Raw genomic sequence first — 232,065 nt, forward strand, 5'->3', positions numbered from 1 at the left:
ACACGTCAAGCTTCTCCAATAGATCACGTCGGCAGTCCACCATGCTCCCGCGAATTAGACGATGGGAAGATGGATTCCCGCAGCGTCGTAATTATGAATATATGCAACCCACTTAATCTTATCCAGAACGTCCAAATATGTCGCAAAAACCTTGATTTGGTCTTCCAGTCCCGAACCTATCTCTCTTCTTGCCGACACTTACATGGTGCATATGCAGACCACTACCTACATACGTATTTTGACGACGGCAAAATGTTATTTCTCACCGCCTTCTTGTATAACCATCAGCTGTTTCAAGTACGCGGTTGGCGTTTGCTTTGCTAAAACTGACGCAAAAATGAAGTTTTCCATCCGGGTTACCTATCTCCTTTCTCCCATGGCGGTCAGGAGCTCTCGGGCTACTATGAGTATTAACATAAGACCTCGTATTTGAGTAGCTGCTAAGTAGGTACCTAATGCTTCCCCTACACGCGAGACAGGGAGAGAGTCATACCTGTTAAAGACCTCGCGCTATTGACAGTATAGGTACGGACAGGCCTGGGTACGGAGCATGCTTACTTAGGTATTACCTATACCTACTATCAAAATCTTAATACCTTTAATGCAGATTGCAGATCAGCCCGGCCACTAGGAATTCCCGTCAGAACTGCAATATAACTCCTCATTTATAACTTGCAGTCATTTGCTCTAGTTGTGTCACCGCATGCTACCTAAGGATATGCAAGCTTTTACACAAGCTTCGATTAAACCCTACGACGAGAGCGTGCGGCTGATCGAATTTGTTAATTTGAACTAGGCAAACGAGCCGATGTCGCAGCAGCATACTACCTTAGAAAGATATTTAACGATACTTCTTCCCCCAAGGAAGTATACTCTTCTATACAGTGTATATCCACCTTAGATAGTCAAGCTAAATAACATACAGGTACGTAAACTCTATTCAAAATATTTGCATGACGTTATTGTAAGTGTTTGAACGAAATCGTATAGTCGTTACTTATAACCTACCTCTCATCTTTGCTCGTACGATATCTCGTAATATGGCAATGCGGAACGATAACCTCGAACGCAAACTTCACCCAACTATTACGACTACCTAACCAGCCACCTAAATGCGGTCATCGAACTTTAACTTCACTTCCGATAGGGAGGGTCTAGCATGTGTTTCAAACCACGAGCGCTGTGGCTAACGCTCACCCCGCGGTGTAACCGATCCGCACACGGTTTCTGATAGGTAAAGATTTGAAGGACTCGTCAGCTTCTTGGAATACGGTGATACGAACCCCCCCCCCACGAGATCGATATTACACGGTATCTTGCGGCGACCGGATAGCGGGAAGTTTACCTGCATGTTTGCTCGTCTGAGTTTGTGCGGTTGCACACTTCGACGATAGGTCAACGTTCATAAATTCAGCTGGTTATGGGTATTTCAAAGCTGCATGAACTGTGCTTAATATTTGTCTAACTTGGACATCAATGACGACTACAGCTCAACGAGCTTGATAAAGCTTTCTGTCTGCCGTTTTGTTATCTCTGCGGGATTTGCCGTTGGTAACGGCGTCATTTATGGCACCGCTTCGGAGGTTATCGCCACCATCCTAGCCGTCTCCTATGATAAATTCCTGCATGCGAGGATAGTTAAAGAGCAATACCAGCCGGGAATGCCGATTTCCATATCATTCACCTTTGAAATGGTGGGCTTGGAAGCAGGCCATGCATTTTCACTCGAACCTCTTCGTCTCATGACTATCAATAACCTACCTCCTAATTGTTTCTATAAGTCTCTAAGTGTCTTGAATTTATCCCATGTCTGATCTACGAACAACCGCTAAACTTGAAATATAGGTACGGTACCTAGTAGAACCTATAAGTTTGGATCATCCGCCATGCCAACATCCGAAAAGCACAGGATCACCAGCCAGTTTCCATCAGGGTTTGAGAATAGAGATTCCAAACTACTTGACAGGTAGTGTCACGAGCGGCACCGATACTCACTCATTACTACACACTTGGTTGCTTGGTATTTCTTAAATTAAAAGTTTCTTAGATTGCGGGCAAACGGGTTTCAAGATATGATATGAATGAGCCCTAGCAAAATACCATCTATAAGCCTCTTCCCCCGGCCCTGTCTAAATGATTAGGAGAAGTCGCAAGCCTACCTAGGTAGGCAATTTTTCAATATGCGTATTCGAAGCAAGGCGCATAGTCACAGAATTATCTCCTCGTCTGCAAGTGTAGGCTGATCGAGTGACTAATTTACTCACGGCCAAAAACGACGGAGCGCCATCTATACCTAATGGCGTTTGAAGCCACCGCCACAGTGACCGAGGTATATTGGGACATTAGTTAGGACATTTGCGCCCGTAGTCGATATTCTTGTCTCTTCGAAAGACCTATTTGCCACTATTCTCCTTACCAGGTGCCTAGGTAGTTAGTATCTAATGTACTCGATTTAATGCCTTGGTTGACGTTAGAACTACACCGCAACCTCGATGCTTGTAATATCTCACCACCCTTTATTCGACATTGCTTACGAGTAACTAAACGAAGACTATTCGCCGATGACGTAGGTACATCCATTGTCGCCTACCCAAACCTCATGGACGCGCTTAGCATCGACATCAACGCGATCGCCGACGGTGTATGTCTTCTTCTCCGGATTGGCATCCTGGGGGTATGCGATGGTGAACTGGCCATCCAGGATCAGGTGCGTGGTCAGGCCGGCATGAGAATGCGGCTTGTAGTAGGCATTGCTGCATGAGTATGATGAGTTAGCAATTTCTTCCGGTTACCTGGTCGATGCCTCTCTCTCTCTCTCTCTCTCTCAGCCCTTTCTGCTGCATTGGCTGACGTAGGGTTCTGAAACATACGGGCCGTCGGTCCAGGTGAAGACGTGGGAAAAACCCCAAGATCGCACCTCCGCCTCGTAATCCTTGCGGCTCTTATTCGACATGACCCCCTCCCTCTATTTCCTTGTTATTATCGATACCTGGGTGAGTTGAGTTAAGTTCGGTTGAGCTAGGGTCTGATGAATGAGAACGGTTGATTTGCTGGCACAGCCCAAAACGCCTTCAGGTGGATTTGACAGGTCGAAAAAAAAAAACCCGTTTTGGGGGAAACGTGGCTATGTTCCTATTTTTCATTGAGGGGAGTTGGACAACTAGGTAACTAGGAGTAAGCGATCTCGATAAATCATGACGTCGCTTCGGTCTGCAGCCTTGCCCATTTATTGTTACTAGATTTGGACATGTCTATCGGATAACTCCTCCCCCTCTCTTTCTCTTAAACTCCAAAACCCCAACTCCACGTGCTGTTTTTATTGATTACCTGAGATTAGGTAGTTAAATGTCTGCCTATAGGAAGTAGCGATGTTAATGGTTGGGTACTTAGGTACATGTACCCAATGAATTGGGGCTGACAGACTCTTTGGTGGAAAACTGCGTTGTAACTGCAACTACATAGTACGATTGCAACGGTGCAACTGCATCTGCAACTAATGCAACTAAGATACTGTCAAATTCCCACTTTTACTCTTTCCTTTCTACTACTTTCTGCATTCTGATTCTGCACGCACCGCCAAAAACTCCCCAATATGCAATGCCCTGTGCTCAGAAGTCCCTTAAACTACCTACCTAACCTAACCTAACCTCTACCACTTTTCTCACGAAACATTCGCAACACTTGGACGCTCTGTGGAGGCGCAGCTATTGATAGACTACCTTAGCCGCATCAGATCATCTTATTCCGTCATCTCGTCCGCTCAATTCCACCCTTGGCAGCTGGGGGTAGATCGATTCACGATTCGAATCGCAGCGTCTTACCAGGACGGGATATTCTCTGCTTTTTGAGTTGTTTGTCCTCCAACTCCAGACTTTGACCTGAAATAAATTTCTTTTTTTTTTACCTTTCCCTTTTCCTGTGCAAGGCCTCAAATCATACCAACCATGCATCCTAGAGTCGTATCAAAAGCCTTTTCAGCTGCGCTCGGGCTTTGAACAAAACAAATGACATTATTCTAAAAGAGTGGAGAGCATCATCAGTGGGCGATCAAAGGCACCACTGACTTGCATGCCTACACTCTGCCACCTCCAGCTGTCGGTCATCAAATTAGGGTCCAATTAGGCGTTGTCATCAAGCTGTAGAAGACTCCGCCCCCAATGGTCAAGGCCGCGGCACGGCACGACTTTGGCTGACCTAAACCCGTCTTGATAGTAGTAGCAGTCTGGGCCTCTGCTCAGCTGTGCGTTAAGATCAATTCGGCGACCATCTAATTTATTTAGCTGCCTTGCCTCGATTCTTCTTTTTTCTTTCTCAGGTTTTAATTCTGCATCTTCGTTCCTGGAATTCGAAGTCGGTATAACCAGGTTTCCAAGGCCCTCCTCCAAGGACCCTCCAAGGACCCTCCAAGTAAATCAGCTACGTCGTTTGGGTGGTGGGTGACCAAGACATACAGGGCCCAGTCCTACGGTACAGCCCTACGAATAGTAGCTTATTTTCAGGGATCGGCTCCCCTGAAACGGTCGGATTGGTCGTGTTCTAGAGTCAGGTAGGCTTGATTGCTGGGATGAGGCTGCACCCTGCCCATAGCTGAACCTGAACCTTGACATTTTCCTTCTTTTTGCATTTCTCTTCATTTCGCATTACAAACCCTCCTTGTTACTCGCTGTCTACTTGTACGCTTTTCTCGAAATTTATTTTCAAACTAGTTTCCCTAATCGTTAGGTCATCGTGATAGTTGAGCACTTCATAATCTTTCTGTTCTGATTGAGTCGCAAATTGATCTCTTTTTTTGACCCTTCAAAGGCCCAAGGGGAGCGACGCCCTTACTCTGATGCTCTTCGACACGCCTTCTCCTGCTCGATTCGGGCATCAATAAAAGAGCGATACTTTCCAAGAACCGGCATAGTCAAACCGTCTCCGCGAGCCCGATGTGTTTCAATGTAAGCTGATAACAACTTGATGCAATTCTTGTTGCTTCATAACATATTTAGATCACGTTTAAGAGTGAGTGCTGATAACTGTGTCACAGATGCGGAGACCAGCAAACCACGCGACACCGACGCGCGCAGTGACGATGCGGCGGCGACTTACGTTGAACTCTGAGCTTGGAACCAATTCGATTAAAGCACTTAAACGGGCAATTGCTCTAGCTTCATTCATCACACCAACAGCTGTACATTTTCAAGATGGAGAAAAGGAGATATATCTGAGTGCTGCTATCCAACGGCATCTACGAAGACTTTACGACTCCCTGCGCCGAGGACAAACCTTCTTATCACGGCAAGCTTTCACGGACTTCCTCGAAATTGTCCAGGGCAATGAAGCACCAGTCCTAACGGAAGAGAGATATAGATTTGAGAAGTTCCTTGAAGTATGGTGGCTCCAATTCGGTCTTGAAGCGGAAAAACCTGTCCCTTTCGAAAAAAAGGACCTCTCCAAACCTATCAGTAATTATTTCATTAGCAGCAGCCACAACACGTATTTATCTGGCAATCAATTGTCCGGACGAAGCACGGCGGACGCTTACAGGCGCGTTCTTAGGAGGGGATGCAGGTGTGTGGAGATAGATGTGTGGAATAGTGATTCGCAAAGCTCTACACCGGAGAATCCAAGAGAAGCATCGACGAAACCGACTTCGAGATTTGAGCACGTTCGTCACCTTTCTGGGGGGAGTCTTCATACTGCTGCCGCTCATCTCAAGGATGCTGTGGAGGAGACGGTCGAGAAAGCCCGACAAAGACTAGGCGTTGAGAAAGTTCACAGCCATAGCCCAAGATGCAGCAAATCCGAATTAACGCCACCGGCCTTTGGCCGGGAGATTGGCGCTTCCCTCGATCCGGCCTCCCTTGCCAACGAACTTGACGCTGAGCGCTTATCTCTAAGATCTAGACCGTCATTGCCGCCGGACGAGCCGATCGTGATGCACGGTTATACTCTTACAACGCCTATCGGATTTCGTGAAGTTTGTAAAGCTATCCGCGAAGTAGCCTTCGAAACGACCAATCTGCCTATCATTATTAGTCTGGAAGTCCATGCCGATCAAGAACAGCAGGGAGCCATGGTCCAAATTATGAAGGAAGAGTGGGCTGGCTTACTGGTCGACAAGCCCCACGAGAATTGCCCAAATGGCCGAATGCCAAGATTGGAGGAGTTGCTTAACAAAATCCTCATTAAGGTCAAGAGAGCTTCGCCGAGCTTAGACGGGACTATGTCGACGTTATCGCCCCATAACACAATCGACGATGACGCATCTGCATCGGAGGACGATAGATCTAGCATTCACAATGGCGCCAAGAAGCCCAAGGTTCCCATATGCGAGGCCCTTAGCTCTCTTGCTATCTACACCCATAGCGAGCATTTCACGAACTTTGAAGCGCCAGCTGCTAAAATTCCCTCGCACATCTTCTCCATAAACGAAAATAAAATCTTTGAACTAATCGCTTCTAAACATTTTGAGCTGTTTTCTCACAATCGACATTTTTTTATGCGCGCGTACCCCAAAGGCCTGCGGTGGGACTCGTCGAATCTCGACCCTTCTCATTTTTGGCGCAAAGGTGTACAAATGGTAGCCATGAATTGGCAGTCCTGGGATGAAGGGATGATGCTCAACGAGGCAATGTTTTCGGGCGAGCATGGTTGGGTACTAAAGCCGCCAGGATACCTTAGCGAAGACGCGGCCGTCCCCCCAGAAGAGGCCGGCCCTCAAAGTACTCTTGATTTAGCCATCACAGTACTTGCAGGTCAACATATCCCGCTACCTGAGGGCGCTCATAGCACCTACTCGAGATCCCTGAGACCTGTCGTAAGGTGCGAGTTACACGTCGAAAAGGCAGAAGAGCGGTTCGGGTCCTTCATCGACGGGAATGGTAGGGTCCGCGAATGCGAGTACAAGCAGAAGACAGGGGTCGGGAAGACGGATCACCCAGACTTCGGCTACGTCAAAAATGAGCTTCACTTTCTTGGTGTCAAGAGGGTCATAGAACAGCTCAGCTTCGTCAGGTAAGAGCTTACTTACAGCCGTGTTTTCTTTCCGTATTTTCATTTCAAAATTTCCTCCGATACGTCTTCCCGCCGGGCAGCCACATATCTGGACCCGGACGGTCGGGCCTTCACTATGGTATACACACCCAATAGTTCACGTGTTCCGAGCCGGGGAGCAGCCGGCGGCTGAGTTTGCATGCGCAGCGAACCGTCGAGCGACGAAAAGGAGAATATGATATATCACAACAGGCCATAATCCCTCCTGGCTGTCCGCGGGAACGGGGCGAGTCCTGGGGCAGTTATTCTCCCAATCTGGTCTTTTCCTACTACTCAGATCTGCCGACCAAGTTCCATGGCGTTTCGTTTACCAGCTGTGTAACACGGGTCTTTTCCCTAGTTTGTGATATCATGGAGTGTTCCTGAAGATCCCGATTTGTTCATGGACCCTAGCTTACGAATACTTCTCTATCTAGGTTTAAGGTCGAAGATGACGCACCACGATTCGTGTCACTCAACCGCGATCCTCTGCTTGGCTGGGCATGCATCCGTCTCGACCGTTTAGCGACGGGTTACCGCTTTATCCAACTTTTAGACACCAATGGTAACAAGACCCCAGGTGTCATTCTCATTCGCGTGGATAAGAAATTCCATTGACCCAATTTCATGCGAACCAGCGAAGTCGGCGGCCGTAAGCACGCAGCCATTTTGTTTTGACACCGCTCATGTGCGACAAGATTAGCATGTCATGCATGCATGACTGCGTAAACCGAAAGCCAACGGGGTCTTTTCTTCGCTCAACTTCCCCTGGCGCCCATTTCCGAAGTTAATCTCACTTGTCATTTATCATTACTACCTACTGTTAAATCGTTTATGCATCAAAGAAAAGGAAACGGGAAGCGAGCAACCGGCCAAAATCTAGGGTAGATTGTGCTAAGGAAAGCACAGGTCGAGTAGCATCATTGTCATTATTATACTGGCGAACTTTTTTTTTCTTCTTCAATCTCGGGTGTAACTGGACAAGGTTTTTAGGAAGGACACAGCAGCTGTGGTCCGAAAGCCGACGTGTTTGGGAAAGACACCGGCATTATCAGATGGGATTCTCACGTATGAACGCGGAGACCCATCATTTTTTTACTTTATTTTTATTGCATGATAGGATACCCGGAACGACAAACATGTTCTTCGTTGGCATAATACCTGCATTTATTGGGCCCGACTTGACGGAGCTGATGCAATTATTACTCACTCAGCCCTTAGAGGTGAATGTTGAAAGTCAGAAGGAGTTATGTAGGAAAAAGAAAGCTTCGTCCATGATACTATGCAGCGGTATTTGTTAACTTAGGTTAGGTACCTATATGAGGTACGTATGTACGTACGTGGTTATCCATGCAACTCACTCACTCACCTCCTATACGGACCCTACCTACCGTACGATTCAACCGTTTCCTATAGGCATTATTGAATAAGGAACAGCTTACGGCCCACGGGGGATTTCCTTAGCGTGATGATAAAAATGCCCATGAGCTAAGGCGAACAGGGATAGAAGAACTTAGAAGTATGGTAAGATAGGTAATAATCTCAAGGACAGGCCCTAGGGAGACGGGTACCTAATCTTTCAGTGTTACCCTTCCCAAGTGATGCTTCTGTCGTCTATAGACTACCTAAGGTACCTCTCTGCCATAAACTTGACTTGACCTGGACTAGGTAGGTAGCTTGGGGGTTTGGGTACTTAAGAGGTAGGTTAGGCACTCAAGATACTTAACTAACTAACGGAGCCAATGTGGATAGGTTAGGTAGAGTGCGTATTGCTCGAGAAGGGGCTAGAATTCCTGATAGGTGTCGACTACCTACTTTAGGTAGGTACCTTAGGTCAGGTAGCTGGTACAGGTGGGCCGGAGTGATAGATATCAGTAGAAGCTTTCCGACTAATTCTAGATAGTAAGAGGTAGGTAGGTATGTGTGTATATTCGGGAGCGGCTCGATGTGGCGTTTATTCATATTCATATATCGTAATTACCTACCGTTCGTCCGCTAGGTAGTGGGGAAGTGAAGGATATGGCATATACATACCTAGATAGGGATCGTCCTAGGGGAATAGGAAAAAGTCTAGACCATGTCGATTCCATTTAATGAGGTAATGCCCATTCGCTCGGTTGGTGAGTTATCATATAACCTATGCCATGTCTCTTCGACCTTCCTAGGTTGGTGAGAGCTAATTCACCAATCACAGCTTGGATAAAAGTGAGTCCGAGACACCATTCGTGGGCCGATACACCTAGTTTCTTCGCATCTGACGTGTCTAGGCTAGTTCTGTGCAAAACCGACCTTTCCCATGTGATCGTTGGATACGCTATGGTAGATCCTCGATCAAGCTTATGAGCTATCAGATTTCGCCTATCTATGACTGTCTCGGCGGCCCTAGTTGGTGTATTTGCTCGTGTCTATGACATAGACCCGGGTTACTGGGAGCTTGTCTGGCTCGGGTTTACCTAGGTAGCTAGTACTAGACAATACACAGAAGCCGACTCGGCCGTAGGCAATGTGACCTATTGAATTTGGAGGAACGTGGTTGTCTGTCTACTTGCTATACACCGCCTAGGTATTCTCGCCGCGATCGTCATGTCAAAGTCTACCTGAGTAGGTCTCGTCTCGCTATTCTATATCCTTTTTCGTATATCCCTGGCGTTGTATAGAGTGTAATAATGTCTTACTCCTTGGAAGAGTGAGACAGGTTGTAAGGTAGGGCGGGTGTGTAGGGCGGGTGTACCCGTTAACCGTTGAGTTTAGGCTTTTCCAGATGGTTGCAAATGAAAGGAGAAGAGGTAGGTAATCGTAGACGAATGATGTACTCAGGCATGCAAGAGCATTATCGAATTCCTCTGGTTTTCTTCTGTTCTTGCGGGTCCTAGTTCTACTGGCCTGGTTTTTCTGCCTCTCTAGGTACCTGTTAGTCTGGATGCTCAAATCAAATAGTGGATTAGCATCTACGACGTGACCTCCCCTTTGTGAGGCTCCATTAGATAACGCCGGAGATATAGTGTCCATCTCCTGTGTTGCCATCCTTAGCTCAATCCGTCGATGATGTCCGTAAACATCGACTCCATAGACCGCCTTATACCTTAGGTACTATACAGACTAGGCGTCCTTGGCGACAATATGACGGATGGAAATCTATGTTTATACCTTCTATACCTGATACTGTATCCTTGCTACACCAAGGGTTCTCCCTGCATAGACGCGCGTGTGCATATGGTTACAGGGAGATCCCTTCTGCGTGCCGGCCCGCCTCCTTTTTGGCGAGAATATTTCCTGTTGTGGATGAGCGTGTTCCATCCGCGTCATGAGGCTCATCTTAGACACCTAGGTCTGGCGGCTATACGCTTCCTCTTTCCCTTTTTATCTAACGTCTCGCACTGGCGTTACTACTTTGAAATTCTGGCCAGAAATTTGGCCCCCACGGATACTCGATCTATTCATTGTTAGCTAGCCTCATTCGATATCGGCATCGATTTGACGTTGAATGAACTCAAGTTTAGGTACAGACTGAGTACATATCCGGTATATGCATATGCAAATGAACAGAGACGCAGGTACATTAATGTTCATTTTTAATTTTGTACCCCAATATCTGCATGACGTTCCTGAGCGGGAGCGCCTATTTACCTGGTTGGTCAGTCGGACCCCGAACCGCCCCATGCTGACTGAACATGGGCCATTGCTACCCCTGGTATATAATAAGTTTACCTTTGCGTTGGCAGATGCAGCAACGTTACGGTGGGAGATCTCTGAGGATCTAAAGCAGTAAGTATACGTCAGTCGGCTTGTGAAGCAACCAGTCAGGGACTTTTGTGTAACCAATAACCATCCCATTCACATAGAGCAGACCCTTTTTCTAGAAACCAGGGGAAACGTGAAGATTCCCCAGGGTAGATCAGCTGCGACTGTAACCGAATAGCCGAGCAGAAAGGTGGGATGGCCAGCCTTAAGGTTGATCGCCATTCAAAAGGTGCCAGTAGGCTATAGGTCCCGTCATAATAGTAGCTGGTAGCTATAGTTCAGTAGTTTTTTTTTCGACGCCTATTTCGGCAGAAGCGAGAAGGGGGCGGGCCTCGGTGTGTGATATTTGCCCAGTAGCGGAGTTTGATCAACAAAGGCCGTTGCTTTAAACTTGTCGCTACCACACTGAGGGATATCAACGGAAATAGCCACACTATAGCCATTCATAGATTAATAATGCTACGGAAGTAACAAGCGATGCAAAGGTACTAGTTTAAAAATGGGTTGTGAAGACACGCTTCAACCAACGACTGCGGACTGGCTGTGTTGCAATGAATGACATGGTTGTGGTCTGATCAGCCTATGCGTGTTGGCCGGTAATTGTTGCAACGAGTTAATTCGCGGCAGCTCGTCGATACCATCTGCTGACGAGATCTGCAAAAGGAAAAAAAAAATTAGAAGAGATAGAGAGGAGCAGAGATAGACAAAGGGAAGACCCGTTACGGAAACACTACCTAAGCTAGTAGGATGCTGTTAATAGCGGGCAACAGCTGTGCTGTACCTTTATTTTCCGTCAAGGCATAGAAGTTCGATGCTGTCTCTCCATTGTGTAACGGTCACTAAGCGAACACCCGCTTGACAGCAACATGGTCCTGTTTCTGATGTATGCCGGAATCGGCAACATATCCTGCAGGCAATGCGCCGCTAATAATGAGAAATAACCTTTGCATTAGTTGCAATTTTTTTTCTGCTACGTCGTGTGGCTCGTCAGCTAGTCCTGACAGGGGGTATTGCTTGACTAGTCGGCCGGGCTGTAACTGCGTCGACATCTCCTATAGGCTGCGTTTAAACAGCTTGGGCGATGTCATTGAATAAATTCGGGATATAAGAACCGAGAATTGGATGGACCCTTTTTAGAAGGGAGGGCCACATGCTTCGGAGGCTAGGTATCAAGACGTATGCAGCTTGTGTCCCTAGTATACAAATGGATAGTTTAAGCACTAGGTAGTGATATTTTTGGAGACTAGAGACGGGTGACGTCGGTCGGGGAATTTCTAGTTTCCCTGATGGTCGAGGTGCAATTCTCGATAGAAGCATCGCAATGGGATGGCTGTTGTTATCTTGAGGTCGGCAGTGGGGCACGACGCTCGAGACTAGGAATGTGGTCCTCTCTTCATTCGTCCCGGCGTAATGGTACCGTACGCTGTAGCCCATGCAAGTTCCCTTTGGTGTTGCCGAACCTTTGTAATAGAACAGGGATAAGACCCAAACCCACGGACGATGAGCAGATCAAGTGGCGTCGTCAAGGGTGCGACAGGCCGGTATAATTACGTCCTTAGGTTATCTGTTTATGGTTAGCCTCGACCGCCTGGCTTCAGAAATATACCTAGATGTATACCTCCTCTACTCATCATAACATGTTTGGTAACCGATGTAGGTAGGCGAATCTTCAAACCTGTGCACTTCCGGGTGTTGCATGGCCGGGCCTAGCCTAGCTACGTGAGAATTGACAGAGCGGAAATCAAATCGGACGAATAGTTTCACTAGGGGAGTGGACGGGTGAGTACACATGTGCGGATTACAGAAGGACATGTTCTTCAACCTTATTTTCCGCTAACCATCAACCGGCGGGGATACTAGGCGGTAAGAGCTGTCGAATATGACAGGTCTGTTGGGCTTGACTTGAAATCTCGTCGCTGACGTTGATGTACGTCCTCTACGTCCTCTAAGTCCCATGACCTTTGTCTTGCCGAGTGGGACTTAGTGATCCGCAAGACTTAATGCATACCATTTTGAATATCGCGATAGCCGAATAGTACGACCAATTGCTTGTCGAGCCTGGTTGTAACAGGTATAGGGGATAGGCATATTGTGACCTGTCATTTTTCCATGCAAAATACCGGGTTAAAGGCTCTTCCGCATGAGACCTGCAAGGACCCCCGGCTAACATAAACTCCGTTATGTTGATAATGGGTCGGCTATGCAGAATGGCGAAACTACCTCTGATACCTATGATAGATGGCTGAGACTATCGAAGCTGAATACGGGCAATACGTTTCGCGGCTTTGGAAAGAGTCGATACCCATCAAATTAGCGACAGAATCCCAACTTACCTAGTATCGCGCCATTATAGTACTCGCTACGAAATTCGGCCATTTCCCCCTCTTCCGAGCTCGCTTGATTAGGTAGTCCCGCGCAGCGGTTTTTCTGGACGACTATAAGCCTCGAAGCTCTTACCCACTAGAATAGCTTCAGCTCGAGCTGTCCATCTTTGAGCAATTTGATTAGCAGCCTTCTTTAGTCGAAGAAAACCGTTTCTAGGTGCTTCTTTGATCGGTATCCAATCTAACTGAGCCTATGCATTGGCTGTTCTGACCAGTTCAACCTCCCGAGCGACCAACGGGATGGGAACATGGGTGGATTGCTGGCTAAACAGACGATCTTAGGAGTCAGAAAAATCGCGACTGGGTGGGCTGGTATGAGAAGAGCTAATTATTGAGTGACTGCAAAGATTGATACGCCGGGTTCAAGGATACTACCTCCTCAGAAATCATTCGCGGTAGTCGCTCGGATGAATGGGCTAGTATCCACTGGGAAAGGCTTCATGTATGCCAGCTCATGTGGTTACTTTGTGGGGCTCTGGAATCCAAGTCTGCATGTCGTGAGGAGGCCCCGAGGTGACAGGCACAGAGACGAAGGCGTCAAAGAGGAGTAAACTCCGTGGCATATGATAGACCCCCTGGTCGGACGGGAGCGCGTAAATCAGTCAGCAAAAAAAAGGAAAAAAAAAACATCATTCGATTAGAATGAACGGTGGCCCAACCAGAAGGACGTCTAGCGGGTAAGTTCAAGAGGGTATGGGTGTGGTGTAGCGGTTAGAGATAACCCTGGGATCAACGAGCATTAATCGACTTTCTGGTTTGGGCAACGGGAGAATTTCTTACCTAACGGCTTAGAACTGCTACGTACGACGTAATGAGTTCTGGAACTTGTCAATCGGGTTGTTTCACGTCAGATATCAAACCTGAACCTCTGGTCGTGTATTGCTCTCTTTGTCGAACACGTATGACGATCTGCCTTGTAGACAGCTCAACTAAATCCCCACAAAAGGATTGCAATCCCGAGGAACAAAGCCCAATTGCTTTTATGGTAACTGTTTAGGAAAGAAAGAGAAAAAAAAAGTCAATAAAAAAAGAAAGAAAGAATAATAGCCACGAGAGTTAGTGATTGATCTGATTCCTGTGGGGTGAATCTGGTTGGGTGCAACGAAGCCAGCGTAGGACAAGTCCAGGGGTTACGGTAAGCTCTTCTAGACTCGCAAAGGGGGGGGGCGCGTGAAAGGGTAGTAAACGATATCGAAAATAATTCAACAACGGCAACATCGCATGGATACTGCAGGCGGTAGTACGAGAGAGTGACAGGGTAGACGACGAATCGGCGCTTGCTTGATTCTTCTTTTTCTTCTTTATTTTTTATTTTTATTTTTACTTTTCTTATGTTACGCTAGTCTTGCAATCAAAAGAGAGACAAGAAGCTAAAGGGGAAAAACATACGTCGTGATGCGCGTAGATGGGATAATAGAATTCCTAAACCCAACAACCAACGACTTGAAACTTCCAATGTTTCTGGTAGGAAAACAAAAACAAAAACAAAAAAGAGTAGATGAGACGTCGGGTACTTATCAATATTGGACAAAATACGGAGTATGTAAGTGTAAAAGCTATGAAGGAGTCGTCTACTCGCCCAGATGAAAAGTAAATTTAGAGTTTTAGGAGTAGGTTAGATGGCAGCAGCGCCTTCTTGGAAGAAACGCAGTAACAAACTTTGGAAGTGACGCAGTAACAGCCCTAAAGTTTCTCAGGTCGCACAGGGGAGAGTACACTAAGAAGGCAGCTACCTAATTACACATAAGTGCCTTTCGATGCTTCCACTCCCCCATCAAACCCCTTCTCCAATATCCGAATTCATCTTTCCCATATTCCCTTGCTTTGATCTAACCATTAACATGCAACTCTGTGTCTTTTATACGCGGGGGATCCGAACGCTTGGATCGAGAAAAACTTGGCAAACCCGGATACTGGGATGATTTTCCATCAATATAAGAGGTTACAAATGTATGTGATGTGATGTATCATGTATGTGCACCTCCTAGGTAGGTACCTAGGTAGGTATGTTGTATGTATGCATGTATTGCGCATACCTAATGCATACCATACGTGCATATTCTCATGCGGTACCTAAAGGTTTTATTTAAGGTTACCTAAGGTAGGCTTACGTACTACATACATGCATAATAGATAAAGTATTGTACGTATACTTTCCACCCTGTAAATGCCCCCTTAGGTATATCCACGTACAATACAATTTGGACAATTAAAAACCATAAGCCCATAAGCCTATCATGTACTACATAGGGAATTGGGTACGTAGGAGGTAGATAGGGAGGTAGGTAAACTCACCCTTTTCAAAAAGAAAAATAATAATAATAATTTTTATACTTCCCAGTTATTCATTTTTTTCTATTTCTACCTAGATCTATATCTAATTCTTTTTTTTTCTTTTCCCCTCTTAGGTCCTCTTTCTCCCTCCCCACCTCGAGATCTCATAAAAATCACCCCCAACGGGCCCGAGTCTCCGCCAACCCGGTCTTTATGACAATCGTAGCTAGGTAGTTGGCGGTACAGGCTATCCCTGTTTTCTTGCTTTTTTATCTCGCCCTGTCTGACCCTTAAAGCATCGTCGAGATGTTCTGGCCCACACACACTTTTGAACATACGTACATAGACTACCCGCATACAACATAAATACACTGACTTGACGGTCACGATCTGCCTCTAAACATTAGTCCAATAGAGTCTTCTGACGCCATATCCGCTGTGACACAGATGTCATTCAGTGCCAAGAAGTCTACGGCCTGACTGTCCCACGTTTCTGCCCTTTCTACCCTTTCTGCCCTCTCTGCCCTCGAGATCAACCCCACTTGTGTGAGTTGTGTCCTGTCAGAAATTCAGGTCGCCGTGTTCATCTGCCTATCGAAGCATGGCTGGACGCATCGGGCTCAGTCACCGTAATGGTGCTTTTTGCCGGGATATTGCTCAAAAACTTGACTTGCAATATTATTACCTTGGCTTAGAATCCGTGCCCCTGACGAATAGAGCAGAGCGACACCCCCCTCTGCCGCGAGCCTTCCGCTGCGCGCTCGACATGATTCCGTGCTTCTTCGTCGGATACATACAGGTTCCTATTTTCCACGCATAGACTAAGTACGCCAGCCGCACCCAACGCGGCAAATCGTGGCCTTTTGAATTGACCCTCTTGCCTTGGCCCTACGATACACCTCCCTCGACCCATGTTTCGGCGTTGACCTACTAGAAAAGTATAAGTACGGCCGTAGGGACTTCGAGTTTGGTCAGACATACCACACCATCCATTATTATCCACGTCCGTCTCGTCGCTCTCCTCACCAATAGTCCTTTCATAATTGTTAACGCTCCTTTGATATATTTCCCCCCACCTGCGTCTCATCCCTGTTCTTTAGCCAAATCTGCACAATGACTTGCTCGCACATTCATTGCTCTCACCCAACATCCCGGGTCCAGCGTTGCTCTGACCCGGCATCTGACCACGCTTGCCCCTTAGTTGATATGTCTGGAACTGTACGTGTCAGGTGCCTATTTACGGAGAATAAATCATGTCTCTAACAATCCCAAAAAGGCTCCCGGAAAACGCTGCCCTACCTGCCAGAGCAAGGGCCAAGAAGTCTGGGTCTTGCCAGGACGTGACTGTCCGTACTGCGGAACTTATGTCGCCTGAGCCGAATAACCTCAAGTCAGTTGCCAATTGTCAGGTGATATTCGGAAGTTCTCGACTGACACTGGAAATTCAGGCATGGGCCGACGGCGGGGCTCTGTTCTGCGCAACGACCATCGCAATATCATTTCTCAATTCCTTTCTCTGCATGTTCCAAAGAGCATGACGAATCGATCTTGACCCTGTCCTGGTCGACCGCATAGGCTATCGAATTCGCTAAGACCTAGCGTCTGTCTGGAAAAGAAAATCTTTCGTCGGAGGGAGGCGCATTTCTAGTAGTACACGTCATTTCGAAGTCATTGGCTTGCTGGCTTGAAAAGTCGGTGTCTACTCCGGGGAACGCGAGTATGAAACTCGATACAATTTTTTTTTCTCGTATTCCTTTTTCTTCTTCGTCTTGGGGATACGGAAGGGGGAAGGGGGGGCGTCCCAATAGATTCGAGATCGGCCGGTTAGAGACGTGTATGAGCATGTAGAAAGCGGCAATACCCAGAACGTGAAGGAGTAACCTTCATGTATCTATTCAAAAGGCGATTCAAAGACGTGAAATACCATCCCATTTTCGAAAATCAGATCACACACTAATGCCTTAAGCAAGTTGAAAGGTCTGGCGAATCATAGCAGCTGTCGATGAACAAGGTCGAGTACCGGAGTAGGACCGGCGTGGTAAAGTATTATATCTGATTTGTCAGTAATTATCCATCTGAGACGCGAGTGGCTTAGGAAGGTTGGATATGATTCGCCATATGTCCCCCGTCAGCCCTGCAAGGCTTGGGGTGCTTTGGGGTGCTTGGGTGAGGCTCAAGGGGGTAGCACCCTAGTGAACACGGTGCTTTACTGGCGTATGTTTTTTTGGTTAAAGGTGGAGATGCAGGTTCGTAGCATACATGTATCTCATGTATCTGCATATATGTCTGCATATACGCACAGGCGTCGGAAGGTGCCATCAGGTACCAACATTCACCGGGCATGACCGACTTACCGAATATGTAAGACGGCCTGATGACTACAAGCCGTTCGAGAGTACATGTAGTTACTTATGAGGCTCCGGCATCCAATCTTGGCTCGGGTTTCTGAGCTCGGAAGTTCCGACGTTACACAGCAGACGCGGGCGCTTCCCCTCGGTACCTGACTTTCCAATAGGGCGGGTTTAGGGGCTTGACATGCTTTCCATCCCTGGTATTATCTTTTCTACCACCCTGACATCATTGGTCACCTACTTACCTGTGCAACATATACTTCCCGGTCGACACTCGTCTTAGCATGTGGCTGTTATAAGATACCCCTACATCTTCTAACGAGTGATGAAGACAAGGTAAAAGGACTAAGGAACAATATCGTCCTAAACCATTGCCGCCGTAGTGCGTAGAAGGTGAAGGATGGACTTGCTTCATCTAGTAGTTATTACCGGGTAATTCGGCCCCTCGACGAAATGGCTGTTAAGATCTTATTTTGGTGATAGAATACGATGGCCTATTGCGGCCCAGACGTATATACAACAAGTACTGGTGTGTTTATTCGGGAGGGCCGAAAGTAGCATATGCTTCATTCATAATGTGAATAACATTATGACATGAGGAACATGAGGAACTTCCTCAGTTCCCTGTAATAAGTAAATAAAAGGGAGAAGGGAAAAAAAGGTAAAAAAAAAAAAAAGAAAGTCTTAACCTTTTTTTTTTTTTTTTTTGGTAAAACCAGAAGCGACAAGCAGACCGGCAGGTAGGAGAATGGTGGGAAAGGGACATGGCAAACCCTTACCCCCTTACCCTATGCAAACGGCAGGCGTACCGCGCCCAATCTTACTAGGACGACAGTACCCGATCTAGAAAGAGCAACCACGCCGGTTTCCCCCTACGGCTTTTCTACTTCAGCTGTGTTACTTGAATATCAGCTAGGATTACGTACATAAGTATGTATTAGTCCAGTACTATCAGTCCAGTGCTCAGCTGGGCAGCTGGGGTCACTGGGTACTTGCCTCGCTCATCGTTTCCCTTGTTAAGGAGAATGATGAGCAATAGCAGGCGACATGTCATTTCCTTCCCACTTGGAAGAAATCCTTTCGAAAAACTAGCCCCAATCGCGTGGACGGACCCCGAATCCACTTTCTAGGCTTTCTAGGCTTTAGGTACATAGGTTTCCTTGAATAACAAATACCTTTTACCCGAGTCTATTCTCTCTTGTTTACATCTCAGGTGGACATTATCAAGCTGACTTCACATAGGCTTTGCAAATAGTTATTGCATCAAACATTCCATCTACTTACTTCATTAAGTCACATTCGCTATACAAATATATGGGATACCGAGCTTAAAAAGAAAACAAAAAAAGAAAACAAAAAACTGAGGTCCATACAAAATGTCTTGTCGCATGCCGGAGTGTCATTATATCTCCCCGAATGGCTCAGTGACGAAGCTCGACCACGACAAAGACACTAGACCCGGCGCCACATTTTATTACTGCTCCATCCACCATGTCTATCACCGTATCGTAGTGAGGGCCCATCGGCGTCTCCCTCAGCCACTCTGCGGAGAGTGCGCCTGGCTCTTCTTTAAGTTCCCTAAAGAAGCCGCCAAGCATCCCGAGTCTGACATCATCGCCACCGCCGGTCCTAGTGACATACCAGCTATCGCAGTTGGTTCTTCTTTCAGCCGTGAAGATCCCTATGACAGCCTGCTTAGTGTCCATAGCAGCACTGCGATCGATACTAGCGCTGTTACAATGCCTTTAGATAGAATTAAGCGTCCGCTATTAACTATACAGGAGATGCTCGGCAGTCTCAAAGAAAGTGTTCACAACCGCCGCGAGACGTCACAGCCTGGCAGCTAGGAGCGTGTCCGCCAGTACCCCGATGTAGTCGGTAGTAGCCGAAGAGCTCCAAGTCGTGTCAGAGAGGATTCTGGAGCCGGCGAGTATGATACTTACGTGGTAGACACAGACGGCGATATTATCATGCAGGACAATACATCATCGTCAAAACAGCGCAACATCCCTCCCGCGATACCGGCTGGCGGAATTGTCTACTTGCCTATCCGCCGAAGCCGCAATGGAAGCCGAACTGACTTCCTGGAGTTTATTCCATATGACAACCCGGCTGTCCTTGATGTGCGGCCGGCACAGTGGCATCGTATCCGTCGAGGAGTCTTCCTGTTCCGATACACGGACTACAGAGGATGGCCCGCTATACAACCGGTGGCGGATGAGCGCTGCATCAAAGCGTACTTTAAGCCTCTTGACGTCATTGAGGGAGACGGAAATTGCGATAGGGCATTGATCGAGGCGCGCTGGTGGTGTTGTTGGGCTCAGGGCATAACATATCTAGAGCCAGAGCTACGATGGGTCCTGACACTTATTTTTGACCTAATCGGATTTTTCATCGAGAAGCAGAGGAACGCTACGAGATACTCGATAATTCATGGAGTCACGGACTTAGCTCTTGAGAGGCTGTTCTGGGAAGGTCGATCATACCTCCACAGCCTAATAGCTATCGTGAATGATATGAAGGAGGGGTTTGGCATCGAGAACTTGGTGACTCCCCAGTTGCCCCAGATTATTGGGACTTGATCGAATTGCGGTGATATACTATTCGGTCCTCCAACCTACCACAGCGTTAGATATCCTACTTTGTTCTGGGTAGAAATTAGTATACTTCAAAAAATAAGCGTACAAGTCGTTACTAACTCTTGAGCATCAGTTTTTACCCCTGCAATGCTACTTGCTTAATAACTGGACTTAAGGATACAAGGCGATATGTATGGTTTAAATATCATCTAGGGTAAGTGGTTGATGGATGACCTTCTTCCAGTAACTCATGAAAGTACAATCTCCACTCATCTATATCTCTTAAAGATATGCTTACTCGTTTAACAGAATGTTATCATATACAGAACATAATTAAGTCCTGCCTCACTGGCTGCCATCCTCCCCTTTGCGTAACGAAGTTCCTTACCTTAGGTAGTCAATATCAAAATCCGTTTCGCAACTGTCGGGACCGGTTCACATCGGTCCATAACAGGGTCTGCAAAAACCACGCTTCGTCTTCTTGCCCTTGTGGCGCGGTGTAGCGACGTTCAATCCCCTTTGGCCATTTTGAACGGGTGACTCCCCAAGCGCATTCTGAAAATGCGCCTCCTGAATAATAGCAAGTCTGTGCTTGTCCGATATGTGAATGGATTCTGGTAAACGTAAGTAAGTACGCTTGGTGGTATCCCCTTATAACAGGTGGGTGACAAACGGCCGAGATGTTTTGATAAGAGGTAAGTACGTAGGTAAGTAAGGTATGCGAGCCTAACCCAATAAGTACTGTCTGTCTGTCTGTCTATGTATCTTGCCACTTGGGAAGTTCAGCTAGGTAACACTAATATTAACTTAATTAGAGAGATAGACAGTCAAGGTTTCTTTCTTACTATACAGCCGCTTCGCACACGAGTACATTTCGTAGGCACTTAAGCAACGATAGGTTTCAACTTTTCAAATCTGGAATGAATTCCTATGAAAGCCGAAGCTGATTAAATCATATATGGCCATGGAAAGAATAAAATAGATTCAAGTTAGTTGGTCCTCTCGATATAGATAGTCTACGTTGAAACTTGGTAATAACTCACTCAATTCAGTGAATACCTAGGGGCCAAGTAAGATAAGACACAGTGAAAAGTTAAGTAAAGTGCTCCTCCTAATAAAACTGTTGAAACTTGAATATTACCTAACTTACCAGGCAAGTACTTCTTAGCGTAGTTAATTAAATAAAAACAAGGGAAAGCATACTCTTATTTATATCTCTTGACAGTATGTATGTATGTATGTATGCACGATGGTGGTGGTTGATTTGCAAAGGTCTAGTTTTGGCTTAGAGCCGCCAAAAAAAAAATAAAAAGGTAAAATAAAGGGTTTGGCCGGGGATTGAACCCGGGACCTCTCGCATGCTAAAGCAAAGGGTGGACCCTAAGCGAGAATCATACCACTAGACCACCAAACCAAGTGGGTTGTGAAACCATTTAGTGACCAGTGGCCAATCATGTCAAATAGCCCTTTACTAAACCTTATAACGCAAACTTGCTCCTTCCACCTGAATGAAAAGCGTGACAATCGTGGGACGTATGTAGCAGGGACGGCAAAAGCAACAACTCACTCAATCGGAAATATCTCAAAATATCACAATTTGTACCTTTAATGAAGGTATAACTTAGACTTTGGTATAGTCACTGTTAGTTACGCAGTTCTATATTAAGTTTATTTGTAAATTGAGAAGATACAAGGTAAAGCGACTCATGCAAGTCGTTAATAGGCTTTTGTTATACGCTTTCAAGCTAGAGACCACCAACAGCAGCCTCAGTTCCAGGTTCAAGTTTATTAATTTTTCTTTTATCGATCGGCAGGCATTTAACCAGAATTCAAACTTCAGGACAAGTGAATACTGAATTACCAAATTTTTACATTTCCATACCTGTCTTGTCTTGTCTTCTCTTTTCTGAGTACCTCATATCTTCTAACAAATACCCAGATTAGGTACCTAAATGAGTACTTGTCCCTCCCCCTTTTTTCTTTCTTTTTTGTTATCTTCCCAATGCAAAATAAACCAACCAGTTTACCTACCTACCCTCTGCCCCCCCCTTCCTGAAAACGCCCGTAGATGCTAGTTAGGTAGTCAAGATGCTCGCTTCGCCCTCTCCCTCCTCGCCTTCTAGATGAATCCCTTCAGCACCGCCGCCTCCGCGTTCAATATCGAGGAACCGGCTGCTCCGATGACAGCTGTGTAGCATGTTAGTCCTGCTCTGACTACTCCTAAAAGGTACTAAGGCATGGGATGGGATGGAAGAATGAGAAAAAAAAAGAGGGGGAGGGAGGGAGGGAGAGGGGGGTTCTTACTGTTATGGCTCAGCGCAACAAACTTGATATCGAAGATCCCGCTCTCATCTTCGCGCACCCGGCCCACGCTAACCGTGTACCCACGGCTCAAGTCGCGGTCGAGCCTCGGCTGCGGGCGGTCCGGCTCGTCGAAGACCTGGATGCTGGGGCGCGGGGCGCTCGGGCAGCCGAGCTTCTCGGCGTCGCTGACGTAGTCCCTGAGGGCGGCGCGGACGTCGTCGGCGCTAGGGGCGGGCCGGTTCTTGAAGCGCAGGGAGACGCAGGCGGTGTGGCCGTCGAGGACGGGGACGCGGTTGCAGGCGGCGGAGACGCGCAGCTGCTCCTGCTCGACGAAGGCGGTGGCGTCGCCGTTGATGGACCCCAGGATCTTCCGCGCCTCCGTCTCCAGCTTGTCCTCCTCCCCCGCGATGAACGGCACCACGTTGTCCATGATGTCCATGCTGCTGACCCCCGGGTACCCCGCGCCCGAGACCGCCTGCATCGTCACCACGCTGACTGTGTCCACGGGTCCGAAGCGCGCTTGCAGCGCCGCGAACGGGATCACCAGCCCGATCACCGCGCAGTTCGAGTTGCACACCAGGAACCCCTTCTCCAGGCCGTGGTGCTTCCGTTGGTGCGGGATCAGGTCGAGGTGTGGCAGGTTGACGGTGGGGACCACGAGGGGCACGAGGGGGTCCCGACGGTAGTTCTTCGCGTTAGAGAAGACGGCTAGGTTCGCCTTGAGGAATTCCATCTCTGCAAGACGAAGGGGGTATACGTATTAGTCTATCATGTTATAACTTTATAATAGAGGTAAATGTTTTTCTTCTTTTTTTTCGAGATATATAAAAAAAAGACGTACCGATTTCACCAGCGACGTCCGAGTCCAGACCGCTGAAGACGACGTCGCAGTCGGCGAACTCGCTGGCCTTGCACTCGCGGACGACCAGCTCGCCTACGGCGCCTATGGGCGAGGCTTGCTTCCATCTCACGGCGTCCTTGTACTTCTTGCCGGCGGATCTAGACGATGCTCCCACGGCGTGGAGGACGAAGTGTGGGTGTTGGGATAAGAGCAGGATGAACCTCTGGCCCACGGAGCCGGTGCATCCCAGCACACCTATATGTAACAAGTATAGTTTAGTATACGACTTCTTTCGGCCATTGGCATTGGCATTGGTACCGAAGGGAAATTCTTACCGCATTTCTTAGTAGGGAATTGAGAAGCCATTATCGTCTATAAGATCTAAATAAACCAACAAGACTGAGGATTTAAATTTCCGGTGTTAGATGATTTGTTTTGTTTTGTTTAATTTTTTTTATACAGACCAGAGGAAAAGCAGAAAGGGAAGAAGAAGTTAAAAAAAAAAAAGTTAATGAGTCAGTCAAGCTCGTGTCATTCAACTCACTTTGCCCCTTACGATTTATAGATACCTAACCTATACCTAGGCAGATTTATATACGGAATTGGAATCGGAAGTAGGTAGCATGAGCATATCGTAGTGAAAATCGGCTGGTTCCAGTTTGTTACCAAAATTTTGCCCCGCCACCTGAGGTACAACTCGAACTCACCCCGCTATCCGCCATCGGAACAACGCCTTCAGGGGTCTGTGTAAAAGACTCCACTGCGCTAAAATCCATCCCGCTAGACCATTGGCCTAAGATTCGGTGTCTGACTCCCCCCTTTTTTTGGTGAGCTCTTTCAAACGGCGTTCTTCTAACGGAGTCTGCCGTTTGCTCTTCACAGAAGCCGAGTTACATGTTTCCGGATTTAACATTTAACGTCTGATTTTCGAACGTCAGATTCTGGTTGATGGGGGAATACAATTGTCTCTTATATCTGGTAACTATAAATTGTCGTACTCTCTTTACCGGATATGATCATATATTGACTTCCGATCTACGGTGGTTTACAGATCAAGCTAGATCAAGCTAATAAACATCTTTTCTAAACGCTTCATACGGCATAGATATATATACAAGTTTTGCATTGCCAAGCGTTCAATCCCAGAACCTACTTTCACCAGAGAACCCCTTCTAGTCCATTAGAGGTATACCTTCAAACTCCGCATATCCACGAGCCAGGTTCATGTTTTCTATTATATATGTTAGCATCCCAACTTGCTTGTTATAACATCTGGGGTATCATGATACTTACGCAAACATTGTGTTGCAGCTCCCTTGAGAAGATTGTCGATTGTCACGCAGATAACCGCTCGCTTCCCAGAACTGTGAACCGCGAATCCGCCGATCTCGACGCCGTGCTTGCCGCTGATGGCCTTTACCAACGGTGCCTCTCCTACCACCTTGACTAATTTCTCACCCGCGTACCTATCCTGGTACATCTGCCTAATATCCCGCGAAGTCATTGTCTTGTTCAGGGGAATGTTGATAGTGTGGTGAATGCCCTGGAACCACACTGCGACGTGAGGGATGAATCCTACATCGACGCCGAGCTGGCTACTGATCTCCTTTTCGTGTATATGATCCGTTAGGCTGTAGGGAATAATATTGTCGGTCAGTAGCTCTATATTGTTCTTTGCCGAAGGCTTGGTGCCTGCTCCTGAATATCCGGAAACTCCAAAGACGGTAGGCTGACCACCAAGATGCTCCACGAGAGGCGCGATACCGAGTTGAGCTGCCGTAGCGTAGCAACCGGGGTTTGCAATGTGCGTTGCCTGAGCGATTGCTGATCGCTTGACTAGCTCGGGAAGACCATACGTCCACGATTTGTCAAATCGGTAATCAGCAGAGAGATCAACAATTATGCTGTTGTCTTCCCTGGGGTTAGATTCTTTGGCCTTATTGATAGCGTCGACAAAAGGCTTGCAAACGCCGTTCGGCAATGCCATCACCCACACGTCTATCTTGCCCTTCTTCTCCATTTCGTATACGTCGTCGAAGCTCAGATTTTCGTAGATGATGTCCTTTTTCGTATAGCCTTCCAACTTCTGACCTGCTAGTTCTCGCGATGACACGTGACGAAGTTCGAAGTTAGGATGCGTATTGATAAGGCTGATCAGATTTTGGCCTGTATATCCTCGGGCACCAATTAGTGCGACCCTGGAGGGTTGCGTGTTCGATGCGTGCTTCTTGCCGTACGGGGGGTTGGGATTAGTCTCTGTCGCAAAGCCTCTGCGTGACCCGCGTGAGAAAGCGCTCATTGGTGTAGCCCCTAAAATGGGACGGCGGGCAAGAGTAGAGTAGCCCCGTACTTGATTAGCCGCTGACCCAGAGGCGAAGTGTGCTCGCAGATTCTCAGAGGCAATCTGGGCTGCCCGGTGTAGCCTCGACTCTAGGTTAGAATCACCAAGCATCGCCCGGCCGTGGAGGGAAAATTCGCGCATGAGCTTGTTCAATTCCTCTCCAGGCTCGATACCATACCAGAACATGACATCGTTACCCCTGACGATACTTCCGTCAGCCTTGCCGAAGAACCATGTGAGATTCTCGTCATCGGCCTTGACAGTCCAGACTAAGCTAGGGTATTCCTTCTTAATGGCAGCAAAGAGGTTGTCGGCTACGTTGGTTAGCCAGCCTGACTTAGTTATCGTCAAGGTAGCTAAGGTTGAATACGATTGGTCCGTAGCGGGGTCGAGGACAACAGCAAGAGCTTTCATGGGTTCATCGAAATAAGCCTTGAATTTTCGGCCGTTCAGAAATTCCAGGTAACGATCTACTGTGGCCCTAGCATCGCGAACTTCGCGATCCCGGATAAGGACGTCCTTCAGCTTTTCGAGATCACTGAAATCGGCGACACTCTCCGCGGTCATCAACTTATCGCCTCGGCGAATGAGCGTACCGGCTCCGGAATCTGTGAATAGCTCCTTCTGTAGGTCGGCAGGATGTATGATAGCAACGCTAGACGAGCGTGGAAGGGTGTCTAGAAGTTCCTTGATCTCGCGAATTTTTAATCGGGTACCAAACTTGCACCAAGGCTGTGCCATGATGTGATCATATTCCTCGTCAAGGTTGATAGCGGAGATCTTCTGCACGTTGCCGTCGAACAATCCACCCTTCTCGCTAAGGTAAACAACCTTTAGCGGTTCGAGTTCCCGAGCCAGCTCTCCCGCTGCGACATCGGCGTTGACGTTTAATACCTGACCCTCCCTGGTCTCCGCCATGGAAGTGAGAATAGGCAGATAGCCGTTTTCAATAGCAGTCTGGATTGGCTCCTTGTTAACTTCTGTAATCTTCCCTACGAACTTCCACTTGTCTTTGTTGAGGTAGTCGGCGGTGAAGACGCTAGAAGTAATGGGTCGAGCGCGGACGCCCATTTCCTCTAGACGTTGGACAAGCTTCAAGTTTTCAGCCAGGAAAAGTCGTCTCGCGATTCCCAAAGTTTTTCCGTCAGTGATGCGAATTCCTTCCTCGAACTCTGGTTCAACACCGGCTTCCTCTAGGAGCTTGTTGAGCTGCGGGCCAGCACCGTGAACAATGATGGGGAAAAGTCCAACATGGTATAAGAAGGCGAGCGAGGAGCAGAGTTCATCCAGGTAGTCGGTCAATATAGCACCTCCGACCTTGATCACAGCAAATTGCTGAGAGGAGACGGAAGAGAAGTGGGAAAGATACTGCTTGACCTCTCGCTTAGATCCGACGTTGTTTAGCACCTGGATGACGGCAGCTCGGGTAGTCGAGTCGTTCGATCGTGCGGAAGAGTAAGCAGCTTGCGAAGTTCGTAAGGGAAGGCTGGTGGCGACTGCAGGAGTCAAACGAGTGACCCGGGGAGAAACACGGCGAGAGCCAGCCCTTACGGCTGCTCGTACTGCTCGTACCGACAGCATGGTTTGGAGTCGAAAAAGCGAACGACTAAGTCCTTAATTCGAATTGATACTTCCACGGCCTGTAAAGCCGTGGTATCGCGACGGAGAGCAAGCTGTCGGCGACGAAGCTTTGGGGAAAACTTCCAAAGGAGAGAGTGACTAAAATTGAATAAGGAATTGAGTCAGTTTATATTCGGATCGCAGACGACGCAACATGGAAGTTAAATATATACAAGGACGGCAGTAGGGGAACCAATTGAACTTAGGTAGTTAAACTTAATTACTAGAATTGACTAACCTGGGAGAAAATAATAAGTTGTTATGTATAAGTTTTTCAAGTTTCACATTATTAGAATATTAACGAGGAGGGGCAGATAGGTAAAGTGGCCGTTGATGCTGTTATCCTAGGAGAACTTTTGTACCGTGACCAAAGAAAAAAAAAAATCTTGGACTTTTTAGGACGCCGAAAACCGCAGGCACAGCCAATGAAACTTGCAGATCAGCCCTTTTGCTAGTAAGTAAAAGATGTACATGTAAGTACACCTAGTATCTAGTGTCAGACTAACCCCACATCATTCAACTTGGAAAGAGAGCTTAAAAAGCCATTGATACTTAGAGGTACGTAATACACACCAGACAACATTACGTACCTTAGGTTAGGTACTTACCCCTAACTTAAGAGAGGTACCTAGGTGATTGCCGTTTGCGGTATTGAGAGACACATATCAGGTCCACCGTCCGTAGTATGGCTTCAAGTTTCCACCTTTTTTCTCCTCTACATACTACCACATAGAAACTCAAGTATACCTACCACATACTCAAACACCCGACGTCCTGCTTCGGTAACATCCTCTTTTAGCTCGACCCTATGATCGGATTGAACTGCAACATCAGCACACCATCATTATCCCTGGTTGCCTTTTTTTAGGCCTCCAAGCTTCGAGCTGCTGTAGATCCAAAAGCTTCACTCCCGTACCTTGCACATCCAAGAAATACAAACGCCCAATGAAGTAACATCTTCCCTATCGTAAGCCTGGAGTAACCTCGACAAGTCAGTCCCCTTCATAGATTGGTACATATATTATCCATTATCCAAAAAAGCACTCGGTTCTGAGTGATTTCCCAGTATAGTAACCCGGTGACACGCACTCACATAAACAACATACAGTACCCACACCTCTCATACTTCGAGATCGAGGCTGTGTACGCTTTAGCTACCAGGAAGGATTTGATGAACGTCTAACGTGCTCGAATGTTGATTTTTGGAGTCTACGCAAAAATCCCGCCGCTTTTCATGGAAGTCGTACTGGCGCTTAAGACGGCATATCTTGTATTTTACTCACCTGCCGACTTTAAACGAGAGGCAGTGCTTCATGCTGATGCAGTCGGATTGGTACTACCCGCCGTAACGCTTGCCGAAGGGACACCTTCTATATGTTCACCGCTGTACTACCTGATGCCGAATTGTTGCGCCAGTCCTAGTCCCGGCTACTATGATATACCCTCGAGTATACTGAGGTGAAGTTTTTCTCTCCAACATTCTCCAAAAGATGCATTGTCGGGAATTTGGCTATAACCGTGTGCAGCCGGAGCTAGGTTCCAGTTTTTATATTTTTCAGATCATAGGATTGTATGTTGCGTTGCTATTCTAAGGGACCCGTTCCTCTAGCTCTACGCCGGGATGCTTCTTTTTATCTGCCGATATCATCAAATGATAGGTACCTATGTTTTGAGACAGGCCATTCTCGGCTGCTCAACTCAAATAGAAAGACAGTCAGTCAGCCGGGGCTTTCTATAACCCCTGATTCTCTTAATTGAAGGACTTGCCATTTCTGCCATTACCACCGTGGCTTTTTAAGATATATAAGGTAGGTAACTACGTGAAAATTTTCAATGGCATCATATCGCATAGATTTGCTAAAGGGCTATATTACTAGACCGCCGTCTACCTTAAAAGATCCACCGCTAATCTTTAGGCAGATGATCGAGGAGTTCAGCCATATGGACACTCGGAGATTTAAGGAAGTCTGTTTCCCTCTACGCCTTCAAATTGTCCGTCTATATTCAGCATTCCAATCATAATCGTGGCATATCTAAAATGCACGTATCGCCAGTACCTACACGTCAGTGCCTACACGTCAGTACGAGCATCGCGCCACAATTTATCTCAGTACGGGTTGTTTAGGACTCACTCCACGACTCACCACCCCTTTTATTCCAAAACGTTCATCTTATCCATATTGAGAAACCCTTTCTGGTAATGCGCTCAAATTTAGAGTCAAGCCCAGCTCGCTCTATTGGATAGCTTGCGGTACGTGAGAAGCCGTAGACGTCTTCGACAGTTGCAGCATTGTGTACTTGGATTGCGGCTCTCGCTTCTTTCTGTGTAGCAGCGCCATGCTACTCTCTAGAATGGGTTGAGCGGAGTGAGCAAGATGTCGGTAGCCATATAGAACGAAGAAAAGGCTGTCGCGAAATCCTAACTATAGAATCCAGAACGTCGTAGACTCTGCTCTGGCAATATACAGAAAGGAGAAAAGGGAGATGGTGGATGACTAAGGGAAAGTCGGGCCCCTATTTCTGTTCATTGGACTACCTATACATATAATTGCTTGTTAAGCATGCATTTAATGTAGGTGTTTAGGTTCTATCTTGTTAGTGAAGCCAAGTACATGATTGAAAAGGAGGTCGTTCATATATCAGGTAGCTAAACCAGCCTTTCGCTTTACAATAAGATAGTCGTTGGTAGTCACATATCTACATGCCTACCTAGTCTGATTTTACCTAAAGAGAGAGCAAGCTTCTATCAATCGAGACATTCCGCACCTTTGCTTTTTACGTCATCCTCGCTCCTCGCCTCGCCTTATTTACCACCCTGCCACCTAGGACTCCTCCCCCGAGACAATATGTCAAATGTGTGAACGTCCCTGGTACCTAATCCATCAAGACTGATTAAACTAGAAAGTGAAGATCGGCGGAGCACTTTCAAGTAAAGCGATTTATCATTCTTACTAGTTATATTCCATACAGAAGAACAAGGTTTTTTTTTAATGTTATTGGTACGAAATAGTTGCGAGACAAAGACTGTTTGCTATAACCTTTGAGTCCTCGCCTTTTCGTTTATGAGATTATAAATAGCAAAACATAAATGCTACCGAATGAAACAAAGGTCGCAGCAGGTACTTAATATATAAGGTAAGACAAAGAGCTAAGGCAACGGTTACGGGTACAACATGTAGTTGAATAGTTCGTGGAACTGATCTGGGAACTTTAAAGCAACCACTGCATTCATCACGGGATTTAATTTCAGAATGACGACTACCACAATCTCGAGGTTAAGAATCTCATATGCAGCGGCTAACATCACTATTCGTAAAGAAGGCTAAGAACAGATTCATAGTAGGAGCAAAGGCCAAGGTATGTAGAAAGTAATTAGTTTATACGCCATTAAGCATCATCCATCTCGAAGGTGGGGGGTTCGTAAGATATCTTAAATTAGTCGAAAAACGCCTCGCCATCATACATACAAGTGTTTGGTTTCCTCCGCCGCTCTGCCCTCAAAGGTGTGGGGAGGTGTGTGAGTGATCAGGGCGTCGGTGGTATCCTAAGCGTTCCGAATTCGTTACGTTTGCGAGCCAAAGAAAGAAGACCGGCCAAATCATCAAAGACAAACTCCTCTTTCTGTGCTAGCGACTCCGAAGATTTTTTTTTATTCTTTCATCATGTTCGACATCGTCCCATGCGCTGATGCTCGTAGCCCGCGAGATTCAACCCGTCGTTCGTGCCATCAAGTTGATCTGCACTTGATGTACCCCAGTGATGTACAATGTAATTAAATTAGACCTTGCCCTGGCTTGCGAGGACTATAGAGCGAGTTAGAATAAGATTCATTCCGTGGAAAGGCGTAATCATAACCTACCGGAGGGGATGACAATAACTAGAATCAGGATGATGACACCGGCAATCAGGCACATCCTCATCTTCATGTCCTTCCACCACATCTGCTTACGAACTCTGTTCGCACCGCGGCGGAAGCCCTGGGCGGAGACGGCTAGGTTGTCGGTCTTATCTTGCAGGGCATCGAGACGCTCACCACGTTGCGAGACCTTGTTGATATTCTCTCGCATGACACCGACGGTGTCATCGATTTGCTACAAAACATATTGTTAGCTTAAATTACTTGACTTATTTTGCAAACGACGTTCTGCTCCCAAATCACGAGATATTGCCAGTTTGAAAATGAGGTGATGCCGCGAAAATTGAATAAAGATACCCGGAGCCTGACGCAATGCCGTAATCCGTGATATGGTGTTTCAGCGTAGGATTCTTGGCCTCGAATCTTCCGTCATCAGCTGCCGCGCGTGCGCATCTCATTTTCGGTATTTTCGGTACTCGTCGCTCGAGCAAAACGTGTTCTAGGCAAGTTTCGGGATTGATGATTCCGTGGAGAAGTAGTCGGTACGGTAGGTGACGTTGGGCATAAAAGGAGTCGAACTCGGAAAGCTGTCCTGTCGCAATTGGTCCTGACATTTTGGCTATCGATATCTCGTGACCCGGGAGCACAATCATCGAAAATTCTAATCTAATCGACGAGAATTGAAACTTACAGCCTGCAACGCCTGCGTTCGGTTGTTGCCGCCCTGCTGGGGTGCGGACTGGCCGCTGGGGATGTAAGGATCGTAGGGAGCTTCTTGGGTCGACATTTTTGGCGGATGGTGATTTGACAACGGTCGGATTGGGGATTCTGTCAATAAGGAAGCGAAAATTGGTCGAAATACGGCACCGGAATAAATACGATAGGGATAGTTTTCTTGTCGCGAGTGATGGGAGTTGGTATTGGTTTGATGGTATGCGTGTGGCAAAGGAAGTTGGGAATGGGGAAGAAGCAAAAAGAGGTTGGAGGGAAGGCCGGAAGTTAGGAGTTTGGGAAAGTTACGAAGGCTAAAGTTGTATCCGAGACGCTTTGGTTGTCTGGGGGAGAAGATTAGGTAGATAGCGCTGGAAGGTTTGTATTGTTAGGTACTAGTATTGTACTGGTATTGTATTGTACTAGTATTGTACGTACTATGTAGTACAATACAATACATCGGTACCTAGATAGGTACCTAAGGGAGGGCAACGCTACCACCTGCAATTACCCCATCAAAACAACCCCAGCAGCTTGTTGCAACTTGCAAGCAGACAAGAAAAAGCCATGAAACCAGAGTCATGTGATAGCTTAGTCAGTACTATGCATATTAAACTGGTGCCTTAATATTGTCTTATTAATAACCTTATGTTCCTCAAAATAAATTCCATTAGTTCAAATCCATTTACATCTTCATTCACGTTACTTTTCCCTAAGCACGTATTATACGAAGCATTTCTACGAAGCATTAATCACATGTATGCGAGTACACCTTACCCATTCTAATGGTGGGGCAAGATTCTCGCATTCTCGCATTCTCTCCGCGCCCGATTCTCGCTCCAGGAAATTCTTGTTCTTATTAGCTGTTCGTGGCGGAGCAACCGGAGGACGCGTACGACCCGACAGCGCCGCGCAGGCTGCCATCATCACCATACTGCATATGGTAGGTATTTATTGCCGAGGTCGAGTCAGCTGTGGCTGGTGGTCTCTTTGAAGAGACTGCAAAATTAATTAATTAAGAGGGCATATCAAGTCAGTCAACCTCGTTATGAGACGCAGATTTGTAGTTACTAGTTACTAGTTACTATTAACTATCAGTCAAGCTATATACACGGGAATGAAGTACATGGCTAGGTGGTCTTGACATTTATTATCTCTAGTTTTGACCATGGAAAGGGAATACCAGAGCTTCTATTCCATACTAACGTAGTAGTGTCAATACACCAGGACGATAAGGCAATTTGTCGTAGCCACCACCAGAGTTCTTATCTCGGCCTTGGTAGAGTAACTCAAGGTGGCATGGGTCGACAGTCATGGTTTGGTCAGGATTGCTGCGAACCAGATCGCCGTGACTTATATCGTTGGTCCAAGTAGCGCCGCTGTTAGCCTTTCCTGCGAACGGCTGGCTCTCCGTTGCCGCCTGTGGCTCCCAGGATCCGCTCAAACTATCAGCCGTAAACGACCGGAAGTATCGCCCGTTTGCTCCCATCGCTTCGACGATCATAAGGTACTTCTTCTGGCCCTGGAGAGTGTAGACCTGAACAGCTTCAAAGAGATTGTTGGTTGTATCGCTCATCACGACCGTTGATGCCGTGCCAAAGTTGCCGGGAAACTTGTCGATGGACATACTGGCTCGATAGATCTTGCCGTTGTCTCCTGCGAAGAACAAGTACATATTCTTGTCGTCGCCGATGACTGTTTGGTCGATAGGGCCAGTGCTAGAGCCGGAGATGGTACCGGAGAAAAGTGGTTGCGGAGATGACCACCCATCCGCGTTGGTGGGATCCGTTGACGTTCGGTAAGAGAACGTAGTTGGGCCCCATTGGTAGGCAAGTACCCAGATATTCTTGGGCGTGAAGTAGAATAATGTCGGCGCAACTGTGCCTGAGCTCATGGCATTTTGGCTCGCTCTTGCCATATCGGACCAATTTTGGAAGAGGCCGAAGGCCATAGAGCCGTACCCCGATCCGATGTCGTGAGTCGACCCATACACAAGATGCTGGCCGTTATAAATGACATTTGTGAAGTCTTTGAGAGCGACCCAGCCAGACTTCGGGTTTGCTAGCGGTTCCGTAGACGTCCAGCGATACGTCGATGGGAGATCGCAAGTTTGCGCGATAGCGGCTGTTGCCGAGGCAAGCCATATAATGCCGGTCGATATCAAGCCCATATTCGTATTTTAGAGTCTTCTGATGATATCTTCTTGCAGTCCAGAGTAAAATGAAAAAGACAATAATTCGATTTTTGAAAGAGACCAAGATATATGGTCGTCGACTTATATATTCCTTTATTTCACTGCGTTTGCGGTGGCCTGTTTCTCGTGTCCGATCGAGGACCGTATAGCCCACCGGGCCAGTCCAGGCATCGCATCTCACCCAAAATCCCTATTTATGGATTAATAAAATATAGAAGATAAATTAACCGGATCTTGCACTGGACACTGCTGTTGGTGCTGGTGATGCTGTGATAACTGCGCTTATAGCCCCAATTAACCCATTTGCGGGGACCGGATATCATACGTTATGCCCGAACTTGTTTGAGATATTGTTGTATCAAGTTAGGTCGTCCAAATTAAGGGGCTGTTTTTATTCAGACCACAATTCGCGGTGTACCCCCATAGTACAAACACACAAACCAACGATCTGTGGCGCGCAAGTAGCTTTGGACGTGGGCTGAGGCACCCGTGGACTGAAAGTCGGACGGTTGCTTTTGACCCCCAGTGGGATTCGAACCCACTTGCAGGTGTTTCCGTCGAGCCAATCAGGTAGTGTTTCTCTAAGGTTCGCAAACCGTATATCCTTAAGTTAAAACTTAAGGCATAGCTTGAAGTTCTCTATCATGTATATATCGCTGCTCCCCTGAGGAAATTCGGAGTAAAGAGGGATAATTTTTATCAGTCCTACTGAACCTACAAGGGCATTGATTTATGCCTCATAATAGTGAAGTTCTTAGTCTCGTACCGTACCCTCCCTTGAATACTTACCTCCTATGCTTTCCGCTCATTTCCCTCGCTAGAAACTACTAAACATCTCGGTTACGTAAATGCCAGTCACCTCATCCGAATAATTTGCAAAATGTTCTTGGCTAGCCTCACTTGGAAGCTTTATCTTCTGACTGCCTGGCTTTTTACGCCAACCTCGAGACATCCCGAATGCCTTCTCAGCGAAGGAACTCTCACTAGTGTGTCCAGCACGGTTCGGGCTTTCGACCACGACAGAATGACTATTTCCTTTCAACCCTTTCCCGGAACGTGGTCCTGACCCGTTCGATCCGTAAGTACTAGACCGCATACTTGACACGTGAGACCCCATAGGCGCCGACTAAAAAACGGCTTGATAGCAGGCGCGGAAACGACGAAGGCAGTAACGACGTATTCGCGCGTGGCCCATTGGGTGGCGACCAGAAGGTCAAGGAGAGATCGCGGGGAATAAACCGTTCAGATTAGGGTAGCTATGATGATAAATATTCCGGATTCAAAAAAGAGAGATCAATAATAAGTTTCCTAGGGATCGGAACTTTCACCTGCCATAAAAGGGGTAGCGGGATAGCCATAATACCAAGGTCGGAGATAATGCTAAGAATCGGGTATAATATGTAATACTCTTTGCGAAAGACGCATTTATCTGGCAAGCAGCTTGATCAGGGTATGTTTTCGAACAAGGAAGAAACCGTAGGTTGAATCGTAGTCTCACTCACCACTAGGATACGGCTTGACTCGCCAAGCCAACTCGATAGGAGTACAGAGAGTAAATTGGAATAAAATGGCGATGGCGAAAGTCATCAATGTGCCCCAGCGAATCCACTTAGCGAGCTTTTTCTGCCATAGATTCATGGTCTACCAATTGTAAGTATGCCCCTGAATCGATAATAATGGCAATTGAGACGTACCAAGCGATCGTAGGAAAAGAGCACAACTCCCTTCATCGACCAAATAAGGCTTATGTAGCATATCCAAAACGCAAAAGTCAACTTGTCGCCGATTCTATAGCTTTTCACTTGCTCGTCGGCGAGTGCGAGAGCAGACTCATAAGTTTGCCCAACGCTACTCCCGTAAACGCCGATATAGTTTAAGATTACTAGATCTGTCGTCCAGAAAGCCTAAGCCGTGCTCACTTTCTGTTAGCAATCCCAGATTGTAAGCCTAGCAGAGATATATAGAGGATAAAACATACTATTGCGACAACTGTAAAGGCATCATCCTACCGCAATCTACGTATGCTTACAAGCAGTATCCTCCCAAGCAGCCGTGTGAAGAAGAATGTCATACCAAGGGCGTACTGTACTCTTGAACAGAAACGACACGCATCGAGCAAGTTAACAGATGGACGAAAAGAAAATCTATACTCGGCAAATTTTGAGTGAAATTTTCAGCATCTGTCATTATATAAAGATGATTAGTGTCACAGACCTCTATAAAGCGCCTATCTTGTCTTCGTTCCACAGCTCAAACAACTCGAACAATATCGATCTACTGCTCCTGTAGGTAAACGAACAGTTTACCCCTTGACATTAGGTGCTAAGTCAAGATATTGCAAAACAATCTTTAGACCCTAAGTAAGCAAACTACTTCAAGATACGATCGGCACCGAGGCGGCATTGGCAGAAGGACGCTGCCGTTACATACAGGCGGCCGGGGTAGGGGAAACCCGGTACGCGCACGGTACTATTGTCTGGGATAGGAACGCGACATGCCCGCATCAATAAGTCGGGTAATTCATATTGGTTTTCTGGGAGAGCCTCACTTATACTGGTGGGGAACGCATAGAAGGTACAAAGTCCAACGCTGCTGTGTAGTACCATATCAAGTATTAGCTTACGAGGATGTAATAAAGCTCAATACATTAGGTAAACATAAATTTGACTAGGTATTTACCTTGTGTGCTAACTTAGGAGGTACCCAGACAAAAGTATTGCTATGTGTAAAATGATTAGATACTATCCCTTGCCCGACATGCTGCATCTCTTACTCGTCGCCCTAAGCTTTCTACTTTCCAATAATAGACATTGGTAAGTCAGTAGGAAGAATGGCTACGTCAGTGCTAAGTTACATCGCATCAGCAGCCCCAAGACCCCATCAGTAATTATTAATTCACGGCATTTCCTCCAAGCCTCTTGTATACCTTCCTAACGTACTATTTAAGATTGGAATTAGGTGACGAATCAAATTGGTCCAACACTAGGAAAGCCGTATAAGTGTTTTCTTCTTCTTCTTAGTTCGTGTAGATGAGGTCGAGGACGGAAGGTTTCTATAGGAATATCGAAGTATAAGGTATCGTGGAATAAGATAGGGGCTGGGTATCTAGTTGAACCTGGTTTAGGATGGTCTTCATTTGCCGCGATCTTTTAAGCTTATTTATTGCGCGTTTATCAATCGCAATGTCAATCAACTGGGATGGGACTCCGATATCCTGGGTCTTGGTATTAAAGTCACATGGGGGTTGAATGGTCCTGGTAACTAGGGATATTTGGTGGTATCGGCTTTAGTCTTCTGGGTACTTGTTGGGCTTTCTCTGCATCCGACATGGACCTTAGCGTTACCTTTAGTAAGTTTTATATTGTCCTGCCCATAAGGATCAAAGTTAAGAATCTTAACGTGACGTTATCCTAGCTGTTGCCCCTGCGATGCGTAGTATAGCTGGTTCCATTTTCACCGCGGTCTTTACAGCCGAATATCGAATAAGCTCCCCGTGAAACCAATGGCTATCAAGATTCCTGCCATCACTACTGCCGACCTACCAGCGTCGTCTGTACCGGACCTTCTCCAAGCCATCATAGCTGAGCTGTACTAGGAATGAATGATAACATTCTCGCAGTCATCACTCGGTCTGCTCCGCAAGACATAGCAGTAGGCGAGGTAAGAGAAATCAAGCCTGATCTTGTTCAGAGTTTTGGTCACTAGCGGTAGGTAAAGTAAACATTAAGCTATAGGTCTTGTATGGACATGCCGCAGTAGCTTTTGTTTCACAGATCAACGATGAAAATACAATGGACCTCGTCAGATAACTTTTGCAATAAACCTAATGGGAATACAATAAAGACTAAATACCATGAAACTTTGATGTCTATGGAAATACCACAACCGCCCTCCCCGCTAACGTCCCAGCCCGCAAAGCATTGTAAGCCTCGCCTAACTCGTCAAAGGAAAACCTCTCGATGTCGATCCTGAGTTTCCCAGCTCTAGCCAATTCGCACACCTCCTTTAAGTCCTGTCTCGTACTTCCTAAGCTGATGGCAAACTCGCAGCTGGTAGCTAGCAAACCCCATCCCACCTCCAACGTACCGCCTTGCATTCCAACAAGGACAATGCGACCCCGCGGACGGGATATCTTGGCGGACAGTCGCAGAGTATCTGCGGTGCCTACCAGGTTCACAATAGCGTCCACCCCTCGGCCCCCTGTCTGCGATATAATCTGCTCGCCTGCAGGAGTCCCGTCGCCCGTGAAAAGCACCACTTCGTCGGCGCCTACCTCCCTAGCGGTCTGTAGCCGCGCCTCGATATTGTCGACGGCAAAAATGCGCGCCGACGACAGGAGCTTGACGAACTCCACGGCGTACGTGCCCAGCCCTCCGATCCCGATAATCGCCGCGCTGGTGCCGGGCTTCAGGCGTTGGATGACGGTCTGAACGGCGTGGTACGCCGTCGCCCCGGCGTCGGTGAGCGGCGCGTATAAGACAGAGTCCGCCGTCCAAGCCGCACCCGCGCGTCCTGCCGATCGCGCCGCGCTTGAACGCCTCGCAGTGCTGCTCGGCGCCGTCGGTGCCGCATGTGGTGGACAGCCACGGCTTCGCCGACCCGCAGGTCCGTCACCGCGCTGCCGACTTCCTCTACGAAGCCCGCGTTCTCGTGCCCGAGGATGTACCCCGGGTCGAGAGAGTTGGCGTACGGCGCCGACCCGCGCTTGCTGTCTACCATGTCTAGGTCCGAGCGGCATAGGCCGGCGGCTTTCATGCGGACGAGGACATCTCCGGGCCCGGGCGTCGGTCGGGGTACCTCGACGTATTGCCCGGGTTCACCCCATCGAACCAATTTGAAAGCCCTCATGACTGAAGATAATGTGTTTTGATAGCGACAAGAAAAAATAGGTAGCTGATACCCCGGCCTGATTCGATATTCGCTTTGTTCTACGAAGAAAAGAAAAATGCCCAATCCAAAACATTTAGTACGAAAACCTTGGCTGGTTGGTTTATGATTGTCTGCTCTTTAATATTGATTCGCATAGACGGGTGGATAGAGTTTATGCTTACCAACATACAGAGAGCTATCCGACGCTGTGATATTTGCATTGCAAATCCGGAGATCTTCTAAACCTACCGAACCCAGCCTTAATGTTTCGAATCGTGGTCTATCTGCGGAGACTGTTGCTTTTTCTAGATATCTGTTCCCTGTCTGAAAAATCCCACCAAGTACTTAGCCATAGCCCGGAGCATGAGAGGCTCTGAGAGTTAAGAAACATATTCGTTGTGATAGACATAAGGTTACCTAGGTACCTACCTACCTGATATAGATAAGACATGGGAGTATGTGGGGTACGCATAACGAGCATGCATTATATATTGGACTAACTAACTACCGACGACTGCAACGCTGAGCAGGGGTCTTCCCGTGATACAAGGACATACTCTTATGAAGCTTGTTGATAAGCTGCCCCCTTAGGTTAGGTAGGTACGTAAGGGAGATATGCATGCATCCTTATAGCTAATAGGAGTTATATTGCTTTCGAAAAGGGAAAAACGGTTTAATCGGCATTGGGTGTTGGTTAAACCCCTGGAATGTGTGATCATTAGATAGATGCCAAAATTTGGAAATAAGTAACATAGTATGTATGATGGGCCATATAAGGTTTATATAATATACAGGTACTTAGCCAAGGGGCATCGAAAAGGTCCAAGTACGGATTCTTCCTGGAGTAACTCATTGTATTGTCGCCAATAGGCCACAAATCCACTGTCTTGCGAGTTCTTTCACCGTCGAGGATAAGCTTCATAAAGGTCGGTTTACCTGGTAACGCCTTTTCCAAAACTTAGAACATACCGGGGCCGGACTCAAGCCGCTGTCACAAGTCCGAAATTACTTCCCGGCCGTCATCGGTACGTTTGCCTTCAGGTTCTAGTGCCTATTGATGTGTTTCAGGGTATGCTAGCATGATGTAATCGGGTTTTCCTAAGCTAGTATCTCTCCTTGGAGTGCCTTTAAAGTTTCTTTAAAGTCAGCTGCGACCTGGCCTAGTGTCTGGCCGATTTGTTCGCTTTCGTACATTACTTTCTTGAAAACCCTCATAGATTCTACGCCCCATTGGACGACATGGATAACGTTAGCGGCAAACGAGAAGGCTATAGTCACCCCTATCCTGGCATTATTGGCATGATATAAGTATGGAATAAAAGAGGTAGTTGAAGTAATCTTTCATACAGAGGCCTTTGTTTCATGAGTGATTTGACGCGAATATCTTGGGTGAGTGGAAGGTATGCAGTAAATTTACAATTATTTTTCCTTTTCTGTTAATCATAAGCGATGTGTCCTGAGTTTATTTCTTCATCAAGCACTTGAATAAATACGTAACCCAAGGTTACATGTAGGGTAGATGTTAAGGGCTATTGTGACGAAGAAACTGTATTGCCCCTATTTTTACCCCTATTCCTGTCCTAAGTATTGTTAGTAGGACGGCAATTCTCCTGTACCTGGATTTTAATAGTGAAATTAATCCCGACTTGTTGAAATATTCAACTTGAACCAACTTTGGTAAAAAGATCCTACGATAGAAACCTCGTTAGGCTATTTCTTACCTATTTAATGGGCCGTTGATGTCTATCACGGGAATCCTATATTGGATCGAAGATGATGGAGTCTCCTAGATGGATCTCGCCGGTTAACAGGTATTCAACCTTTTCAACCTTAGGTACCTACTCAGTGTTACTGTCGTGCAGGTCCGTCCCGCCCCACGGCCATGCTCACTATTATCATAACTGTCGTCGAGTTTGGAGTATGCTGCAACACCATGCTACACTATGTAGTAACTGACTGTGTATCACGTGGTGAAGCAAGAAGTATGGAAACAAGCTCGCTATTTCACAAGTAACTAAATACATAGATACAGAACCTATCTCTTGTCCTTTATATCCCATCTAGGATACTGACACTGTGTAACAAGAAGCAATCGTAGTAAGTCGGTCTGGCGGGTTACATCTGGCAGTTTGATAGAGCACTCAATGCTAGTCCGGAATGGAATAGAAACTTACGCGGCCATATTGAAGGATTGCCGTAGGCTCTCGTCGTCATTTGTCTCAGCCCGACGCTCTTGTGCAATTTGAAGCCTGTGTCGTGCCGGAATGCGAAATGAAATGGTCGCAAACCAGCCCGGACTATGTGCGGGGGGCTGGGGCCACAGGCGAGCGCAAACGGATCAGGTGGGAACACACTTCCAAGACAAATCTCGTCCAACTAAGAGAATAGATGGACTTTGGACGGCATCTATATAGCACGGAAGGAGTTAGAATATGATATGGATGAGTTGCTCTAGTGTTGCAGAGATTCTAGGTACTGCAATAATACCTAGAGCCCCCTTTTCAAAGCTACCACCCGAACTGAGACAAAAAGACATCTTCATCCGGCCGATGTGTTCCGCAACACAGACCCAGCCGGCCGATAGGATTGACCGCACATCTTGTATTCCCAGTGCTTTACTAAAATGGGCTGTCATGAGCAGAATCACGGTAGCATCATGCATCCAACGGCTATCACTCCGGCCTCGAATGACCAAGGTAAGAACTGTCAGTCGCGGGGTCAAGATAGTCCAAGGGCGTAGAATCCATACTCTTAGGCTATCTGTTTGTTGGTCTAATCAACTATATAAGAACCGATATGTTAGAACGAGGCAAGTCAAACTTCTCAGACGCGCACTCTAGATGTCTTCAAACCTAAACAATCACAAAGACTGCTTGCTCATTACCTACACGGTTAAGGAATAGCATCGACAAAATGAAACTATATCGAAGCTTATGCTTTGCCCTCTTCTCCGCGGCATATGCCTGGCCTCGAGACATCAAGGATCATAACGTCGGCTGCAATGATGTCAACGTTGGCCATTCGTACTGTGCCGAGGTTGACCATGGCCAACCCGTCTCGACACCGACCATCATGCCGGTCGGCACAATGCTAGCTCGTCTGCCTTCGACCACACCGGAGGCGCTCCTGTCAAATCGTACCTTTGCAACAATAACAACCTCGGCGGCGGCTTCCCACCCGACTCTCATGCAGATAGGCATCGCGAGTGATTGCAGCGCTTACCATCAGGCAAGAGCTGGCGACACCTGCTCCAAGATCGCGGCCAAGTACAAGTTGTCGGACGCAGCCGACTTCGTGAAGTGGAACCCCGCCGTCGAGGCCGACTGCTCGGGGCTCAGGACGCATTACTTCTACTGCGTCGGTAAGTCCTCTCAAGATATGTATACTTCCCTACCTACCTACCTAACCTAACCTACCAAAGGATATCTTAATATAATATAAAATTATCCCTTTTCCCCTCTCCCCTCCCTGTGTAAAAGTTCTCAGAAATCTCACACGTAAACCATATAATAGCAATCAAGGACGGCTCGTCGGCCCTAGACCCGATCGACCCGATCGACGACCCGAAGACCGTGAGCCGGGGCGTGACGACGGGGATCCCGCCGGGCTGCATCCGCGTGCACCCGACGCCCACGCAGCCCGGGTCCGTGTGCCGGTGCAAGCTGTGGCACGAGGTGGCGATGGAGGACACGTGCGTGTCGATCGAGGCGCACTACCAGATCTCCGCGGACGACTTCAACAAGTGGAACCCGCTCGTCGGCCCCATGTGCAAGCTGCTGTGGATGGGGTATAACGTCTGCGTCGGGGTGTAGCGGGTGGGCTAGTTGGCTGGCGGGCTGGCGGGCTGAGCGGCCGGGTTATTGTCGGTGTTATCGTCTTCGTCGTGTAGAGCAGATCGCTTCAGGTAGTAACAGGACTTTCTTCCTTTCTTTTAAACTAGGATATATAGGTAGGTACCTATGCCTTACCTTAGGTAGACACCTAGGTACCTTACCTATTCTTTCCTATATGATTCTGCATTAAGTCTATCTCTGTGTGTCCGACAACTGTCCCTAGTTCCGGATTATAAATAACCGCCCCCTTCACATGGCTTCCTCCAGAAAAAGAAATAGGCAAGAAAGGAAAAGGGGAGGCGCGGCAACGCTCGGAGCAGGGACGTCTAGAAATACCGATATCCTGCGCTCCGTCCTACAGTAAAAACGGGATGGGGGAGGAGAGATAGACGCGCTCCAAGCGCAGATGACGGCCGAGATCCCTTCTTCCCCTCCTCTCCTCTCCCGCCCTGCCCCCTGGGAAGGTAGGTTGAGCCCACATGTTCGGGGCGAGTCAGTCGACATACCGTGGTACCTTTGCTTGAATTATTCTAGATTCTTATCCCGTACCCCCAGTGCCGAGTCCCCAAGCCGAGGGTTTTCCTATTAGGAGGAATAACCAGGCAGGCTATTGGGCGTCTTCTTCTTTTTCACTCAACACTCACTCATCCTTATCCTCACACTGCGCTACCCTCTTCCCTATCTACCCCCCAACTACTTTACATTACCTTACCTACCTCCTAAGGCATCTATCTACCTACCTGGGGTGATAATCTCTCATCCTTCGCCTTACGTAACCCACATATGGTAGGTTAGGTAGGTACCCAATATGGCAGATCGCGATCTCATGATATGACATTTCCGGGACGAATGCAATCAATGCACACCGGCGCCATCGAGATGAACCGCGTAACGAACCGTCGCATCCACATTGCCTTACACTACGTCGTAGTAGCGGTAGTAGTAGTAGTAGTAATAGTAATCAAATCCTCCCAAAACGGTTCTTAACACGTACGTACATAGATAGGTAGGTAACCTAAAGTCTAGGTAGTCATAAGCCCTGCGCCAATCGGGCGCTCTGCCTGCTCGTTCTGTTTCTGTCTGTCCTCATTCTGCCCGTTCCAGAACGGCTTGGCTCGAGACCCGTTTTCGTGCTACCCTAACCCCCTACCCCTAACCTACAGAATTGTGTTTTTCTAGCCGGCCAGCCTTGCATCGTAGGTACCTAAAATATGTAGAGTTACTATCTAGGTATGTAGGCTCGACGTAACGCTGCACGTGCAGGGGATATTAGCATGGCGACGCTTTACCCACCCGTTCCCGCGGACTATTCCGCGATGGAACGACGCGGAACACGCGTCTTCTTTTTTTTTCTCTCTTAACATCTCAATTTTCTTCTATATTTACCTATCAACTTTGTATGGAGCGGGTTCCAGATAGAGCTATTGGGCGAGCCCCCTTGCATTATATATCTCGGCTATAATGGATGGACCATGGATATACATTAGATATCAAGGTACCTCTGGCCTATCTGCACCTAGGGTTAGGTATAATACGTACGAGCAGTAATATGAGCTCTATTAACTTTGCTGCGTCGTGTATGTGGTGACCAAGCATCTAACATACATAGTACAGGGTTAAGGAACGCAGCTCGTTTGCGCTGTCAGCTAGGTATGCAGTAGAGCACGCATGCATACAATGGCAGTTCGACGTGCCTTTATCCCCCACCATCCAAATTATTCTCCATTTAAAAGAAATTCTGTGGGACGTTTGATGCAAGGCGAAAGCCATCCGAAACATCTATCCCTATGGTCCCCTACCGATTCCCTACCGATTCCCTACCGATTCCCTACCTGAGGGCTCCAGCCATAGTTGTCCACCTATAAGTGGCACCGCCTCACGCGTCCAATAGATCCAGCCAGTTTAATACCATCTGCGCCTTCAGTAGGTTCCCTCGCATGTCCATATGCACGCCGTCGTATAGGGTTGCTTGGATGCTCATGTTCCACGTCCCGAGGTGGTCGATTCCTCTCTTGGCCGCCTGGGCTGCCATCTCGTGCTCAAACTTCACAAGGGCTTTATTACCTTGACTAACAATCCACTCATCCGGCTTCTTTTCTCCCGCCGCGTTTGGCGTGATCAAGAGGACCGGCGAATTTCCTCTGGAGTTCGGTCCCCGCTGTCGCGTACCGGTGCTCGTCTTCGATTGGATCGTATCTAGTACTAGATCTAGCCAGTTCAATGCTTGATCTATCTCCAGATTATTCCAGAGCCCGTGACCAAGGATAAAAGCCTTCCGCTGTGAGGGATTAGGATCAATCGCCTTTTCTAGCCGTCGATGTTCTTCCTCTGGAATGGGATATCGCACAATTTGCTCAACTGCCGCCAAATATCAACATCGGTATGTTACTTTTAGGGCTCATTATCATAAACATACTCCGTAAATCTGTGTCCCATTCCGGTATCCGCGTTGGACACGTGAGGCTTACGGGGTCATGCCGAATGACATCCGCCGTGCTGAAAATGCCCTGGACCGAGCAATCGCGGACGTCGAATTGCCCATTACAGAAGCAGTTGCGTCTGGATATCTCACATCAGCAACGAGTCAATTCAAGGTTTGGAAATAGTATGCTTGTATTCCCGTCGTACTTTTCTTCCTCGTCGAAGTTCCAATCGGTGACGCCGCCGTATCCCAGGTCCTCTCGAATTATGATATTTAGGGCGCCAATGACGTGCCTCAGCATAGAGTCTCCGACGAGGATAACTTGGGAATATCGACCCAGGATAGCGCACGCTTCCCATGAGGTAAACCAGCGCATGTCGCACCCCCGCGAGGTGTAGGGTGCATCCTTACCAGCCCGGCCACCAGAGGACATAGCCGTCAGGATCGAGTTCTTGTCCGGGCAAGGGGATCCGGTAGGTAAATAAAGGTCCAAGGAGGAAATATTACAGTCCGGTCCGTAATGCTTATATTGACGCAGTGTATTAGCATCTACGGGACCTCTCGCCCGTAAATCCGGATTGGAGACGTGAGGGTTTTCGTCAAAGAAGAGGCAATATAAAACGATCATGGCAAGGATCAGGAGAAGCCTATAAAATGTTTTTCTAAACTTTCGCGGACAAAATACATAGCCGGTCTCGTGGACTCTCAGCGGCGAGACAGTAGTCCTGAAGCCTAGCAGCCATGCTATAATTGGATGGCGACGATGGTCCTGTCCTCTGAAGGTTTCCCGTGGAATCTGCACACGGAGATTATCCTCAGAACCGTCAGTAGACATTATTGGTGGTGCGTCTGTCTTGTAATCAAATTGGTAAAAATTTGGTACCTAACCTAACGTTTTAATATGGACGATGGTATAGCATTTTTTTATGGCCAAGAGGGTTAAGAGGGTTTAGATAAATTTGGAAGTTCAGTGCCTGTATAAAAGGTATAAAAGTTGGTACCTTACTATTACATTAGGTAAAGGCAAATGCCTCTAACAATTTTGCCTAGTTCCATGTATTATATTACCTAGGAGGCAGGCACGTACCTCATTTAAAGCAAGTACGATGACTGTGGTAAGTACCTAAGGCAGGTAAAGGCGAGGGTGTTTATAGGTTAGGTTAGGTACCTAAGTTATACATTGCTATCTTCAGCTATCGGTTCCCTCTTGCCTTCCAGAGAAACGCGTGCCCTGGAGTCAAACGCACTGTAGGTACCTAACATATCGGCTGGTTTTCAGAGGATTTACTGATACATCAGCCACCTTCTCCAACTGAACTATTCTTATAGTTCGCCCTTCACTTTATCCTTCACGTTGTCCTCCACATCGGCATCGTACATCATGTTTGCAACTCCATCTTTCGCCTCCTTCACACCCTCGGTCGACTTTCCTTTTCCCTGGTCTTCGAGACTGATACGGTCCATCTCCTCGGTAACACCATCCACCAAGCCGTCTCCGAGTTGAGTTGTCTTGTCTTTCTGGCTCTCGTTGCCCTGGCCCGGAGTAGGAGTAGGAGTAGCAGTAGCAGTAGCAGTAGTAGGATTCGCACTGCGTGCCCTGTAGTGTGCACCGCGAGTTCTGTAGCGCAGAAGCTCCCGGCGATGCATGATTTCGACCATGTTTTCTTGGGTGAATTCCAAGGTGAATCCCGTATCCGTTTCTCGGTAGACAATGGACTTTCCGACCCGGATCATCTCGTACGGGGGCCGATCATGAAGCTCTCGTCGTGCCGTTTTGCACGGGCCGCGATTCAAATGCTCTTTACGCGGCATCTGGGAATGAGTTAGCAATTGATAGGCCAATGTTGGGCTTGTTCAAGATGTTGGAAGACTAAAGTAGTACACTTACGTTGCAGGAATTAGTGAATCGGTAGAGTCAACTTGTAAAAAGTATTCGGTAGATGTTCGTTGAGGAGTTCAATGCGTAGCAGCGTGAACTCGTGTTCGTATTTGATGGTTCATGCACAATTCCTCATCAAAGTTCTTAAGAAAAGGCAGAAGTGAAGGTATTTTTAAAAAGTTGGGTGGAAAGAAAGACGCGACGAGCAGCCGACGTGAAGGGTTATTTAATGTTTCGCTACGTGCCTGATTTTAAAAATCGTTGCTTTGGCGACCTGTTAAGGACGACAGGTGATAAGCCGTGTTAGTCTAAGGAAGAAACAAATGATTCCTTAGATAAGACAGGTTAGGTTAGTTGCCTAGGTACTGAATTTATTTATTTTAAGGTTTGCTACCGCCGATTTTGAGGCTTTGTATTGGTAAAGGGAACTGAGGCCGTTCTAATTAAATGCGACGCCTTATGTCGATACAACTGACGTGGAACCCTATCGGGACAGCTCTTTTTCTTACTATGTTTAAATCACCTCGATATTAGCTGCTAAAATCTATATCTGGCAGAGTTGAAATGGTTCCTTTTCCCTTTGCCCCCCCTTTCCCCTTTATCCAACTACATTTTGTGCGGGTTCTTCTAAGTCGCCTTACGTATTTTATATCAAAAATAGCATTGAGGTCCGTTTAGCTTAGCTCAACGAGGTAGATGAGGGTATATCCACCATGGCTTTTCGCTTGGAATCGATTCAAACATTATAACAATCTGTTGTTTACTCAAGTGGAGCTCTCTTCTATGCATTAAGTACAGCAGTCTTGAACTTGCTCATGCCTGTTCTCGTCTTTTCTCAAGATTGATTATAAGCCACATAATAAAAGGAAGGTATCTAGCATATCTTACATAGCTGAGTGGTAGTGGTGTATATGCACTATTAATGCTACTACTAACGCTGGTAATAAAATTCCCTAATGTACGTCACCGTCAGTTAGATAGATAGCATTGAAATAAATATATTGGACAATTAGAACCACGATCTACATCGGCACTACTTCCTTGGCGGAACGTGTTCGATCCCGCCAGGGTCCTGCAGATTGGGCTATTACCTAATGATCTCTATGATCGTCATCCCCGTCGTCGGAAAATAAATGCGTACTATGCAGTTCATGTGGATACGGAAAAGCGGACCAAGGTCTGAGTTTGAGCTCTTAGTCCTATTCCGCTTTTTCTACGCTTTGCTCTAAGGTAAGAGAACTTAGGCAACCGAAACACAAAGGCGCTTTTTGCTTCACGCTCATTGCGGACAGAGAATACTATTTCAATAGTCCTTTAGGTATTTGGTAGTTGCGAGATCTCTAGTCTCCTACGATGCTAAACGAAATCAAACATGTAAGAAAACAAGAGTGGCTAGATACCGTGTTTACTCGGATCGCGCAATATGAGCAAAGCACCGGGCTCTTCCGGTAAAAATGGAACCCCAAGCCTCGGGATATCGAACCCCAGACGTTGAATTCGGAGCCGCACTGTTCCCCGTGATCGCGGGGGTGGAGCTGGGGGGGACACGAGTCTTGATTTGATCGAAGGCTAAAGCGAAAGAAAGGACCGAGGAATTCCGAGACTTTTTTTGATACTATAAAAACCTTGCACGGGTCCCTATTGGCGGAGGCTGTGGTTTCTAACCACTTTTTTTTTCGCCTCTCTCTGTCATCTTGAACCTGGGAGCCCGCCCTACGATCCATGGAATTGTGTTTCGGACTGCCACTTTGTCAACCTATAGATTCCGCACTCTGATAGTTCCCCACAATACCTACTATGGGCACGTAGGTGCCCAGTCAGTCTCGGGGAATGTATTAGGTATCTGAGGTATTCTCGTCCTGAAAGATACTGTGCTGTTGAATGCCTAAATCTCGCTTAGAGAGCGAAAGACGCATGCAAGTCTAGGCACATTGGGCATGTGACTTCGAAAGCACGCGGGTCACCGCTATTCCCATCGAAAAACCCACGAGGGTCTTGGCCTGGTCTGTGAGTTTTCCATAAGCCATCGCCTTGCGGCAGAGCCCATGCGTTCCCGGATCTGTGCTTACAGGAAGACAGGATGGAAAATACACACTCCGCGGTATCTTTGTATCTACCTAACCTAGGGTACTAAGCAGCCCCGACAGGCATTAGGATTAGGTACACGTGTACAGAGCATCTCGCGCCGTCGGACATACCCAAAGGGTAATGGGCCTGTGAATGGTGCATGGTTGATTGTGATGATTGTGATTGCTGCGCTAGGATACCTACTTACCTTGGCCCAGGCCGTTCGAGAAGGAAGTCCTAATACATTATTGGATTCGGAACGCGTTGCGTACGGGCTCCAGTAGGTAATGTACTACAATACTGTAATGTGATTAGAGTATCTGGTAACATAAGGCAGGTATCTGTACCGGACATGGCGCCAAGGTAAGCAAGGATAAGGGTGGCCATAGAGCCCTCGAGACTTTCCATATTTTTGTAAGCGAAGATCTCATGCGGGAGCCGTTGGGGACCCTCTTCTCCCGAGAGTACGGTAATCATACTCGACATGACTTTGGGGTGCTTTCAATATCTTGTTTGAGCAAACAAAGTTGTTTCTTACGGCCATTGAATTCGGGATCATGGGACAACCTACGGTAAAAACCCAAGTCATTCATCAATCATTAACGAGGCCGTTTGTCGGTGAGCGCGGAAAGACTTTGGGGAGAGGGGCATCGTTTGAGCCAGTCTCCCTCCCGGAAATGATAAGCTACGTGGCACTCGATGTCTTCTTAATAGCTACCTAACCTAACCTACCTAGCCTCGATTGAAACCACACACTGGGTAGGACGTCGATCTGGAAGAATTCTAGACAACCTTGAGTCTCAGAGCGCGCTATTAAACATCGTGGGGGTCGCTTGGGATGTGTGTGTGCTATGTCGGATAATGTACATAGTATTCGATTTGATACGCACGTTCCAATGATGTACATACAGTATGTTAGTTATCAACCTGTCAGCTTGTCAAGGTCCGATGCCCACAGATAAAAAATTCGACAAGTCGCTTCTTTAACAAGAAAAGATAAAGAAAAATTTAGTAATCAATGTTTTTGGTAAATACATTGGCAGTCCTCTTCGACCAACAGGCAGCCTTACCGGAGAAGCACGGGATGCGTGTAAGCACGCAAAGTCGAAACAGCTACATAAGGTAAGATCTTAAACAAGGCAGACCCTGCACCGTTCAGAATCAAACGCTGTTATTCCGTATATTAGTTAGCTCTGTGTGGTTAAGCTCGATTTGGACGATAGGCTGATCCGACAAGCTGGTCTCTTGGGATAGGATAGGATAGGATAGGTAGTACTTTTCTTTTTTTTTCCTTTTTTCTTTTTGCCTCGGCTTCTTTTCTTAATCGGGGATTGTCCTGCGGTGAGCAAGCAGATGACCAGATTACCGGGTCGGCACTTTTTTTTTTTTTTTTTTCATTATTTTCTCTTCGATAACCGTGGGTAGATTCTAATGCCATGTCAAACCCATGATAGATAGCAGCAGGTTAAGCATGCAAAACTCATGAAATAGTCCCCATCGGAAATCTCCTTACTCGTTTCAAGGCCCACCACGAGTCGTGTGCGTGTGCGTGTGTGTGTGTGTGTGCTTCCGGAGCGACATATAATAGGATAGACCACCATCATGTTGCTCAATGGCGCCATGCATGAGGCTGGCCGGGGGAGGGATTGATTTACCGTTTTGACGAATGAGATAATCCCCGCAGGAGGCATAATTTATTGGCTAAGGCTTAGGAATAACGAATGCAACTACATCACGTCGATAAATTAAACCCATCGATCCCCCCTCCCTCCCCCCTGTGTTGCTTGCTGAAGTAGTCGGGATGCATATTGTCTAAGGCTGGATAAGTCAAACACTTAGGTATGCACAATATACACTACGCACAAATACATATTTGTGTTGCATTACTCCTGCATGAGAGCATCCAAGCGTGCTAGCCCGGGCTCGTGGCCAGCAGCAGGCCTCGAAAGGGTCGAGTTACTCTGTTAAAGGGGCCAAGCTTCTAGTCCAGGCACGATGGTTACCTTCTGGGGAAGCACGAATCGGGATCCGTTCCATCTGTTGTCTCAAAATTAACCAACCATCACCGCTACCACCATTTCTTAGGGTATTTTTTCTAACAGGCTGACAGGCCAAAAGAATATCGAGATATGTCATCCTCCCCTTTTGTTTTTTCAATGATGAGAAACATGTATCATTCTGTCGTGTAACCCAACCCGCAGTTTTACGAAAAAAGGGACGCCGAGAGATTTTTTGCTTTGGCGTGTCTAAGCTGGCAAGATATGTGCTGCATGTCCATTCGAATATGAGGCTGATGTCTACTTCTACCCACCATTGACAGATCTCAAGATCCTGTTGTTGGCGTAAGATCGCGGTTTCGATAGATGGGGGCCTACCAGAGTAAGTGTAATGATCATAGCATGTTCTGATCGAGTGGTTGTGCTCGTGTTCGATATTTGAAGACTGTTCAGAACCCCCTAAAAGCGACGTTAAGGGTGATAGTACATACGATCTAGCCAATGGAGACAGGCATTGGAGAAGGAACTATATATGAAGATCATGACAAACGTCCTCTCAGATAGGTAGTCAATATATTAACACTACCTGTCTGAGAGCTACGTGGATACTTCACGTTTTCACGGCATAAACTATCGGGATATTTCTGCGCAAGTCGCCGTTATGCGCCTTAGGTGTACAGCCTGTCTGGAGTCTCGAATGTGCCAGTGTAGAAGGAAAACTGTAGACAGTACATGATGCCGCTAGAGTCCTAATATGCCAAATACTTAACTCTAGGTCAATATTAGCACGGCTTATATGAGGTCGTTCTAGGTATCTGATCCCCATACCTACATGAGGTACGTGCATTGGATGAGGGGTGCCGTCTACGCAATTCCCTCCCTCAAGAGCCCTACGTTAAGGTTGTGCTACCATAATACCTATTACCATGCAATATGTAATAGGTATTGAGGTCAGTCCCTGTCAGGTGGCACCGCCGAGGAAAGCCGCTTAAGGCTGAGATCCATCTAAAGTACCGACAAGAGCAAAGTAAGCTGGTAAGTACCTAGGTATAAACCTCGGAAAGGCGGGGGACTAGGTATAAAAATTGTGTCAATTATTTGTAAGCCAGCTAGTTGAATATCTGTTCATGTAGGCTGGAGAGAATTGTTGGTGTTGGATGGTTTGAAGCAGGCAGTAGGGTAGTACGACACTGAGGATGAATAAGTCCACAGGTTATTCCTAAGACGCAATCTCTAGGTACTACTTAACACAAAGGAAAGTTATTAACGTTGATAAACAGTAACTTGAGAGCAATAACCAGTACATTACGTTAAAACATTGGTTTTACTCGAGTTGCCTTACTCGATCGGTTCGTTATAAACACAAAGATCTTTTTCCTTGTCTTAGGCCATTTTAGAGTTTGATCCGGCGGCGCATTTGAAAGGTTGTACACGAACAAAGAGAGCCTAGATGATCTGTAGACTTGACCGCGCGTTCTTGGAGAGGTCGTGTGAGACTCGGCGGGTATAAAGTTCCTTTTCTTTCAAAGCACAAACCTTCCGCATTCCATAATCCGCGTAATGGGGAATGACTCCAACTTCACCTGACTACCTAGACTACCTAGACCTAACCTAAGGTACTAGGTATGCTGTTTGATCTGGCGATGCAGTTGCTGGGCCTCTCTGCAAGTTGTATCAACTCATGTACACGTGGGTGACTCTGGGAGACGGGTCGTCCCCAGTACCTAGCCTACCCCCCTCGAAAAGATCTCCCAAAGAAAAAAAAAAAAAAAAAGGGAGCCAAGACTGATCAGAAGTGAGCCTAAAAGGAAAACAAGTGGGGATAAGAGGTAGGTAGGGAGGTTTATGTAGCATTGGGCTTGGGCTACCTTCAGCTATTTGCATGGGCTTGGCGTTAGGTATGTTGCTTGTCCACCGACATCTTTACCAATCAAAAATCCTTTCTTACGCCGTTTCCCTCCCCCCTAACCCTCCTTGTGCGAACCCTCCTTTTTGACGGATGCCTTGCTGCCTAATCCTCACCGGCTGTGCTTATGGGTGTATTGAAATCTGATAAAGAACGGGTTACTACTAGTACCATACGTAGTTATATCTTCCTCGATCCTCGATCATTGGAATGCCGCCTAATATTGAATATCTCAATAGTGTAGTAGTGTAGTATATACCTTAGGTATGTGTACTTTCAAACAACTCCCTGCCATTAGATCTTTCCAGTAAAGCCTTTTCTAGCCGGATCGTTCTTAGTGTACTTTGTAAATTTTACAGGTTCCAAGGCATCAGGTATTACCAGATTTAAAATCTCCCCCTGTCCAACTTGGGGTTCGGAGTTGCAACCCGAGTCCTCGATCCCGGGTCACTTAGTAATACCTTGATACCTCCCCCGCGGGTAAACATCTACGCTTTTTTGTCTAGAGCAAGGTACCTTAGGTACCTAAAGTAATTGCTTTATAGCCTATTGCGGATTTCTTAGACGTAAGAAAGCGAGGTGTTAGTTATGTAGGTACTTAGACGTTCAGGTATGCCTCTTATTCGTTATGACCACTTGTTGAATCATACTAACACACGATATACCAAAGCTGTTTGAAAAGTCTCTCTGTAGCTAAAACATCTAAATTGTGCGGTATCTTCATTATTAGGTAGCTACCTAAGCTTAGAGGCTGTAGGTATTTGATGGTAGGGTACCTGGTCTTATATACCCCTCACTCTTGTGGCATTTTGTACCCTTAAGGATTCTTTCCAGTATGTCTCGAGATTCGATCACAGCCTCGCTGACGCGCAAAACGCATAGACCTTATCGTGGATCTCTTCAAAAAATAATTCTACCAGATCTATGACCCTCAGAAAATAAAACTTCGGTACCCGTAGTAAGTTTCGACGCCCTTGAACTATCTAGACCTTGGTATCAGTCAACCCCCCAAGTTTGGGATCCATCACACCGGTCACTTTACAGACTTGCAACCTGATTGGTACGATAGTCCTGCGCATCATGGTACGAGAGAGGAGCCCACGAAGAGGGGCGTTCCTTTTATGGTGGGCCGTAACGCGCAAGGCTTATTACAACTTGAAAAGGTCTAGACAATCTTCAGCCCAGAATAACTTTGATTCGCTTATATAGCATTTTAAACGATCCGAGCACGTTTCCCATAATTTATTATATTAGTTCGCGTTGTACGGCGATGGCTACAAGTGGTAACCATGTAGCCACCCTTATTGCCCTTATTGAACCCGCGAAGTTCTACCGCCCGTATCATCCCACATACATACCTAACTGAATATGAAAGTCACCACGCGATCACATATGCGTATTTGTAGAGCTGTTGGTCGTACGTGATGGGCTGGTAATTCTGGACGAGTCTTTTCTGGCGTTACCGTTCCTAGTTAAGTCTGTTAGATCCTGAGCTTTAACCCCCCCACGGGCCGATATGTCTTGATTTCGATAACAATTTATTATGAGAGTACACGGGTTATGCGATACGTGTTTACATAGTATTCTAGTTTGATTCCGACTCATTCCAAATAAATTAAATAATTCTTTATTATATATATCAAAATTATTTAACAAATGTTATATACTACCAAATTGCTCAAGCTGTTTTATGTTTCAATACCTGGTACTTTATGAATTTAGGTACTCTAGGTACGATAGATGTAGTGAGTGTACCTTGTATATCGGTATCATCTCGATCGTGATATTGCCTTTTAGCGTATGCTTAAAAGGTTTCCTCACTCCCTCGCTCCCTCACGCCTTGACTCTTTGCATTGCATCTTTGCGCTAGTCAACGTTAAAACCACATAAAACGCACTCGTCCCGTGTTTCTTAGTTGAATCTTGGCGAATGGGAATGGATGGGAGCATGTGGGGAACGGGCAGGGATAGCGTACATTAGGTACGTAAGGTATAGTACGTATATTAGATACATGCATAACAGTATGCCCGCATTATGTTTGCACGTAACTAAGGTTATGTAGGTACAATAATGGATAGGTACCTAAGGTAGGTTATCTAAGGTATCATGGTGCCTGTCATCAATTTATTACATAGAGAGGCTAACGTCCCCGGTTGTTTCCCGCGCTCCCATCTGTCTTCCCTCTACTGCTACTACAAAGTTAGTGTGCTGCTGCTGCCCTGACCTTCTTGCATTTCTCAAGCTGCAAGGACACTGCCACACCCACAATTTCGTCTACCCCCGGCAATTAGCTGCCTCTAGCGGCGCGTCGGTGCACACGCTGCAACCGTGCGTCGGGACCACCAGCAGTAGGAGCTGCTAGGTTAGGTACGCTAGGTAGTACCATATACTAGTACGTACATTAGTACCAGATAGCTTGCGCATGTCCCGAGTTCCATATTCCATAGTGGAGGGTCTAGGTTGCTCTTCAGTTGTTTATCTGGTCCTGCTGGTCCTTTTGGTCCTGGGATCCAGTGATAATTATGTGCGAAGACAAATACGGATTTTACTCTTTTTGTAACATTCTAACATCACTTATCAACCATTTTGGCTTCAACCTAAGGAATAACGTATTCCTAAACTCCCGAATATTTTTTACTGTTTGTTTGATTAAGCAGGTTGGTTTATTTTTATTCTACTTGGTCATTGCTTTTCTTCTTTTTTTTTTAACGATTTGAAGAATCAGCGGCCTTACTTTAGTACATAAAGTTTAAGTAGCCTTAAAGAAACGCCCAGCAAAGTGGATCTCATAAAAGTTGCAATGTTCAAGTATAGATACCTGCAGCATCCTCTTTATAGTACTCAATGTGGATATGTGTTAGACCACATATGCACGGGTATCATAGCCCCAAATAAGAAGTAGAAGTACCAGAGGGGTAAGCTCCCAAACAGACGCCTGGGGAGGTACGATTAACCACTCATAGGCCTAAAAATGATCAGTCAATCTTTTTTTTTCCCTTCCCACTCCAATATCCACCCATAACTGGCCAGATCAGGAACAAGCCCTTTTGTCAATCCTCTACATAGTAACTTGTAATCTTGTATTAACCCTCTGTACGACAGCACAAAGCCAAACAGATTTGAAAGGTTCCTTCTTTTTTTTTTTTTCCCACCCCCCATCCCACCACCACCACTACAACCACTACTACTACCAACCACTACCAACCACTACCATCTGCACTCGCTGCACTCGGAACGGTCTCTTTCTCCAAATCCCCCAAACTCATTATTATCATCATTATCATTATTACTTCTCTATCTATCTAGGCCTACCTTCCACACACTGCCTTACCTTTCCTGCCCAACCAAAAGACGCGCATCCTTTTTCCTTTAGTTTTATTTTATTTTATTTTTTCCATGTGTCTTCGTGGCGACCTGCGACCTGCAACCTGCATTCCTCTGTACTGCCCCCGTACTTCTTGTCTTATCGCGTCCTCCGTTCCCAAGGAATCGTCACCTATCTCCATTTTTCGCGGCCGCGTCGTCGCTACTTCGAGATTGGACAATCCCAATATCCAGTATTCTTTCAATCGCGTCAACTAATAGTTTATACGTCTTACTTAAAATCTCACGCCTTCTTCCATCTGCGCGCCGCAACCTGCGGGCGCACCCACAATTTAAATTGCTAACACACACCCAACCCATCGAATTGCGCCAAAGCAAGGGGAAAATAAAAGCCCACCGCCGCGAGTCCGCGACACCCCATCCCGCTATCCCACGATCAGCGCGATCGTCATCCAAGTTCTCGGCCGTGTGTTGTCATAGGGTCCCAAAAATCCAGGCACCTTGTGTAGGGCGACCTTAATTGCATGCATCGTCTATAAGCGTCTATAAGCATGAACGTGGACCTAAGCATCTCAGGTGTAATTTCAAATACGACTAGCAAATCTACCTTCTCTCCTTTGTCCTCGAACCGCGCGAGTCCCTTTCCTTCTACTACGGCTACCGCCACTAAACCAACTATGGCCACGTCCGGCTTTCTTCCGCATTCGCAACCGCAATCCTTTAGATCCACTGCTGCGCCTGCTCCGTCGCCTTATCCGCTGTCTATTGGTGCCATCCACCCTTTCGAGCGCGATGCGACTACTAAGCCCGCCGCTATGCCGTATGTTGCGACTCCTTCGCCCGTCTCGTCTGTCTTGATTCGGCGCTTGCCAGCAGACACCACCGAGGAAAAGCTGAGTTTGATGCTTCTCTTCTCGAAGGAATTGGTTGACATTGAAATGCTTTCTGCCGAGCAATCGGAAGATCTGGGGTTTCGATCCGCCATTGTGAGATTTAAGACTCCTGGTGGGGCACAGCAAGCTAAGGATATGCTGCACGGCAAGTCTATAAGCTCGAGCGACGTCGATTTAATTGTCGAGATTGTGTCGGGCAGTCCCACCGCATCTAGAAGGTACCCGATTGACGGTGCGATCTCTGCCCCGTCTAGCGCTCCCTCCTCGACGACATCTTCGGGCCAGGCCTCGCGTCAATCATCTAGATTCAACGGTCCGTTTCAATCTCTGGATAACATATCACCTCCTATGAATGGAATATACGGAAGTAATGAGTTATCGAACCCCGAATCTAGCGCGCATTATCAGAGCATCTTCTCGCCGCAGTCGCCTATCGGCAACCACCTCACCGAGCGCACACGTATCTCGGGCAAGACTCTCATTAATCATGATGTTGCCGAGGATGATGAGACACGTGAGCTTTTGAAAGATCCCGTTGCTTATGCCGAGAATGGCGCAACGCAACAGCGTAGAGCTACGGCACCGCAGCTACCCATTGGTCGTATGGCTAACCTGTCTTTAAACACGGCAACCACTGGGCCGACGGCTCTGACGCAGTATGGGCACCCGAGCATGACCCCTCTGTCTGCACACGCCAATTCCCTGTCTCCAACTGTGATGAGTAGTGCGAGTCATTCAATGAATTATCAGATGGGTAACCAGCATTACCAGCGCCACAGTAATTTTCCGCCCGTGAATCCTGCCGACCAGAATCCACCATGCAATACGCTTTATGTTGGCAATCTCCCAATCGATACTTCCGAAGAGGAACTCAAAGCTATGTTCTCCAAGCAACGGGGCTACAAGCGTCTTTGTTTCCGTACCAAGCAAAACGGTCCAATGTGCTTTGTTGAATTTGAAGACGTATCATTCGCCACCAAGGCTCTCCACGAGCTATATGGTACGCCACTTCATAACAGCATCAAGGGAGGCATTCGTCTTAGTTTCTCCAAAAATCCCTTAGGAGTCCGCTCAGGCCAATCCCCGGGGCAGAATGGTCCTGGTTCTATGGCGGGTATGAACGGGATGATGGCTGGACCTGGGAACGGCTTTACAAGCGCCAACGGCCCACCTCCAGGCCTTGCAGCTCCTCCTGGTCTCGGTCGTATTGCTTACAATGGTGGATCAACGACACCTAGTAGCACGACCACGCCGTATTCATCGACAACATTCCCTAGTGCCAACGGTAATATATGGAATAACCCATTATACAACGGACCGCTATCGGCTGGTGGTGGCTCTTCTGCGGTCAATGGAACCGCATCGGCGTTTCCACCCTATATGATGGGGCGATAAATTATTAATCTACCTAGCGAATCGATTATAGACACATATACCATGCGTTTCGGGAATCGATTATTGGCGTTTAGGGAGACATTCGAAATGAGAATTCCGAGTTGATGGTATTCCTACTCCACATGAAATTTTGCTCGGTTGATAGGTGGTGGATTTGAAATCCCCAACCTTGGGGGCCGGCTTGGCTAATGGCTGCATATGTATTTGCATTTGCACATGGGGATGGTGGTTATGCATGGTTTCTAGCGTTGGCGTCAACTTTTCTTTTCTCTTTCATTTCTATGATTCCCCTCGGCGAACCACCGCGTGGTTATCAGTAGCCCGGGAGTTCAGAGTCATATCGGTGTTTTACTTTGAAGACTTGGTCACAGGAGGCATGTTCCGGTGTTTGCGTCACTTTGTGTTGGTCGGGTCATTAGCATTACGTTTCTATTGTAGCGGTTACCCCGCCGCGTTATCGCTCCCCCTATCCGGACCGAACAGCCTGGGACGATCCCGGTTATGAATTTGATTTGAGGCCGTCGTCTGCGGGTTTATCACACCGGCTGAAATTATATTCGATGGATCACGTCTGGAGTGGAAGGGCGAATCGGTGGTTGTACTATCTATCGGTCTGTTCGATATTTGAAGCATGGTGAAAGAAAAGAAGAAAAAAAAGACGATTTATCTGGCATACCTGTCCATGTCTGAACTAAAACTTTAAAAAGGAGATATTCATTCTTCTACGTGTGGCATTGTTGAGATTCCTAGGCGAAAAGGGGGTTTTAGGCCTGGTTTCAGACGGAGCGAGGGGCATACATACACTTGGATCGTTCATTATTTTGGAGCTCAGGCGGGCTGATATTAGGTTCACGTGGTCGAAATACTTGGGCAGACGGCCGGCGTCACGAAGCATCCAGCATCTGAAGAGAGGCCGACATTTGATCTCGGTAGCGAGGAAACGGCCTCTTGAACATCAGCATTCCCTGACTTATATTAGCATAGCCAGCGTTCTCCCACTTTCGATCGGCGCATCATCATCATCATCTTACAAGAGAGGGGTTCTCTTCGGTTATTCTTGGAAGTACACGCGATGAGCGAGGGTTAAAAGCGACGGAGTACTTGGGCATGGGTTTCTATATCTGCAGAATGGGCATGGGCAGGTCTGGAAATGTGGCATATGGCATAAGGCATCGAAAGGGGAACGAGACCAGCAAAACGGAGCAAGAGATAGGAGCAAACTGCGTTGTGTCTTGCAGGGGGAGGTTGTTTGTTGGGCTTTCCCCGAGTATACCTTCTGTCGCCGTCGTTCGTCATTATCTTGCCTCTCGCTTTACGAGTTCTAGCTTATAGAACTGAACATGGCGCGCCAGGCATAATCATGTTTCCTTTGGGATGTTTTGGTTCCTTTTCCTTTCTTTCTTTTTTTTTTTTTTTTTATTTTTTTTCTATTTTCCTCTGTCGTCGTAATATAGCTAGCGATTCTTAGACGGTCACCTCGATTCACATCCATGCCAGAAAGGAAGCATCTATCATATCTATCTACTTCATTATTTTTACTCTCCTATCTAATCTTTCACTTTGCACAGTATCTCCGAGCTGTCTATTATCCATATATCGCACTTTCTTAAACGTGTAAAACAAAACAAAACACAGTTCGGATCTCTCCTACCTACCTCTAGCTTAAGCCGAGACTTAATATGTAATAGGGACGGTTGGCCCGTCCTGTTGTACCCAAACAACCTAGGTATGGTCCGAAGCAAGCGTCTAAGAGAGGGTAGGGAATGGCGTTAATAGTATGTACGTATAATATAGTAAATTGCATGGATTGGGCTATTCGGTAATTTTGGTCCCGGCGCTGCTGCTTGCTACTTGCTACTTGTAGAATAATCACCTGACCTATGGATGGCTTATGCTCGACAGATTTTTGACTGCTGTCCTTCTCTCTCATGTCTTCCTTTATTATTTATTCCTTCCCCGTCCAATTATAAACCGCCTCCCCAGATTCACGTTGCTTTTTAAAGCGGGATCGAGTACTACTACCAGGGTGCCATCCAAAATAGATTGCTGCGGTACAATTCTGCGATGATCGCAATGTCCGGATACGATGTGACGCTGGTCGGAAATACCACGTGTATGTATACCTCGGCAGAGAGAGAGAGAAAAAGAGGGAGAGAGAGGGAGCCGGTCGCGGGACCCGCGTTCGCGTGGCGATGGCATCGTCCGGGGTTGAAGAGAGGTTAATCATTACCTTCGGTTTAAACAAACGTGTCTCATCCAGGATTGGGATAACCCGCAGTCCGGGGGGTTCGTCAAGCGCTTTTCCTTCACCACGATATGAGAACCCTGTATTTACCCGTGCCATCGTCACGTCTGTCTCCCGTCGTCGCAGCGAGGAGAGGTCCGAATACGCCGAACAGACCAAGTGATGGTAATTATTTCTTTTTCGTCGTCTTCTTCTTCTTTTTCTCGTTCCTATTCCCCGAATCAGTCCCATCCGATGTCTTGCTTGGGTCGTTGCGACGCTAGGTCTTTCTGCCTCGAGGCGCGATGGCGGCTTCTGCGAGATAGGTTGCGAGCGCCGCGGTTTTTTTCCTGGTTGACTGATTGACTGCCCGGCGAGTCCTGGTGTTGGATGATGAACCTCGTCTTACTTGGAGCAGCAGGTTCAAGGGCTGGCTGGCTGGATAGGGTCCGTGATAAATCATTTCTCTCGTCGAGCAGTTGAAAGAAGATGTACGCTTCCCAAGCCTCAGAATCTCCTTGTAGGAAGAAAACTAGGCCGAGCATGGGGATGTAGTAGTAGTACCATTTATTTGGTCATCTCATCGACGTGTCTTTTCCCCATCGCTCGGCAAAGCCCCCCTTCCCCCCCTTCGTATACCTAAGTAGGGCAGAGATTCGAACTTAACAGATATCCAAAAGATTAGGTAGGTACCCCTCTCCCCTGTCGGACGAGAGGAAGAAACGGAGTTGGGACAACGTCAACGTCGTATCTTAAAACCACCCCCTGGCTTTTTTCTTTTCTTTTCTTTTTTGTTCTTTTCACTCGACGTCGCGAGGAGGTAGGTTGGGATCGGACAAAGTTAATCCGTACCATTCGTCGTCTCATCCCGGATCCCCGTGTCCGCCCCCTGGGGGGAATACAACCTTCCCACGTTGTATAGTGCCATTTTGTAATTCTTACCTAGGTACCTAACCTACCTCATCCCCGCTCCGGCCCGACCCCGACAAAGTTACCTAAACTACTACGAGTCGATAGGTATATTAGGTGAGGTATGTACCTACCTGCGGATAGGGGGATGCCACGGCGTTGTAGAAGGGATATATCAGGCAAAAGGAGCAGGCACTATCGGACGTTTCCGGGTCCTCTCCGCCAACGACTTTCTCTCTTTTCCATCGGCCACGTGGAGGTGTTTTGTTCTTTTTTTCCTTCGGTTTCTGTGTTCTGATACGGGTTGCGGGCGTGAGTGCTCACCTGGTAAGGCTATATTACATACTGGGAAGTGTATTAGCTAGAAGGCCAAAAGTGAATGCTCACAGGTTGCTACTCAAATGGCCACGAATATATATGTATGTGGAACCTATGAGATTATTGAAGAGGAGTAGGTAGGTAGTAGAGTGTTGTTGTAAGCAGAGAGACTTGGTAAGAGAACATAGCTTGCTTTTATCTAATTTAACAAAAAAAAAATTTAACAAACGGAGATATCCTTGTGAAACCACAATTGTAGGTTTCCGGTTAGAGATATCATCAGCCTTCCATCATTTCATAATACCAAAAATATTATATTCCAGGTTAGCTCAGATAAGGATTTGGGGCTTGGGGAGGCATATGCAGAGGAAAGGCGTATGAGCAACGTGTACGATCGATTACTCCACGTACAACGGCAACTTCAATTTTGAGCAATATTCTTCGAGCACCTAAGAGGTACCTAAGGTAAAGACTAGGTATGTATGGAGGCAGGCCCATTGTCAACTAGGAGATACATACATGGGTGGTTGGTTAAGAAATGAAGTCAGGGTGTTAATCCCGGAAACACGAGATAATATATGTACCTCATACCTTACCTTACCTCCCTACCTATCTTACCTTAGCTGGTAGTTACCCCGTATTCCACTTAACCGTGGTAGTCCTACAAATGGACAAATCGGTTCTAAACTGCCGAGATCTACCTACCTACAAATCGACCGCTCACGGTCCCCAGACGAAGATCATCAACGGGCGCTAACATTGTTATAGGTATACCTACCTCCTAAGGTAGCACTTTGAACTATGGAGGGAGGGAGGGACCAAGCGAACAGGGGCCGAACTTGGACTTCGAATCTTCTGATTAATGGGACAAGATAGATATGAGACTACTAAACCTTGGGTTAATGACGAATACCGTATTACAAAAAGTCATACGAGAGTCCTGCTTCCTGTTGGGAGGACAACTTACCTCGAGTTTACACAGAATTCTTTTGCCATTTTCGGATCAAGCTCAAAGTACCAGGTAGGTAGTAAGTAGGTGTTTTTTTTTTTTGTAACGCTAATTACCGGGCCAAAGGGGGTGTAGATGGCAAGCAACTAACGCGAAAGCCTACTCGATTCGTATATTATAATTTGCGATCTCTTAACTGACGCGTTTCTAGATACCCTTTACCGAGATACCCGCACTCCAAAGAAATGAGCTCGGACCCTCGGATCTAGGTATCGATCCTGGGGATAGAGAAGTAGGGCAACACTTTGCGAAGATGATATTTCTATTAAAGAAGCTTAGTTGATAGTCAAGAGCTTTACGCATAAGCCAACTGAATAATATGGTACGCGGCGCCTTGGGGGCCAAATCTAGGACGTTAATGACTACAAGATGTTCCATCGTTGCAAGCGGACAGGTAGTGATTGTTATCAGCACAATGTTAAGAAAGTATCAGGGATATGTATCTATACAATCAAGAATTATCAGACTGACGTACTATACCACCGTATAAAGAACAGAAATTTATCAAAGTCTGATCATGTGGCAGCTACACTCTTAACGCCGATCTAAGTGAGAAATGAAGCTTTTCCATGACCAATGAGTTTCACCCCCCACGCCGGACATGCTCAAGATAGTGAGCAGCGAAAACTATCTGTAATACTAAATGCAAGTTAACATATTCAACAATTCAGTTACAGATGGATTAAAGATTGAAAAGATATATTCTCGTGCATTTCGTACCGAGGCAGACTCGGTCAGACATGTCATAAGCAGTTTCAGCACACGCCAGCGGGTGTTAGTATGGATTTCAGCCGAAGGAAATACTTGCCTGATTCCACCTGAGCTAGTAGTACCTGTGGGTGTAGCATAAAACTGCCTCTGACGGCTATTCGGGGTTCGTCCTAGGTAGAAAATCCACGATGCGTCAAAGTTCTGATGCTATACTGTTAATAGCATGGCCTGCATGTCATATCATATGGCAAAGACTAGCGGAGCGGGCACGGGATAATGATGGACGTCGTTCCAAAATATTGCTCAATCGGAATCCCAACCGGTCGGAGGCTCGGAAGCGGGTTGACAAAAGAGCATATAGCGAGATAAGCATTGGCTCGTCTTGGTCCCATCTCGTGTATGCTTATACAAATACGAAAGGGCTGCGCAAAATTTCGGTATTGAATATCGGGATTTGAGGTAGGTAACTCCAACTCAAAAGGCGCTTGATGCAGCGTCGGGACCATTCGAGCGGCCAAGTAGGACCTGATATGAGCCTGATATGAGCTGGACCGGGACAACTCGAAGAGGAATGCGATACGGCTCATATATAAAAATACCGTTAATGAGCCGGGGTAAAGCTTCAAGATTTAAGTTCTAACGTGGTAAAAAGTACTTTATAAGTGAGGTGGAGACGTATTTCCTAATTATGGATAAAAAAAATATAAAAAAAAAAACTCCGGGGAGCTAGGCCGACCACTTCCGGCGGTTCGACTGGGATGTGCTTGCTTAAGCTCAACTTCTGACTGGCGGTGGAATATGAGTTGAACTATTTAAAATGCGCTCTCTCGTATCTTTGCCGACATGGTATCGAGGCGGTAGGAGAACTCAAGATGTATGGCCTGCACGGCGTGCAGCTGGTACCTGTCAGGTGACGCGTGATAAAAAGAAAACGGTACATGGCAACACGACAACATGGCAACCATAGCAAGACTGGACGGTAGGACTATCTCTGTTTTCATCCCTTTTTGGGTAATCGATCAAGGAAACACCGAAGGTTCCCCTTAAGAGCCTCGTCCGGGTTCTCAAATAAATGGCGCGGGATGGACCGTGCAAGCCTTACGAATAAGTAGTTGGTGCGCCGTTGGTGCATCGGAAGCGCTCGGATGGACAGACAGCTGAACTGCCCAATATTTTCACCGACACGTACCACAAGTTAGATGACAATCGATTAGCAAATGCGATTTGCACCTTTTTCAGCCCAACCAGAAGCCTGTACAAGGTTTCGCCGCATTGGAATTAGCCATGCTCCGGTATTGGCGGGCACACCATCCAGATTTGCTAACTTGACCCGGGCTGTTATCGAAACTTGACAATCCATGCTGCCATGCTACCAGCGGAGCTATGTAGCTGCACCAAACACAGACGGCTAAGCCGTGAAGAAGAATGGCATGAGCAGCACCCAGCATTTACTAGCACAAACAACGGGGCACGTCCAATGCAGGGCCGACCCGCTTAGGTTACTTTCCTAGTTGCTGCGTTGTCCAATGATTTGTCTGCGACTCGAGGTTGGAGTTTCTGCCAGTCTGCATGACATGAAAGATCAGGTCAAACGTGCGTGCGAACTAGCGACGAGGGAAGTTCTCGATTTTCATCCCTAGCATCAAGACTGTCTTTACCGCGAAGACGAGATTGATGAGAGAGTATGTCAAGCAACGTAGTATCTTACAAGTCGATGAAAAGTTAGTTTCAGGTAATTCGTGGGAAAATGTATAAATATAAAAAAGAATATGAAAGGGGGGTGTCAGGATTGAGGACTTAAATTATGACGCAAGTAGGATGTAAATGAAGGGTATTTGGAGGGGGGATATTATATTATATTATATTGTATTGTATTGTTATTTTGACTTGATTGCCGAACCAGTTGAATTGAACTACCTACCTAATAGAAAGGGGGGGGGAGAGGGAAGGTTTTACGTTACTCAAGAGGAAAAAAGAGGCGGGAGGATTCCCCCCCCAAAAAAGGTGTCTAAAATAATGTTCGTCAGCCTATTGGATCGGCGTGGGGATTGTACAACAATCACCATGCAACTGCCCAGGTGCATCCACGGGGTAGTACTTAGGGTGCGTATCTGGAAGTGTATTACCTGATGTACGGTTTAATTGTCGTGCCTAATGGCTTCCTACCTACCCTAGTACCTGTACCTAACTTAGGCGCCCTACTTGCATGTACCTAATATCTGCTAGTCGCAATACCTAGTATTATGTACAATACCTATTTAAGATACCTAACTTAGGTACCTAGGTATATATAGGTAAGGTCAAGTAAGAGGCATGCACTTGCGATGTACCTACTAAGCTATTAAAGTAATGTAGGTAGGGTCCGCCGCCAGCGCCTAATGTAGGCCTATCTGCTTTGCGCATGCAGGTGCAGAAAAGATGAAGAGAAGCTGCATCTGCCGCCATTGCTACCCTTAGTATACTTGTATACCTACCTATGTATTGTACCTTGTAAAGGCAGGGGAGCTAAGAGTGCTTAGAAGGAAGCCTAAAACCTCACCAAACGTCTGCTCATTTCGATACAACGTTAATAAACGCGCCCACACCAACAATAAGGCGGGCCGACCATACCAAATCCAAATCTATCCGTACCACTCTTTTGCTCAACATGAAGCTTAACATAAGAAAGCCTTTGCCTCGAAGCTACAGATGCAACAAGTTTCTTAACATCCTGCACTAAAATGAAGCAAGGAAACCCGCGAGAAATATATAATAATTGCTCGACTTTCCAATCCCGAATTATTGCATGTTCTCATTTTTTTTTCAAGGTTTCTGTAATCTGCATCTTATAAAATCCCATGCTCATCTCTTTTTTTTTTATCCATCTATCACATCTTTCCGTTAAACTACTTATCTAGGTACCCAGCCTAGCCGGGCCGGGGTTGCATTTTTTTTTTCCCTCCTCTCTTCCTTCCTAGGGGTGTGCTGGCTGCATATACTGTACCTATATACTTGTACATATTTTTCATCGTTCTGTCGTGCAGTACGTACTCGAAACCCGTTACCGGTTTAAATCGTACCGGTTAGGTATCCGTCTAGGTATCCGTCTTGGTGCTTAGGTGTAATACTGTTGCATTTTCCCATCCATTTGGACTATTTGAACCATTTTCAGGTAGTTCCTTACATGTACCTAACATTGAACTTCCATATATACCCCTCTTTTTTGGCCCCCTAAATAAACCCGCCGTTCTGTACCTCTTAATAGTCCCCGTTTTATCTCTTTTTATTTTCCCCCCCCCTTCCCCATCCTCTGCCCAGGTGACGGGCGTACCGAAAAGAATCGCTGCGTCTGATCCCTTTCCCTGGTTCGTCCCTTGAAATAAGGAAAGGGGCCAGCCGCGCTTTTATTTTTCGTCATCCCCGTCCCCCGTCCCCCGACATCAACTAACGCGGCTCTTTTCATCTGATTGTTTCTTAAGCGGCTACTTACCTACACTTACATATATACCCTCGACCTTAGGTATCCGCTTTGAATCTTGCTAAAGCTTACTGCTTACTTGCTTGACCTTATCTCTCGTTAACATTTTGGAGCAATACTCAACTCGACCATAAAAGAATAAAAAAACATTTGCCATCCGCCACTTGGATGACAATATCTCCACCACCACACATCAGCTAAAAAATAATTATTCCAGCCGCTGCTTTGTCGTTTGGCGCCTCTGATGCGCCTTTCGTGAAATCTTTAGCTTCAGGCTAGCTTGGAGCTTAAGCTGAAGCTATCTCCAAAATCCAAAGGAGAGAAGAAAAAAAAAACCCCCCGACAATATGCCTCCATCGAGACAAGGCCGTTATCAACCTGCGTTCGTTTCCTCCGCCGCATCAAATTTTGCTACGATTTATTGTACCAATAACTAACTTCCGATATATGCGTATAGCCGGGAATTCCACGTTGTTGTACTAGGTGCAGGTAAGTCTTTTCTTCTTCTCTAGCTATGGTGTGGAATCAAGCTTTTTTCTTCGACATGGTCTATTCAGCACTGAAACTTTTTTTCCCTTGCTTGTGCGTAACCTGGGACCGCCGCTAACTTTTTTACTAGGTGGTGTCGGGAAGAGCTGTCTTACAGGTAATCCTTCTTTATAGCTATAAATGATTCCGATTGGAGCATTTTGGATTGAAACGAAACACCATCCATCCACGCCTCATGCGTCATTCTCTATGCTGTTAGTTCCAATTGCTAATTAGCCTTCTTATTTGTCGACAGCTCAGTTTGTCCACAACGAGTGGATTGAGAGTTATGACCCAACCATTGAAGATTCGTATCGAACCCAGGTGGCTGTCGATGTAAGTGTAATTTACTTACTATCTATCTCCTTTGTGAGGCATCGATATTTACTAACACGTTCGGACTAGGGTCGTCAGGTAGTTCTGGAGATGTAAGACCATCCAATGCCAACTACCAGCATAATTCACCATTCCATTTCCTTGCTGCTCTGGCGTACTAACTGGGAATAGCTTGGACACTGCAGGCACTGAGCAATTCGGTTAGTCACATTACCAGACGTATCATTCGCTTGAAATTATGCTAATTTGACTCTAGTTGCTATGAGGGATCTGTACATGAAAACTGGTCAAGGGTTCTTACTAGTCTATAGTATCACCTCAAGTTCGTCATTAACTGAACTGGCGGGGCTCCGTGACGAGATCATCCGTATCAAAGACGACGCGACCGTGCCAATTGTTATCTGTGGAAACAAGGCCGATCTAGAAGACCAGCGGTCCGTGCCACGCACCAGAGGCTTCCAAATCTCGGAGAGATGGGGTGCGCCATACTACGAAGCCAGTGCTCGGACGAGGAGTGAGTGCATTTACCCACACTTCTTTTGCATATTTTCACTCCTACCCATACTTGATGCTCCGCGGTTGCAGGGTCATGAGACTAACACCGAAGAAGCAAATGTCGACGAAGTATTTGTCGACCTATGTCGACAAATGCTACGAAAATATGACACGACGGAGCCTTACGCCGAGGATCAAGACAAGTTTGATCCATACTCCATATCCTCCTATAAGAAACGAAGACGGAGAAAAGATGGGGAGCGACACAGACCTAGATGTGTCATACTGTGATTTCTCTAACTAAGAGCTTTCACTCATATGCTTACGATGGATTTAAGTGAAAGCTTTATATGAGAACTCAGTTTCACCCGGGCGTGCAATTACTAATGTTGGGACGCCTTTTCGAATTATAGAACAGCTACCGGTTTAAGTGCGAATAGTCTACACCATGGAAACCTAGGCGTTCGTGTTGGCAACTTGAAATGAGGGCAACGAGACTCTCTAATGGATTTGAGATAGGGTTTACAGTTTCATATTTTTGTTGCTGTTACGCAGTGATCCTTCGGACCGACAGTTGATCAGGTTTCGTTTCAACAATTTCCGCGGCGAAATTCCTTTCGTATTCTGGAGCGAACATTCAGGGCTATGGGCGGGCTGCATGTTCATAGTATTGCATGGAAGGGCATAATATGCATGCATCACGAATCACCAAACGAAGGACAGCGTACTAGTATCGGACATGGCGTCTACATACTACATATGGACGTTCCTCGAGTTATTATGGCGACCGTTTATTTTTCTGCTTTCGGGACATCGGGGTTTCGATGTGGAGCTTTTATCTTGTCTTTTGTTTTCTTGTTGAAGATCCGGACTGCGCAGGCAACTTACATATCTGGGAATCCATTTATGATACTACAGCACTTACCTTATTCGTCAGAGGAATAGGCATTTCCACCCGAGAATATATATATACCCACTCTATCGCCAACAACATACTCGACGCTCCTCTTTTGAATTGGGAAGTGATAAAATGCGGAAATGACTATACATGTGATTTGTATGCTAGCTACCTAGAGATTGCTCGGGGGGGGTTGGATCCGTGGATTGGAAAAAGGCGTCGCTTGGCAGTTGACCGACTTGCCTGCTTGTTTTGCTGGAAGCGAAACCCTCGAACGACCCTGCTCTTGACGATCTCAACTCGTATAGAGAGTTTGAACCTCGCACGAAAATAGATCGAGGTAACATCCGAGGCTGTGCCTCCACATGGAAAGGGTCCAAGGTGCATACATACTAGGAGCTAGTAGTAGATCTTGTTGCTTGGACCACATGACCCGTGCTCGTCACACCTAGGTGGGCTAGGTAATTCGGCTCACCTTACTGCCAATAGGTGCTGCAGATTTACAGGATACCCTAGGTACCTGTCTAACCTAGGTATCCTAGCCAGCCATACAATAGCGTATGTGTTGTGTTTCTCTCTTTGGCCCCCGCCCTGCAGTACTAGATCAACCGGTGGAGCAGCAGCAGCAACCCACATAACCATATCGTAACGTGAGGTACGTACGTGGATCTCTCTCTCTCTCTTTTTTTTTTTTTTTTTTTTTTTTCCTTTTTAATCCAAAATAAGCAGATGCTCGCCGCCGAAAGGGGAAAGGGCAAGGTATCCGGAAGAGGTTGGCAGCGGGGTGTGTGCTATGTGTGTTGTGTGTTGTGTGTATGCGGTCAACGATCAACAAGTCCCATTGAAGTGTGGTTCCGCTAGGACGAATGCGGGCGAACAGGTGGGCGAAGACGTAGACTTAACCTTTCGACGCCGGAACGGCCACTTGTGTGCGAGTTGCTCGGTAGGCACGCTACAAATGCATAACCAACCTGGGATTTTCGATGCTGCTCTTGTTGGGTTTTGGGGGGAGTTGTATACTGTGCGCGCGCGTGCGCGTCTATACCTTAGGTAGGTAGGTATACTACTTTATGGGGGCGGAGGCTGGGGTGAGAGAGATCCATCGATGGATGGATGGATGGCTCGTCGCCGCTTGCGGACTCCGCTTGACCCAGATTCTATCTGTGTACGGCGGGTATGGGTAGGTAGTAGTATATGCACGGCTGGATATCACGAGGCTGGCTCGTCGGCCATTTCTTTGGATCGCAGGCTGGCAGGCAGGCTGGCTGGCGTGAGTATGTTGCTATGATGGTAGGAGGATGATTGTTGGGGGGGAGTGTGTTTTACGGTGAGCCTCGTTTAACCTGGGACTAGGATGGTGTTGAATACTTACGTGGTATCAAGGCTTGAGATCTTTCTGTCTGGTACCTTTGATACCTTTGACACCTGTACCAAGTGATTTTGTTCAAGTATGTCCAATTCCGTATCTTGTTGTCAGCTAGTGTATATACCTCCACTCATAGAGTTAACCCGCTACAAGGCATGCGTTCATCCATATTAGGTAGACAACAGGGCAGCCAGTAATAGACTCGCATATGGGCTAAGAAATCGCGGTCAACTCTCGCTCAGGGCAAGTGGAATTAGGTACGGAAATCACTAAGAAACAGCAGACTAGCTTCGATCTATCTACGTCTTTCCCTTTCCGTAATATCACGTACATCGGGTTCATAAATAATTTAGAGCTCGGGAGTTAGACCGACTAGCGTAGGTAAACACAACTTCCCTCACACTTACATACATCACCGACCCTTTCCTGTGTGTATCCGCCATTCCGCCTCACACTTCAGTAAACTAACCAAATAAAAAGGGAGACAGACCACTAGTTAGTTAGTTACAACTTATGACTTACGATTTAAACCACTCACTCACTCACTCGAGTCCTGGCTCGTGAAATGCCGAAGCGACATCTGGACGTTTTAGCGCCGGGCGCTAACATATCAATAGACTTCCCACCACGGGCTAGCGCTCCACGTGTACTTACCGAAGGGAGGTTAAATAGCGTACCTGCACTAATACCAAAGGAGATATAGGAGATATCTGCTGTTGAACTACCGCACCAATTTAGCTGCTGGAGAAAAGAATAGACTCAGGTACTATGTAGGTAGGTATTGTACCTAGGTTGGTAGTTAATCGCCGAACAAATACACTAACCTTATGTACCTATGTAGGTACGTACATTGCCGTAGTATTGGAATTTTGAGGCTTAAAATAGTGTAGGTATTACACAACATGACGTCGATCAGGTTGGTTCGGAATAGCATTGACTATCATCATCAACTTGTCTACCTAAATTATCGTCTAATATAACTAATTAATATTAGCTCGACGTCTTCGTATGACAGGTAAAATAAACTAGATCCGCTGGTATGGTCGAGTTATGAGAACCCTTTGGGCTGCGTAGACAAGAATGGCCCCCCAACTTGGATTTCAGTCTAGAATTGCCCTCCCTTTGGGTAGTTATGACGAGTAACTGTCCAGCTAGGTTGCCGTAAGCTAGCTTAGAATCTGTGGTACGTTGAGATGAGATTGAGTTTCGCAATGGGCATTAGATTGACGGCTAGTTAGGATGTATCCTTACGTCTGCCTCTATTTAGCTAATAGAATTTTAAAAGCACCAAATAGCTAGGCCGAACCAATGCCATAATGAAAAAAAAAGAGGCTCACGTGACGCCTATCTAGCTCTTCGTCGACATGCTTCGTTCAAGCTGCGGTCGACATTTTTCTGAAGCCGAAGTTTCTCTCCTATAGAGAAAGTGCAGTCTTAACCTAGGTAGAGTTTTAACGTAGAAGGGGTTTCCACTGATGCCACTGTATTATTTATCTCATCAAGTAGTGTTTTTCCGGCCATAGCCTGATTATGCTGATGACGCTGAAAATATCATTGAGACTGGTTCCTCAAGAACTAGCTAGCAGATTTAGCTTCGATATATCGTTGTAAAGTCTTCTTCTGAAGAGCCCGTTGTTCGTTAATGACTTCCCACAACTCTTCATTTTCTTTCCTTAGTTCCTGATCCCCAACGGTATCCTCGGCCGGCGCCTGGAAGGCCAGAATGGCTTGTTCTAATATATTCTGCGGAAGTCCGTTAGATTTAAGCATGCTGCTGAACCTTGTTTCCTCTGAGATATCGGAATCTAGCTGGGACGTGAAATTGTAGGTGCGGCTTCCAAGGAACGGTTTGACAACAGCGACGGGTTTAGTGAGCCGCGAGGCGGGAAGTGGAGAGACGAAGACAATGTTGGTGACGGAAGCGTTGAGGTTCGTTAGCTCTGTGGAATCCGCGCGGCTGCTCAAGTCCCATCGCAAAATCTGACCTTGCGGGTGGCCTGATATCAAAGTCGTACCATCGTAGCTCAACGCCATGCACGATGCCGCTCCCGCCTCCTGAGGCGTAGCGCCGAACGCTGACGAAACCTGAACGGCCGTAGAGCTGTCCTCTACGCTCTGAGGACCCAAGAGAGCCTTTTCGCTAAAAAGATCAATGGCATATAGCGAGCCGTCATCGGACGAAACGTAGATAGCCCGTGCACATGGATCGAGGGATACGCAGAGCGGCGAGCTCGGGAACAGCAACGTCCGTAAAGCTACACCATGCTGGTAGTTCCAAATGACACAAGACTTGTCCTTGCTTGCTGAAACGCAGATGTTAGTATCCTGGTTGACGCTCGAGCCGAGGGCGAGAGACGTGATGGCGGCTCTATGATTCGATAGCGTATTTTGAGGTTCGTGTTCGATAGTCGAGTCTAGTTCCAGCAGACGGGGGACGGGCCAGACGTTAATATTCGAGTCTTCGGACCCGGTAAGAAGATAGTAAGGTGTGACAGCGATACACGTTATGGCTTGGACATGGCAAGCCGACGTAGTTACTTGTCTACCGGTGCAGACCTCCCATATGATGAGCCTACCCTCTTGCGAACCCAAATAGAGCACATCATCTTGTAGTGCTATGCTTCGAATGCGCTCTGGAAAAGTGACCAAAGCTTCTTGGTTTCCTTTGGTCCTCGAGTAGACGTGAACTGTCGATTTATCTTCTTGAGCTGCAAACACATGCGTGTCACTCACGGCTAGACAGTGCCGAGGTGTAGAGCTTTTCTTAAAGGTAGTTGTCGTCGAATGGCTGGGGTGAAGCGTATGTTCATATATCCCGGCATCTTTCGAGATAGCCGTGTTGTTGGCTATTGGTGGACCAGCCACAGACACGAAATAAGTTTCAGTCAACATTGAACCCCCCTAATTCACCGAGTTTCGTGATGATCTGATCTAAGTAGATTTAGAACTTATTATGCAATGGTGAACGATGAACCAAATATGATATCCTTTACTAGTACTCAAGTAGCTAGCTAGCTGGTTTTAGCTATCTCGGATATTCTGAGGATTGGTCCAATTACGTATGTACGTCTTATGATATTCTACTTGGGGTTCGAAGCTTGTGCCAATGACTGCGTCTTTGATGTTGTTTGGTGTTTTGATGTTTAATGATGTTTTTTTTTTTTAGTATTGCTACAGCTTTTTTTCTTCTTTTGCTCTCCCCACAAAATGTCATTGGTAGTTTATCAATGATAGCCCCACTAGCGTGCAGGTTTTATGCAGGTCTTGCGTGGCTGTCGGTGGGGCCGGCATTGCGGCGTAGCCTCAGGGCTTGGCACAAGGGCAAGCCCCTTCTACAGATTGATGTTTGGGATCTATATAGATTCTAGAGCATTACACATGTCTAACTGTTAATAAGCCTTAGGTACAAATAGAATTAGTAGCAGCAGCAATAGGCAGCTACGACCGTAAGCGAGATCTTATTAGATAAAAATAATAATAATAAAAAAGCAAAAATGTTAAATACTAACGTGTACGTCACATATGTACACAATCCTGCCAATCTGGATCTGGGTAAGGTAAAATCAGATTTTCATCTTCTCTACTTTTTTGTCAACTTGAGCACAACTAGCCTTCAACTAAGCTTCAAATAGCCTACCGAACTACCTTACCTTATATTGGACTTTTGATTCACCTTATTTGAGTTCCAAGTTTTCCCCTCTTTGGTTCTTCTATCCGCTTTTTTTTTTCTTGTCAATATTCCCGAGGGAAATACGAGATACCAAATGGGTCATTGCATAAGTTTACGCCGTTAAAATCCGGTATGGTTATCGTGGGCATCGGAAGCAGGAGGATTTTAACAGCGGCGGCTACCTACCTGCGTCATCCCCAATCGATTATATATTGTCGCCCAACGGCTCATCCTGCCACCATCCTCCCGTTAGTTCAAGTCGAGGTATATGTTATTCATTGATCTTCATTGGGCATTGTTACACCTTCTTAACAACGGCCTTGTTCATCGGAGGCGGTAATCCCTTGGCTGCATGGGAGGCATGATGCGCGCAGCTAAGACAAGCCAAAAACTAAATCCCACAACTGACGGTAATGCTGCAGCATGTCTGGGTTTTGCTCATAACTCTAGCCAATCCGACTCCTAGGCTTCTTTCAGCTTCGAGAATCTAGTGGAACTTCCACTCTACGCACAATGATTAGTACGGTGATACATAAAACGGGACTACCTAGTCAAATCCTTCATAGGAGGGGTTTCTGCATACGGATGCATACGAATGGCGTAGGAGCATATTCGTACGCAACGTGTTCGCCCGTCTGTCGTGTCGCTTGCCAGCTGCAACCAAATCAGGTATCATCTCAGGTATCATCATTCGACCGATTTAAACTTCCTATTCTAGATGCAGGAGGTAGTCATCTGAGAAGAGGAGACACGACACGATCAGCTGCCCCAATCTAGGTATATTGCCTAGTAAGTGTTAAAACTTTATGCCAAGTCTATTGAACTGATTAGCTACTGCTAGCTGTTATGCGTCTAGCATATACGGGCATACGCTAGGGTAAAAAGGCGTTCGTCTGGCCTCGGAGGTTTCTTCGATTATACGCAATAGTATCCCCCCATCTGACAGGTGAATAGCCAAGCTTGCGCCATGATCATCTTACTCCAATCAAGGGTCCAAGTCTGGTGGCCGAACGATGCTGCCATGGCTTGTCAAGAAAAAAAAAAAAAAAAAACCTCCGAATTTTAGGGAAAATAAGAAAAATATGGTGTAATGCGGTCAAGTGCACATACGATTAGAGTAATCGATTGGCTAATTAAGCAAGAATAATTTCCAGAAACGATAGCAGCGTTGCATCGTATCACTTAGCGAATGGATTTCTGGACCTCTCAATTAAATTGATTGATTGGTTCCTGTCAACACGCTACTATGGTCAAAATACTACCCTGGAAAACGATCCCTTGGCAAGAAGATCGGACGGTCAAGTCTGATGAAAAATGTCAAAGAGTCCGGAGAGTCAAACCCCCCCAACTTTCCAAGAAGCAAGGGCTTAGGATATTTCTGGGATATTTCTGGGATGTCTCTGGTATATCTCTGGTATATCTCTGGGGATATCTTTTTGGATATCGCTATGAAGGCATGCGTTAGAGGTAGGTAGGAATGTCTCAGGTGAGATGGTTGTCGTACGTGATTTCCGATGACTCGGGGAGTGGCTTCTTGTGTAAGTCATCACGACATTAGCATCGTGAGAAAATGCCATGTAGCTTGGAGTCGTTTCTATGACTATTCTTTTTTTTTCTCTTCTTTTATTCTCGTTGTTAATAATTGTTAGGGCCGGACTACTTTAGATGATGAGCTCAGGTCCCACATGGGTTCTCATTCTCCTTTTAGGCTCTGCGACCTTTCACCTTTTCAAAAATACCCCCTGGTTTGTCCGGGGTCCATGGTTCATGGTTCATGGGTATTCATTCATCTCTGTCGAATTATGAAAATCACCCACGTACGAACATAGCTCCATCCTTCAACGGCGGGACCCCCTGTCCACCGCTCAACCTTTCTCTAAGTCTTCAAATCTATGTGGATTTCCATCCCAACCTTGAGCTTTTTGCCAACGATTGTTTTTGTTAATTTTCAGTTTCTTCGGATCTGTTTTCGACATCGTCTAATTAGAGTATATTGTTTATTTTTCGCAATCCTACCAAGCATACTATCACATCACGGCGAATTTAAACGGACCGGAGGTGGAAAAGCCACCATTTATTACTTATCGTTTCCTATGAGAAGAAACCCCTAGGATTTCGTTGCCGGCTTACACTCCCCCTGCAACGCCACCGACCGATTAATTCGTAAGTCGCGAACGAACGTCACGATGGGGAGCCTTGAATGCTTCGATTGTTTTGAGCCTTTGATGGACTTCAATCTACCAGAGCTTCTGGTCGGCGATTTAGAAGAATCGAAGGAGATTTTCAAGGCAAGGCAATTGACTGCTGGTGCACCAGCTCCGTCGTTAGCCGGTGATGGATCTAGAAGACGATATTCGTTACAAGACGGTTCGTTAAGCGCAGTCGATTCGACTCATCTCCTAGACGTAATGTCGAAAGCGAAGTCACTACAAAATGTGAATGAACCCGATACGCACTTCTTTACCATTCGCGACAAGTCACATCGGAATAGCAGCGATTCCGATTCAACCAGTAGTCGATCATCTGGTGCATTGATGCCGCCATCAGTCGGCACACGAGACGCATCAATCGCCACAACAGCCACTTCGGTTACTTCTGAGAAGTTGGAGCCACCAAACCAATTGAAATTAAAGCTTGTGATAAAAGAGAAAAAACAAGCCGGTCAGAGTTGGATGGATCTGGATGCTGAGGACCCAACTTCTCCGGATCGAAGATACAGTATGATTAACATACCGTCACCTGCTCAATACTTGTCACTACAGCAAAATCTAGATGAATCAAGGAGCATGTCTTTAAATTCATCTGTGCCACGTCCTGACCTAACCAACCCTCCTCCAACTTCACCAAATGTGCCATCAAAAGCGTCACCAAAGGAATCCCCGGAAATGTCACCAGATAGTACCAAATCTTCCGGCACTGGGGAACAACGGAACCGCGTCGTATCATCTTTGATATGTCCAACTCCCCCTCCGGAGCGACGTTCTTCTTTGATGCACCGAAACTACGCCGTACTTCCTAAGATCAACGTGTCCTCCCTACAGGCCTTGCCCAATGAACCTCTACCGACGCAGCGCGAAGGCAAGACGTCATCACCGGATCGCAATAAGCCTTCTTTAGCCCCAGTTCGATCATCCAATCGTGAAATGGATTACGTTACTACCCACAGGCGTAAGGGCAGCAAGACTAACTTGCCCTTACCGGAGATGGATATCAGTAAGAACGAGTCGGGGCAATGTTTGGATACAGGAAGCCCTGAATATCCAGACATTGCGCCAGGTGGGATCGATGTTGAATCTTGGCTAGAATCTAGCATTGATAACTTTCCTTATTACGCCCAAAATAAAGCTGACGGTGGACATACGCCCTTACCGCTCCCACCAGATGTTATCGAGACCCTTCGAATATGCATCACATGTTTTCCGGAAACGATGCTCCAGTGCTCTAGCCTCTCGATTGAGACCATACGCAGCCATTCTAGAAAGTTGAGGTACAAGAGCTCCAGTCCTGCAAGCCTCTATTCGGAATCGCCCGCTTCGGTAGAGTCGGATCAGTCGAAGCAGACGAAATGGAAGTGGTTACCACTTAAGAGACAGCAGTCATGTCCTACTGACACGCCAACCAGCCCACAACGAGCTGGGTTCGGGGAGAACCTGGAACCAAGGTATAGCCCGGTATGGCCTAAGAGACCGGATTGGACCGCAATCCAGAACCTCTTCCCCACCGGATCTGATTACCTTTGTGACGCTCTCTACGCCCACCTCGTAGCATACAACTATATTACTTCCCTATGTCCCCGATCAGTCCTAATTAACCCTACTACTTCGAGACCTACCTCGAAATCCTCGAAATCCTCGACAACACCTTCAGAACTCAGTCTTAGCCTCTCAATTGATCTCCGTACGTCAGTCGACATACGCGCTTCTACGGACGGAGGCGCAATCCCGCGGAAAGCGGCAAGCTTGCTCGGCTTGCAGGACGACCCGAACGCACCGATCCCGGAACCGCCCTCGTCGCGATGCAACACACTCCGTACCAAGCGATCATTCTTTGGGGCACCTAGAGCCGTGTCTTACTACGAGGCTAGTAGACCAACAACAGCTGTAGGTAATGCTGGTGGTCGCCGTTTCGGTCAACCTGATCAGGGCGAGCAAGTATTAAAAGATTTACGACTGGGACTCGCAAGATGTATCTCAAGGCTCGTCGCCACGTTACGAATGACGAATGGCAGCTCCGCATGTTCTGATGAGACAGGGCAGGTGAAGCGGGAAGAGGATCCCGACTTTATGCGAGCCTTGTGCGAGATCGTGCGTCTCTCTGAGGAGAGATATATGTAACAGAGCCAACGCGATTATAACGTCACGAACCGGATGATCGACCAGCTCTACGTCCACAAGAAAGAAAAAAAAGAAAAAAGAAGAAACGAACGGCGGCCTCTCAACACCGGTAATTCGTATATTCTAGATAGTATTGCCGCCAACGATATTTTACTCTCTATCGACAGATAATTTTCTTTTATCTACGAACTTGCGCATTTTCTATAGTCGTCTTTACGACATCACTTATACTTGCGTTCTACAGCAGCCATAGCAGTGGCGGCATGATTATACACCGTAATGCGTTATCACTTTCACTTCTGTTCCTCATATATATAAGGGATCCAAGATGACAGGCAAGGCAATTTGACCTGAGTTGAGTTTGCCTCGGTGACGGATGAGGCTAAAAAGAAAAAGTAATAATCCGAGATGTTGGGATGACAGTTACAGAGTGCGTACACGAAACATGCTTTTTTTTCATATGGGAGCATGGGTTAAGGGGGATGTATCAATGGATTCAATACTTTTTGTCTACGAGCCGGCGCATGGGAATAAACAAAAAGGGTATGTCACTGACTGGCAGGAGTTGGCGAGCATGATTTTCGTAGGTAAGGTGCATATCCCTCTCCATACAGGGCTTTTTCTGTTTATATTATTCATTGGACCTACATGGTTGAGGTCAAGGGATTGGATAAGTCGCATTTTGTGTGATGGTGATATAATAATAATAAAATTATTATTCTTACATAGGTACCTTGTTATGTACTACCTCTTCCGGTTATTTTCGTTGTATCAATTTCCGATGAGTTCTACGAAAACAGAAACGGAAACGTACCTAGACCTAACGAAAAACAACCAACCAAGAAGAAAAATGAGGCTTAGATCGGAATTATCTCTGTACGTCGGCTTGGTATCCTTTTTTTCGTTTTCTTTATTCTTTATGAAAGGATTGTTTACCTACTCCGATCCTGGTTCGATGCAACCTCTAGGTACTAAGCGAGCACAAGCCAGTCAGCGACCTTTCGGGGTAGGTATTCCAGGCTATAGCAGACAAATTATACCGTACCGGCATTCTGGACGCAGCCCTGCGGGGTTGGTGGTTACGCGAACTCATGCGCTACCGACCTAGGTACATATGCAGTAGTAAAGCTCCGCTAGGCTAGCCGTTCGCTACGACCTTAGCTCTTGGTGCTAAAGCTCCTTACCTCTTAACCTATACCTAAGGTACATGGAGCTCTGAGGTAGCTTCTTAGCTCCTAGCTTCTTGCAAGTTAGGTTAGGTACATACAACCTCTGATTCAAGACGGCTTCAGGGGCTGTGCTTTGTTCGGAATACGGAACGGAGTCAGGAGGGCGTGTATAATCCATTCTCTCTTCTTCTCCATTACCTACCGGTAGGTACCTAACCTAACCTATCCACGCCTTAACTCAACGTCTATCAACCAGGTAGGTACGGTTTACTTCGTTCTGAACCACACGTTTAACGGAATATTCCGTAGAGACACTACATGTACGTAGAGCAAAGGCCCCAATTTGACACTTGCAGATGTCCTGGTGAAACGTGTGACGGGAATTTCTTACAAACCCCCTTGGCTATATGACGATAATTTACTTACCTGGGGTGCCCTTACATGCATTAGGTACCTACATATCTACTCGGACCCGTGGCAGTGAATTTAGGAGGTACCTATATTGTACGATCGTAAAGTAGGAGGTACCCAAGGTAGCACGGGGTAATTTACATACGATGCTACGATGTAATCAATACAGCATACCTATCTAGCATTGATGGACAACGGCATAAAAAACCTTGCTGGGACCAATTTTCGAACTCCCCCAGTTTACGGCAAAATACACTAGGTAAGGTAAAATCAAAGATTGGCAACGATATGTAAAACCCATCTCCGATAACGCAAAATGCTAATATCCGAAATAACACACCACACACCGTGCTTTGCATCGATATCATTCCTACTATACCTACCTCCCCTAAGGTAGGTAGGTATGCCCTTTAAGTTACCGCCAATATAATATGCCTTAGGTTAGGTACCAATATGCTTCCTCGCATGTATGTCGGAATGACCGCGAAATAGCCTAACTACCTTTGGCAGGTGGACGAGTAAATCATCATGCAACGCACTCGCTCACCACCCGTACTACCTGTAATCAGTCGACTTGTCGAAGGGATACCTGTCCCTCAACACGCCGCCAACCTGTCCCTTCTCCGCGAAATCGTCCATCCCCGTGAACCCGCTCGACGACCTCGCCGTCATCGACGGAGGCCAGAAGGAGAAGCTGCTTCCTCCTCCTCCCCCTTTGCTATCCGAGTCGCTAGGCGGGTACGGCGTAGCGACAGACTTGCCGGGGCCGTTGGGGAGGTGATCGACGGTCGGCGCAGCGAGACGGCCGTGCATGCGGAACGTTTTCGCGTGCGCGTTGCTCAGCCCCAGGAGGCCAGCGGTGATGAGCAACAGCAGCATGAAGATGATGGAGCCGACCTGCGTCATGTTGCCGCTGAAGGCGGCCACCACGTACACGATCAGTTTGGCGGCCGCCTCGAGGTACCCGTCGAGGTGCGTCTTGGCGCGCAGCCACGACGTCGTCGTGATAGCCTGTAGGTCCTCGGCCACGCCGCGCAGGCAGACGGAGCGGCCTTCGCCCAGATCGACCAGGTACTCCGTCAATAGGCTGCTGACGTCGGGTTTGGGGGGCGGAGCCACGGGGGGCTTCGACCGCTGCTTGATGACCCAGATATTCAAGACGCGGGATAGCATGAGGGCGAGAAGGGACGCCACGCCCCACCACTCCCGAAGCAGGATCATGAATACGAAGGCGGTGATGGTGAGCGCGGGGCTCATGAGGTACAATACGTGGGAGACCCAGCCTAAGTCGGCGCCTTGGTCACTCCATATGGTAGCTCGCTGGCCGGGAGACTGGCGCCGGCCACCGGGGAAGTAATAATTCCGCTCGGGCATCATGCCTACGTCGACGGTGACCCTTTGCCCGACCATACCCACGCGTTCTAAGTAACTCTGGGTAGCGGTGTTGGTGATATTGTGTGTCGACGTCCGGCCCTCATACAGCTCGACGGCGCTGTACGACTCGGTACTACCGGCAAGCGCGTCGGCAGCTTGCTGGTAATGCAGGCCTGGAGCGAGAAGCAGTGCGTCGAGCCATGACGAGCCTCCTACTATCTGCGTGCGCTTAGCTATGGTTCCTAGGTCCGCGAGCGCGAGGAGGCCCGAGGCCGAGACTTCAAAGCCCGGGATAGGGGTTTGAGTCCAGTTTGGAAAGGAGGCTTGACGCTTCAGTATGCCCTAATAGGTATATATTATTAGTATTCATCATCTGAGGTACGTAACAGTTTTCTTCCTTGGAGTGGATTTATCTTAACGCACATCCATTTCCAACGGTCTTTGGAACTATTCAGATGGTAGATGCCCTTCTTCTAGTCGTCTTGACTAGACCTGGATTCACGACAGGTTTAAACCTAGGAGGATGGAATTATATCTCCTTTTCATACCAGGTAGCCATCATTGCATTCAAAGAGGGTTGCAACGAGGTGCAAGGCTCTGAGTTACCCCTCGCAGATCAGTAGGGCTAGGCCCGTTGTCAAAGCAACGATAAGCAAGGTCGACATGTGAAGGGGTCTAGGAAGACGTAGCCAATGGCGATGCGGCGGCGAGATCACGAGGACCAACCGCATCGTAGCGCAGGGAGATGATAACACCCTCCCGCCCGTGAAATACGCCACAAGTGATGGTTGATAGAATTGAAACACGGGAGGTATTGTCTTCTTGGCGTTTTAATTGAGCAATTCAAAAAGGCCGATGCGTTTTTACATTGGTTAGGTAAAGTCTTATTAGAGACAATGTTTGAGGGAGGGTTTGGGGAAGTTTTACTCAAATGTGAGTGGAAGAAAAGATAGGTATAGGTACAGGTACTGAGACCTACGACAGCTGACCCCTCGTAGCCACTAGTCTGTACTACTGTCTGCATAGTACGGGCCCCACCTTGTCTACCTGGTAGGTATTCTTCATAAATTAGTGCCATGTACAATACAGTACTATGTAGGTCTGGCCCGCACTTCCTATTTTTAAGGTTTATAGACCTGCATAATTAGGTCATTAGGTTATGGTTTAGGTGCCTTGACGTTCCGGGTAAATGCCTAATACGGTCTAATAGGTACCGGATGGAAACGGACCGGGCAAAGGTACGCCCTATGTTATCGATAAAAGCTTCCAATCCGATAAGTCGATAAGTCGATAAGTCCCCTACCTAGGTACCTTTAGGTAGATCCCCCCGTCTCTCTCATACGTCGGCTTGGCAGTTAGCTTGGTCGCTTTCTCAACCAAACGTCCCCATCTCATCATCTTCTTTCCCGATCAAGATCATCGAAACTAGCACAGCGCCTACCCCAAGGCCTGCAGATCTCATCTCACACGCGGATAGGCACTAGCTAAGCATGACTTGACACAGAATGGCGCCTACGCAGCCAGAACCGACCTACACGGTTTTTGTCCGACTCCCGTTTCCTAGAGGTGGCTTCGTCGATCCTCCGCCTGTACGTAAAATTCGGTAGACTCGTTCTCATCCCGTCTCGCCGCTCGAAAACTAAGTGATATCGTATATAATGTTTTAGGTAAATTGGGATTCGAGTAAAGATGAGATTCTCTGGGACATTGTATCCCATCCTTCCAGGACGGAGATAGACTGTAAGTCGGAATCACCAATACGTCTTGATATATCTTGACTATATATAGCTGGCGGTATAGCTGGTGAGTGAATCATGAACTGACAAATAGTGAATGAAATAGGGAATGACATGTAAGTACCTATAATAAATACCTATATTAACTCTCGCCTCCCCATTGTCGGCATTTCACCAACAATCTCTCTCCCAGCGCAAATTCATTCGGAGTCACCGTCGACTTCCTCCTTCAACAGGTTACTTGGCTCACCGATCGCCATGCCTCTCAAGTTCGAAACCAGATGCGTAGGGCTGTAGCCGCTGCCAGGAGCTCGGCACAGTCTCCTCAACCTGGTCCTGATAGTCCATACTTAGCGGAACCCATGCGGCGGACCGCTTCTGGTGACAGGTCGGTACGAGCACCGTCGGCATTGTCCATTCGGAAGGACTCCGCTCTACCGCGTAACGACGGTAGTGTTCCCGGTACACCAATGAGAAGTACCCCGCGACCAACTGTGGCGCGCACGTCCTCGTCAAATACCGCCGTCGTCTATACCGTTCGCAACCTAAACAGCAGCGGCAAGGCTCCCGTAAAACCTAACATCGACTCTCAGCGCCACCGTCTCTCATCCCTTCCCATTGCAACATCCGTCGACGAGGAGGATACTCAAAATAATAATAATAACAATAGCGATAATCAAAAAACCGAAATACCGTCCCCGGTTCCAGACGACTACAGCGACTCTGAAAGCTCTTCGTCCTCTTCCAGTCCCGCCCAGTCCAGAATCATCCGTCGACCCCCGCGTTTCCAAGGTACTGACGCTGCTCCCTCCTCGTTTGCTGACGACGAAGATGATGGCGATGACGACGACGATGACGACGACGATGCAGGGCCGGCTTTTCTACCGTACCAGCTGCAAGCAGACGGCAGCAGCGGCGCGCAACATGATCTCAACGCCACGCTCCGCGGCAACCCGTCGCGTGACTTCGTGAAGCGCCACGCCGCCGCGGCCGCCGCGATGGGGTCGGGCCGCGTCCATCGCTCGCAGACCTCGGACTCGTCGACGAACTCCACGGCACCCTCCGCCATGAGCAACAGCCGAACCGGGCCGGGCGGCGGCCCGCTGTCGCCGCGCAGGACCATGGAACTGGCGGGACGGAGTCCTGGGGCCAAGGGCAAGGGCAAGGGGCACTCGAAGAATAGCGACAGCGGCACTCCGAGCATAGGGAGCAGCTTTAGTGATCTCGATGGTACGTAATAAAGCTACCACTTACCTATTTTCTCCTTTTTTCCCCTTTTTCTTTTCCCTTTTTCGGCTATACTGTGTCGGATATAAACAGGGATATGGTTTCTAGGACACAGGCACGTAAGCTGGGCATTTCTAACCACGTCTACAGATACTTCGGTCACGCAGTCCGCTCTAGAAGAAGCGTTCGCCAGCCAGATACAGCACGGCACGATGAGTAATCTCAGAGGCACCATCAGCGCGGCCTTCCGGGGCAGCAGGTATCTCCCTGGTAATTCGAATCCGTAAGGTGCCGGTTTACGGACAATTCAACCTTCATTCCTGTCTTATATTTTGATTTTAATCTTCGCCCTTTTTTTATTTTTTTATTTATTTTTTTATTTATTCCTCTCTTTCTCTCTTCTAATTTCCGTGGACATCTCTTTACTCAATTCAGGCGATCGGTCAGGGGGAACAAATTTGGTTGGGGGCTAGGTTTTCGGTTAGGCTCGGTTTGGTTTCGGTTTCGATTTCGGTTTCGGTTTGGTTCGTGTGGATTTAAGGAATAAGCACAGGTGGTACCTAATGAGTGATATTGTATGGTGTTTAAGGGCTTGAGATTTTTTTTTTTTTTTTTTTTTTTGTTCAGTCAGCAGGTGTTTTTTTTTGGGAAGATCGGGCTGGATGATTGAGTCGAATTGGATCAGACTGACCTATACCTTTGGAGGTACGTTAATCTGATATGTGCGTGCTACCCGGGTCATATAATAATTCAGCATTTGCATCAGATGAGTACCTAGGTGTTTTCATGGTACCTACTACACTCAGATTGAGGGTTGATAGTTCTATTAAATGCTTGTTCTTTTCAATGCTCGTTCGTTTCCTTTTTTGTCCCCTTACCCTTAGGATTTAATCATGCTTGTTAAGAAGAAATTAGTATATATCCTTCTCAGGGGCAACGGGCGGGGTGATCCTACGTAACCTTAGGTAGTATATACACCTCATCTACACACCTGGTTTTCTGTCATATATTGTACAGGAAGGGAACCTAGAGGATTCCTTTAATACAAAGGTTAGGCACCTACACAGACCCCCTACTTAAGTCTGCTCCCTGAGTACCTAATTACCTATAAGTATTAGTAAATATGACCAGTAGTACGGGCTGTCAATATTACGATAGAACAGAAATGGTCAATAGTCAGTCAACGAGCGTTATTATTTTCACGTAAAAGATACCTAACATAACCTAGAGAGAAAAGGGCTATGATAAAAGAGCTAGACTTGTAGCATCACATTAAACAGGTCAGAGGTCAAAAAAAAACAACTTTTCTAATCACAAGCACGATCAAGCAACTGAGTTCACAGTGAGTGCTGTCAAAATTTGATGGCGATTATTCCTTTCATTAGGCCATGTAAAACAACATGAAAAAAAAGAGACGCAAGTTAATGCAAAGATCCTCCTGAGCAATCCACCTCAAACGTTCCGTGAAGAAAAAAAGAAAAAGATAAAATCTTTTTTTTTTCTTTTCTTCATGTCAGTTCTCCTTTTTGCAACAGGGGAATAAATGGGTTAACTGCGAGCGATCCGTACGAAAAACGTAGCTAAATTAGACGAAAGCAACACATGCTGATGATGCCAAACTCCTATTACCTGCAACAACTGGCGGGGGGCGGCAGGGGCATCGCGCTCCAAAGTTTTGCCAAAGATTGCACCCACTTTATGAGAAAACAAAGTCATCTAATCCTTCATCGTGTTGCCGGCATCCATAAGTATCAACCGGGGAAAATGGTGGTCATGTTCCGGGAGTCATAATCACAAATGTAGTCGACTTTTCCATGTCGGGGATATATTATCGGATTAAGAGATGCTTAGAAACGGGTTGCTATCTCGTGTTCCTCGACTACGATAAGAGTTAGCATATTCACAAAAGGAACGTAAATAATAGCATACCATGACCGTGGTTTCCTTCTCGGCGGATAGGGGTCCAATGGCTCCACTGAATCTCCTCATTGCGGCTGGGCGGCTGGGGGATACGTTGGTCGAAAGACGCCGGCTCTTCACTCTTGACCGCGCCAAAGGGGGTATCCTTAGGAGGGGGAATAGGCTCGTTAGCCTCGTGGTTGTCGAGAGGCTGAGGGGAGCCCTCCGAATGGGCAGTGTCGGGTCCAGAATGAAGAGTGCTAGCGCCCTTAGCAAAGCGGTTCTTTCGGGCTCGCCAGACGAAGACTCCAACTACAATGATCAGAACAAGACCACAAACACCCGTAATGATGCCGATCTCAAGACCAGTAGGCTGGTAGTGCGTGCCGCTGTTTCCTAGATCAGAAGGAGGGGCTCCGCCGTCAAGGGGAGAACCAGCGTCGTAGTGGTCGTCCGGAGAGCTAGGTAGAGCCGGCATTGTGATGCAGATTTCGACGATGACAAAGAAGAAAATTCAATAGTGTTTCTACGAAGAAAAGGGGGGTCGACACGCTGACAAGATTATTAGTCAAGCCGAGCCGTGTATGGAGGGAGGACGAGATAGGCCAATCTCTGTTTGACGGGGTGGGATTGAACGTCGGGTCAAACAAGGACGAAGGACGGCGTTGTCAAAAAAAGACTTGACGCGTAACGTCGTTGTGAAAGTAGAGTATAATAATAGTATGAGAAAAAGTTGAAAAGTTGTGCGCAAGAACTCTCCGATAACCAGAGAATTAAAACGCAAAATAAAGAAACAGAAAACTGCCCAGCAATGTAAGAGTTGCTGAAAAGTTTTTGAAATAGTTGTTTGTAGAGGACTTATTTCAAAGGGCAAGATCGTTTAGAGGACGAAATCAAATCAGCATTGGAAAAAAAAATAAGAAAATAAGGTGCCTTGGGAAGAGTTTTGGAACTGGCAAGAACGACGTCGTTGCATACCTAACCTAGGTAGATAGGGAAGGCACCGGCGGTTAGCTTCATGCAGGTAGATACCTTAGAGATACCTTAGGTAGCTACCTAGGTAGTAAGTTCCTGCCGTCTCTTGCAAGAACTTTCATTCAATGCCTTAAGTTTATCTTGTTATCTTGCCGTTATCTCTAATGCTCTCTTCAACGGTTTTTCTTCCAATGGTTATTGCTACATAAACGATTATTCTTTGAGATTAGCTTCTATCACGAGATAAGCCACGCTAAAGTGAATACCTAATCCTATACTTTACTACTTACTGCCTTCCTGTTCTAAGAGATGTTTGCCCCCTCTTCCCTAAAAAAAACTTTCCAACTGTTTTTTTTTGTTCAACTCGGATTAGATTTGCTACCTCCCACTGACCCAAAAGGGGAATCCCCTCGTGCTCTAGTGACTCAAAAACCTAAACGTCTCATCGCATTTGGCCTCTCTGCTGACACCAACTTGCTGTTTCTGAGTGAGTGAGTGACGTACGGCGTCTTCGGTTCCTTGCAACGGCAATGTGCCTACCCGCCCGAGCACGCATGCACTCAACGGCTGTGACACCCTCGTCCCCTCGAAGACCGCTAAGCCTGGTGATATGACAGGTTGGGAGGGGAGGGTGCGTAACCGGTAGTTACCAGGAACGGCCTGGCTTTCATGAGCCTCGACGCTGCCAGTCGCACCTGTGTGAGGTATAAAGGGGGAACCCGTCCTCTCATTGTACCAGGCTCCTGTGTGCCCTTGGAGTTTTATGATTGCTTCCTCCTCCCGCTCTGGTTCGAGAGTGCATATCTAGATGACCGGATACTTTACCTGGCATATACCTACTTGCCAGTAAATCAGGAATATTCGGACAAGTTGATAAGCCCTTCGATTTGGTTGAAAACAATCAGATACTCGAGATACCCCCAAACCAAGCCAAATACCTATGGTATCATAGTCGACCTAGAGCTGATATGCGTATATATAGGTAGTAACACAAGAACCGTTTCGGCAACCGAATAACTTTTAGCATTTCCCTTTTTGAGCTGTCAATAAATACTAAGTCCTGTCTCAGAGCGAACTATCAACTACCACATTGTCACGGTACTGTCCTTATAGGTGAAGATAGCATCGTCAACCCCATCGAGTTAACATGGATCTACCTTTTGGTAGTGTAGCGGTTTGATAACTATCTTCCGAACTCTTACACACATGTTCTTACACTACTCCTTAAAAGCATAGCATCTGTCTGAGATAATAGCCCCTAACGATGGGAATCACTTAAGGGCATCTCGGCCGGTCGTATCTATGTTCTTGATTATCTTACCGGCAACCATGGGCACAGAAAACATCACTTCCTATGGTGTACCCATGTACGAATATGAAATTGAAGGTATTTCATCAGATTCCACACCCTTGACGTCTTTCTACTGCTATGTTCTCCCGCTCTCGTTCTCCGGCCACATAAAACCCACCAGCAGACTCAGTAGTATGATAGGTAAAAAGAAGGTTGGGATCTACAAGCTTGTTTTACAAGGGTTAGGCGTTCAATGTGTGCCTAGAGGTAAAAGAAAAAGAAAATCGCTTGGGCTGGTTGACGTTAACGTACGGTTGCAAGCAGACTCACAACTTAATATAAAGTTCCTACATTAGGTCATTGGAGCCGATTTCCATATCTGATTGATACCTACAATAATAACGGCCAAGGGCAGTCTCACGGTTGGCCGAGGGTCTATGGCTAATGCATTTCAACTTAACTACCAAACTATATGTTGACATTCCCGAGCAGTCTTTATTAAATTCTAGGTACCCTTTATTGTAGGTTAGGTACCAGGTAGTTATTATGAGATTAATTCCGGTAGATAGGAGGGGCTACATCTACATACTTCTCATTCAAATATATGAGAGATCCAATGTACCAGGTCAAGCCATAATAGCATTTAAACATTACCCACGCCCGTCTTGATTAGCAAGGAGCGACAGCCAATATATAATGGTACCTAAGGTACGTGAAAGCAACAATATGTAAGACGTTTGTGGTATCTCATATCTCTCTCACTCTTTCCCTCTCTCTACCTTGCACATCCAGACCAATGCTTGCCTATCCCTAGACCCGAATGGTGGTGACCTGTAAAAAAAGAAAAACCCCGATGGAAATGTTCATGAAGCCTCGTAAACTGATGCTCAAATACTCAAACGCCTCTCCTAATGCAAATCCCTTTTGTATCCTTATGTGAGGTAGGTAATTCAACCATCCACTCTTTTATGGTCTTTGTTTCCTAAGCACAGACCCTCTCTGGCCGAAGCTAGCTGTCGACATACGGTTCTCCCCAACCGGGGTTGCCGTTGGAGATACTACGCCCGAAGTTGACAACGGTCTTATAGGCTGTGCTTGCTGTGAATTCTCGGGGTGTCTTTGTAACCTGCCGTTCGCATAGACCGTCGGGATTTTCTCTCCCGTCTCGGTACTCGAACTTCTTTCCATCGCAAGTCCCTTTCCCTTCTCGTCTAGCACTGACTTCTTTTTACCAGGCACCAGAGCTGCTAACATACCCGGTCCAGAAGCAGCGGCGACACCCGAGCGTAGATTGGACCAGTTTTCTTTTGTCGATTTTGTCTCATCTGCCACCATGAAAACAGCACCAGCTAAGAGAGTTCCGAGGACGACTATAGTGCAGATGGCCGCACCAGCTCGATCGCCCCCAGTAATCGGCCCAAAATATCGCGCGTCGAGGTCAACTCGTCCGTTGTCTGATCCACCCGCCGAAGGATTTCCAATGCTAGTTCCACCAGTGCTATTGGTAACCGGCACCTCCGCTTCGCGTATCATGTTAGCTAATACCACTTCCATAGCCGCCATTTGTTGTCCAACACCAGTCGAGCCATCCCATACCCCGCTGTTATTTGCCCACTTCAACCCGCACATGCGGTGGTTATCGCCGCCCGTACATTGCTTTGCTGCAGCTACAGCAGAGTTTTGCAGCAAGGTCTTGATCCGATCGAAAGTAAACGGCGCCCACTTTGTAGTGGCGGCCATCCATCTGCTTAAATAGGCTTTAAATGATAGCTGATCCGTGTCACACAAATTGACTGGCTCACAAGCGATCTCGATCATAATTCGATTCGAAGTGTCGTTTCCAAAAAAGAATATCTGCTCGGTGTCGTTCAATAATCCGTTAACTCGTTCGCTCCACATCTCGACGTCGCCCTGTTGTTTCGTGCTGTTTGCGTATGCGACCATGGCGGCCGATCCCAAAAGGAATGCACCGACGTTATACGAAAATTGATACGGCGTAATAGTGGTACAGTTGTCACCTATATGCGCCCCGTCGTATACTCTATAATCCTCGTCAATAAATTTAACGTTGACCATCCAGTCCCACGTCCTAACGGCCCAGTCGGCATAGGTACTGTTCCCAGTATAGAGTGCCAGCCGTGCGGCGATGTTGAAGAAACACGCCTGAGAGATGGAGTTTTTGTAGTCATAGCCGTTGTTCCAGGTAAATATCTGCCATCGCAGACCACCATTACAATGTCCCTCATCCCATCGGGCGGCTTGTGTGTTAAAGACAGCCTGAGCAAGTGCCAACCACTGAGGCTTGTCCGGCGGCGGGTCCGGAAATTTGTACTCAGCTGCGGTCATGACAGCCATCCCCCAAAATCCTTGGTCATCATTACCCTCGGTTAGTGTCTGGTTAGGAGGCATGTAATCATTATATGGGCCAACCTGATGAAGAAGACCCTGCTGAGCGATGTCGTTGTAAGTGGTATCTCCAGTATAATACCAATAATCAATTAATGCGCCCATAAAAGCGCCCCCTTCCCACCCTGATTCAATTGGTTAGCAACAAACGAGATCCAAAGCACAACATTGGACTTACAGTAATACGGTTGTGGCAAAAGACCAGGGGTTTGTCCGGGTTCGTTGCCGTGATAGAACGACACTAAATCCTCTGCCATCTTCTTCGCTGTATCCTTGATGGAATCTAAGAGTTTCATATCGAGGTTAGAAACTGAGCTAAGTACATGAATTAAGTAGATAGCAAAATTCTCACGTACCTGTTGATTGAACGTCTAGCTCATACGTAGCGACAAGGTTGGTGGCCATTAAGACCGAGGCTACCGATAATACGGCATTCCGCCGCAAATACCACAACCACATAACGAGTTAAAGCCCAACTAAGACGAAGTACACGAGGGAAGGCTAGTTGAACAAAAGCACAAACATGGAATTAGACAGTAGATAGCAGACCGCAGACAGCACACAGCAGACAGATTTTACTGGAGGTATGGCATTTCAGATTTCAGATGCAATTCCCAAGGGACAGGAGCGGTGTGGTACGGCAACACAGGGTGTGATGTGTTTGAGTGAGCAGATGTGATGTGGTGTGGTATGTGTTTTTTTTGTGAGCTGTGTGCGCCAAAATCCAACATCAGCAGTATACAACGAGAGGGGAATGAAGATGACAAAGAATGATGTCGATAGAGAGAGATGGTGGAAGAGACACAAGCATCATAAAAAGAAATTATTGAATTAACACAAATGATATAAAGTGTAAAGGCATAGTGTAATGTTACCTGTTGAGGAAATTGCATTCCTAGTGGTTGTAATAGTGCTGTAATACGAGGAATGCCCCCGCGTATTACTCCAAAAGCGCCAATGACAGGGGGCCTTCAAGGGATCATTCGATCTTTCCGCCTCTGACTTCAAGAGATGGTGTTAAAAAGAGGTAAGAACAATGAGAATTTTCGAGAGCCTGCCTTCGTGTTTGCGGATAGACTTCTATCTGTGCGACTATACGACATTTTGACAGCATTAGCTATGTCATAAAAACTTATTCGCTTTCAGTTCAGCTCTTTTAGAAATGTGAAATAAAAAAATAAAAAATAAAAAATAAAAAAACCGGTTGAAAATCATAAGGCCGGCATTTTCGGATCTGTTGTCTCGGCCGCTACCGTCAAAAAGACTAGTAAACGCTACTGCGATATGTCGTAATAGGATTTGAATTAGCGCACTTAAGCTGCTAGTTACCCCAGGTACACACATACTAGCAGCACAGTACCTAATGTAGGCATGATGACGCCAAATAGTAAAAAAGTCTGGGTCTTTTTCGACCCTTGAGAACAAAGAAATAGAGCTTAGCGTTCCTGTTATACGATGTTATACGAAGTTATACGAAATTTTATAAAACTAGACTGTTATACCATTACCGTGTATAGTATAGCGTGTGAACCGGGATAGCCTGATAATTGGGATATAGACCCATTCACATCAACCACCCGTCTAAGCCTTTACAAGTCGTCTAAAACGCATCGGCGTTTGCAGATAGCTCGAAACGTCCGATCAGACTGCGATATTTCACGCTAGTGCGGGAGACTCTAATCATCGAGAACGTTTCTAGAAGCGAAGACTAAAATAGTAAATGTTTTAGGTGACTGATATTAAGGGGTATTATTACATATGTAGTAGCGTTACAATACATACCTTAGGTACCTAATTTAGCTAACCACTATTACGACAACCCTTGCTGTCTTCGAATTGGAATATTATCGATTAAGGGGTTAGATCACCCATTTATATCGACAAAACCTTGGATAGGGATTGGCTTAAGAAGAATGAAATAAAAAAGGGCGAGGACTAATATCCTTAAATAGCTGTGCATGGATGCATGGATGCTAGATGTTGAAGATAATTTGACCTTTCGCTAGGAGGATAGGTGATAGGTAGGTACTTCGATAATAGAGAGGCCTGAGATGATCCTTTTAGCGGCCGATCTTCCGAGACGCAACCGATCTTCTTAATGTATACTGTTTATATAACAGGTACCTAACCTAAACCATATAGTAATGGGTTGGCATATCTTGTTCTGACAGTGCTGCAAGATGACATCATGTTACATTATCGCGACGGCGAGATCAACCTTCTCGGAACTGGGTCGGCTAGAGGAGGATGATTATGTAAACTTACACGGTTGAGATTCTTACATAAAATCTAACTACTAACAATTATCAGACGACGCGGACGACGCGACATCAACATCTTATAAAGTAGCAATCAAGGTGCCGATCAAGTCTTATGTGAGAAGCAACTCCTATATAAAAATAAAGGCACGGTATTTTCTATAAATATCGTCCATGAGAATCCGATATTACGTTAGCGTTGCCGGCCGTCTGGCTGGATAGGTTGCTCCTAGAAATGAAGAGAGAGCGACAACTCTCGCTGTATCAATAAACCCTCGAAACGAGCCCGTAAATCATCAAATGAAGCCAAGCAATACTTCATCACGAGCCCACGTGTCTTCCTTGTGATACCCCAGATATCAGCTTATATCTTACAGCACGGAATCCTCGCCTCATGTAGCCTCGATGGACCGGATCGGATGCCAAGATGGTAGATCGATCATATTCCACGCGACAGGTTAAATTTTCACGCTAAAGTAGTATTCTAGGCCGTAGGGCTGAATGATCGCGTATTCGCTGCATAATTCAGCCCATGGGAGCGTTCTAATTAATTGGTCGCGAAGCCGAGCTGAACCGCTTCGTCTCCTGTCTCGGAACCGATGCCCGTGCCCCTTATGAATTAAGATCTGATGAGCCGACAGCCGTCTCTATGTCACGATAGGACTCCTGATGTCACGCTGGTAATCCTTATATTCGTCACTGATTCGGGTAGCTTAAGTTGTTACTGACTGTTTTCTAAAATACGGTGAAAGAAGGATTCTAGATCTCAGCTGATCCATTGAGTTAGGTACAACAGCAAGCTATTCGGTATCATCTACGAAGTCCAGGCTGATAATTTGTTGGTCTTCGGGGATCAATCCTTCGCAATTTCCACCGTAAGCTCACCGGGGCTATCACGGGAATCACTTCCAGGATGCTATTCGTCCCCTAGGAAAAAGCAAGCTTTGGCTCAATTATGATGGCTTGGACATCCAAGTGACACCTAAACAGATAGTCAGCCACAGGAACTAGTATCTATCTGTAAGCTGAAAAGAGCTGCGCCAAGAAAATATATAAACACTAGCACCTCGTCGACGGACAGACAAGATGCAATACGACACAAGCCAAGCTTTCGGACAACTACCGACATCATCACCTTGACCCCAGACTCTACTTGCCAGATTATATCCACCTATCCAAGCAACTCATAATGCAGTTCATCGCGTATATCGCCCTTGCCGGTGCCGCCTTGCTAAACGGGTAAGCCACCCCTATTACCTTCGTATAACTATTCGTCTTCTTCCCAAACTAACCATAAATCACCACATACTTGTAGAGCCAATGCTGCTCCCGCCGAACCGACTACACTACCAGGGCACATAGTCTGCACCAGTGTCACGACCATCACAACCACTGTTCCCCCGGTCGGAGTCTGCCACCCGGTGTGCGTCCCGCCAACTAGAACCTGCAGCTCCGGCGAGCCTACCGCTCCTCCTCTGCCTATCGTCACGACTAGCACCCTCCCTCACTGTACCCAGGAGGTTGTGGTCCACGGCCAGTGCGGCGAATGTGCTACCTGCCTGCCTGCCTCGACCCCAACTCCTCTGGCTTGAGTTTCGCCAAACTACCTAGACGGGTGGCGATGTAGTTTAGCAGCAAGTTTTAGAAAGGCTTCATGGTAAAGCCATTGTTTAAATTGGGATATATCTTATGGAAAGATTTTTGCATGCAATAGAGTTCGAACTTCACAGCATACATGCATACCTGCGCTGGGTACATAGGTACATACATAGTATAGGAGGAAAACACACGGGAAAGTACTTAGCTCTTAACTTTTATTAATTCACTCTTTTCATTCCTACTCGAAGTCCTGTTTGTATACCTCATTTCAACCGGCTCAAAATTGTGCCTAGGATCTCTAGAAGACGAAATAGCAAATGGGATTGGCTCATATGTCTTCTCCTAGTTATTGTTGACTATTAACTACTAGGAGTTAAGAAAACTTCTTCCGTAATCCAAGCAGATATGACAACGGAAAATAAGCCGTAGGTTGAATACTAGGTACCTAGCAGGTACCCAAATCATAGATCTATCTTGGCACCCTTATACTTGATTTCGGAGCAACTTGAAGGTGTAGATATACGGAAACAGGTAAGCTATGGTAAAAAGGGGCACAGAAAGGGATATCCACGTCGCTGTGTATGTACTCAGGTACGAATAGATTTCCAGTCTCTGACTGTCTAGGCCGTGGTATCTACCAGGTACGCAGCGGCTCCAAACAATATCGCTATGATAACAGCGTGGACTTTTTTGGACGTTAGGCCGGACGATAGCTTAGATACATGTTTCCTTTCCAAGACAAGAGGGACAAAAACGGGTTATGTCGTGTTTCTAGTGAGACGGCTGATTTTTTACGTGGTTATCGACCATGAGAGAGATAGATATGGAATTCCAGGGGAACAGCAAACATCGTGTACGGCCAAAAGGGGACACTATCAACTTCTATCACTTTTGACAAGGGGATCTGGGTTACGAGTAGGTAATGGCACCAGGTTGATTATCGATACTTCCTACAGATGTAAATTGAAAGGAACGTGGGTATTCCGCCTGCTAAAGTACATGATACAACCCAAGGAAAAAGAAAGAAAAAGGAAAGGAGAGAGAGAGAGGTCCCAACAAACAATGCAATCCGAATACATCGCCTATTCCGTATTGGCCATTTGCCATTTTTCCCGTACAATATGTCTCTTGTTCTTACACAAGCAATATTCAACGCCGAGAGCCACGAGCCATATCCGCTTATCCACTTATCTCAGTTCTGCTAGGCGTCACAAATCTACTCCGTCAGCCCGCGCCTGTTGGATCTTGACGTTATTGTCCGCTAAACGGTCGGGGTATCACTTCCTTCAGACTACATTTTCGGTCTTCTTATCGTCAATGACGACGACACTTTCCTCACCGTAGGCAGGGGGAGCATCAACTTCTTCCTGGTTCTCCATTAAGCCCGACTTCTCCTCGTTGACAATGGCTTCAGAATGAGAGGCCTTGCGGTGATGAGCGTGTCGGCGGTGGTGGTGTCGTCGTGTGGCACCACGGCGGACAACAGCACGCCAGAGGAAGACGGCCAATGTACCAGCAATCATGCCGAGACTAGAACCCAATTAGTGTGTCTACTTACTATTTGCCATTAATAGGGGGAAACTTACATGCAAGCAGTGATACCAGCCAAGATACCGACGGCAACCGGGAGAAGGATGTGGGAAGCGATATTCTTAAACAACAGTCCCCAGTTCTTTTGACGATGGCCGCGATGAGGCTCTTGCGGGTCTTCTACTTTGGTTTCTTCATGACCCTTAACAAGGGCGGGGCGACCGCCACATCCTTTGTGGGAACGAAGGCCGGCAAGTTTCTGCATTACGGCGGCCTTCCACTTGCAGAGTAGGGTGGCGCATTCCTTTTGTTTATCCATAGGGTTGCCTTGCGTAGCCTCGGAGTCAAGTGTTTTGATCTCTCCAAGTATCAACTTTCCAGCAGGAGTCTTGACAACATTGATCTGGACCTTGGGAATACCATCAACAAAGACGTCGCCAACTTCGATAATGTCGAGTTCGATTTCGATGAGCTCCAAGGCGTCTTCTTCATTCTTGGCAACAGGTCGAGTCTGCATACCAAAGCCTAGAGCCTGAGACTTAGGACCCTTGGAATGAGGGCGCTTCTTCATTTGTCGATGTAGGACGTCGGGGAGAACAGGCGCAGAGAGCGTGTTTCGGAAGGGGTCAGCGTTAGGATAAAGCTCGAAGTCGTTCAGCATCAAGCGATCGGCATTGTCGGAATGCGCGATGCCGAAGTCCAGCTCAAGATGGCTCGGGATATCGTTCATAACCTTAACCTTTCCATGATGGGGGATAGGAACGGGACAGCCGGGACACTTGAGCTTTAAGTTTTGAGATTCGGTGACATGGGGAATAATGGTATCGACTTGGACAGGGACCGGAAGGGTCGTGATAATATCATTATCGGACTCGGCGATGTCAGGAGGGAGAAGAAAAGCGTTGGATAGAGCCGCCAGGCCAGCGGCGGAAACGATGGAGGTCAACTGCATCTTTTTGGGAAGTATATGATAGCAGTGGACGTATAGGTTTAATGCTTCATAGAAGCGCAGGATAATGGGATGAAATAGGAATCTGTCGTTGTTTTGGATGAAGAAAGGAAAAAAGGAATGGTTTTGTTTGGTGGCGTGTTGGTTTTGTGTCAGTTGTAAGATTGAAGGTTCTGGGAAGACCGGAACCCTGCGGACCCTGCGGACCTTATCGACGGCCTGCGTCACCAACTACCTAGGTACTGCCAGCTGCAAAGCAGGTGTTAGCTAAGGGTCTGGCAGCTGTGGCCACTTGATTGAAGTGGACAGATAGCACAGTAAACGCGTTAAATAGGCACCGTCCTTGCCCAATTGAGTTCTAGAATGTACTTGCCTGACCCGAGCATGCCGGATACACATTACGCAATGTCACCTGATTTTCTTTGTCCGTACAAGTATCAGTGCTTTACTTTATGTCCATTTCTATCTTGTGTATTATATACGGCGTATTCAACCACTGCACTACCTGCAGAAACAGAAAAACAACTCGACTAATCACTCGACTAATCCTCGATCGCTCTATAATGGCAACGCTATTGCTACTTAACTGTCCTGTAGAAATGTCCTATAAATCTTATAAGTCGTCTAAAGGCTGACTTATTTGGAACTCGTTCATAATACTACTACTTCCTTTTGTGGTCATATCATGTTCAGCTCAGAATGCTAAGATGCCGATCATCTGCAACGCTGGTCTGACTTTAAAATATAAGAACCAAGTTGTTCTACTTTCAGAATTGACCCATGAAATAAACATATAGGAAAACCTTGGCCATTTTATCTTGACTATTATTCATTATATTTACCTTAGGTTAGGTAGCCATGTCATCTAAGGAGCTTTTAGGGGATTTTGTGGTTACTTTGGCCAAAAAGACCCGATGAACTATCAGTTCAAAGGCCAAGAAGCCAGACCAAGGCCAATGTACCCCTAATAAGCACGTCGTTAAGTCTTCAGGCGTGGAAATAGTATCTGATAAGACCTCGTTATCGCGTCGGCCTTCGTATAGGAGCGTTACTGTCGAGAATGAAAAATCCACACCTCCCGAATCTGTGGATACCCAGCAGTTTCTCGAAGGGCCTCCAAGCCCATAGACAGAAGTCACTGAGTCTCAGATTCTCGATCTGGCAACTTCATGTTTCCCCCCTATCCCGGACGACGCAGAGTTGCCACCGCTGCCGAAGCCCGTCTTAATTCCTCGTGTAGATCCGGGGGTTCACATACCATTCGCACGTGCGTGGGTGCCAGAATTGGCAAACCACGCCGTCACTCCGGAAGATCTGGTAGCATTCATCGACAATCTCAACGTGCTCATACGACCTCACATAGCCGGGCTCGCGGTTCTAGTCGCAGCCCTCGGCGTCGGGGTCATTTCATACGACGGAACTGACGGCATCGCTGCCGCGTTGGAACTGGCAGCGATCATTGGAGTGACTATAATAAACTATAGGCGTTGCAAGAAATACTTCGGCATCATGAACGAGAAATACTTCCATCCTCGTAAACTGCACGCAAAGATCGTTAACCCTAAGCGGATAACGAAGACGTTCAATCTCGACAAGAAAGACATCTTGCTGGCGCCGCTTACGGAGGAAACCCTCGACTTGAGCAATCAGGAAAGGTGCATCAAGTATATGTCCCAGTGGACGTGCCAACTGTCATTTGACGACCTGCCTCCTCCGAGCGAGCAGACGAGCATACTGGCTAAAATGGCGGCGTGGGAAGTCAAGCACAAGATCGCGAAGGCCGAAAAGCAGGCCAAAAGGAGTAGGAAACGAGCTTGGAAGAGACACATGAAGGGTAAGAAGCTCAAAGAGTGTTGGCTAGAGAGGAGCCAGGCCAAGACCCTTGATTGGCTTCTTATTCAAAATTTGGACGAGTGGGAAGCTGCTCAAGCTGAAAAGAAGGCTAAAAAGGAGAAGAAACGATACTCTAGGTAGCGTGTTGGTCGTTAAAGTCAGCTTTTTAGTTTCTGGTTTGCGATTCCCCTATGGATGCCTCTCTTTCCATTTTGCCACAGCTAGTTAGAGAGGCATGTAACAATTGTAAGGTAGGTAGGTATCTATCTTGTACCTGGATTGCCATGCCATATTGGGAATCATCAACTTCGCAGTCTCCCCAGAACCTTGTCTCTAGGTCAATTCGGCAATTGGGTACCTATCTCTCCCAAGCTAGCTAATATCCTACTTCCAACGAATTTGATAGGAATACTCCACTCAATTCTCTCCTTGGACTTAAGAAATTTAGCCTAGCAGCAAAGGCAACCTATAATTCTAGTTCGATGAGGAAGTTTCTTGTTATTTAGTTTATCTATGTTAGTGTACGCAATGTAATATGTTATGTTGATATACTTTAACATGATGAAGACATCATCTTAGACGAAGTCTTGAGAATTGTAGCAAGTGACACGTGATATCTAATGCGAATTGCTCATTTTTTAAGCTACACACAGAACGACATGGAAGTGACAAATTGATATCTGAGACACATAATCTAGCCGTTGATTACTAGGGACTCTATTCTCCTACACACTCGTATATAAAATATAGATGTAATTTAAATATGGGATAAAGGTGACCATTTCTTAGAAATTTCTACGTAGTTCGTATATTATTATGTTTTCCCAACATGTTTAGTAGTAAAGGCAGACTATCTGAGTCGAAAGTAGATCGCCATATGCTGACGCGGTTATTGTACTACCTAGGTAGGTAGCGGCTGAAGTCTGAAGATCGAACCCGAATCATCATAAATGAATTTTTCTTAGCGTCCGGACTACTTAAGTGCCGCTTTTTTAAGTAAACCAAAAGTATTTCATGCGTTTGGAAGCACAAGTTTGATTAAGAACCGTCCTAGTCCGTAGTTCTCTAGCAAAAAGCAAACCGATTTAATTGTTATCTTAATTTCGATTGTTTCTTATCTACGGTACCCGGTGCGATTTTAAAGGGAGGGAGTGGCAGATGCCGTACTGGAGCTTATTGCGAGACAGATTTTGAACTGAAACTATAGGTATCGATTGATTTTTAGGTACATAGGTACCCGTACTTGAGCTCCAACGGATTCTCGATTCTCGGCAAGAGTGGGGCGCGTTTGAGCGGGCCACCGCCACTAACTGGATTGATTTCAACGATCTGAAACCGCCCGAGACTAGCGTTCGACCCTGTTGCCCTGAGCCTATCGTTTGGGACCTTCAGCGTCTCGGGATCGGCCTTCTGCAAGATGGCTGGTTCGCAGGAACGACGACAGCAAGCTGACGTATATGATTCTGTGCCCGCCACTTATTTATCTAGGTACGCTCACTAATCTCAGATTCACCGAAGAGGATTCTGCAAGGTTGTTATATATGTGCATATATCACAATACTTTGTTTTTTCTCTCTCTTCATGTTAGCCACAGGTATTCACTGAGATGTCTTTTTCTGAAAACATGTGGATATTTTAGCGCATTTTCTTCTAGAATGACTGGCTGTAATGATAATATCCGAGGACGACTTGCGCATCAACGGCTAATACTAGACGAATACCTAGAGGTCGGGATTTCGCTAGTGCGATGGAACACCAAAACATACATCGCATCCAGACTAGGTTAGGTAGCTGGACGTATGTAAGTGGCCTATGTAAGTGGCCAGGTAGTACTACATCACTATAAACCACGTAGTCTGTACTATATAGAAGATTACTACAGGTATGCATCGCATTAACCCTATTTACCTACATTAGAGCTATGCGGATTATTGGGTAGCACTCAGGAAAAAAGCTCTGTCTCATCGGCGCCACACAACGTGGGAAAAAGCTAAAATTTCCGGGCGATCTGTATCACTTTCATTTTTTCCCCATTTAACCCGTTAAGAAAAAACTGCTTGACAAACATAAAATTCCTTCGGTGACAGTTCGACGCTCATTATGCATTCATTACCTTGTCTTGCAAGGGCTTAGTCATTGCATTAGGTACCTCTCTTATGAAGCCCTGATGCTGGATAAAAACTTTGCCTTGCAAGCAATGTCAAACCCAGACGACTGGTTCGTGCGACCTGATGTGCGACCTTATTTGAGATGAAAGGAAAAAGCTGCGCACGTCAAATTTATATCGTACGTAGGAATCTTACTGCTCGACAGCACTTTATTTAGCTGTATTACGCACGCCACCCTCCTATATAGATTTTTGTGACGTCTTTCTACATGTATTTATGCTTGGGACGGTTGAATGGTTGATTCCGCGATCGTTGAGTTCTATCTTTTTCCCGACTCGACGAAGTTTGCGCGCGGGATCTTGCGGTACGTACCAATAGCAATGTCCAAAGCGACCTGGACTGGGATGGCGGACGTTTAAATTGTCTGCAAGTAACGACACTAGTGTTTCTGATTGGTGAAGCTTCCCCAAGCCACCTGGTGATTGGTTCGAGATCTTAGCTTGAACGCAGGGGTATTCAACACATGCATGTACGTACCGAGGTACCTCTTACGAATTATTCTTTCTGGATAAATGCCCAACCACTTCGGGAATGTAGCTACATAGTATCGTCCGAAAGAGAAAGAGAAATCTCTAAAAAGTTCCCTCACATTTGGGGTCCCACGTGTATACTATATAGGAGGTAAATACACTACCTAATGTAAACGTAAATGAGTTAATGCATCTGCCTTGTCAGTTGTTTTGTCAGTACCCAGATTGCCAAGCTACCAGGCTACTGCTAGGATGATGTTCGTATGTGAATCGTTGATAGGTAGGGGTTTAGAATGAGGTTTTTAAGATTCGGCGGCTATTACTGGGGGTTCCATGCTTGTCCGTGGGGCCGAAGTCTCGTTAACGATGCGATGCACTGACTGTCTGGTGCCATATGAACCTTTTTTCAGTCAAGCCCGACCCCCCCTTCTCCATAATTCTGCATAGACGATATGAGCTAATGCCAGGTACGACCCGGACCTTGAGAGTTGGGAGAGTTGGGAGAGTTGGAAGGTAACCTCGACCGCTCGACCGCTCGATTGCCCTAGATGGCCGAGATGGCCTAGATGGCCCCCAGACGGACAGAACGTTCTGCTCTCTCTTTCTGTCTTGTCTCTGGTTAGAGTTGCTCTTTCTTTTTTGAAGTTTCTATTTTTCTTGTTTGTGCAACTTGAGATTGCTTGTTCAATCGCATTTTCTCGTCCGCCTTGAGTGGTCGACTGAAAACTCGCCTTACTTCATTCAACCTTTTATTAATACAGCCACCTTCAAAACGAAATATCACAACTCACGACCAAGTGTCGTCTAGTCTCACAGCACCGTACTTTGCAACTGTCTGTCCGACGTCCCTTCTTTACTTACCACTTCTATTTCTCTACTCTCGTTTTTTCTCTTCTTCTTCCCCCTCATCTTCTTCTTATTATCAAACTCCTTGCAGGACTTGGTTTACCTGCGCCTCTTTCGTTTTCTATAATTGTCGGCCTCACTGTCGCCTTACAACCTAACATTCGGTAGATTCTCGATCGCCATTTTCAAGATACCCTACTGGTCGTAATACTTTGAGCTCTCGGTTGACTTCTTGTCACTCTCAACCCTGTGTTATCCTTGGGCCTGAAACGCGAACGGTATCCAAGACTTCAAGGTCACATCATCTGGATCTCTTTGCCACCCCACTCTCACCTAATCAGGAGCAACGTTGTGCAACGGCTACGGTAGCTTCTTCGACGTATCCACCAACATATCGGCAAATATCTCGCGTCCGGTCGTGTCCGAGACTTGGCTCTGTTGGAAGGCGTCGGAAACCGTCACGAACTTAACCTTCGTTTGAGAATCATCAATCTTGGGGTGTCGCTTTCCGGTCTGGTACTAGTCGCTCATTATCGAACGAACCCTGGCTGAATAGGATTTGGTACGAGAAGAAAAAAAGGCTAATACGTCGAAACGTCAAGCGTACGTGATCTCCCACTTTCCTGCTGTATCTTTAGCTACCCTCTCAGGATGTCCCTCGCCGGGTAATATTGCTTGCGACTACTAGAATTGGTCGTGCCGAGTCCGGGTTTTGAATGGCATCTGGCCGGATCTTACGACCCCCATGGCTCCGAATTGGAGTTAAACCTCAAGTTCAACCGCCTTTCCTATCTTGACTGTTTTGAGAACTCTCATATATTTTCCTACAATTATGTTCATTTTCACCTTTAGTGTTGAGGCTAATAAAAGTTTAGCTATGCTAACTATTCTCTCGATTTAAAGTGACTGGGTTACTTTTTTAAACTGCAAATTGCCGTCTGCCTAGCATTGTAGCGGCTTCTATTCTTACTATTATCTTGGTCAGGACTGGGATCGGGTTCGTACGTAGTCGCTTACCGACCGTTCTGGATAAAAAACGAAGGCGACGATTTGGTTCCACGACCGTCAAACGAGTCGGGCGAATTCTTTTGGCCATACGTTTGGTCTATTTACGTCGAAGTCATTTATCGCGTTACAAAGGCGAAAACGAAGTTGGTAATTCCCGATCTCGTTTCCGTCTGATTCCTTTGATCCACCTGCTGGCGGGTCTACGGCTACTGGCATTATATCGATTTAAGCTTGTAGGATAGGAGCCGGGACTTGTGTATGCGGTCCATACAACTAAAGAAATACGTGAAGGGCTGGGAAGAAGTGGAGAAGTGGAATGAAGAGGTTCGATCTGGGTTCTGTGCTACCCAGAGAGTTCGTTTAAATGAGTCAACCTCAATATGGGCGCAATGACGGCCGATCACCGGCTATGGCAGGATCTGTTAGAAGAGCGAGGGAGATGGCCGAAGCAAGCATGGCAAGGGGAAATCCAGACGTTCCGTCTACAAGACGGGCTCAGGTGCCTCCAGGACTACAACTCAGGGATGAGCAAGGGCAGATAGGAATGGCGATATCGAGACCGACACCGCTGCCTCAGTGGCCGCTTCCCGGACCCGTTTCGCTACCGTCACCTAGTGATTCAGAGCCATATCGACCGCCACCTGGGAGATCGCAGCCGCCCCAACGTCCTCCACGCCCGAGCAAAGTACCATCAATTTTAGATGGTTCTCGTATTCAGGAGCACACGCCTATTTTCCAATACACGCCCCGGAACGCTAGAGCGTCGGAGATGTCTGCACCCGAGACAATACAAAGCGAATCATCGAGACTGTCGACCGTCTCCTCAGTCGGAACGATTCCCGATTTCCCATTGCCAGTAGCGGCAGTCTCGCTACCCCCCTCTAGGCGAAGTGCGAATTTAGGTCCGCCGCCATCTTCAAGGAGAGGAGCCTCGTCATTTTACTCTACTATATCGTATGTATCGCCGATACCAGAAGAAAGCCCCAGAACACGATCGCGTACTTCCTATGCGTCTAGCGCGGCTATACCGCAAAGCTTCGAAAGCCTGTCGCCAGGATATAGCCCCACATATAGTCCAGTCGCGCCCTCTATTAACGATACGATAGCGGAAGAATCTTTCATTAGTGACGACGCGGACGAGAGTAGTCTGGTACGGAGTGCAAGCATCGGAAAGAGAGGAAAGCCATCTTTGGTAACCACGGGAAGCTTTGAAAAGAGGGAATCGATGCCAAGACCCGGACCAACGCCGCTCCAGGGCGGGCCGTTTCGAGACGGCACTGGGTATATTGAGGGCTCGTCGAGTTCGTCTGCAAATATCTCTGGGGAGAGTGTCGGTGCTGCTGTGACTGCGAATAATATGTTGAATGCCTTTGAAGGTGCTAGCGCCACAGACCCTTCGTCAGTACGGAATGCTGTTCCATCGCCGAGACCATATAATAGACTCTCCGCAATTCGACGACCGCCACGTCTTGACATAGATGCAGTAAGGGCAGCCGAGGCTAGAGGGAGCTTGACAAGCTTACCGGATCTAATTCGACGGGCGACGAGGTTAGCATCGCTAATGGATAGAGGCCGTAGACCAGCGAGCCGTTTTGACGATCTCGACTTTCCCGAGGATATCTATGGCAGTGATCCTGAGAAGGACCTTTATAGTTCGTTCTACCTACGGCTTCTAACTATTCTGTATAATACTAATTGGTTTGGCAGACAATAAGCACCAGTCCGGACTGTCTGATATGTTGGCTGCATTTCCGCCCCCAGCAAGTCGAAGTGGAGTGCGGAAGAGTAGACTCTCTACTGCTTGGCCATTAGGCCGAACGTCATTCCGCGGTCCACCACCGCCAGCACTAGAACAAGGTACCGATTCTGAACTCGAACCGCAGAAGAAGGGGCGCCGTTTTTATTGCGGGTTACCTATATGGACTTGCTTCGCATTGGTAATTATTTTATTATGCATTATAGCCGCTGCAGTTATCGTTCCTGTCAAATTTCTGGTTCTTGATAAGGCGGCCGAAAAGACTACGGCGCAACCAGCTATTTCAGATTGCGAGGCGCAGCTAAATTGTGCTAATGGGGGCACAAATGTTATTGTACAGGGTGTCTGCTCGTGCATCTGTTCCAATGGTTTCACCGGGGTGGACTGCACAGTTCCCACTTCCCAGGGTTGTACAACAACGTCGATTAGTATGGGAGGCTCTGATATCAATAATGTGACTATCGGCCAGGCAATTCCTCGCCTGATCAGAGATGCGGAGAGCAATTTTTCTGTTCCTCTTGTTGCAACATTGATACAGTCCAAGTTCAACAAGGAAAGCCTTTCCTGCAACACGGAAAATTCACTGGTAACCTTCAACGGGCAATCTTTTCGAACACAAGGGGCGAAGGCCGAAGTCGCCGACTTTAGTTCTAGTCCCGATCTTGCGCAAGCTGCTGTAGCTGCCGACGGTGTCATTACTCTTAGCGTTTTGCCGGACGTTGATATTACGTTGACAGTTGAAAATCCGGCAGGGACTGGTGCTTTTTCGGGAAGTTTTTCGGTGACTACTTTGACTGGTCCGAATACGATTTCCGGATCTACTCTATTCGCTACCACTATAACACCCAGCAGCACCAAGCGATCCTCACCTACCCCGTACCCTACGATCGCCACAACAACGATTACCACACCAACTACTTCTCCTGCAACCGCGATTTCAAGCAGTACGAAGTCGGCCCCCATGCCAAGTTCAACTTTTGTTGTTACGGAAGAGGTCATCGACTTTGCGCGCGTAGCTGTGCTATACATTTTCCAAGAAAAAACATTACCTGATGCAATTACTGCTCAGTCCTCAGTTCAAAGCTTTTTCACTGACGTAGACGCCAGTCGAAACACACCTTCATCTGTGATGGTGGAGCAAGGACTGAATGTTACCGTTGGCGGAGGGAGCACGATTGATTTCGTGAATCTATCTGTCGATATTGGCAAAGGACGAGTTGGGGGTCGTAAGACCTGAAATGTTTTCGCCGACGAAAGCTACGCGTATACGTCTTGAACGATGTTCTAGCCAGTCGAGTAATAATACCAAGCTGCCCGTTGTACGAATAGCAGTTGTGGTGCTGACTTATAATAATAATGCGCCATGGGCCCACAGAGGTCATGGTCACCAAACGTATGACTCTTCTATTTTCTCAGTTGAAGACGACCCCCCAATGGGGTCGTTTTTCGTGTACAAAATATTCGTATCGATTTTCCTGCATGAGCAGCACGGATAACCCAATTGCATGTGTAAAGGTGATGGTTTAGCGCCGGCGTACATAGGGGGAGAACTCGTAGATAGCTCGAGCAATCTTTCGAGGAAATATTTAATAGAATCGAAGTTTTAACTGCATATCTTTGAAAGAGGCTAGCTGACATGTCATTCGATGATTCAATCATTGCGCTATCGTATCTTACCTAGGTACCTAGGCCTTGTTAAAAGTTGGGGGAAGGAGGTTGACAACGTCACGAACAGGTAGCTTAGGTATGTTAGTACAATACAGTGAAAAGGATGTACGCATCGCATGAAATATACTGTGCGAACGTTTGAGTTATGCCGTCAGCTATGCCGCGCAAGTGCTGTGTGGACCGGGGGAACTCCACCAGTCCACGAGGCCACCAGATACGAGAATTTGAGGATTGGGAGAGAATTACAAAGCGCGCGATCTGTTGGATCTGTTGAATTCGTATGGCATTAAGTCGTTCCGAACCTTCGGGAACTTTTTTTTTTATGCGATCGTAAACCCGGCGAGCGAAAATGGTTATACCAGGAGGTAGGTAGGTACCTACCTCTTAAGGTGCCTATATACTCTTTTATTTACCCTTTGGGAAAAGAAGACAAATCTTAAATGGATTAGCTCTGTCACTACAGCCCTAACCCTCTTTGCTAATGAACTGGCCTACTCGCGCTACCCGTCCTCTTGCCGCCATTCGCGCAAGTTGGTGGTGGACGGGTTAGGAGTAGTACACGGATTATACTACGATGGTATAAGCTTACGAGGTTAGGCTAGGCTAGGTTAGGTACCTGCCTAAGGCTGCGGCATCTAGGCCGAAAACGCGTTTGGCTATAACAAGCATATAGGTAGAACAAAACACGTCCGCAAACAGCGTAGCGTCAAGGTAGGTAGGAGGTAGTTACCTGGTTCTGGACCTCAATATTTAGGTAAGCACCTATGTAGGTGGTAGGTAGGTTAGTCAAACCACGGCATCGCATGGTTTTAGTGCGCGGTGCCGGATTGCAACGTTGAATATATCTAGGTACATATACTCAATGACATACGCGCTTACCGTATAATCGGCATCTTGGCCTTTTCTACGGCTCGAGTGCAGGATTTAGGGCTCGTTAGGGCTCGTTAGGGCAGAGAGAGAGAGAAAGAAAGAGAGGACCGGTGATAGTTAACTTAGTATATGCAGCAGATGCAGGTACGGTCCCGTATATGCCGTGACCGCGACGACGATTCGCGGAGGTTGGGGCTTGGGGCTTTAGGGAAGCCGCTATTGATCTAGCGTAGAGCTGATAAGGTGGTGGGTTTGTTGTTGTTGTTATCGTCGCCGTTGTAGAGGTGGATGAAGTGAAGTGGGCCGGTTCGTATGTAAGGTACAATCGCAACTGGACGCCGATATATCTGTCTTATGATGTATGAATTACACACTATTGTATGCATATATAGGTATGTTCCTGTATGTACGCGCGTGGTAACGGGTCCTTATACAGTACGTAATGCAATACCTACCTGTTATTATGGGTAATATGGGTTTATTTGTAGGCTGTGCAGGTCCCCCCGTGTGGGAAACGCAGCTAGGGCTTACTTACGAGGCTTTCGGAGACCCAATCGGATGGCGTCTTGGTCGGTGTGATAGTGGAAGGGGAGAGGAAAATGGAGAAAGAAACGCAGAGGCCTGAAGAAGGGCTGAAGAGATGCGGTGTGGTCCGGATGTCTGGGAGTTGGGATGGGGCTTTATGGGGCCTCTGTTTTTTTGTTTTTTTTTTTAAAAAAAGAGCTGTGATTGATTTATCTCGCCGGACTTTGGGTCTTCTTGGGCTGACGCAGGGGCAGGGCGCTGGTCCGCGTGGGCTGGGTCGTAGTGTATTTTGATAGCTTGCGCTGAGGATCTGCAAATGCCGAGCTGCGCGGGGGTTTTTCTTGCTGGTTGTGCTGCTAAAAAAAACCGCATATCTTTTTTTACTCTTTTTTTGCCCTTTTTTCCTTTTATCCTTAGGGTTTCTTTATGTACCTGATCTAACTGCCCTTACTGTACCGTGCGTAGTGCCAATGATGTTGATGATGTGAGCGGCACGACACCAAAGGATGGAGAATCCTGCCCAGAGAACACCACACAATTCCCTGTTGGCTAGGTATTTTCTCGTACCCCTGTGCCTTGCATGTCCGAAGATGCGGGTCGCTCGGGTATGACCCGTCAGCACTCAGAAATATGTATCGCTTTTATATCTGTACGTCTCCCAGGACTCTGGGGTTCTTCTGTTAGCTGAAGGGGGTTTCGCAAAAAGAAAGACAGAGTAAGACAAATCGAACAATATGAACAGTTGACTCTGCATGCGCCTAGACATCTCATCTCCCAGCCTACTACGCTCCTTTTTGATGTTTATGATTGTTATGATGATGATAGTTTGAATACAATCATATTATCTGTCCTTCCTTTTGAATAAGTCGCGCCTCGGATCCATCATTCGCTTTACCTGATCCCCCAAGCCGATTACCGAGAACATTCTCTATTACATTACCTGCCATATCTGTTAGTCCAGATCTTCATCACTCATTACCGATTCCATCCGGCAGTCATCTTGAATTACGCCATAGAATCGACAAAGGTCGGTGGGTTTCATATACTTGAAACCAGCGGATGCACGATCCTTAAGCGGTCTTGAAGAGCGACCGCAAAATAACTCACGACAAATAATGTCGAACAACGAAGCCACACAAACACAAGCTAAGCGGAGGAATTCCGAATTATCAACGCTGCCGAAACTGATTGTGCCCTCCACAACTGTGGAGGAAGTCGATGCTGGCTCATCGAATAGTAATTTGGTTGTCCAGCCTCACGCTCTAAGTGTCAATTTCCGACATAGCAGAGGCGAGCCTGTATCACCGTGTTCGGATGTTTCCCCTTCGTCACGGTGCAGCGTTGTCTCACTTTCACCGTCACTTTTTCCGCTCCCACCAAGCGGCGCCACGCCACCAACTACCGCTCACTCATCAATACTGGGCTTTCCACCACCACGATGCGCAACGCACTCGCGCTCGCAGTCTTCCATAAGTTCGTGGTTTTCTCCCCCGTCACCACCTCCCTCTTCACCATTGCCGCCTACTCCCACAGAAAAGAGGCTAGCTAGCCTCGTCGGTCTTACGAATGGCCTTGAAAGTGTTCAGGTGCCGGCATGCGCAAAGGTTAAAAGTCCCCTTTCGGAGGCGCCTGAAATAGGTCCGGAAAATCCAGAAGATGACTCCATGCCGCGGCCTCGACGGCTTATGAGTTTCACCATCGACTCCCGAGGGGTTCGGGAGTCGGTAATAGATCCAGACGCACCCCTTGCATCGCCACCACTAACACCATCACTGCCACTGCCGCCTCCATACTCACCTGGCCTGTGTACCCCGGAGCGCTTCAGTAACGCTAGCATGCCGAGCAGCCGAGTGGACTCGACTACGCTGTTAGCGTACAATTTAAAGGATTACGAGCTCGGCCGGAGTCCTAGGAGCCCTGGCTTTCCGCACAAGAGAAAGCAGCTTGAGGATATAGAGGCCGGGCGGACAGGATGGTGGGCACAACCCTGGATGAGCGAACCCCAGAGAAGGAGAAAGAAAATCAGGACGGCACTTATAAGTGCGGCTTCGGTAGCTTTGCTGTTGGCCGTCGCCGGGATGATCATCGGGATATATCTTGCAGTATCTGGTAGCGCATCATTATAGAAACAAAAGGCTTTGTCCCCCCATCTCTTTGGATGAGAATATGAGCTTATTAACGACACGATTATGATATATATATAAGAGGGATAAAAGGGAACAGGGAAAGGGAAAGGGATATGCATAGAAAAGAAGTGTTAAAAGGTAGGATAGACAAGGTATCAAAGTATTGCTTATTATTACTTATGAGGTATGTAAGCAATACCTTGCATGTATGTATTATGAGTGTATATATGAAAAGCCATCAAGTGCTGCGCATGTATGGTATGCACACAAGCCTTCGTCTCACAAAGATGCGGCCGTAAGTTTATGCCTCTAGTTCTACCTTCTGACCTATATGCAAGAATAAGCTACTGTATATGCAAGAATAAGAATGCATTGGAGATGAGCTATAGTGTAACTCTGTGGTCTTGTGTAAGTGGATATTTCGTAGTGCAAGTATAATAGGTATAGCATAACTAGTGTAATAATAACTGCCTCATATTTGCGCAACGGGTAAGAAAGAGTACTGCTTGCGAGAAAAGGCAGACTAGCACGTGAGAATTTAGTGGATTGATCGGCATTATGCATAAATCAGCTATGGTAGCATACCGCTAATAAATGTGTTCGCTGATGTTGACCCGGATTTTTAGTTGCTTACCACACTCTGCATGCTGTCACGGCGTTTGTCTCCCACACCGACGATAATTCGAATGCTTACGAAACCCGTACTCCGTAGCCGTTCCCGTTCCCGTTCCCATTCGCCATCATTATCATCATAATTTTTCCGCTTCTGAATTATCGTGATATATCAACCTATACACGAATCATATCCTCTTCATGTCAGGTCTTGGAAATAATTTTATATTTTATACATGTATTTAGGAACACCGATATAATTTGTACCCATTTACCAATATTTACGGTATCCAGCCCTACCTCCTAAGATAATATTTTATACATCACCTACCTACTTTCTTACCTACCTACCTAGGTATATACTTTAGGTATTTCTCTTAACACTCTTTCAGTGGCTCAGCTGTCCTTATCCGCGGTCATGGAGCAAGCCAACGTGACGCAAGGGCGGGCTCAACAACCCAAGCCTAATAAAATAAACTACGCTTGTGAGGCGTGTCGAATATCTAAAGTAAAATGTCAACCTGGAATACAGCCAGGAATCTGTAAGCGGTATGGCGCCATCGTAGCCAATATCCTATCATTAAACTCTACTCTACCTACCTAACTCGATCTCCCCCCCGTACCATGTCGTCCAATGAGCTAAACCATGCATGTCGTCTCGTACGATACAGTTGCTCCGAGTTCAAACGGGAATGCGTATTTCGAACGGGTCCGCGGACTCGGCGACCTAAGATTGCTCGGCCGTAAGTACTACGCTTTCACTTCCTTCCATTTAGACCCTCTAGTCCGGTTATTTCCCTTTCTATACCCTGCTGCAGGATCTAGTTGAGCTTAGAGTACTCTATCAGAGATGCCGAGGCTCACCCGCCTCCTCCCGGTCCCAGTCAGACCTTTAGCATCGACTTTACTATGCCTGCTGATGATGATCTTCATGTCGACTTCGACACTCTGAGAGACAATCATGAGCGCTTCATCGATGGTCTCCTGCCGTCCAGTGACGACGAATTAAATGATGACCCGGCGCAACTATCGCAGACGAGAGGGTCGTTTAACTTCAATGATCTCTCTATCCCGACCCCTTCTGGGACAGAAGCTCGAAGTACCACACGGCCGGTAAGTAGCCTAGGTATTAAACCCCGATTCAATCTAGAGTCGGCGGAAAAACTACTCGGGCTGTTCCGAGCTATGTTGCCGTCTTCCCCATGTATCGCGCTACCCGAAGATGCGGACGTGAGGAAGCTGGCTCGCGATATGCCCTTTGTGCTCTTGTCTTTGCTCGCCGTGACGAGCTGCTCTTCGAGCCTGCAGGGTCATAGTCTCTACGACGAGGAATATCGTAAGATCTTAGCACTAAAATTCGTAGCTGGAGGTGAAAGGTCCGTTGAGTTGTTGCAAGGATTAATGATTTACTGTTCTTGGTAAGTTGAGTTTACTATCTAGTTTCTACACCTATACCTGGGTAGGTACCTACTTACGGTAGTAAATACGATATGCTACTACTTTACGTCCGTATGAGATATAGGAAGGTTAGAATACTTTCCGCCATCTAACTTGTCTTCTACCTAGGTATCCCTTTCATCTACGTCCGAAGAATAGGCAGTCACACCAATATCTACGGATGGCTGTAGACATAGTACGGGAGTTAAAATTAGACGAAGAAACACGAATGGATCTCGCGACCATGCCACCCGAAATAAAGGCAGCTAAGTTGCAAGGCTTTCGGGCGTATCTTTCTTGTTTCTACCATAGCTCAATGTCAGTTAAAATTAAGTATTTCTACTGTATAGCTACCTTTAAGTCTAACGTCACGATAGATACGCCTGGTCATGGACTAAGTCGTATACAATGAGATACACTCCATGGATGGCCAAGTGTTGCAATATGCTAGAGCAATACAGCGACCTCGAACAGGATCACATACTCGTCTGGCTTGTCCGTCTACAGCACGTGCTAAATGAGTTCGAAGAGCTGCGTAGGATTCATAAAAATCACCATGCCAGCAACCAGAGCAATCACCATAAACAGCTTATTCAGGCTGGCCTTGAGGCGCAACTGCGGGACTTCCAGGCTAGAATTCCCAGCCACCTCTCAACTAAGCGTAGGATAATCCTCCTTTTCATTTTCTTGTTTCTAGAGCTGACAGTCGACGTACCATAGCGAGTGTCGTGATGGCCTCTCTCAATGCCGACGCATTCATCGTAGCTGCGCCTCTCATGCAGACGATGCGCCCACGTCCGGAAGATGCGACGGCGCTTATGATCGACCCCTCCAAACTTCAATCCGCCGCGTATACGGCACGGACGTTCTTAGACTACGTCTCTAACCTCTCCCCAACGCAGATGAGCTACCTCTGTGGAGCTGACTTCGCACGCTTCATTATGGTAATCATTCTCAGCTATCGTCTTGCATTCCCCATGTCGTTCTGCCCTGGCTATGATTACTCTCAGGGTCGTAAAATCCTGGACTTCGGCAATTATATTACCAAGCTGTCAAGCAGTGACGACGACGACGACGACGGTAGTGACAGTACTAGCGGCGGTGCTGTCGCGAATGACGGTGCGAGAAAAGCTACAAAGAAAGCAGACGTCGTTAGTGCTCTCAAAGTCGTCCTAGGATCTGTAAAAGCTAGTTTCGAGAAAAAGTCGGCCGTGTTAGAAGCTGCCGCTGAGGAACATAACAGGAGAGCGCGGCTATGCCCAATGTTCGACGGAAGTCTTGAGCAGTATCTTCCGCAGTGGGAAGGAAGAGGGCAGCAAGGAAGCAGTAACAGCAATGGCAACATCACTTCGGGCTCGTCATACGCACCATCCTCGCACAGCGGGAGTGGGACATGCGCGCCTCATCACGTAGCGCCGTCGACGACGGGCGAAGGAGTGGATTTCCCAGAATCAGCAAAGCCAATGTTGTTCCACGACCTTTGGGCGACTATGACGATGGGGTGGGCTACGGATCTGGATGCAGGTTTGCAGCAGGGAGTGGAGATACCGAGAATGGACGACGTCGAAGAATATGTCGATCTTATGGGCATGAGGGGGCAGTATCACGGTCTATGATCGTGATGAAGAAACAATCCTTGGATTTGCGGTCCCTGGCGTCTTAAGTCTAACTCATGGAGGATAGTGTGTTAAATATAGATAAAGAGGGGTGTTAGCGGTATGGTAACTCATGTGGGCATGTATATGCGTGGTTTAACATCTAAACACATGCACGGCTGCAATGTGATATCTTCGCGGATGACCTCTGTTATAAACATGATTTGGAGGTGGCGTTTTGCTCCAAGGTCCTTCCTATATAAGAGGTACCTAAGGTAGACGGAGTGACTATAAGCGCTGAGAATAAGCGCCTGAGGCATGTATGGAGGCTATTGCAAGGGATAGGCACCTACCAGGTACCTAACCTATCATGTAGATCAGGGGCTGTAAGTTTGCTTAACTATTTAGCTACTGAGCCCTTGTCTTTGGTTTGCATCTAGAACGAGACAGCGGATCTTCAGACGAGCGTGTCATCTAGGAAAAGATCGAAGATCTAGGTAGTCTGCTTCACTTGAGACGTAGATAGCGTTGATTCGCTATTAATTTCCCGACAGGAACAGCAGGGTAAGAGATCGGTTCCAACTGTCCTGAGGGTACGTAGCGGGTTCCCATATCTAGGTAGTATGCAGTTGAATTATCCGCTTCCCCACGATGGAAGTTGGCAAACAATTCACGATCCCTGGTAGGAGGTACTGTATGTAAGTAGGTATCTTGTCTCACTTGCTGCAAACTAGCAACCCTCCTAGGCTGGTAGTTAGGTAAATATGTACCTAGCTCTATCTATAGGAGAGACAAAAACAAACAAACGTTTACTTTCGGCTATAGCGTAAAACATAATAAAGCAATTTTTGTATTACTAGGTAGGATTTCATAACAATTTTTCATAGCAAATAATGAGAAGATAATGACGTCTGCTCGCCAAATATTTGTTTCCATCGACTAATATCCCGTCTAGCGCTGACAGGTAGGTAGCTCGGAAACCTTTCCGAGCCAAGAATTACATAGGTTAGGTAGTTTGGTACCTCTTAGGTCGTCTACTAGGTATACCTAGACGTCTTCCATCAACCAAGGCAGGACCTTGCGGCCCCAGTACTGGACCATCTTGTAGTGGCCCAGGCCCTCGGGCATGGACTCGATGGCCTCGGCGAGGGCCCTGCCGTCGCCCTCGGCGCGCACCTGGCGCAGGGGCGTCATGTACGACCGGACCGTGAAGATGACGGCGCTGGTGCGCGCCAGCTTCGTCAGCGTCTGGTGCTCCACGCGCAGGTAGCACTCGTCCAGCGACGGGTCCCCCTTGTCCCCCGACACCACCTGCTCCGTCCCCGGGTAGTAGTTATTGCCGTCCGTGCGGAAGAGGTCCGCGCCGTCGACTTGGAGAGACCACTTTTGTTGGGCGTCACATACATGTACGGATTAGCTTACGCACGCAGGATGATCATGATACCCGAATCGAACCGGTGGGGGGGAGGGGGAAGGGGAGGGGATTGTTCTTTGGTAAGAGGGGAAGGGGAAGGGGAGGGGGAGGTAGGGAGGTAGGGCGTCCTTACGTTCATGCGCCCTATGAAATCCCCAGGCTTCATACGAGCGAAGTAACGGTCCACGCTCAGTCCCAGCTTCCTCTCATACCCAGGTACCGGCCTGTGTATCTCTCGTACCGACTCGCCGACTCGCGCAGGGCTGAGGAACCCCCCCGGAAAGCAGGCGATGTACCCCTGGAGGCGAAAATCCCCGTTCGGGTCCGGGCACATGAAGTAGAAGTCTTCCTAATTTTTTTTTCTAGTTAGTGTGTGTTGGAGTAAATAAAAGCACCTAAGGTAAGAAAAGTGTACTTACCTCCACGTTTTCTCCCATATACGCCAGCATCTGAGCATGCGTCAGGCCCTTTGTGGTAAGCGGGTACGTGGTACCCGTCGCCAGGTTCTTGACTAGCATGCCCCCTTGCGTCTCGAACATGGTTGGGAACCTGGCGGGCAGGTACCTGATCATGATCTCCTCGTACAGCTCCTCGATGGCGGGGTTGACCGCCTCTCCCGTCCCGATCGTGAACTCTGGCTTGTTCCGGATCAGCGGCAGCCGCTCCTCGATGCGAGCGAGGTAGCCCCGGTCCATCCTGATCCAGTCCGAGCGAACACGTTTTTGGATTCCTGCACCACGATGAGCTTTAGGTAAAAATTACCTAACTAGGTACCTATCTAAGGTACCTAGTGAGTGGAGTGAATATCAAGAAAGTTGCTTCAACTTGCCCATAGTGACGTGGCCTTGTGTCTTGTACGGCTGATACTTGATCGGGTCTGCTTTGCGGAAGTCGAAGTCCCACAGGGGCTCGATTTCATCGTCTTTGGGAGCCTTCTCGTTCGGTTGATTGGCAGTGGTCTTAGGTCCCCGGCTGAAAGACTTCATGAACCGAGTTAGTGCTAAGAGCACCGTGGCTAGCAAGAGGAACCATAATGCCTCCTGACTAGAAAGGCTATGCTGTGCAATCTCAAGCATGGTTGGATAGTGGTATTGTATGTGTAAGTGGTCTATACAGGTAATTTCTGAGACTTTAAGGAGATATGGAGAGGTCTTATATATCCATGAGAGACGTCCATTGCATCATTTGACGTTATATCAAACTGCAAGACTTAACCTCTCTTAACTAGGGAGTCTCCCGTACAGCAAATACGAGTCCCCTGTCTATTACCCACTCAAGAATGCACACCAACAACCAGGTATAACATAGGTAAACCTCATCTATGATATCTCTGGGACGCAGCGGGGTATTCTGGAGAATAATCTTTCAAGGTGTTGTCTCATCGGTCTATTGACAGCATCATTGAGATACAGTCTTGCGGACGTATGGAAATATATCTATCCAAGAGAACATGAATGAGTTGAGTAAACGTCTAATAGGTGTAGATATGTGTATATTGGCTCTCTTGAGCCTTGGCTTGTGTCTAACTATAAACTGCTTGTTAGATGAAATTAGATTAACATCTAAAGCTAGTGACTCTCGATTTGCCTTGACTAACTTAGATTAGTGTTGAGTGACCTAGAGAACTAACTATGGTTGTGAGATATGACAGCAGAACGTATAGCACAACAGGTATACAAACTACCTCATAATATCTCCCTGATATCTCCGCGGGTACATATCTGTCCTGATACCCTTCGAGAATCCATCTTAGAGCACAAATATATCGTGGTACATGTTGTCTCTGACGTTGCCGAAAGCCTTGTCTTAAGCGCACTTGTGAGAACACTCAACTGCCTTGCATCAACGCCATAGCCCCACGTTTTTACGGCTTGAGACTTTTATAGCCCATTAACAGGCGGTGTTATACCTGGCTAGTAAGTATATATACCGAATATAAGGTAGTTTAGCTTTTTTTTCTTTTTTTCTTTTCTATCTTTTGGCTATCGTGCGTCATCCCTTGATAACTTGGCACTCTAAGGGTACCTAAGAAACCCGCTCGGCATGCATGCATGTAGTTATGGAGAAAGCCTATACTTGTATGGGTTAGCTAAGTTGACGAACCCTAGGTAATACAAACGTTGAAGGTAACGTCTAGGGTCTTTTCCACTGCACATCACGTCAACTGACTTCGGTCTTCTCGGCATTGAATCCTGGCTTCAGATGCGGAGAAAATGCATCTAGACCGCTAAGAGGGTCTCACATATTAACCTTGTAGGGGTGGATGGTATATCGGATCCGATTGGTAAAACAATCCAGGAATTCGGTACTCGCCCTGGTGTCGTTGATTCTCTATACCCGTCTCTACAAGGATGCGAGTTTTCGTATAAATCTAAGTATTCGGCCAACTAACTAGATGTTAAAGAGTAAGCAACATACGATCCCTACTGGAAACAGGTTCGCCTTTACTAATACGTTCAAAAGGATTATATAAGACGTAATTAAACGCGTGTAAACTATTGTTAACGAATTAGACGCACCGAATTTAGTAGCAGAGATCTATGTAGCTATTATGTGGAGTTAACCCATTAAGAGACCTTATAGGCCTGTAGCTGTAGGAGGTTTTCAAACATTGAGGCTATGAGAAGGCGTGACTGAACGGGATTGAAGAAGCCGGCATAATGTGGCTGTTGTGATCGACTAGATAAACTCGATCTTGCCAATACTGTTCAAAGATCCTTTATGTAAGGAGGCATCAACGTTTAGGCTCAATGATGTACCATGTTAGCTTTTACTTCTTCTCGACGCCAGCCTATCCAATAATACTACGGGAAATAGTCATGATCTTAGGTATGACGAGGCTAACTGGATAATTGGAATGGCATATTCCGCTTTGCCAGTACGTACGTACGTATCTCATAGTCTAGGTAGGTAATACATACTTACTTCACTGAAAGGCGATACGTATAACTTCTGAGAACTATGTAGGTAGAGATGCTCCAGAGATGCTCCACGTGGTGCAAGGAGATGGCTACCAGTCCAACATCCTCCCACCAGGATTTACCCATCCCTGCCTGTAGAACTCCTTCCAAAAAGGATATGAACATAAGAAGATTCGTGGACAGGCGAAACTTTCGTGTGAATGTGCTAAAGGCCTTATTAAACATGATGTTTTTGATCAAAGTCCGACTTCTACATGTCGAAGGACACTAAATTACGCCATGAGTCAAATACGCTTTGCCCTTATATTGAGATATTGGGCCTAATAATACACATCTTGTTGTCTTTCTATCGCTTGGATACCTCCTTATCTATACTTACTTAGGTAGTTGCATACTAGAACCCTTTATGCTAAACGTTTAGCTAACCAACATCGTCTATTCACTCGAGATTGCAATGAAAGAGGGCATCAGTGTAAGTCGTGATTCTTTTCTCAGGCTTTCTATTCCACATCTCTGCTAAGCTATCCTTTAGGTGCTACCTAATATACTTAGACAGTCTAAGGCAGCCTGTCAGAGGAAGGGCTGTTACTTTCTAACTGATATTTAACGTGAAAATAAATATAATTTACCTTGTTGGCTACCAGCTTAGTCGCTCGAAACGGTAGACAGACATTTAGGGCCATATAGACTCTCTAGAACTAGTCTTTGAACGTCCCCACAGACTAGCCGAACCCACCTACGTACCTAATATTGATAAACCATTAACTATCAAAATATTTTAAAGGTAACAGAAAGTTCGATTGTAGAAAAGTCAAAGCGAAAAGAAAAAAAAATAAGTCAATAAAATAAGTATGAGTAAGAAGAAAAAAGAATAAAACGTAGAAATAAAAACGTAAAAAAAAAACGTAAAAAAAAACATACAACACCACGGATTCGCTGGTCGTCACCGACCCAACTACTAATGCGGCGGTATGCAGCTTATCTATGGGAGAGCGGACGGGATCCCGAGTTTTCTGCATCCTATGGTCGTATGTGATAGATTTGTTTGTTTAATTTGTTTATATCCTGCATGTTGACATAGGTGCTTACGCCGTCGTCATATTCTATGGCGGCAATTCATCATGTGGGGAATTGCTCGATCCCCGAGAGTTATGTCACTGCAATCCTCCCTGAATTGCATTATTCCGCGGCTACTAGGTTATGTACTTAGGTACTTTTTTTAATTAGTTGGCGGTGAAGTAAAAGATGAAATGTTATAATAGGGGTTGAACCGAGGTCCTGGCTCACGTTGCCACGTTCCATAACGTCGGCGTGACTACCATAGCGTTTCGAAGCACTTGCAAATATAATAACATCAACCCTTACACTATTTAGGTACCAAGGTAGAACAATGTCAACTCGATGGCTTGACGTTGGTATTTCTACCTAATGCCCTACTTTAGGAGGGGCGCTAAGCGCCCTGAACGAAGAGAAGGCAAGGCAAGCGTTGATAGATCACTTCTACCACATATATTAGGTAGCTTGTTTCCGGTATTCGTTCTACGCATGACATACATGGAATGACCTCTCTGATAATCGGCTTGTACTATCTGTCTCACTCGGGACCGCCTTATGTCTTGGTCAGTTTGAATGGTTCTGTTTTGATAGGATACTTCGTCTACTAAATTTAAAACCAGGTGTCCCGACAAGCTTGTGAGATGAGATTTTCTCGTAGATATTCGTAAGCTTCTAATGTTAAATCTTAAAGTAGTCATAGGCTTTTTTCAAAGTCTCTCCTGTATATTATAACATGCGGTAGTTACAGCGTCGGGTTAGATAGCCTAAGTGTATGTAGTAGGTAGCCATTTTTAGACAATCGAATAGAGTAGAGGCTGATTATCTGAAACGTTAGCAGTGAGGTTAAAATAAATACAAAATACCTACCTTGAAGTTATAATGTTATCAACTCGGCAAATCATCATATCACCCAGGGAGTGTAGAGCTTTAGTTAAGGAATTAGCTTATAACTTAGGACCGATCCAAAAACCTCCTGAACAGGTTAGATTTCAAGTGTACCTACCTACCTACCTATACCGCATTATGTTTCGAATATTATCAAGATATTTTCATTTGAAAATCATGTCTGTTCAAAGATCGTACAGGAGTCGGGAAAAAAGCCTCTTATCAGCACATCGGAATTACACGATAGTACAATATAATTTATCCGTGACCCCTTAACCTAGTCCTAAATGGCAACTTAGTGTAAACCCATTCCCCATCCCAAAGTCGATTTAAGGTTAAGCTTGAAGCCGCTAAGGCGCGGCCCGTTGTGGAGTAGCCCACCATCGACGCCGCTGGATCCAGCAGTAGAGTGACATAACCCCATAAAACTACGGAGCCGGGTTTTGGTCAGTCACATATTTCGGGGTTATCGGTACCTGTTATGATTAGAGCTATAACTACCTACCTACCTAACCTAACCTTAACTTATTCGAATAATGGCGTATTATTTCGAACTTCGTATGTACAAGGACCAGCTCCTGCTCGGATATTCCAAGCGACGGGGATACGCTGCTGTCAAAATTGATAATGTAAGAAAGTTTCCACCGTAGCAAACGGAAAGGGGTAGGATACGGAACTCGAGCATTCCAAGTTGAAGACTACATTCGATAAGTGCGTTGTATTTCTTGCTTTTTATGCAAGAGCTGAGTTGCTCACCCTTGCTGATATAGAGGATTCAATGTTACGCTGCTTACTTGACCGGTAAACCCGCGGCCCCTCCCCCACGTCTCTCAGGAGGCGAGGTCATCCGTAAGCGGCCTTCTCTACATTCCATTATCTATAGTTTTTATTTTTTCAGTCCACAAAGCTTGGAGACGAGATTAACAAGCTTGAAATTTTAGTTCATTTTACCTAATAAGACAGACAGCTTAGTTGCTAGGTAAAAAGCGGTCCTTCTGAGCTCGGACTGCCTATCCTAAAGACGTAAACTATAACAGACTCCTGATAACTTTGTAAGCATCATCGTCAAAGCAGATATCCGCCAGAGCACACCCCTTTCCCTAGCCCCCCGCATGACTACCACCTAAAGGATCACAGTTTACTCCACGGCGGGCACGGCAGGTCCAACTAGGACGCACGAATCCAGCGTCAAGGTGCTGCCGTTGATGTAGTATGCAGCCGGCGTGCAGAGGTACAGGCAGGCAGATGCTACCTCCCAAGGCGCGATTAGACGCCCAGCAGCGGGCAGCTGTTCAATAAGCCCGCGCAGTTGGGGGATTCGGTTGTACTCCTCCCAGGACATAGGGGTGTCAACCCACGAAGGGCACACCTGGTTGCATCGAATGCCGACAGCCTTGTAGTCAACAGCTATTGGCCTTGTTAGCAAGCAATATTTCACGGCAATACCTGATGTACTCGAGATTCCACATACCGCATGCTCGTGTAAGACCCCCGACGGCGTGCTTGGAGGTGATGTAGGCGACCTTGTTGGGCAGGGCGCTGATTCCCAAAATAGAAGAGATATTGACGATCGAGCCACGGCCGACATCTCGAACGCCGTGTCGCCCTAGATCAACCTTGGCGGGTTCTTGGGCCTTCATGACCTTAGCAACGGCCTGAGTGACGTATAATATGCTCTTGGCGTTGATGTCAAATACACGGTCGAAATCGGAGACGTCCGCTTGGTCGAACGGGACGTTCTTGCGACCATCAACCTAGCCGTTGATACCCATTAACATGTCATTCACATCTTATACGCGGATATTGCCGAAGACTCACACCGGCGGCGTTGACGACGTAGTCGATCCTGCCAAACTCCTTGATCGCAACATCAACCATGTCTTGCACCGACTTAGCGTCTGTCACGTTGACCTTCACGGGAATCGCCTTGTAGTCCTTAGCGGTCGCTACGGTCTTGCTGTGCTCGGCGGATTTCACGGCAGCCTCATAGTTGATATCTCCAATGATAACACCCTTCGAGCCTGCTTCGGCAAAAGAGGCACCGAGCTCTATACCGATACCACCACCAGCCTATTCGGAAAGGGGTCAGCACTGTATTGTGTAGTTCTTTTGTTTCGAGAATACGTACGCCGACTAAGATGGTGTAACCGCTGATTTTGAAAGCCGCCGCCATTCTGAATAAGTGTATATAATCAAAGTGAAGTCCCTGTGATGATGGGAATATAGCAAGTTTACATATAGGTTAGTCGTAGTGTTCGTGATGTCTGTCTGTCGAAGAGAGTTCGTCTTGTATAAGCAACTCCAGAAGAACCGAGAAAAGAGGCCATCTACACGTTTAAATATTCCTTTGCCTATAGACAACTCGTTGTCTAGAACTCGTGTGTCACCTCCACGTAGCTCGGCATGATGACCAAAACGCGTTAAGGCGCGGGGAGAATATGCCGCTCTACGCAATGTTCTCTATAAGTCTGTGACGTATAATCTGGCGATTACGTTGCTACCTCAACTCCAACGATGCCCAGCGGGACTATCATGCTCCAAGTTCGGAGATGTAGATGGTAAACGCCGAAAAGAATTCCAGCGGAACGGGCCACACGTGTCAAGTCAACTCGAGCCAAAGAACACTTGGTAAGGCGAGAACTGAAATGTTACTCTTCGGTCACATCCGGAAATCTGATAGTCGTCGCCAAGCTAGCCTCATCTGAATAGTAACGAGCCTCAAGAACGTCAGTCGTAGTTTATAGATTAGGTACGGATGATGATTCTCACGAAACCTCGTTCTACGTGATAACAGTTAATATGCCTACCTAGCGAAAAGCCTGGTACTGGAGTTATGCCCGAAGGATCATTTAACAACAACCTTAAAATCTGACTATGGGGGATTGCTTCTGTGCTAGTCTACCTATGGACCAGCTTTGCAGGTCCCTCCTGTTTTCCGAGCGCTAGTCTTACTGCTTATGGGTGCTTCCCATCTCTTCAGGGATTTATTCCCATAATATGATAGGTCATATTCTTATCCAGGGCCAGCATGCAGTAGCTGTTATGCATGGCCCTTCTGGAACTACCTACCGGTACCTCATAGGCTATTGTAACACATCAACAAAAGAGCGTCGAGAAAGCTGGCGCACCTACTACCAACATACAAACACCATTATCTTTCAACAATGGGTTTTCAAGCACTTCCAACAGTAATAAAATAAACAAAAAAAGTACTATCATAAACCTTAAGTCATATATATAAATCCCCTTATTTTTGTATTTTATTTTCCTAGTATTGGCCTTGATTTTATCTATATAAAGCTTAGTGAGAGGTATTCGAGGTGATAGTGTTAGAGTGTGCGCCACCTTTTTTGACACCTTTCTGATCAAGCTGCCATCCAAAATAGACCGTTGCCAGCTTACCCCCAGCTGGTCTTATTCGAAAGATCTGATTTGATCATGTCAAACGATAAAGAATAACGTACAGCAGTCACCCATCTTAGCGTTTGTATTGTACATGGATCCCGTTTCCAAGCATTTGCAAGTTTGGGGATTACCAACTGTGGTACGAATACGCAGTGCTGACCGCCACTTGAGGAATGTATATGTAGTTGCAGGTTCTGTCTCCTTGTAAGCCGCAACTCTTACGTTACAAAGGATTCGTGTGGGGAAGCAGATCCTGCGGCATGGCCAATTCGTCATAAAAGCGAAAATCCTCCGCTGTCAGTATGTCCCAAAGCTTAGGGCTGATTTGTTTCGACTAAGTCACACGTCAACGGGGATTCTCTTTATGGGAATGCTTTCACATAGATGGGTCTCTTGTATGCTTGGCGTATTAAGGATACAGACCAATTGGACATAAGCTAGGCACAACTAAAGTAACATTACCCCCATTTTGCAAGGTGTAAGCGGCTTACATACCTCCTCACCATAACTCATCACATCAACCAACTGCAATCCCACTCCTCGAGTTAGATAAGAGCTAGAATCAGTATTCGCTGCACATCCAGTTACCGACTTGAAGCAAGTTGAATGACTACCTCTTATCAATCCGTAGGTATATAACCGCGAGACGGGGTTTTAAGACCCGGGCACTGTGACAGGGATGATGGGAGCTCGGCATTTCAGCACTGAGCTACAGACGGTGGCGAAGTTAAGAAGTACCTTGATTTATTGCAAGTCAATATCAGACGTCCAACAATTCATGTCGTTAAGTTTAAGCCCATCGGAGGTATGAGTTATTGTGTATTACTATCAGCATCTTGCTTTCTCCCTACTTGGGTGGTGATTGTGTCCTCAAATGGATACACTATCAACAAGTTTAGGTACCTGCTTAGATGATAATAGGAGCGCTAAAGTGCTAGGACATAGAACGCCGAGTTTTGATATATAGGGATCAAATACAATTCGCGGATCGTGACACCTTTCCTCCAATCTCCCCCTATGCAACTTATCATCCAACACAATGCGTTCCCTGATAAAGATATTAGCTATAAACCTTAACCAATATACAATATTTGGTCTTCATAATATTACTTACACCAACGCAGGCGGCGTAGCGTACCAGCGTATCAGGGAAAGCCGCGTTACTAGGGGGCCAAGGCGTACGGAGGCACAATTCGGTTTGAGCCGGGTCCGACTTCACGGGGGGTCGAATTGGTTAGCGCGGGAGGATGAAGAAGGTGCTTATCCTGGCTCAAATTTACACACCTGCTTACACGCCTGCTTGATGCAGTTACAGGCGCATGGAGGGCGGTTAAAAGGGTCCAGGATATAAGGGTCGTCGCCGTCGATCAAGACACAGACGTTGCTAGGGGCTCTTCCGATCAGCGGTAACGTAGCCTGACCGATCGGGCCAGAGCTCACGCAAGCCGCCAGCACCAAGGCGCTCAGAAATGGTTGCACGTGCATCTTGGATTTCGGAGATAAACAAAATGACGTGTCACGCAGCGAGCCGCGTCGGGAAATTATATAAGAACAAAAGGACGGTGTCTAGGTACCTGGTATCCAATGCCTTGGGGAAAAGAGCAGAGCCAGGTGGTGATAGGTAGAGCTTTATTCCAGCGTTCTACTTATATAGTCGTTTTTTGACTATGAGCTGCCATTGTTGGATATCGGTAGAGCCGATATCTTGCATGTGGTTCCGAATATCGGCTAAGAAACTTCACCTAGGCATCCAACATAACGTCCATATCTTCAGATATTCCCCGGATTTTATGCGCGCGCCGCAGAACTGCATTCAGATCCGAGGTGAAAGATCATCAGGTTGTACCAAATCGGTCTCTTTTGATAGCTGTGATCAAGGATGCTCAAGGAGAGAGTGACTCATGTCAGCACTCAATACCACCACGGAGGTTTCCGTGGACTCGTAAGGGAAGCCTAGAACAGGAGCACAGTTGGTGCCTATAGGCAGTGGCATGATAATATCCGTTTCGTGGTTTGTAATATGATAGTTATATAAGATATCTAGGCAGCAATTTCTTGGTATATGGATGTGTCATACATATGTTCTATAGCTAAGTGCCTGGTTAGAATGTACAATAACAAGCATTGGATAGATTTATGCCACTATAAACCGTATAACCCCTGAAGTCCATACGCAAGTGGCAAACTCAAGTCGTTAAAATACTCGTAAGGGAAGCAATGCCCTTGATATCTCAAGCTTAGAATATGGTGGGATAATAGTTTCTGCGGGTTCGGTAAGTTAGGTAGGCCGATGTTCTTGTATCAACTCGTCCGTATTTTTTTTCTTTTCTTTTTTTCAATATAAGAGGGTTTGGTTCATATTTTGTTAGTTTCTTGTGTGTTTTGTGTTGGTCAACCCCTTTTCGTCTTTTATCGATATTGTAAAACGCTACATACCTTTTAGGCACGTACTACCTAGGGTACATAGTACCTGCGTCGCCCTCGCGTACGCGAACTTCTCCTTCTCTTGAGCAGGGGTTTTGCATTGGCCAATCATGACTTGGTCAAATTCCCCAAAAAGGAGGGGGCTTATGTAATACATATCTTAGTATCCTAAGCTTAGATTTAGAATTTGAAGTTCGCGATAAGAGCCTCCAACAATATCAACCCTTCACCATTCAAACATTCACCATAATAATAATAATAGCATCATCTATGACAACCTCAAGGACCCCACATGATGTACGCCTACGAACATGCGCTTCGATGTTGAAGAGCTGAGGACTCTTTAATACTTTGACCGAGTAGAAGAACGAAAGAGAAAAGAGAGCCGTTGCGTTGCGCCCGGCTGTCTTTGGAATCAATTATCATCAGCACGATGCAGCCGTCACCCACTCTAATCTGCCGTCTCCTCGCTCTCCGCGTCTCCAAATTCCCTCCCACGACCCGCCGATTCACCAGAAATACAAACCTCGCGTCCCGGGGTCGACCTCAGATTCCGTTCCTATCGGTACCGCTAGCAAGGAACCATCAGTTCCGATACCTCACCACCGAGCGAAAGCGATGGCTAGCCTATGAGGTCTTCCTCGGCGTCAAGTATACCCTCTACATCTGGGCCATCGCCGGCTTCTCCATCGCCGGCTACTGGGCCATACAGCAGGAGTGGCTCGAGAGGAAATACCCGTCGCCGCACGACTGGGGGTTCATCACCCGCCTGCAGTTCAGGCTCGCGAAGTGGGCCCCCGACCGGTCCGACTTGCCAGAGCCCGACTGGGTGCTGACGGGCAACTATGCCAAAAGCGTGGTCGAGAGGTTGGAAGACGAGAAGACCGAAGGCGCCGGGCTTAGGAAAACCGAAGACGGCGGCGCATACGCATACGATGTAACGTCGAAAAGCGAGCCGTGGAGGAGGGGCTATTACGAGGCTTTAATGCTGTGTGCCAAGACAGCCGAGCATCTGGATGACCAGGTCGTAGATAACACGCGACACCTAGTCTTTCCAGCCGACCAAGTCATAGGACCGTCGAACCCGAACCCGAAGCCCATCTCCCCGGGCTCGCCAAGCGCGCCTCGCGAACAGGACTGCGATCGCGCCTTCGAAACCCCCGACACCTTCTACAAGAAAATCCTAGCGACCCGAGGCCTCACGCCCAAGCAGAAGCTTGACGCGGCGTTAGAGTACGCCTCGTGGCTGGACTTCAAGGGGCTCCACGACGCCGCCGAGCAGACGTACGAGCGGGCCCTCGAGCTCGCCACGGGTACCGAGCCCCCTCCGTACGACCCCAAGTCCTTCGTCCTGCAGGACCTCTCGCGCGCCCCCTCCGCCAACATCCTCAACACCCTCACCGCCCTCGCCACCCACAAGGCGCGCACGGGCGACATCTCCGCCGCCCTGCCCATACTCATCTCCGTCCTGCGCGCGCGCCGATCCCTACCGCGTCCCGAGTCTTCCCAACGGAAACACACGTACGTCGACCTGGACGACGACGTCCCGACCTCGTCCCCCTGGTCCCCGAGCAACATCGCCGGCGCCGCATCCCGCCTTCTCTCGCCCCCCGCGTACCCGCCGCCGCCGGACGACGGGACGTCCCCCCCGGTGCGGGACGCGAAGGAGCTGTGCGAGGAAGCCGGTCTGAACCTGTATATCGGGGAGATCATTTTTGCCACCACCACCTCTTCCACCTCTTCCTCTTCCGGCTCTAATAAGAGTCGCGAGGACGGCCTAGCCTGGACCCGCGAAGCCGTCGACCTAGCCGAGGAGCAGCTGCACAAGCTGACGCATACGGGCGACGTTCGCGGGGACGCCAAGAAGACGTGTAAGGAGTGTCTGGTGACGGGCCTGGAGAACTGGCAGGCCATGGTGTCGCGGCTGGCGCGGGAGGAGCGCGAGAGGGAGGCTTCGCTGAAAAATAATAACAACAGTAACAACAAGAACGGGGAGTTGGCGACGAAAGCAAGCGGCGGCGGTTGGTTAGCGGGTCTGTGGGGAGATGGGAACGCCGAAGCAGCAGCAGCAGCAGCAGCTGGAGGACGATGGACTGCGGAGGAGAACGTAGTGAAAGAAAGGACGAAGAGGGTACAGGATCTACTGGAGGAGGCTGACGCGCCTAAAGCTGGGTTCGGGTCTTTGTTCTGGGCATGATGGATGTGATATATGCCTATAGGTACATAAAGGTGTATGTTGTTACAATATGTAAGGTACGAAATGGTTAAAAAAAAAAAGGAATCCTCGGGGGTACTTGTCTACCTAGGTACCTAAGGTTAATGATGTATATGCCATCATAAAAAGCATGCAATGCAATCTACGCCTTGCCTGGCCTATTTCATTAGACACATTAGGGTTAAGAGCACGATGGTAGAATCTTTGACTAAGGTGGATTTTGTGTACATTAGCCTCATTTGTGCTTCCGATTCCACCTTTGGCGGAACAGAAGAGACTGGTGATATGTCAATTACCATATCCCTTTAACTTAATATCTTAGGTACCTACCTAAGGTACCTATGATCATATACCTAAGGAGAGGGATATTCACCTAGTAGAATACAGCCACAATTCATGTACCAACCCTTGAAGAATATATTCGTTCACTCATTCATTCATCCCGTCGTTGAGAACCTCGTTAGTCGTCGATGCTAGAAAGAAGCAATGATGCCGACTAATTCTTATTCTTATTCTGTCCAATCTTTACGTTCTCCTTTTTGCTCTGCTCGGTATCGTCTGTATGCTGGCCTGTATGTTGGAGTAGAACAAGTTTGGGTTCATTAACCTCTGGGTTACCCGTTCCCTCATGGTCCTGTTTGGCCTGCGCCTCGACGTTCCCATCCTTCTGACTAGCATGTTCATCGTTCTTCCATTGGCTCCAATCGGGTTCGTCGTTATCAAAAACGGGATCGGCAAACTCAACGTGAAAGTGAGGGTTGGTGTAATCTTTGCCCTCACTTGTCATGGCCACTTCCTCAAGCCAGCCAAGGATAATCTCGGAACCGGTAATAAGTACTTTCTCAGTGTAATTCGGCTCTCCACTACTGAAGATGGGACAGCCCATCTGCGTGAAAGTCGAGGTTCTCGGATTACCTTCAGGACCTGAAATGACCATACCAGTTGGCTCAACGGAGAGTGCATACGCTCGGGCTTTCTGTTTGTCAAATATGTAAATTAGTTTCATAAAATTTGAGGTCTGAAATAATCACAAGAAGGGGGCTTAAGTGGTGGAGAAAGTATAAGGCCAAGGGGTATTTTGAATACCTATGTGCTCACCTTTTTCAAGAACTCGACAAATTCGTCGTTCTTCAAGTAGAAAACTGGACATAAACCACCAGCAATTGCAAGGCAGTTGATGCGTTTCTTCCAGATATCCCACATTGGGGGTAAGTCCAGGAACTCTTGGACAAAGTCGGTGCTGTCACCCACCACTATGATGTCTATTTTGGCATCGTCCTTGAGGAAATGTGGGATCACCTCCTGGAAGATGTGACCAACGTGTATCCTCTCGGTTGAATTCTTTTCAACCATGTTTTCCTTTTCGATTACGTTGTTATAGTGCACGGCACTTTGCATAGGTGCAGCTGCAAAGGCAGTGCGGCTGAGAGTACGCTTTCCCTCTGGCCACCAAATTAACTCACCCATATTGGCAAGAATGATTCCCGGAGGGGTTTGTTGAGTGGTCGAGCACGATTGCTTCTGGAGGGCAGAGACAATAGATACCATAGAACCCTTAGTGACACCACCCTGGCCGCCGATAACGCGATGCGCAAGCACACCTAGGTCCTGTGTGGTCTCGCCAAAGATAACAACAACACGCGACTTTGTAAGGATGTCGTTACTGGCGAAGATGGGGACATGTGGCTTGTTTGCATCGGAAGTTCCCAAGGGTAATAGCACCTTCTCTAGACCTAATTTCTCTAGACGCTCCCAGATCACATATTGTAGAGCCTCTGGATTAACGTTCGCATTAGCTAAAGTCTAGCTCACAGGCATCAAAGAAGTTTAATAGGTCAAAGATAGATACTTACGAGAAAAGGCATAGCGCTGGCGCTCGTTATAGCGAGGGCTGCGGTTGAGGAAGAAGTGGAAGTAGTTATCCGGGTTATCGATGGCACGGACTTCGTCATCTTCGTTGATAAAGTAACTAAAGAGAGAGATCTAATTAGTACGCTCCTAGGTGGAAGGAAAAGAAGAACATGGTGAAAAAAAAAAACAAAAAAAACAAGGGTATCACTCACCCAAGCTTCTCTAGGTCAACAGGAAAGTCAGGATCTGCTGGCAGACCCGACCATTTTCGTCGAAACATCGTGACAACCTAATTGTCGTTGATGCCTAAGGGAGAGAATATGCTGATAAGTATACAATTCAGCCTTTCTAGTCCCTGTTTTGTTTAAGGATATTGAAAGACCTGTCCGATTTGGAGATGTTCGGTTGATCCGGTGATGTTTGATTGATCGGTCCTTTTCTCTGGTACCTAGGTATCTCAGCTACATAGGATACGTTGTAGCTACAAGGTACAATCACATATGGTAACTGCCCAGGTCAGGTGCCCAGTAACTGGTAAGGCAGGTATTCTGGCAGGCACCGTTTGCATTCGTTTGCATTCGAGGGAAGCCGCAGGGCTAACTCCATACTATTAGGACAACTTAGAAGATACAATGCTCATACCTCATTTTAAGATGTTAGGCAATACACCATTTACGTCCCCTTTCCATACCTTAGGTACCTAAGGTCTAATCCTCACAACAAGGGGGCTAGTACCTAATCTTACATGCCCAGATACCGCACCCGGATACATGTTTGATTAGAAAGACACCCTTTTTTAGATGGTTCCCCGGTGAGGATGGTGTCGAATCATCAGGTCCCATCATCAGGTCCATCATCTGCCTATGTGTCTCCCGACCACACGATACAAGAAGCAATTCGAAACCGTAAGCTTGTAAGAGAACAGCATTTCTCCAGCTGCAGTCTCATAATAGTATCAATGTACATATCATGCTCGTAGCATGACCGCTGTCTGTCTATTCGTCTGAATTTTAATCCGGCCTTACCAGCTGGCCTTCTTTACGCCTGGAATGTTTCCCGCTAGAGCTTGCATCCTGAAATTATACTGCGAAAGTCATCAGCAATTGTGAAGGCCGCCTGTTCACAACGGTATATAGCTTACTCTCGACATCTTAAAGTCGCGGAATACACCTCTTCCCTTACCACCTAATATACATCGTCCACGAATCTGTGTCGGCCGGGTGTAGCAGTGCATCTGGGTCAGCTGCAGCTGGGCTTCGGCTCGAGCCCTAGGAGGGAGAGTGGTATTTCGAATGATATATCGCAGAGCTTGTCTATTCAATCAATCGCGCAATAGCTTAGGTAGTTAGCTGGCTGTCGTTTATGTCTAGTCTAAATAGATCGTCGGGTTCATTTCGGTGTTTGGCGCACCTCTCAGGCTCGAATTGAGCAAAGGCCTTCCTCTTAGAGTGATCTCGGATCGTCTTGATATTGACGAAACAGCCAATATCAAGTTTCTTCGCCCGAAACATCGACATCTTGACGGTATTTGTGGCGCAAAGTTAGTCCTTTCGTATCGCGGAACCGTTTCGAAAACCTCACAAAGTTTTGAAGTCGTTAATTCAATTTGCTCATTGGTTTCTGCAGAGGCGCAAATCGGGGTGGTAACTGTCCAATCAGATTTCCTTCAAATCTCTAAAAAATACCCCGATAATTTGATTTTACGGCTCCAGTTGGTACCGGCCCGCCAGGCATCCAGGCATCCAAGCATTTTGTGCATTTTTACGTAAGGGAAGATAGTGGGGGTAAAGACCCACTTTATTCAGGGGTATGGATCCATACGGTTGTATTTAAAGGACGCCCGTCACGTCAACAATACCTATGGGTCTTCTATGACGTCGATCTACATACCAACCACTGTGTATACTACTACATAGTAGGTATTACATGTCATCCTAGGAGATATTCTCATGTGGTTGATATCAATAAGATGATCTCGCATCTAATGACGTAGGCAATGATAGCAAAGCAAGGCGCGTGGCGTGGGAAAGACTGTTATAAAAGCTCAATCCGCGCTGCTAGATCTCGTATTTTCCTACAGAGTACATAGTTCCATACACAATCAATACCACGAAGTCTTGCAAAGATATTTCATCAAACGATTCGAGGTCTCTTCTCATATAACTATAACTATCTAACTTAATATCACATACTACACATCACCAAACATGTCTGGTTACTCTAACGTCGGCCAAAACTCCGTCTACGAGAACGGCGACCAGAGGAATCTAAAGAACTCGGAAGTTCCAGGCCGTCCCCGATATGAAGAGGGCGTAAAAAACTCGCATCAACCTAACGATTCCAGTATGATTTACCTACCTCCAAGTTACGGAAAAACTTCATTCTGAAAACACTTGTCTAACAACTCTCACAGAGGACGAGCGATCCATTGCCAACCGCCTGGCTAATGAAGAGGTATGTAATGTATATACCCCCTCCATAATCCGATTCTACTTGTCGTACTGGAACACAGAGCTAATGGCCCGCAGCGCAAGTTAAACCGTGAAGAACCTCAAGACCCAGAGACCAAGGCCCACAAGCAAGACCCTACATTACCTGTAGGTCAACATAAATTATACCGTCGCAGAGCCCTCCTACTAATTCTAATTGCAGGCCAAGTTACATGGTAACGAACCTTCGAAAGGCGCCAAGATCGATGCCGATCTACAGGCAGAAGAGGAGGAATATTTAAAGCAGAAGGGGAAGAAATAAGCCACGATATCACTTTTATTGTATTATAGTCTTTGAATACGTTCGGAGATGCCCTAGCAAACTAATAAATGGTCTAAAAAGCTATAAATTGTTCCGCGTATAAATCTATCGGTGAAAGTGTACAGTCTGACAACAACGCCTACCTACAATGAGAGCCCACATCTATTACCATCAAGCAGTTCTCACAGCTTCGCTCCAGTGGCTCTTCTCGTCTCCTTTTCCCTATCTCTTAAGAATCTTCTTAATATCTTTCCGCTCGGGCTCTTGGGTATCGCATCGATAAATTCAATCCCACCCTTCAGCCACTTATACCTGGCCTTGTGCTCCTCAACCCACTTGCCGATTTCCCGTGCGACTTCTTCGTCCGGCTTCGAGGCTACTGAGGCGGATTTAACGACGAAAGCCTTCGGCACTTCCCCGGATCCTTCATCCGGTACCGGGATAACCGCGCAATCGTTAACACTCGGGTGGCTGAGGAGATGAGCCTCAAGCTCCGCCGGTGCAACTTGATGACCCTACGACGATACTTCTTAATAATTGCAAAAGCTAGAAAATGTAACAGTAGGAACTCACCTTGACCTTGATCAACTCCTTCAAGCGATCCACCACCGCGATGTGCTCGTATCCAGCCGGCGACTTTCGCACAACCGCCACGTCTCCCGTCCGCATCCAGCGGCCGTCATCATCCCACACGTAAGCCTCAGAGGTCGCCTTCTCGTTGTTCAAGTAGCCCAATGTAACCGAGGGCGACTGGACCCAGAGTTCGCCAGGCTTTTCATATTCCGTGATCTCCTTGCCATCTTCGCCTATCAGTTTAGCTCGACAAGCAGGTGCTAGGCATCCCGATGTACCAATCATCACATCATTCTCGCCAGTGCTCGTGATAACCGTACTCGTTTCCGTCATGCCATAGCCCTGGCCGACATTCAAAAATGGGAAAGCCTTTATCATGTCTTCATGTGTTTCGGCGCCAAGCGGTGCGGCCCCTGTGTACACCATTCGGACGCTGGACAAGTCATACTTGGCGCATAGCTCTAGGTTCCGTAACATTTGGATGACTATCGGAGGTACCTATGTAACGTAGTTAGTATTCATCCTCTCGACCAAATACACACGATGCGTACAATATGCATGAAGTTGATCTTGTATCTTTGGATAATTTCCAGTAGAGTCTTCAGCTCAAACTTCGGTAAGACGATTACGGCGTCTCCCCGATATGTTCCGCCTTGTGAAACTACAACCAGACCGTAGATATGACTTAGCGGTAAAAGGCCGAGTTGGACTTGAGTTTCGACGCCTTTGGCTCTTCTACCTGGATCTTCGTGCCATCGGATCTGCATCATATTTGCAATTACATTTCGATGCGCAATCATCACGGCTTTCTACCCTCGGGAATTAGTGAGCAGTCCTTTGACAGTGGGGCAAATAAACTAACAGGGAGACCTGAAGTGCCACTAGAATAGCACAGATAGGCAACTTGTCGGGCACCTTGCCCTTTCGCCCAGGCCAGCGGCTCCAACTCCGCTAAAGTCCGACCTTCATCGATGAGACTGTTAAGGCTCTTGAAAGGAACCGGCTTAAATTCTCCGGGTATTTGCATAATGAATACTTTATCATCCGGAATGCCGCATGCTCTCGTCGCTTTCAACGTAGTGTCTAGTAGCGGAATGCACGTAATCAAAGCTTTGACGCCGGCTGATTTGAGCTGATGTTCAAGCTCAGCTGCCGAGTACATGGCATTGGCTGGTGTTACGATGCCCGACAGGCGATGTACCGCGAAGGTGGACATCATGTAGTCAATCTGAAATGTCGGTCAGCGTCCCCCATATCCCCATCATTTTCACTATCGCTACCATCTTAAAGAATAAATGAACTACCTACCGAGTTGAAAGAGAAGACGCCGACCACCTTATCCCAAGGCGTCTCCTCGTTCGGTCTCCAGCCCATACGCTTCGCCAGTGACCGAGCTAGGAGCTCGTAGCGCTCGGTCATCTCGGCGGCTGTGTATGTCTTCCCCGTAATCCCGCAGGTGTATGGGTTTCGCGACCTCGCGAGTGGTTGTCTTCCATACTTCTCACTGCTCCAGAACTCGTGAATCGGAATTGAGTCTGGCGGGTCTAAAAGATCTCGTGAGTACGGATATCCTCTTGTGATAGATACGACGAAGCTAAGTTACATACCAAAGGGTAGCTGAGGCACCCAAGCCGGTGGGGTAAACACCATCTTGTTACGATTACACGTTATGATTCTTACACCGCACGTTTCCCACGTGTCGAACAGATTGACTACAGCTCGCAAGATTAAGCGGAAGCGTGCTGATTTACTAGTTTTTCTGAGACAAAGAGATGCCAATTCGTAAATGTTACAAAGAGAAGCTGGCTTTAGAAAGAAATGAGAGGTAGATGGCCTCGGCCAACATCTAATGTAACTTCAAATGCCAAAGGATTGACCTTTATAGGTATGGGTTATTTATTCCCGTTGAGCTAAGCTCAATATTCCCTAGGGAGTCCGGGGGGAGTATCCCTCTCTAACAAAACCCCCGCGTGATCCCAAATTAGTTTTCCCCGACTACCATAGAGAAGTCTCGGCCAGATAAGCCGGGGTTAGAGTTACAGTTAGACACATCATGTACCTACATAGTACCTAGGTAGATTTGGTAGGTACCCCACGAACGCCGTCCACTATGGCAGCAAGTTAGGTATCTGAATATTTGACCGGTTTCTTGGCAATTTTTTATTAAGTCTTCTTTACTCTCTCTCTCTCTCTATCGTATCGAATATATAATCTCTCATTATTTTGTTTTAATACTTGTCAACGTGTGAGCAGCCTGTTGAGCTTATGCGGATATACCCGATATAGGACCTCGGAGTCTGTCGGTTGAGAAGTAGATACCCGGGGTAGCTAAACTCCATTTCTTGGCGTTTGCATACTAATACCTAAAGGAACCAATAAAATGGTCATGTTCCAGCCCTTCGGGACATATCTCACAGCCACGATAATTATTATGTTGGGAAGCATGAGCCACAAACGCCCCATCTCGCTCTTCAACGTCGCCCCTATTCAAAGGCTATGACTTGAACCTCCTTTCTTGCTGTGTAAGGCTGAATAACCTGTATTGTAAATAGCTGGGGTCACTCCGGTTTCAATAATAGGGCTTCCACCTGTTTTAATAATTCATAATATTTATATCGAGTTTTTCAAACCACTGTAGAGATACCTATGGCCTATATACCTACCTGAATTAGAGGAAATTTAGCTACATAACCTACTGAAATATCATCAGTTTTCTGATCATATTTCATCTAACCCTATCCCCTCTGTAAAGGAGTTTTGGATAAGACTGAGATTTAGCATTGTTTAGATTTGATAACATTTAGCTTCCATAGTTGCCTAGTTATATGTAGGTACATAAACACAGGATTTCACGCGTCGCGACACTCACAATAATACCACAAAAATTGTATGCAAAAGCCACAATAACTAGATTCACCATAGATCACAGGAGCAGTATGACCTCTAGGACCATTTACCTAGATTCCTAGTGAAGACCTTAGACACCCACATGTGGTCTTGTGATCTAAGGTCAACTGTTACTAATAAGCTTCAATATCAAAACAGGTAGAGAATGATATGGAAACAGCCAAACAAAGTCACAATCTCAAGCTGCAAGCAAACATGTGGGAATCAAGAACTTAGATCAGTTCTTGCAGCTGATTTTCCTTCTCAGTAGGTAAATATTTGGTACATCAATCATGCCCTGGGTGCCTATTGTCTAGAAAAGGAATCAGCTTGCCATTCCCCCTTAAGTGACATATTGATTGGACCAATCATGTATTTTTGTGTCTTGATTTAGCATGATCATGTTCCAAGATAAGGGGTTTGTGAAAACTACAATCATGTATCTAAGAGCTCAGGGCCATCTCATAGGCTCAGCTTGACCATATGGACATATATAAAAGACTTCTAGTACACGCTCAGTCATGTTCAAATGGCTACAATAGTGCGGCAGGTTACTAAAACATGACCCCTGAGTCACAGCATCATATTGACCTGGTGCATGGTTGTGCTACATGGCTACTGATTGAATACACATTTACTCTCACTCCTACCTAACCCAGTTCTATTTTGATTTTATATATATACCTAAGACACAATAGGTACATCCCATACGTAATAAAATTCAATGTGTCAGGGGCTAGGTTCATACACAGAATCAACGTCCAATGACAAAATTAAGCTCTTCCCCATCCGAAGAATTAGCACTTAGCGGTTTCAAAATGCAGTTAGTCACTTATATACCTTCCCAGATAGTTTTATATGGCGTACCTACCTAACCTGCACGGCGGGTGGGTTCGGATAGGACTGGAGTGTAATACGTTCCTGCCTGCAACAGGACGTCGCTGCCCTACGTGTAGCCCTCCCCCCTGACCTTTCCCTGACCTTTCCCAGACGGGGTCTACTTCTCTAATCACAAACACAAACATCCACCCACATTCATTTCCTTCAACCAAAACCTGATCAAAATTCAATCCAATCTTCCTCCATCTTCTCCCCGTTTTGAATCGCGTGTTAGAAGTCAGCCTAGACTCCTAACTATCTAACCTACCAATCATCCCCACGTGCAAATCATTCATTCTCATGATACCATTCTATCCTACTCCTGTGCAAATTCATCCCAAACCCCAGTGACTTGCCGCCTGATCTTGATCTTCTCTGATTCTCTGATTCTCTGAACATCCCCCGACCGCGCGCGACAATATATAAACTCCCTGCGCGACCCATCTCCTCAGCTTTCACATCAAGAAGTTGGCAGTTTTCTTTTACACATTACCTTTACCACTATCAATCCAGAAATATCATCATACCTGGCATCATAGAACACCTCTTGACCATCTTCACCACCCCTACTTACCAATACCTCCTGTACGGGACCTACATTATCCAGGCCTGACAGCGCTTCCATCCAAGCGGTATACAATATTTGAAGAAGGGTTCGTGACATTTATCTCACAAGAGAACTTCGTAAGTCCTTACCTATTTAATATATCTCTTCTCATGGTTCTACTATTTTCACTATCATGTCCCCATTCGCAGCTTCTTTCCCAGCCAAGATGCGGGTTTGTGAATGTGTCTTCCTATTCCCCTAGCAAAGAAAGCAGTAGCGAAAAGCATCGCTACTGCTACATTCAGTTCCCAGTGACGCGTTTGTCGCGTTCAGGGGGCAAGCACGTTTTACACCCCACCCCTCTCCCCCTTATCGCGCTCCTTACTGCTCAACGTCCCACTTGCTACACCTACAACACCATACATAGATCCTTCAACATCAAATACATTTACATTATACCCTGTACCATATGCCTTCTACCATATGCCTTCTACTTTATACCCTATACCCTGTATCCTATTAAGCCTCCCAAATTCATATGCCTTGATTCAAGAGCTTTCTCTTGGCTCTGAGCAATAATACCGTCCTGATGAGCTATAACACTCTTGTTCACCAACACTATCCATATCGACCATTCTGAACACTTTATACCGAAGCCTATCTTCTTACTATTATTGTCATATCACTATCCATCCCATATATCATATTGTGAATGAACTCTAATAGATCTTCTCCAGTATACTCAGCCCTCAAGGCTCATAACTAGAGCTTTCTATAGGCCTATAAGGTATTAGAAGCATTTAGTATACCTGGTCTTGGTTGTCTATTATACCGCCTTAAAAGGATGGCTGCACCCTTTAACAATAGTGTAGCGGAAGCTATGCAATTGACTACCGGTGACACACCTGCCGGCGATGTTTCACCTGACACAAACCATGTGTCTGTCGCCGATACCCCACACACAGTTGACAGCACAATTGAGTGTTCCACTAAGCGCAAGTATGAGGAGCCCAGCCAAGTGCCCCGAAGCAAATTGGCCAAGGACGAAGCAATAACTGGCAGCACAAAGAGAGCTAAGACCGTCGCCGGTGTTCATACAGACAAGCTAGAGCCTTGTGGCGAACCTGAGGTTTGGTCTGACAAAAGAGCGGCCTTGAATAATGCAGTGGCATATTTCAATTCTCATCAAGGCAGCTTGCATACAACGGACTTGATCCCTAAGGGTATGCTCACAGACAGCATCGTGGGCATACGTGATCAAGCTAAAAGCCAAATCATAGTCACTTCGGTGTAAGTTGTTATTATTCACTATAAAAGAGATAAACTAACTTGGAAAAAAAGTGGTGGTGGCAGAGACTTAGATCCAGTTACCAAGAAGATGGTTAGAACAGAAGATCAAGGAAACTATGGTAAAAATATCAAGTCCTTGAAAAAAGGTCTGGCAGAAAAGAGTCCCATCGTCGTGATTCTAGGTAGGTTTTTCAATGAATATCGCCGGTGCTAAAAGATCCTAATAAAGGTCTAGGGGCCGGAAACAGGAATATCTCTGTCGAACTGCAGCATTATTACAATGTTTTAGATTATTTCCATGTCACAGACATCTGGCAGGAGAGAAATAAGGGCGACAAAGGACAGCTAGTGACAGTGTGGATGGTCCGATTGGAAAAGATTCACTTGAGCAAAAAGTCTTGGTGGGCTCCAAAAGGCGTCAGTGCTTACGAAGCAGGTGAATTTGAGATTGGTGAATACACTTGCAAATCACAAACTTGCACAACTTGTCAAAGCCCAAGCAAGGGGATTTTCAAGCAAGGTTGGACTTGTCTTAACAGCCAGTGCCTGAAGTACTTTGAGCTTTCAACATACTGGGACGTTGACGAGCTCGAGTACAGCGACGCTTTCTTACGAGAGAGGACTGCTTATACTGGCCCTGAGTTCAAGGAAGAACTTGTTCCTCCTTTGCCCTCCATGGACCATAACAACATTGGAAGCGAAAAGGAGTATAAACAAGGAATTGTTTGTCCCAAGTGCCGATGTTGCAGCAGGAGAATCAAGTGGAGTGGCTGGTTCTGCGAGAATGTAAACTGCGATTTTGAGTATGCAGTCCCCATGAAGCAGGCCCCGATAGACAATATGCTGTCCGAGAACCAACAAATCGACCGCAGCAAGACAAAGGGTTCAGATCACGTCCACGGGTGCATTGCTGTCTTCGAGAAGATTGTAGGAGGACAGGAGTTCACGACTTTTTTCCTCCCAAATGAGGACGAGACTTGTATCGGGACTATCACTCGTATTAGGCCCACCGAAGCTGCTATTTCAAGAAAAGGTGGCATTAACGACCTATATATGCAGCTACAACAAGAGGACCTGAAGCTAGAGAGAAGACCAGCAAAAAATCCAGGTAAGTGGGCATAATACCCTGTCTAGACTGATACTAATTGCTACAGGCTGTCGAGTGGAGGAGTTGACATCTCACTTCTCCGGAAATTTCGTGAGTGTCTAACGTTATTCAAATAAATACTCCAACTAACAGTCTTGTAGGGTGCTCCGTACAAGTTTGGAGTGGTTGTAAAAACTACAACTAGTTTCCAAGATGCGCCGTCCGCTATATTAGAGACTCTTCTTCGACTTACCTGGGGGGGAAAAGAAGCTGTTGAAACGTCCATCAACCTTATCCGGGACGAAAATATCCAGGTCTTCGAAAATGCCATACCTAGCGAATTCGACCAGTACAATGAGCAGCTCGTGCTTGGATATTTTGAGAACTCAAAAATCAGCGTATGTAATTCTTCGGTTTAATCTCTCCGTGACAATACTAATACACGCTTTAGGCCCATGACGATGGTGAGAAAGAACTTGGTCCAAATGTGGCATCACTCTCCCTTGGTTCTCCTTCAGTCATGAAGTTTTCCCCAAAGAAAGGCAAGACTATTGGGGACAACAACGACTTGGAGAAGAAAAAGAGAAAACCACTCTTGTCCTTCACGCTGAAGCATGGCGACATGTTGATCATGCACGGAGAACAAATACAGAAATTATATCTTGTACGTACCTGCCGTGTTTCCTTTACCTTTCTAGCCCATAAGCTTACCTTTCTTTTCTCGGATAGCATGCTGTTGAACCCCAAGGAAAACACCGGTTTGCCCTCACATGTCGACACATCCGACCAGAGACCATCCCTGATCCAGAACAACGCGCACTATCTGTTGTTACCGGAAAGGTTCCTGACCAATGGGCCCAGATTAAATATGACGGCAAAGAAGACTGCTTCAAATCCAGTGCTACTGGAGAAGTGGCTGCCGATGTCAAAACCATTCTAGGTAGTGGTTGAGTCTACTCAAAATTCGACATCAGCTGAAGGCAGCAAAAATTTTGGGGATGATAGCACATGCGTATGATTTATACTCCTGTCTCTCGTACGACCTGTCGTGGGGAATTGCTGGCAGAGCTTTAACTACTATCGCCGATAATGTCTAGCTGTTCGAAGTTACCTAATATTTCAAGTATATAGAAGGATCATGGGATGTATACGAGGTCGAGCTCACAAGGTTGAGCTTATGAGGTCAAGTTATGAGATCAAGGTTATGAGGTTGAGCTTACGATATTTGGAAGATGGCCAGTTAGTGATGGCAAAGACTAACGATTTACGGTGTTTGCTTGGTGGGCGTTTATGAACATTACGCCATGCGATGCAATTTATTCGTCCATAACTAGGACAGACATAGCTATAGGTAATATCACTAGCATAGGAAAATGACGAAGGCTTGTGTTTTAATGCATGATTGCATACCTTGCATTATATGGGCATTGTTATATGAGCAATACCCGTGGTGTACTCGACGGACTGGAGCAAGCCAAGGTGTCGAGATGTGTCTATACATGGCGCTATGTCTCTTTCCTCTTCTCTCCTCCCTACTCCCTACTCTCAATATTTTTGGTACCTTTGTCTCTCCTCCATTCTCCATTCTTTTCTCCTTTTCTACCGGCCTTTAGCCTTGCGCCTACGTTCCCATTCAGCACGCTCCTCGTCATCACTACCAGAGAACTCGGCATCGTCGTCGTCATCATCACTATCGTCCCGTCTGACATCAACAAAGGAACTAGCGGCGGGGGCTTTCTTGTTATTATTATTATTATTATTATTATTACTCTTGTTTTTGGAGGAGGGAGCGGGAGGGGCGGAATCGACGAAGTCGCCGGCGTTGAGCTCGGCGTACTCGTGCTTCTGGATGAGGTCGCGGAGGCCGGGGTTGGAAGGGTCGACGAGCTGGTAGGGGGTGAGCTTGGCCTTGTTGCGGACGCGGGTGGAGGAGCCGGCCTCGAGCATCATGCGCACGAGGGCGTTGCCGAAGTCCCGCTGGGCCGGGGGCTCGCTGTTGATCCAGCGGATGGCGCTGTGCAGCGGCGTGTCCCCTTCGACGCGGTTGACGGGGTCGCATTCGAAGTCCGGCTGGTCGAGGAGGGTGTCGATGATTTCGTCTGCGAGGGGGTGTTAGTTACCTAGGTCAGGTATATACCAGGTACCTCAGGTACCTATTGGAAAACTCTCAGGTCCGAAGCAAACGGTGTATAAAAGGCAACATACAGTTCCCCTGCAGGGCGGCCTCGTGGTAGAGGTGGTTGCCCATGACGGTCGTGGTGTTGTTGAGGAGGTTGGAGATCTCCTCGTCCGACTTGCAGTTCGCGATGATCTCGTGAAGGAGGTCGACGTTGTTCCTCCGGCAGGCCTCGATCAGCTGCTCCTTAACGGAGGCGCCCTGTATTCCTCGTCGTCGCAGTTAGTTAGTTTTCTTTCTTTCTTTCTCTCTCTGTCTCTTTCTATAAGTAAAAGAGCTCTGGACTGTGGAGCTTTCATTTCATTTCATTTTTTATTTCTAAGTGTCTAACCTCGTGTTCGTGATCGTCCGCCATGTTTGGACTGCTCTGACCGGGGTTGTTTATTCCTCTATGCGGTCTATATTGTAAATGGAGCCCCGGGAGCGGAGGGAGGGAAAGGAAGGGAAAAACGGTGTTGGCGGAAAAGCACGTATTATTCTTAGGTATGCTCTGGACGAGAGTATTTAATAATCGATAAATAATAAGATCCGGTCCGGTATTCTTTTTTGATAGATCGAGTTAGGAAGAAATAGCTAAGCCCAATTACATGCGTAGGCGTCCAGGAGAAGCCCAACCAAGCGTTGCTGTTGTTGTTGTTTCTATAAGAGACCTACTAACAGAAGGTACCTAAGTAGAGGTACCTAAAAGGTAAGTGGCCGTAAAAGGAGGCTGTGACGTTTCCAACTCCTTTGGCCGAAAACCCCACCACAGCCCACTAACCTTACCTAAATCAATTCACTAGATTCCATGGACCTGATGGAACCGCGGGGTTGGTTCGGAAGAATGGTTTAAGCGCTGTTCCGGCGGGATGCTCAGGTCCAAAGGTTCCACCAATGCCCCATAAACCAATACAAGTACAGAGGTACATTGCCTATCTGCAAGGTCCCATTTCTATTTCTATTTCCATTTCCATTTCGCATCTTGCCTGAGCTCCACCAAAATTTAGAAATCCATCTAACTTTCTCAAGTCATTCACCCACTCACCCACTCACTCACTCATTCACTTACTCTATATAGATCGTCAAAATCTAAGCCAAGAAATATCAGGTACCTGAAAATTTCACTTTATATAAAAAAAGCGAAAACAAGTATCAAGTAACGGCTTTTATTATTTCACAATGTTACTCTGTGAGTTTGCCGTATCCAGCCTAGCCTAGCCCAGCCCTGTATACCAACTATGGATATGGTCATAACTAACTCGATCTCTCCCCCCCCCCCCCCCCCTCAAAGTCTGCCCGCAGTGCGCAAACATCCTGACGGTGTCCATGTCGGCAGAGGCCGGACGCAACCGGCTCGAGTGCCGCACGTGTCCGTACCAGCACCTGATCGAGGAGAACATGTACTCGCGGCGGTACTTCAAGCGCAAGGAGCGCGAGGACGTCTTCGGCGGCGCCGGCGCCTGGGATAACGCCGACAAGACCCCCGTCCAGTGCAACAACTCCTCCTGCAACGGCAAGGAGGCCGCTTTCTACCAGATCCAGATCCGCAGCGCCGACGAGCCCATGACCAGTTTCTTCAAGGTGAGTGTTTCTTCTTCTTATCCCTTCTTTTTTTGGCCACCCAATTATTGGTCTGGTGAGATGCTAACGAAGACGTAAGTGCATGACGTGCGGCCACCGATGGAGAGAAAACTAGACGCTACGTATGTATGTTTGTATGTATGCGTGATAGGGAGGAGGAAAACTTCTGTCGATGAATCTTGGCTGGCGTTTAAAAGGCTCGAGAAGGATGGCGTTACGAATGGTCCGGGAGTTCATGTTCTTGAGTTTTTTTGGGGGGTTTTTGGTTTTTTTTTTTTATAATGTAGATCGCCTAGTGTCGAGTCGTTCGTCCCGGAATGATACCTAATTTGCTTCCACTCCTGCTTCTGCGTAATGCTATTCTTTCCTGAATAGGTCCTTTCCTGATACGAAGTCGGGTCAAGTTTTACGCGTATGATCCATCGATATAATGCGACTAGCCCATATGTATAAATGCATTCGCATATCCCAACTGCGATTCTTCCGTGGGCTAAAAAAAGGAAGTAGTACGACTCGTTCTGAAAATTAGTAGAAGGATATAATTATGATCCAAGGAGCCTGGAATGTAACCACGTATTACAACGATGTTTTGGAGGAAACACGGGCGCGCAATCATTCCTTGTGCCAGTCGACGGCAGCTTTCGCTCCTTCTGCAGCCAGCGCGTGCACCAGCTCGGGACTGATGATTTCTTGTCTGAAGCGCTCTTCCTGGAGCAGCTCGAGGTGCTTCAAGGTCGGGCCCGGGTAGATGAGGTATTTGAGATAGGGCGGGCGGGTCCAGTATCGCAGGTAGCTGAGATATGCGACAAAGGCGGGTTCGTTGAGGAGTTTCTGGGACGCGAGATGGTTCAGGTAGAAGGGATTCGCGAGGGATTGTACGAACTAGATAGAGCATCTCCTGTCAGTACCTAATGTAATGGTATACTTGTAATATACCTGCCGGATAATAATGGTGGATGCAGCCAAAGAATGAATGCGTACCTCAAGCTCGATCTCGAAGCGACTGAATCCGCCGTATTTCGGCTCGTTGTCCGCCGGGAGAGGAGGCGGCGATTGCTGCATTTCGACGTCCATTATGAGTCTATCTCAGGCTTATGGTTTTAGAAATAGCAGCGTACGTAGACAAAACAGGAATTTTTAAGAAAGAGGAGCAATGCCAGCGACAATAAATGTGGTATAGTTTGATGGGGATCGGCTTCGTAGAAGTTGGTTCGCGATCCGTGGAGAGATGGGAGGTACATACCAGGTACCTACCTACCTAAGGTAAAGATTATATGGGGGAATTGCAGTGGGATTGAGATGACTAAGCCTGCATATGCAATCAGAGACCGTCACATGTAAGAAAGATGTTAGATTTGTCGCATTCATTATTCATTATGAAATACATTTATCTACCTAACTTTTATGAAGAAGCACAATTCATCCAACTCCTTGGTTACCTATAGTTACCCAATGAATAGGTAGGTATTCATAAATAGACATTTATAAATATTCCTGTTCGACTTCTAGCTAAAATTACTATCCCCCATCGTAAACCGTAAACCGTACATCATACAAGACAAACACACTCTGTTGACTATCAGCGGTAGCTTATAGCGCGACTGCTGCACCGATTAACCCGGCCAATACGCCAGCTCCAAAATTGACGGGCGTAGCGGCTCCATTCGGTGACGACGTGGTCAGAGACTCGATCTGAGAGCTGCCGATAGGCACCGAAGTTCTTATACCGGTAAGCGTCTCCGTCCCCACCGACGAGAGGCTCGCGAACGGGCTCGACGATATTTTCGGTTCTGAAGAGGTCGATCCCGTAGATGACACGGAATCTGTAGACGTTACAGAGTCTGTAGACGTTACGGACGGGGTGGGCGTCAGTTCTGGTGTATCCGTCGACGTAAGAGATACCTGGCGGGCGTTCAAGCTCGCGCTCTAATCCTCCTCATATCAGCTTGTTGAGACTATTGAGTGTGCGTGAAGCCAAAATAAATTGCTTACAGTGTACTCAATTTGTGTAACGAGTATCGTTACCGCTGCTGTCAATATCGGAGCCAGCTTCATCTTACTTGCGTCTGTTATTGCAATGATCCTTTCGGTAATAGCTAACGAACTTCCAATGATCACGATAGTCCCAGAGGCTAATGATGGCAAAGGGAAGTAAGTTCGCAATCAAGAAAAGGGATGGACAGACGTTCCATTTAACAACAGATGATATCGCCTCCCTAGCTACCCTAGGGACGGGATCCCATGTCAAACGAGGACCTGCTAAAGCATGACCGACCAGCTCATCAAGGCGTGGAGAGGAAAGCTTCCCTGTTCCTAAACATCAGGGCTTCTCTGTAGAACATACGGTGCCAATAGAAAACTCCAACCAATGTGATGATGGTACATTCGGATGTGGGGGTTAAGCTACTACCTACCTGGTACTTTTATCGTAGTTAGATTCTTCCCATTTCAGAGACGACAATCTACGTATCTCCTAAACTTTGATCAGGGTCACAGCATGACGTAGACACGAGGTTTACTGTATTGCACTGTAATGGGTAACTAAACCGAGTCAAAAACATGAGACCATGGCGATCTTTTATTCCTAGCATAAAGACATCAGAGTCCCATCGAAGATCTTTTCTTTGTCGGATTGGAGTAAATGCATAGCAAACCTCGAGCCCCAATCAGCTAAGTCAACCTTGGTCACGACTCACCATTCGCTGTTTCTCAATATAGTCACGTCTCATGTAAACTACCTTGGTAACCTGGGGATAAAGGTTATCTCATCTGCCCTTGCGGATCCCGTACCGTCGCCCAAACTCAAAGCAGAGATGCCCCGCACCAACCCGTCATACCCTAGTGTACCTAGGGTATAGTGTAAATCAGGGTAGCACTATTATTAGTTAGGTAGTAGGTAAGGGTTAGGGTTCAGCAAACCCAATCAAAAAAGGGTCCACAAGCACTGAGGAATATAATGGACAATTTCAGACGGAACTATCACCAAGGAAGCCATTCAATGACAGCATCAGTGGTTTAGTGGTAAAATCCATCGTTGCCATCGATGGGCCCCGCGTTCGATTCGCGGCTGATGCATTTCTTTTTCGAGTTATTTCGTTCAATATTTTTTTTTTGATTAATCCCGCCATGATCTATCCAACTATAAAATTCAGCCAGTCAATCCAAATTAACAGACGCTAGAGACTTTTCACAATTTCAAAGTGTGCCTTTTTTTACTAACTAGTGGCTATGGTAAGAACAACAAGTCCGTAGGTAATGGCCACTATTACATCTTTTGACTCTCGTCATATACCAGCAGGGAGTGGTTCCCCCAGTCGGTTGGCTTCTTCAGTCGAGATGAGAGAGAGGGCATGGAAGTAACTTAAGAGTCTGTGCTTTAAGGGTAAAGGAAGTTGACCGCTGTGGCTGTTTGGCTGTACGATGGTGATGATGATAGAAACATTAGTAGTTAGGGGAGGCAAGATGCAAAACAGCCGACCATGAAAAAGTATGCTCAAATATTTACAGAACGAACAGCAGCTTATACGTCTAGTCTACTACGTGCAACACCTAGCAGATTAGTATACCACATGGTCCAAGAAAAGGCAAAAAGATTGATCGAACCCAGGCTCGAACTGGGGACCTTCAGTGTGTTAGACTGACGTGATAACCAACTACACCATCCGACCAGATGGATGATGGAAGAACTCGATTGTCTCCATCACGTGATGGTTTGTGGTTTGTTACTAGTGTCTATATACAAAAGGTTAGGGCTAGACCAGGGGCTACTATCACAGGTCTGGATTAGGGCGACTCCATCACGAATCGTCTGTTCCCACTCCAAGCGAGTATGTGCCTAACTTATAAAGGTTATAACTATCTGAGAGTAGTCCAACATTATATACGTATTGTATGGTAAAATTAAATTTTATTTCTGTTATATAGAATGTATTTACTCGTAAAGCTACAAGCCTGCTTTACCTCCTACCTAGAGACTTGGATCTCGATATTTTTATAGTGAATGTGAAGGGTAGATCAAGCATGATTAAATAATAGAAGTCCTATTTCAATGAGAAAGATACATTTCTTGTACTTGTTTGATTAAAAAAGTGGAAATGGCCATACTCGAAGCTGAGCGAGATTCCATCGTGACATTGACCATCAAAAGGGGGGCAACTCCTCTTTAGCCTCAGGCGATACGAGGTCTCTCGAGCCTCGTCAACCTTAACAACAACACTTCTATAAGATGAATACGAAGTACTTGAGAGTACAAATCTACCTATGAAGACCTCTAATAGATCACGAGTGATAGAAGAGGAAAGAACTCCAAAATCAAAGGGTTAAAAAAAAAAACTGAAAAAAAAAAACGGAAAAAGGCAAAAATAAAACGTACAACACCGGGGATTCGCTGGTCGTCACCGACCCAACTACTAATCCGGCGGTATGCAGCTTATCTAAGGGAGAGCGGACGGGATCCCGAGTTTTCTGCATCCTATGGTCGTACGTGATAGAACGTGGTGTTGTTACAACCTATATCCCAGCGTTTTGGGAGAAACGCCAACTCCATCTATCACCAACCCTATTATACCCAACCTCTTATGTAATCCTATCACAAACCACGAAAGGACTCATTCACCAGCGGGGGTGGAATTTCGTAGGTACCTAGGTAATTATGATAAAATGTGTTTCTGGTACTTATTGAACTGGTGTTGGGGAATACGTGGGTAGCCCTACCAGTTGGCAAGACTACTTACTACGTGTAAATATCTTGAACATTCAAGGCTTAGGTACCTAGGTACCTAATAAGCCTCAAATCTCTCTAGCCAAGAGAGGTGACAGCTAAGAAATCGACATCGAGGATAATCTCTCTAATTATCTATCACCAACTTATGATATATTATTTCGAGTTTGACTCCCTCATATCCTCTGATATCCATCATCTTTGTTCACATCATAACAGCCCCTATTTACCTCCTTCTATATTCAAAATCTACAGTAGTTAACCTAGGTACCCATGGTACGTGGCCAATGTGCCCGTGGTGGAGAAACGAGAGCTGTGTATGAGTCCACTACTGGGCTTGATATAATTAAGACACACATGCCCTACATACCAGGGGCATCGGGATCGACTTCATTCCACCCTCTTGGAGGTTAGATATGGGCATAGGTAGATGATGGCAAGCTAAGCTGGACACCTTCAATGAATGTCTCTAGCTGTCTTCCTATCTTGAATATCTACGAGGGCGTATATGTGAGTTTCGCACCGTAATTTCAGCTCTACCAGCGTCGAAGCGAAAGTCATTAAACTACCATGTTTTATCTACAATTAGTTGAACGAGAAACACTCTTTCTGAGTTTCATGTTTTCTGCCCGTATACTCATCTATCTATACTACATGGGCGAGCTAGGCAACTCAAGTTCGTTGCCCACCTAGTTCTTCGTATAACGAACGTACGTATACATGCTATATTAGGTACCCATACTCACCTCCTAACTCGTGTATGTACAGGGGAAACTAGCATCATCTCCTAACTAATAGCGGAGAATTCCTATCTAGACGGCACTTGCGTTAATCCCCTCCTCTCCAAGGGCCTTGGTTGATGTCGACGACACTTGGACTATTAGATATAAGCTCACCCGCAAAGTACTCCCGTCTGCAAACAGATACGCACCGTAATCACCAAAGAACTCCCTAAAAGGAATGAAAAAGAACTAAAATAATGCGGTCAAATTTGGCTGTCTGTCTCTGCGGCTAGCTGGAGGGCGTTAAGGAGATTATTGTGTTTGCACGATCTGAAATCTTTTTTAGCTTTCCGGGTGCTGATCGCCGCTTTCTGTCCATCATCCATCTTTGGCCCGTCGTTACAATATTGTACCACCGCGCAGCCTCCGGATATATCCTCCTTAAGTCTCCTTTCCCATGCCCCGGGGGGGTATTGTTCAAATAGCCATCAATGAAGGCTTCTCTACCTACCTATTCACTACTAATAATTGCAACGGTACTCGCTGACCATGCCTATAATAAGGTACCCAAGAATAACCCTCTAATAGCAGCAACTTTGCACTATCGCATTCGAGCCCATTTTCAACTATCCATCAATACCGCCACTTAGTGCGACCCATCTTGACCGTTGTCAAGACCCAACACCACCCTCTTGGCATGACAACTACGGGGTTTTTAACACAGTGGCAAGTCTCACTAATATTGAATTAAATTCCAACTTCTGTCCCTTCCGCGAGCCCATTGTGTACGTCGAACTTGATTCTATCTAGTCACGCTGTCAGGTGCTCCGGGAACCCCCTGAGCATGTTGTGCCACTTGGGCTGCTAGTTGCAAAGCAGCCTGGGCATTGGCTTCGGCCTGTTGAACCACATTTTGGATAACGCTTTGCTCATCCGCCGAGAGGTTTGAGGTGAGACTCGAGTAGAGTTGTGGATTTTCCTGTTGCATCTCTATAAATACGGATTAGCAGCGTGTACAGGGGTTTCTTATTTGAAAATAAAAATAATTTTATGGGAACTTACTCATTAAGACAGTCCGGAAGAGTTGATAGGGCTCAACCTTGTTGAGAGGTGATTCGAGCGAAACGCTATCTTCGCCAAGCTCATCGTCTGAGTCATCGTCGTCGAGGGCCCCGTGCTGATTCTCAATTTGACTGAATTTAGCTGCCTCCTCGTTGAGGAACTCTAAATAAGCCGTACTTTCATCATGAACATCTCCCTGGTCTGCTCCCGCACTCTCTTCAACAGCCCAGCTGGTATCCTCATCGGCCCACTCGTCCTCATCCTCATACCCGTAATCGTTCGAGTCGTACGTGAAGTCTTCCTTCAATGCTTCCTCGCGGTTTTTTAGGGCAGCGGGCAGCGTCTTGAAGAGGCCGGTAATCCCTTGCAAGAGCCTCGGCCAGCCAACGCTGACACTAGCAGGGATCTGGTCTGTGTTCAAGCTCAGCAGGGCGACAATAGCGACAATACACAACTTTTTATCGTGTACCCGGGTGAAGTGGTCCATGTGGCTAAACCAGAGACTGAAGAACTTGTTGGTCCACCCTTTGTTTTCCAGGACAGCTAGAGTTAAGAGCGGATTGTAGTAAATGGCATTTATAACCATTTCCATCAGGTGAATTTTATATGACTTGACCCTGATCTCTTGACTGGTAAGCACGGTCATGGCCGTAGTGATGAATCCGGTGACGGATTGGTCAATATGACCACGTAGACTTAACATCATAGCTTCCGCTAGCTTACACGCGCAGATGCGGTCGACGTCTCCAACCTTCTGGCCTGAGAACATGTCTTGAACCATTCCGTATAAGGCCTGGACGTAGTCGGGCTTCTGCATCAGTTGACCAGCGCCGTATTGCACAATGTTATCCAGGGCCGGTAGCATGTCCTCAAAGTACAGCTCAGCACCCGATTTAAATGTGCCGTGGATGAGCTCAAAAGCCGTCCACATAGTAGGTGAAATGCTTTTTGCGGCAAACGTACAGCTATCGATTATTTCGAAAACCTCGTTATAAAGATCTAGAATTACGTCAGTCAATTACACTGGTAAAAGTACGATGGCGATTATATTTACCGTATAACTTGTTCTCCAAGGTCACTTGAATGACGGGCATTAGAACAGCCTCAATGTGCAGTAGCACGTCCGGAGTACTCTCTAAGGTTAGGATTAGGGTGCCAATGGTTTGCAAGACACCTAGAGCGGTTATGCTCTTGTCGTCCATATAATCGCCAAAGTCATCATCGTCACGACCACTATTCTTAGTGAGGAGCTCACTGATAATCCTTAGGTAGGTATCTCTTAGTTGTTCGCTCAAAGCCACAGCGAACGGAGTAAGCTCGGCCGCGAACACTTCGACAAAGTCCTCCATCACGTTGGCTAACGCGTCAATGTCACATTCATTGGCTAGCTTGAGCAGCTGCTGCATGATGGTAGGGATGCTCTGCTGCATGCTTATACGGATAACGTCATGTCGAATTAAGGGCTGTAGTGCTAGGGCTGCCGTGACTCTGACGGGCAGATCGCTGTCAGCCATACAATCGAGGATATGCCGATAAACGAGGAGTAGGTTATTCTGATCCTTGAAGTTGAGCTGCTCAAACTTTTCGATGGTGTCGCAGGCACGGGCTCGGAGATAACCTAGAGGGCTCTTGAAATCGGGGAAGACGTAACGGACTAGGAAATATTCGATCTGGTCGGCAACCGGGCTCTTTTTGCCTAGAAGGACCGGCGCTAGAGTAGCAATCATTCTCAACGCGCCCTCCTTCGCGATATGGTTCTTCTTGTCATCCGGCGCCTGCTCGTATTCGTTGACGACACTGTTGACAAACTGTAAGATTTCGAACGTCTGCTTTCTGCGAGTTTTGGTCAGGGTAACGAGGAAATTGGTTGCCGCCACGTCAGGGGCGGAGAGTTCCTCGTAGAAGTTCAGTTTTCGATGTAGATATTCCTCGGGTTCGTCTTCAAATTTCTCAACATCTTCTCGACTTAAACACAGGACGGGGAAGATCAGATGAGTAACCAGGTTCGTGAGATGGGGTTGCATCAAGCTCCACATAGACTTCGGCCGGCAGCATTCGTCCAGGAAAACAAGCGTATGCGATAAACACGGTTTGCTAAGCCATGACGTCTTAGAAACCCATTTCTCGATCTCTTGGAGGTAATGCTTGAGAATTTCGGGTGCAATAGTGCTCTCGAACTCCTTAGAGAACCTCGACATATCGTCGTTCTTCGAAGCGGCCACCGTGAGGTTGGCATGTCTGGTACTCGTTTGTCAGTGATACTAAGCTCCTAAACAGCCACTGCCAATTTTATAGACAACACCAACCTAATCCAGAGCCTGTTGAGGTTAAAATATGCCCACTTCTTAGCTTTCCACCAGTGATTCGTCTCGCGCTCATCCAAATCTTCGCTCATAGCTGACGCGGGCATCTTTTTGGACACAGTTTGCAGGAAAATGGTGCACCAGCCAATGTTGACATCGTGTTGCCTAAGGTAAGGGGAGAGTTCAAGCTATAATTTACCAAATCAGAGACGGTTCCGAACAAGTTGAGCCCTAATTCTTAGACTTACCCAGATCGTATGCTTGTAGGCTTTGAGGGCGATATGTAGCATCTCGCCGGCCTCGTCGCTCTCTTGGTTGACCAATTCGTTGCAAACCTGCTGAAGCCTTGGGAAGGTAGCCTCGACGATCTTTTCGAAATCCCCCTTCAAATCATCTTGAGGCTTGAACCTATAAGCGCGGCAAGTGACGAGGAGGCACTGCAGACCGGCGAGAACAGAAGGGGGGTCGTTTGCGTGCAGTAATTGCAGCGTGGCGTCCATGAAACTCGGCCATTTTCTGGGAAAGTCGAAATGTAAAATGCGCTGGATCAGCTGTAACAGCTGCTGACGAACGGGACCTCGAGATGCGGTAAGGATGGGGAGTACGCGCTCGCGAAAGCGTTGCTTTTCTTCTTCCGCTATCAGCGGTTCGTCGGGATAATGGTCGCTCCTAGACCAGCCTCGATTCGTCCTGTTCTTGAGATAAATGACAGCTATGAGATTAACGATGTCAGCGGGAATATACACTCGAGATCGTAGACAAGGGGACGAATATTATTTCATACCTGACAGTCGAACAGAGTCGTCAGCTTCGGTAGTTAGGACATCAAGCAGAACGTCGATAAAGCCAGGATGACTCTCGGCCTATGATTATCGAATAAATGTTATATTAGCAAATGTGACCCGAGAACCAACGCGTCCAACATATGAAGTGAAAGTTTGGTTGTAGTTGGCGCATCGCATCGCATTGCGTAGCATGACACAGCACCCACCGGGCCGGTGCGGCAGCACACGGCGTGAACCAGCATAACATGACATTGTTTTTTGGTTTTTTTTGGGGTTTTTTTTTTTAAAAAAAAAAAAAAAAAAAGCAAACAATAGTGCTTAACCAGTAAACATACCTGCTTGAGTTCGAGCTCGGCGGCTCTTCGCACGTTGATATCGGCGGAGAGAGTGGCGGCGATGCGAGCCCGAACGGCTGCGGCATCCATGATTGCTTCCTAAATCTATTAGGTTATGTTGATCTGTTGATATTGTGTTCTGGGATGTTGAGAGGGTGATGAGGATGACGTTGATCTTTCTTGCTCGGCAAGGACTCGGGATTTTGCCCGTTGGGACCGGGTCGACTCGACGATGGAAAGGAAAGGGAAGAATAGAAAATAAGAGGAGAATAAAAAAAAAGAAAAAGGAGGCAGTCAACCGCCGAAAAAATGCAGTGTTTGTGATGAAGATGGCTCAGCTGCGTCGCCGCACCCAATTGTGGTGGTTTTTTTCTTTAAAAAAATAAAAAAAATAAAAAAAAAATTATGTGAGGTTAGACTGACTCTGGGTTACTCGTTATTTTTGCGCCGTCCAAAAATGGCGGGGCAACTCTTTTGAAGTAATGCTATGTAATCTATGTAATCTATGTAAGGTATGCTATGTATTTATCTGAGGTGTTGTACCTAATCTCACGCTAAGGAATAGCGCTGACCTGTGGTACCATAACGCTACAATGTACAATACCCAACCTAGCTTAACCTAGAGACACTGTACCCAGACCCTGCCCTGTGCCCTGACTGCGTACCTAAGCCTAACCGTATTGTACAATACAATTCATACTTTGTACTAGGTAAGCGCATGCGTGTCACAAACACTAGATAGGTACACCAGACTAGGCCTGAGCTGGCTGGTAGTTTAAGTACCTCGCACTGGTAGCTGCTAGGGTCTGCGGCCTACTTTCAATGCCTATTTACACTATTAATGTGTATAAGACTCGATAAAGGTTACGCTGAGCTTACCTATCTCTCAAGAGTCAATATTACCAGGTAATTATCTTTTTTTATGAAGCTTTGACATCCAGCATACATCTAACTAACGTTGCTTCGAAATGTGGCCGATACTTAAAGGTCGGAGACCTTCTTCAGGCATACCCGTGTACGCATCCTCTTGTATTGTACCTTAGGTACATACATGTATGAGGTATCGTACTGTAAGTATTGTACAATGCATTAGGTAGGTACCTAATAATAAGATGGACGATGGAGGTCGCATTCAATGTCAACTGAAAACGTGTTTAGAATGCCTCTCTTGATAAGGCAACCCGACACATGGTGGCCAAGACTACCTACCTAGGTTGTTTTTTCTTCTTCTTTGGCACACAGCTAGAGGACTGATTCTACGTGACATAACATCCATCAGTCTTACGTGCTTCTTAAATTTTTATACGAGGGCGGTTTCTAAAAGGCTTCGCTGGTCTCAGTGTATACGTAGTATACATATATCATCCTATGCAGCTGCAGGGGGATAATGCACCCCCCATAAATATCATCATTCGAAGGAATTAGAATGTGCAGCAGATGAGACAGAAAAATTGAAAATGAAGACGATCGGTAGGCGTTTAAACGGGATAAATGGAAAGTTAGATGAAACATATGGGTAACCACTTATAAAAGTATCTAATTAAACTAAGTAGATGTAAACATATGAAGAAAGGTCTTTGAACATGTTTAAGTTTAAAAAGCAGGGTCCAACCACAATTGAAGCAACTCAATTTAATGTTTTCACTGAACTACTATGTACATACCTAGTACCTATGTTGGGAAGCCGGGAGGCGGTCGAAGCCTCGAAGGTGGTCACCGCCTAAGTGCAGGTGGCTTTCGTTCAAATTTGCAGCTAAATCCTACCTAATCTGATAGGTCAGGTACCTTTCAATGTATCGTGTTACCTGAATAAAGTACGTGGATAGGTTAGGTACCTCTACCTACGTTAGGTACGTACGTGGTAACTTAATTAGGTGTACCTTTTAGGTGACTTCAGCGCTTCGACGCTTGCCGCCTTCTCATGCCACAAAATCATTAGAAAGCCAGGGTTACGCCGCTCAAGATTTCTCCAGGCTCGTTGGATTGTTGCCCCCCACCTTTCGCACAGATAATTTTTCAACTTTATTCTAGATATACGGTATATTACTAGCTTCGTTCCCCACGACCGCAATATTGTAAATAACCTCACCAGTCCCACTAAAATACCTTTTAACTATAGGTAACTACATAGTACCTGATTTCACAACCTAATTCCAACAATCGTTCAAACTAAAGCTACCTACCTGTTATATACTTTCTAATCATTTCTAACCCAAAAAGAAGTGGTCTTACTAACATGGAATTTCCTCTTATCATTAGGTAGTCTTAATAAATTCATTTTCAACCTGCCCCTGAATATCTAGATCTACCACGGACGCCTTATGTGCGTTTTGCAAAACTTTTTCTTTCTTCTTTCTTATTTCTTATACCTTCCACCTAAATACCCGTTGGTATAATGATTCGTCACTTGTCCGATTTGAAACCCGTTATTCTCATCTGAACTTCTCCAATGGGGAGACGAGCCGCCCGGCTTTCCCCCCTATCCCGTTTTCTTTAACACAGCATGTTTACATACATAGTGCATGCATGCTATGAACACGGCAATGATCATAGTAAATATACTATCCCGGAAAAATCCGCGAGTCGACGTCGAAGCTACGAGCTACGCAGCTTTAATTAATCAAAACATGCCGGTACCTACTATTACCATATGCCTACCATCGTAACCTGTTTTCGGTGGCACGACAATAATCAAGATATTTTATTCATGGGGGGGATATGAGAACTAGATACTCGGTTCCCCAACAGTACGACAGTAGCTCTGAGCAGGGCTTGTTGTATGCTGCCCAAGATGCAAGCGCGCCGAGTCTCACAGGTAGCTCAATCTTAAATATCTTGCAAAATCTCCGGGTATCCGCAGGAGACGTTCCCCCTGAATTTAGGATAAGGAACACGTTAGGTCCACCACGTTGCCAACAACCACGCCCGGCATAACCGGTTTTTAGTTGCCCTCATATTGGCGAATACCTTTTTGATTAGACCACCGATCTCGTTCAGCTTTGAATGGCTAAAAAATACCCGCGTGCCTCCGGCCGCCGGACCGAGTTGTGCCTATCAGAGCCTATCACATCTCACAACGATGAAAACCCGCCAGCGAGACGGATCGTCCACGTGCCCTGTTTGCTTTCTACATTAATCCGTCTTTATTGACGTTCTGATAGGTGTAGAGTGATGCGTGCTTACAATCTCGACTACGTCATGATGCCTTAGACATGCAAAAGGGTGACGAAGTTCTTGGAAACGGGAAGACTCCGTCGGGCCGTTGCCAGCTTCCGATGTCAGAATATACCTAGTGGCGAAAGAGCCGCCAGTATTGTGGCAGTATAGTTCATTCTTTCTGCATAACACCGAAGTTATTATGGCATTGAAGCTGCCATCTGGATGTTATGTCATTGCAGACTACCAGTTACACAGCATTCATCCTTTAACTGGTACGACGAGCTCTCAATTTTCATTCTATCGCTGACTAAAATTACATATCATACGCCATTTACACGTTGAATAGGCAACAAAGCCAACATCGCGGCCATGTTAGGCGTAAGGTGGCGATGAGCTAGACGGATAACTATGACAGTACCTAACGTTACATAAACTCTACGACGAAGTTGGAAAATAACTGTGCTCGTGGAGTAGAGTGGTCCCTCTTAGAAGTTGATAAGCGGCGGGATAAATGTCTTATTCTGCAGACAATTAATGGCAAGCTACCCTCTAGCGGACCAAGGTTGAGATCTCTTGAGATATCACATCTCCTATCAAGTTAAAGTTAAAGATTCCATGGCCTCTACCAGTCACTCGGTTTAAAACATAGTAACACATACAGGGACATAATAATATCTTGACCTGTGCCCCTTTACCGGGTCCACTCCGGGTATAGGACATTTGTAGAAGAGAAAAAAAAGGACTGCAATCCACGTAGCGATCATGGACTGCTATTATGACCAAAACTGCATTTCCAATGGAGTTGGATTCACCGCTTGACCGGGAATTCATCAGAAGGATCACGAAGTAGCGCAGCATTACTCTCGGCAGGCAAAGTCTTGGAACCAACTGCCAACAGGTCAGCTATACGCATTTCGGTGTAACGGTCGGTGAATGTACACGAGGTAACTACCTCCCAGCATATTACAGACGCAGAAGAGCTAAGCGCCGTTGGGCCACCGAGGAAGAAGAAGAGGAGGATGAGTCAGGCTGACTGCTGTTGCCCGACGATTGGTAAGAGTGGGCAAGTATGTTAGGTATCTCCTACGAGGTATGTATGAGGTAGGTAGGTCTAGGAATACATGTAACAGCAGAGCCTCATGGATTTGGACCCCAAATAAGTCAACGTCTGGTTACACAACGAAGCATACCGAATCTTTGTTAACCTCCTTTCCCATCAAGGTTCTCTCGTATGTATATTCGCTGCCTTGCGTGCTACCTATGTCATGGATATTAGTCGATGGCCGAGATCACATGGCGCGGAACCTTAGCCCTAAAACTGATATATAGGAGACAGACAGCTTAGGCATATACAAGCTACAAATATAGACAAAGTCGAAAAAGAAAGGAAATAAAATAGCAATGATTCTATCCTATTTCCCCGTAGAATTGGTATTATATCGACACCTGACGAGGCCTGGTAGCAGGTTGCCGTATGAAGCATTCAACAGATCATTACTTATATGAACCTAGGTACCCCTTTTGAAGCAATGTCTTTACGTCAATAAGCTAGTCCCGCAGGAGAGAGAGAAAGGGGAGGGCAGTAGGACCACGTACGTGATACTAAAAATCTTTAACCTGTTAACTACTCTTGCTTATTGCTTAAACGGAATAGAGCGCACCCTTAGATAAGGCAGTTAACTTCTAGAGAACTGAATCGTTGACCTAAGAAACGCAACGGATCTCCCAGAACTGGTGGCCATGTAAAAAATGATGCAGAGGCTTTTCCACTTGGAAGACCAGAGCCACCATAACACAGCTTAAAAACAATACATATCCTATCTCTAGGATAATGGATGCCTTCGGTATGTGTAATCTGCGAGTTCGAGTTCCCCACAGAATAGCGAAAATCCCCTCCCTTGTCTTTTGGCTTACCCCGTAGACATCATGGAATAAGCCAATATTCCTTCGTACCTAGATTCAGAGATACATCCGGCTCGATACCAAGAGAAGTGATCAAGCAAGCATCTCCTACACCCATACGCTGTGGAGTTACATTAGGCACCTGGCATGTGTTAGCAATCTCCACTCGGGGACATTAAATAACAACCAGCACCACTCCGATATAACTACATGGGAGGTGCGTAGGTCTTAAATCATTGCACCACTGCCTAAAGCTAACAAGCTAGCATCGAAACAACTAGCTAGCCCCAAGCTGGATTCCGAACATAATCACTCGGGCCCCGAAACTTAAGTATATAGACCCTACATCATCGGAGCGTGTATGCGTGTATTTGACATCTACGCTGTTTAGTACTCTGGCCTAACATGGAGTGAGATGATCTAGTCCTTAGGTCCGCTTGCGAGGTAAGCACCTGCGCTACAGATGTGTAAGTAGTGTCTGCCATAAGTCCATAAGACATTGGATCAACAGTGGATGAACCCAAGATGTATAATGCAATAGACACAATCACTTAAGTTCATGAACGACACAAGGTAGACGTGCAAACGGAATAGCTGGACAGAACAGCACTTTGTATTTTCAAACCGCTAATCTGTCCAAACCCGTATGACCTTCTCATCCCTGCCGGCAACCTCCCCACCCCGACCACCACCATGCTCGTCTTCAAGTTGGACATAGCCCCATGCCTAACCCAACTCCCACCAACCAACCAGCACACAGCGCGGTGACTTAGAATACAACACGAAACATGAAAACCCCCTTTTGATGATGCCCGCTCAGCCATCACGCATCTATCTATCCCCTAAACCGATCAATAGTTTCCACCACGCCCAATCCGGACCATAACAACAAACGAACAAACAATCCCATCAATCCAAACCATACCTAAACACCGGAGATACCATCCCCACTCATGATCGTAACATGCCAGTCGTCCCCACTTGAACAAGCCATCAATCCGCTCCATTCCATTCCACCCGGAGCTACCGAAATCCAGAGGTACCTAGGTAATCCGCAACGGAGAAGCAAAGGGGGGGAGGGGGCACACAATGACATCACAAGAGTGGGAAGATAGGCAGATGGGGGAAACAGCAGAAGAATCCGCCAAGGTAGTTTGAAAACGGCGGGCCTCCTCTAAGGGCGTGGGTGTAGCAGTACTCCAGGTTGATGGCATCCGGCATAGGGCGGCAGTAGCAGCAGCAGCCCAAGGAATTCCATCCATGGTAACGGGTCCAAGATAGGTTAACCGGTTTGTGTCTCCTAGGATATGAACGAATAAGCAGCAAGACCGCGGCTCTGGCAATTGCACTCCAAGTCAAAAGGTCCAAGTGGAATCTAAGTGTGTCTCTGTTCGTTGTTGGATAGATCCGGTTTTGTTCGAAGTCCGGGATGTGAATCCTGACAGGCACTCCGCAGGATATACCATAGTTCTCCTTCGGTTTGCAAGAAATCCTGGGATAGTTATATGCCTATCTCCGGATAGACCATCGATTGATGTTCTCTTCCTTGACGGCTGTGGGTCCCCTGAAAGGTAAATCAAGCAAGTGTCCTGGTCGGCAGGCCTGTACTGTCAAGACCAAATTTTGGGTTGTTGGCTGAAGTCCCTGTGTGGAATGTTCCTTTTTTTCTTCTTCCCCATGGCAATCCTCAACGGATTTGGGAATTGGACACATGTTCTGCGGGGATCAGTGGGATCAAGTGGTGACATGCTTACCCAATGTATTGCCAGTGGCAGACATCAGAACACATTCCGTCAACTGGGCATGGTTGATGAGATCATGTCACAGGCAATGGTCAAGACTTGGGTAAGGTAATAGTCCTCACGAGGTTCAGCATAGGGAATAAGATCTTACCTCTGGTGTCAAGCTGATTTGCTTTCAGCGTTTTTTTCTTCTTTTTTGCACTGTAGCCTTGCTCAGGCTAGTGATCCATGGCAGGCTTGCCAATTGTCCCATGTCCGGGTTTGAGTCTGAGTCTTGAGTCCTATTATGGATCCGGGTGATGTTGTGTATCCAGTGGAAGTGTAGTCCTCATATGGTCTTTGTTGAAGCCATGGTAAATCAGTCCGGTGCTCCAGTCTGCATCCTCTATGGTATCCCCTGGGAATGATCCTTGAAGCTGATAAGCCTAGAAAGCTTTTCTTAGTAAACCTGTAAAGTCAGTAGTACATGCACGGCGAGGTAGGAAAAAAAAAGTCCATGTTGGAATGCCAGGCAGCAACATATTGAAATCTTGGAAGATATCCTTCGCAGGAGTGGTTGGCACATATATATACAATCCGTCCAGTGCTCACCTTGCTGTCCGGATCTCAACCCTATCTATTAGTAAAAAGTAAAAATCATTCCAGCATCTCACCATAATGCAACAACATCCGCGAAAACTTTGGCCATTTGGGAATTCGCAAGCCCGGGATAAGTATGAAAACATAAAGCCTCCTTCGGCTGGATCCGGACAGCAAGTTGGCAGGAGCCGATCCGTAGATAGTAGAAATACTAACCGAGATATAAAATAAAAAATAAAATAAAAAAAAGACAACTTCTTTTCCCCGCCGGCCTTGAGCCTGGTATAAATGTGTGGCAAGAGCCAACTCCGTACAAAGGCATAGCAGAAACAATGGTCGTCGTCATTTCAAGTCAATTCAGGCCCACCCATATGCAAATCGTTGATAACGGAGTTCCCCGTTCATAAGTACGCCGTGTCCATTCTGGGCCCCTGGGAAGTATTCATGTGCGGGATGTAAATCGTAGTAAAAAGCCGCCCCTTAAAACGTAGTAACGTAGTAGTAGTAGCAGTAGCAGTAGTACTGGAATGATGCTGATTGGAATCCAGGTCTCTCAAAAGGGGGGTGGTTGAGGTCCGGGGTAGCAACACATTATTTGATAAGTCGCAAACTTTGCAACTATGCAGAGACTCTTTAGAGTCTATAAAATTCATAAGCCGGTCTATCCTTTTTTGCATGGCAAAAATCCGGAATCAAGACCACGATGCGGTAATTGTTGGACTCCAAATCCTGGGAATCTCGGGTAATAAAACAATTCATCAGGGAAGTATCACTGGCAAGACGGAAAAGTCAGGCCGAACGCACTCCAGCGGGTTTTAATTTCGACCTGGGCGATGGGACCGGTGGGCATGCCTGGAATCGGTATGTCGGTCAACACTATCCCTTTCACGATGTCGCGACGACGATCCACTACTACCAGCGAGCTGTGTACTGGATGCTGAAGCTGAGTTGCGGGAGGGAGCAGGGGTTGTCTCATACTGTGGATCTTGTGCTGAATTGTAGGACGTGCCTGCTGGAGACGCTAAACAATCAGAAACTGGAATAGGGAGGGTCAAATTCAGAAACCACTAGTGTACGCACCGCGTCCGAGGAATGGGTCTTGAGGCTGCGCGGCTGGGTAGGGCGGGTTTGAGGGCGAAGGGTTCGAAGGGTAATAGCCGCCGCCAGACGCCGAAGCCGGATAACTTTGCGGTACGGGCGCTCCTGAGGTCGCGTAAGTTGTTCCACTAGGCGGTAATGTGGTCATAGAAGTCCTTTGATCCCTGGGGTCTACTCTTGAGCCGGGATACGGATCATTATACGGTGTTGGCACCGCGTGCCGATGTGCTCCAACCACCTGGTAAGGGACGTCCTGGCCGGGCTGGTCAAATCCTTGCGCGGGCATCGGGGGATAAGTCACACTTGCAGACGGGGGCTGGAATTGCGATGCCTGGGTAGTATATCCCTGCTGAGTGCTATACCCACCCTGAGGATACTGAGGGGCCGTGTAAGAGCCAGCGGCTCCTGTATAACCTCCGGAACCGGTTCCTGGATATCTGGGTGTAGAATCACCATATGGGTCGCGGTTAGGGGCTCCCGCTGCAAATCCACTCTCAGTCGGACCGTAGTACTGGCGGGACTGATGCGTATCCGAATTGCGGTACTGGACTATAGGGGAGTTAGAGAGTCTGGCATAAGCGCTGTTCGAATCTCTCGAGGTAATAGTACCTCCGGCGGCGTTGTTACGGCTCGCCGATTGTTGCCGCCTTTCTTGTTCCCATCGCGCGGAATCTGCCTTCAGGTCTTCGATCATAGCCTTCAAAAACTTCTTATTAGCGCGTCGGAGCGTCGACGTCTATCAGGTGAGGAAGCTTACCGTCGTTAAATTACGATAGGCATTTATGTAGTAGCCCTGAATGACCTGACCGTTCTGGGGGTTCTGCAAGGCACGCAATGTTAGCGTGAAGTTTAGGAAGAGAAGATCGAGACTGTTGCTGCTGCTGTGGCTGTTATTACCTCGTACGTGCCGGGCCGAACAAGAGCGTCGTTCCCAAGGTAGCGACAAATGTCAGCCGTGATGACTTCACGATCGATGCCATCCCTTGGCACAAAGTACTCATTCTGGCGGTTTTGAGGGGGCAGGGCATTGCCGCCGGACGGTGCTGGTCTTCTAGACATCGTTGCCGGTGAGGATGAAGGAGGGGAATTATCGGCCGACGACAATTAGGTAGGAGAAGGAAGAGAAGGGAAGGGAGGAAAATGGGAGAAGCAGGTCGACGGTGGAAAGACAACAAAGGTGGAGGAATAGTAAAAGAACGAGCAGTCGAGAATATGGCGAGGAGGAAGAGAAGTGGGTGGTGGGGAGGAGAAAAGGCGGCAGAGGCTTTCGCTGGTGGGTACTGGATAATGGATAATGGACCCGCGGCACAAAATAAGTCCTACTGCGAAAGGAGGGGCCCTATTAGGGGAAAGTGACAAGGCACAATGGCGACACCAACTTGGCCCGGACAGGGATGGTGGCGCGGGCTTGCAGGCTTGTAGTCCAATCCTTAAACGGGTGGCGATAGTGACCTTACAGGGCTTTGCAGGGTCACAAACAGCTGAGTACGGTGAATAGTGCGGTACGCTTGGCGATGGAACAGCGATGGAACAGTACTGTAGCACTGGAAGAAACCAGTTCGTAAACTTGTTGGGAATAGTTAGAAGGTTAAGGAATTAGACGGAGAGATAAGCCAGTTATTAGGAGGGTAGTGAAGTAGTGAATGGTATGTCAGCTGAGAGGGTCGAGGTGTCTTTCTCCGGCCAAGTAAGTAGACGTAGACCAATGAAGCCGGTCGTTTTGGTTTTTTTCTTTTTTTTCTGGTTTATTTATTAATATTACTAGTTTTTTCGCGGACACAGTGGAGCGGTGTCACTGTACAAAATGGGGCGCGTAGGAGGTAATGGTTGGCGGAGAGTGTTGTCTTATGCCTTATATGAGAATAAGGTAAATATAAAAATTATAATAAAATTGATAAGTAGTGAATCTCAAAAGGCAATAATAATAGTAATAATAATGATGATGATATAAAGGTGATATTGAACTGTGTTACAAGGAGTGTAAAAGTTAGTAGGTACGTATTGCTGTAAGCTTTACAGCCTACTGGCGTTCAGGATGCTGCAGATGTAGATGAATTTGGCTGATTTGGCAAGACTCACACCCGGTTTGGCGACTTGGTGGAAGCGGAAGAGATAGAATCGATCCCCCGACGGGTGAGTTGACGCGCAGCGACGGGTCCAACAAGCTGGGAATGATATGTTCGTTAGAAGGGGCTTTTTGGACATGGGAAAAGAATAAGTCGCTATCCCCAATCCCAATCCCAATCCCAATCCAAATTCTAGACTTAAGTACCAAGGGTAGCCCAAGACAAATATGGCTGGGTAGAAAGAATGGGACAGGATTGACAGGCCAGCCTTCTAAGTTGGGATTTCCGGATGTGGGAGGGATGGATGGCCGGTGCCCGTATGTCTCGCATCTAAGAGGCAACAAACACCCGCACCGCTTCTTCAATGCAACACTCGGTAGTGATCGGTCAATCCGTATAAAATATTGCCAGACTTATCCCGTCTGGGTAGCTGCCAAGCTGCTGCTGTTGACCGACAAATAGTGTATATCCTGGAAATGTAAGGCAAGGAGATTGATTTGGACCTCTTTTCTTCTTTTTCTCTTGGTGAGAAGAGTTAAACAAGGAAGGCTTGACTTTAAAGATGTGTCTCGCTGTTCCTGACTACTTAATAAACCTGTCGGTGGAGTAAATTTGTTCTTGTCGGTGGCCTTTTCTGGGTTGGGCTGCTTTGACTCATGTAAATCCTTTTTCTTGAGGACTTTCCTCTCACTAACACACACTTCTCCCCTCTACAAATTCGCCCAAAAGGAGACCAAGAACCTTCTTGGAAATCTTTCATGGGCACGAGGCACAGTCTCTCTAGACCTCCTATTATATACGTACACGTCCCCCCTCACTTGATTTGGATAAAATCCCAACCCACACGAAGAGAATTGTTCCATATGTCTTGTATTCCATCCCTTTGTGGCTCGGTTGACACCCTACCGACCTACTTCACTCCCAAATGAAATAAAAAAGAGGGTACTATATAATATTCTATATGTATTATGTATTAACCACCGTCTCTCGATTTGGCCGCCACCGTCGATTGTGGCCGGAACGTAATCAAAGAGCGACATCGACATTACAGGTAGACAGATACAATTGGAACGGGGCCCCGCCACTTGGAAGTGGATTCATCCCGCACGAAGCGATTAGGCATTTGACACCACGATGGGCAAAGGACGTGGCACTGTGAACAGAAAAAGCAGGCTGACAGGGAGAAAAAAAAAAAAAAAAAAAAAAAAAAAGCTGGGAACGCTTGTTCTCGCCGTTGGGTATCAATGCACCCAATGCACCCGAGCCTAAAAAAGTAGCGGCTGCTGCGTCGTGGGTGCCTAAGAGCAGATCAGCCAATCAATGCCAGCTTCGGTTTGCTCCTTGTGACATGATGACTTGAATGGCAAATGGTACCTATTTATGTACTAAGGTAAAAAAAGGACAAGTAGGCTTGTTTACTACTAATGTTGCCTTACGACCATCATTCGCTTCAGATTGAACAGATTGAACAGATTAAAACCCAAAATCTCTCTGCCATGTTCTGCGTACCTGTCAAACTGCAAGACGGGTAGCGGCATAAATCCCATTACTTTTCTTTTCTTTTCTTCGTACCAGGCACTACCGCACCACCGCACCACCGTAGTCTATCCTGTCCTGTTGTACGCCCTTCACATCTAGAGCCTCTTGAGATTTTTACATACAATGGGTAGGTAGGTATGTATGTGCTAGGAACTGTTTTAAATATCGCATGTGATTACTGGGAGGCGACCGGTGGTAAGCGTGCCGTAGCGCTCGTGGGACCGATGGACTGTCACGCCGAATCCGTTCACGCGACGTCCTCGCCTCCCGAATTGTGCATTCATTTTCAAGTTGAGTCACTTTAGAATAGTTAAGCTATCAGTGCGAGTCCGAGGGCAACCCACTAGGCTTGTTCGCACCACCATGGCGCTACAGTGGGTCATCTAGACCGACATTTCTGTTGGATCAAGATATTTTCTCGGTTCCGTGCCGAGCGCCTGAGCATTTACTGCTGTCCTCGAACATGGAACTTTGGCACAAGCCATCAGTGCCCACAACGGAATTCCACAGTCGGCGTCATATCATATCGCTTAACTTGAAAGATAGGGGAAGTGCATGAGAGTGTGGGACCCTCCCCCTACTCCGAGGCGGCGTACTCAATACTACTAGTAGTAGATAAGTTGGTCCCCCGTTGGACACCGTATATAGTAGACGGAGGGAGAAAGGGCAGTTCATATGGACGAATAGGCAGAGCGGGAGTCGACCGGGGAGGTATGTAGCGTTCGCTTCAAGTTGAGTTAGGTAGCATGCTAGGTATCGATTCACCCAAATGTCAATTTCCGCTGCCCGTGCTCGAGCTTACTAGTACTAGAGGAACTACCTCTCGTAAGCTTCTTAGACGACGAAGACGATGTAGCTGCAGTCTTCTGGCCTCGTGATACCGTGGTGTGTTTATTAGCAAATGCGTGCCTGCCACGTTCTTCTTCCTGGATGTCTTTGGCGAGATGCCAATCGAGGTGGCTCTGTAGGGCATCGTCACCCTCAAGCCTTGCATCACATCGCGTACACACCTTAATGTAATCCGTGAGTGGATTGGGGGAACACTCCGACGGGTTCGGCGAAGCTTCTTTTGTCCGAATTTGGATTTTATCCGTACTTACTACGTCTTCGTCGAGATTCCCATCAGCATCTCCACCCCAGGAACTCTCCTCCCTCTTGGGAAAGAAGCGTTGGATACCGGGATTTTCAACCCGTCGTTTCTTCTCCGGTCGTTCATGCACGGATGGTTCTGCCGAAGCCTCCCGAGAGGTTCCTTTTAATTCGCGTGCTTCATCTCCCTTTAATAAGAAAGCACTTATACCTTTGTTACCTGTGATCCTATCTTCAAACCCTCCCACACTTAGGCTCAGGTTCGTGCAGGGCCAGATTCTCCCTTCTTGGATAATCTGACTAAGCAGATTCTTGGCAAGTTCGAATAGGGTCGTCTCATCGATGGTCCTGCCCTGGGGAATGCTACACTGCCGGGAGCGGGTCTGGCCCCCCTGGCGGTGGTGTAGGTTAATCGTCTTCGGTCGCCTCTTTTTCTCGAGAACGCCCTCTTCAACCAATCGTGAGAATATGTCGGCTGCAAAGATTCGTAACCACTTGACGGCTTGTTCCTGATTGTGAATGCTGGGCCGAAAGGATTTCGCGGAGAGCATGGACTTGATCTGCGTGCGCGAGTTAACCTCGCTCGTGTCGATGCCGCGGATCGTATTGTAGAGCCAGACCCCTGTGTCATCGCCCAGCTTGAGCTTCATCTGCTCGACCGGCACAGAGAGGAGATCCTTGATGGCCTCCGTATGGAAAGCCGACGTGACCTGGTCGCCAAGTTTACCCCCCAAGTTTCTAATCTTAGAAAATTTCATATCGGATAGGAAATGCCGCACGGCTCGATTCCGTATGACTGTCTGCTGGTTGGGTTTCTTGTAGCCAGAGCCCAACTTACTGAGCATTTTATTGGCAGCTATACCCGCGGAGCATGTGTACCCTAGGGTTCGGCGAATCTGAGCGCGTATATCTCGAACGATCTCCGATCCAATGAGCACAGCTACATCGTCCCAGTCTGGATCGTCCGCCTCGGCTTCTGCATCTTCGAGATCGACAAGAGCATCGGCCTGCCAGTCAAGGGCGGTTACAGGTGGAACCGGCAGCTTCTCCGTGGGATCATCATATGGGGGAGGATTCGCAAGCTCCGGGAATCTCTGCAACAGAATGGAATGGATGTGGGCGGATAAGTCGATAAAGACTTCGTCTATACTCGCCTTTTCGACCTTCTGCATATTGGATGGTAGGCTCTCTTTGATTAGTGTAAGAATTTTACGAGACTGAAGTCTGTAAAAGTCGAGGGAGACCTTGTGAGTATCCATATGAGAGGCTGCGTCGTCATGATACGACCACTTATCGTCTCCTTCCTTCCAGGTAGCAACATGCTGGGCAATGAGTTTTGGGCAGAGCTTCTTTGCATCAGTCACAGTGCAGTGTCGACCTATGCCAAACTCGCGTGCGGGATAGTTGACGGCAATCAGACCTTGCCTATGGTTTTGTAAGTGAGAAATGACAGATATAAGAAAGGGGTGGGGGTGTAATAAATACCACTGTTGAACGGCTAAGGGTTGATCTTCGGGAATCCCGAGGCGTACCATCTCACATTGAGCGTAAAAAGCATCTAGATCGATGTGGGCAATGACACGAAGGGGGGATGATGTTGAATAAGATGCCAATAGGCTTAGTTGTCTATAAGTAAATTGGGATTTTCGCCGACCAGTGCCGTGGACCGGCGAAGGTACGTGGAAACGGGGCGAAGACATGACCGGAAGTGCAGACGGCGATAGAGGTTAGGCACACTTAATAGACGAATTACCGGCAGACTTTAAATCGGGATCGGGACAGTGGTGGAGTAAGACGGCCACGAGAATTCATGGTCGGACAAGGATCACACAGATAAGCCGTGCCGGTAATTCGTGAGAGAAAAAATATTCGGGTCCCGGAGATGGAGGAGATAGAATTTTAGGGACCGAATTTTTAGGGACCGGAATTGATGAATACCTACTACGTCTTAGGTAAGGAAGGAAATAATTTGGCCGTGGAGGGAAAGACGCGTCCGTAAATCCGCGTCGTAGACTTCCATTTTAGAACGCGCCGCTAGGAAATGACATAACATTCATTAGGTACCTTAGGTAGGTACCTAACCTAACCTAAGGTACATAGTAGCGATATGGAAAATAAAAGTGGAGAAATAACTTGACTGGACGTTATCAACTTCGATGCATGATTCTTTCATTAGGACTTTCCCCCTTTCCCTCCCGGTGTTTCTTTTCTCCTCGTCACAACAAAAGAGAGCGAATAAAAAAATTAGACGCCAACACGAACGTCAACATCGCGGTGCTGCGCTTCTGATCGAATTAAACGTTTTAATTGGTCTTACGCATTGAAAGGTTTCTCACTATCGAATTCATTTTCTTAACCTGTTGCAGGTCAAAAGACTGGATATATTAGGTACCTTATATATATCAATATATATGAGATAGCCCCTTTTACAGTACAATATGACAGTTTTAAAAGATTGCCGATTCGAGTATCTCTTTCCGAGAAGTCGGTCCCGGCCATAATATCTAGGACCATGTAACTCCTCCCATCGCGAACCGAACTCTTGTCGAAAGCATCATGTTCGTTATCTTGCGGCTGTACATGACGACAGAAAGGGCGCAGAAATCTTGTCTTTTTCAGAAAAAAAAAAAAAAAAAAAGACCACCAATGATATAACCCGTCCCGACGTTCTAGAATTTCCTATAGGTATGACTAAGCTGCGAGCCTCTAGCGCGGGTGGTGGTAGTTCGTGGTTCGTGGTTCGCGGCCCTCGAAGCCTTTTGGCAGAATAAGCAAGGCAAGGCAAGGCAAGCAGCCAGTCTGGATTTTCTGCGAACCCAAAGTAAGAATTGGGTTGCAACATCGTCAAGAAGCTTCGACTTCGTCCGGACGATCCGGTACCTACGGTATTAAGCCGAGCTGAGTTGCGAGCTTTTCGCCTACCGAGTACTCAAAGAAGCAATTGTCCACGTTTTAACGTAGTCGAGCAAGAAAAGCATGCGCAGCAAGTACGCAAGCATGCTACGTACATCCTTCTGAGCACCGTCACGTCATGAAAGTACCAGGCCACGGTCGACCGGTCTCCGTTGCAGTGGTGGCTGCTGAGAAAGGAATGCGAACTAGGTAAGGTAGTTAGTTACCTAGCACCAGCCGGGGTGCTTTGATGATGGGAGATGTTCTTTTGGGTTATGCGACATGGCTTCTGCGCGCGCTTCCTCCAGTAGTAGCAGATGGAATTTAAGCAAGGATTACATTAAGGGGGCTCAAATTTCACGAGGTGAGTAGACGAAAAAAAAATTCTTATTTGGATGGTTGCTCGACGTAGGACTTCCATTATCACTTTATTCGAGAACTTCCTTAATATCACTACAAGCTACGTTACGAGCGAAAACTGGTAGTTGCCAATATCCTCATTATCCTATCCTGCCCACGACGGTCGTCATCCTTCTAGGTACAGGTACAGATACCTAACTAGATAATGGAAAGACTCGCTACTTCGTATGCCAAATATAGATTTAAGCACTTTCTTAGTTTTAAGCCTCCCCGGGAACCGAAACGTTGGGTAGAAACATCCCCCATCTTCGGCCTCACCTCCCCCCCCCTTCCCCCATTCCCCCATTCTTGTCTACCTACCTGATAAACTCCCGTCGGGCGAGTTGCCGAGAAGGAAATGGCATCATCGACGACAAGTAAGTAAGTAAGTCAGTCAGCCAGTGCCTCCCACTTACGCTACGGTCACCCGCAAAAGTATAACGCGTAGGCAGGTAAGATTACACGACCTCATCATCATCATCATGCAACACATACATTTTCCCGCACATTTGCCGATGCGCCAGGCGCTGACTGCCTTAGGTAGGTAGGTAATCTACCTGCCCCCGGGTTGCTTCTTAGAGTGGCCCCGAGTCGAAGCCGGAGATCCTTCATCTAGGTGGTTTAGGTACCTAAGATAGTAGGGGGGGAGAGGGGGGATGGGATCTGCCCCCTTGCAGTGCCATTGCGGTTTAATAAGCTTTTTTTTACAGACAGATGTATATAAATCTTACCACGTAGGGCTTGATTTCGTGTTACGTGCCCTTTCTTCAAGTGCAAGTGCAGAAATCCAAGTTACGCCAGGGGGGTTTTTGGGGGCGAGATGAAAACTAATTTACCAGGCCAAAGAAGTAGGTGATATTACTGAGAAATTAGCTAGGAGGTAGATTTCTTCCATATCGATAGACAGAATGGATCCTCGTCCTCATTAGAATATCCCCAATAAGGTTTGGATTCCCTCGGTATTACTAGATCCTACCTATAAGCCGGTCTGGGGTGGCATTTGTGTATGTCCTTGGGGGGCTTGGGGGAAAAACCCAGACGTATTATTTGTGCCGTTTCCCAAGTACAGTCCAGTGGCTGTTAAACCCTAAAAAGGACCTTAGTTACATTGTCCTCATAACCTCCATCGTGTATACTTTGAGAGAAAAGTTAGGAGGATGTGATTAGATCTCCCGGGCCACGATGAAGGTAGCCGTGGCAGTAAGTAATAGGGGGGGCGCAGGTACAATGCATCTTTCACCACATGGCATTTACGCCCGGGACAAGCCCTTTCTTGGGTGATCTGCAAGGGACTACGAGGGAAAAATTCCCCCATTGCAGCATCCGTGATCGGGAAGCACAACCAACCCGAGCCAGGGCGGCAGGTCTCCTGCTCACGAGATCTTTGGCGCATGCGGCTCCGCTCGCGGTGTGACGGTTCCACGCTTCTATAGAACATACCTAACCTAATCTAATGTCGTTTTACGGCGGTGAGTTCCTTGAAGAAAAAAAAGAAAAGAGGAAAGCGAAAGTGAAAGTGACACTTGCCTAAGGCCGCCTCGTGGTCCCGAGGATCAGAGCTTGCATGGAGATGAAGAACCCGTGTGATACTTGCCCTTTCGATCCAGCACAGGCTTAGATCATTGCGGTGCGGTGATATCATGAACCAAGCTACCGGTACCCACCAATGGAGCGTGCTTTTGACGTTGGCTCAAACCTTGATAGGACGACGATATGCAGTCGAATGTGCCTCTTCGGCCTCGCCTGCGTTTTTCAGCCCGTCTGCTCGATTCCTTCGCCTTGAAACTTGGCCAAAGCTATACTCAACGATGTCCTTATTGGTTATCGACTGGACTTGGTGCTCTGGGCTCTTTCTGTCTTGGATAATATCTCCTTTATTCTACTTGCCGGTCCTCATCCTCCGTTCATCGGCCTCTCCCTACGATAAACTATGGCGGTGACATCTTCTCGCTCTAGTAATACTTGGCCGTATCACCGCCTTCATTGCATTTTCGGCGCCTTTGCTCAGTATGTCAGGTGTTACAGCGATCCTATCATCGCCTCAGTCGTCACCGAGGCGGCTTTTCGTCTCTCGATACAACTGCTAGGTAGAATTCCTAGGAAATACTATACGTGTATGTTGAGGCTCTGCGGGCTTTTGGAAGTGTGCCAATGTTCGAGTTTATCGACTTACGAAAGACTTCGGTATGGCCTCGGTTTGAGGCTCGTGTAGCTTGGAGCCATCGCGGCGATGGCTCGCCTCTATAAGGAGCGTCGAATCCCGGGCTTCATGAAGTTGAGATAGGATACAGAATCAGAGCGTGCTCGAACACTCAACACACCATTAGCCTCGACGAGCCATACTGGTCTCTAGCATATTTGAATCGCAACAACATAGTGTCTACGCTACTCCTACAATGTGAGACGATATCAGACGCTTTTAGAATCTTGACTAATGAGACTTGTAGGGGTGACCGCGAATTGAGTCCAGAGTCGGACGGTCCGGGATCCACACGCCCTGACGATGAGCTTCTCGAGACGAACGAGGAATTTGAGTGTTGCGGATGTAAAGAGACAGGCCACTTCCTGTACAATGCCGACGGTGAAAGCATGTCATGCAAAGAGTGCGGCCATAACAAATGTGACAACTGTGTGGAGACGTGAGCAGCAATATATCTTATTCGATATGGTCAAGATGGGTTGAGGGCCATTGGATAGCCCATGGGGAAGATAGGACTCGGTGGGAGACAGTCACTCGTTTATGAAACCATTGGATCCATGGGCTTCATCTATGTCTTTTTTTGTTTACTTGTTATTTCATTATGATTAAATTCCTCCCGGAATCTATCAGCAAAGTTCTGTCCGGTTGGATTAGAAGATAGGAGCTACACTCATTCATTAATAAACAAGACCTCGAGGTACTTCACTTTCCACCACAACGCGAGCGATTCGACCTAAAAATCTAAGAAATTTAAATAGTTTCATTACTCTAACCCTCGTAGATTGCTTCACCCTTACCCTGCGTCCTCAGGCGGCGTAGGGGTCTATCGGGCACCAGAGGTAGGTAGCCTTATTCTTCACTTTGCGGAAATATGAACCTAAATTCAAGTTTATTTGACTTTGACTATTTAAGAATGAGATGTCAATCAAGTACTCACATGGCAATGCTCATTCTATACACAGATACTATGAGATAGTTAGTTGGTCAAATTCACGCAAAGCCTTGCATCAACCGCTTAGGGGACAGCCAAGCTGAAAGTTAGTGTAGTGACAAGAGATAGCTGAAAAAAAGGGGGGAATCACCAGACGTATTCCACGCAACCACCACCTCAGTGCACCGTAACTATACCGGATACATATTTATTTAAACAATTAACAATCGACAGCCTTGTCGGTTTATAATACACGAGCCGAAATCGCTTTCTTTATCTAGATAGACACACCCATTCCCTAATTCTAATCTGTGCCCAGATGTCTCGATTAACAATATCATTAAGCGCACCTCCTGGTAAGCAATTCCCAATCAAAATAATGCTCGACCACTCGCCCACCAAGGTACCTACCTTAGGTACCTATGTAAGGTTAGGTTAGGCAGTCTATGAGCTTGAACCCGCCGAAGACCTTCCAACTCCAATTCCCAAAGAAAAAAAAGAAAAAGAAAAGGGGGTATCTGTTATGCGCCCATGTTTTTTTAAGCCCTGTTCCCTCTTGCGATCTCCCTCATCTCCAGTCCCAGGTCCTCCTTCATCGCGAGCTCGTCGAGGTTGTACCTAACTAGGATATCCCTCAGGACAGGGCCCAGGGGGTAGAAGCTCTCGTGGCCCTCATGATTAGCGCAGGGCGATCTTCGAAACGGTAAAATCCAGTCTATGATGTTGGTGCCCATAACGCTTTTCCAATTGCCCCATATCCCAATGTCCCAGGGATTTTCTCCCGGCTCCGTCCTGAGGATGGCGAAAGTGCGAGTTGCCAATTCGTCGCGGGCCGACGGCCTAATCTGCACAGGCGAGCTTCCGCTCTCATTGGCTCTTGTCCGGGCGGCCCCGTTCGACCAGCCGTTCGCGTCCTCGTCTCCTCTCGGAAGCGGATACGTGACTATAGTAAACCTATCCGTGGGCATGGTACCACGGGGCACGCGGACGGCTAATTGGTAGACCTTGGACTGGTAACCGATCATATCAACATTTGTCATGTTGTAAAAGATGTAGCGCAACGACGTTACGGACATTAGAAAAGTAAAAAGACCAAAGAAAGCAGCCAGTACTATGGTAGGTATGAAGTGGGGGTCCAATGGAGATCCTTCACTGATTTCTTTGCGAAGACTTGAAGCTGTGGCACCTAGAACGAGACCGCAGTAGCAAGCAGTATACGTAGTAAACTGGACAAAAAACTTGAAGGCTACGGGTTATCAGCAAACATGGAGTACCTTTGATGGGGAGGACACATATTATAAAGCTCACAGTTCTCTCCTATCATGCCGCCAACCCAGGGGCAGTAATGGTCCATGCGGTAAACACAGCGATCAATTTCGCTGCTATGATGAACTCGATCTGCTTTCCAAGTGGAACATTCCGAGCACCACTTCGGGCGACCATCATTCTCGCACACGAAAACATCCTTTGTATAAAATTCCTCTAAGCCCGGACTATCTGGGTTCATATCGGGGCCGGCATAGTAAGGTAAGCTCTCGAGATCGGGTTCCTGGCGCCTTCTTCTTCGCCTGTCTCTAGCAGCCTTCTTTCGTTCTACTGCGCCCGGCCCATACGGTACGACTCCCGGATCGATTAAAACGGTCAGTATAGTCCTGAAGTATGTGCCGACCATCAATAAGAGGAGAATGAAGTAAAGTATTAGGATGACAATAGCTGTCCCGACCTCGCCTCGTTTGCCGATAAGGTAGCTGGCTGGATATCAATAACCTCGAGTCAGTAAATATTCTAATCGGGTTCGGGTTTGATAGTGGTTTCTTGCATGATATCATCTACGATTCTACCTACCTAGGTTAGGTTAGGTAGGTTAGGTAGGTACTCACAACAGACCCGACCGACCACAGCATAAGTAGCATAGCTGACGGCTGCGACGAGGAAGACAGGAATTATACGGGTAATCCAGCGCGTGACGGCTCGAGTGCTTTCGATAAGATGCATTTCCTACACATCCTGAAGACAACTCTCTGTCTCGAATGGTAAAGATTTAGGCGAAAAGCGTTCGTCGGGTTCCCGACGACACGCGAACGAGAGAAAGAGAGAGAAAGCTTGTCGTCGTAGGTTCGTTATTCGTCGGGGGGAAAGTTGGATCAAGATTGCATTCGGATCTAAACGGGGTTTGTGCTTAGATTGAAGCATATGCAAGATTAAAATGACCCCCACTACCTAAAGAGGGTTAATAACAAGGATTTGCGACGGGTCATTGGAACTTACTTACATATACCTAAGCTAAATTACAGTGGGGACAAGTTAAGCAATACCTTAGCACTTGGACTAAGTGGATTCTTATCGATTACACTACGTACATATCCCTTTTCTCTCGAACTAGAGGCGCCAAAATCCCCATCTTCATCCATTATGACAGACCAAAACCGGTCAGAGATTATCAGTAATAATCCTATTGATACAAATCTTAATTCCTTCCGCCTTTCGTTTGACTCAACATGTAGAGAGAAAGGCCTCGCGTGCTCACCGGACGCGCTAGGTCAGCTTGACCAAGAAGGTATGGTAAGCCAGCTTCGTTACAGCGCTTCTCTGACTTTTGTGTGCAGATCTTCAAAACCTCGCCTTCAAGCTTCTTTCGGCACTGCAGACCCTACCGGCTGCTCGTCTGCTCCGTTCTGGCAGCGGAAAACCCTTGTTCAGCGAACTCTTAAGGCTTTATACAGCGGTCGGCTCCGATGACTTCGACTACGATCTTGTCAAACCTCTTTTCGCAGCAGTTATCGCCAAGAAGCCTGACGAGGAGATTTGGACCCGTGTATATCACGCTGTCACCGAATCTACCCCGCCTCCCCGACCGATAGCCTCTTCTCTCCAACAGACCCCATGGCCTCGCAATACGGGCAGTTTTGTCAACTCCTCCGAACACCGAAAATATGTAGACGACGTGCTAAAAGAGGAGCTCGGTACTCTATATGTCGGGCTCCGCCACTTTCACGATAAATACTTTGGAGGTGTGACCGGCCTTACGACAGCATCTCAAGCGGTTTTCGATAAGTGTAAAGAAGGCAGCAATCCATTGTTTGGCCAGGGTGGGTGGAGCGGGTGGCCGCAGGATGCGAACCAGGACGGCGTCCTAAGCTGGTTTACTACAATAAGCGACAGGCTAGCAACACTTGCAGAAGAATACAGCCCTACTCTAATACGCCGAAGACTATTGGTACAGCCTAATCAGCCGATCCAAGGTTCTACAGCAGAGCGAAAGATAGATGTTGGCTTTGTAAGTAGCAGCGAGGTCATACGTCGCGGGAAGTGTCATTGGTCACAGATGCTTATACCTGGAGAGCTAAAAAGTAACCCATCAGCCGATACCGCCTCAAAAACATGGCTTGATATTGGGAGATATGTAAGAGAAGTGCTTTTTGCCCAAGATACCCGTCGGTTTGTTATTGCTTTTACTCTTTGTGGATCTTTTATGAGAATATGGGTATTTGATCGCTTGGGAGGGATCGCGTCCGACCGGTTTAATATAAACGAAAATGGACTCCGCTTTGTATCAACTATGCTCGGCTTTTTTTGGATGAGCGAAGAGCAGCTCGGGTTTGACCCTACTATCATTACATCAAATGGTAAACGCTATATCGAAATCGACCGCAACGGACGTCGGGAACACCTAGTTATCGATGCAGTAATGAGGCGTACACCTTGTATCGCCGGCCGTGCAACGACTTGCTGAAAGGCTTATAGCGAAGATAACACCCAAAGATACCGCTTGTTATCAAGGACTCGTGGCAGTATACAGAGCGCGGAGAAGAAGGCGAGCTACTTAGGGAGGCGACTAACAAAGAGGTAATCAATATAGCACGATATTATCACCATTATACCGTTCAGGTACGCGGAACCGACGATGACATACAAAGCAACGTCCGGAAGGGGCTAGATATTACCACGGCAGATAATTACCGCCCACCACGCTCGGCAATCTCACGCGTAAGCACAGCCACGGTAGGCTCGCGGGAAGGCCGCAGTACTACGCCCAGTCAAAAGCGATCTGCTAGCCAGACGGACGCATCTCTGCCGCCGAGCAAGCGATCCTGTTCGGTATCTCCAACCAAAATAGACAGGACTGCATTGCCGAATCGGATACATCGGCGGCTGATTATTCAAGACTATGGAAAACCCATATATGAGGCAAGCTCCCGCGCAGCGCTCCTCGAGGCGCTAGAGGGTTGTATTATAGGGCACGAATCGTTACACGGAGCCGGTATTCTCCACCGAGATATCTCCATCAACAACCTCATGATTAACGAGGACGCTAACAACCCCTCTCGGCGCTCCTTTTTAATCGATCTGGACCTTGCTATTAAAGAGCAACGAGAAGGCGCCTCGGGAGCGAAGGGCAAAACGGGTACGAGGGCTTTCATGGCTATCGGGACGCTTCGAGGCGAGCAGCACTCCTTTGTGCACGATCTCGAGTCCTTTTTCTGGGTGTTATTCTGGATATGCATACATTACGACGGGCCGGGGAAGCATAAGGTGGTTCCCAAGTTTGACAAGTGGAATTATGTGGACATGGATGAATTAGAGACATTGAAAGTAGGTACCGTGTTGAGAGAGGAGTTTTTTAAGGATACATTCACTCAATACTTTACCCCTTACTATGCGCCTTTGATCCCTTGGGTCAATAGGTTGCGGAAAGTTGTATTTGGTAATAATGCGCAAGGGGCAGATCTGGCGTTGTATTCCCAAATGCGGGAGATCCTTTGTTATGGTAGAAAATGCGGTATGACATACTCCTAAAGTCGGGCTCTTGTGGTCCCCTACACGGGGGGGCCCTCGGTTTTATTATACTTTCTCATCTTTTCGAGCCTCGCAAACTTTTGCTAAGAGAAATTAGTAAACCACCACCATATATGGTTTAAATCATATATAGTCCGTGCCCTAAAGTTGACTATTTCTTAAAAAATGCGGTAGCCATTATATAAGGTAAATACCAATATATCTTTCCATTTTCATCTTCCTTAAGTAGGTAAGTACCTAATTGGTTAAATCATTTTCCATCTAAAATTAAGTACCAATATATTTACTTACCTACTTCTACTCCACTTTTAGTTTTCCCAATTCGTTAAGCAAGAATTTCCTATCTTAATAATCTTTCTTACCACACTCCAACACAACATAATCAAACGAAAATTAGTTTTCATTTACTAATTAACATAAGGGGGTACCAACAACAACTATTTAACCTAGGAACATGTTCGATGAGGTTATTCGGATACTCGAGTTTTAGGACCCTATTGAAAATAAAGCTCTTCTCTTGTCTAGACTTTCCAATGCATTTTGACAGCCTAATCGATTTTTGAAGCCATCCGCGCTTTATGTACTAATATACCTCTCTTTCTTTACCTTAGGTCGGAGGTACGCATAGTGATTCTTCATTTACAAGCCCCTTTTCATAGTAAAGCTAGTACGTTACTAACCACCAGTGCGATAGTCAAGGCTAACCCAGACGTGGGCACCACCCGGAGCCCGGCTGCTGTGCTGTGTTTCGATTCGATATAGCTCTTGTTCATAGCTTTGAGCAGGATATCCTGAGTCACTTGCCCACTTTGGGCAATCCTGTGCAGTTCGTCTGTAAATGTTGCCAAAATGGTGGTGCTTCGCCCTGCTGGACAGAACACGATTTCCCATCCACCTCCGCTGGGGATGATAAACGTGGAGGTCTGATCGTCAAACGCGTAACTATATGCGTCAGGGCACATAGCCTTAGCATTATACGAATACTGGCTAGGCTCGCAGATCCACGGGTCGTCATATTCGCCGGTGCAGCAATCCTCGGGATCATTATTAGCGGCGCAGGCACTCTTGCACGGGTCGAAAACGGGCCGATGTAGCGTGTCGTCTGGATATGGATATACACCATCCCCGGGCTTCTCTGGAAGAAAGGCTTGGAGATCCCAAGGGCACCAATTGCTTAAATCCGCGTTGGATTGTATATCCTCGTATGGCATAGGATAGGTTGAGTTGGTGTAAGCGAGCCCAGTCTGACTGTGAGCGGCGAGATATCCGGATGTTCCAATGCACGAAGGACTGACTAGATTTGGCGGAATATATGTGGTGTTGCCTGCCGGATGGTAGACTATTGCTAGTGGCAGATTATAACCATCGACAAGTGAAATGTCGTAAAACGTCTGTCTGCCAGTCGCGCCACCAGCAAGATTAAACTCGGCAAGAGTAACAGGAACAGCACCCTATGCTACGGTCAGTGGGCCATATTGTACCTAGGTAGTTATTTATATTGGCTTTAACTTACCCCGTACTCGCAGTCTAGTTTGCCAAAGCAATCACCAGTCTTACACGTCGCCGTGTCACCACTAGTGGTACAATTTGTACGGCCCCATACCCTACCCTGCCATGTTGGACCGACTGTTTGGTTTCTCGACTCGCCGGGTCCGAGTTCGAATCCGTGAGAATCAGGCGGGTCACCATGCTGAGTTCCAATTCCGGGCCATATTGTTTCTCCACAGTTGTTGGTAATGATCAAGGGGATTGCATTTTCATGTTTGGTTAAAGGACGGCTTGTGCCTTGGAATTGCCTGTTCGGGCCCAAATAGTCGAAGGCGTATAACTTATGGTTGCTTGGATACACAACTGCTCTTGCTAGTGGAGGCTGTGATGCTAGAACGAGAGTAGTGGTAAGCAACAGCCTCGCCCTTATATACCTTCGTCGGCGTTCGTGCTTTCGGGACCGCCTAAACATTGTATTGAACTGCTGGGTTTCCTCACAGCCTGTCATCTGTGGCTAAATAACTGTAATTATCCTTCTATATGGGGTAGACAGCCAAGAGTGTACGCTGGTGGTATAGTAGCAAAGTATCTAGGTAGTTCATTATCCGATTAAGTCGGCCAAGGAAACTGGAAGCCTTCTTTTTCGCTAGCTAATCACACACAACACGGTGAGCATAAGGACTGATAGAGTCCCTTGGAGTCGGGTTTGAATGATAACAATCTTGTCCTGACTCTTTCTGATACAGGACCTTGGATTCTGCAGCCAGTGGCGCACGACGTCAGACTGGGAACAGATGATAAATGATAGCAAACAAGGTGGCGGATCGGCGTGGTCGATCGGGCAGGCTCTGCGAATATCCCTATCCTTATATCAAGACTTGATAGCCAAAATGCTAGATGATAAACAAGAGTAGGGTCCGCGGAGGCCAGAAATAGGTATATCGGAAGATGAGAAGCACGCAGGAATTGATAATGATGAATTATCCTAGAATGGATGCAAACGAAAGTAGGTAGGTATGAAATGGAGAGACGCCTTCAGGGAGGTCCTAGTGATATAGAATGAAACCATGCTAAACAACAAGTCTTTTATTTCAGAAGATGAGAGGTAAAAAAGAAATATAAAAGGTCCAATGGAGTTGCCATCGAATTTTGCTTGGCGCGTTGACGTTGAAGGAACAAGCGATGACGCAGTTGCAGCTGATTGACCAAGATTTGTGCCATCTTTCAGGGGTATCTCCCCCCAACCCCCCCTCCCTCTCTCCTTGTCCTACCTCCCTCCCCATGATTTAGTACTTCGAAGTACTTTTTTATATTCAGTCACTGCTTCATGTAACCTTAGCTACCTCCTTTGCGAATGGAGAAAAGTTAGCCTACATATCACGAGAACATTCGGATAGCATTGCAACCGTGTCAATACTTGATACTTCGCACTAGAATAGGTAGAATTCAACGTAGCCGCGGTGTTTGTGTTTGACTTTTATATTATCTGCATACGGTAATCAGAAGCATAGGAAGATCTCTTGCTCGTGCAACCATCCATCTGCGTATCGTCATCAACTATTCAAATAACCACCCGCGCGTCGCTGGTTCAAATTTCTAGAACAAGAATTTTTCCTATGTGATGGTAGCTCGTAAAGAGAAGAGATCTTTCCCTCCTTTCCATATCGCTAGATCACCTATTAGTCCAAGTACGTTGTTGCTCTTTTCTTTATGAGGTATCATGTGAAAGCCATTAAAAAGCAACGCAGTAGGCAAAGACGTTAATAAATAAAATGGTCCTCAACCGCAAAGTCTGCCTCATCCACCCCTCTCCGCTCTTCTACCTGAACCTAGATCTGCAGCGGCCCATAACCTCTCCTTGGCAGACTAGTTCAGCGCTGAATTCGGAGCCGTCGAGCGTAAGATAGATGTCGAAATAAACTCGGTAGAATGTGCCCTGTGGCGTATCCATACGCTCGAAGTCTTTCTCGAGATTCTTGCGCGACAGATCGGATGTGAGAGTAACAACCTCCTTTATACCTATAAAAATGTGAGTCGCAATTACAACGGATCGCGAAAAAAAAAAAAGTAGATAACTTACGAGGATCCTTAGTGTACTCGGGACAGACATCATCGTCACAAGCGTACAGGATATCTTCGTACATTAGAGTAGCACCCGGCGCCACTTGACGGAAAAATGATACCTTGACCGGTTCGCCAATCTTGACTTTTTGGCCCTTTTGCACAAAAATCTGTCGAGTGAACTTGCATCTGTCCTTGCCGTCCAGGGAGGGCACACGATAGGCCTCAGGATGGTAGCCCTCCTTGAAGGGTTGTAGAGTTGCCATAAGGTAATGACGACGAGCTACACGGTGCGTAATGACTCGCTCGGTAATACCTGCGGTGACAGCTCCCTTAACAATGGCCGCGACGGAATCCATAGGTCGTACAACCTTAGATTGGAACTGAGGGGGGACGTGGAGCTTAATCTGCTGGAAGAGGTATTCGGAAGCACCAAATCCACCAACGACCAAAATGTTCTGCAGTGTCCTATTTTGAGCTTGGATGGCAATGATCTGGTTTCGTACGAGTTCCAAAATCCGGTTTACGACGGGTTCGAAGCACTGCAGGATTTCCTCGTTGGTAAAAGTCATGTAACCTTCTTCGATGCCGGCCTCGGGGAATTCAGCCTCAATACCAACATCAACCGCCCACTTCTGGCCGTTATTCCTGAAATCTGCCTTGATCCTATTTTCAAAGTCCATGATACATTTGGCGTACACACGGCCGGCCGTCTTGGACCCGTCCGGAAGCTTCATCTTCCTGATCTTTGTTCGTAGGATGTTGCTAAAATTTCTGTTAAGGGCAGTCGAACCACAAGAGTCACCAGAACCCGCCGTGCATTCCGCGACTGTGAATGGATTCTCATCCTCGACTTCATAAGCAATCAAATCGACAGTACCACCACCGCAGTCGACAATTAAAATAGCATCGTGGACCTTCAAATTAAGCAAACCAGTCTTAGCACAGAAAAGCGAGGCGGCCTCGGGCTCGCTAACGAGTGTCAACCTGTTGTCGTTCTCGTCTCTCAGGAAACCGGCCTGGATGGCGGCAGCTCGTGTGGCAGCCTTGCCAGCGTCATTCCAAATAGCCGGCACAGTCAGATAGTAGCGAATGTTCCGTTCCTCTCGGTTGAACACCTCACCCAACGTCTTCTGCAGTGCCGTGCGCATGGCTTGCCGTAGCTTAAACAGGTAGTCTGCAGCTACATCGATTTCCGATTTTCCAGGAGGTAGTGGCGGAAGGTTAATGGGATCAATGTAAGTGTTACCCGATAGCATAAGCTGGAGCTTGAACCACTCGACCTTTTGAACGCCAGGCTTCGGGTATCCTGTAGGCGCTAAGGCATCGGCGATATCTGGGCCCCATCCAACAACCTTTTGATACTGATCGTAGTATAGAACAGTGGGTATCTTGCCTCAGTTAGCAAGCTTTGATCATATGGTTGCTCATTCACTTGCACGCCTTACCTTCTGCTTTGTGTATGATCCGGCACCAGGCCATTCTGTAATAATATCCTCCTTCGCCTCGTTGTTTGTCGCAAACGCAAACGCAACACCAGAGAACGTTGTACCCTACATCCTCACATGATTAGTTTAATAGCATCGACGCAAACGAGCAAGAGAAGCCCCAAAGGAATCAGCAGGGTGAACATACGAAATCAATTCCGACAATTAATTGTGCCTTGCTTCGGCTGTTCCCTTCAACTTCAGCAGCTGGCCTGCCGTAGGACTGCATAGCGTTGGTCGGTTGAGGAGCGGGAGCAGGTGGCGGGTAGCCAGCGTATCCAGGAGGACCACCAGCAACTCCCGGAGGAGGTTGCGAGCCAGGAACATGCATTTGGGGGGGATATCCGGCGACAGGAGCACCGGTGTTAATAGGAGGGGGGCCGCCAACCATTTGCGACGGCGGTGTACGAGCTGGTCCCGTTGTTAAAGGGCTTGTGCGGCCAACAGGTGCTTGAGGTTGGAAATTTGCAGTGTAGCTAGGTGGACGTGGTCCAGCGCCGGGATGGTTCATTATCGGGAGGCTCGTCTGGGAGGACGAAGCTATTATAGAGGGGGCGGCGGGACCAGGATAAGGATGGGGTTGGGCCTGTGCCTGTGGGAACTGCTGCGTTATTTGCGGTGGAGGGGTTGAGGTCGGGGTCGAGGTCGCAGGCCTTTGTGGTTCAGGTGTGGTTGAGGGGATACTGGCGGCGGATTTCCGTTTACCTAATCCTAGGCCTCTAAAACGAGAATTCAAGTTGTTCAATGAATTCATAAGGAATTAGAAAAACGAAAGGAAGAGAAGAAGAAAAGAAAAAAAAAGAAGGAAGGGAAAGAGAAAAAAAAAGAGGGTAGATCAAAGAAGGGTGGGAAGGACTTTGTCGAAGGTGTGATCCGATTGATGTGGGATCACACACTGGGCTTCTAGGCTAGGTTGTGATAAGGCGGGCTGAGCTGAGCCAAGACGAAGATGCTGACAGCAAGAGAAAGTGCGTCGGGGGTCGTTTCCATACGATAGTACTACCTTAGGTAGAGATGTAGGGAATGCGGCGTTTAGAAGAGGGGCTGTTACTGCCACTGCCGCTGTTGCTTGCTTGCCGGTTGCTGCTTCTGCTTGCTTGCTTGCTTGCTCTGGTGCTGGTGCTGATGCTGATACTAGGTTGCTCCTACTTCGTTCTCTCTGCCTTACGTTGCTTCGCCGTGCTTGTCCAACCTGGAACCGTAATAGTAAAATAATCCCTTGTTCCCTTGTTCCCCGTTCTGTCCCTTTTGGTTTAACCTGGATTAAGCTAGGATGATGTGTATACCTAGGTATGTGGTTGTGCGCAGCTCCTTAAACCTAGGACTTAGATTAATAAAGAGAGGCGGGCAAGGCGGGATAGGGATAGGCCTGAATGGGGCCACTGGGTAAGAAAATAGTAGAAAAATAGTAGCCGGTGGGAACACTATTAACGCGGAGGATCAACTAGATTAATCAGATCAATTAAATAAAAACTTGAGTGATGCGGCCCTGTTCCTTGTTTGTTTCTCTTCTTTTCTTTCTTTGTTTCTTTTTTTTTTTTTCCTGTTCGTAATTCCACTGTGGCTGATGAGAGCTGACAAGCAAGCGCTAGGTTGGGCTGGCAGGTAGGTATATGTGGGTTGCAGTTAGCGGTTAAGGTACCTTTCTTTTGGGGGTTGAAGAAAATTCAGGACATAATAAGGCTGAGTCGAATTTCTCTTAACTACCTGCAAAGGAGTCGAGGAAGGAGTCCTAGATTTGAGGAAGGAGGGGAACCTGTAGGCGGTAGGCCGTAAGCAAGGTGGGTAGGAGAAATGAGACGATGCAACAATACGATAATGACATTGGTGGACAATGCGACGGGTGGGGCAATTCACTTACACTGCCAGAACAGGTGCTAGACTACCAAACAGTATTGTACCTTAGGTTAGGTAGACTTGCCTTCGACGCCGCTTCGCAAATGCTAGACTTTTGAAGATTGTGGCAATGCTACCCAATCGTTTGTAGACTCTCGGAAAATATTTATTTTATCTTGACATTCCCAGGCTTCTTTTCTTAACTGATGAGCACAAACCAATATCTTTTTTTTATAAAAAAGGAAAAAAAAAAAAAAGAAAGAAAGAAGAGGGACCTACGAAATACTTACAGAACATGATATAACTAATACCTTGTAGGCAGAGTCGACGTGGCTACACTGATTCCCCATAATTCATTACTCTTAAGTTCGCATAAAATGTGAAATATGAAATGTCAGGCGAGTAAGCGCTTCGCTACCTGTGGTTGGTCGATAGTGCCTACTCGAAGAGGCATACCCGCGCGTTAAAGGGGTGGGAAGGGGTATGTAAGATATGTATTTGATATTGCCGTTGTGGCAACTCTTCCGGCCACGTGAATCTTTCTAAGGGAAGACGAAGATGAAGGGGGAAACTAATAAGAATAGATGGCGAATATTTTACGCAATCGCTAATGGCGATAGTGACATCTATGTATATGATGATAATATATACGATGATAAGGTTATATAGTTGTTGGTGACCTAACATACGGAGGAATGAATAGTTTGATGATGCTTTAACATCTGATTGTATGAGTTCAGATAAACATTGCCTCGAAGAGTTGTTCACGCCGCTTGCATTATATCAGAATTGCAGTAGTTCGATTCAAGTCGTTTAATAGCAAGCAACGTTGTAAGAGCTACTATAGGGCTTTATGCGCTCCAAGTTTGATAAAGTTCGATAAGCCAAGTTCGGATGGATGTTGTTTGAAGTTTAATAAGATTTGATGAGAATTTGATGAGAGGTACCTAACCTAACCTAAGGGTAGTTCAATATTCTCTTGCAGGATCCTCCAAAACGTCTTCTGTATGTACGTGGTTACGTGGTCCTTTGCTTGCTTTATGCGGCCTAAATCAAAGGCACCCCTCGTTCTAGTTGCGGTGTTTCCGATTCCTTTGTTTTTGCGACGGCCGCGTGAGCTTGAAAAAGAAGCTGAGGAAAAGATCAGGTATAGATATGCACAAGTAGATGCGTCCATGTCGTTATCGCTAAGTTAGGTGTACCTACTTCATGGTAGACACATACCTCTATGTACAATCTGGTTGGTTCGGATCGCGAGCTACACGCAATGCGCATGTACTATCTAGGTACCTAAGGTATGTAGATATTTTCTCCAAAACTGCGCCGCCGATTCAATATTTCAGGGATCATATTAGTCTTGATAATATTTCTTGAACAACAATGATACTTGCATTTATATAGAATAAATGCTATAAAAATAAGTACTGATTGTTAAGGATTAAGCATTAGGTACCTCTCATGTTTCATAATTGGTGCCTGACCTGACCACGTTTTCTAACGCTAACCCTCTAGCCCCGCCATCAAGTAGCTAGTATTTCCTTCTCGTCCCAGCTCATCCCCGCTCTTAGCTTGGGGTTTTAGCATCTAGAGAGGGGGAGAGAGAGGCTTGGCTAAACTCAGCCTCATGTATGTCCATAATATAGTCATTGATGTTAGTAGCTACATCAGCCACATCTTTTTATATGAGAGTATCCATTTACATATGTCCAAAAACTGGGTCGAAAAGTCGGGGGCTATTTGCCTATCGTGAATCGTACAGATACCTGTTCCTGTACCTACAATACGTAATCCCGTCCGCATTGACGAACGTGCTCACTATATATTTGGCATCTCGACTTACCCAGGTGCTCGAAGGATTCAACCACTTACATGCATTATTGTTTCACAATCTCACCCAGATGCTACCTAAAAAGTTGGCTTGAGAGGCAGAGAGGGAAAGTCGTTAGCTTCTGCTTCTTTGCTCTTTACAGTATCATCCGTTCATATCCTTCATAATAGTATGCCTATATTGCTCACGTCACTCTGTCAGCTTCTCATCCCAGGAGAGAGCTCCCCCTTTTTCCTCTTTTTTTCATTGCGTACCTTGCATAACGTTGTATTTAGTCGTACCAATCTAAAGGATGTCGGTTGGTTACCTACTCGGTTTTCCAGAAATAAAAAGTTTGACTTACTACTAAGAGGAAGGGCAAGCAGTGTATCTGAAGGATGGCTATTCTGGTGGTTTAATCCTTACATACATAGTAGTATGTGCTACCTACGGAAGCTCGGATACTCCTAACGTCAACCCCCATCTAGACCGCCTTGGAACCACGTTGGGGGCCGAGACGCTCATGGTTGTTCCCATGTAATTGGATGGCTCGACGTTCCACGTGCGTTCGGAATCAACCCGATGAGCCTACATGGTAACCTAGTAGGTTGATTTACATGGCCTACAATTTGTTAGGTACTTAGGTTAAATATTCGTCAACTTAACAAATAGCCTACGAAACCAATTGAGGGACCCGTCTGGTCTTTTCTTTGGTTCAGCCAAGAAGATGGACATATCCTACCTGTAGGAGCCGTCTTTTATACGGTATTGTTGCTATATAAATCTGACTCTTGCAGAGACACAGGACCGATGATCTATGGCCAATTACCAGCGTTTACAGGAATATACCAATAACGACAACAACCGGTGACCCAGTTACTAGCTTTAGGTATCGTCTTTAGATATCTTTTCGGGGCCGAGGTAGATAAAGACCCAACTTCCTACTTCGAGTGCTCATACCGGTTCTGTCTTCCTGGAGTCTTGTACCATTAGTATTGCTTTGCGTGTTATCATCCATACGCCTGGGCAGGAGAACGGGCTTCCAATTACGGCCATGCCAATCCTGAATGGCATGCAGGATCCCAGGGCTTGAAGCTAACGGCCCATTACAATCCGAACCGGACGGGGGCAAACGCCGGATACCAAGACGGGAGGTGTTACCAGTCTAGGATACCTTGCAGGGACTTCAAAATTCAAGAGTAGCGGGGAGACCGCCAGATATTTAAGCCCTCGTCTACATTTCTCCCAAATCACTCTCGGTAGACCCGGGATGGCCGAGGTGACATTACTACCCTCCCCATACTCCGCGCGCCGTCCACGGGCATTCGGTCTTGGGTGGTAGTTTCTTCGCCGTAAGAGGAAAGCAATAACACCCTGGGGTCTGCTGGCTGTAACAGGTACAGTGGGTTACCAAAAGTCTTTGTGCACTGGGCCATTTTACACCAAAACTCAACATTTTCAACAAACGATTAAAATTCAAAATAAAATTGTAAAAATATTTTATTTTATGTAATATTAAGGTAAATTATTACATTATGTATTATCTTTCAAAAAAGTTTTAAAATATCTTTTATTTGTAATAATATTTGCAAAAATATTAAAGGTACTAATAAATATAAAAGGTTAAATATACTATGTTATATAAAATAATAAAAAAAAGTATATAAACCTTTTAACTCTTTTCTTTTTTCTTTTTTAAACTTACCCCAAACACTCATTTTTAATATTATTTAAAAACAAAAAATACTGATAGTTTATTTAATCAAAATATTATTTGTTAATAAAATTATATTTATTTTTACTATTTATTTTGAATATTTAATCATTTGTTGAAAATGTTGAGTTTTGGTGTAAAATGGCCCAGTGCACACAGACTTTTGGTAACCCACTGTACCTAGGAAAAGAAAAGGAGATTGATTAGGTAATTTGGTATAACTATTAGGGTTATGGAATATATTAAGCCATTCTTCTTAGGCAAATTGAATATTAGGAGGCCTTTTAGTTTATGATTTCCATTCTAGCCTCGACACGAAGCATTTGTCCTTCGTATACATAACCCAATCAAAAGTTAACCAACATCAAAAATTCCAATTTACTGTTCCCTTGTTTTATAGCAGGTCGTAGTGAAGCCTTTTGAGTAGGTACACTCATATGAGAGAATGTAAATCTGCACATAAATAATATTGATAGCAGTGAAGACATCAAGTTAGGTAAGCTAGATCAGATAGCACAATGTAGGCAAAGAAACACCATTGATAAAGCGAATAGAATATCTAAAGGGCTTATGCCCTTCACCCACTGGGCCCCCTGTTCTACAGATATCTGAGATGCTATTACAACAAGATAATTATTTAAATAGTCTCGATCTCGATCTTTTATACACAATATAGTCACCAGAGCCCTGCGTCCTTTTCAGTTAGAAGTGTTATGAAGAACAAAGGCACGAATCGTACTCTAACTCCCTTTATCGAAACATAACGCCACTATATCCACATAGCATTCAAGTACATGAACAAGATGATTGTTGTGTGACTATTTGCTGTCAAGTTATAGTTCCTATATAGTATATCTATCATGGCATCTCCATGCAAATTTATAGGGATCTATGAAAATTCGACGATATCGTCTCTTCTCGTGACATAAAAAGAAACAAGCAAAACCGTAAAGACGGACTGATTTCTCTGCTCTAGAACAGAGCAGGAAAGAATCATACAACCCTCGTATACGAGGTAGGTACTAGACGATCTAAGTCACAATTTCCAAGTAGAAGAAGTAAACCTTACTGCACACATACGTATCAAACAATGGGTGACGAAACCTACAACTGGGACGCTCAGCTCCTCAGCGTGGACTGGCGGAACGTCGACTGGCGGATGGAGGTCCACAACTTCCAGCGCGTGCCCTGGCCGGAGGTGCAGACCACCACCCTGCAGAGGCTCGTCGAGATGCACAACGAGTACGACCAGAACCACCGGCCCTCGAGCTCCTGGCCCATCAACACCCCGGCGTCGGACGAGCTGCGCCGCAGAGAAAACCTGGAGATGCACAACCAGGGCACCGAGAGCCAGTCCGTCGCCGACTGGCTTTTCGAAGGCTCCGACATGGACATGGACACGGCCGTTTCCCCCGGCCGAGAGCCCCCCGCGATCTCCGCCGCACCGTACGGCGGCGCCTTCTTTTTCCCGAAGAGCTCCCCGGACGAGCCGCCAAAGAGGCTGGAGCCGATCAAGACGCCGGTTAACACGGTCGACCAGCACGGCCAGAGGAAGCTCCCGGGCCTGATCTACAAGGACGACCCGGACGGCTTCTGGACGGTGGGCTTCGAGCTCGAGCTGCCCATCGCCGTGTACCGGCGGGGCGGGCTCCCGGCGGAGCGCCCGCACCCGCGGGACACGCGGTGGGAGGCGGAGGAGATCGTGAGCGACGACCTGGACCCGAAGCGGATCAAGCAGATCGTCGTGGACCGGTTCATCGAAGTGTTCAGCACGCAGACGGACATGGTGTTCGTGCCGCGCGACGAGGACGAGGGGAACGCGCTGCACGACCTGCGCATGGAGAACCTGCACCGCCTCGAGTACGGCATGCCCATGGTCCAGGACATCGAGATGAACGGCAGCCCGCTGGGCGCCGACGAAATCAAGCCCGTCCACCCCATCGCTGAGAAGGCCGCCGTCGAGGCCCGCGACTTCCTCCTCCTCTCGTACTACAACAACGCGTCGCCCCCCCAGAACCTCCTGCTCGCGACCCGCCTGAACATCCTGGACGCCGTGCAGCGCTCCCCGATGCCGGGCATACCGTCCAACCCGCTGAGGAGGGAGGCCGAGAGACGCCTCGAGGACCTGCTGCATCTGGAGGCGTATCGGCTGCGGCGGGACAAGCGCCACGTACCTCTGGCCGGCATGAAGCCGCGATATAGGGCCTTCTCGGTGTACACGACCGATGTCGTCAACATGGACCTCGTAGAGGGCAGCCATTACCGGGAGGTGCCTACCGGCACCGAAAACCCCAGCGAGCTGTACGGCTGGCAGACGGTGAAGATCGCGTCGCCGGTGATGCGGCTGACGTGGCCGCCCACGGAGCTCGGGGACACCATCCGGGAAATCTGCCGGGTGGTGCGAAACAACTTCCGCGTGCACCTGGAGACGCCGGCGATCGCGGCGACGACGCAGGTGTCCATCTCGCACACGAGCGGGCTCAACGTCATCGACCTGAAGAAGCTGGCGTCGCTCCTGGGCGCGGACGCGGTGCACAAGGACCTGCGGCGGTTCAACCGGTGGTACCGGCACCTGGCGGCGTACGACAACGTGTGCGGGCCGATCCGCATGGTGTCGAAGCTGGGCAAGCTGGCGCAGACGAACCACGACATCGACGGCTTCGACAGCAGCGACATCGTCCAGCGGCACGGGCCCCTGCGCACGGAGCACCTGAACAGGGTGGCCGAGTCGTACCTACCCGTCAACCTGATGCTCCAGCACGAGAACTTCGCCGGCCGCGTCTTCCACCAGGTCATGTGGCAGTACACGAGCGTGGACGGCATCGCGAATGCGCTGGGCACGGGGCACACCACGCGCAAGGGGGAGGTGGTCATCAAGTGCCGGGGCCCGGGCGAGGTAGTAAGCCGGGCTCCCCCGGACCCGGAAGACGAGTTCAGACGCAGCGAGCGGGGGGAGTACGTCGACTTCTACGAAGTCGACAAGGACCGAGGCGTGGTCGAATTCCGGCAGATGGGATTAAGCCTCGATCCACGGCACATCACGGCGTGGATCCTCGTGTGCTGGCGAATAATGGAGTTTGTAAGAACTTCGCAGCCGCCGCAATACCGATTCGCCTTGGAACAGGTCATAAGGGACAAAGTATCGGTCCTAAAAGCTATCAGTCTGGACCCCGAAGTCCGCCAGTACATAAATGAGTTAATCAGCCATCCGGGACAAGGCTTGCACTCGGACAACCGTATCATTGACTGGAGGGACCCTTTCTTCCCACGACTTCCGTAGTAACCCAGTAGCAACGTAAATAAATGCTAGGTAACGTATAGTTCCTTTCCTCGGTATGGAGTGTAGTCCAGCAATAGATACCCAATCTCTTTAGATATGACCTTGGATGAATTCCTTGATAATGTAATATATGATATTTTATGTCCCTAAAGTAGAAATGTCAAACGACAGTGGAACATCGTCCCTTTTGCATACTTTCGCCCCCAGCAATATGTACTACATTACGGAATTAGCCAGTTCAAAAATAAAATCTTTTAGTGACATCTCCTTTCACTCCGGTCCCAGTTCGTGCCCGGTGCTTACACCAGGGATACTATCAATCTTCTTAGGTACCGAAGTCTAGTGGGAATATATACACGAGTTGGGTGATATACATCATTTACCCATAGGATAGCGTCCCTATCGCTTCTTGCCGCGGTTTGCGTTACCACCCTTATTTCCACCTTTCCCCTTGGCATCTCCTCCGCTCCCGCCAGCACCTCCGCTAAGCATGACCCTCACTTTCCCAACAGGCACAATATTTACAACCTCTTCAGGTTTGAGAGCCTTGAAGAGCTCTACCTCCCGGGGCCACATCTTCTCCTTGTCTTCGCTCTTCTCGTCAACGACACCCTTTTTAGTCGAAGCCGCTTTCCACGCCTCCAGTATTTCTTTCACAGCCTTTCCTTTTTTCTGTGCGCCCGGTTGCATCTTGACCTTGTACTTGCAGCGACCGAGCGCGCTATATGGTGCGCACACGGGAATGACCTCAAGAATCTCATCGCCAGGAAGCGGGGTTCCGACAAGCGCGTCTAGAGGAGTGAGGTTAGCCGCCTCCTCGACATCAAGGGTCTCAATACCCTCTTGGAGCATCATCTTGCGGACTTCCTCATGCTCAGCTGTCTCTCGCTGTTGGCGCTGGTGCTGTGCCCGGCGTCGTTCGAGCGCAGCCGCTCGTTGGGCTTCGCGTTCAGCTTTTGCTTTTGCTTCTGCCTCCGCCTTCTGCTTCCCCGCCGCTGCGCCTATTAAGGCTTCAATCGCAGCACGATCTTCTTCATCCTGGTCTTTGTATTTGGCGGCCTTCTTAGCTTTACTCCTTTGGCCTCGCTTAGGCTGCTGGTTTTTCTTTTGAGGTTGTGGTGTGGGCTTGCGAGACGTTTCGGGAGGCGAACTATCTCCCGTCGTCAAAGGTGCAGAATCAGCTTCAGTTACCATCTCAACTGGATCATCTCCCTCTCTACCACTAGCTTCGCCTTCCTGACGATCAATCGTAAGAGCAGCATCGGGCACCTCAGAGACTGTCAAATTACTCATTCCTTGAATAGGTGGGCTTTCTTCAGTCTGCTCCGGAGACTCTTGTTCGTCGTCATTTTGGTTTGAAGGTTGGAGGGGATTTTCTCTTCTCTCCGCCTCCTCTTGAATATCTATAGCACTGTCTTCTGAATCGCTCTCGTCATGTTCCGCGCTCGGTTCTTCCGAGGAGCCAGCCACAGCTTTACTACTGGTAGCGTCTGAACTTTGCTTGTTCGGCAGATTTTCAGGGAGATCGTAAAGACGATGCTTAACATGCCTAGCTTTGCTTTCTTCGCTGATCTTATACATCAAGCCCAGGCCCAATATCAGCTGTGCAGGAGGTAAGAAATTCTTCTTCCCTCGTACCATAAAACTGCCAGTAGTAAGAAATTCGCCGGTTGGCGCCGACTTTGACACTTGATCCGCATTCACCCACCATGCACCCATACCAGCCTTCTGGTCCCAGGCGGATGAGGCACAAACTGCCAATGTCCCAGCCTGTGACAGAGTCGAGGGTGGTATGGGAGCATCAGGTGTGCTTGGGCTGTTTTTTATTATTACACTTGGCGCGCCGTGGAGATCTGCATGCACATAGATGTCGCCTTTTTTCAAATAGCGTCTATAAAGCATCTCGTTTTGCTGGGCGTCTTTGCCACCGAGAACAAGGTAACCGTCGGACGAGATAAACCAGATGAATTTCTCGAACCAGAACTGCTTTCGAATAGGTTGTAGGATTGGTTTTTCCTGCTTCAATCCTTTCTTCAATTCTGCAGCAATCTTTTGCTCCGCACTTTTCAACGCAGTCTCTGACTGTAGTATTGTTTTCTGCTCCTTCACAGCAGCATTCTTCTTTTCGCCGTAATATTCTCTCGCATTGGCGAAAGGAGAGAGACCGAGGTTGATATCAACTGTCAACCGGCTTTCTTGGACCTTTCGCGCAGATGCCTCTGTACCAGCGTAACCACTATCATCCGAACTTACCGAGTCAGTGTCGGATGCACCATAATCCTCATCCTCTTCTTCCTCTTCCTCGGCCTCACCAAGAAGTATGGTAATAGTATTTTCGTGTAGCTTGAGAGGAGGTACGATGATGGAAGCTACAGGGTTACCCCGTTTACGTTCCCTATCGACGAGTTTACCAATGTCTTCCCAGTCCATTCCTTGTTGTATTAGGCCATTTACTGCATCCATAGCTTCTTGGACTCTCTCGACATTGGCTTCGATTGCGCTAGCTTTCCGAACATTGAGTTGCTGAACGGCTTGAAGGCCCTCGATCCTCTTGTCATGATCGGCTTTGGTAGCATCCAGTTTGCGCTTAGCGGCAGCTTCTCTCTCAGACAACTTTGACGCTAGCTTCTGTCCCTCTACTGAAGAGAAGAACTCGTCTACCATCATGTTGAAATTTTCGAAAGTAAGTGCTGTATATGCTGGATTATCTGCAAACTGGCGAGGTAGAAAGGGGTGGAAATCGTCGTATATTAAGCCTCCTTTTTGCTGCTGGCCTTCATCTGCTTCTCCCGATGACTTATTATCAACGTCGGATTTCGTCTTGGCTAAGATATAACCTTTACAGGTGTCGGAACTAGTCACCTCGTGGACGATCTTAAGGGCTTCTTCAAGCGACCGTACTAATTCATTGAGGAGATCTTCACTTTCCAATATCGTAGATGGCTGCAAGCTTGAATCGAACCCCGTAACCTTCATCGCATGGTCAACTAATATCGGAGGTAGTTCTGTGATGGTTGTAGCAAGCCCTCTTCTCAACTCATCACCTGGTTTCCTCTTTATTTTCTTGCCCGCGGCACTTGAGGCAGTAGCCTTTTGTACAGTAGTCTGGAGCGCGGTTCGTACACGCTCCTTTGTCAGGGCCGGCACTCCGCCATAGTTCTGCCTATTTTCTAGGGAATACGTGAGGCCTACACGTTGGGGCTCCTGACCTTCTCCCTCGGGAACATTTCGTAATAAGGTCAAAATCTTGAGATCACTGTCGGTCAAGATAACGTTACCACCGGCAAAGAACTCTAGGTATAGTCTATATTGACCATCACTAAACTGAAACTCGATAATGCGATCGGTACCGATTTGCGATACGGATGTGATTCGTCGGGTATTCAAGACTTTGCGCAGCTTCTGGACAAAAACGGAGGGACGAGGAGCAGCTGTTCGCGCAAACTCGGTAAGATGGCATCGGAAGCCGGAATCTAGAAGGAGTTGCTTCTTGACTCCGGGTTTTGCAAGCTTGAAGAGCAGGATTTTGGAAGATAGGTCATAGATGTTATAGACCCGAAGCGATACAAGGCTTTTGGATAGTTCGTGAGAGATGGCCTAGGAAGATGTCAGTTAGCGATGCTTGGTGAAGGTTGAGAACAGAACAGAACAGAACATAAAATATTATGGCGGTTTACCTTGACATCTAATGAGGAAAATCTCTGTTTCATTTTCCCTGTTCGTCTTGCAAGTCTAATAGTCTCCAATAACCTATAAACAGGGCTGCCGACGTAAATTCACTTCATATAGGCGCCTGACGTCTGGTCGCAAAAAAGAGCTACCAAGTACTTTGAAGATGTTAAAAGACGCGGGGCAACTAGGCGACGTTAAAGAAGGAGTTTTGGATAATGACTAATTGATAACGGCGAGAAACCGTTATTGCTTGCACCTTGTAATAAGTAATATGTTAGCAATTGTAGCATTAGGTACCTAACGTTAGTAACAAGCAAACCCTTGTGTTGTATTGTACCGTAATATCCGTACAAAAGGCGGGGCTTTGTATATTCCGTCAACAGGTACCTAGCGACAATTTGCGTCGATACCTATAATTTACGTCATTGCTCATCTTTTGCGATCTTCAACATCTTCAAAATCTTCAATGCGATTTCACATTTCATTTTGAATAGGTAGCATATCAATTCAATCATGAAAATAAAAATTAATCCCGCGTAAATCGTTACAGATAATCAAAGTATCGATCGAATTCTTAATATTGATCAAAGTAATATATACTGAGAATCCAACATGACCCTAATGAAATAGCAAATGCCTGCTACTTCACTCCTCATCCTCCTCGAAAAGCTCAATTCCGTCTACGGACACTTCGAATCCTAACAAGACCATCTCAGTTAGTACTGCAAAGCCATCACATAAAGTTTAGGTAGGTACTCTCATTAAAAAAAAAAAAAAAAAAAAAAAAAAAAAAACTACTTACCGTCGGAACCCGTTGCTCCAAACGTGATGGTGTTCACGTCGCCGCGCTTCAGAGTAAGCTGGACCGGAGTAGAGGCGTGGTATCCCGCGCGGGAGTTTAGGCTCGAGATGTTGACAGGCGGCTCGTCGTTGACAAAAATGTGAGCCTCGCCAGCTGTAGCAATACGCTATTTAGCTTCGATGCCCTCTATAAAACAAACAAATTGCGGGATTGCGCCTTACCTTCTGGGTTGGTGACTCGGTAGTGGAAAGAGAACCACTGGCGAGATCCCGTGCCCGTGACGTTGTGGAAGGTCACCTCGCTTGAGTCGCCGACTGCGATGGTGATTAGTTTACCTCCGATATATTCTGCCCAGTGCAGACAGAGCGTAGCAGTAACTCACCTCCGTGTACAGACCGCTTGCTTAGACACTCACTGCAATCTTTCACCACTACTGTCTGTTATCCCCTGAATTTATACACCATGGTATTGAGTGCGTTACCTGTCCTGCCCGACAGCACTGCGTGCTCCGCTTCGTAGCGCTTCTGGGTACTAGGGTAAGAGACTACTCCAGTCTTGACATCGACTTTCCACATCGAATGGTAGTCGATCTGAACCGAGTGCGACCTATACAAAGCACAGTTAGAATTAGCTAAAAAAAATAAGAAAAAAAATAAGGCAACGTCTAATATTAGATAGAAGCTTAATGTTTTTCGAATCACTCACCCGGCATTAATGTTCAGGGGCGCCCACACGTAGTTCGAGCTGGCACCTCCTTTAGAGTCCCAAGCGTCGCCCATGTAGATGTACGTGGTCCTCTGCGAGCCCTTGACCGTCAGCTCGAACGTGTTTTGCGAGCCGTACGTCTTCTGGTCCTGCGGCGCGATGTCCGACCCTCCCGCCCAAGGGCCGTTGATCGAATTCGACCAGAAGACCTTGTTGGGGTTGGCACGCCAGCCGGTCTTTCCCGACACGATCAGGAAGTAGACCCCGTCGGCCTTCACGATGCCCGGCGCTTCGTAGGCTCCGCCTCCTATTCAACTTCGTTTTAGCGGTTATACCCCAGTTAAGGACCAAAGACGTACTCAGATCTGAAACCTTGTCGCCTAGCGCACCGTCGCTGTTGATGCGGTTGATTTGCACGATGTTGTGGTCGGCGCTAGTTAGGAGATACCAGGTTTCTTAGGTGTTGTATCCGTTAGTAAAAGAAAACCTCCCCATATAATAGATTTCATTCACCTGTGTCTTCGTCATAGAACATCCCAGTATCCGAATAGGAGTAGTCGTTCGGCGGGATGTGAACCTTGGCCGACTGACTATAACCCCCGATGAAATTCGCCGACTTAAGGGATAGGACGTAACGGTCTTGCTGGCCATACAACTGTCGCCAATAACCCAGTTAGTAATGGAGGGTCATAATAGATAACGATGGCTTCCGAGCAGAATATCTCGTACCCAAAACGAACCGTTCGGCTTTGCTATCTTCGGCCGCCACATCCCCGTCACCGAGCTCGCTTGTTTCCCCAGGTTCTTCCAGTTGATGAGATCCGTGGACGAATACAGGTTCGGCGTTTGGTCTTGGATACATCAGTCAACGCTCGAATAGCTTGGATACGTTCATTAGGGTATCAGGGTTCTTTACTGCTAGCCGCCTGGCCGATCCAGTAGAAGGTATCGCCGCGCTTCACCACACCTCCTCCGTGCGCATCGATCTTGTTCCCGTCGGTATCGTACCACACAGCACCCGGCGCAATCCACGACGCGCCCAGGACGCTGGTTGCCGCGTAGGCCCACAATAGTGAAAAAGGCTTCATATTTCGTCGTTGGCTATCTAACCGCGGGCAGCTATGCAGCTATTCGGCTCTGATGTGCGGCTACGTACATAGGTAGTCCTCCCAGCTACGCCGGTCTCCCACTCCCCCATCTCACATTATATAACAACAACCCCCTTAAGCCCACCGGCTCGGTGTAATTCCATGGCGAGCCTTGTCGGGTAATTGGTGGCTTCCACAATTTTTCCCTTCGTTCGATGTCACCGTAGCGGAGGAACGAACGTTTCGGGAGACGGACTTCATGCCCTTTTGCAGCAGGCTAGACATCGTAGAAGTGGGGGAAGATAATACGAGAAAATTAAAGGGTTCGAATACCCGGGACGACGTAAACTATATAGACTACATCTTATGACTTTTCTTTTCCTTCCTGGGTTCTATATAGGTACCTCCTATGCATACTTCATTTGCTTTGAATTAGGTATTAGGCATAAGATTGGCAGTTATTAACGTCGGTTAAACTTGGTTAATCGTATGGTGTTCTGGAACGCCCTGGTTTGATAGTACCTATCTCTGTTCCATCAAGCGTTTGATAAAACCTTTAACTTACCTTACGTAGGTACCTAGGTCGGTAGGTAATGCAGGAATCGGGTTAACTTGGATTGGCCGTCTGAACGGTACGCTCATCATACCAATAGGATTATTAGGGAGACCGACGAGCACACCATTCAGGATTATAATCACTACCTAGATAGTGATAAGAGCATAATAGCTTTTCTTAACTGTCGTCTTTCAATGCTTATAGTAGTACCCCTATCTGGCAGCAAAATAGCCAGATTTGAAGCAGAATTGTTCAAGCTGTATTTCTATACAGGCCCTCAATAATGTCGACTGGTAAACGAGAAGACATACTTGCACTGTTACATCAAAAATCGTACATGAGTATCGTTGTATCTCATTGTCTTCGATAACTACTATCGTAACCTTGCAAAATCGAGGTTTATCTGGATCAAACCTGATTCCCAGATATATCAGGAATTGATTAGCACTTTACTGCATGACCACTACACTAGTGACAATAGTGAACGACGTCAACCTGGAACAACCCGATTTGGTGTTAAAACTATACCCACCCTGCCACAATTGCGCATATGACGATGGATAGCTGTGGAGTATGTCGCATCTCCCCTACCGAAGCTAGGCAATACGAGGTTTCCTTTCAGCATACCCACATAGAGAACCTGTTGCGGAGTAGACGTCGAACTTATACAAGAATCTTGACCTCGCCGTGGAAAGGTGGCTAGTCCACATACTGTTTTCACCATCTTGCATCATGGAAGTTAGAGGGTGGCGTGTGCTCGACGTCTATGAGGTTCTATCGCCCTGACACAAACATAGGCTTCCGAGACATATTTTCCATAGGCGCTGCATCATGCAACTATGGGTCCCGTAGCTGAAGGCAAGGGCGCCGCCGTAGCTTCTAAGCTGAATTCACAGATTGCCACGACTGCGGCGTTTCAAGGTTGAGCGCGAGAAGCGAAAACTGCTTGGGACCGGCTTCCCCGACCGACATTCTCGCACGTACCGTACGGTGATTAAGCCAATACGGCGTCTCGGCGCGTGGAGATGACTTTCGAAACCGAGTCGAACAACGCATACGGATATGGAGACGGACCCATAAACTGTTTGACAACGAGCTCGCTACGGTCTGTCCGCATCGGCAGGCGGCCCGGCTCGTGCGCAAGCCAACGCGTATACCTATCTGCAAAGGAGAGATCATAGCGTGAACGGGTATACCTGCATGGAATGGACGGGGCGTCGATAAACTCTCTCATAGTGCAGCGTAGCTTTAAGGAACAGAGCGGCGAAGGCGACAAGACGACTTATCGCATGGCGCTATACAGGTGGAAAGGAACGACAATGTCTTAATTCGGGAAGCTTCAGCTTCATCACGACACGACTTATAGCTACTTGGCAAACGTTCCACGTTGAAGGGTTCTACGCCATAGTACTTGGACTCATTCTACGGTGATAGGATCAGCTCGCTTGCTGGAATAGCTACTCACAATGATTATACGTGGGCGTGCTCTGCTGGTGCCGGATGATCGCTTCGTCCAAGAAGCAACGGCCTCCCAACCCATAACCCCCAGTGTTTTCAGGTTGAGTTGAGCAGTAAGAACATCTTAGATTAGCCTTGGGTAGGTACCTATCGTATCGTGAAAAGAGTCTCGAAGCCCGCTTAATTCCGCTGTCGCTGTCGCTGTCGCTGCCTTCTAGGAAACCACACCGTAGTTACCGACTCACATTAACAGTTCATAGGCCATCATCTTTTACGTGCTGCTCAAGCTTCACATAAGCAAACTACCAGGGACCATAGAGCTGAGTCTTTGCATATCGTGACGAATTTACTTGTACTATATCGTCATAAGGGAATTGGCTTGGCCGAGGCACCTGGAATCTATCGTATACCTACCTGAAATTCTTCTTCTTATCGTATTAGCTGTCTCCTATCATACGAAGCCTCGTTGATTGGCGACTCTACCAACTGGCTACATGAACGGGTCTGAAGCGCCAATCGGACAATAACCTACCGTGTAAATTGCTGCCAGGCCGTTTGATAGCCTACCTTACCCCGAGTTACCTTGTCCAAGCTCCGAGACAGGGTTAACTTTGTAACATCTAATATTACCATCCAGGCTTTTTGTCAGTGCTTTTCGGATAAGGTAGTTCGATAATGTTAAGATCTCGCGTATCCTAGTGGTTAATCGCATTGGTTGCGAAACAAGATCTTCGAGCTCGGACATGTGACGAGCGTTGGATTCACCAGGGTGGCAGGGCAGTTAAGGACAGCCTTCTCTTCAATGTGTCCAAATCAGGAAGTTAATACCTCGTAAAAATCCTGGCGTCTCCGCTTTGATCCAGAGGGTAAGGATCTGATTTGAGTAGCGCCCTTTTAGTTAACCGGTTGTCATAGCAACGAATTGGAGATTGGGCGATCAGGGGTAAATTGGACGTCAGCAAGAAACGTGGTCAGAACAGTTCTTCCAGTATTTGAGACGTGTTAGGGCGTGTCGGCGGTTTGCTACATAGCAATTGACCGGACGATGTCAATCAATTGGTGACATCAAGACAGTTTAGGAGGGTTCGAATGGAATTTATCGAAAGACAATTCTAGTTGCACCAGATTCGAAAAGTAGGCCCACACGCCGTGGGTGAGATCTGACGCCGCTGTGGGACTTGCGTGCAATAGAAAAAGCAAAGCTCACTTGTCTACTCAGCTCTCGTCTTGCATTAGAGGTGCATAAGTCCAGCTGAGGTCGCACACCATAACCCACTGCATAACCCAATGAGCGGAACCCACGATATTACGCGTAATTGAAGATTGCCTGCTTCAATCTGCAAGTGTAAGCAAAGGTGGTTGGGAATCATGTCATTCTCAGCTATGATTCGTCCTTTCATATGAGACCGGTTCGGTATCAGCGCTTTAAGTGGTTGGTTCATTATTAGTGCCTAGCCTTTCGAATATGAGAAGATGAGAGAAGATGAGACGCTCTGCCTGCTTTTCTCGGGAGATGCCAGCCTCTTCGATTTCCAACAGCGGGCAGCGTAACCCAGTCTAAGTTGCCAACTCCTTACGGTACGCGCAACGTATGTAATATACTATGTATTGTACGTTGCAATAGTGAGCGGTTGGATCGGATTATTATTTTATATAGTAGTAGGTATGAAAAAATAGCGCTGATTGAACCGAATAATTCTCAATGGCTGAAATTGGTGACTGGTCGAAATCACTCACTATCGATTTAAACTGAGCGAATACATTAGAAAGAGATGTGACAGCCGAGGAAAACTAGCGACTGGCTTATTTGTTTTTCTGTTTTTGTTTTGAGAGGCGGGCGAACACCGAGAACAACACAAACACCCCAATCTATCTAAGGCTAAGAGGAGGCTGGACCGGCTGGAGCAATTGTTGGTTCGATCTGATCATCACGGGCGGCCTAGTGACCCAGTGGTCCATCATGGATAGGCGATTGGGTGGACTTCCCCGGTCAAGAGTAAAAAGCGAAACCAGAAGCGAACCAGTCCGAATCAAGGGAGGAGGGTCGAACGAATTTGGTTCGTCACTTAGCCAGAGCCAGATCCATGTAGGTTTGGGGGTATTATGTAGCTGTAGTGCACATACAGAGACGTATACTACATAGTATAGTAGCAACGGAACGGGGGGTTGGTGGTAGAGAGGAATAGAAACAGAGAGAGAGAGAGAGAGGCTGGGAATAGAATCAGGGGACAGTGTAAGAACTTGGAAGGTTCGGTTCCAACTTTGGTACTTTCAAGTTACAGCCACCCCGTGTAAGAGAGGAGAAAAAAAAAAAAAAAAAAGGAAAAAGGAAAAGAAAAACAAGTACGATGTACCATAATATTATACCTAGTACGTACGTACATACATACCTGTAAGGTAATTTCCCCCTGCCCGTTGTAATATCCCCCAGTCCCCAGCCGCCTAACTTGTTTCGGGGTAGGATAAACACTCCAGACCCATGATGGCCCACTCGTGTAAACAAGCTCCTTCCCACTCAACCCCTGTAGAAGCTCCGAGCAAGCTGCGGACATAACCTGCCACGCCAATGCTTCCTTCCCTCCTGCGCTCCCACAACCACTCGCAGCTACCCACCCAACCACCAAGATGTCCACAGTGAGCCCCAGCACAGTACAATAACATCGGTACTGCCCATCTTTCTCCCTGCAGCTCTCCTATTTCTTTCCTTCCAATAATCTGTTCCTACCACTTCACTCACCTCCTTTCCTTTCCTAACCACAAACCCAACATATCTCCTTCACAACCCAACGTAGTGAATCTTTTTCCCCGCTCTTCAAGCCTCAACCTGACCTGAACGAGAGAATCGAGTAAAGAAGCGAGCAATATACCGCCTGCTTCTCCTCCCTTCTTTTCTTTCAGATTAGTAGAAAGAAGAGCAAGAGGAATCTTCTTGTCTTCCTTTCGCCCTTAGTCGAAAGGTTGTCGAGGAGAGGACTCTCGCGCCGAAAAGGTCGCCAACCTGGACTTTGAAGCCCGCGTACCGGTCCCCTTCAGTATCTTCCCTCGGACGTACAAGGAGACTGAGGTAGAAACCACCACCCACACTCACGAAGAGGTACAAATCGATCTCCCCGCCAAACCAGAGAAAGCCGGACGGGAAGGTCAATACTCTTCTATCTCTGCTTCTGCTCAGTTACCTCCGCGTCAAGAGCAACACTTCAGCGAAGAAGAGGTCCGCATCACACGTGAAGAAGAACGTTACCGCCGTCCCGGTGCCCACAGCGAGCATTACGAGGAGCACAGGTCAGTTTACCAAGCTTTTCCTACGTCTTAGAACCCTTCTTTTTCAATAATTACGCAACTGGCTCCATTATGAGAGCCCGAGCTTGCGGTCTGGCTTGAGGGTATGGGTCAATTCCGGCCCGCAATGGATTCAATTGAACTAAATTGGCGAATATGGAGCCATGGGGCCAGTGCTGTGCTCATTTTCCGCAGAACCCTTGTCAAGTGCCTGGGTCTTGGCCAATCCCCCTTGTTGGCTAAGTAACTCGGTCGTCGTAGAAATATCTTCAACTGACAACAAACCTCTTCCAGTAAACCTCACACTTCTTACTCTGAATCTCACTTCAAACCCTCTCGCCCTTCCTCTTCCTTCTCTATCACAGAGACTTCAGTTGAGGTCGACCGTCACCAGCCTCACCTTAGCTCCATTGACCGCATCGAACGTGAATATCGCGCTCGAGCTCAGTCAGCCTACAAGGACAACGTCAGCGTAGCCGACAGTACTGTCGACCCTCCTAGGCCTAGCTCTCACTTCGGTTCCGAGCACTCGCACTCGCACTCGCACTCTCACTTTTCCAAGTCTACTGTCGACCCTCCCAAGTCGTCAATCCCTAGTTTTACCGAGGAAATCCGCATTAGCGAGACGACTGTTGATCCCCCCAAGGCTGGTTCATCCTTCCACAGGGACACAGAAATCACCGAGGAGACCGTAGAGTATCCTCAACCACCTAAATCACCCAGCTCTAAGAAGAGTAGAATGGGATATTACGACTCTACTGGTTAGTAACAGGTGCTAGCCTACTCTTATAGAACAAATTAACTAACAAGTGCAGGACACCACCACTCTCTCCGTGAAGGACTACACAAGATGGCTGACCGTGTCTTCCACTCTGAGGGCGAGCGCCACGACGTCGTTCGCGAGTCTCACTCTGGCCCCAAGACCAATGGAGCTGGCCACGTCCCTAACACTGTTACTATCCCCTGCCACCACATTCGCATGGGTGACATCTTGATCCTCCAGGGTCGTCCTTGCCAGGTCATCCGCATCTCGACCTCGTCGGCTACTGGCCAGCACCGCTACCTTGGTGTTGATCTCTTCACCAAGCAGCTTCACGAAGAGTCCTCCTTCGTCTCCAACCCTGCCCCTAGCGTTGTCGTCCAGACCATGCGCGGCCCTGTCTTCAAGCAGTACCGTGTCCTCGACATCCAGGATGGTACTATCGTCGCCATGACCGAGACTGGCGACGTCAAGACGGGTGTCCCCGTCATTGACCAGTCCAACCTGTGGTCGCGCCTGACCCAAGCCTTCAACGCCGGCCACGGCAGTGTCCGCGTCCTCGTCCTCAACGACGGCCCTCGTGAGCTCGTTGTTGACATGAAGGTCATTCACGCCTCCAGCTTGTAAAGATATTTTAGTGTGTGGGATCAACTGTCAATTCATGTCATCATAAACGGGGTGTTTTCTTATGGTGGTGGTTTTTATGATGGAGTCGCGGTTGATCTCAAAAGATTGCTTCTCAGATCTATCGCGCGTAATTATGTAGGGAGGGATTTGGAAAAAAAGGACGTTACGGATTTTGGCATTTCTCAGTTGATACGTAGTTCTGTATATGGATGGTAATACAATGTCAAGTCTTTAACGTACATCACTACCTTGTCTCTTTTACCCGTTTTTGGTTCTCATTGTCGCGTGCAATTGTGAGCGCATCATGTCTTATCTAAGCCGCGTTGCTTTACGTGGTACGTATTCGGATATGTCCACTAACATAACATGTATGTACCTCAGGGAAGGTGTGATAGCCATCAGGGTACCTGATGTAGGTAGGTTTAAGCCGAGGTCACCGGATTAGAACCAGCATCCTTCCTACCAATAAGAACGTAAAGTTCTGCTTATCGAGCACGTAATATCGTAAAACGCAATCAGAAACAGGAAAGGAAAAACCCACCTTCTCAACACAGTCAAGTTGCCGATAGCTGTTGCTCCTCTTGTTCCTCTTGTTCCTTTTATTCCTTCTTTGGATCTTCTTGGTGAGGCAGCTTAATATCCTTGCCCTATTTATGCTGTACAATTGTACGTACCTAACCTAAGATAACAAGCCGAAGCTTTGTCTAACTCTCAAATCTAAACCTTGATATTGACGATAGTTATTAGTTTGATATCCATAACTAACTTCTCTGCATCGAAGCTCGTAGACGCTGTAATTATCGTCAACTACCATCATGGGTGCGCAACAGTCTAAGAGTTCGCCCGATGTCATGGCAGCGGTCGCACATGAACAAGCCATCTTAGAACGTCTTCAGAAATTTAGATCAGAGGACGACTTCGTCTATGTTGAAAACGAGAAGGGGCCGCTTTTCAACGGCGCTATATCAGGTAGACAGTCGGAAAAGCTGGCTATTGAGCTCACCCAGAATTGGCAGTCTAGGGTACTGGCAGATCCTAAGAACAGGTTTGTAGCCTTGTATTCATAGGAATCGTTGTTTGACCTGTCGTTGGCTTCGAAAGCTTACCGTGTATTGTTTCTCCTGATTAGATTAGCTCTCTCGGCCTTCAGCTCTGCCAACCCACGAGATGTTCTGGCTTCTCGTGCGACTAAGATCGCAGACCAGCAGGTGTTCAATATTCGCATACCGTTTGAAGGCGCGCCTATCACAAACCAGCGATCTTCGGGACGATGTTGGCTCTTTGCTAGTACTAATGTATTCAGGATTGCTATTATGAAGAAGTACAACCTAGATTCATTTGAGCTGTCGCAAGCTTACCTCTTTTTCTGGGACAAGCTCGAGAAATCTAACTTCTTCCTTGAAAACATCATCGAGACTGCTGATCAACCCTTAGACGGGAGGCTAGTTCAGAGGTTGTTCGCTGACCCCATAAGCGATGGTGGCCAATGGGATATGGTTTACAACCTGGTTGAAAAGTATGGTCTTGTACCCCAGACCTTATACCCAGATAGCTGGAATGCTATGTCGAGCAGCACCGTCAACTCTATCGTCGTCGCTAAGCTACGCGAATATGCTGTTATCCTGCGTGATTTAGTCAACAGCTCGGCCACAACTGCCGCGAGCCTATCCGCTACCAAAGATAAGATGCTGCGAGAAGTCCATCTGATCCTGACGTTGACTCTTGGACCTCCACCTAGCACGACTGAGGAGTTCGAATGGAATTTCATTGACAAGGAAGGGAGAGCGCGATCCGTGATTTCGACGCCACACAAATTCGCTAACGACATCTCGTCTCAGGATTTCCGCATTACTAGCTCTACCATCGCTAGCATGGTTTCTCTGGTTCACGACCCCAGGCATGAACCTCTGAACCTGATGACTGTCGACCGTCTAGGCAACATCGTGGGTGGTAGAGGAATCACGTACATCAACGTCGACATTGAAACCCTGAAGCAAGCTTGCATATCCATGCTGCGTGCCGGTCTTCCCGTGTTCTTCGGGTCCGATGTAGGCAAGTACAGCGAGCGGGGTAGCGGCATTATGGATATAGATCTCTTCGATTATGAACTTGGCTTCAATGTTAGCCTCTACGGAAGCCTGGACAAAGCCGCTCGTCTACGCGTCGGCGAGTCAGCGATGACCCACGCCATGGTGCTGACGGCGGTCCATGTCGACGGCGACGGCAGGCCCGTCCGCTGGAAGGTACAGAATAGCTGGGGCACGGATGTCGGGTCCAAGGGCTGGTTCGTGATGAGCGACCGCTGGATGGATCAGTTCGTATACCAGGCCGTGGTCGATCCGAAGTTCCTCTCCAGGAAGGTTAGAGATGTACTAACTAAGGAGCCGATTGTGCTGCCTTTATGGGATCCTATGGGCAGTTTGGCTTAAGTGAAATATTGAAGAAGGAAATTGAAATTTAGTCACAGATGACGATCATGATAATGGCAACATGCACGGATGCTTTGATCTACTATCAGCAATGGATTCAAGCTCATAATGAGTAACTCATGGGCACTTGGGATATTACAGTTGATGGCTTTCGCAGGATTATGTTTTACAGCAACTTTAGCTCTAACCTAGGTTATTTCCAATTCACATGCCGCCATTCACTCTATATACCGTATAACCGAGTTTCTTTAGGCGGCGAATACAGGCTAATGTACCTGATTGCTACGTTCGTTCCATCTCGACAGACAAATTCTACGTAGCCGAACATGTGATAATGCTTTAGTACTACAAACTTATGCGACTTATATGTATACCTGCGGTCTATCTATATCAACAATTTGCTTATTATCTCTTTACAGGACTTCTAGTCCGTAGAGGCAGTCTGTCTATAGACTGCCGGTTATGCATGCAAGTACATTGCTTTTTCCACTTTTTCTTTCCTTTTATTTTCTTTTTACAAATCCTCCTCGGTAAACCACCCAGCTTCTAGGCTAACGCACCTGTGTGTCTCGTCCTTCTCCCTAGCTTTCGAGCCACGTACTAGCTGATAAATTCCGGGCGAGAGCTCATGCGAGAGGGAGGGATGGGTCTTATCTTAACTGGACCAGTAGAGTTAGACAAGATAGAGGTCGTAACGACAACATGTTGATGTGTATTGTATGTTAGATACCTAATGTATGTACTATCAAGCGTCAATATCAGAGGGGGAAAGAATAGGCTGAAGGCACTTTCACATGTGTGTAGTTGGGGTCTGAGTTGATGGGTCGGCTCGGTGGCGTAATGCCGGGAGAAGAAGGGCATTGCCGACAATGGGGGAAAGGCTGCATAAGGTATACTAGGATGTTGACAGCGGAACCGATCGGGGTCGAGAGGAGATCTTACAAAGAACGATATACCTATATCGTACTATCATAGGTACTATAGGTATATTTGCATGAGTCGATGGGGGCGACGTGGAAGTCGGTGTTTGCCCCGATGTGCTGAGTTGTTTCTCCTCTTCTCCCTGTCCCCTATTTTCTTTCTCGGGTCGGGATTTCGATGATTTCGCGATCCACTGGAGGGATAAACCGTTGTGCATCCGGTTCCACTCGACTGCTCTAGAGAAATATGAGGTACCTAATGTAGGTAAGAGGTACCTATATGTGAGATATGTATTGAAGAGATCCCAGCGACGCCCCCCAGCAGTAGGCGGATGTGGCTTTTTGATATTAGGGGTCCACGTTTTGGAACACGGCTTCGAAGATGGAGCTCTCGTGCAGCCGCATGCACGTAGGGTCCCCCTTGATCTAAAGTATCTGCCATTTCGCGAAGCTATCATGTCTATCTGCGCTGCTGGCGTGTTCATCTCACGAGTGTAACGCCGCACATACGGGTGAGCGGGCTCCCGTCACACCGTCATACCGCAGTAGACAACAAAACAAACATAAGCATATACGAAAGAGAGAGAAAAACACAACACAATCGTTAAATCGGACTCGGCTCGGCTCGTCCTTCTCTTTTTTCGCCCATTTACCCCCACGCCCGACCAGTTTTCCAATATTGGGGGGAAAGGGGGGAGCCACCCGGACTCTGACCGGGCGACGATACCGGGAGATCGACTGATCTACGCATATCGGTGATAATCTAAAGGCTGTGCATGTGGGCAGCCACTTCGCACACGATGTGTCAGCGGCGTTCTGTGATCTACCCACGGGGACGGAAGATAAGGTTTCACGACTTACCTACGTGGATGGAAGACAGGGCTGTCCGATGCTTCGTTGGAAAGTATCATGGCATCGGAAACACGGAATTGCTATGAAAGATGGACCGACTAGATGTTGCTGTAGATATTGCATTATGCGCTCCCCTATTTCATTGAACGCATCGTCCGGAGCTGTGGGAGGCTCGGAAATTATGGTAGCCTGACCGTATCCTTCGGTCCGGCCTTGCACTGAGTGGTTAATCTTTGCAGCCTCGTCAGAAAACGCCTTGGCTATCTGAAACCGTCGCATTGATCTTCTTTCGACCCAACGTGACGCCGAGGTGGTAGGGAGTCGTAAGATTGAGCTGGGATTGATGATCTGGCATCTGTGTTACCCGTCGTCCAAGGTCACTGGACTTTAAGCCGGAGGAAGTACACAGTTCTAACTTACTTACCTACATCTGTAGCTAGTTGACCGCTGGAGAATTATTCTAGAAAACCCAAGGGCTAATCGGAGAATAGGTAGGGCAACATTGGTCAATCAAGCACGACCGCTGAGTTGTCCGACCATGACGGGCAAGCGGCTAGAATAAGACTCGACAATTTTGTGTCCAATGCCAAACGAGGATCCTCGCTGTTTATTTTTGTCTGTTTTGAACCCGTATGAAGGGGAAAGGGAGCGGTGAAGTCGAAGGTAAAGCCTCCCGCTGGGGATCCTGTTTGAAGGACCGACTCCTTGCTGACCTTGGACGTGACTGTTTCTCGCAATACTTGCATCCAATAGCACCCCCTAACTATGACATGATGTCCATTCTTGTTGGATTGTTGGTAGAGCTCTGTACCCGGTAGGCAAGGCTCAGCCTCGGGGGGGGTTGAGTCTGTTGGTTGATTATACTCCTATCAGACCAAAGTCTATCCAAGGTTTCAAGTGGGCTAGAGAAGTAGGAAGCTTAAGCTGTCCCTGGTACACGGCGCCTAAGCCGACTACACGCCTGTACAGATGATCTACCACGTGTGTTCGATTTGCAAGGGTGACTTATATGCGGTCCCAAGTCTTGAGAGATCACATTTGAGCATATATATTTTATTATTGGGCTTGAATGATGGGTCACGAGTTGGTCAACCGTTTCTTGACTTAGCTACCTTAGGTACATAGCTAGAGTGTGTTATGCAAATAGATTTCTTATGCTGATGTTGTATGATATGCTTTGTACGCATAGCAGATGTACTATTCACGCCCAACCGGGGCTGGGAACCCTAGATTAACGAAGAACTAGGCCCTAGGTATCATCGACAGCAGCCATCACCCGAGTGTCGGCTGTCAACGGAGCTTTCGCCACGGTGTATTCTCTTGACGTCTCCTTATGTGGTATCATGTTGAGTAATAAAGATATTGATAGATGTTGCATGGAGGTTCTAGGGATAAGGGATAGCGGCAACGGGATACATGATAAAAATAGTCTTAGATACTAAATTAAGCAGTCGCAGTATTCATGCCTCTAATTCTTTCATACCTCAAATCATGAACATAGCTTGTAGTCCGTCCTCGACCCAAGCCATTATCCCCATATCCCCATTACCTAATCCGGTAACTCTAAGTATATAGTAGATAGAAACCGTAGGAAGGTAATTCGTAACAGACTTTATGTGCCATGCCTTGGCTGATGGATGACATGTGATTCGAGAAGCGCGATATAATTCCAAGTGCCGCGAGGGGTTCCGAAGCGTTGTTAAGCATCCCTTGATCCTATAGCAGCCCAATCATACAGGGGAAGCTCGATGATTCGCCACTTGGGCGGCTTTCTTTTAATCCTCACCACGGTAGGCCGCGAATTATCCTTCAATAGCTGAGGTAAATACCTACGTGCGTACCTAGGTAGTTCCGTTGATCGCAATCGCGACTTGGGCGACACAACGTTCTACTACCTATGGATACAAATATAGCTGAGATGATTGAGTATGCATAGCCTTCTCGTTCGAGAATCCCGCGCCAGTAAGCGCATGTCTACTATGTGCATGAGACGAGGCGAGACGCCCGATCCTTTGGATCGGGCCGGGCCACGAGCCACGAGGGTAAAAGTTTTAAGTGACTTTTTCTTGACCAATTCCAAGTAACAATTGTGACCAGAAGAAGACGTCGCAGCCAGAGAGGAGGGTCCATTGGGTTCCAATCCAGTTAGCGTTGAAGCCCGAATCACCAAAACAAGCACCAATGAGCGTTCACTACCAGACCTCACCATCCCAACAAGCTGAAGAGGGCGGATGGGAAATACTTTACAAGGTGAACATGACGAAAATGGGAAATAATATGTACCTATGTAGCGATTGGTTTTACTATTATCGTTGCTATGGCGAGAGAGTGTGATTAATGATGAATGTCGTCGCAGTTAACTGAACAATAGGCAGTTTGTAAGTCTCGGAAGAATAATGTGCTGGAGACAACTTCAACGTGTTGCGTGAGGTGACAATTAGAGGGGACGAGCTTAATCGTCATGTGTAATCATCAACAACAACTATTGGCGGGTTACCAAATTGAAACCATGGTTGGTAAATTCCACCAAAAATGTTAAGAAACAAAACATTCCCTATTTACCTATCAACATGACAATAGTTGAGATATTCGAAACTGAGCGGAGGTTCTACGAAGATAACTCAACAAAATATATGAAAAGGGCGACTCGCCTTCTAAACACTCACGTTCACCAAAATTTGCGGCACGGCCAACATCCGATTTCCAATATTAGCATCAATATTTAACTAACACCTTGGACACTTACCTACATAGGTACAACGAGACTCTCAGGAACGGTTGAATTACTTACACGCCAGGTCTGGTACCTACATATAAATTGCTTACTTGATAGTCGATTCCTACTTACACACTGCATACTGCGTGCATAATACGCTGGAATTTGGAAGCATTTCTAATCCATTCCCCACGGCATTGCAACTGTGCAGTCGATCCTACCTACGACGGGGACAAGGGCACGATAGCGGCGTAATTTCTCGGGTCGCTGATCTTGATTCAGGCGTCATTTGGTTCGTGTTCCTGAAGGATACGATCTACTACGTATGTAGGAAGGAGAAGAGAGGAGCGTACTAACGCGAAATACGGAATACCTAGGTCAAGTCAAGTTGATCAAGTTTATACCTTGTCCCGTTCCAAGCCTTTTTAGGGAACACCTTTTTTTTAGGGGACATTTCGAACGGGGATTCTCCTTGTCCTCCGGCCCTGCGTACCTCTCTAAGCCAGCCCTCGCTCGGCTGGGTGCCTGTCCTTTTGCTTGTCTTTTTTTATTTTATTTTTTTTATTAGCGCGGTCCAGACTTTGCTCAGGTCGCCCGGGTTCTAATACCATTGACGCAACGCGATTCTATTTTGCGAAGCGGGACGTCATCGCCGAGCATTCTCCATCCTATTCGCTAAGTGGGCACATCCTCCCACCACACCATCGTCATTGTTACCATTTATCATATTTTTCACCTAGAGCGACGTTGCTTTTATTCTGTTTGCCCCTTCCGGCTTGCTCTAGTTTCGGTAACCAGTTTGGCGTTCTCTCTTACTTGACCGGGAAACGGGGTTCTACTATTAGATCAGTTGACGTTGTTTCGACAGTCCAAATCCTCCAAGGAAAAAAAAAAAAAAAAAAAAAAAAAAGAAGAAACCAATAATAAGACGTGAAGAGCGGGTTTAATATTTTACCGTGTTTCTTCCCTCTTCGAACCATACGACTAGTCAATCACACACCCCACTCCCCTTTCTGCAATGCATGGCAAAACCACACCTACATACACATACATGACCTGACCTTAACTGACAACTTACCTAAGAGATCACCTAGCTGCATGAAGGTGAAAATCCACCAGCTGGGAAATAGTTGAGTTACAGGCTTCTCACCAAGTTTGTTTCGTTTATTCCCATAAGGAGCCTCAAGGCCGTTATTGTTATCGTCTTCTTAGGTATATAGAAGGAGGGATAGTAGAAGTCGCACATAATCCGACGGACGCTTCGTTGTAAAGTCGAGAGACAGAGAGAGAGAGAAAGTCCGTGATTGCGAGGCACACAAAAGACGGCACCCCGCAACACTACATCACTGCTACATACCTACTACTACCTGCCGCGACTACGACTGGATATTTCTCTCAATAAAAACCGCGCATTATTGGTTATATTAACCAATTCGACTTGGAGGGTAGAGAGGACGGATCCTCTTCAGGCAAATACAATAAGCCGATAAAGCGCACAGTCCCACAACCATCGCCGCACACCTGGTTGATCTCTCTTCGGCCGGTTCCTCTAGTACATTCTTTTTCTTTTGTTGGTCGGGGATCACTTGATCCATCTGATCTAGAACAGGCTCATACTATTCGCTTCTTCCCTGCCGAAAGGGCTCGCGAAAGTGTGTGTAAGAAAGAGTAAGAGTGTGCGACGCCCGGCAAGAACTGTCAAAATAGGGGAATAGAAAAGAGAGAGAGAAGTGTACTGTATTGTACCTTGTGGCTCGTGGCTGTCTCAAGCGTCACCCATCCTCTTAGTGGCCCAATTTCACCGCCGGTTCCCTGTTCTGCAGCCCAACCCGACGACAAACCTCGTAACGATACAACCCCTCTAACTTATCCAACCCTCTATTCTCCTTCCATGGCTTCTACCCCGCGGTAGGACCCTTATCGTCTTCCAGTTCTCTTTACCGGGATAGGTGATAGGTACTCGATATTCGCTCCTTGGCTAAACCGTACCTAGAGGTACAATACATAGTAGGTATGTATGCGACACTCTCTCTATATCCCTCTATCGGCCTCTGTTCTCCGTACCTTGGCTGTCGCCCATTATATAAAAAAATTTCACCATATTTTCTCCGAGGGGAGGGGGGATTTGGTTATTCTTAATAGGCTTTACTTCATACTCCTTTTTACTCACCAATTTTTGTTCCAGGTAGACCCATTCTTCTTTTTTTATTCCTTTTTCTTCTTCTCCTTATGACCTGACCAAAAACGTATAGAACGTACGGAAGAGAGAAGGGCACAAGACTCCTTTCGCCCCCAAATTCTGGAAAATCTTCTACTTATGAAACCTGGTCATTTTCACACCCCTTCACACCCAAGACCTAATAATATAAGCCGGACATAATTACGTCCGTCCCACCCTGTCCTTTGAGGAATTTCCAGCTTTTCTAAATTTTGCTTTATTCTCTTTTCTGACTCACACCCCCCCAAAAGTTCAACCCACTAACCCACCAACCCTCAACTAACAGAGACGAATTTGGTTACATCGTGATCGTTGTTGGCTAGCAGAATATACTGCACTTGAGTTATATATTTATACTGCTGCCCCTGAATAAGCTAGTCGAACAATCATGACTGAGCCACGACTGCGTTATTCGGGTCGTAGGTCGCCTCAGTTTAACCCCGCGCGAGCCTCGATGCCTGTGAGCATTGGTTATAACCCTCATTATAGCGGGGATCTTCACACGGTTCAAACGGCTCGTTATGATGCCGCTGTTCCAAGAAGAGCGGCTGATCATAAGTCGCCTGCAAATCCCACTGCTACTATCACCACCTACAACGTTACTAAGGAGCCTGCTGCGCAACGAACTTCTAACTCCAATACGTCTCGTCGTCGTTCGTCGACGGTAGACACCAATCCCGTTAAGCCTATCATAGTCACCACCAATCATGCTAGTCGACCTCACGGCACCTCCTCTCATACGTCCTCGGCCGCGCGCACCACTAGTCCGTCGCGCGATCCTTATAGGTCAAGCGATGAGACGTACTATACCCAACCGGCTTCCTCGATACGTTCGCGAAGTACAGCCCGATATGGCCACGGTTATACCCAAAGTGCCACGCTAAGCAATGAGGAATTCTCCCGATTGAGGGAGCGAGTCGGCGACGACAGACTTCGACCACCAACGCATGTTGCAACCGATTATTACCGATCTTCGCTTCCCCACGCCAATTACACAACACCAGCGTATGATTTGAACGCCACCGCAGTCGTCGACTACGACAACGAAGGCTATGAATACACGAAACCTAGCGACTTGGCTAGGTATGATTTAGATCATGATCGCCAGCTACCGCATAGAAGACGAGAGAGCCTTGATCGTTCTTACCATCGTCCTACCGTAAATGTCGTGAGCAATGATCTGGGTCGTTACGACACTCGCGGTCGTGGACCACCTCCCGCATCCTCCGGACTCGACCGTTACAACAGAGCTCCAACCACATCTGCGGGTATCTATGACCGCCCGACGGTTACGATGCCTGCTTTGCCGCCAGTACCTGCTGCCCCGCTAGTTGACCCCTTGCGCCGGATTGAAGCCCCGAGAGAACCATCGCCAGATCGCAAGACAACTCGACCACGCCCGGTTTCTCTATACCAAGATACGCCTGCGCGCATAGCGCATACTGATGACCTTTACCGGTCGCACGACGACGAGCGCTTGCACCGCCGTCGGGATCGCGACGACGGCTACCGCGATGACGACGTTACTGCTCGTGGGTATGGCATTCGCACAAACACGTTGGAACCGGAACGCTCGGACCGTCCGGCAACGTCGGTCGATCGGCGTGGTTATGACGATCGACGCCAGCGACGAGACGTAGCTGAGAACGAGCCTCGGCGCCGCTCTGATGAGTCGATCGACTATACTCGCAGTCACGACTCCCGAAAGACACCCGAGGACCCCATAACCCGATCCAGCTCAGTCAGGGATCCAAGAGATGCCGCTGGCCAGAAGAACGGCGTAGGCGGCCGAACTCGTGACAAAGTTGCCGCCGGCCTGAGCGTCGCCGCTGCGGCGGTAGGCCTTGCCGCCAGAGACACAACCAAGGATGACGATCGGAAGGTTTCCCCACGACGGCGCGAACTCGACGAAGATGCAGAGGTCCCAAGCTCCCGCGCTGCGGATAGGTATAAGCCCAAGGACAAGGACGCGGAACGAAAGCCTTCCCCTCGAGGAGAATCGGTTGCTCCAGACTCGCGAGGGGAATCCCGGAAAGAACAGGTAGACTCGACGTCGAGCTCTATAGAACATGAACTCGAAAGGGAGCGTCTTCGCGAGCGAGCCTACGAGCGCGAACTCGAGAGGGAGCGGGAGAAGAAGCGCGAGTTGGAGCGCGAACATGACCGAGAGCTCGAGCGTGAACGTGAACGTGAACGCAACGGCGGTCGGGACGACAAGACCAGAGTTAACGGCTCCGCCGCGGTAGATTCCAAAGACGATTCAATCGCCTCTGATGACGCCACAACCGCACCACGAAGGCGACGTCGCAACTCTACGAGCTTCGACCCCACGGACCCAGACGACTTGCTAGATGTAAAGGCGGAACTAGCCGCAAAGGAAGGCCAGGACAAGACAAAGGACAAGCCAGCTCCCAAGGAGTCGGACAAAGAGACGACGCGTTCCGTTTCGGTAGAGCGTGTATCCACCAACTCGCGCGAGGAATCGCGCGGCCGCGAGTCGACCACGGCCAGCACGACGGAGAAGGAGAAGCAAGTGCGGGTGGTGTCGCCCCCGCGGGAGAAGTCGGAGCACAAGCCGATCAAGGGGATCCTCAAGCCGCCGAGCGCCAAGTTCCCCGAGGAGCAGAACCCGATCCGGGAGGGCGTCGCGCCGCACAAGGACGACAAGTCGAAGAAGGGCGTCCCGCCCGGCGCCCGCTGGACCAAGATCAACCGCAAGCTGATCAACCCGGCCGCGCTCGAGGCCGGCGGCGAGCGCTTCGAGGTCCGCGACGACTTCGTCATCGTCCTGCGCGTCCTCGGCAAGGACGAGATCCAGAAGTACGCCAACGAGACCGCCAAGATCAGAGGTAAGCTTAATTAAAAATTTTCTTTTATCGTTCCCATTCGAAAAAAATAAAAAATAAAAATGGCATGGCTAACCAAGTGGGCAGCGGAGAAACGGCGAGAATACGAGAAGCAGTACGGCAGCGACCGCAACTACGACTCCGTGCGCGAGGACCGGGATTACTCGGACGACGAGCGGCGGGTGCGGCGCGGCCGCCGCGAGCAGCACGAGGGCGACGCCGACTACCGGAAGTACCGCGACCGCGACGATGCGACCACCAACGACCGGGAGCGTCCCCGGCGCGCGGCTGCCGCCCACAGACACGGGTCGGATTCGGAAGAAGACGTCCGCGGCCGCCGGGCCATCGAATACGACGTCGCCCGTCCTCACCGCTCCCACCGCGACTACGATGCCGTCTCTGCCAAGGCGGATGACAGGCGTTAAAAAAAGACATAAAAGCTAGCTAGCTAAACGGGGTATATACCTATATATACATGTTTTGTGTATGAGTGTATATGAAAAAAAGGAAGAGAAGGAGAGAGAGACAGAGACAGAGACAGAGATGATGTGGTTTGATACGATACGATATGATACGAGACTTGTAAAGGAAGAACGATGTAGGGTGTTTGTTGGACTGGTTTTCTTCTTTCCTCTTGTCTTCCTATTTGTTTTTGTTTTTTGTTCTTGTTTTTCTATCTTACGTATATATGACCACGACACGACACGACACGACCTATATGTATGTGAAACGAGGAGAAGCGAAGCGTGTATACGGAGCAAGGGGCGAGCAAGAGATTTAAGGGAAGGGAGGAATTTGCGGATAGGTATATGTTTTAAGGGGGAGAGGGTTTTTCTACCTACCTCTATACATTTCATCATCATGTACAAGTCCGTCGCTCGACTCTCTTCCCGTCTTTTTTTTTTTTTTTTTTTTTTTTTTTTTTTTTTTTTTTTTTTTTTTTTGTTGTTGTATCCCCCTCTTCAACATTTTGTTCTTTCGTTTTCTTCTTCCCTTCTGTCTTGTCTTCGCTTCTCTATCTCTCTGATGATCGATTCCTTTTGTTACCACTACAAATTTATCACCTCCAAAAAAGTCAGATACCCGCAGGAGAAAAAAAGAGCCGCTACGAGGGAGAAAGAGTTGAGTTGGAATATGAAAGGAAAGGTCTTAGTTAGATATACCCCCGTAGATTTCTTGTTTGCTACCTACTTATTTTCTACGATACGAGTTATGGAGATGCGTCTATGTGTTCGATGAAATTCCCGTCTTACGGTGTGAATTATCAAAGAGAGAGAGAAAAGTAAAGTAAAATCAATAGCTGGTAATAAGTTAAGGGGTGGATTCCCAATATGCACGGTGGTGGTAAGTAATGCTTATGTGGCTGACGAGCTGAGATGGAGTTATACCATGGAAGGCAAGCCGGTCAGGTAGGTAGCTACTGTACCTCTGCTCCTCGTAAGCGTTGGGTTTGGATTTGATTATTTATGGTCTGTCATATTACCGCCACCAAGTCTATTGGTCTACTCGTACGTACGAGACGCACCTATCCGTGCTTCTCGCTGTCATCTTACTGCGCGCCGGTCCGCCCAGGCTGATATCGCACGTAGGTATCCGTGTCATGTCTTTTGATCCTCTCGATGAACATGTACCTTAAGTAGTACAACATTATACTCGGTGTCAAGTGTCAAAGGTTAGATAAGAACACGTAAATACTGGCTGGCTACGGTGCCCGAATTTTCTTCATTTAAAAAGACGATCGGGTAGGCACATTAAATGATATGGCACCTGGTAGTTCGAGATCTGACCCCAAGGCATGGTTTGAAAGACATAGTGATCCTCTGACCACACCCGGGGGCATCCGGCCCGCGATGTCTTATAAATACGGGCCGTTCCCATTTCATGTCGGTGTGAGATAAACTCGGAAATAACTGATGCTCTTTTGTCGCCTCTAGAATGCTCACTAAGCAAGCAACTAGGCAGCGGAATGGGCTAGAATAGGAGAGACAGTTAAGTACCTTGAATGGGAAAGGGTATTTTCCAACTTCAGACACGTGAGTCTTCGGGAATCCTTCCTATTTCTGTATTTATTATAACATCATAAGACGCTGGTATTACTAATTGAGCATCAGATTTTACGCATCAGATAATACACCGTCAAGAGTAAAGCAAAGAATACTAAGCATTGGTATGAAGTTGTACGGTTATCTCACTGTGATATAGGGCTGGCATTGATCGGCTGAGGAACTGGATCATCGAGACCGTCACCTATCATTCGCGGCCATTTAACCTCATAAACCCCTGAACCTATTCTAGTCATCCTTAAAACAACGAGGAGTAAATTGGTATTTGGTATCCCTATTTCGGCCATCCCCACCCTTTGTTTTTAGTAGCATGAAAAGACGTAGAACATACAACATGCTCTTGTTTTTTTTCCAGTTTTCCTTTTTTTTTTCTCCCCTAAGCCGCCGCAAATAAACAGAGCAAACGTAAACTTCTTTATCACGAGATTGTTTCCCGTAGCCAGAGTAGACCATAGCAGTGGCCAATGCCAAATTGTACGTGGGTTCAAAGTAGTCCGGCAACCCAACCAGGGGCTGCTGGACCAAAGAAACAGACCATTGTCATAATGAAACGTGAAGCTATCTGTCGTCAAGATAGGCCCGAGAAAATCCGAAGGCGAAATATCGAGGCAGAAAGTAGTAAGGGAAGAAGAGAAGCCTTTACAGAGTAAAAAAAAAAAAGGCTTTAATGAGATGTGGAGCTGGATGCGTGGTGTCGTTGACCCTATGGATCCCTGCTTATCAGACGTAAATATATTACAAGCGCAGTGAGCAATATACGTGTGAAGACACTATTTCGTTCGCCCAATGAACGAAAATAAATAACCCCTTGGAATGTAAAATATATAAGTGGAGCTTCAAAGAAAGGGTGACGAGCCGCGAGAATTTGGTAGTCATGGCAGCCAAGGTGGAGTTGATAGAATGTAGAGTAGCTCGAATCAAGATTCGTCATCATGCTTCTCGCCGCGACGCATTCGCTCACCCCATCTTCGTTTGCCAACGCGAGTTTCGTAGTGGGGCACCGTTGTCTTCATGTCTTGTGCCATACCCTCGATTGCAGTACAAGTCTTGTTACGGTAACAGTCAACTGGTCAAGTTAGTAAATGTTCCCGAAGTATAGCATGAAGTCTTGGAAATAGACTTACGCGCTCGCTGTAGGAAGATTGTCCTGCCCGCAAATACACGGCTATGCAACCATGCCATGCGGTAGGCCAGGTCGTTGAGCCGGACTTCCTTTATACGCGTGCCCCTTCTGATCCTCGGTATGGCAACCTCGGCCTCATTCCCATCAGACATCGGAGCTTTTACCATAACTCGGTCTCTGACGTTCCCCCTTCGGGCACGCCCAGTTCGCCCGCCGTCGACTTCAACATTGTCGTCGCTCAAGTCGTCTTGAAAGAACTGACTACCAGTAGCGCTTGGCGGCGGGCTCTGCATTTCACGCGGGAAATAACTGCGTGGAAATACAGCCGAGCTCTTGCGAAACGAATCGGGTATCTCCTTAGGGTTCACTTCTTCGAGAGTGACGCGTACGCGCAAGCGAGAGTTGCGCTTGTTATCCTCAACTAGTATGAACTTGCGCTTTTTAGCATCGGGTATATCAGGAAACAATCCTTCTGGGTTCTTATCATCATCTCTGCTCATGCGGCGAGCTACGATAGTGCTGTGGTGAGAGTTGCTTAGCCCATCATGGATTGGCGGCATGGACGATCCGGAGGCTGGATGGCTAGCATATTGTTGGGGATAGCCTGCAAAAACTTGAGCGGGACGGACGTCGTCTTGATTTCTAGACCCCGGCCCAGTGGGTGCTTGATGATGGTGATGATGAGATCCATCCATATACTCTCCATCCCCTGTACAGAGATTCAGATTAGCGGACTGCACCAGGGTTGGGACGCTATTTCGCAATTAAGGCAGCAAAAAAATCGAATCGATGTGATATTTGCAATTTTGTGACAGAAAGGGTTCCAATACAAAGACAACGGCGTGAGGTTGTGATATGTGCGCTTGGTGAGTTTGTGCAGAGTGATGCAAAGCAAATGCCATGCAACTTTTGCTATCAGACAGACGACTAGACCGTCCCGAAGCAGCAAGGACTACCAAGCGCATGGCAACTAGATAATGTACAGAATAGTGCCAGTCCCCCAGTGCTCCTAAAGCGCCCACGGCGTTGTGCCGTTATATAAACATGAAAAGGCATCCAATCCAAAAATAACCGAACAGGCACGAGGTATAATGATAAGAGGTATCACGTAATTGCACAATGACAACGACAACAGCAATAGCAACGCATGAATCACATCTGGTGAAACATACCGACATCGTCTCCTCCACCCTGAGCACCTCCTTCGTGGGCGTGGTGATGGTGCATCTGCGGACCCATGTTACTCATTCCAGGTTTCCCCATGGGCGTACCGCCACCAGGGCCAATGGCCCCAGGGGTGGACATCCCTGCCGGACCACTGGGACCGGACATGTGTGTGGAGTGGGGAGTCTGAACCGCCTTGCGATTGTTCATCTTGGCCATTCGGCGCACGCGTCGACTTCGCAACCGGGGGTCCTGATTGCTGTTCCGCCAGCTGTCGACAGCTCTCTGAATAAGTCCTCGTTTCCCGCGAAGACATGGATTAAGCTGAGCCAATGCCCAACCAACGGTGTTGCATTCAGTCTCGTACTGTAACCGGTTCCCCCTGTATTGGTCCTTGGGACAGCATGCTCTGGGATAAACGCAGTTTTCTGTCTTAAACTCGCTGCTGAGTTCGTCGGTGTTGACAGACTCGACGTCGCAGCGGATCGTATATTCCATCTTCACCCTGTCACGGGAATATTCAAAAGCAATCCACTGGACACCATTGTTATCCTGCCTCACCACCAGAGGCGTAGTAGCTGGGATTGGTCCCGGCGCCGCATTATTGTTGACACCAGGCGTCGATGACCCGGTAGGAGTTGATAGCTGCCCGCCGTTTTGAGTTGGTTGAGATGTCCCTAACGGCCCAGGCGTGGGTCGCTGTAGTTGCGCAGCCATCTGTGGCTCCATTTTGGTATGTCGAGGGCTTCCCGTCATTCCAGGTTGCGCGTGCTGGCTCGGATGCTGCGCCATCTGATGCTGCGGACCTGTGTGAGACATCATCATATTTGGCTGCGAGGCCATAGGTTGATGCGGCTGTTGAGCATGCTGCTGATACGGAGAGGGCGCTTGCGGCGGCAGGGACGAGTATTGTGGTTGTTGCGCGCCATAGTACATAGATTGGGGCTGAATCTGGGATGTTGGCTGACCATAGAGACTTCGGTGTTGTTCGTGACCTGACGGTGACGCGACAGAAGCTGGCGAATTCGATTGAGGCGTATGATATGACATTGGAGGATATGGTCTAGGCATTTGAGCTGCGGCCATCATATCGGAGGTGTCTAGCGATGTATGAGTCCATGCATTGGCTTGATTGCAACGCGCACAACGCGCAGCGTAAACTTACCTGCGGACGTATATCCGCTCGTCGTGCCTGGAGTGCTGTACGGGCTCTGGTGAGCGTAGTAAGGCAGGTCTTGCGCGTGTTGAGCACTCGGCGCGTGTCCAGTCTGCTGGTAGGCCGGCTGGATCGAATGTGTTGACGAATACGCCGAAGGTTGTTGCGGCGCCTGGTGATGTTGCTGGTGAACGATACTCGAGGGCCGAGGATGCTGTAGGTGCTGGGGAGGCGCCGGACCCTGCGAGTGGTGGGGATGATGCTGCATAGAGGAGACAACCATTAGTCCTGAACTTCGGAGTGTCAAAGCCAAATAGTAACGACAACCATGAAAAGAAAAAGAAAGTAGGACGTGTCGGCAATTTTTATTTTCTTGACACTGTCAAGGTCCAAGCAACTTAAGCATCTCCTAATGACGAGGTTTAACGGGTGAGGCTTGCTTAAGCGACGGGGGGAGGTATAGCTTATAAGACCAGGGGCCTAAGCATACTACCGTAAGAGATAAAGAATTGCAGTACCAGGAAATGACACCACCAGGTGCTTGCTCCTAAAAGGGAGGAGTGGATAGGAATCGGAAGCGGAACCCGAAGGTCTCAAAGTTCACCAACTAGGTTCTCCTTCAAGCCTATTTGGGACGCGACAAGGACAACAATGCCTCGAACACGTCGGATATAGTTAATGATAGATTGTTATACTTCCGTTAGGGGACAGCTAAGAAAACAGAGAGAATAACAGTGGGTTTTGAGATCGGAACGAGGATCCCAAAATGCGACGATGGTAGAAGGCAGGGTCAACGATATTTGAGCTATGTAAGGTGAGATCGCAAGGTATGAAAATATCGAGGTAAGGATGCCTTTGGCGTCCCTCTTGGTGTAAGACTGGGGTCCAGTTTACCTTGGATGGGGCTTACTATGTATAATGTATCAATATGTACGTCCTGAGAAGCCTCTCATTCCGGGATAATTAACAGGAACGATATGACTGCTTAGTTTGGTAGAGGAAGGACGTGCAATGCCTGCGGCAAAGCATGAAATGTGAACGATGAGAAATGGGAACTTGGAGATTTCGTGTTAGGGTGTGGGCGGATCAAGATGTGGGACATCGCATGGAAGAAACGTGACAGGGGGCAAGGGGGACAGCTGCATTTTTAGATGAAATGGCCAATGGCGGCACGGCCAAGCAGGGCCAGTCTACCCAATGAGGTATTCTAAGCCCGGGGCTAGCCAACAGTACAAGGGGGAGGTCCTTCGCGAGCTTTCAGGGAGCAAGGCGGTGTGTACGGGGCGCGATCGAGGTACTCGAATATTGCGTGTAATTGCACTGGTGGATTAGATTACCGCCCACGATCCAAGTTCAAGCATAAAAAAAGGTAGTTAAGAGTTGGGAGTAGAGATAGCCCCTTGCCTGAAGACATATTCGGCCTAAAACCATGGACGACGTTAGGTACTGGGAAGGATCCTCACGCCGAAACTCTCCTAGCTGGTAGAGTCACCAGTCACTTGACTACGAAACCTAACTCGGTGGCCAGTTTTTCGCTCCTCTGCTGAATTCTGAACCACAGCCATGGTGGTGTGGTGACAACAGTGAGAGTGCTGAGGGACATCCGCACTACCTATTGGAGAATTGCACTGGGGTCCCACTCCATGGCCAAACCATTCTCTTGTAGATTTGAACCCTCCATCACTACTAAGAAGTACCGTGTACAACTTCGGTCGAATATTATTTTCCCTTTTCCTGTTTCTGCCCCGAAGGTATGATAATGCCCACCACACTAACCACACTTGTAGTGTGTTGGAAGTACATACGTGGGAATTAAGCCGGAGAAAATTTGACCTTACAGCGCTAGTAAAATAGCGTCGAAAAAAAAAAAAAAATCTTGAAGAGACTCGGCTCCGTTGAACCGGCTGAACTTTTTTTTTCAGGCCGTAGCTTAAAGTGGAAAGGATTCGCTCTAACAGCTCTAGCCCCTCAAAGACCGTTTTTTTTTTCGTCCTGTTTAGCATTTGGGGCAAAAGAAAGGAAAAGAAAAGAAAAATTTCAATGCCCAAAGCTTTGATCAAAATGATAACAGTGTAATTGCCGCGTCTACCATACGGAGTAAGGAAATGATGAATCGTGGATTATGAGAAAGCTCCTTGGTCTCCCCGCATCCACTTGGGCAGGGGCATCACGGGCACGTCAGCGTTCTGAAGTGTTATTGACAGGATTAGAGGCATCGTCACCCCTTGAAAAAAAAGCAGACTGGGGACGCTAAGGCAACCCGCACAAGCCCTGTTCCAGAAGACGGAACCTTGTCGTTTGTGAAACAAGCATACTCCCCTGTAATTCCCTTGACTTCAAGACTGACCTAGGTAGCCTGGCTTGCAATAAGGCCCCACGACCTTCTGGAAACCAGGAACACATCCCAATTCATATTCAACCCTTACGCGTTGCAATAACGACGCGTTACTCCAGCATGCTCAATACGGCACGGCTTAAGTTGTGATATCGTAGCATCTGCGGGCGTCGTACGGCTGGGCTGACTCGGGTCGAGTCTACAAGCCTACAAGCCGGCAGATCTACATTCGCAAAGTGGCACTTGCTCCAGGGGTGTTGATGCAAACCCATAGGAAAACGTACATGTAAATAAGATAAAACTCACAAGATCTGGACGCTGTTCCTCTTTCAGATGCGAGTTAGAATGCTGTCTGTGTTGCCCCATCTTGACAATCAATATAAATGAGGTCTGACTCTTAATAGATTCGTAAGTCTTTGTTAATTTTCCTATGTACCTCAAATTAGCAGAGAAACAAACAATGGAACTGAGATGACCTGGCCTTCTCCACACGGTCCAACTTGAGGCAAACCGTTGAGAAAGTACGGGAGAACAGGTGGATTAGCAGCAAAGAGGCCACACCGTACATGGGAAAATTCCCCGCATGCCGTACTATAGAGCCAGGATGAGCGTCGTGCTTCCCAGTGCGCAGATAGACATCAAGCTTTGCAAGTAATTCTTCTCGATAAAAAATGGGTATACTCACACTATGTGGTAATAGCTTTGTTCCTGTTGAATCGCGATAAATTACGGTCATAGAGATTGACGAGAGAAAGCGAAGGCCGGGTGGCTGAACTGTTTTCTACCACAAGGTCAGTGACATATTACGGTAAATGTATAAAATGATGTGGATACAACATTGATGACCATCAACAAACATGGAAATTATAAATAATAACAGATATCGATAAGAGAATATTTCACCGGCAAGAGTAGGAAATGACTAATTTATGTAAATCCTTCAGCTGAAGCTTGCCGAGAAATTGAGATGCGCATGGGTGCATTGGTAAAGAGATATATGCCTTTATCAAGAGTGTTAGGCGAAGAAGCCAGTGCGTAAAAGAAAATTCCATTATGACGAGCGTAATGGTGTAGTTAGGTAGTAGGAGCAATATCTAACCTTAATGGGAAAGAAAATTGATTAATCACTTATACACGCCTTGAACGAAAATATAAGAGTGCTAAGGAAGTTGGGCCGAATAACCAGGTGATCAAGTGCCAATATAGTACAGTTATAAACCGTAGCTTGCCGATGCTGGACAAAATCCAGAGCGTTGGGTATATCAGGTTCGCGGCTCTCGAAAGAATCCCGCGGTTCCCTCGTGGCGTTTCGCGTATTGCAAGGTTGAACCTTTCCGCTAGTATCAATGAAGTCGAATTGCGTGTCTTAGATTAGGTATATGCTTCAGCTATGCCTGCTAAATCTTGCAGATAGCTGCGCGCATCAACCACGCAGGCGACGTAACTTTCTGCAAGTTATCTGTCGTGGCCAGGCCCCGGGATTAGATCTGTGCTGCCATATTAGTTCATGCATGGCCAGCCTTGTCTAGTCAGATGTCGTCAGGAGAAGTCGAAGAAAGAAATGCATGGTTCCCCAAAAGCGAATGGGGGGACGACAAGGAATGGGTATTGGAGGGGTGTAGGGACAAGCCGCAGTTACTGGGGTCCGGCAAAATGGCATTTTCTCATGCGAGAGTAAATTGAGGAACCAACTACGTATTGCGGCGCCTCTGACGCCGAGTATATAACGGGACAAAAGCAGGATCGAAGCCCGTTACGTAGTATTCAGGATATAGTCGAAATTATACAAGTGACGATGCTAATCTGGATGGAAGCGACTGGTTGTACCCAAACTTCCATATCAGGAAATTTTGGTACGAGTGTCGATAAAATTATATATTGGGTATGGGTTACAAGGTAATTTTCAAAATCTGATCTGGGGGTAAACTGACGGCTAATGAACAAATACAAGGGTGTATATCGTAGCTGAGATAAAATACTACCTTAACAGGTAGCAGCTTATGGGGTTAAGCAAATAGGTTTTAGGGTATTGAAATCAGCATGTCTATTTACAGGTGCTAAGGAAGGAAACCATGACAACCTTACCAGAGAATTCAAGAGTCTTGAGGTAAATCTAAAAACACCAAGCCGGTGACCAATTATAGGTGAGCGAAGCGGCAGTCAATTAACGGACCGTTGTCTGGCGTGCTTGGCTGAGTTGCTGGGATCAGGGATCGAACACATGCAATAGAAAAAAGGCGAGTCTTCAGCCTCTTCGATACCTGTCAACCCAGGATCAACTGATATAGACACGGGCCGCCGATAATACCGGGTCTCTGGATGCGCCAACAACGGGTTGTAAGAACTCTGACTCAGCTAGGAGTCACGCCCTGACGTTGCTCAGCAAGATGGCAGACTGCAGAGAGATATGAGCGTCGACGGATATCGGGACAGGTTCAAAAGATAATTGGTTCCTCTGCTTGTTGTGTGATTTGGCCTTCTCAGATAAATATGTACTCATTGAGTGATGTTATTACTTGTGATTTGTAATTTGACGATTGCGCAACGAAGCTATGTAGATAGGAGTTAACCATGAACAGAATGAATAAAAGACTATAGCAGATAGATAAAAATCCTCACTGCCGGAAAGGTACCTAGGAGCTAGCTTTTACAACATGCTATTTCCTTTAGCGGACTTGTAATCTTCCTAGGATAATGAAAGAACCCTCAGGGATCAGCGAGGGCAGCAAACAACAGGGGGCACAGCGGCTCCCGAGAAACCCTGATTCAGATCGACGGTCGATAAGAGCTTGAAAATAGAACACACAGCAAAGACCGAGGTAGGTATAGCTTGAGACCAATACCGCGCGACTGTGAGGGATGGAAAAAGACGGCGCAAAATAAATAAATGCTCATGAAGAGAGGAATCATATAAATGATTCAAATAAATGTACTTTGACTTCATAGGTTATAAAGCGAGATCTGGTAAGATACAATCTGGAAGCCTTGACGCAATATCTGTGCTTCCCGTACAGGACATGCGCATTTGCAGGGTATCCCGTGGTCAATGGGACGGGTTTCCGGGATAGGGGCACATACTAGGCGGCGCACCCGCCTGTGTTTAGAAACCACATTTTCCAGGGATCTAGACCACAAGAAGATCTAACAACTAGGTTAAAGAAAACTGACGTTGGCCTCAACTTGTAGTTTTATACAAGTAAATTAGTTAGAAGATCATCATTGAAAACCTTTGTTTCTCTTATCTCTCATATTTCTAGACAAGCTGGAATGTGTCTTAAAGAGTATAGGTACGCGCTCAAGCAGATAATAATATCGTTCCCACTTGGAATTACATTATGCGCATATAGAAAGGGACAATAACAGGCGCGAATGTTCGACCTTAGCATGCCAGAATGTTTTATAACAGGTAGCCGATTTCCCCAGGTGAATCCACTTCCGAGCAGAAATCTCAAAATCGTAGCTCCAAGTCAGATCCAGTAAACAAAAAGGATACCTTTCACCACGATCCATTATGAGAACAAGAACCGATGCTCAAGTACGCCTGGCTCGTCCCACTTGGGTTGTGCACTGCGAATTGTGATTTCTTATGGGCCTGGATGTCATATTTCGTAACGAGGTGTAGCGAGGTGCACCCCTTGAAACGAGGGGCAGGGTGCAACGTCGGGAGTAATTCAAGCTTAAATAAAATAAGACGACTGGTTACTTACAAGCTGGGTAGAACAGCCAATCAAAGGACGCTCGCCACGCCGGAACCAAACTCGACACTAGAGGTGGTGTATTAGCGAAGACTAACTATCAACCACAATTTTGTGATGGAGACGTACGTTGTTATAATAGTATGTCTATATCACTGTTCTACTAGAAACGTGAGAAGTTCGAACGGATTGCGACAGGGTATCTCTTTTAGGATACCTAGCCGTTGAGGCCGTCCGACTTTGGCTGCAGTCTCCAGCTCCCTGGATTTACCAGGGGTTGCCCAGGTGGTTCAGGGTGTGAGTACGTACTGCACTGCACGTATGCTGTAAGATTCAAGTCAAGAACCTATGTTCCTCTAGTGTAGGTATGTATTAGAGCCGGCTTCCATGCAGAAGCAAGGATCAAAAGATGCCCTAGGCGAAGTAGGAAAATGGCCGCTTCAAGGTTGTGATTGAAAGGTGTGTTAGCAGGGGAGAAGTTTTCGGGATGAAGTGTTTGTGGAGATGGTGTCCCTTGCAAAACTGACTTGATAATACAACTATGATACAGACTACTACTGCATTAGGTAGTTCCTACCTACCCTTAGGTACCTACAGGTACTAAGGATACCAAATTCCACTCAGGGTATGCCATACCTAGCTGCCATAGCTGCCACAAATAGGGCCTTGCCCCTGCCTACCTAACCTAAGGTACATATCTAAGGCAGGTACACATTGCCTACATGTACCTAAAGTACCCGCCTTCGGTGCTCGAAATTTCTCAACTTATTAATCTTATTAATTGAAATACATTCGTCGCTAAAAAGGAAACCACATGCTCAATATACACAACAATTACCCTAGCAGCTTAGGTAGGAGGATGAAATTAATATAACCTGACCGTCTAAATTACCTTGATACGATAGTATTACCACCCGACTAGCGCATAATACTATGAAGTTTAGTCTCTTCTGCAGACAACTATTTTTTAAGACGCGTATCAAAACTTCTAGGTTTGTATAATACTTTCCAGTTATGGTCAATACGGCGCGTTTTTTGTTAAACAAGGTTGGCTTGTCTTGGCCATGTATGGTAGCGTTGAGATCGAGAACGGGACTCGGGATAACGAAAACTGACAGGACAAGTGGGTATATCTGCCTGGAGAAATCCCAGACGATGGGGTTAAGAGGTAGGTTACCTTTACTTTATGCTACAGTTACTACGTGGTGGACACCAACTGCAGCACCAATATGCTACATAGTAGAATGAGTTCGTTACCAACAGAGCGGATCGGGAAATACTAAGGTGTATGTTATACGTTAGGTACCTAACATATCGCGAGCGAAATTAGGACAGTCCAAATAATTCGCAAAATTCGCAAGACGCACACAATCTCCTTATTATCTGCCCATACCTAACCTAAAACGGGACGGAATCCAAACAGGTGCCATCCTTTTCGGTTCGCGGCCTATGTGAGGTAGGTAGTGTATTGAATTGAGAAAAACTCGAGATTGGGTCCGTCAACGGAATATCCTCTTCTTTGCAGCTCGTGTCGATATTATGAAACAGTCTAAAGCTGGATGAAAGCCGTGGGAAAGAGCGGTAATTTGATCTAGACGCAAATAACGCGCCACTTAGCCGTATTTTCGTCAACATCAATCATTATTCGGCACCAATATCGTCTTTCTGGCTTTTGCACTACGATGGTGCTGGCCCAATATAAATCCTCGAACCGTTCAGCGTTAAAGAACCAATTCCCATCGGGTTGCTCCGACCTAGCTAAATGGATGACATCTCTCTCCTCGGTCAAGTCTAGATTCGCGTAAATTATATTATTATTAGATATTTGGGTTTGTCGAACATGCAACTCGTATTAGAACCCGGGCTAAATGCTGATGAATTACTTCCCAATCTGATTAAGATCGACATAATTTCGCATCATACGAATCTTCATTGACAGCGTGCTTATGTCTGAGACACCATACAAAATGAAGGGAGACATTAACGGGATAGAGATAGTTCTGACAACTACATAGTATCGCGTAGCTTCGGAAATGACATTTTATATTATGCATAAGATAAGCATAGTTAAATAGGGCCGATCAGTGATCAGTGATACCACATGCATTTTTTGCAACAGGCCGAATATTATATTTCACTATATTGTACTATATTGTACTCTGTACCATCATGCGGTCATGGCCATGGAAAGACGACCCCAAATTCAACCGCGAGAATCACTACTACGTATGCGCGTATGTGCATCCGTACCTTAACTTAAGTGCGCATTAGCCCAAGGTATCACGTGAACTACGTGGTGCTAAAGGTGCCAGCTCATGTTGTCGTCACGGAAAACTCAAGTAGGGAGGTATTTTCACAAGCACTTTTCCCTCAAACCTATTACTGTCTTAAGCCCATGTGCTATATAGGTATATCTTCCGTCATGTCTTATGTTAGTTATAATGTTGTTTTTTAATAAGTATTTTACTAATCTCACGTTATAAATGGCCGAGATGCATCTTAACTACTACGTATGTTATAAATCCCATATACCATATAGTATAATCGTAGGTATTGTAACTTTGACGAGCTGCATGATGTAACGCCTGCATCAATCCTTGACCGGCAGATCTCATCGTTTACACTCAAAATAAAATCCCCAGATTGTTAGCTACCAAATCCCCTGAATGATGGAATCGATCAATACAGGGCTCTCGGCCAATGTGAATAGGAGGCGAGTGGGCGCCTCTGAGCCCTCGATACGCTATTGACAATTGATCCCCGCTAGCTCTAAGAGCATCAGGCAGCCTGGTCAACTCGGAGAATTTTGCCGCTCCTCAACTACGAGGATGTCTCTCGATGCATTGGTATTACGAGCTCTTGGGAAGGACAAGGTCGTTAAAGTAATGTAGGTTATA

The 232,065-nt window shown here is 47.1% G+C and overlaps 56 protein-coding genes and 3 non-coding genes across 59 annotated transcripts; 26 read left to right on the forward strand and 33 right to left on the reverse strand.

The window, feature by feature from the left end:
* Positions 1-2,551: 2,551 nt before the first annotated feature.
* Positions 2,552-2,953, reverse strand: F4812DRAFT_460794 (uncharacterized protein; the record flags this gene model as incomplete). The annotated part of the gene is made up of 2 exons (XM_047937752.1): positions 2,552-2,753; positions 2,871-2,953. The coding sequence occupies 2 exons, from the start codon at positions 2,951-2,953 to the stop codon at positions 2,552-2,554; spliced, it is 285 nt and encodes a 94-aa protein (XP_047788838.1).
* A 1,828-nt stretch (positions 2,954-4,781) lies between these two features.
* Positions 4,782-7,538, forward strand: F4812DRAFT_81988 (PLC-like phosphodiesterase). Its single transcript, XM_047939475.1, has 2 exons — positions 4,782-4,940; positions 5,030-7,538. Exons 1-2 carry the CDS (start codon positions 4,929-4,931, stop codon positions 7,001-7,003), a joined length of 1,986 nt encoding a protein of 661 aa, XP_047788839.1. The 5' UTR covers positions 4,782-4,928; the 3' UTR covers positions 7,004-7,538.
* Positions 7,539-16,669: 9,131 nt separating this feature from the next.
* On the forward strand, positions 16,670-16,991 carry F4812DRAFT_460796 (uncharacterized protein; the record flags this gene model as incomplete). The annotated part of the gene is made up of 2 exons (XM_047937753.1): positions 16,670-16,806; positions 16,865-16,991. 2 exons carry the CDS (start codon positions 16,670-16,672, stop codon positions 16,989-16,991), a joined length of 264 nt encoding a protein of 87 aa, XP_047788840.1.
* Positions 16,992-19,143: 2,152 nt separating this feature from the next.
* F4812DRAFT_460797 (uncharacterized protein) lies at positions 19,144-20,349 on the forward strand (the record flags this gene model as incomplete). Its single annotated transcript, XM_047937754.1, has 2 exons — positions 19,144-19,575; positions 19,630-20,349. The coding sequence occupies 2 exons, from the start codon at positions 19,144-19,146 to the stop codon at positions 20,347-20,349; spliced, it is 1,152 nt and encodes a 383-aa protein (XP_047788841.1).
* Positions 20,350-21,669: 1,320 nt separating this feature from the next.
* Positions 21,670-21,760, reverse strand: F4812DRAFT_t105. The gene has a single exon. It is a non-coding gene; the product is annotated as a tRNA-Pro (tRNA).
* Positions 21,761-21,949: 189 nt separating this feature from the next.
* F4812DRAFT_434439 (aspartate-semialdehyde dehydrogenase) lies at positions 21,950-24,145 on the reverse strand. The gene is made up of 5 exons (XM_047934708.1): positions 24,036-24,145; positions 23,827-23,890; positions 23,492-23,746; positions 22,651-23,385; positions 21,950-22,533 (listed from the first exon to the last, which is right to left on the reverse strand). The coding sequence occupies exons 2-5, from the start codon at positions 23,855-23,857 to the stop codon at positions 22,466-22,468; spliced, it is 1,089 nt and encodes a 362-aa protein (XP_047788842.1). The 5' UTR covers positions 23,858-23,890; positions 24,036-24,145; the 3' UTR covers positions 21,950-22,465.
* A 107-nt stretch (positions 24,146-24,252) lies between these two features.
* F4812DRAFT_434442 (Aspartate/glutamate/uridylate kinase) lies at positions 24,253-27,808 on the reverse strand. The gene is made up of 2 exons (XM_047934709.1): positions 24,785-27,808; positions 24,253-24,722 (listed from the first exon to the last, which is right to left on the reverse strand). The coding sequence occupies exons 1-2, from the start codon at positions 27,411-27,413 to the stop codon at positions 24,664-24,666; spliced, it is 2,688 nt and encodes an 895-aa protein (XP_047788843.1). The 5' UTR covers positions 27,414-27,808; the 3' UTR covers positions 24,253-24,663.
* Positions 27,809-30,587: 2,779 nt separating this feature from the next.
* On the reverse strand, positions 30,588-32,379 carry F4812DRAFT_434451 (synaptobrevin). Its single transcript, XM_047934710.1, has 3 exons — positions 32,000-32,379; positions 31,312-31,543; positions 30,588-31,255 (listed from the first exon to the last, which is right to left on the reverse strand). The coding sequence occupies exons 1-3, from the start codon at positions 32,093-32,095 to the stop codon at positions 31,230-31,232; spliced, it is 354 nt and encodes a 117-aa protein (XP_047788844.1). The 5' UTR covers positions 32,096-32,379; the 3' UTR covers positions 30,588-31,229.
* Positions 32,380-33,116: 737 nt separating this feature from the next.
* F4812DRAFT_82329 (glycoside hydrolase family 62 protein) lies at positions 33,117-34,727 on the reverse strand. The gene has a single exon (XM_047939476.1). It carries the CDS (start codon positions 34,187-34,189, stop codon positions 33,221-33,223), a length of 969 nt encoding a protein of 322 aa, XP_047788845.1. The 5' UTR covers positions 34,190-34,727; the 3' UTR covers positions 33,117-33,220.
* A 3,283-nt stretch (positions 34,728-38,010) lies between these two features.
* Positions 38,011-39,522, reverse strand: F4812DRAFT_434457 (uncharacterized protein). The gene is made up of 2 exons (XM_047934711.1): positions 39,265-39,522; positions 38,011-39,194 (listed from the first exon to the last, which is right to left on the reverse strand). Exon 2 carries the CDS (start codon positions 38,949-38,951, stop codon positions 38,082-38,084), a length of 870 nt encoding a protein of 289 aa, XP_047788846.1. The 5' UTR covers positions 38,952-39,194; positions 39,265-39,522; the 3' UTR covers positions 38,011-38,081.
* Positions 39,523-41,995: 2,473 nt separating this feature from the next.
* On the forward strand, positions 41,996-43,086 carry F4812DRAFT_465772 (carbohydrate-binding module family 50 protein; the record flags this gene model as incomplete). The annotated part of the gene is made up of 2 exons (XM_047938485.1): positions 41,996-42,443; positions 42,596-43,086. 2 exons carry the CDS (start codon positions 41,996-41,998, stop codon positions 42,892-42,894), a joined length of 747 nt encoding a protein of 248 aa, XP_047788847.1. The 3' UTR covers positions 42,895-43,086.
* A 1,685-nt stretch (positions 43,087-44,771) lies between these two features.
* On the reverse strand, positions 44,772-46,516 carry F4812DRAFT_82387 (uncharacterized protein). Its single transcript, XM_047939478.1, has 3 exons — positions 45,544-46,516; positions 45,332-45,474; positions 44,772-45,273 (listed from the first exon to the last, which is right to left on the reverse strand). Exons 1-3 carry the CDS (start codon positions 46,170-46,172, stop codon positions 44,792-44,794), a joined length of 1,254 nt encoding a protein of 417 aa, XP_047788848.1. The 5' UTR covers positions 46,173-46,516; the 3' UTR covers positions 44,772-44,791.
* An 8,496-nt stretch (positions 46,517-55,012) lies between these two features.
* On the forward strand, positions 55,013-56,093 carry F4812DRAFT_434481 (uncharacterized protein). The gene has a single exon (XM_047934712.1). The coding sequence runs from the start codon at positions 55,709-55,711 to the stop codon at positions 55,901-55,903; it is 195 nt and encodes a 64-aa protein (XP_047788849.1). The 5' UTR covers positions 55,013-55,708; the 3' UTR covers positions 55,904-56,093.
* A 1,094-nt stretch (positions 56,094-57,187) lies between these two features.
* On the forward strand, positions 57,188-58,798 carry F4812DRAFT_460806 (uncharacterized protein; the record flags this gene model as incomplete). The annotated part of the gene is made up of 1 exon (XM_047937755.1): positions 57,188-58,798. One exon carries the CDS (start codon positions 57,188-57,190, stop codon positions 58,796-58,798), a length of 1,611 nt encoding a protein of 536 aa, XP_047788850.1.
* An 8,402-nt stretch (positions 58,799-67,200) lies between these two features.
* On the forward strand, positions 67,201-69,343 carry F4812DRAFT_82561 (ras-domain-containing protein). The gene is made up of 8 exons (XM_047939479.1): positions 67,201-67,808; positions 67,884-67,915; positions 68,046-68,072; positions 68,211-68,290; positions 68,360-68,382; positions 68,462-68,490; positions 68,547-68,804; positions 68,901-69,343. Exons 1-8 carry the CDS (start codon positions 67,774-67,776, stop codon positions 69,074-69,076), a joined length of 660 nt encoding a protein of 219 aa, XP_047788851.1. The 5' UTR covers positions 67,201-67,773; the 3' UTR covers positions 69,077-69,343.
* Positions 69,344-72,261: 2,918 nt separating this feature from the next.
* On the reverse strand, positions 72,262-74,030 carry F4812DRAFT_82630 (WD40 repeat-like protein). Its single transcript, XM_047939480.1, has 2 exons — positions 72,387-74,030; positions 72,262-72,302 (listed from the first exon to the last, which is right to left on the reverse strand). The coding sequence occupies exon 1, from the start codon at positions 73,939-73,941 to the stop codon at positions 72,625-72,627; it is 1,317 nt and encodes a 438-aa protein (XP_047788852.1). The 5' UTR covers positions 73,942-74,030; the 3' UTR covers positions 72,262-72,302; positions 72,387-72,624.
* A 2,570-nt stretch (positions 74,031-76,600) lies between these two features.
* F4812DRAFT_82920 (uncharacterized protein) lies at positions 76,601-79,241 on the forward strand. The gene has a single exon (XM_047939484.1). It carries the CDS (start codon positions 76,906-76,908, stop codon positions 79,051-79,053), a length of 2,148 nt encoding a protein of 715 aa, XP_047788853.1. The 5' UTR covers positions 76,601-76,905; the 3' UTR covers positions 79,054-79,241.
* On the forward strand, positions 79,242-80,192 carry F4812DRAFT_82758 (uncharacterized protein). The gene has a single exon (XM_047939482.1). The coding sequence runs from the start codon at positions 79,430-79,432 to the stop codon at positions 80,159-80,161; it is 732 nt and encodes a 243-aa protein (XP_047788854.1). The 5' UTR covers positions 79,242-79,429; the 3' UTR covers positions 80,162-80,192.
* Positions 80,193-81,094: 902 nt separating this feature from the next.
* F4812DRAFT_82784 (uncharacterized protein) lies at positions 81,095-82,577 on the reverse strand. The gene is made up of 2 exons (XM_047939483.1): positions 82,431-82,577; positions 81,095-82,349 (listed from the first exon to the last, which is right to left on the reverse strand). The coding sequence occupies exons 1-2, from the start codon at positions 82,434-82,436 to the stop codon at positions 81,189-81,191; spliced, it is 1,167 nt and encodes a 388-aa protein (XP_047788855.1). The 5' UTR covers positions 82,437-82,577; the 3' UTR covers positions 81,095-81,188.
* A 779-nt stretch (positions 82,578-83,356) lies between these two features.
* On the forward strand, positions 83,357-85,474 carry F4812DRAFT_82724 (uncharacterized protein). The gene is made up of 5 exons (XM_047939481.1): positions 83,357-83,596; positions 83,675-83,747; positions 83,850-83,859; positions 83,937-84,973; positions 85,121-85,474. The coding sequence occupies exons 1-5, from the start codon at positions 83,513-83,515 to the stop codon at positions 85,255-85,257; spliced, it is 1,341 nt and encodes a 446-aa protein (XP_047788856.1). The 5' UTR covers positions 83,357-83,512; the 3' UTR covers positions 85,258-85,474.
* Positions 85,475-86,817: 1,343 nt separating this feature from the next.
* F4812DRAFT_460813 (uncharacterized protein) lies at positions 86,818-87,347 on the reverse strand (the record flags this gene model as incomplete). Its single annotated transcript, XM_047937756.1, has 2 exons — positions 86,818-86,849; positions 86,900-87,347. The coding sequence occupies 2 exons, from the start codon at positions 87,345-87,347 to the stop codon at positions 86,818-86,820; spliced, it is 480 nt and encodes a 159-aa protein (XP_047788857.1).
* Positions 87,348-89,629: 2,282 nt separating this feature from the next.
* Positions 89,630-92,709, reverse strand: F4812DRAFT_434539 (glycoside hydrolase family 76 protein). Its single transcript, XM_047934713.1, has 3 exons — positions 91,898-92,709; positions 91,720-91,824; positions 89,630-91,666 (listed from the first exon to the last, which is right to left on the reverse strand). The coding sequence occupies exons 1-3, from the start codon at positions 91,998-92,000 to the stop codon at positions 90,102-90,104; spliced, it is 1,773 nt and encodes a 590-aa protein (XP_047788858.1). The 5' UTR covers positions 92,001-92,709; the 3' UTR covers positions 89,630-90,101.
* A 1,550-nt stretch (positions 92,710-94,259) lies between these two features.
* On the forward strand, positions 94,260-95,762 carry F4812DRAFT_434540 (uncharacterized protein). Its single transcript, XM_047934714.1, has 2 exons — positions 94,260-95,038; positions 95,115-95,762. Exons 1-2 carry the CDS (start codon positions 94,989-94,991, stop codon positions 95,389-95,391), a joined length of 327 nt encoding a protein of 108 aa, XP_047788859.1. The 5' UTR covers positions 94,260-94,988; the 3' UTR covers positions 95,392-95,762.
* Positions 95,763-96,242: 480 nt separating this feature from the next.
* F4812DRAFT_82950 (uncharacterized protein) lies at positions 96,243-98,272 on the reverse strand. The gene is made up of 2 exons (XM_047939485.1): positions 96,985-98,272; positions 96,243-96,928 (listed from the first exon to the last, which is right to left on the reverse strand). Exons 1-2 carry the CDS (start codon positions 97,878-97,880, stop codon positions 96,685-96,687), a joined length of 1,140 nt encoding a protein of 379 aa, XP_047788860.1. The 5' UTR covers positions 97,881-98,272; the 3' UTR covers positions 96,243-96,684.
* Positions 98,273-98,735: 463 nt separating this feature from the next.
* On the forward strand, positions 98,736-100,236 carry F4812DRAFT_465788 (uncharacterized protein; the record flags this gene model as incomplete). Its single annotated transcript, XM_047938486.1, has 2 exons — positions 98,736-98,768; positions 99,006-100,236. 2 exons carry the CDS (start codon positions 98,736-98,738, stop codon positions 99,849-99,851), a joined length of 879 nt encoding a protein of 292 aa, XP_047788861.1. The 3' UTR covers positions 99,852-100,236.
* Positions 100,237-104,428: 4,192 nt separating this feature from the next.
* F4812DRAFT_82973 (uncharacterized protein) lies at positions 104,429-107,269 on the forward strand. Its single transcript, XM_047939486.1, has 2 exons — positions 104,429-105,854; positions 105,910-107,269. Exons 1-2 carry the CDS (start codon positions 104,567-104,569, stop codon positions 107,193-107,195), a joined length of 2,574 nt encoding a protein of 857 aa, XP_047788862.1. The 5' UTR covers positions 104,429-104,566; the 3' UTR covers positions 107,196-107,269.
* Positions 107,270-109,725: 2,456 nt separating this feature from the next.
* On the forward strand, positions 109,726-111,311 carry F4812DRAFT_82977 (uncharacterized protein). The gene has a single exon (XM_047939487.1). The coding sequence runs from the start codon at positions 110,137-110,139 to the stop codon at positions 111,145-111,147; it is 1,011 nt and encodes a 336-aa protein (XP_047788863.1). The 5' UTR covers positions 109,726-110,136; the 3' UTR covers positions 111,148-111,311.
* Positions 111,312-113,041: 1,730 nt separating this feature from the next.
* Positions 113,042-114,867, forward strand: F4812DRAFT_83238 (uncharacterized protein). Its single transcript, XM_047939489.1, has 4 exons — positions 113,042-113,218; positions 113,326-113,514; positions 113,574-113,857; positions 113,917-114,867. The coding sequence occupies exons 2-4, from the start codon at positions 113,378-113,380 to the stop codon at positions 114,810-114,812; spliced, it is 1,317 nt and encodes a 438-aa protein (XP_047788864.1). The 5' UTR covers positions 113,042-113,218; positions 113,326-113,377; the 3' UTR covers positions 114,813-114,867.
* A 607-nt stretch (positions 114,868-115,474) lies between these two features.
* Positions 115,475-117,513, reverse strand: F4812DRAFT_83103 (uncharacterized protein). The gene is made up of 4 exons (XM_047939488.1): positions 117,035-117,513; positions 116,625-116,935; positions 116,339-116,554; positions 115,475-116,174 (listed from the first exon to the last, which is right to left on the reverse strand). The coding sequence occupies exons 1-4, from the start codon at positions 117,279-117,281 to the stop codon at positions 115,839-115,841; spliced, it is 1,110 nt and encodes a 369-aa protein (XP_047788865.1). The 5' UTR covers positions 117,282-117,513; the 3' UTR covers positions 115,475-115,838.
* Positions 117,514-121,987: 4,474 nt separating this feature from the next.
* Positions 121,988-123,957, reverse strand: F4812DRAFT_434576 (NAD(P)-binding protein). Its single transcript, XM_047934715.1, has 4 exons — positions 123,196-123,957; positions 122,886-123,137; positions 122,539-122,821; positions 121,988-122,474 (listed from the first exon to the last, which is right to left on the reverse strand). Exons 1-4 carry the CDS (start codon positions 123,238-123,240, stop codon positions 122,206-122,208), a joined length of 849 nt encoding a protein of 282 aa, XP_047788866.1. The 5' UTR covers positions 123,241-123,957; the 3' UTR covers positions 121,988-122,205.
* A 1,166-nt stretch (positions 123,958-125,123) lies between these two features.
* F4812DRAFT_83304 (uncharacterized protein) lies at positions 125,124-126,048 on the reverse strand. Its single transcript, XM_047939490.1, has 3 exons — positions 125,757-126,048; positions 125,587-125,685; positions 125,124-125,520 (listed from the first exon to the last, which is right to left on the reverse strand). The coding sequence occupies exons 1-3, from the start codon at positions 125,955-125,957 to the stop codon at positions 125,500-125,502; spliced, it is 321 nt and encodes a 106-aa protein (XP_047788867.1). The 5' UTR covers positions 125,958-126,048; the 3' UTR covers positions 125,124-125,499.
* Positions 126,049-127,037: 989 nt separating this feature from the next.
* Positions 127,038-129,494, forward strand: F4812DRAFT_83374 (uncharacterized protein). Its single transcript, XM_047939492.1, has one exon. The coding sequence runs from the start codon at positions 127,330-127,332 to the stop codon at positions 129,091-129,093; it is 1,764 nt and encodes a 587-aa protein (XP_047788868.1). The 5' UTR covers positions 127,038-127,329; the 3' UTR covers positions 129,094-129,494.
* On the reverse strand, positions 129,351-131,510 carry F4812DRAFT_83339 (Arb2 domain-containing protein). The gene is made up of 4 exons (XM_047939491.1): positions 131,175-131,510; positions 130,965-131,080; positions 130,210-130,886; positions 129,351-130,087 (listed from the first exon to the last, which is right to left on the reverse strand). The coding sequence occupies exons 1-4, from the start codon at positions 131,240-131,242 to the stop codon at positions 129,608-129,610; spliced, it is 1,341 nt and encodes a 446-aa protein (XP_047788869.1). The 5' UTR covers positions 131,243-131,510; the 3' UTR covers positions 129,351-129,607.
* Positions 131,511-131,520: 10 nt separating this feature from the next.
* F4812DRAFT_434584 (glucocorticoid receptor-like (DNA-binding domain)) lies at positions 131,521-132,603 on the reverse strand. Its single transcript, XM_047934716.1, has 3 exons — positions 132,373-132,603; positions 132,104-132,275; positions 131,521-132,046 (listed from the first exon to the last, which is right to left on the reverse strand). Exons 1-3 carry the CDS (start codon positions 132,477-132,479, stop codon positions 131,984-131,986), a joined length of 342 nt encoding a protein of 113 aa, XP_047788870.1. The 5' UTR covers positions 132,480-132,603; the 3' UTR covers positions 131,521-131,983.
* Positions 132,604-133,045: 442 nt separating this feature from the next.
* On the forward strand, positions 133,046-133,781 carry F4812DRAFT_434586 (uncharacterized protein). The gene is made up of 4 exons (XM_047934717.1): positions 133,046-133,305; positions 133,376-133,416; positions 133,491-133,559; positions 133,615-133,781. Exons 1-4 carry the CDS (start codon positions 133,170-133,172, stop codon positions 133,711-133,713), a joined length of 345 nt encoding a protein of 114 aa, XP_047788871.1. The 5' UTR covers positions 133,046-133,169; the 3' UTR covers positions 133,714-133,781.
* Positions 133,782-136,231, reverse strand: F4812DRAFT_434588 (acetyl-CoA synthetase-like protein). The gene is made up of 6 exons (XM_047934718.1): positions 135,894-136,231; positions 135,595-135,830; positions 135,149-135,514; positions 134,838-135,095; positions 134,287-134,784; positions 133,782-134,228 (listed from the first exon to the last, which is right to left on the reverse strand). Exons 1-6 carry the CDS (start codon positions 135,934-135,936, stop codon positions 133,896-133,898), a joined length of 1,734 nt encoding a protein of 577 aa, XP_047788872.1. The 5' UTR covers positions 135,937-136,231; the 3' UTR covers positions 133,782-133,895.
* A 3,211-nt stretch (positions 136,232-139,442) lies between these two features.
* Positions 139,443-142,028, forward strand: F4812DRAFT_465791 (uncharacterized protein; the record flags this gene model as incomplete). Its single annotated transcript, XM_047938487.1, has 7 exons — positions 139,443-139,888; positions 139,940-140,070; positions 140,124-140,996; positions 141,043-141,086; positions 141,137-141,373; positions 141,427-141,639; positions 141,705-142,028. The coding sequence occupies 7 exons, from the start codon at positions 139,443-139,445 to the stop codon at positions 141,924-141,926; spliced, it is 2,166 nt and encodes a 721-aa protein (XP_047788873.1). The 3' UTR covers positions 141,927-142,028.
* Positions 142,029-142,066: 38 nt separating this feature from the next.
* F4812DRAFT_434590 (uncharacterized protein) lies at positions 142,067-143,832 on the reverse strand. Its single transcript, XM_047934719.1, has 3 exons — positions 143,483-143,832; positions 143,181-143,352; positions 142,067-143,074 (listed from the first exon to the last, which is right to left on the reverse strand). Exons 1-3 carry the CDS (start codon positions 143,504-143,506, stop codon positions 142,575-142,577), a joined length of 696 nt encoding a protein of 231 aa, XP_047788874.1. The 5' UTR covers positions 143,507-143,832; the 3' UTR covers positions 142,067-142,574.
* A 624-nt stretch (positions 143,833-144,456) lies between these two features.
* Positions 144,457-144,826, forward strand: F4812DRAFT_460830 (uncharacterized protein; the record flags this gene model as incomplete). The annotated part of the gene is made up of 2 exons (XM_047937758.1): positions 144,457-144,711; positions 144,791-144,826. The coding sequence occupies 2 exons, from the start codon at positions 144,457-144,459 to the stop codon at positions 144,824-144,826; spliced, it is 291 nt and encodes a 96-aa protein (XP_047788875.1).
* Positions 144,827-145,056: 230 nt separating this feature from the next.
* On the reverse strand, positions 145,057-145,937 carry F4812DRAFT_83467 (SOH1-domain-containing protein). Its single transcript, XM_047939493.1, has 2 exons — positions 145,693-145,937; positions 145,057-145,593 (listed from the first exon to the last, which is right to left on the reverse strand). Exons 1-2 carry the CDS (start codon positions 145,783-145,785, stop codon positions 145,324-145,326), a joined length of 363 nt encoding a protein of 120 aa, XP_047788876.1. The 5' UTR covers positions 145,786-145,937; the 3' UTR covers positions 145,057-145,323.
* A 128-nt stretch (positions 145,938-146,065) lies between these two features.
* On the reverse strand, positions 146,066-147,407 carry F4812DRAFT_434598 (uncharacterized protein). Its single transcript, XM_047934720.1, has 2 exons — positions 146,704-147,407; positions 146,066-146,637 (listed from the first exon to the last, which is right to left on the reverse strand). The coding sequence occupies exons 1-2, from the start codon at positions 146,764-146,766 to the stop codon at positions 146,302-146,304; spliced, it is 399 nt and encodes a 132-aa protein (XP_047788877.1). The 5' UTR covers positions 146,767-147,407; the 3' UTR covers positions 146,066-146,301.
* Positions 147,408-147,715: 308 nt separating this feature from the next.
* Positions 147,716-147,786, forward strand: F4812DRAFT_t102. The gene has a single exon. It is a non-coding gene; the product is annotated as a tRNA-Gly (tRNA).
* A 519-nt stretch (positions 147,787-148,305) lies between these two features.
* On the reverse strand, positions 148,306-148,379 carry F4812DRAFT_t104. The gene has a single exon. It is a non-coding gene; the product is annotated as a tRNA-Val (tRNA).
* A 2,576-nt stretch (positions 148,380-150,955) lies between these two features.
* F4812DRAFT_451944 (importin-7) lies at positions 150,956-154,728 on the reverse strand (the record flags this gene model as incomplete). Its single annotated transcript, XM_047936278.1, has 7 exons — positions 150,956-151,143; positions 151,216-152,214; positions 152,270-153,453; positions 153,522-153,706; positions 153,767-154,230; positions 154,303-154,381; positions 154,639-154,728. 7 exons carry the CDS (start codon positions 154,726-154,728, stop codon positions 150,956-150,958), a joined length of 3,189 nt encoding a protein of 1,062 aa, XP_047788878.1.
* A 5,646-nt stretch (positions 154,729-160,374) lies between these two features.
* F4812DRAFT_83706 (uncharacterized protein) lies at positions 160,375-161,084 on the reverse strand. Its single transcript, XM_047939494.1, has 2 exons — positions 160,788-161,084; positions 160,375-160,700 (listed from the first exon to the last, which is right to left on the reverse strand). Exons 1-2 carry the CDS (start codon positions 160,959-160,961, stop codon positions 160,551-160,553), a joined length of 324 nt encoding a protein of 107 aa, XP_047788879.1. The 5' UTR covers positions 160,962-161,084; the 3' UTR covers positions 160,375-160,550.
* Positions 161,085-163,077: 1,993 nt separating this feature from the next.
* Positions 163,078-164,177, reverse strand: F4812DRAFT_460834 (uncharacterized protein; the record flags this gene model as incomplete). The annotated part of the gene is made up of 3 exons (XM_047937759.1): positions 163,078-163,815; positions 163,876-163,938; positions 164,016-164,177. 3 exons carry the CDS (start codon positions 164,175-164,177, stop codon positions 163,078-163,080), a joined length of 963 nt encoding a protein of 320 aa, XP_047788880.1.
* Positions 164,178-167,484: 3,307 nt separating this feature from the next.
* Positions 167,485-169,512, reverse strand: F4812DRAFT_451945 (DNA/RNA polymerase; the record flags this gene model as incomplete). Its single annotated transcript, XM_047936279.1, has 2 exons — positions 167,485-169,237; positions 169,298-169,512. The coding sequence occupies 2 exons, from the start codon at positions 169,510-169,512 to the stop codon at positions 167,485-167,487; spliced, it is 1,968 nt and encodes a 655-aa protein (XP_047788881.1).
* A 3,521-nt stretch (positions 169,513-173,033) lies between these two features.
* On the forward strand, positions 173,034-173,746 carry F4812DRAFT_460836 (uncharacterized protein; the record flags this gene model as incomplete). Its single annotated transcript, XM_047937760.1, has 2 exons — positions 173,034-173,110; positions 173,551-173,746. 2 exons carry the CDS (start codon positions 173,034-173,036, stop codon positions 173,744-173,746), a joined length of 273 nt encoding a protein of 90 aa, XP_047788882.1.
* A 682-nt stretch (positions 173,747-174,428) lies between these two features.
* On the reverse strand, positions 174,429-176,451 carry F4812DRAFT_434650 (palmitoyltransferase PFA5). Its single transcript, XM_047934721.1, has 3 exons — positions 176,115-176,451; positions 175,543-175,986; positions 174,429-175,480 (listed from the first exon to the last, which is right to left on the reverse strand). The coding sequence occupies exons 1-3, from the start codon at positions 176,227-176,229 to the stop codon at positions 174,774-174,776; spliced, it is 1,266 nt and encodes a 421-aa protein (XP_047788883.1). The 5' UTR covers positions 176,230-176,451; the 3' UTR covers positions 174,429-174,773.
* Positions 176,452-176,646: 195 nt separating this feature from the next.
* On the forward strand, positions 176,647-179,031 carry F4812DRAFT_460838 (uncharacterized protein; the record flags this gene model as incomplete). The annotated part of the gene is made up of 3 exons (XM_047937761.1): positions 176,647-176,791; positions 176,841-177,919; positions 177,997-179,031. The coding sequence occupies 3 exons, from the start codon at positions 176,647-176,649 to the stop codon at positions 179,029-179,031; spliced, it is 2,259 nt and encodes a 752-aa protein (XP_047788884.1).
* Positions 179,032-179,315: 284 nt separating this feature from the next.
* On the reverse strand, positions 179,316-181,742 carry F4812DRAFT_434657 (Osmotin, thaumatin-like protein). The gene is made up of 3 exons (XM_047934722.1): positions 180,545-181,742; positions 179,726-180,482; positions 179,316-179,649 (listed from the first exon to the last, which is right to left on the reverse strand). The coding sequence occupies exons 1-3, from the start codon at positions 181,025-181,027 to the stop codon at positions 179,639-179,641; spliced, it is 1,251 nt and encodes a 416-aa protein (XP_047788885.1). The 5' UTR covers positions 181,028-181,742; the 3' UTR covers positions 179,316-179,638.
* Positions 181,743-182,165: 423 nt separating this feature from the next.
* Positions 182,166-184,955, reverse strand: F4812DRAFT_84179 (actin-like ATPase domain-containing protein). Its single transcript, XM_047939495.1, has 4 exons — positions 184,216-184,955; positions 184,029-184,133; positions 182,600-183,971; positions 182,166-182,538 (listed from the first exon to the last, which is right to left on the reverse strand). Exons 1-4 carry the CDS (start codon positions 184,819-184,821, stop codon positions 182,339-182,341), a joined length of 2,283 nt encoding a protein of 760 aa, XP_047788886.1. The 5' UTR covers positions 184,822-184,955; the 3' UTR covers positions 182,166-182,338.
* A 5,235-nt stretch (positions 184,956-190,190) lies between these two features.
* Positions 190,191-193,202, forward strand: F4812DRAFT_465801 (uncharacterized protein). The gene has a single exon (XM_047938488.1). The coding sequence runs from the start codon at positions 190,515-190,517 to the stop codon at positions 192,702-192,704; it is 2,190 nt and encodes a 729-aa protein (XP_047788887.1). The 5' UTR covers positions 190,191-190,514; the 3' UTR covers positions 192,705-193,202.
* Positions 193,076-196,659, reverse strand: F4812DRAFT_84259 (uncharacterized protein). The gene is made up of 2 exons (XM_047939496.1): positions 196,382-196,659; positions 193,076-196,301 (listed from the first exon to the last, which is right to left on the reverse strand). The coding sequence occupies exons 1-2, from the start codon at positions 196,412-196,414 to the stop codon at positions 193,104-193,106; spliced, it is 3,231 nt and encodes a 1,076-aa protein (XP_047788888.1). The 5' UTR covers positions 196,415-196,659; the 3' UTR covers positions 193,076-193,103.
* A 160-nt stretch (positions 196,660-196,819) lies between these two features.
* Positions 196,820-199,691, reverse strand: F4812DRAFT_434672 (carbohydrate-binding module family 35 protein). Its single transcript, XM_047934723.1, has 10 exons — positions 198,800-199,691; positions 198,613-198,734; positions 198,397-198,538; positions 198,243-198,338; positions 197,884-198,190; positions 197,660-197,784; positions 197,561-197,608; positions 197,400-197,492; positions 197,179-197,331; positions 196,820-197,074 (listed from the first exon to the last, which is right to left on the reverse strand). Exons 1-10 carry the CDS (start codon positions 198,969-198,971, stop codon positions 197,022-197,024), a joined length of 1,311 nt encoding a protein of 436 aa, XP_047788889.1. The 5' UTR covers positions 198,972-199,691; the 3' UTR covers positions 196,820-197,021.
* A 3,919-nt stretch (positions 199,692-203,610) lies between these two features.
* On the forward strand, positions 203,611-205,651 carry F4812DRAFT_460844 (uncharacterized protein; the record flags this gene model as incomplete). Its single annotated transcript, XM_047937762.1, has 4 exons — positions 203,611-203,619; positions 203,936-204,267; positions 204,559-205,025; positions 205,080-205,651. The coding sequence occupies 4 exons, from the start codon at positions 203,611-203,613 to the stop codon at positions 205,649-205,651; spliced, it is 1,380 nt and encodes a 459-aa protein (XP_047788890.1).
* Positions 205,652-205,935: 284 nt separating this feature from the next.
* On the forward strand, positions 205,936-208,403 carry F4812DRAFT_434681 (peptidase C1B, bleomycin hydrolase). The gene is made up of 3 exons (XM_047934724.1): positions 205,936-206,317; positions 206,433-206,696; positions 206,781-208,403. The coding sequence occupies exons 2-3, from the start codon at positions 206,467-206,469 to the stop codon at positions 208,078-208,080; spliced, it is 1,530 nt and encodes a 509-aa protein (XP_047788891.1). The 5' UTR covers positions 205,936-206,317; positions 206,433-206,466; the 3' UTR covers positions 208,081-208,403.
* Positions 208,404-215,174: 6,771 nt separating this feature from the next.
* Positions 215,175-218,057, forward strand: F4812DRAFT_460846 (uncharacterized protein; the record flags this gene model as incomplete). Its single annotated transcript, XM_047937763.1, has 2 exons — positions 215,175-217,635; positions 217,720-218,057. The coding sequence occupies 2 exons, from the start codon at positions 215,175-215,177 to the stop codon at positions 218,055-218,057; spliced, it is 2,799 nt and encodes a 932-aa protein (XP_047788892.1).
* Positions 218,058-220,612: 2,555 nt separating this feature from the next.
* Positions 220,613-223,406, reverse strand: F4812DRAFT_460847 (uncharacterized protein; the record flags this gene model as incomplete). Its single annotated transcript, XM_047937764.1, has 4 exons — positions 220,613-220,761; positions 220,820-221,527; positions 221,991-223,082; positions 223,148-223,406. The coding sequence occupies 4 exons, from the start codon at positions 223,404-223,406 to the stop codon at positions 220,613-220,615; spliced, it is 2,208 nt and encodes a 735-aa protein (XP_047788893.1).
* Positions 223,407-232,065: the final 8,659 nt, after the last annotated feature.

This window comes from Daldinia caldariorum (genome assembly GCF_022478825.1).
Source record: "Daldinia caldariorum strain CBS 122874 unplaced genomic scaffold F4812scaffold_12, whole genome shotgun sequence".
In the NCBI taxonomy this organism is placed as follows: Eukaryota; Fungi; Ascomycota; class Sordariomycetes; order Xylariales; family Hypoxylaceae; genus Daldinia; species Daldinia caldariorum.

Excerpts from the sequence above, each read along its gene's own strand:
- F4812DRAFT_434439 (XM_047934708.1), bottom strand. The coding sequence starts at position 23,857 with ATGGCTTCTCAATTCCCTACTAAGAAATGCG. Across the intron at positions 23,386-23,491 it reads GGACGTCGCTGGTGAAATCG|AGATGGAATTCCTCAAGGCG; the intron begins GTACGTCTTTTT and ends TTCGTCTTGCAG. Across the intron at positions 22,534-22,650 it reads TGTTGCGCTGAGCCATAACA|CTGTCATCGGAGCAGCCGGT; the intron begins GTAAGAACCCCC and ends CATGCTACACAG.
- F4812DRAFT_434442 (XM_047934709.1), bottom strand. The coding sequence starts at position 27,413 with ATGCTGTCGGTACGAGCAGTACGAGCAGCCGTAAGGGCTGGCTCTCGC. Across the intron at positions 24,723-24,784 it reads AGCTGCAACACAATGTTTGC|AAAACATGAACCTGGCTCGT; the intron begins GTAAGTATCATG and ends CATATATAATAG.
- F4812DRAFT_434451 (XM_047934710.1), bottom strand. The coding sequence starts at position 32,095 with ATGTCGACCCAAGAAGCTCCCTACGATCCTTACATCCCCAGCGGCCAG. Across the intron at positions 31,544-31,999 it reads GAACGCAGGCGTTGCAGGCT|CAAATCGATGACACCGTCGG; the intron begins GTAAGTTTCAAT and ends TATGTTTTGTAG. Across the intron at positions 31,256-31,311 it reads AGTTATTGTCATCCCCTCCG|TCCTCGCAAGCCAGGGCAAG; the intron begins GTAGGTTATGAT and ends CTCGCTCTATAG.
- F4812DRAFT_82329 (XM_047939476.1), bottom strand. The coding sequence starts at position 34,189 with ATGGGCTTGATATCGACCGGCATTATATGGCTTGCCTCGGCAACAGCC.
- F4812DRAFT_434457 (XM_047934711.1), bottom strand. The coding sequence starts at position 38,951 with ATGCCGCTCGGACCTAGACATGGTAGACAGCAAGCGCGGGTCGGCGCC.
- F4812DRAFT_82387 (XM_047939478.1), bottom strand. The coding sequence starts at position 46,172 with ATGTCTACTGACGGTTCTGAGGATAATCTCCGTGTGCAGATTCCACGG. Across the intron at positions 45,475-45,543 it reads AACTTCGACGAGGAAGAAAA|ACGCAACTGCTTCTGTAATG; the intron begins GTACGACGGGAA and ends TGAGATATCCAG. Across the intron at positions 45,274-45,331 it reads ATGGGACACAGATTTACGGA|TTGAGCAAATTGTGCGATAT; the intron begins GTATGTTTATGA and ends ATTTGGCGGCAG.
- F4812DRAFT_434481 (XM_047934712.1), top strand. The coding sequence starts at position 55,709 with ATGTGCGAAGACAAATACGGATTTTACTCTTTTTGTAACATTCTAACA.
- F4812DRAFT_82561 (XM_047939479.1), top strand. The coding sequence starts at position 67,774 with ATGCCTCCATCGAGACAAGGCCGTTATCAACCTGC. Across the intron at positions 67,809-67,883 it reads CAAGGCCGTTATCAACCTGC|CCGGGAATTCCACGTTGTTG; the intron begins GTTCGTTTCCTC and ends ATATGCGTATAG. Across the intron at positions 68,291-68,359 it reads GAACCCAGGTGGCTGTCGAT|GGTCGTCAGGTAGTTCTGGA; the intron begins GTAAGTGTAATT and ends CGTTCGGACTAG.
- F4812DRAFT_82630 (XM_047939480.1), bottom strand. The coding sequence starts at position 73,941 with ATGTTGACTGAAACTTATTTCGTGTCTGTGGCTGGTCCACCAATAGCC.
- F4812DRAFT_82920 (XM_047939484.1), top strand. The coding sequence starts at position 76,906 with ATGGGGAGCCTTGAATGCTTCGATTGTTTTGAGCCTTTGATGGACTTC.
- F4812DRAFT_82758 (XM_047939482.1), top strand. The coding sequence starts at position 79,430 with ATGAGGCTAAAAAGAAAAAGTAATAATCCGAGATGTTGGGATGACAGT.
- F4812DRAFT_82724 (XM_047939481.1), top strand. The coding sequence starts at position 83,513 with ATGGCGCCTACGCAGCCAGAACCGACCTACACGGTTTTTGTCCGACTC. Across the intron at positions 83,597-83,674 it reads GCTTCGTCGATCCTCCGCCT|GTAAATTGGGATTCGAGTAA; the intron begins GTACGTAAAATT and ends ATAATGTTTTAG. Across the intron at positions 84,974-85,120 it reads CAGCTTTAGTGATCTCGATG|ATACTTCGGTCACGCAGTCC; the intron begins GTACGTAATAAA and ends CCACGTCTACAG.
- F4812DRAFT_434539 (XM_047934713.1), bottom strand. The coding sequence starts at position 92,000 with ATGTGGTTGTGGTATTTGCGGCGGAATGCCGTATTATCGGTAGCCTCG. Across the intron at positions 91,825-91,897 it reads GCTAGACGTTCAATCAACAG|ATTCCATCAAGGATACAGCG; the intron begins GTACGTGAGAAT and ends TGAAACTCTTAG. Across the intron at positions 91,667-91,719 it reads TTTGCCACAACCGTATTACT|GGTGGGAAGGGGGCGCTTTT; the intron begins GTAAGTCCAATG and ends CAATTGAATCAG.
- F4812DRAFT_434540 (XM_047934714.1), top strand. The coding sequence starts at position 94,989 with ATGCAGTTCATCGCGTATATCGCCCTTGCCGGTGCCGCCTTGCTAAAC. Across the intron at positions 95,039-95,114 it reads GGTGCCGCCTTGCTAAACGG|AGCCAATGCTGCTCCCGCCG; the intron begins GTAAGCCACCCC and ends ACATACTTGTAG.
- F4812DRAFT_82950 (XM_047939485.1), bottom strand. The coding sequence starts at position 97,880 with ATGCAGTTGACCTCCATCGTTTCCGCCGCTGGCCTGGCGGCTCTATCC. Across the intron at positions 96,929-96,984 it reads GCTGGTATCACTGCTTGCAT|TCTCGGCATGATTGCTGGTA; the intron begins GTAAGTTTCCCC and ends ATTGGGTTCTAG.
- F4812DRAFT_82973 (XM_047939486.1), top strand. The coding sequence starts at position 104,567 with ATGAGTCAACCTCAATATGGGCGCAATGACGGCCGATCACCGGCTATG. Across the intron at positions 105,855-105,909 it reads TCCTGAGAAGGACCTTTATA|ACAATAAGCACCAGTCCGGA; the intron begins GTTCGTTCTACC and ends TTGGTTTGGCAG.
- F4812DRAFT_82977 (XM_047939487.1), top strand. The coding sequence starts at position 110,137 with ATGTCGAACAACGAAGCCACACAAACACAAGCTAAGCGGAGGAATTCC.
- F4812DRAFT_83238 (XM_047939489.1), top strand. The coding sequence starts at position 113,378 with ATGGCTGTAGACATAGTACGGGAGTTAAAATTAGACGAAGAAACACGA. Across the intron at positions 113,515-113,573 it reads TGTTTCTACCATAGCTCAAT|ATACGCCTGGTCATGGACTA; the intron begins GTCAGTTAAAAT and ends ACGTCACGATAG. Across the intron at positions 113,858-113,916 it reads CAGCCACCTCTCAACTAAGC|CGAGTGTCGTGATGGCCTCT; the intron begins GTAGGATAATCC and ends GACGTACCATAG.
- F4812DRAFT_83103 (XM_047939488.1), bottom strand. The coding sequence starts at position 117,281 with ATGCTTGAGATTGCACAGCATAGCCTTTCTAGTCAGGAGGCATTATGG. Across the intron at positions 116,555-116,624 it reads ATATGGGAGAAAACGTGGAG|GAAGACTTCTACTTCATGTG; the intron begins GTAAGTACACTT and ends AAAAAAAATTAG. Across the intron at positions 116,175-116,338 it reads ATTTCATAGGGCGCATGAAC|TGGTCTCTCCAAGTCGACGG; the intron begins GTAAGGACGCCC and ends GCCCAACAAAAG.
- F4812DRAFT_434576 (XM_047934715.1), bottom strand. The coding sequence starts at position 123,240 with ATGGCGGCGGCTTTCAAAATCAGCGGTTACACCATCTTAGTCGGC. Across the intron at positions 123,138-123,195 it reads GTTACACCATCTTAGTCGGC|GCTGGTGGTGGTATCGGTAT; the intron begins GTACGTATTCTC and ends CTTTCCGAATAG. Across the intron at positions 122,822-122,885 it reads ACGTCGTCAACGCCGCCGGT|GTTGATGGTCGCAAGAACGT; the intron begins GTGAGTCTTCGG and ends ATCAACGGCTAG.
- F4812DRAFT_83304 (XM_047939490.1), bottom strand. The coding sequence starts at position 125,957 with ATGCACGTGCAACCATTTCTGAGCGCCTTGGTGCTGGCGGCTTGCGTG. Across the intron at positions 125,686-125,756 it reads TCAAGCAGGCGTGTAAGCAG|TCGGACCCGGCTCAAACCGA; the intron begins GTGTGTAAATTT and ends CCCCCCGTGAAG. Across the intron at positions 125,521-125,586 it reads GCTACGCCGCCTGCGTTGGT|GGAACGCATTGTGTTGGATG; the intron begins GTAAGTAATATT and ends TATCTTTATCAG.
- F4812DRAFT_83374 (XM_047939492.1), top strand. The coding sequence starts at position 127,330 with ATGCAGCCGTCACCCACTCTAATCTGCCGTCTCCTCGCTCTCCGCGTC.
- F4812DRAFT_83339 (XM_047939491.1), bottom strand. The coding sequence starts at position 131,242 with ATGTTTCGACGAAAATGGTCGGGTCTGCCAGCAGATCCTGACTTTCCT. Across the intron at positions 131,081-131,174 it reads GTTGACCTAGAGAAGCTTGG|TTACTTTATCAACGAAGATG; the intron begins GTGAGTGATACC and ends CTCTCTCTTTAG. Across the intron at positions 130,088-130,209 it reads TTGTCGAGTTCTTGAAAAAG|AAAGCCCGAGCGTATGCACT; the intron begins GTGAGCACATAG and ends TTTGACAAACAG.
- F4812DRAFT_434584 (XM_047934716.1), bottom strand. The coding sequence starts at position 132,479 with ATGTCGATGTTTCGGGCGAAGAAACTTGATATTGGCTGTTTCGTCAAT. Across the intron at positions 132,276-132,372 it reads GCTCAATTCGAGCCTGAGAG|ACAAGCTCTGCGATATATCA; the intron begins GTGCGCCAAACA and ends TTGATTGAATAG. Across the intron at positions 132,047-132,103 it reads GCGACTTTAAGATGTCGAGA|TATAATTTCAGGATGCAAGC; the intron begins GTAAGCTATATA and ends TGACTTTCGCAG.
- F4812DRAFT_434586 (XM_047934717.1), top strand. The coding sequence starts at position 133,170 with ATGTCTGGTTACTCTAACGTCGGCCAAAACTCCGTCTACGAGAACGGC. Across the intron at positions 133,306-133,375 it reads GCATCAACCTAACGATTCCA|AGGACGAGCGATCCATTGCC; the intron begins GTATGATTTACC and ends CAACTCTCACAG. Across the intron at positions 133,417-133,490 it reads ACCGCCTGGCTAATGAAGAG|CGCAAGTTAAACCGTGAAGA; the intron begins GTATGTAATGTA and ends AATGGCCCGCAG.
- F4812DRAFT_434588 (XM_047934718.1), bottom strand. The coding sequence starts at position 135,936 with ATGGTGTTTACCCCACCGGCTTGGGTGCCTCAGCTACCCTTTG. Across the intron at positions 135,831-135,893 it reads GGTGCCTCAGCTACCCTTTG|ACCCGCCAGACTCAATTCCG; the intron begins GTATGTAACTTA and ends GAGATCTTTTAG. Across the intron at positions 135,096-135,148 it reads GTGGCACTTCAGGTCTCCCT|AAAGCCGTGATGATTGCGCA; the intron begins GTTAGTTTATTT and ends TCCCGAGGGTAG.
- F4812DRAFT_434590 (XM_047934719.1), bottom strand. The coding sequence starts at position 143,506 with ATGGCGGACGATCACGAACACGAG. Across the intron at positions 143,353-143,482 it reads CGGACGATCACGAACACGAG|GGCGCCTCCGTTAAGGAGCA; the intron begins GTTAGACACTTA and ends CGAGGAATACAG. Across the intron at positions 143,075-143,180 it reads GGCCGCCCTGCAGGGGAACT|ACGAAATCATCGACACCCTC; the intron begins GTATGTTGCCTT and ends ACCCCCTCGCAG.
- F4812DRAFT_83467 (XM_047939493.1), bottom strand. The coding sequence starts at position 145,785 with ATGGACGTCGAAATGCAGCAATCGCCGCCTCCTCTCCCGGCGGACAAC. Across the intron at positions 145,594-145,692 it reads GCTTCGAGATCGAGCTTGAG|TTCGTACAATCCCTCGCGAA; the intron begins GTACGCATTCAT and ends TGCTCTATCTAG.
- F4812DRAFT_434598 (XM_047934720.1), bottom strand. The coding sequence starts at position 146,766 with ATGAAGCTGGCTCCGATATTGACAGCAGCGGTAACGATACTCGTTACA. Across the intron at positions 146,638-146,703 it reads TTACACAAATTGAGTACACT|AGCGCGAGCTTGAACGCCCG; the intron begins GTAAGCAATTTA and ends GAGGAGGATTAG.
- F4812DRAFT_83706 (XM_047939494.1), bottom strand. The coding sequence starts at position 160,961 with ATGGATGGAATTCCTTGGGCTGCTGCTGCTACTGCCGCCCTATGCCGG. Across the intron at positions 160,701-160,787 it reads CCCACTCTTGTGATGTCATT|CGGATTGATGGCTTGTTCAA; the intron begins GTGTGCCCCCTC and ends AATGGAATGGAG.
- F4812DRAFT_434650 (XM_047934721.1), bottom strand. The coding sequence starts at position 176,229 with ATGCATCTTATCGAAAGCACTCGAGCCGTCACGCGCTGGATTACCCGT. Across the intron at positions 175,987-176,114 it reads TGTGGTCGGTCGGGTCTGTT|CCAGCTACCTTATCGGCAAA; the intron begins GTGAGTACCTAC and ends ATTGATATCCAG. Across the intron at positions 175,481-175,542 it reads CGGCATGATAGGAGAGAACT|CCTTCAAGTTTTTTGTCCAG; the intron begins GTGAGCTTTATA and ends GATAACCCGTAG.
- F4812DRAFT_434657 (XM_047934722.1), bottom strand. The coding sequence starts at position 181,027 with ATGACAGGCTGTGAGGAAACCCAGCAGTTCAATACAATGTTTAGGCGG. Across the intron at positions 180,483-180,544 it reads AACTAGACTGCGAGTACGGG|GGTGCTGTTCCTGTTACTCT; the intron begins GTAAGTTAAAGC and ends ACCGTAGCATAG.
- F4812DRAFT_84179 (XM_047939495.1), bottom strand. The coding sequence starts at position 184,821 with ATGAATTCATTGAACAACTTGAATTCTCGTTTTAGAGGCCTAGGATTA. Across the intron at positions 184,134-184,215 it reads TAATTGTCGGAATTGATTTC|GGTACAACGTTCTCTGGTGT; the intron begins GTATGTTCACCC and ends GTGAGGATGTAG. Across the intron at positions 182,539-182,599 it reads CGAGTACACTAAGGATCCTC|GTATAAAGGAGGTTGTTACT; the intron begins GTAAGTTATCTA and ends ACATTTTTATAG.
- F4812DRAFT_465801 (XM_047938488.1), top strand. The coding sequence starts at position 190,515 with ATGGGTGACGAAACCTACAACTGGGACGCTCAGCTCCTCAGCGTGGAC.
- F4812DRAFT_84259 (XM_047939496.1), bottom strand. The coding sequence starts at position 196,414 with ATGAAACAGAGATTTTCCTCATTAGATGTCAAG. Across the intron at positions 196,302-196,381 it reads TTTCCTCATTAGATGTCAAG|GCCATCTCTCACGAACTATC; the intron begins GTAAACCGCCAT and ends ACATCTTCCTAG.
- F4812DRAFT_434672 (XM_047934723.1), bottom strand. The coding sequence starts at position 198,971 with ATGAAGCCTTTTTCACTATTGTGGGCCTACGCGGCAACCAGCGTCCTG. Across the intron at positions 197,609-197,659 it reads AGTGCTGTCGGGCAGGACAG|TGGTGAAAGATTGCAGTGAG; the intron begins GTAACGCACTCA and ends AACAGACAGTAG. Across the intron at positions 197,493-197,560 it reads CAAGCGGTCTGTACACGGAG|TCGGCGACTCAAGCGAGGTG; the intron begins GTGAGTTACTGC and ends TCACCATCGCAG.
- F4812DRAFT_434681 (XM_047934724.1), top strand. The coding sequence starts at position 206,467 with ATGGGTGCGCAACAGTCTAAGAGTTCGCCCGATGTCATGGCAGCGGTC. Across the intron at positions 206,697-206,780 it reads CTGGCAGATCCTAAGAACAG|ATTAGCTCTCTCGGCCTTCA; the intron begins GTTTGTAGCCTT and ends TCTCCTGATTAG.